The sequence below is a fragment of the Lygodium microphyllum genome, chromosome 9 (assembly GCF_053477565.2).
Source record: "Lygodium microphyllum isolate KBCC chromosome 9, Lygodium_microphyllum_v1.1.10, whole genome shotgun sequence".
Classification (NCBI taxonomy): Eukaryota; Viridiplantae; Streptophyta; class Polypodiopsida; order Schizaeales; family Lygodiaceae; genus Lygodium; species Lygodium microphyllum.
The window spans coordinates 75312666-75601023 of NC_141143.1; the positions used below are offsets into that span (position 1 = coordinate 75312666).

The 288358-nt window shown below is 41.0% G+C and overlaps 2 protein-coding genes and 1 pseudogene across 8 annotated transcripts; 1 reads left to right on the plus strand and 2 right to left on the minus strand.

Annotated features, from left to right (window-relative positions):
* Positions 1–74255: 74255 nt before the first annotated feature.
* LOC148031192 (putative thiamine biosynthetic bifunctional enzyme, chloroplastic) lies at positions 74256–197916 on the minus strand. 7 transcript variants are annotated; one of them, XM_087684728.1, is made up of 12 exons: positions 197797–197916; positions 197487–197669; positions 171026–171355; positions 170863–170952; positions 143580–143655; positions 143399–143474; positions 143169–143303; positions 97222–97286; positions 75910–76037; positions 75551–75804; positions 75275–75308; positions 74258–75121 (listed from the first exon to the last, which is right to left on the minus strand). In XM_087684728.1, exons 3-12 carry the CDS (start codon positions 171206–171208, stop codon positions 74615–74617), a joined length of 1548 nt encoding a protein of 515 aa, XP_087540854.1. In that variant the 5' UTR covers positions 171209–171355; positions 197487–197669; positions 197797–197916; the 3' UTR covers positions 74258–74614. The 7 variants fall into 7 exon arrangements, with proteins under 7 accessions (XP_087540850.1, XP_087540848.1, XP_087540852.1 ...); XM_087684727.1 differs by having other exon boundaries at positions 197487–197685; XM_087684729.1 differs by lacking the exon at positions 197487–197669 and adding an exon at positions 171487–171554 and having other exon boundaries at positions 197797–197856.
* LOC148031193 (uncharacterized) lies at positions 151184–152343 on the minus strand (annotated as a pseudogene).
* An 86040-nt stretch (positions 197917–283956) lies between the features above and the next one.
* LOC148031194 (uncharacterized) lies at positions 283957–285522 on the plus strand. The gene has a single exon (XM_087684730.1). It carries the CDS (start codon positions 283978–283980, stop codon positions 285418–285420), a length of 1443 nt encoding a protein of 480 aa, XP_087540856.1. The 5' UTR covers positions 283957–283977; the 3' UTR covers positions 285421–285522.
* The last annotated feature ends 2836 nt before the right edge of the window (positions 285523–288358 follow it).

The following is a 288358-nucleotide window of genomic DNA, read 5'->3' on the forward strand; positions in this document are numbered from 1 at the left end:
TGGCTAATCCTAATGGGAGAGGGAACATGATGCAGAATGTGCCTTTATTACCAGCTCCCCCTAGCATGTCGATGTCTATGAGCAGTCAGATGGCTCCAAATGATGGAGGCCAGGCAATTAATCCTAATACCATGCCTGTGGTTCAACAACCAGTTCCTAATTGAATTGTTAGGCCGATGGAACGACAGGGTAATGATCAAGGCTATGAGTCGAGCGCTTCCAATGTTCTTGGCAAGGTTAAGGACATGATGAAGCATTATACCGACATGATTACGTAGCAGTATCGACAAATAGCCGTTGATGTCAACTTTCTTAAAAAATAACAAAATTTGATAGGAAGTAGATACCCAGATGAGGGTGCACCTTCAAGGTTTAGCTGCAAATGGTGTGATGGGCAACATTATCCAAGAAATTGCCCAAATGTCAAGTGCGACATCTGTGGAAAATCCGGCCATTTAGCAGCCATTTGCTAGAGTAAGATTAGTTTCCTCCAGCGAGGTAGTCGGTAACAACCAGGGCCTGTTAATCATCGTGTGCAAGGAAATGATTCCCAGCGAGAAGACGGGCCTAAACAAATACTCCAACGACCAAAGACTACGGTAGAGGAGCTGTCTAGTGGTAGTGGGGTTAGTTTGATTGAGGGTGTGCATGTTAATGACACTGAAACCTCTAATCTGCGAGCTGTCCTTACAAGAGGTCAAAAGGGTAGAGAGGCCGACAAGGATAAGCCTGTCGACGGAAACCCTAAGCAGGGCGACAAAGGAACGCAAGTTCTGGATCCTGCCATGGAAGGGGGACCTCTGAAGCCCGTGGAGAGTAAAGCCGATGCTAAGAAGGATAAGGAACTACCAAAGAAGAAGGTGAAAGTTAAAAAAGAGGCAATAAAGCTGGTTCAGCGACCTAAAGAGCGGATAGTTTGGCGTGAAAAGCAAACTCTATCGAACTATCATGAATTCGATTTGGCGAGCTCTCTTTGCGAAGTCAAGCCGGATGTGAACCTTTTACAACTTATTAAGCTTTCTCCAGGAGTATGCAAGGAATTTAGAAAGATCCTGCGTACCGGGTATATCGTAGAACCTTTGGGTATTGCGCGAGTTGGTGATGATTGGTTCGAGCATGCTAAGAAGCATTGCCCAAGGGTTGCGGCCTATGTCCATGGGATATTAGTAGATTATGCCATTGTCGACACGGGATCATTTGTTAACATTATGAGTTCTGAACTGATGGAAAGGTTGGGTCTTGCGATCCAGAAAGATACCTCCACAATTCTCAGAATGGCGGATGATAGTTTGAGACAGCCGGAAGGCTGCATTACTAAGGTCCATGTCACTGTTGCGAATGTAGAATGCCTGTTGGACTTTAGGGTGATTCGTTTTGCAGGGCGTCCAAGTTACCAAGTATTACTTGGACGACCTTGGATCTTGCAAGCGGATTGTCAAGTAGATATACCTGTCGGTCGACTGATATTCGGCAGAGGTGCTCAGTGCGTGGTGGTTTTTGCTTATCCTGAGTCCCCGCAGAGTGAGAGAGCTCCTTTATCTTCTACAGAATTGGAGACATTAGAAAATTTATCTGCCAGTGAAACATCATCGAGTGATGAGTCCAAAGAGGGATCCACCACGGAAGATGTCTATCAGATCACTTTGAACGAGCCGATAGAGGCCCAAGATCGCATAAGAGATGCAGATGTTATCGAGCTAGACCTTGGTACGCCTGATGAGTCGCGACCAATCAAATTAGGTTCTATGCTCAGCACAGTAGAAAGGGAGGACTATGTGTCCTTGATTCAAGAATTCTGCGATATCTTTGCCTGGAGTTATGATGAGCTGAGAGGCATTCCTCCTAGTCTTGCTGTTCATACAATTCCGTTGAAAGAGGGCAGTCATCCTGTACGATAGAAAATAAGGCGTATACCTTTCGAACTGAGAGACGGTCTGTTTGAAGAGTTACAGAAGCTTCGGAAAGCGGGTTTGATTTTTCCTGTGCAACACACAGAATGGTGTTCGCCAGTTGTGATCAGAAAGAAGAAAAATAATCAAATTCGATTATGTGTGGACTTTAGGGAGCTGAATAAGCGGACAGTTAAGGACTACTACCCGTTGCCATTTATTGACCAGATTTTAGATCAATTAGCGAGTAGGGAGATATATTCGTTTATGGATTGCTTTGCGCAATATAACCAGATGGCAATTGCAGAAGAGGACAAGTTGAAAACAACTTTGATTACTATCTTTGGTACTGTTGTGTACCATGTGATGGCCTTTGGTTTATGCAATGCGTCTGGTTCATGGCAACGAACAGCAGATAAGACATATCCCCTGAAGAGTTGAAGATGTTTATTGATGACTTAGGGGCCGCCACCGTGAGAGAAAGGCAATTGATAGTGCGGAATCCCATTCTTTGTATGTATCATCGGACTGCGATGACCCAACTTGAGGAGTTTGGGAGAGTGTCTTTTCAGCTGATTCCACGTTACTGGAATCAGTTTGCGGATTCATTAGCAAATCTTGCTTATGAGGAAGACCTCTTCTTTAATTGTGGTCCTAGTTTGGATATTATGATCAATGATGAAACAGGACCCGGTCGCTTGTGGGGGATGTTATCAGAACATGCAATATATGGCAGATGATGGTTGATATGGGTGATGCAAAGAGTAGCCGAGACCAATCTACCGTTATTATCTGGGACCCATAGGTTGATTAGATATCATATTATGCATATGCCTCTTGCTATCTATGCAGGAGGGATGGGTCATAACCTCATGCATTTAGTTTAGGGCTACGAGCCTGTTTTTCCTCCTTGGAAAGGAGCTTATGATTGTATATCTGTGTTATTCCAAGGAAGGATGTGTAGGTGCTACTTTGTTTTATTTCATTAGGCCAAGAGGGTCAGTGTTGTGAGGTTTTGAATGCTTTATTTCGTTGGGCCAAGAGGGCCGATTTAGTTTTGTAGTGAAGTGTTTTATTTCATTAGGCCAAGAGGGCCAGTTGTTTGTTTTGTGCGGGTGCAGTTAATGGTTTCTTGTTTGAGTTCTGTGCTAGACAGGTTTGAAGGCGAGCTTGGAAGGAGCCTTTTTGTTGCATGGAAGCTTCTTGTGGCCCTATCCAGGTGATATCTTTCCTTTATGAGTACTGTGGTTGTTTGTTATATGTGGTTGAGTATCTGTTAAGGGGGGTTTTTCGTTTCTTGTTGGGGACCGGCGTCCAAGGCATGAAGTCCCGAGGTTTAGGTTCAGTATGTTTGAGGGAGGTCTGAGTAGTCGTTGCCTCCTGTAAAGACATTGTCAGGCATCGAAAGACCTGTTTTAGAAGGGAGTTCTAGTGACCCTATTCTGCTAGCCTGCTAGGCAGCTGTTCTAGGCGCTCTTGTTAGTTGTGAGGCCGTTAGAGAAGCCTGCCATAAGAAAAATAATGATGATAAAGGAAAAAAAACCCTGAATATCTTCAAGAAAATAAATAAATACGAAGGTGTGTAAAAAGGGGTTCTAACCCCTATCAAAGAAAAGACAAGGAAAAAATCTTGTATGCAGTTGATCATTGCCTTGCGAAGGCCTGGTAGGTCCTTGGGGATGAGTCAGACCCGGGGCCGATGCCTTGTCTTCCTAGGGGTGGCATCATGCTGGAAAAGAAATAAGGAAGGTTGGAGCGAAAATAAAAGTGAGCGTTAGAAAAGGATTAAGTGTCGCCTTGCGAGGGCTTGGTAGGTTCTTAGGTACCGAGACAGGTCCTGAGGCCGATGCCCTATTCTCCTTGGGTCACTACGCTCAGCTCCCTCCTTTTTACATACCCGAGTATGTCACTCAAATAAAGCGCTAAAAGAAGAAATGTACTGAAAGAAGATACTTCTTGAATCAAGCTATAGGAGTCCTCGCCTAGTAGGAGCTCCTAATTGTGTTGTCCTTAGTTAGGTAGGTAGTTCAGACCACCACTTAGGGCAACCTCTTTAACAGTTCCTTTTAGTTTGGCCGTGCTGGAGCAGTTGGTTAGTGACTCGCTTTGGATCTTCTATTAGATGATGCTAGGCCTACTCCTTGTGGATGTCATGCCTTGGTTTGTCAGGGGGTAGGGTGAGCATTGTGCTGTGTTTAATATATATCTATTATGTATCAGCTTGATGCTTTTTTTTGTTGTTTATGTGCAGCTATGTTCGTGGATTCGACGGGCTGAGTCGCCCTATCCCGTGGTCGCCAATGAGAGCGGAATTTTGGTGCCGAGAAGCACTTAAAAATAGCTAAAAATTACGAATATCAAGGGAAAAATATTCAATGTCATAGGCGGCGGCTCGATCTAGGAAGATTTTAAGCGCCAAAGTGCTTTAAAGGCGCCCGAGCGACACTTGTTGATTTTTCATAATTTTTCAGACAGTCATGCGGGTTGACACGAGTGACTGGCCAATGCGGGATGCCGAGTTGGATGCCCAGGATTTTTCAGAGCTCAATTCCGAGTCCGGACGAGGAAATGGCCAAGAATTGGTCAAGATTTGAAGAGGTGGACATGAGTTGGGCCAAGTGGTAAGTGACCCTTGGGGTCTTGGGAGGCATTTTATGCCCAAAAAAAAATCGTGGCATGAAGAAGAAGGAAAAAAAACGTGAAGAAGAGGAAGAGAAGATGCGCCCGAAAAATGCGCCATGTGGGAGGATGAGGGAGATGGGGGGCTGCAAGCAACCCACCCAACTGATCATTGGCCTTGTCTTCCTTCTCCCTGCTGGTCATATCGCCGCCTCTCGCCCGTCAAATGGTGGCCTGAATGCTGAGATAGAAATCTAGTCTTTCTCTCTCCTCCCTCTCTCTCCCCTAAAGGCAGATTCATGTGGTGAAGAGGAAGAAGAAGAATGGATGATGGATGCTTGTCCAACGAAGACCGGATTGCTCCATGGTGTAAGAAGATTGAAGATTGCTGATTGTGGACTGTCATGAGCAGTAATGGTGGCTGGAAATCAGTCCCAAGATATGGCAAATAAAAACCCACAACCCGCAAAGAACGGTAATCTCATTTTTACAAAGGAAATTTGTGTTTTTATGCAATTTGCTTCATGAATTCTTGTTCCCATGAGATGATAATGCATTATAATGTTGTCTTCAATGTCTTTCAACTGTTTATGCTTAGAAAATCAGAAAATCATAAGTGTTGTGGATGAAATTAGTAGTGAAAAACCCGTAAATATGCAAAATATGGGAAAATTGGGTATTTTTGAGATATCAATGGAAAATATCATAAGACACACCAACTAAACTTGTCTTTTTGCTGCAAATGAACCTAAGGGCCACAGCCCATTACTCATTTTGAATTTTTAGTCATTAAATATTATAAAAAATACAAGGGAAAAATGGATTTTAAGTGCCGAAAATGAAGGAAAAATAAGATTCATGTTTGTGGATGTTTGGGGGGTCTGAAGTATGAGGTTTAGCCTCAGTTCAGCCCTACCTTTATGTTTTAGTGAGTTTTTATGGCTTTTTATGCAATAAAAATGTGAAAAATGAACCTAAACCTATGCAATATGCACAACCTAAATGGGTGAGGGGTTGGAGTGTATAAAAAGCGTGTGAATATTGAATGAAATGATGAAAATCTTGCTGGTCTTTTATGCATACCATATAGATTGGACGATATTTAAAGATTAAGGACCTAGTAGCACGAGGGTTCCTCGGTGCTAGGTTCATGCAATGCTGTATACGAGTGATAGAGAAATCCATTGAAAGAAATGTTTTCTACATGTGCACCAATGCTGATTTTATTAATTGTTTGAGCACGTGGACATTCACAATTTGCATGAAGCATGAAATTTAAGAAGTATCAGATAATATCTCCTGGATGCATAGCAATTGCTTTTTAGAGGAATATGACCAACGTTGAGTGAGTAAGGTTGTCCAAGCTGTAGGCTAGGCGTTGGGTCTAGGGGAAAGTAAAGTGAAGAAGCATGGTATAGCTCCTGGAAATACACGAATCATAAAAGAGAGAAGTTTGTGTGCATATGTTATATACGTTTAGCGATGCATCGAGGGGCCAATCCCCAAGGTGTAGGAGAGTCGCAGTGAGGTAGCGGCAGTCAGCGGCTGTGGGAGGACCTCCTATGTTTGTACTTCGTGCTATTTGGCAATGTGCTGGGACTCCCTCTGAGGAGTGTTAATTGGGTTAGAGTTGGACTACGATACGTGATACAAACCCAAGATATTTAGGAAGATGATGTATGTGTCATCCACGCTCCTGGCCGCGAGGCCGTGGGGTTGTTGAGCGCATGATAGAGGTCCGGCTAGTGCATGAGCCAGTGTCGGCCCGTTTTAGGTCCCATCAGTATATTATAGAGACGCTTCATTGAAAATGATATTTCTTGCCTTGAGAGATACTAACATTACTTGCAAAGATATATGAATATATACCCCATGTTAAGGAAAAAACCATTCATATCCTTGAATCTATTTAAAAACTCACTCATAAGCTTGGAACTATTTAGATATGAATCTATTTAAAAAAGCATTCATAAGCTATTTAGATATGAAACTAGTCTAGTCTCATTTGTTGTAGTTGCAAAAGAGTGTTAGAGAGTCATATAGAGAGTGAATTATATTATAGTTTTTGTGGTAAGAAGCATGCTCAAATGATGTACTATAGAAGGGCCTAGATACTATACACTTGTTATTTTATCTTCATTGTATCACACATGCATAAAGAGGAGAATGATACCTCAAATGAGGAGGGCATTATATTCATCAAACTTTGAGGAACACGAGTAATATTTGGAGCATTTCTCTAGTAAAATCCTTATCTCAATGTGGTATTCCTATGGCCTTCTCAATGAATTTGATATGCACAATTATGTGGGGTTTTCATGTCCCAACTACGGTATATCATTGCAAGAAGAGTCAAGATGGGCATGGCATAAGCATTGGCATTCATCTAAGTATGAGCTTCCATATATACCATGACATAGAGTGAAGCTCATGCTAAGGCATGTAGCAACTTTGGTTACTTTTTTTTTCTTTTAGTGCCTTCCAAGTACTTGACCCCTCTTGTGATGGCTATCAAATGTTAGGCTAAACAAGCTACATTACACATGAAATCTTCATCAGCTCAATAAAAAAACCCCAAATCTCAAATTTTATCTAAGTTTTTGTATCCCATATGGAAATACCCAAACTTTTGGAAGGATCCAGATCTACAAATAGGGGGCTACCTAGCTAGTTAGTTTATCCATGCTTTGTAAATTTCAACAATCAAAACTCCTTCTAGTAGCTATCTAGCCCACCATGATTGCCACCACATCCTCATCAGCCCATCCTAATATACCTAATGCCCTCTTCATTAGCTTGGTGACTTGAAATCTATTGGCATATGCTACGTGCATTTCCATTTTACTAGGTTGCCTTGGTATCTTATGTCATCTACATCAGTTCCCACACTACATTTTGTCTTTGTTGGTAAATTTCAACATTTGATATCACTATCTCAATTGTCACCCATAGGATTGTTGTTGTGTGTGATTAATTGCACTCCTCTTCAGACAATATGTTATTATGTTTACAAGTTCCAATCCTAGAGTTTGTTGTGTTTACATTTCCAACTTGCTACCCTTCCACTTTCAGCATTATCTTAGCTCTAATTGGTGGTGGTTATAGCCCTTGGAATCCATATTTTAAACCCTTCCATTCATGTACAACATTAATTCATTAACTTCAAAGTTCTCTTTCTTCTCTTTTCATTTTTTAAATTCTTACTTATGTTTATACATTTTGTGTTTTCTTTGCATAAACCCTAGAGTCACTTAACATGGTATTGAAGTTGATGCTCTTCTAAATAGTATCATGTGGTTATCATGGAGGCTTGGTTTGCGCAAGATACATGACATGTAACCAATTCACAATTTTTGAGACACATTCCTCTTGGGATGCTACAGTGTCATTTCTTGGTTCTCCATGATTGGAGTTAGGTCTCAATGAGGAGGACAACATATAATCTCTTTCTTCTTCTTGGCTAGACATAGGGCTCATGATGAAATCAGAGTCTATTGATTTATTCTTGGGATCTGTTCACATCAATCAGAATTACTCAGCGTGAGGCTTGCCACCTCTTCACTCTGGAAGGACATACTACATCTAGGACACTAGGTGACCCAACTTCTTCATCACAGCTAGACCTAATGTAAGTTTTGCATAACTCTTTTAAGTCATATTAAGATAAACCCTTTCCTATTTCTTCATTTGGTATGCAAGGTTTGAATCATGAAAGGTTTGATTACATTAACTTCAATAGATGAGGCTCTAGATATGGACATAGATCCATATGTATACCTAACATTGTATTTCATTTGAGGATGAAGTTGTTATTGTTAATTCACAAGTACTCTTGACATTGTATTTTAGTAAATGGGGATCTAGTTGCAAATACTCATCCACTAATATACGTGACCTTGTATTTCATTTAAGAATGAAGTTACTATTGCTGATTCACAACACCTTCCCTTACCATTCTTGCAATAATGTTTGCCAACTATATGTGAGTGCACATTCCTTGTCTCCATAGCCCACAACATTGCAGAGAAATGCATGTGTTTTTTGTCAAAGGGCCCAATGGATAACACTTTTGAATCTCTAAACACCAACACATTCATCAATGGATGGTTTTCCAAAATAGGAAGTTGTGTGGAATGGAACAAAACCCTCCATTTTGTGGAAAGAAGAATAGCTCGTGATGCAAAATCTTTACCAAAGCATCCTTATGATCTTCTTCAACTACTTGCTCTTCTTGAATAACCTTTTTGTTCAATAATGCTTTCATTTACTTTTAGTAGCTTAGGATTGCATTCCACATATGCATCTAGCATAGTAGGATTAAGATAATTTTTTTTCATTCTTAGCACTTCTTCCTTTTCAACACCACATTCAAGCTACCCAAAGATTTCATGATCCTTTGCACCTTGTTATATTGTTCACGGGAATCCCATCCATTAACATAGCACCTTAGACACACATGCAAGTTAGCACACATGTCTATCCTTGAATGGTTGTGTTGGATATCCTTGTCACTCTCCCTAGACATGCACCACCCACTCAATTGTCCCCTCAAATCTAAGGATATCCATCCTCCATTGCTAACCCTAAGCTAGCTCTGATAACATAGGGAAGCATGTACCTTGGCATCTATGATTCAGATCTTGCAATTCTCTTACTTGCAAGTAGCATCCTGCGATCGCGATCGATAATACAAACTGCCACAAATGAGAAAGCATTATGAACAATGACTACGCTCCAAATAGCAAAATGTGCACGCCAATTACAATCCATTCGTAGTACAAACGTGACATATCTTATGCCAATCATGGGATTTTAGCCCTGATAATTGATCGTCTTTAGAAAGCGCAGACCTAAGAGAACGCATCATACTTGTTGAAGTGTGGATAGACTTGACTATTTGCTTCACAATGCACTCTTCTTTAGTGGAAAAAACCCAAGGAGCGCGAGGTAGCTGCATGCAACCATCAGCACTCGACTGTGACCAAAGCACCTCCATCTTGCCTACCTCCTTCAAATCCATTCGTGCCCCTATAGTGTCTCTCTTTCCTATGATGTGGTCCCATAGCAAGCTTCCCACATTCTTGAAAATATGCATGGGATCCAACAAGTGGTTGATGTGTAAGTGGGTCCAATATGGCAACTTGTAGAAAACTAAGAACCGTCGCATTCCATTTAGATATGACTCCGCGTGGACCATTTTCATCTTGTACCAGATTGCGGCATTCATATATGTTGGAGGTCATCCAAGAAAACCTTCCCTGAGTTCATGACCCTTTAGCAAGAAAGTGGCGTGTCCTTGATATACCATCTTCTTCATGGTTCGTGACCTTTGGGAGTCTAACTGTGACCCACACAATGGATATGCATGATAACCTGAGGTAACCAGACCTATTCCAACACCTCTATCCAGTGAATACAAACTTGAACGAGCTATGATAGATATTACCAACGAGAACGGAAGCCTATTTACCTGAGCACTCTCCGAATCCCGAAAAGTCATGCATCGTTCACATGAGAATGGCTCGAATATTGGCAGACCATCGACCATCGCGCTTACTCATATCTTGCATGATGACCCCCTCCTCCCACAAAATCTTAAGCTCATCGACTAATGGACGAAGATACACGTCCATATTTTTGACTTTGTAGCGGCCAGGGACGAGTAAGCTAAGAATGAGATGTCATTTCTTCGTAGTTGACAAGAACTAGGCCACACATTGTAAGAAGTTGAGCGCAGACCAAATGGGTTCACGCCATCCATTGCAAGATCGAGCCAAAGATTCCTTGGCTCTCGGGCAAAGCTTGGGAAGGTAGAGTCAATGTGGCTCCATGCACGTGAATCTGCTGATATTCGTTGAACTCCATTTGTGGACCTATTCTGCGTATGCCACGTTGTCAAGCTCGCCATGCTGGATGTATGAAACATGTGGTTTATGCGGGGGATAAGCGAAAAGTATTTAAGAACTTTTTGAGGGATGGTTTGCCATTGCAAGTCCTGTCAATACCTATGAGCATCACACTTTGGACATGTCTCCATAGTCTCATATTCTCCTCGAAACAGTATGCAATCGTTGATACATGCATGGATGCTATTGTAGTCCATACCAAGCTTTTGTAAAGCATGTCGTGCATCATTACAAGACTCTGGCATGGTATTTGCAGGTGGTAATATATTATATTTCAATAACCTGAAAAAAATCATAAAACACCTTGAAAAAGCACAAATGTTTTTAATGATAGTGCCGAAAAGAAATCAATGAAGCATACATACAAGGTACCTGAACAACTCGGTCACACTCGCATCGCTCCACCCGTATTTTTCTTGCACACTTAGGAGTGCAAGTAGTGTCTTCAAGTGAGGTACTCGGTACCCATCATATAATGATATGGATGCTTCCTCTCTAAGTGGATCAAAAGTCTCGACATCCATGGGAATCAATACATCGATCATTACCTCCATCTCAAGCTCCAAGTTTATAGGTAAGTCTGGAAGGCTACCTGTCTCCTCTGGTATTGACGGTATAGATTGGGTAGTACCTTCCAAGTGGTGGATTGGCTTAGGCACTCCATCCATCGCATGCCCATGAACTCTTCTAATTGGCCACAAAGGGTGCACTCCTCCTTGGGATGAGACGTCATCTCCCTTGATAGAAATTTTTCTAGCCACACCCAATCTTTTTGTATATGGTATTCAATTAGCTTGCGAGTAAAATGCATGATTGATATGATTGATATTAACTTTTATTACTGTTTGCTGAAAATCTAAGATCGCCTAATCAATAATCTCAGATTGAAACTTGCCAAAGCATCGTACGTGTTCTATAGACAATCGACGTTTTCGTCTAAATTTCAACTTGCATTGAGAGCAAGGACATGAGACACGCTGATTAAGATACACCTCGCAATCTTGAACATCAAGCCCGTCATCGTTTTCCATTTTGTCTACGTTACGACAAATAATTTGTTTTTGTTATCATTCTTTTTTTCTTTCTTAAATTTTTTGAGAAGGGATTTCTTCTCTTGTAACTCACCAAAAATTAACGTATGTAAAGTCTCCAGTCACCCACCCACAAATTAACGTATATATGTCAGAGTGTTTCCCGTCTCGTGATGTTGCACCGGACCTCACCAAACCTCGCCACCACTCTCTCTTTGTTTTTTATCCATTCATTATCTCCTCTCCTTCCATCTCTCTCTTTCTTTTTCTCTTTCTTTATTATGATGTATGTTTATTCCCTCTCTCTTGTTCCTTCTTTTTTTTTCTCTTCCTCCCCCTCTCTCATTTTCTTTAACAAAATATATATATCTCTCTACTACTACAACAATAACAACAACAACAACAACAATAACAACAACTACTACTACTACTACAAAAAAAAAAACAAGAAAAGAAAAAAAAACTACTATTACTACCACTACAACAACAACAACAACAAATAAGAAAACTAGACAACAATAAACAAGAAAACAAAAAAAACCATTACTACTATAACAACAACAACAAACAAGAAAACCACTCCTACTATGACTATGACTATGACCACGACTACGACTACGACCACGACCACGACCACGACCACGACCACGACCACGACCATGACCACAACCACGACTACGACTACGACTACGACTACGACTACGACTACGACTACGACTACGACTACGACTACGACTACGACTATGACTACGACTACGACTATGACTATGACTATGACTATGACTACGACCACCACCACCACCACGACTACCACCACCACCACCACCACCACTACCACTACCACTACCAGTATAATAAACAAGAAAAAAAGAAAAAACAATAACAACTACCACTACCACTATAATAAACAAGAAAAGAAGAAGAAAAAAAAAAACAACAACAACAACTACTACTACTACTACAATAAACAAGAAAAGAAAAGAAAAACTATTACTACTACTACAATAAAAAACAAGAAAACTAAACAACAATAAACAAGAAAAGAAAAAAAAAACTACTGCTACTACTACAACAACAAACAAGAAAACAACAACCTATCCCTCCTTATCTCTCTCCCTCCCTCTCCCTCTCCCTCTCTTTCTCTCTTTCCCTATTATGTTTAATGTTTTCTCTCTTATCTCCTCTCCCTCTCTCATTTCCTCTCCCTCCCTCTCTCTCTCCCTCTCCCTCTCTTTCTCTCTTTCCCTATTATGTTTAATACTTTTTCTCTTATCTCTTCTCCCTCTCTCATTTTCTTTTCTCTCTTCCTCTCCCTCTCTCATTTCCTCTCCCTCCCTCACCCTCACCATCTCTTTTTCTCTTTCCCTATTATGTTTAATGTTTTTTCGCACTCCTCTCTCTCTCTCTCATTAGGCCTAGGCCATGACTGGCGGCCATGTAAAAAAGGGGATAAGGGGATGACCGTCCAAAAGGGATTTAGGGTTTTGTATATAAAGTTAAAAAGTGAATGAGAAGCTCATTATTGTGTGTGGCCAAAAGTAGCTCTCTTCTTCTTCTTATTCTTCTTATTTTTGCTTGCTTGAGCTTGTGCTTGAGAGAGGGAGTGTGAGAGAGTGAGAAAGTGAGTGTGTGAGGATGAGGGACCGTGGTGGAGAAGCTCTCCTTTTTCTCCTTCCTTCTTCTCTTCTCTTGCTCACAGAAGTGGAGCTTGGAGCATGGAGCTTGAGGATGGAGCTCGCTTGAAGCTTACACTTGTATTGTGGAGCTACCGGAGTGCTCAAGAGAGGAGGCAATTCAATCGGGCATGAAGGGAAGCTTACTACACTCGTAGAGAGAGATAGCACGTCAGCTATGTGAGAGGTAGCCATTAGTGCTCGACTTGGAACACTTGAACAATAAGCAGTCCATGGGTCTTAGCGATTGAGCATGAGCTTGCATCTAAATTTTGGTTCTATTGCCAGGACCAACAAATTCAAGCCTTGAGTGCTTGCAAGCTCCGAATCAAGCATTGAAGTAGGGTTTTCCCCAAACCAGTGTTTGAGGTAGATAGGTAGGAAGCGAGGGAGTTTGAAGAGGTATTTGATTTCCTTAGCAAGTAAGTTTTTGGTTTTTTGGATTTGGAAAAGCATGTTGGAGTAGTATAGGTATTTGCTTTGTGAGTTGGATGCATTAGGGTAGGAAAAAACAAAGAAAAAGAAGAAAAACAAGCATTAGGGTTTTTGTTATCATAACAGGGCAAGAGGATTTGATTTATTTTCCGATTTGTATTTTGGAGTTTATTTGCTATTGCATGTATATACAACTCTTCCCCTCTACCCATAGTTTTGATTTGGAGCTACGTAATCACTATAATCTACATATTTCTTGAAGACACATCTCTATCTATCTTGTCTAGTTTTCTTGCCAAACCCCTGTGGTGACCTTCAACCCTATGCACTATGACATTGGTAAACCCGACATGAAGGTCGATGTAAGAAAACTCCAAGATGGGGGATTCATCAAGAGATACTCTACAACAGTTGGTGCGCATACTGCAGCAGGCTCAACAACAACAAATCCAAATGTTACAATAATAACAACAAAGGCAAGACAAAGAGAAGATTGATTCCATAGCTATCAAGGCCCTAGAGAAAGTTGGGTGGGAATTAAAACAATTTAATGGTCAAAATGTCTCTGTTTTATTCGCTTATATGTTGAGAAAATGCTCTTCTTTGGTGTACCACAACATGCATGGAGTTGCTATTTTGCCAGTCTAGCCAAGCATGGTCTTCAAGAAAGAATCCATGGTCTTTTTCGGTGAGATATAGATTGAGCTACATTTAAAAAATCCCTATGCGAAGAATTCTTCTTAGAAGACTCTGGCCTAATGACAAAGAAAAGTTTCACTAATTGGGTTGAGAAACCCAACAAAGGTTTAGCTGCAACAGCTTTATACCATGATTTTGAAAGTAAATTTAGACAACTTGATGCTGAAGACTAACAAAGTATGGAAGGTCAGAAGATTGAATTATTCCTTAAGGCTCCAGATCCCATTCTACAAGAGAAGCTTATTGATCACCTAAAAGGTGATATCTCTGAATCGGGAGTCAAGACTGCATGGATAGATGTTACTGATGTAGTTAACATGATTACTCGAAGAGAGCAGATGCGACTAAGATTGGGCTCTACTTCAACTTCAACAACTCCACTGATGGATCTTGTTCCACCTTCAAAATCCCCTATTTCTTTAACTAATCAATCAACTCTTTCTTTTTTTGTTCCTTCTAAAAATGAGTCATGGATGAACTCATTAAAAGCACATGTGACCTTCATCTGAATCTTACAGAAATTAGTTCCAAGGTGGAGAAGTTGGATGTCAAAGTTGAAGAATGAGGATGATCATCAACTCAAAGACCCATAAGAGAAGGCTATAAGAGGCAATGTATTTGGTGTGACAGCCAATAACATGACAAGAGGGAGTGTTTTTCCTTCTATGAGGCTAAAGCACAACATCTCATCTTTTGGAAAGATGGAAAAATTCATGCAGCTGAAATTGGTCCTCCACTAGAGCCAAATTTTGGCAATGGTGGAATGAAGAAAAGATTAGAAGATTTAGCTGTAAAGAATTCCTACGTAGCAATTGATGGAGCTACCTATGGACTACAAATTGAACCAACTAAATCAAATTTGAAAGTATGTAAAGCTAATGTGCAATCTAAAGTATCGATGCAGGCATTAGATCAAATGGAACGCAGCAAAGCAGCCAAGGATGATTTCACTAATGCTAGTCAGTGCATTCAATAAATAACTGGTTGAAAAGAACTGGTAGATTCTTTTTCTACATTTGTACATTTGGCTGACGTCAATCATAAAGAAGTCTTGATTGAAGAAAAGAGAAGATGAGAAGATGAACCAGGGCCTTCCTCTTCTAGCCCTCCAAAATGAGTAATTAGAAGAATGCCTGAACAACCAAATCTTGCTAAAAATATAAGCCCAGATTAAGAGATGGAAGATGTGCCACAAACAAAGAAGACTGAAGGAAAGAAGAAAGGCAAGCAGTCAGGCTACAAATTGCAGTCTGACATAGAATCTGCAACCAATCTCAAACGAGTCCTTAAAGAACGAATTCTGGGAAGCAAAATTGAATTCACCTTAGGCGAATTTCTTGGAATTGCCAAACGTGAATTCCGTGATGTAATTATTAATGTTATCAAAAGGAAAAGACAATATATTGGTGATGAAGGTGAAGAAACAGTGTTGCAAGTTCTTTGAGTTTTTGTGCAGGATGAAGAGAAGCTGACTTCACATAGAATTCATCTTGAAGCAATTAAAGAATTAATTGCAGCAATTGAAGTTGAAGATAAAGAAAGCATGGATGCAAAAATTAAAGAAGTGAAGGCTAAAAATGTAATGGTTGGCTGGTCCAAACCAATTGGGCAGCCCACCTCTCAAAAAGAAGGTTGACATGCATGATAAGAAAGAAGCTTGATTCATTCCAAGCAGTCACTACTCCCGTAAACATTGGGCAAGAGCAACAACGGAGACAGTCGTCAAAATTGGAGAAAAAGAAACACAATATATTGCACTCTTAGACCATGGCTCAGAGATAAACGTCATGGCAAGGAATCTCTATGAAAGTGGTGGATGGCCCATAGATGTTGATCCAGGCTGGTGAATGAGAGCTGCAAACAACTCTTCTGGAGAGTTATATGCTTCCTACTTGGAAACAAAAGCTCTTGATGATGGTTATTCATGTGCCTCCTAATGCGTGATTATAAACGAGCTGCAAGGATTATGAACAAGCCGCAAGGATAATGAACGAGCTATCCAATTTCTTACTGTGTGTGTTAACCATCATTGAAACAGAGATTAACTGCATGATTATCCTGTGCCTCCTAATGCCCAAGAATTCAAGGGTTTTCAGATTGCACTGTTATAAAAGGAGGCTATGGCAGGGCGTCATGTAAAAAGATTGGACCTCCTTATGCTACAAAAATTGTGTCTCTAGCAAATCTCTATGTATGTTTAAAGGTTCAAGAGCTACTTCACGATCAATCATAGGGGTTTGAGAGAGAAAAATGTGTAGGGGTCCAAGAGCTTAGACTCTAGAGATGGTAGAGATAAGAGAAGGGTTGAAGGTTTCAGGCCAAGTTTTTGAAGATGTTAATAGAGCTTCCAACTGCATGTTCTTAGCCAAGATCACAAGAGTATTATCTCATAAGTTCTAGCTCAAATCAAGCTTGTTTTCTTGACTGTAAGAGCAATCACAAATTATAAAATCAAGTACAATATGATGTCATGTATCATAAACTACTCTACATCCCATCATTCATACATGATGCCATAGCATGAATCAACTTTGCATGATTACATTCAATGTAGACTATTATTAGGGACAACAGCTTATGAGTCAATTACAAGGCTTATAGGGCAAAGAAACTTGCTTCAAGAGAGCTTCAAATTGAGTTCATGATAAGGATAAGTTACCATAGCCAAGAAATAAGAGAAAAAGCACCTCTTAATTCAACTCAAAGTATATATGAATGATCTACAAACATTGCTCTACCATAAGGGCACATAATACTTGCATATTTTGACAAGATATCTTCTACAGAGTAAGAAATGAATTAAAAGAACAATGATGTAGCTAATTCTTTGAATATGGCTGAAGATATCAGCCCCAAATCAACTCAAACATCTTTCAAAATTCACCTCTGATGAAAGCATAAACTTTCCCTAACACAGTGTCAAAGCGTTTAGTGTCGAAAGTCCACCACGGGGGTCAGAGACAATAGGGTGAAGGGAGATTCAGGGAGAGGCGTAGATGATGGAAGAGAAGGGATTCAAAGAAATAGAAGGCGTAGCATTTAGTGTCAAAAGTCCACCATGGGGGTCAGAGACAATAGGGTGAAGTAAGATTCAGGGAGAGGAGTAGATGATGGAAGAGAAGGGGTTCGAAGAAATAGAAGGCATAGAAGAATACACACAAAAAGAAATAGAAAATGTAGAAGAATACTAACAGAGATGAATCATGTTAGTTTATTCCTGCATTATGAGAAGATAAAACTCTAATAGACAAAAACATGTATAAAATAATACCTTCCTCTATGCTGCTCAAATCGCTAATCTGATGCCTCCATTGGCACCAAAAGAGAGGTAAAATACTAGAACACCTAGCCAGAATTCAACCAAATCACTCTTTCTTCATCTCCCACTTTAGAGTGCTGTTCACTGCCTGAAAACAGTGATCGCGCGTCGTACGATTTTGCCAATCTCTCTTTTTACATAAAATCCTCTCAAATTAGCTGAAAGCTATATGCTTTCTTTTATATGTTATCATAATCTAGAAATTTTCTACATTTTTATGGATTTTTACAAGAGGTAATATCTAAATTATCAAAAATTAGCTAAATTTTTTCCAAAAATCTAATATTTTTGAACCATGAACACTAACACTAATGTCTAAAATGGCATTAGCTCTCTAAATCAATAAGAAAGCCACAGTCTAGATTCTTTTACACAGTTTGCACATAGCGGCACGATAGCGAGGCTATGCTTGAAATAAGAAGGTCAGGAGACAATGCCAAGGATAGGCTTTGGACTTACAAATATCATAGAAGACCACAAAAGAAGCCTAAGCCTTATAGATGCAGGTATCGATGGAGAGCTAGCACAATGTCGCAATGGATATCCAAAGCATTGCTATGTGCTCAAGGGTATTACACAGGTAAGCGATGGATTTGGGTACCAAAACCCCCTACTAAACCACCTCTGTCAGCTGAAGGCTAGGATGTATCAAGAGCGAAGAAGCACATGCAAAAATCTAAACGAAAAAAAAAGTATCAAGTCAAAAACATTGGAGCAACTGAGCCCCTCACGATTGAAATCAAGAAACCAAATGGGACTATTTGAAGGGTAGATCCTCAGTCTGGCATGTTTAACAAGCAGATATTAGATGTAACTGTCGGGTGTGCACAAAGATCACTAGTGCCAAAGGAGCCTTTGACTTCCCAAGAGGATGATGAGCACCATAGACGCAATGTTGCTCATGATAAGGCTAATTGCTCAATAAATAAAATGGTAGAATCATCTAATAGCCATGAACAAATCTTTCAGCCAGTGCCAAGTCCACCTAGAAGCCCCAAATATCCTATACCCTCTTTCTCTAAATGGACACACAAAGCACAACATCAGTCATCAAGTGTAGTTGTTCAATCCCAATCTCTATCTCCATCTGAGCTTCCAAATGTCCAAAGTGCAGGACATGATATCACCCCTAATTCTCAACCTAGAGATATATCTGCGCAATCCATCGTGGCTAGCTCAATTGATGCTTGATCTACACAAGTGAATGCTCAAAGGGCAACAAAAGACAAGACCACTTTCAATCTGCCTAAGGACTTGACACCGCAGTCTACCAATAGTAGCCAGTCCATTGAACTAGCTGCTACTACTCCCAATTAGGAATCAGAGCGGTCATAGCCTTTGGCCGTGATGATACCCCTTGCGAAACGTGTCCTTAGAAATTCACCTGCTGCAGAAGAGATGTTGCAACCAACATCCTTGACACCTCCAGCACTTCGAAAGCACCTAAAGCCTAGGCTTGATCCACTGTGGTTAGCTCAAGTTATGCTTGATCTGCACAAGTGAATGCTCAAAGGGCAACAAAAGACACGACCACTTTCAATCTGCCTAAGGACTTGACACCGCAATCTACCAACAGTAGCAAGTCCATTGAACTAGCCGCTACTACTCCCAATTAGGAATCAGAGCAGTCATAGCCTTTGGTCATGATGATGCCCCTTGCGAAATGTGTCCTCAGCAATTCACTTGCAGAAGAGATGTTGCAACCAACATCCTTAACACCTCCAACACTTCCAAAGCACCTAAAGCCTTCAAGAAATTGCTGAAATCTTCATGTTGTCCATTTTCAACCATAGCTAGGGTTGTGAAGAAAGCTTCAAGACTGAAGGAGAGTGAAAGATCAAGTAATAGGTGACAAGTACTTCATGTCAGAGGGCTGCCATTGATCAATCAAATGAAAGAGAAGCTTCAATGGTGGAGAAGGTTGCTGATTCTTCAAGAGGAGAAGGGCTAGAAAAATGGCGCAAAATATCATGGCATCTTCCTGCTCCACATGATTAATATTTTGGTAAAGATTGAGCAATAGGATAGTCTACAAGTTTCTTGAGACATCAGGGATCATTTTTGAAGGTTTCATGAAGAGATATGGCCATGGCAAGGAGATATGAGAAGAGAAATCCATGGAAGTTTTCAACAATAAGCTTGAAAAGAGGAAAGAGAAGATTGCTCCAAAAAGTAACCACGGTTTAACCCTTTTAAATCCAATTTAGGCTTCAATTAAGTCCATGATCCTTTAAAATGGTTCCAAATTGACCAGGAACCACCAAAATGACTATGAATCTACCATTATTTCTTCATATATTCTTTAAGACCATCAAATTTAGTCATGACTTATAGAAGAGAACTTAACTAGTCATGGTTTTAACTGTGTCAAATTATGTGACTAATTCTTGTCCTCCAATTACTCTATGCCTAATCTTGTAACTAGATTCACCATGAAAATGACCATCCCATTGGATCAGAGATGTGCTCTGATACCAATGTAAAGAAGCTAATACCAATTGGATCAAAGATGTGCTCTGATACCAATGCCAAGGAACCATAGCCCAAGTCACTAGGCATGAAATGATATTACCCTGAATGGTTGAGAATCAAGAGATGAAAGGCTGCAGCATGGTATACACCCCAAGCTATGGTGGCCAAGAGTATGCACCCTCTTAGATTGTGGGAGGTTAAGACCTCAAATGTGAAATATTGTAAAATAGCCAAAAAGTTCCTTGGCTAGTTACAACTTAGCCTTTTATACTTAACCCTAATAGGCTAAATATTGGCTAAGGTATGAAGGGACTTTTACTCTATTACACTATTGATGATACCAATTAGACTTATGCTCCCATAGGATAATTATGATGGCAGCACTCGTGGGCTTGCACCCACGAGGAACAATGGCAAGGCATGCTTGTTGAGCCCTAGTGGCGATGTGCTTAGCATGATGGTCATGTGGGAGCTATGACATGGATAGCAAGAGCTTCATGGGCAGCTAAGAGAAAGATTTCTAATGACACCTTGATCAATCATGATCATTACAGGAAGGGGAGTACCATGGGTTACTTTGGCACCTAATCAAAATATGTGCAATAAGAGGAAGATTGATGATGGTGCCCTTCAAACATTGACATCAAGATTGATGATGGCACCCTTCAATCATTAGCAGCAAGATCTTGGTTGAAGGCACCTCTCCTCCAAATTGTGATTAGCAGGCAAATCATGGAAAACATCAAATGTGACAACCACAAGGTGGCTATTCTCCAGATCGTGTGACCAGCAATATTGGGAGCATGAAGACCAAGCAACAGAGTAGATCAAGAACAATTATTTAAACATAGAGTGTTATTAAAACCCTTAGTCCTAAGAAAGCTAAGGTTTATTAACCAAGAAAAAAGCTATGGTTTCCAACACTCATGTTTTCCTCCCTTATTTTGGCTTTTCCTCTCTATTCATCTCTCCTTCATGATGAATCCCATATGGAAAGTGAGAATACACAGAGCCCATTCCCTCGTGGTGGTGACACACTTCCCTTTACCTATTACCACTCTCTCTTATAAGTGTCTTACTTTGTATAATCGTTGTACATTGAACTCGAACCCCTTTCAATTCATGATATATACACACTTCTTTCTAAGAAGTACTTGCTAGATTCACATGTAATTTTGAGTCAATAATTACAATATTCTTGCAAATCAATCATTCATTCATTCCATGATAATACTCTATGTATCCTAAGATCTTACACATGAAAATATTAATGGTCTCCCTAAGTTTGTTTAAATACCCAAGTTTTAAAAAAGTAGAAAAGTTCCTCTTACCATCATTTAAACATGATTCCTAGCTATTGCACATGTATTTCAGAGTTGATTTTTGTGTACCCCTCCTATTACACTATGCAAAGCATACAAGCAACTATGTGGTTGATGTGTTCTTAGTCTCGCCACAATGGAACAAAAATATTGGGTTACATAAGCTTAATGATGGGACTTTGAACACCCTCTTATTCATTCAAGAGTTTCAACTATGAAGCACAATTACTAGCCTCTCGCATGCATCATGAATACCAGGATCTTCTTGTAGTGAGCTTGCATGGTGTTCCCTCAATCATGAAGGATGTGCTTGCATCCATGAATGCGCTCCTTTCATTCTCAATCCTCTACAACCCTAGGATACAAGGAAGAAGCATGAGCATAGGCATGAGAGAGTGCTCAAGAGAAAGAAGGAGGTTACACCCATAAGGTCCATCACCCTCACACTCTCTTTGACTCTCAACTCTTTCAAACCCTCACTCTCTCCCTCTCTCACAATGATAATGCAATGTCCCTACCTTATTTGAACATGGATAGCATGCACTTTTAGTAGCCCATCAAGTAGAAATCAAGACTATTTCCATCCAGAACTTGTGAGGGTAATTGGACATTCGTAGTTCCACTACTTGAGTCTACCCTCCTACAAGGAAGCTTTGTCTCAATCCCACAAGGATCCACCTGAAATGAGAACCGAACTTTAATGCTAAAAGGCTTCTATAAGCCATCTAATGTTGGACCTAATGTGATAACTAATATCAAGAGGTTGAACTTGGCTTGGCATTTTAACATGCTTGTCTTTTAGTCTTTGATAACTTAGGCATTATATGACATACCCTAGTACACCCCCCCCCTTAATTCTTCCCAATGATAACTATTTCTCACTATGTTGAGGGCCTTAGCATAGATAGGATGTCCCAAGTATGGAGAGCCATGTGCCTCCTAGAGTATATTCTTTTTAAGATCATGGCTAGAGGGTATGCATAATCTGTTCTTGAAGTACACAAGCTATTCCTCAATGGAGAAATCTCGATACTTAATTTTTAATTTAGGATCTTGATCCTTTGTTTGCTTATATTTTCTTAGTTGTTGATACCTAGGATCCTTTTCATCTTCTTCACTTACAATTTGAATGATGGGATTACTTGGTATTGGTACCATAGTAGTTAATGATTTTGCTCTAGAGGTTCTTCTCTAATGAGGAGGATATTAAGGAATGCCTTGCAACTTAAAGTTGGTCCTATAACTACATTCTCCTTGCCTAGCCTATATTTTATTTCAAAGTCATATTCCTATAAGACTTCAATCCATCTTTGTTGCCTCATGTTTAGATCATGTTGAGTAAAGTCCATTTCGGACTCTTGTGATCTATTACTAAGATAAATTTCTTGCCAAGTAGATAATGTCTCCATAGCTTGAGAGCATGGATAATGGCTAGCAACTCCAAGTCATGAGTAGCATAGTTCTTTTCATGAATTTTTAAATTACTTAAGAAATAAGCAATGGGATGCCCCTCTTGCATGAGTACACAACCTAATGTAAAGGAGCTTGCATCAATCACGACCTCAAACTCTTGATGTAAGGCTGGAGGCTTCAAGATAGGAGTTATTACAAGGCTTTGCTTGAGATTCTCAAAACTAGATTACTCAATTGGAGTCCACACAATAGAAACTTTCTTCTTGAGTAGATTGGTAAGAGGTGCGGTTATCAAGATATAGTTCTTGATAAATACAATACTACCCAGTTATAAACCTAGGAAACTTTTCACTTCCTTAAACTAAGTTTAGAGGTGGTCATTCCTATGCATCCTTGACTTTAGCCAGATCTATTGTGATTCCTTTCTCGGATATGATAAATCTAGGGTATTCTATCCGCCTTTTAAAGAATGTGCACTTGCACTTTTTACAATAGAGCTTGTGCATTCTTAAAGTGTCTAACACAATTCTAAGTTGAGCCTCATGGTCTTCTTCTTCTTTAGAGTAATTCAAGATATCATCAAAGAAGACTAAAACAAACTCATTGAGGTAGGGTCTGAAAATATCTTGCACCAACTTGTTAAAAGTGGTTGCGGTATTAGCTAGCCCAAAAGGCATTACAATGAATTCATAATGTTCATACCTTGTATTAAAGGCAATCTTTGGGATGTCTTCCTCTTTGATCCTAATCTAACACTAGCTTGACCTTAGGTTGATTTTCTAGATTATCTTTGCACTTTGAAGTCTTTTAAGAAGCTCATTGATCGTGGGAATCAGGTATTTGTTTTTTGTCATCACTTGGTTTAGTTCATGGTAGTCTATGTAGAGGTGAAAGGTACCACTCTTCTTCTTCTAGAATAGAGTTAGAGCTCCCCATGGTAGACCTTTTCTTAAACATTGGGCAATTCATGAGGCTTTTTCTAATTGGATCTTAGGTTTTCTAACTTTTCCTTGTGTAGTTACTTGGATTCCTTTTGCATTTTGGAATGTGACTTGGCTCTTTCTACAATGAATGTGGGCATAATTGGAAATCAACCCGTCTATCCCAAGAAGGCACTCATAGGCACCAAGATTCATGATACAAAACCTTATTGACATGTTTACGGACCATACAACCCAAAAAGAAGCAAAGAAAGACATGTTACCGACCATACTGCCCAAAAAGAAGTAGAGGAAGACCAAGGAAGCACAAGTCAAAAAGTAAATAGAGAAGCTCATTTTGCCCAAGCAAGAAAAGTGGAGGGGAAGGCAAGCTCAGAAAAAGTATGGGAGAGTACCAAATATTCTAGCAAGGTGCTCCAAATGTGTGAGGGAATGAGTGTGTGAGGGTGTGAGGGTGAGGGTTCTTGGAGAAGAAGCTCTCCATCATCTCCTCTCTTCTTCTTCTCTCCTCTTCTCTTCTCTTGTCTCATGCCACGACTATGGAGGCTTGAGGTTTCTTGAGCTCACATCTCAAATCATGGAGCTACTGATTCGCTTGAGGGAAGAGGCTACTCATTTGGGTATCAAGGTAAGCTCTCATTAGACCCTTGTAGGATAGAAGGTGCATCGGCTAGGTGAGAGATAGCCATTTGTGCTCGCTTGAAACGCTTGAAGTAATAAGCAATTTGTGGGTCTTGGCGGATGAGCATGAGCTCCCACTACATTTCGGTTCCATTACTGGGACCAACGAATTCAAGCTTGAGCATTTGCATGCCTCAAATTGAGCGCATCGAAGTAGGGTTTCATCCCTAAATAAGTGCTTGATTAGGTAGGAGATTTATGGTTTTTAATCTTCAAACAAGTAATTAATTTTGGATTTTTGATGAGTAGGTAAGTAGGATAAATCATTTCAGTATTTGGATTTTGATTCTTGTTGCATTTAGAGTAGGATAGGATTGAGAGATCGAAGAGAAACGCTTTAGGGTTGTTGCTGTAAAACAGGCCCAAATAGGGCACAAACAAGGGAAAAATGGAAAAAAAGAGTGCTCAAATGTGTTAATACCACAAGGGGATCAATTGGAGAGGTCAAGGTTGAGTGAAACAAGGGTTTAAGACCCTAGAGAGCAAGGGGGAAGCTCATTTTTACCTTCAGTAGCTTGAGAGAGAGAGAGAGAGATCCTGAGCTTTGGACGAATCGATCGGCTTCCACAAGAGTTTTTTGCATGTATCAGGTATATAGAGACCTTCCTCTGTGTCTATTATTGTGTTTTGGAGTTTGTTGTGTGTTTGTCAGATCAAAATCATTGCAACGATTCAATTTTTCGACATCGTTGTTTTCGCACCCATTAGGGGAGTTTTGAGATCTCAAAAATGCCTTGTAAGCAATCGTAGAGAGAGAAAATATTTTAGGAAATAAAATCATTTTTTATTTTTTAAAATTTATATTTTGGTAAGTAAATATTAAAAAAATTGTTAATAAATCATTGTCGTGATATTCTCATGGTCACATCAAACCTAGAAATCTAGGCTGTCATAAAGGTGACAAAGATTTTCATAATGAAGATCTTACTCATCGTCATTAAAGTAAAAACTAATATTCAATTTGATTTTTTTTTTAGGTTTGATAGTTCCCTCCATTCTCACTCTCTTACTAGTTTCTTCTTTGTTTTCCTTCTTATTTCTAATTCACATACTTTTTCAATCCAATCTTCTAATCACATTCTTAGCTATGGATCAGTCACCCAATGATCTCTATAGCTCTAGTAAAAGGCTTCTCTATCATCTTCATATTGAGTTGGATAGTGAGTATGAACCAATAAGGAAGAGAACAAAACCCATTACTATTACAGAGTCTACGAAACATATACTCATGTTTGAAGGAAAGAAGAATCTTGATCTTTGGTTAGATGGCAGGCAATATCCCAAAGATCCTAGAAAAAATGTCACTCCACCTTTCTATAATAGCTCTTCATTGTTGAGGTTCATTGGTGATGGTTATAATGGGTTTCTAGGCTATACACTTAACTTGGTTGCAAAAAAGGATGTTCTCAAATTGGAGAACCATCTTTTATCAAAACATAACAACAAGTTACTGTAAAAGCTAGAAGGCTATCAACATAGGATTCATTTCTTGGAGAAACGCATCAAATCTTATCAACGAAAGAAAACTATTTTAGGACTTTGAAATCGACAAAAGGCTCTTAGAAATATTGAGAGTCTCAAACGAGGAGGAGCTGGCTGTAGTAAAAGAATCCAAGCAACAAGATACATTTTTTTCCACTTTAAAAATATGAAATATGACTTTGTTTATAATTAATTGTATTGATTTGTGATATTGATTTTGTTTAGGTCTCTTCTTCAACAAAATGCAAGAAACAATGATTGGAGTCATTTATAAAGGATCTCTCTTTGGATACTGAGTTAGTGCAGAAGACACTAGATAATATTGGTATCAGTTGAGATGCTTATATACAACTTTTTCAGCTTTTACAGTCAAATATGAAACAAGGACAAGTACGTAATTGCATACTTCCAAGGCCATTTGTGATTAGAACTAGTAGATAGAGAGTGAACAACAAAGTAATGGAGATTTTGGGTGAGTCTTTTCATATCAAGGCTAGCTTCAAGGGCAAGAAAAATGAAGTCGTATTTAATGAATTTAACAATATTTTCCTTGACTTGCCCACCTACAATGCTTAATGATTAGATTCTATGACTTGTCACTAGAAGAGGCACAAGGAGTGGCTAGATTTGTGGTGAAACTTGATGAAAGTGAGATTCTAAAATGTATAAAATTAGAGAGGATCTCTATTACTTTATGAATAGAGAACTTTCATCAGATCATTACAATCACTCAATGTCATTCAGTGTTCAATCGAAACACAACATCTGGTGGCTAGGATCATTCAAAGTAGATACAATGGATTTTGATATATTGTACTGGGTTTTTCATCGAACACCAATACTTGATGTTATTAAGAAACAAAAAGTAGGAAAAGAGCTTTTTATTGAAGGATTTGGAAACTATAAGATTCAGTGGCACATAGCTAGTGACTTAAGGACACTTAAATGTATGTACAATGTATCAAAGGAAGCCAACTCTAGATCTCATTGCCTATATTGCATGTCTCCAGCCATAGAGTTGAACTCAAGCAATTGGAATAGAGAACCCTCTATGCACAACAAGGATCCACAGTTTAAGCCAATCCAAGATATTCCTTTAGTGAATGCCCATATCTGTACACTTCATGCACTTTGTAGGATAATTGAAAAGCTTATTCATCTTTATATAGGATTTGCATGGAAGTTGAAGCCATTATCAGCTAAAACAGATGCTATAACAAAGATTGAAAAAGTCTTATCTGCAATTGATTCGCATGGTGGTAATGTTGTTATTGAACCAGATATTCAAAAGTCTAAGGATGGCAGTTGTGTCCCCAAAAAGTCATCTTTTGGTGAGTGAAGGCTAGAAGGTTCCCAGACTTTCATGGGAGACTTAGTAAGATAAACTCTAGGAATCGTGGCTTAACTATTAGATACAATCAATGGAAGTGCCTACATAATGCAGTTAAGGATCACGCTGATAATGGACAAGCTCGGAATAGAAAAGCCAATGTTTGGGAAACACTAGACAAAGTATTATTTTATTGTGATAAAACAGAGTGGAATGATGATGATCTCAAAGACTTCAAAAACCAATTGAACCTTTTTAAAAAGGCAATGACAGAAGCTTGGGGTAATCAACATTTCACTCACTATATGGTAAGAAGTTTGCATATATATGTCTCTTTATTGTCTGACTCATATAGGATTTTCTAATTGAATTTTTTAGATCTCTATCTATTTGGTCAACCCAAGGTATGGAAATCCTATTATCAAGCAAGAACAAAATTCTTTGGACACACAAGACATGGAGGTGAAAGATACAAAGCAAACAGTTTATTAGAGGTCTTTCAATGGTTCTACAAACAAATTTGGCACAAATTCAAGCGCAAAGGCACAATCGCATCGTGTAATGCATCATCTTTGGCAAGGACTATATCCACTGTTACCCAAAGAAAAAAAGAGGGATATTTAAACTCTTGTGCAAAGCAAATATATTTTGAATGGTTACAAACTAGACAAAGAGATGGAAAAAGATAGATTTCAAGAAACCCTTCACATCTTTTAGTCTGACTCTATTGCAGAAGAGTCCTTAGTTTCACACAATTCACTAGGTCCTCTAAATGAATATTTTGTTTCATCCCACTCGATGAGACCTCTACATTTCAAGAACTCTTGTTTCCTGTAGCCTGGAAGGACCTTCAATTTCTTGGAATCTCCTACATGGGAGAGTAAATAAGAGGCAAGAACTCCAAAATATCCTGCCCTAGATCCGTTGTATCTAGGCATGACACCAAAAACTCTTACAGATTCTTCCTTCTCCACCAAAATTATCTTGTTTGAACCTCTATTAAAAGCTTGGGATCTAATCACCTTGGAGATAGCTTTCAAAGCCATTACTGGTAATCTTGGAGATCTTGACAACTTGCTATGATAAATTACAATTTTTTGATTATTTAAGCTTCCAATATAATGACCAAGGTCTTGTTAGATTTCATGGATGCAGGAAAGAGAGCAACACGAAGTGAAGCAACATGCTTCCTCTCTCTATTCTTCTCATTATTCATTCAGCACACTCTTTGTGCATATACAACCTAAGGTCATAAAGACCATTCACACTAGAAGTAGAATCGACTTATTTAATGTACCTAACTGATCTAGCCAGACTAGCTGTGTCCAGCTCATGTCGGTCAAACACACATGAACGAGCTTGATATTCTAACACCCCCTCAAGCTCAAGATAGCATATGTACTCCAAGCAGCTGTCTAAAACCACAGAACTTATCTTTACCCAAGGACTTGGTAAAGATATCTGCTACCTGTTCATCTGTCTTTACATGCATAAGATCAACCCATCCTGCAAGAACCATCTCTCTGATGAAATGGTAGTGTACCTCTATGTGTTTCGTCCTGACATGATAGAATGGATTTATAGCCAAGAGTACACTACTCAGATTATCACATAGTAACTTCACTGGAGCATCTACCTATATGTCCAAATCAGCCATAAGCTTGAGCAGCCATGAAATCTCGCATGCTGCCAATGCAGCACCCCTGTACTCTACCTCAGTACTCGACAAAGCAACCGTAGGCTGCTTCTTGCTGCTCCAGCTAATCATGCCGCTACCAAATCCAAATGCATATCCACTCGTAGATCTACGATCATATGAGCAACCTGCCCAATCTGCATCCGTGTATCCAGTCAATATCAAGGTCTTATCTCTGACATAGAACAGCCCATACTCTACAGTGGACTTAACATATCTCATAATGCGTCTAACTGCATCCAAGTGCGGCTTTCTAGGCTTTTGCATAAACTGGCTTATAAGCCCTATAGCATAGCTCAAGTCAAGCCTAGTGATGGTCAAGTAAATCAAGCTGCCAACCATCTGCTTGTACATAGTCACATCCTCTACTTTAGCCCCAGTGTTCATGTCTAGCTTGACATTCTGATCAAGAGGTGTATCCAGTGGTTTGCATTCAGCCATGCCATACTTCTTTAGCATCTCTATGGCATAGTACTTCTGCATCAGCCATAACCCATTGTAAGCTAGAACTACCTCAACGCCTAAGAAATACTTCAGTTCTCCCAGGTCTTTCATGTCAAATTCAGATTTCAGCATCTTCATTACATGCTCTATGTCCAAGTCATCATCACCAGTGATTATCAAATCATCAACATATATGACCAGCACTACTAAACCATTGTCAGCCTTCTTTGTAAATAGGCTATGATCAGCCCTGCCAATAGCAAAACCCAATCTCTGCAAGTAGTTACTGATCCTAGCATAGACAGTCGGAATACCAAGTTCGCTGTCTAGAGTATCACCAGACTCATAGCTAGAAGTCATTCTACCAGGTGTCATCATACCAGATGCATCCTCAATAACTTTCTCTTTTCCTTTGCTGTCCAAGACATCATGTCTCCCAAGTGACTGCAGCACTCCCAAAAGAGAACACATATCCACTGGTAGATTGTCTATCAGAAATACTACCAGCCCAATCAACATCAGTGTATCCATGCAACTGTATCAAAACCCTAGTCTCATAAAGTAGTCCATACCGCAATGTGGACTTCACATACCTGAGTATACGTCTAGCCACATCCAAATGCGGTTTCCTTGGATCCTGCATAAACTGACTTACCAATCCAACAACATAGCTCAAATCTGGCCTGGTAATAGTTATATAAATCAAATTTTCTACTATGCGTATGTACATAGTAGGGTCTTCCAGAAGCTCACCTACATCTGCGCCCTTAGCTTTACATTCTTCTCCAAAGGAACTGAAATAGGCTTACAGCCTGTCATCCCATATTTGGATAGCATGTCCAATCCATACTGCCTCTGCAAGAGCCGTATCCCACTTGGTGATCTAATCACCTCAATGTCCAAGAAATAACGCAGCTCTCCCAAATCCTTCATCTCAAACTTCTGCTTCAATAGCATTTTCACATGAAGGATATCTTCATCACTGTCACTAGTCATAATCAAATCATCAACATAAATGACAAGTAGCATAATACCTTTCTCTGTTTTTCTCACATAAAGTGAGAAATCTGCCTTGGAAATCTGAAAGCCAATAGTGACAAGATATTGTCCTATCTTGTCAGACCATGCTCTAGGTGCTTGCTTCAAGCCATACAAGGCTTTCTTCAACCTGCAAACAAACTCAGGATGAATAGCATGCACATAACCTGGTGGCTGCTCCATATAGACCTCTTCTTGCAAATCACCATGCAAGAAAGCATTCTTTACATCCATCTGATATAAAGACCATCCCTTTGATGCAGCCATAGCAATGACTACTCTTATGGTTGCCATCCTTGCAACCGGACTGAATGTTTCTTCATAATCAATGCCATATGTTTGTGCATACCCCTTGACTACTAATCTTGCCTTATATCTATTCACAGAACCATCTGCATTGTTTTTCACCTTATAAACCCACTTACAACCAATTGCATTCTTATCTTTAGGCAAAGGTACCAATTCCCATGTAGCATTTGCTTCCAAGGCATCCATTTCTTCATCCATGGCTTTCTCCCATTTTTCTTTTCCCATGGCTTGCTCAAAAGAAGTGGGTTCTGGTTCCTGTATCACTTTGACCATATAGGCATAGTGAATGGCTGTAAATCCATCATATTTCAGCCTATCCACAGGATACCTAGCTCTGGTAGACCTGCGCAAAGTAGGTTCAATCCCAGGTGCTCCCAAAACATCCTTGGTCTTCCTTAGGCTCTAGGTATAATAATAGAAGGAATACCCAACTCATCATCAATGCTCTGTTCTGAGCCACTGGATTCACCATCCACATAAGAGTAACCTGCGTTCACATCAAACATGGGCTGATCTACCTTCTCTTTTCCTTTTCGTGATACCTGCATACCACTATTTGCATTGCTTTGAGAAGATTCTCCTGATCTCAATCTGCCTGTCCATGGCGAAGAATTTGAACCACTGCTAGAGGACGCTCCAGGTCCACTAATATCTTGTGAATACTGCTGTGAATTCTGTACAGCATTACCATTTTGTGCATCTACATTATCAATCACATTTACTGGTTTATACCAGCTACTCATCTCATCAAAAACAATATCTCTGCTCACTGTAAACTTACGAGTAGAAGGGTTATAGCATCTATACCCTTTTTGTTGCAGAGAGTAACCAATAAAGATGCACTTCTCAGCTTTTGGATCCAACTTGGATCTCAACTCATCTGGCACATGAACGTAGGCAATGTAACCAAAAATTTTCAAATGAGAAATATCTAGTTTCCTACCAGTATACTCTCCTCTGGAGTCATGCCATGTATTGCTGCAGTGGGAGTCATGTTCATTATGTAGACTGCTGTAGCAACTGCTTCAGCCCAGTAAAAATCTGGCAAGTCTTTTTCATTAAGCATGCCACGAGATACCTCTCCAATATGCCTATTTTTCCTGTTTGTAATTCCATTTTGTTGTGGAGTATGAGTGCATGAATATTGCTACTTTATGCCATACTCTTGCAGGAACCTTGCAAACTCATTTGAGAGGTACTCTCCCCCTCCATTTGACCTTAGGCATTTTATTTGCAGGCTTGTTTCTTTTTCAACCATAGCTTTAAGAGTTTTGAAATGCCCAAAAACTTCACTTTTTTTTTTCATAAAATACACCCAAACTTTTCTGCTATAGTCATCAATAAAAGTGACAAATAATGATAGCCTCCAAGAGATGCATCTTTAGTAGTCCACACATCAGAGTGGATTAATTCCAATGGCTTCTTACTCTCTTGAACATGTCTAGGAAATGATTTCCTTGCTTGTTTTCCAAACTGACAGGCTTCACATACCTTATGCATTTCTGCAACCTTGAATTTAGGCAATCCTGCAACAATATTTTGGGCTTGCATTGATTTAAGTCGTTGTACATTAACATGACCAATGCGTTTATGCCAGATATCAATATCTGCAACTACACCGGTCCCATGTGCAAACATTGCTGCACTCAATTCAGGCATGTCTGCATCCAACGTAAACATTCTGCCCTTCTTCTTTCCTTTTGCTATCAAGCGACCTTTATTTTTCATATCCTCAACAAAGCATCCATGAGAATTAAATCTGACCTGCAAGCCCTGCTCAACCAGTTGACCAAAAGAAACCAGGTTCTTGGTGATATTCGGGACATGAAATACATCCGACAGGTATTTTTTTTCCCATCCTGCATAGACAAAGGAATTTTTCCAATCTGCACAATAGGATGTGCAGTATCATCACCAGTCTCCACAAATCCTGGTTTTTCCATTTTCCTTGCATTCTGCATCCATTCTGTATGACATGTCATATGGTTTGATGCACCTGAGTCAACATACCACACATCATTGCTTTCTTCTGCACTTGTCACAGAATTGGTCATGTGCTGCACCATAAATAAATTCTCATTTCTGTCATCACCCTGTCTACTAGAAGATGCATAATTCCCTTGTTGCAATTTTCCATTCATGATGTCATTCTGCTTTGTATAGCATTCTTTAGCCATATGACCCATTTTACCACAGTAGTAGCATTCAACATTGTTGTTTGCATTTTGGCCTCTTTGCCATCCACCACGACCTCTTTGGCTCCCCCTGCCTCTAGAGTTACCACATCCTCCTCCATAGGACTGGTTTTCTTGAGTTTGCTGCATATTCTGATTTCTATCACGACCTCCAGATCGGCCTCCTCTACCTCTGCCTCTACCTCTTCCAGCATTTGAGTAGAAGGCAGCTTCTTTTGAAGTTCCTCCTGAAGAAGATGCACCACCATTTCTCTGCTCCTCAGAAATTAGAAGAGCAATCAATTCCTCAAAATCAGGAAATCTTTCACGGACAGAAATCGATGTTCGGAACTGTGCATAATCCTTTCCTAGACCATTCAAGGTCACAGAAACTAAATCATCATCTTCCACTGGCGACCTAATGGAAGCAAGTGCATCTGCAATCTTCTTCACCTTCATGTGGTAGTCATTGATGCTCATACTTTCTCTTTGCACATTGTGCAACTCTTGCTTGAGCTGCATTTTCCTGGCTTGCGTATTTGTGCTATACATTTTTGACAAAGTATCCCATGCCTCCTTTGGCGTACTTGCATCCTGAATATGCACAATCATAGAGTCTGAAATACTGATAGACAGCCAGTACATAACTTTTCTGGCTCTCTCATGCCATCCTTTAGATGCCTGCATTTGCTGTTGATTGGGAACATCAGGAAGAACTGGTTCTTCTTCATTCTGCAATGAATTCCCAATATCCTTTTCCCATAAGGAAATTCGTCATTCTAAACTTCCATGCTTGGAAGTTGTTCTTGTCAAGCTTTTCAGTGACAATCTGTGAAAGAGAATCAGACGCCATTACAGAACACTGCAAAAAATTCTGTCACTGCAAAAAACACAGCTTCAGCCTCACAAGGGTAAATCTGCAAAACTGACAAAAGTGGTATTTGACCACACAGTCACTTCCTAGTGATGATTTTGTATCAACAAGCAACAAGGATGATTCTGTAACTCCCAATGTCTATGGCGCAGGCATATGATGCAATTTCTACAGTAACTTTTCACCAAACCTGTAGAACAATGGTCGCACAGCATAAAACAGGGCCTTTTCCTAAGTGCGTGCAGAAAACTTCCGCCTCCAAAACAGGCCCCGAAATGGCATCGAATAAAAAAAACAGGGCAACTAGGGCTAAAGCTCTTGCCCGTAGCATATACTGCCCTCTTGCTACACCGCGAAGGGTGTCTCAATCTGAGACAATGCACTCTTGCACTTTCCGGCTGTGCTACCTGCAGAGACTTGCTCCCAAAACAAAAAAATGAAAGCAATACTGGTCCTCTTACTAGAACACCGCGAACTTGGTTTGCTTTCTTGAGCTCCTTACCACGAACAAGGCTCTGATACCATGTCAAGATTGTGGGAGAGAAGGAAGGAGTCTCACTTGTAGCTTTCTTGCTTGCACAATGGGGGAATACACACAAAGATAGAGGCTGAAAACAGTTTTCCTCTTCTTAGTTGTGTAAGCCAAAAAGAACTCTAGTACAAAGAAATAGAAGAACCCTATATATGGGTCTCAAACCAAACTCAACTAACTAAGGTGGCATACTAACTGAGCCACGAACTAGAGTAGATAAGGATAGCTGTCATCTAGCTATTATTCATGGGCGGTGTACCAATTGCATCTGCAGCTAACACATCGATGACATAAATGCACAACGGTCACCCTGGCATATCACGAGTGGAGCTCGATATCTCAACAAGTAGTCTTTAACTCCGTTTTGGACTTAGCAAGGGGTGTCCAGAGCTCCACCTGAACCACATGCATCCTAGGAGTTAAATACCATTTCTGTAGTTGGCCCTTTCACCACTCGACCTTCGGCCCATGAATCGAGCAATGCCCTTCTCAGGTTAATCTGCACTGCAATCTTGGAGATGATCCACCTATGCAACCTTTCCTTAATTAATTCATTTAATAATCAAGCATGAACAAGGCACTCATCCCTAATATCATCTTTCAGAAACCATTCATTCATTCCCATGGCAACTTGTCATCACAAAGCCCTGCCATGAATTTGCCATCAATCACAAGCACTTGGAATAATCATCCAAACCACAATCTAACAATTAGATAATTGTTAAAGCATTTAGGGTGTTGTTCGATCAATCAACAAAACCAATTGCATTCTTTCCAAACAATGCAAGAATAGACGCAATAACATTTTCCATCTGCATATTCTCTCTCCCCCTTGGGATCTAAGAGTGATACTATGCAAAAAAATTTACTAACACTCCGCTAAGGCATATGATAAGGTTTCATACAACTGTGCAAAACGTAAGTCCTATTGATCACTCACATTGATCGACAACCAAACATTCTTCCCAACAAGTATAAAAGTAGTGGTCTTTACTTTGTCTCAGGGTTTCCTAATCCTTGAGCTCTCCACTTGCCTTTGAGACCTAGAGTTTTTGTATGTACCTAGCCCAAACCCCAAATAGGATTGATAAACATAGTAGCTATTGGACGGATCTCAAGGCATCTTAGTTTTAACCCTTATGATAGTTGTTTGTACTAGCTACACATAACATCAAGATTCCAATCTATCAAATATGAGCTATCATTTCTGTTGTTAGCAAGAGCTTGAGCAAAGCCTAGAGTTTCTAAGATGAATTTCCTTTAGGCTAGATCGCTTACCATGTCATCTGTCAAGCGTGCAAGCTACAACATACCTTTAGTGTGGTTTAAAAAATGTACCTATTATTTACAAGAAAAGGGGAGTCGACAATACCTTGGAATCTTATATGCTATTTATGTTATGTACAAATTTGTTGCATAGAAACTAAATGCAATTTACTTCTCTTGATATCTGTGCTTTACAAACTCCATCTTTTGAATATGTGAGATGAAACCTATCCCTTTCAATGACCTATTCTCGTGTGGCATAGTATGGGGCCTAGCATATCTCATGCGAGAAAGCATCTATCAATTTGAAAATACATTACTTACGACTGTTACCACAATTGGATTGGCAGTGATGCCCTCACTTGAGGCTTCGTTGCCCATTGTAGTATTTCCACATGCACTCCATATTCTTTGCTTAGGGGTCGTCTTGGATCTTCTTCTCTTTTAGACAGGACTTGCAGAAGACTTTAGTGGCCTTTTACTTAAATAATGGGGGCCAACTGGGGAGAAAATCAAGCGTGCGAGTGGAGGATAATCTTGTGGGAAAGGGGAGAAGAATAAGTATGTGTGGCCACCCTCTAAGGAAGGGAAGAGAAGGAGAACCTTCTAGAGGGTTCTCTCTCTCTCTCTCTCTCTCTCTCTCTCTCTCTCTCTCTCTCTCTCTCTCTCTCTCTCTCTCTCTCTCTCTCTGTGACAGTGTGCCCTCTCAAGGCCTCCTCTTCCCTCTCCGTGCAATGTCCAAGCCGTGCCAGGTTGTTTTGTTTCCCTTTCCCTTTGATGCAGGGGGTTTATAATAGTGGGAGGTGGGTATTATTGGGGGGGCGTGATAGGGCCCCAATCATCCATTTGGGCAGCCAAAGCTGCTGCCATATAGTTTTCATTGGCAGGGGGGGAAGAGATAGTGGGGAGGGAAAGCGGTGGCACACATGTGCCCCTCCCCCCCCCCATTGACTTCATCGACATCGTCCTCATCTTCCTCGTTATCATTGCCTACTCCTTCTTCCTTCCCCATCATCATTGACGGCTTCCTTCCCTACTTCTTCTTCCTCTTTGTCATCAACCACTTCTTCTTCCACATCATCATCTTCCTCCTCCTTATAGCATCATCTCCCTCTTCTCCCTCATTTTCTACTCCTTCTCCCTCCACGTCATCCCTGTCATCACCGTCGTCTCCTTTTTCCTCCCCCCCGGTGATGACAGGGGGGAGGGTAAAATATTTTTTTGAATTACTTTTAATTATTCTAGGGGATAGGGGGGGCTCCTATGCGGGTGTGGATATTACAATATGCAATTGTTAGCTTGATGCACACCATGATTGCTACCTGCCCAAACATTACCTATGCACTGAGAGTAGTTGGCAGATATATAGCAAACCATGGCAAGAACCATTTCGATGCAATAAAGAGTATCATGAGATACTCAAATGACACTAATTCTATGTATATATGCTTTGGAAGAAAGGATGCATCTATTCTTGAATATGTAGATGTCGAATTCACATGGAGTGTAGATTCTAAGAGGTATAGGTCTTGTCTTTACTTTCACACATGGTGTAGTCTCCTGGATCTCTCTATAGTAAGCATGTATGTCTTTATCTACCATTTCATCAGAGTATGTTGCATCCACTAAGCCCAACACGAAAGCTATATGACTTAGTTGTCTCTAGTGGGAGGCTGGGGCATAGCATGAGAGGTACCTCTATTGTAGCATGATAGTCAAAGTTCCATTTAGTTGGCACATAACCCTATCTCTCATGCAAAATGAAAAAGTACATTGAGAGAAAGTATTACTACATTAGGGAGATACTTGTGGAAAAGCACATTGAGCTTGTAAGAACCATATAGATGATAATTCTACATATTTTCTTACAAAAATTTTATATTTTGAGTGCTTTGCACATTGTACATAATGCTAATGGATATTGGATAGTATCTTCACTTTCTTCTTATACTACCATGAATGCGCATTGGCTTTTTAGTGGGATATTTTTGGGATAAAAGCCAACATCGATAGCCAAGTGCGAGCTCATATAGATCTATACATTGTATTGTCATATATAAGTGAAAATCATAAAGAATAAGAGTATCATTCATTTTTTATCCACATAACTCTCTTCTATTGTTCTCTCTCTCAACCCTCTTGCACTCTATAACTTCTACCTCACATCCCATCATCAGTTCCCTCTGAGATTTGACTAAATCTCCCATAGAAATCTAGAAGCTACTAATGCAATATGACTATAGACAAGGTCAATGCACATAGGAAGGACAACACAATACATATTAGTAGAGTTAGAAGAGGAAATGAGACTAGAAAAACATCACCTACAGCAAATCACTAGCTTCATGTAGACACACATATTAGATATGCTCAATGCCCCACCCTTATAAGGTGCAACCAATTCTCTAAGTTGTAAGGATCCTATAATAAGGAGAAGCCATGTGTGAGCATAAACATTGGTTTGGGTCTTGAGTTTTATGTTAGATGAGGTCTATGTGATCGGATGGAAAAAAGGTGACCTCTATGTATCTGGCCTTTGGGTTTGATAGAGTAATTATGTTGGTAGTAACTTGAGACATAATGCATTGAGTTGTAGGGTGTGGGAGTAATTAGGGACCTCTATTTTGGGGTCTGAGGAATATTCTTGATGGGCCCCTATTTTGTGTGGTAGTTCTCGATGGTATAGAGTATATTCCCTAACAGACTAGAGAAGGTTCATAACATGGTTGGATAGGCTAACTAGACTACCTTCCCATGCTATAGAAGGAAGACTCCTCCAAATCTATCATTTATATATCTTTCACCAAGTTAAATTTCTTCCCTAGCCTTAAGTTCTTCCCCTATCATCTATCTAGATTGCCATTTAAGCTTCAAAGTGAAAGCACACATGTGGATAGAGCCAACTTTATATCAATTTGTTTGAAATTAAAACAATTTCTATTATTTTTATATTTTCTATGTGTTCTCTACTCCTTGCTCAGATTTTGTCCACCACTACAATGTGTAATCTCTATATGGAATAAGAGCTTAGGGGGATTTGAGGAGTGAAGAGTATGAGAGGGTCAAGAGTTTTAACAGTGAAGAGGAGAAATGCCATCTACTACATCAAGTAGCAATGTTGATGCATCAAGTGGTGGTGCTACTATACTAACAATTTAAACACTGAGGAATCATCCACTAACCTTCGATGAAGGCAAGTTAGATGATACAAACTACACTTTGTGGAAGTTTAAAATTACAACTATCCTTGATTCTTATAAAATTCTAGAGATGGTGTTGGAGATTGACCTAGAACCACAACTCACCCTCGATGATCCATTAAACTCGAGTGTTATTATTTCTCCAAGTACAAATATTCTATGAGCTTGGAAATAAAGAGTCTAGAGGCTTATATTGGAGCCTTTCAAGAAGCCATTTTATGGCCAACATTTGCTATAGCCCAGCCACGTGTTTAGATCAATTTGTGCTTGATTTTTGGAGAAAAAACATGGATAGTAGGTTGAACCATGGAAATAACAACTCTCTTAAGAACACAACAAGAGCAAAGTCTATGGTGAGATTTCATCTCTCACTCATGGAATATAGCGGAAAAGAAGCATGAATCTGAATTAGTATCCTCTCCTTCTTCATCACTCTCTATTTCCATGACACAGAGAGAGAGAGAGAGAGAGAGAGAGAGAGAGAGAGAGAGAGAGAGAGAGATGCTTTGTCAAAAAACTACCCTTGGAGAAGTTTCATGTGAGAGAGAAGGGGTATACCAAGGAAGGAGCATACGGGGAGCATACCCAATCGTCCCCCACATGCACCCCTTCATAAAACACTTTATTAATAATAATATTTTCTTCTTTACATTGGCCTTAACCACCACATGTTTAAGATGTTGCATGACCTTCAAATATATGGCGTCCTTATACAAGTTCAACGTTTGATGAAACATAATGAAACTATATTAATGTACAATGGTGTTCATGTAGATGCATTAGGGTGCCAATTTTTGAGCATATTTAGGCTTCATCATTCTCCCTCAAACACAATTATGAAGCTATCCTCAGTAAGCACAAAGAAGAAGAACCATAAAACCATTGAACATGTCTTTAGCATCGATGACAAAGCCAAGCCATAGGAGACCACCTAGGGACCACCACACCAAGGATGCCATCCCCTGCTTTGCCATGAGCTTGCACACTTGAAAATATCAAAAGATCACCATCTTCTTCATGCCCTTGAGAATGCTCCAAGAAATAGTGTGTTGAGAAAGATCCATATAGAAATGCCCCATCAACACCTTCTAATGTGTATGTAATAAACATATTAATTATTGTGAATACTTGAGAAGAAGGAAATATCCCAAAGAATAGAAATCGATTAGTCAGATCAATAGCTTGATGCACCTTCTCATAGGGATAATGATCATGAGACGAGGAATGTGAATGCAGAAGAATTACTATATCGCAGTCTACAAATGTATTCTTTGGATACTTGCTTCATTCTCAAAGAACTACGCCTTCGCCGTTTGATCCATCGGTGGCATGATAGGGGTCATGATCAATAACGACGAGGTGGGAAAAAACAAGGAGTTGCGACCGGTGGGTGGCAGGTAGTGCTGCAGGGAGAGGCGCAGTAATGGGTTGACAAGGAGTTGGATGCAGCCAAAGCTGGGGTGCACCAGTTGGCAAGCCACGCACTTGAGCCAATCACAGTTGAGGTTGTGCATGGCCTCGGGGAACACGATGTGGGTGCTGCCCATCAAGGTGTTTAAGATGGTGTCGTGGTTGTACACCTAGATGCACAGGTTTAGGGGTCCGTATAATGTGTCAGTGTCTGGGAGGGGTAGGCACACTAGTGGTCCCAGTACATAGGCGAGGAGCCCATGCTAGGGGGGGGCCACCCGTGTGTGTTGCTTACAGTAAGGGTCAATCCACACCATCACGTAGGGGCTCATGCTCCCAGTCCCGACCGAACATGCGCATGTCCTTGAGGCCCTGCACTGATATCACTGTCACCTCTAAGAAACCAGTTGAGTCCCTCGCCTCATGAATATTGGCTTCTTACTGTTGCGGCTGTTTTTGCTGCCCCATCACTCCCCCCGCCTCATCTCCTCCTCCCTCTTTTGGTTCACAAATATTATTATCCTTTTGATTCGATCCCCCATCACCTCCCCTCTCTTGCCCCTCGACGTTCTAATGCCTTGTCGTGGATTGAATAGTACCCTCACATCCATTTCATGAATATCTTTTGCTAAATATCTCCCCCATGAGAGATTGTATTCCCAGTCACTGCACCAAAAATGAACCATGGAAATAACAACTCTCCCACGAACACAACAAGAGCAAAGTCTATGCTAAGATTTCATCTCTCACTCATGGAATATAACTGAAAAGAAGCATGAATCTGAATCAGCATCCTATCCTTCTTCATCACTCTCTATTTCCATCACACACACACACACACACAGCCACTTTGTCAAAATTTTGCCTTTGGAGAAGTTGCATGTGAAAGAGAAGGGGTATACCAAGGAAGGAGCATACCTGATCATCCCCCATATGCACCCCTTCATAAAACAATTTATTAATAATAGTATTTTCTTCTTTACATGGGCCCTAACCACCACATGTTTAATATGTTGCATGGCCTTCAAATATATGGCCTCCTTATACAAATTCAATGTTTGATGAAACATAATGAAACTATATTAGTGTACAATGTTGTTCATGTAGATGCATTAGGGTGTCAATTTTTGAGCATATCTAGGCTTCATCATAGGTCTAATGGAGATCCATCAATCAGTGGTCATTTGTGTGTAGATTTCATTAAGCACTATAGAGTGCTTGTTAGTAGTATGTATACTAATTGTACCAACATCTAAATCAACGTGGATTCAGCCAAGATGTGCCACCTAGTTTTGACATGTGACTTGAGAAAATTGTGCCAAATCTCAGCCCTGATCCTCGGGGGGTGCACCATTAGAAAACTATAGGTATCACGTGCGTTCAAGAGGTATTTAAAAAACCCCTTAGCTAAAATATCTCCCCTAATAAAACAACCCCTATTTACTTATGCACTAAATGATTGTTTTCTAAAATTGAATTAAAAACCCCCTTCTGTTAATTTAATCCTGTTAAATTTTATAAAAAAGTCTAATTAAAAACACCCTCCTGTTGAACTCACGTTATACACTTACATATTTATGGGTGAACCCCCCGAGCCCTGATCAACGTTAGCATATTTGGAGAGTATCAACCATCTAATGTTTGTGTACTCATTATGGGAGCTTGAGGCATATGTTGGAGCATTGTTGAGCCCTACTTGGTGAGCATTAACCTTGGCATTGTGATCAACAACCAACATGTCTAGATCAGGAAAAATGTGCATGTCTACTGATGTCTAAGATAAGAGAATTTCTAGCAATCAAATAGAGAGGGTCCAGTCATCAAATGCTTGGATTTTGACGTACCAAAGAATCATGGATACTTAGGAAATGGTGTAGGATTATTAATGTATGCTTGAAGCTAACATTGGAGGAGTTAAATGCTCAAATTTGGGAACTATACGATTGAGTGACACATAGCTGGTGACTTAAAGACACTTAAATGTATGTACAATGTATTAAAGGGAGCCAACTCTAGATCTCCTTGCCTATATTGCATGTCCCCAGTCAAAGAGTTGAACTCAAGAAATTGGAATAGAGCTCCCTCTAGGCACAACAAGGATCCACAGTTTGAGCTAGAAGTCCTAGATATTCCTTTAGTGAATGCCCATATCTGTACAGTTCATGCACTTTGTAGAACAATTAAAAAGATTGTTCATCTTTATATAGGATTTGCATGGAAGATTAAGCCATTATCAACTAGAATAGATGCCATAACAAAGATTGAAAAAGTCCTATCTACAATTGGTTTGCATGGTGGTAATGTTGTTATTGAACCACATCTTCAAAAGTCTAAGGATGGGAATTGTGTCCGCAAAAAGCCATCTATTGGTGGAGTGAAGGCTAGAAGGTTCCTAGACTTTCATGGGAGACTTGATAAGATAAACTCTAGGAATGGTGGATCAACTATTAGATACAATCAATGGAAGTGCCTACATAATGCAGTTAAGGATTATGCTGATAATGGACAAGCTCGGAATAGAAAAGCCAATGTTTGGGAAATACTAGACAAAGTATTCTTTTATTGTGATAAAACAGAGTGGAATGATGACAATCTCAAAGTTATCAAAAACTAATTGAACCTTTTTAAAAAGGCAACGACAGAAGCCTGGGGTAATCAACACTTCACTCACTATATAGTAAGAAGTTTGCATATGTGTGTCTCTTTATTGTATGACTCATATAGGGTTTTCTAATTGAATTTCTTTATTTGTTAACTATGCAGTATATTTTATACAACTATGCTCCATATTTTTTCAAGAAATATGGATCTCTATCTATTTGGTCAACCCAAGGTATGGAAAAATTGCATTATCAAGCAAGAACAAAATATTTTAGACATACAAGACATGGAGGTGGAAGATACAAAGCAAACAATTTATTAGACAATGGTTCTACAAATAAATTTAGCACAAATTCAAGCTCAAAGACACAATCGCATCATGTAATACATCATCTTTGGCAAGGACTATATCCACTGTTACCCAAAGAAGAAGAGAGTGATATTTAAACTCTTGTGCAAAGCAAAGATATTCTGAATGGTTACAAACTAGATAAAGAGATGAAAAAAGATGGGTTTTAGGAAACCCTTAACATCTTTTAGTCTGACTCTATTGCAGAAAAGTCTTTAGTTTCAAGGAATTCACTAGGTCCTCTAAGGGGATCTTTTGTTTCGTCCCACTCAATGAGACCTCTATATTTCAAAAAGTCTTGTTTCCTATAACTTGGAAGGAGCTTCAAATTCTTGGCATCTCCTACATGGGAGAGCAAATAAGAGGCAAGAACTCCAAAGTATCCTACCCTAGATCCATTGTACCCAGGCATAAAGCCAAAAACTCTTACAGCTTCTTCCTTCTCCACCAAAATTATCTTATTTGAACCTCTATTGAAAGCTTGGGATCCAATCACCTTGGAGATAGCTTTCAAAGCCATTATTGGTAAGCTTGGAGAGCTTGAAAACCTACTATGATAAATTGCAATTGTTTGATTATTTAAGCTTCCAATATAATGACCAAGGCCTTGACTTTTGCCAAGACTTTTGCCAAGCTTCAATGGCCTTGAGCCCTTGGCTCTTCCAAGAAAGTTGTCTGCATCTTCAATTTCTATCTGCACAATAAATCACAACAGTATAAGATGCCAGTAGATAAATATCCAAAAATATTTCTGTATAATGTATAACATACTCTAATATAAATCACAATGGATATCTTAGAATTATCTTTCATACCTTAGGGCTTTCATCTTCTTCAAGAAGACTATCATTATATAGATTTATTGAACTTTTTCGTTTCTCCTCTAATGGATACTCCAATTTCTCTTCATACCCCATGTTATCAATACCAAGTCTCTGTTGAATTATCTTTCATACCTTAGGGTTTTCATCTTCTTCAAGAAGACTATCATCTTCAAGAAGACTATCATCATATAGATTTATTGAACTTTTTGGTTTCTCCTCTAATGGAGACTTCAATTTCTCTTCATACGGCCCCATGATATCAATACCAAGTCTCTGTTGAATTTGCAAGTACTCTTCCTCTATAGGTATCCCCCCTTTTCATATTCCACGATCTGATTAATACAAGAATGCAAGCCTACAGAACTCTCTTGAAAATTCTCTCCCTCAACATCAAGAGTTGCTAGCAATTCCTCTTCATAACCTATAAAATACTTATCATTTTGACCCCATGCAGCAAGGATTTCCAAGCAGTAATCTTCACTAAGATAAAAAAGATGATGAATATCATTTAGCAACACATATCTCTTTTTTTTAATGAGATAACTGGGAAACGTTGGGACACATTCAAGAGGACATGTTTCAATCTCTGCACTCATCTCTATCTCCTTTTCTTCCACATTCGTAATGTTCTCACTTTCAAACAAAGCAACATCAAATCCATGCACTAACTCGTTCTCCATATCCTTGTGAAACATTTCACCCTTCTCTTCAACTTCTTTGTCATTGCGTGCAATATCCTCCATCTTCTTCTCTTGTATTGTATATGAAGAACAACTATCCATATATTGAAGATATACGAGAAATCCAACATCCTTCTGTAAAAAAGACATTGTTGCTAATTCTGATGAAAAGGGCAATCTACTTTCCACTTCTTGAATTCTTCATCAATAAGGCTAAACCTTGTTTGCAAAGTTGTTCTAGCAACATTAGAAGCTTCCATTACATCACTATAATAGAAAAATCCCTCAATCTCTAGGCCTTCCACATGTCTATCATAAAACACCTTAAAATCCTTCAGTTTATCTTCAAGATCTTTCAAAAGCTCTTGCAAATCAAAGGAAACATTGAGCATATCTTTGATGTAAATAAATCTAGATGAAATTCCAATTGCATGAAGAAAATCAAACAGCTTTTCATCACAAGTGACCTCCAGATCCTCCTCCTCCATTCTCTCTAAAGACAACTTCCTTTTAGTCATCCTGATTACTCACAAAGAAAACCCCAAAAAACAAAAATAAAAATAAGAAGCATGATATAAAAATCCAGGTTTTCTCATATCAAGTAGACTAAAGAAAGATTGCTGAGTAAATTTAGGAAATACAAGATGAATGAAAAGAATTAAAACTTTATTCAATAGAGAAAGCATAAAATTCCAAGTCTCATCGATCAAACTTCGTTTAACATTTTTGACACATGAAATATGAAAACAATGATTCAGACCACCCCACAGTTCACAAAATCATGTTTCATACGTCACTTATAAAAAAAACTTGACAAATTAGCGTTTTATACATCCGAAAATTTTGAACAAAACAATGCTTCAAGAACATCAAAACCCCATCATTTAACATGTGTACTAAACCAATATTGATAGAAAAATAATGTAAAACCATTACAAAATTTGGCACAAATTCAAGCTCAAAGGCACAATCGCATCATGTAATGCATCATCTTTGGCAAGGACTATATCCACTATTACCCAAAGAAAAAAAGAGGGATATTTAAACTCTTGTGCAAAGTAAATATATTTTGAATGGTTACAAACTAGACAAAGAGATGGAAAAAGATAGATTTCAAGAAACCCTTAACATCTTTTAGTCTGACTCTATTGCAGAAGAGTCTTTAGTTTCAGACAATTCACTAGGTCCTCTAAATGAATATTTTGTTTCATCCCACTCGATGAGACCTCTACATTTCAAGAACTCTTGTTTCCTATAGCCTGGAAGGAGCTTCAAATTCTTGGCATCTCCTACATGGGAGAGTAAATAAGAGGCAAGAACTCCAAAGTATCCTACCCTAGATCCACTGTATCCAGTCATAAAGCCAAAAACTCTTATAGCTTCTTTCTTCTCCACCAAAATTACCTTATTTGGACCTCTATTGAAAGCTTGGGATCCAATCACCTTGGAGATAGCTTTCAAATCCATTATTGGTAAGCTTAGAGAGCTTGACAACCTATTATGATAAATTGCAATTTTTTTATTATTTAAGCTTCCAATATAATGACCAAGGCCTTGACTTTTGCCAATACTTTTGCCAAGCTTCAATGGCCTTGAGCCCTTGGCTCTTCCAAGAAAGTTGTATGCATCTTCAATTTCTATCTGCACAATAAATCACAATAGTATAAGATCCCAGTAGATAAATATCCAAAAATATTTCTGTATAATATATAACATACTCTAATATAAATCACAATGGATATCTTAGAATTATCTTTCATACCTTAGGGCTTTCATCTTCTTCAAGAAGACTATCATTATATAGATTTATTGAACTTTTTGGTTTCTCCTCTAATGGAGACTTCAATTTCTCTTCATACCCCATGTTATCAATACCAAGTCTCTATTGAATTTGCAAGTACTCTTCCTCTGTAGGTATCCCCCCTTTTCATATTCCACGATCTGATTAATACAAGAATGCAAGCCTACAAAACTCTCTTGAAAATTCTCTCCCTCAACATCAAGAGTTGCTAGTAATTCCTCTTCATAACCTATAAAATACTTATCATTTTGACCCCATGCAGCAAGGATTGCCAAGCAGTAATCTTCTCTAAGATCAAAAAGGTGATGAATATCATTTAGCAACACATATCTCTTTTTTTTAATGAGATAACTGGGAAAAGTTGGGACACATTCAAGAGGACCTGTTTCAATCTCTGCACTCAACTCTATCTCCTTTTCTTCCACATTCGTAATGTTCTCACTTTTAAACAAAGCAACATCAAATCCATGCACTAACTTGTTCTCCATATCCTTGTGAAATATTTCACCCTTCTCTTCAACTTCTTTGTTATTGCATGCAATATCCTCCATCTTCTTCTCTTGTATTGTATATGAAGAACAACTATCCATATATTGAAGATATACAAGAAATCCAACATCCTTCTGTACAAAAAGACATTGTTGCTAATTCTGATGAAAAGGGAAATCTACTTTCCACTTCTTGAATTCTTCATCAATAAGACTAAACCTTGTTTGCAAAGTTGTTCTAGCAACATTAGAAGCTTCCATTACATCACTATAATGGACAAATCCCTCAATCTCTAGGCCTTCCACATGTTTATTATAAAACACCTTAAAATCCTTCAGTTTATCTTCAAGATCTTTCAAAAGCTCTTGCAAATCAAAGGGAACATTGAGCATATCTTTGATGTAAATAAATCTAGATGAATTTCCAATTGCATGAAGAAAATCAAACAGATTTTCATCACAGGTGACCTCCAAATCCTCCTCCTCCATTCCCTCTAAAGACAACTTCCTTTTAGTCATCCTGATTACTCACAAAGAAAACTCCAGAAAACAAAAAAAAAAGGGGCATGATATACAAATCCACATTTTCTCATATGAAGTAGACTAAAGAAAGATTGCTGAGTAAATTTAGGAAATATAAGATGAATGAAAAGAATTAAAACTTTATTCAGTAGAGAAAGCATAAAATTCCAAGTCTCATCGATCAACCTTTGTTTAACATTTTCGACACATGAAATGTGAAAACAATGATTCAGACCGCCTCATAGTTCACAAAATCATGTTTCATACGTCACTTATAAAAAAAAACTTGACGAATTAGCATTTTATACATCCAAAAAATTTGAACAAAACAATGCTTCAAGAACATCAAAACCCCATCATTTAACATGTGTACTAAACCAATATTGATAGAAAAATAAAGTAAAACCATTACAAAATTTAAAAGTCCCTATTATATCTTTCTCCTCTTAAACAAACTAACATCTTCAAATGCCTCGAAATTCAGGATTGCATAGAAAAATATTAAGAAAAGTGTGATACTTGATGTTTGCAAGCCTTGCTCTTGAGAATAAATGGTTTCTTGTAAGAATATGCTTGGTTTGGCTTGTGATGCTTACAAGCTAAATAGTTGGTCGAAGACAAGATATATGAAAGAAATAGTAACCAAAACCCAAACTTGAGTGTTCATATATATATACCAAGTTCGATCACCACACGTTTTATGAGAGCCATAAAAGCAATATCATGTCAAAAAAGTAAGTGACACGTGGTACAACTTCCTAGGCAAAATAGTCTTCAATCGCACGTGTGAAATTAACTACACATTACAACAGCGACACGTGTAAACCAATATCGTTATAAACCCAACTTCTAAATCACAAAAGAGTTTTTTCAAAGACAAACCCTCTCTATGCTCAACCACACCAACACAACACTAATTTGATCGCAATACAAAATTATTCTTCCATGCAAGGCTACTAAAGAAGGTTTTATCGACAGCATACGTGTCCAACACTCAAGAACGTATGTTTTTTGCTAAACTATGAGTTAGTTCTAAATCAATTGAATAGCCCCACCAAATCATCCCCAAAAATGCCAAACGTATGAAATGCGATGGGTGCTAGGTTTCTCTTGTCCATGTGAGGCCTCCTCATATTTTATATGACTAAGGCCTACACTGCTTCTGTTGTGACATGGGTGTAGGCTTTCTCTTGTCCATTTAAGCCATCCTCACATTTCATCTCTTTAACTACATGCAGTTTATAGAACTTCAAATATGCTCTATGACCTTTAACTTCAAGCTATAAATTTTGCTTCGAGATAATGAGATGGAAAATGTTGCTAGAAGGTACTAGGTGAAGATACCTCGTAGAATAGATGTGTCTGTATTAACATCAAATCTTGAGCCTTTAAGTAATTGGATACAACATATTGTTCTTTGAATGTTATAGCAAGAATATGTATATATGAAACGTGATGGATGTAAGGTCTCTCTTGTCCAAGTAAGGCCTCCTCGCGTTTCACATGACTTAAGCCCTGCCATGTTTCTAATGTGACATATGAAACACAATTGGTGTAATGTTCTTTTTTCCAAGTTAGACCTCCTAGTGTTTCATACAACTTGAGCCTGCATTGTTTCCCTTTTTTCATATGAAACGTAATATGGTGTTAGGTTCTCTAGTCTTAAAGGCCTCCTTGCGTTTCATACATCTTCTATATTATTTTATTAAAATTGGGTTTAGACTATGTAATTAGTGTTTGCTTACTGCTTCGTGATTGTAGATAAATTGATATGAGAGATTAGGAGATCTTTCCTAATTTGTTTGCATTATTTGTTTTTTTGGATGTTTTAGATGGCTAGAACTAAGGCCATTGCACGAAAGTAGAAAGTGGATCCTAGATGTCTTGCTTCAAAGATCCATTAGTCCTCCAAGCCTTCCAAAGTTTCAAGGAAATCAAAGCCAAGAAGAAGGTTCTCACATCATGTGAGGTGGCTTAAGGAGATTAGAAGTGCAATCAAGGCTCTAAATAATGTAATTCCAAAGCTGTCTTTTTAGAGACTTGTCAGAGAAATCTATGACAAGCATAGTCTACATAGTTTTAGATGGACTAGAGCAGGTCTCAACTGTATTCAGGAGGCTACATAGGATTTTTTTGATTGAGTTTTTCCAAGATTCTTATATCTTTGCTACTCATGCACATAGGCTTACACTTATGGATAAAGATGTGATAATTCTCAGGAGATTGAGATACAGGTTTTCAAAGGTCCTTGAGCCAGTCCCTCTTTCTGATGTGAAGGCTTTCAATATTTTAAATGTGCCTCCATATAGAAAGAAGAAAAACGATACTGGTTTGAAGGTTGAAGATGTTACGCATGAAATGGACATAAGACAACATGTGAAAGAGCAAAAGGCCACAGTAGAGCAGGGAGATAAATGGAGGGAGTATTAAAGAAATATGGAAGAAGAAAAGAAAGTAGAACAACTCCCATCTTTTGAAGATGAGTTATCTACCCTTCTTGAAAGGGTTGACCCTAAGGGCTTCAATGTTTCTTGCTTTTTACCTGGTGATATTAACAAGAGATTTGATATGGTATTTTTGGACTCAAATTGTGTTCAAATTCTCCATAATAAAGTGAGAGAAGTAAATTATTGGATTTTTCTTGCTGGGATGAGGTCTAGTTTACCAAAATTTGTTTTTACTCACCATATTTTTTTAGCAATAGACTTTCATGTTGATGCTTACTATCTCCATTCCTTTGCTAGATATGTAATGCATGAGCTCCCCTTTGATATACAACAAAAGATTGAGGTTCTTAATCCATCCATCTCATACTATATGAGGAGTGAGCTTGATGCAAGTGCTTTTGACCATTGGTTCAATTCAATTGATTTTGAATCTTTGGAGGTTTTTCTAATTCCATACAATTAAAAGTAAGTATTTCGATATTTTTTCAGGTTTTATGAGATCTTGTTTTGCTAGATTATTGAAATATTTTTATTTTCAATTCTCATTGGAGCCTAATTGGAATATACTATGTGGAGAGGCAATGCCATGGAAATGCCAAGTTGTAAGTTATATAATCTAGGGTCTCCTTGATATTTTGATCTTTTTGTTACATGTAATCTAAATATTTTGATCTTTCTCTTGTAATAACTCTAAATTTTATTGTCTTTTTGATACAAAGTTTGCAAAAGATTTATTGAAGTGCTAGAGAAAAGGCCTCCCATGCCTTCTGACTTACTTGCAACAATGCAATATAGACAAGTTGTGGTAAGTTCTTGATTAATATGGTTGGAATATACTAAGAAAATTTATTCTAAAAGCTACCATAAACAAGTTTCATAGTTCTACTTTATATTGTTTATTACAATGTCCTCATCAGGATGATAGTTACTCTTGTGAATGGAGAGTAATTGTAAATGCCAGAAGATTGGTTCAATTTATTTATCTCAATGATGATAAACTTATAAAGGTAAATTTGTGAAACATACTAAACTTTCAGATAGAGTTTTATTACAAAATAGTCCATTGTAAAAAATAACAATGAACTAAAAATATTTTCTTACAAATGTATGATATTTTACAAGGGATTGTTATACAACTGAGTATATTTGGTATATAAGAGCAAAGCTCTTGAAGTACATAATGGCCAATTGTATACAACCGACAAGAATGGACAATAGTGGGGGCTTGGACATTGAAGGAGAGGAGGTGCATGTTACTACAGCAGGTGAAGCTATGCCTTCAACAACCAAAGCATCAAGGATAGGCAAAATGGCTCCTAGAAAGAATGTCCCTTCTCCTAAGAAAAGTTCTCAAAAAAAGTAGCTTCGCCACATATCGTAATCCCTTGTGCATAAGTCATGGAGATGGCTGACAAAAATTTATACATGTATTTTATATTAATAGTAAAGAGATCTTTTCTTCAGTATCCTTGCATTGTATATTCTTCTCTCTCCTCATTGATATCTATTTAAAAAAATGTTACAAATGTTTATTAGTCAGGAAGTGAAATTAGATATACATCTAAGTGGATATAATATAAAATAAAAACTTACTCGTTTGTTATTAAGTTAGAATACAAATGAGTATGGTAGTTCAATATCTTCACTGATGTAGTGTACATGATGATCTACCCTTTAGGATTGTAATAATATTCTCATTGTACCAAACATCAAGATCCACTATAGGATCTTTGCTAAAATTATCAAGATTTTGGTCTAAAGTGACCAGACTACCGCCAACATAATGCCATCTACTATAATAAAAGCTAAGGATAAAATTTTGAGTAGCAATCATATATTTACAAGCTATAGAGTCTTGATCTATCTTACATATAATTTTTCCTTCTGTCCTAGTGTCCCATCCCTCATCAACAAATTGTATAACATGATCATATATTAGTCTCTTCACTGAAAGCATAGCCTTTGATTTTCTTATCTCAACATTAGAAAAGAAGTCAAAAAATATATTAATAGGCATAAACAAAATAACTTTTCTTAACCTACTTGAGATACTAGGTTTTAATGCTCTCTGTATCTCAGAAAATATTTTACATCTATAGCCCTCACTAGTAGCTGGACTTGGAAAAGCCCACTCAAAGCTTGAAAAATCTAGCAAAGGAAGGGAGAATATTGATCCCCATTGGCTATGTTACATGGGGACAATATAAGAATGGTCATAAAAGAATATTCCATTATCTGCAAGCTCCGTCTTCTTTCTATCTTTGTACATCTCTTCTCTAATCAAGCTATGCATCACATCAATCACATCAACAATAGACTCGACCAATTGCCATTCCTCAATATTAGAGGGGTAGACATCTACAAGACAAATGAACAAATGTTATAATGGAAAACCTTAAACCAAGTTCAAGAAAAGAAAGACTTTAAGAATCAAATCCTTACAATTTGGTTTATGCATTGGAAGATTTGAACTTCCAAGTTTCAAATACAGCTCTCTATGCATAAACACATATTGCACCAGAAACCTCTTTTATGCTATTCTTATTTACTCCAAGCTTGAAATCTCGGATTCCACCCTTCCGAGCAGAGATGAATGAGCTCTTTTATGCTATTCTTATTTACTCCAAGCTTGAAATCTTGGATTCTACCCTTCCAAGCAAAGATGAATGAGCTCTCATATCTTCGCCTTTTCCCACGTTTTGCATGTTGCATGGTGATCCAACTTCCTTTGCTAATGATTGTAGGAATCCATCTTCCATCTTTTTGGAATGAGCTAAACACTAATATGGATGTGATTTGGGAGCTTGGACGCCTTGTTGAAGGTCGAATTTCTGTATCCATAGCACCACAAAGAGAGAGAGAGAGAGACAAAGAGAGAGAGAGAGAGAGAGAGAGAGAGAGAGAGAGAGAGAGAGAGAGAGAGAGAGAGACAAAGAGAGAGAGAGAGAGAGAGAGAGAGAGAGAGAAGACTAGGCTACCACGAGAGGGATAAAAGAAAGGAGGGGAAAAAATATGTGCCAAGCTTTTTACTAATTTGAATTCAGAGTAAACCTATCATTATCATTAATTCAAACATATCATTAAATACATCAACCAAACACTAAACTTTTCCATCCTACGTAAACAATGGGGCACTCCCAACATGAGAAATAAGATGCATTATATTGTCATTTGTCTCTACAAAACTAGGCATTTTGCGATCTTTAATTTCTCTAAACCATTTTAGGAGACAAAAATACCATGGAAATGGTCCATGGTGTAGGTCACTATGTCTATTGAGAGAGTTGCTCGGTTGGAAGGTATAAATTCAAGATAATGTGGTCGTTAAATTTTGCACAGGTTTTAAATGCATGCTAGTTGAGAAATGGCCTTCTTCAAAAATATAGGATGAGTACAATTCCACCATTTCAAAGGAGGAGTCATGGTTATAATTATTACAATTGTTGGATGTTATATTCAACACTAAGAGAAAAGAATTCGTTGAAAAGACGAAGGATAACCTTAGAGGACAAGGATTACAAATATCATGCTATAGCCAACCCTGCTCATGGGGAGGATTTTTTCTCCGTGCTTTATGAGACTAGATGGGAGGAAACAAACATGATGGAAATCATGAAAGACAAGTTGTATACCATTTGTAGTGCAAATGTTTCATAAAAAAGTAGAGATTCGTGACTATTTAAAAATCTTGGATATATTCTTGAGTAAGCTACTTATGAATATATGTGTGCATCACATGGTTTCAAAATAAGGTATTTTTAAAATACCATTTTTATACATTACATACAAAAGGGTGTAATATAAAGGGATTATTTACCTATTGAATAGAAAAGGTTTATGTTTTATTTATAAAAAATTCATGGATAAGGATATTTATAAATAGACTTTGAACGCACGTGATGTACAGGATATACATATAGTAACTTCCCCGAGGATATATTGTAATATATAAAGTGATGTCAAGCTTGCTTACTCAATGATTTATTTATTTTAATTAAAAATGATATTTTATTGTCTGTAGTATGTGCAAAGGCAAAAGATCCTTATATGTCACATATGGCCAACCTAAAGAAATTTCAGGTCTACATGCACGAAGAGGTATTTTGGTGCTACCTTCTTAGTGAATCATCGTTACTCATCAAATCATTATAGGTGGATGGCACCATCTTTCTAGATGGGTTTGAATCTTTTTTCAAGAAACAAAGGTGACACCATGTCCTAAAAGTATTCTCCCACTTGCTTGCATATCTAAAGAGTGTTGCGGAATTTGTCAAGATCCTAGAGTAAACAAAATCTAGAAAACATGTATTGTATAGGTTGACATTGATTTGCATAATATATTTATTTTTTTCCTTGTTGGCACATGTGCATTTAAATTAAGTAGATGTTTGTGTAGTGTAGATGGTTGAGAGGTCTTTTATCTGATGAGCCATTGAGATCATGTCTCCTCTACTAGAGGAGTGGCTGGACCTTCATAATGATAGTTGCATGTACTCCAAAGTGTGCTAGAGCATGGATTAACACCATGAGAGTGCCACCAATGCCCATGGTGGTTGAGTACCCATTGGATGATATGCCAAGGCAAGGGATTGAACTTTTGGAGAGTAAGTGTGATACCATGTCAAGGTTTTCCTTTATGCTTGATAATGGTAATGCAACCATTCATTGATAATTGTGTTGGTGTTTGATCGTAGGATTTTGATTAGAAAAAGACCATCACAACATACCTCATGAAGTTGCAAGGTCCACACATGTTGATGAGGGTGCAAATGCACCAAAGGTTCATAATGTAAAGAAAGTCTATGAAAAAGGTACCCATTTTTAAAATTAATGTCTTAAGATACTTTTATCTAGGGTGTATGGTTTTAACAATAATAATAATGTTTTTTTCTCAAGTTGAATGGGAGTCACTTGATGTTGAAAGAGTAATAGCAATACCATTGAGCAGCATTACTTCATAAATAGAGATTTCTAAAAGTTGTTATATAAACTCCTAGATAGTGTGTATTTTTTGTTTCAATTTTTTAGAATTCTTAATATGATGTGTGGTAGGAAATGACATTGATATCATGAGTGTATGCAAAGAAATTGTAAAGGCTATTAAGGGGGGTCATAGAAGTTCCAATTGCAAAACAAACTCTAGCTGAGCACATGATCTAGAGAGTGAGAAATGAGGAAGCAAAGGAATGTATAGTAGCTAAGCCTACATTTACATTGTGAAGTCATGATTGAATGTTGTTTTTCAATGTAGGCAAAAGAAAATGCCGAAAGAAGGACAACCATGGTGCACACAACGAGCCAGCATTGCAAATACCCAACCAAGTGGAAAGCAAGTATTACTATTAGTTGTTGCAGATGATGAATCCACACAAATCATAATGCCTTTCTTACCATGGAAAGTAGTCTAACACAAATGGTATACTAGAATGTAATATTGGAGTCATGATGTTTCTTGATTCAACACACATAGATTGCATGGAATGGAAGTGGTGAAATTATCCACAAGTCACATTGTTTGAAGGTTTGCGTTAAATAAAACCATTACAAGCCGTAAGTGCAAGAGACATGGACACAGGAAAAGCAAGAAGATGAAAGGGAACATGAGTCTAAAAAACAAAAGAAAAAAAAGAAAAAAAAGAAGTGGAAATAGAAGGCAACAACACGTGTGCCATCTTCTTTGCCTTTTTGGGAGATCATCTTCCTCTCCTCCTCTCGACTCCTGTTGCCCCTTTCTCATTAGAGCCATATCATGCCCCTACTTCCCCTCATCATCATTATCACCAGCATCACGATGTGCTGATCTGCGCATGTTGCCATTGTTGACATCTCCACCATCAACGCCACAAGCAACAGTGGGCCGCATGTTGCTTGTCGCTTGATGCTTGCACCATCGTGATCTTCCTTTCAAGATATTTTATATCTATAAGCAGGATGTCTATTAAGTAGAGGGACACTGGTCACATCGTAGCAAGTCTCCACCATCTTCACAAAGAATGCAAGTGTCGGATGTAGCAATACTTCACTTGAAGCTTTTGTAGTCTACTAAATATTGAACCAATTTTGCATATGAAGAGACATATCATTTGCAGTGGAAACATCCAAATAACAAGTCACATGGGGAAAGTCCAAAGCAATGGATCAATATTACGACCTTTTCCTTTAGTCCTTGAGTCTTCAAAACAAATTCCTTCATATAAACCTATTTTTCCATCCATCATGCCCTAACAAAAAATATGCTTTGTATAAGATGGGCTATATTCGATTCAAGGTCCTTAGTAGTATAGAGAAGGTGATAGATCACTACTAATCACTCAAAGAGTTAATGGAAAAATGTGAATTGAGTGCTTACATCAAAGCTACCTCCTATAGGATCCATTTTTCAACATCTGAGACAGCTATAGTCACTATAATCGAGAAAAGGAAGAATTCAAGTTCAAATACTCTATCAAAAGAGGAGAATAGTTCGAGAGCCAAGAAACCGTGATAAAACTCAACATGTAGGTAGTGGAGAAAACCTTGGGTATAAAGGCCAAGTCAAGGAAATATGCCAGAGCAAAGGAATTGGTACAAGTGTCCCAGCGATGGAAGGACCCCATCATTAGGAGTGAGGGAGTGCTATAGGTAGGGGTACAAGAACAAGAGTTACGGGTCATGGAATTGGTGATCCACCATTTGTTCACTTACAATAGGCCCTCCAAAAGTAAGTCTAGAGTACGTAGATGGCTAATATGGAAGACCTTTCTAATCTATGGCTAAAGTGCATTATAGAGTCTCTTGCAAAAGCTCACAAGCCATAAATACCTATCATGAGAAGCAAACGAAGGAACATCCCATCATTTTCAATTTTTATGTCTATGAGAATGGAAAACTCAAAATGCCCTTACCACATAGCACAGTGCATAAACTCATTAGCATGGGAGAGAACATTGCCAAGAAATGATTGGGAAAACTAGATAAATCAACTTTTAAGGCAGCTTCTAAGTTTCCCAAGGAGAAGAATCAAAAGGAGTACCTTGCAAAGAAACGGCGACAAAGGCATGGAAGCTCGAGGAAAAATGGAGGCATCCTATTCTTGAAGTATATGAACTAGCCTATTCTACATTTTGCTACTCCAATTGAGGACATATGTACTCTATTGTCATGATCCAAGAAGGTATGGATCAAGGAAAGGCAAGGGGAAGGTTGGAGACTCACCTATTATGACTGATGTGTCACTAAGTTTCTCTCATGTTGATGTGGATTCAAATGGTTTGAAACAAAGCTTGGATGAAGAGTTTTGGATTCCATCTATTAAGATACTTGGTGTGTGGAAGGTGCAAGAGGATGCTAAGGCATCTGGTCGTGATACAAAAATCCATATTGGTCAACAAAAGTAAGGAAGTCTATGCAATGATTTACATATGATAGCTACATAGCTCATCATATGTACAGGTCCATGCATGTCAACAAGACTAAGGAAGCCTATGCAATGATTGACATATTATAGCTATGTAGCTCATCACTATGCATACATGACTAAGGTTGTGCAAGATATAGAGTCCACCAACTTTGAGGATGCAATGGGTAATGAGCATTGGGATAATGCTATGGATGAAGAAATGGTTGCACTTTAAGCTAATGACACATGGGATTTGGTGCCTTTACTAGAAAGCAAAAGAGCTATTGTCTATACAAATGGATTTACAAAGTGAAAAATAAGTTTGATGGATCAGTTGAGTGGTATAAGGAAAGGCTAGTTGCCCAAACTCATGGTATTGATTATGAGGAGATCTTTGCTCCAATAGCTAATGTGAGAACTATCATAGTAGTAGCTGCATCAAAGAATTGGATCATGCATAAGATGGATGTTAAAAATACTTCTTTGCATGGAGCGTTACAAGAAGAAATTCAAGTTAGCATGGCTATGTGGATAACAATTATCCCGATTATGTATGCAGGCTTTGTAAGGCCTTATATAAGGCTAAAGCGAGCACCCAATGCATGGCATGATATGATTGCAAAATATCTTATTAGCATTTATTATCTAGAGAAAAAGTTGATCACTCATTTTATGTATGTGAGGGTAAAGTGGGTATTGTGATCATTACTATATATGTAGATGACTTGATTATTGTGGGTAATAGAAGAGTCCTCTCAAGGCTAAGTTTAAAATGAAGGATTTGGGAGAGTTACATTATGTGCTTGTATCAAGGGGAGTTAAATTGCACCTAGTTGTTATGCGATGAATCCATGCATAGCATAAGAAGTATATGGGACTCTAAAGTATTAAGCATCAATGAGTCTTCAATTAATCTTTACCTAGGACAATATTGTTTAAGGTTTGCAAATGCACATAGATGGTACATACATGGGAGAGATTACATCAATGACACGTGACTCCTTGCCTGAGGAGAAAGGAAGATAAAGCCAAGATAAAATGCTACATAGTAGGGAAAGGCTAAAAGATAAATATATGGTTGTCACAGAGACAATGTGTAAGCTAATATTGATACCTTTGGATGTTAATGCTAAGCTTAGTGCACATGAGGATGATATGATTGAGGGTGCCATTATGTATAGAAAGATTATGGGCATTCTTATCTTATTTATTTGGTGATCACTAGGCTAGATGTAAACTATACAGTTGGTTTGGAGAGTCAGTCCATGAAAATTTCACAAAACCCACATTCGGATGCAGTGCAATACACATTATGATGTCAGGTATACACTTGACTATGCCTTGTTTTATGGAATGTGTGTACCCTTGGACTTGCATGGTAACACATATGCATATTGGGATGGTAGTATTTGAGATAGGAGGTCTACTAGTGGGTTTATGTTTTCCTTTAGTAGTTATGTTATTACTTGCAATCCACAATTCGTGACTATATGTATATATCTTCTAATACTTTATATTAGTCTTTTATCATGTTGTAGACTAAGCTATTTTGTGTGGAAGAAGATCTCATCCCACTTCTATGTGATCTTAACTCTCCATTGTGTATGTGTGCTCTTGATTGCTTCACCTCTCTCACCTCTTGTGTGTTTATTACAAATATAGTTGTCATGATTAGCCATGAGTTTGTCAAAGCATAGTAACAACTAATATTCGGAAAAGTCATGCATTCATGTTAATGGTTCTAAACACTAAACTTATGGATTGAAATGAAAATTCAAATCATATCATAAGCAAATCATATATATAGATATCTAAATCATTTCTTATATATGCTAATTAAGTATTAAATCCTACTATATTTTTAACCTAACCATGCTAGTGTTTAACATAAACATACTAAACCATGGCTAATACAACACACAGACATTGGTATACAACATAGTCATGTTATACAACAATTGTTGGCATCTTTATACGCATGCTACACTAAGCCAATGTTTGCTATGAGTTTATAGAAACACTCACTTTGTTCTAAACATAATGCAACTTGCAAGATGCAAGTGCATTGCACCAATGTTTCCTATCACCTTTGGGTTTTTTTTGTAATCTTAAACATGTTAGTACAAGATGCATGCAACTTGACTAAGGGATCAAACTTATATTTCATATAAATGCATATGTTAGTGCAAGATTCATGTAGCTTGGCACATGGGCTATAATTATAATTGCAATGCATCTTGTATTATAAGCTAAATCTCATAGTCAAGTTGCATGCATATGGGATCCCATAGTCAAGTAGGAGCTCAAATTATAATTATTTTTTTTCTTTATTTCATATGAAATTATGACTATGTGATCCAACTTTTATAGGGGTGCATATCTTTCATATGAAATAATTCATTCATATAAAGGAATCTTTCATACAAAAGGTTAGCGATTATATGACAATAATTAGCATATATATAAATTATACAAGGGTATCCAATGTATAAAATGTATTTTTAAAAATAACATCGTATAAATGCAACCTAGTTCTACATAAGCCAATACTTCAACCATTGACCTTCAAGATGCACCCCAGTACTCTCAAAGCAATCTCTAAATTGGGCTTGCATTTATGTTTTTTCCTACGATCCTAATGTGCTCTTCCTAATTTATGAGGCCTTCTATAAAGGTGAAGATCAATGGGATGGGTGTTATGGGAGGATGTAGTTCCCTGATAAAGACATCTTTAGGGCTTATGTTTTTAGAAAATGGGAGTTCGTGTCTACTTCTTGATAGTAAGAGGTGTGCCCCTTAGCGCTAGATGGCTTCATAGGCCTTTTATACTCTTTGCATCACATCAAGTTTTCTCGTCAAATCTTCCTACAGGTCTCTTATATGTTGGCAACAACTTGTTTATGTTTAGATGTAAGTTCCAATCTTAGTAATTGGTCTGTTATGGTTTAGGTCACTTCTCTTTGATTAATTTAGAGCCCCATTTTAGGTCACAACTCCTTAAATAGGATTAGCACAATAGGCATAGGGTCTTTCTCCAGTCCACAATGTTTATTTCTTAGTCAATGGTCTTTGAAATGTGTTTAAATGTAATCAAGATTTTGAAGGTCTAAATGGAGTAGTCATTGGCACTCCTAAAAGGCCTATAGTATTCCATTGGTCTCAAAAGTGTTCAAGCCTTTGCTTTGAGCTAGGTAGTGGTTTTCTAATCCACTAGGTCAATAGTTGTGGATGATTTGACTGGCTCAATGGGTCTAAGGTAGTGGAAAACTAGCACTCAAGATATTCTCACAAGAAATACCTTTAGAGTATACTTGGAGGAGGTAGATGGGTTCTAGTCAGGTCAAGATTAGTCCTTTGGAGTAGTAGCAAGATTAGAAGGTCTGTAGCACACAACAACAAGATCTAACAATAACTAATTTCCCTTAATTGGTGTGTGATATAGTCAAGGTGGCCGAAGGTATTCTAGCCACCACTACTTTCACAAAAATGGAGTTCTTCTGATTCTCTTAGATTATGCAAATCTAGTCTAAGCAACACTTCACAATGCTCTCAATGTCCACTAAATTTGCAAGGGTCAAGGACGACAAGTCAAGACTTGTCTTAAAGCATCTAGTGTAGCGATATGTTAAGGGCATTGCTATAATGAAAATGGTCTCTTTGCTTCCAACTACACTACTAAGTCCCTTAGGATTATGCAAGGTTATTGAAGGTCCTCTAGGCCAGATTTTGTAGTCATCCAATGGTCTCAATGCAAGTGTAAGGCCATGGATTGAATCTCTCTATGGGATAAGAAAGGCCCTACAAGAGCTCAACACAAAGGTGGGAGTAAATGAAAAGCAAATTCCTCCAATCCTTGTATGTTCTTAGCTCTCAAAATACCATTCACAAGCTAGTCCCCACTTAGGCTTTGAACTAACTATGCTTTTTGCACTCAGTCCTTAAATAAAAGTAAATGGAAGGCTCAAAGCTAGTTGTAACAAACTTAACTACCTTACCTCTCTCTCATTGTAGTTTTATACATTGAGAGAAGCTTTTCCCATCTCACAATTCAAGTGCAATCGTATCCAATATGTGGGAGAAAGCTCAAGTCACATGTAGCATAAAGAATCTTGTATAAGTATCTTAATCTATGGGAAAGCTAGTGAAGTTTAATTGAGTTCACAACTTAGCAGATGCAACTAAAATACACTATGGGGAATTTGTGAAGGCTTGCAAGCATTATAAATAGGTAAATGGAGCAAACAAGAGAGGCAAAAATGGTTGTGGATAGTCATAAAGCCCATGGTATTTAAAGTTCAAACTTAATAGAATCTCATTTTTGTGTGTGCACTTTGAGAGCCACTACATCTCTATCTTCCCCACCTTGCTTCCACCACAGCTTGAGAGAGAGAGAGAGAGAGAGAGAGAGAGAGAGAGAGAGAGAGAGAGAGAGAGAGAGAGAGAGAGAGAGAGAGAGAGAGAGAGAGTGTGTGTGTGTGTGTGTGTGTGTGTGTGTGTGTGCACGCGCGCGCCAGCACGCACTTGCTTGTGGAAGCTTTCCTTTTCCTATTCTCCCTTATATTTGTCTATCTCTTCCTTTTCTTTGTTTGACAATGACAATGAACAAATTGAGAACGGTAAACTTCTTTGAATCCACTGCTAGATAAGCTTTCAAAAGGAATACAAATTCTAACATACCACCATGGTTTTAAGTCCAAATTTAGCAAAGGAAAGATTGTTTCCCATGACTTGGAGAAGCTCTCAAACGTAGGACTCAAAGATAAAATCCAATACACCAACTACCTATCACCCATAATAATAATAATACTTAAGAAGGATAGTGAATATGGGAAAGCACTGGGATCCTACCAATGAAGAAGAGTATAACAGTACGTTCATAAAACACTGAGAATGAGCGCAAGACATTTTTCAGGTCCACTGTGGCTTCTAGAACATCTTCAGCTCCAGAGTCAAAAAACGCTTCATGATTATGTTGAACATAATCACCAAGCAAAGTGTTGGCAAACTCCAACAAATGCTCCCAGTCAACATCCTGAGAATCCACAGAATCAAAAGCAACCTGAGCATAAGAATATTCCTGATGATCCATTGTATCTTCCGAAGTATGCTTGGTGTGTTTGCCCGCAGGCTGGAAGTCAGGACCAGGGGGCATCTCCTCTATGTAAGGAACCATATCCTATGGTTCCTCTGTATTATAATCTAGACCAAGGGCTGCCACCGTTTGGTCGATAAAGGCCATATCCAGACTAGCCATGTTGTATCACCACTTGTGCAGGTCAGATGTAGAGCCACAATCCGCAAGTAAGATGACCTTCAAGTAGGGTGTGCTGAAGACTGCCCGGACAGAAACAACAGGATTATTTCTGCCTACGACAGAGCTATCCCTTCTCCCAACATGGGGTCTGTGTCTCAGGAACAGATCTGGGTGCCACACGAACAGGTTGCAGGAGTGCACAGGCAGAGGTCGCGGAAGGCAGAACTGATGACAGTTTGAAGGCATGCAAGGACAGAGCTCGCAAGATGACAGGGAAAAAGTAGAGCTCACGAAAGACAAAAACGACGCATGCCTCTCTCTCTCTCTCTCTCTCTCTCTCTCTCTCTCTCTCTCTCTCTCTCTCTCTCTCTCTCTCTCTCTCTCTCTCTCTCTCTCTCTCTCTCTCTCTCTCTCTCTCTCTCTCTCTCTCTCTCTCTCTCTCTCTCTCTCTCTCTCTCTCTCTCTCTCTCTCTCTCTCTCTCTCTCTCTCTCTCTCTCTCTCTCTCTCTCTCTCTCTCTCTCTCTCTCTCTCTCTCTCTCTCTCAAGTTTGAAACATGTTATACATTCTAGAAGATGAAAGGAGAACCATTTGATAATGACAAGTGTATATTCCTAATGGCAACAATGCTACATGCATATATGTTTCCAAGATGGATACATTTTCTTTTTCTAGCATCATAAGTAGGGAACTAGTCCCTATGTGGAGTAACATAAAATGATGCTCCAAAATCCATAAGCCAATTTAGAGACATGCCAATATCCATTGCAACCAATAATACATCACCAAAATAGAATACAAACAAGACATCATCATCATCATTTTCACATGTATTAATTTCCTTAAAATTTACCTTAACTTTCTCTTTGCCATCATCCCATTTGTCTTCTTGCATTTTTCTTATTCTTCCACTTGTAGCATTCCTTTTTAATGCCACCCTTGTTGTTATAGAAGTAGCCTTCTACATCCTTTTTGTTACATGACTTGGCTCTTGATTTACCTCTCTCACAAGAGTTTGCTAGGCTACATTTTCTTTTTCATATAGATTACTAACCTTTTTCCATATAGCATATGCACATACCATATCTTTCACATTAAAATGCATGGACTTTGAGAGTGTTAACATACTAGTAGAGCATGCCAGCTCATCCGATTTCTCCCGTGCATCTTTATCCATAATCTCAAGTTTAATCCCCTTAGATTTGATCATCTTTACCTACTTCTTCTAGACCAATGCATTGTATATTTGTTCTTTCTAGTAGGAGAAGTTGATACAACAATGAGTTAGATCAGTATATGATAGCTTGATGATTGTGGTTGTAGAGTGATCATTGGTGATCATGTGTAAAAGATTTACAAGGGATTTCGTGTTGTGGCCAAAGGGCCAAAGTCTAGTACTTTGTATCCTTTACATGTTTCTGGTATTCCCAAGTCTGCCCCGAAGTGGAAATATCCGATCATTCCCACTTAGGACCGACCTGAAGTTAAGGTTTCTTTCCTATCAGCCAAGTCTCTAGGAAGTAGCTAGCGTCAAGCTCCAGATGAACCACTTTGCGTAGGAATAATAGAGTCAAAGTGGATTTATGCTGCACTTGGTTCATGGAGAATGGGAAATGAGAGGGATGCGAAGATCAACCTCTCTGCCCATAAGGCATAGTCCCGTTCTGCTCCCCTAAAACAACATAAATCGGGATTCTAACTCTACTGACTCTAGGTCTTCACAGTTTCGTTATTACGTCTTTTGAGAAAAGTTTCCAGCTAACCGGGACCACCCTTCCGTAGGACGGACCCAAGTCACGTCCACCGCACTTTCCTCGATAGCTTTAGTTGTCTAATTAGGTTCTACCACATTTATGTGCGACTTAAAATCATCTTCATTAATTAAACCTTTTAGGACATAGAGTTTGTTCATGTAATTTACAACACATACACAAAAACAAAACAAGCAGTCCTTTTATCAAACAAGTTCCTTAACTTATCTTTAAGTTAATCTTTGTCTCCTGCCCATACATGAGAATTATGTATCCCTTCTGTCCAACAAAAGTACCCGGTCCAAATCTCATGGCACCAAAATTTCCATCCTTTATCTAGAAGAGGATCTTCCAACGTCCCAGATGTTGGGCTCATGGGGATCTCCAACTCCATTCTGGACAGGCAAGGGGTGTCCAGAGCTCCACCTGACCCACAAGCGGTCTAGGAGTGAGATGCCATTCCGTGGTTGGCCTTTTCACCACTCGACCATCGGCCTGTGAATCGAGCAGTGCCCTCTTGGGATAATCTGCGATGTGATCTTGGAGATGATCCACGCATGTAAAATATCCTTCCTTAATTAATCCAATTAAAATTCAAGCACAATCAAAGCAATCAGCCCTAATATCATATTTTAGAAAAACATTCCTTTATTCCCATGGCAACTTGTCATTACAGACCCCTGCCATGCATTTGCCATCAACACAAGCCTTGGAATATTTATCCAAATCACAATGCAACAATCCCTTGATTGAAAGAAAAACATTTAGAGTGTTGTTCAATCAACCAACAAAACTAATTGTATTTTTTCCAAACAATACAATAATAGACACGACATTAATTCCATCACATATTCACTCTCGCCCTTGGGGCCAAAGTGGCTACGGTCCTTATCAATCCAAGAAAAATGTTAGATTTATGACTCTCAAATTTTTAAATATATTTTTAATTGAATGAAAATTATTAGCTATTAATGCTAGTCAGTTTTTACCTTAGTTAGTCTTTAGTTAGTAATCTTACTAACTTATTAATTGACTAACTAACTTTCGAACTAACCAACTAACTTTTATTGCGTGGAAATATTACATTGATGATGTTGAAGAGTACACCTCGCATGCATTTATGAACTTCTATCTAAGCTGTGGTATCAAGCAAGAGTAGAGAGCTCCTGAGAATCTTACTCAAAATGGTGTGGTTATTGATAAGATGAACATGAATATTCTAGAAAGGGTTTGAGTATGCTCTCTAATGTTGATCTCAATAATGGATTTGGGTTGAAGCTATAAAGACAACATTGCATTTGATCAACAAGTCTCCTAGTAAGCTATTGGATGGTAAGATATTAGAGGAGTTATGGTTTGGCAAAAGGCTTAGTTATGATCACTTGTGTATTTTTGGATGTTAAGCATTCATACATATACCTAGGGATAAGCAAAGTAAGGTGGTCCTAAGTTTAAGAAATGTGTTTTCCTTGGCTATGGAGAGCTAGACAAAATAGGATATGGCTTATGGGATCATGAATCAAAGAAGGTGGTACATAGCCATGATGTCATCATAATAATGAGGATAAGATGCATAGGCATCCTCTAAAAATAGTTGAGATCCACAGAGTGGTATTTCAAGAGGATGGGCAGCCAACACATCATATTGTACGACTTGTTCCACATGATAGAAGGCTTGTACAGTCTGCTAATGTTGAGGTGAAAATACCAAAGGATGGTGGAAACCCTCATATCTTATAGGATAGATATATGGGACAACTAGAGGCTTTAGTTGGTCTACAAGGGTCTCTAGATTGACAAATAGATATACTCCATCTCTAGACTATGTCATGGTCATTGATTGTGCAGTGAGCCTTCTTCTTATTATGTAGATGCTATAACCAGGGATAATACTCATAAGTGAAAGAGGCCTATACAATCAAAGATGGATTCTTTGGAAAATAATGCTACATGGGAGTTAGTCTCTTTGTCTAAGGGAAAAAATACATTACCATGTAGGTGGGTCTATAGGTTAAAGGTATCTCCATGTGATGCGTTGCCTAAGTAAAAGGCAAGATTAGTATCCAAAGGATTTAAGCAAGAGAAGGGGATTGACTTTGATGAGATCTTCTCAAAAATAGTCAAGATGAACACCCTTCATATGGTTTTTGCTAAATTGGCTGCTAGGGAGGATATGAAGTTGGTTTAGATGGGTGTAAAGACCACTTTCTTGCATGGGGATTTGCATGCGAATGTTTATATGTAGTAGCAACCTAAGGGATTTATTATGGAAGGCAACGAGCAATCGGTATGCAATCTACATAAGAACTTATATGGTTTTAAATAAGCTCCCAAGGAAATGTATCATCAGTTTGATGCCTTTATGTAGTCTCAAGGGTACACTAGGAGTGAGATCAATTATTACTGTGCCTATAGGCAAAGAAGGCTAGAAATGGTAGCCTTATAATCTTGATTCTTTATCTAGATGGAATTTTGATTGTTGGAAAGTTAGTTTAAATGTGGATGCTTTAAAGAAAAGGTTGCATGATACCTTTCACATGAAGGACTTAGGGAATGTTAGTCACATTATTAATATGTGCATTATGCAAGATCAAGACAAAAAAATACTCCATTTGTCTCAAAAGAAATACATTGGGAATGTATTAGAGAATTTAAATATTATGGAGAAGGGGAAGGATATTATTTTTCATTGCTTGCCTCCATAGCCTCCATATTTCAAACTTAGCTAAGAGGATAGCCCCAAGTTAGATGAATAGAAACTTAAAATTGGAATATCTTTACCTAGTTTATCACTTATCTACAATTAACAAGGTCAAAGAATGGATAAAGGTGAATCAAGATCAGTTGTGCAAGTAGGGCTAGCCAATGAGACCTTGATTCTTCCAAGCCTATCCTACAAACCTCCACAAGAAAATGCTTGATATTAGATGAAATCACAATTGAGACCTTACATGAATTGCAACCCATAGACCAAGAGATTTCTCTTGTTCCTGGTGCAAGCAAGCCACGTTAAGTCTATGAGACTATCGAATCAACCATTGTTGCAGCTCTTGCATCAACTAAGTTACCATTCCAATTGAAACCCTACTTAAAGGTAGCATGTTGATTTTGCAAGGGGTAGAGCCCTTGTTATCCCCAAATGAATGGCTAGGCAAAAGCCACAAATAAAGTTATCATCAATGTGTTGACAAAAACCATCTTAACTTCGCATTTAGATTGGGATCATAAGCTCATGGCAGCACTATGGGTTATTGGACAACCTACAAGATTATCATGGGACAAGCTCCATTTTGACTTACAAACGATACAAAGGCTATCATGCATGTAGAGTTTTTAGTCCATCGTCTACACATTGCTAACCAAAGGCACTAGAGTTTGGCAACATTGCCTCAAAGAGACTGAGCACTTGCCTAAAACATACATACGAGCCACTCATGCCCTACTTGCTGAGAAAGCCGAGCAAAAGGCCTAGTTTGACAAATATGTCAAGCAACGATCCTTTGACAAAGGAGATCTTGTATTATTCGATTAAAGGACACACGATGCTAAAGTTGAAACTCTACAACCTCTAGCCCTTTCACGTTCTTGCAATCAGTCAGATAGGGAATGTCAAGCTAGAAATGCTAGACAACCACCCCATTGGCCATTTTAATGGCAGTAGAATTAAAAAGTTTTATCAATCGAGACACCCTTTTCATGGACCACCCATGGCAAATAATGAAAGTCCCCTACTACACATAGAACAAACTTTATATGAACAATTTGAGCAATAGTGGCAACCCATTCCTAAATCTCCCCACCAATCAAATCCAACTAGCTCCATCATAAATGTTCAACCAATCACTATTCGTTGTTTAGAAATGGAAGATGAACACCCTTGATTCTCCTTACTTACTTCTGTATCTACCTTACAACAACTAAGTCAAACTTGTTTGATGCACTTATCAATGAGGTGTTGGATTATAATGCACTTCCTTATTTCTATTGGAATAGCTTCCACTCAAATCATTGCTCTTACTCTGATGACACTTCATAAGTTAACCAAACAAGTCCCCCATTGAACCTTCACGGAGCAATTCTACCAAAAACAAAGAATCATTGGCTCTATCACTCCTATTGCCAACTTCATCTACTAATTCCCCAATCAACAAACCTCTCAATCCTCTAAATTGGACACTACTATTGTTGACAGCCTACCTCCACAAGAGGGGATCCTTTCTAACGTATACCAAGTTCCCCCATGTTGAGAAAGCGAATACCGACCTTAGCCAACCGCATTCAAGAAACCCCAATCAATGCCGATCAATCTATAAAATGGTGGAACAATCGTCCACCCAAGTAGAAAAGCCCCCATTCAAATGCTTTTTGTAGGTCAACTCCACTTTCAGAACCTTTGCTAAGATATTTGATATGATTAACCTTGGGCTAGCTAAACCTTATATGATCATGCTCACTTCACAATGACATTCCACTTGGGAGGAGCACAAATACCTCTTTCAAGAAAGTATTCCCATATAAGACTAGCATGACCAGGAGATTCCTAAACAACACAAAGTAGGCCACACAATTCCTTCATTCACTACAGTAATGCTCCTTAAGGATCTTTTTGCCAAAGAGACCACCATCTCTATAATATGACCACTCCTTTTTTCAAGTTATGGTATGCCATGCTTATGAAGCTACTAATGTAGGAAATAGTGTTGTCACCATAGTCAAATATCATAAGATTGTCATGTTCTCAAATATGATCCAACATACTATGAGACTACATCTTTACTTGTCATCATCAATGCCCACACACAAACCCCCCACCCCCTCAATAGCTGCTTCATCATCCCTTGATTGACAAACAACTCATTGAAAAAGAGCTCCATGTCATGAGTTGATTGAATGGTCTATCACTCCTCAATGACATCATATCTTATCTCTATATAAGCTACTAATTTGATCCAATGCCTTGGACACCCTAGCAAAATTTGAGTATAACCCGTATTTTTACAACGGGTGGATTCATGAACCTTCTTCTATTATACATCCCTCAATAACTCATTTCCTTGTAAATAGGAATAAAACTATAAGCCATGGACACTCTCTATGTACACTCTATGACCTATTCTCCCAAGCTGGAAAGCTTAATACACATTTATAAGAGGGGAGATAAGAAAGACTGGATTGATCAAGACCACACCAATGACCACGATCAACATTTAGATGGACAAGACCAAAGTCAAAGACTACAACCAAGAATTCTAAACATTCAAAGGCCTCAAAAACTGAAAGGCTAGCCTCAAAAGATCAACCTTCCAACCAAAAGATCAAGCTATCAAGATCCATCAACCGATAACTCAAGCAAGTAAAAAAATCATTATGTGGTAAAGGTAAAGATACGGATAAGAATTTTGTATTCCAATATATGCAAGGTCATAACCCAAGTCTTTAAATGTGGAAACATCCTTCAAAAATAGACAAAAAATACTTGTTCTAAAAATACAAATATACTTTTAAAATATCCAATCAAAAACTCATAAAAATCCTTTTAATCGCAAGTCAAGATATGGAATAACAATGACCAAAGATGGAAACCAAACAGTTCTCATCAAGGACCCCCCCCCCCCCCGAATGAGGATAATGCTATCTTTACTAAACAATGCACCAACTTTGGAATAGCAGTTTAAATGTATAAGATGGGCTATATTCGATTCAAGATCCTTAGTAGTATAGAGAAGGTGATAGATCACTACTAATCACTCAAAGAGTTAATGGAAAAATGTGAATTGAGTGCTTACATCAAAGCTACCTCCTATAGGATCAATTTTTCCACATCTGAGACAGCTATAGTCATTATAATCGAGAAAAGGAAGAATTCAAGTTCAAATACTCTATCAAAAGAGGAGAATAGTTCGAGAGCCAAGAAACCATGATAAAACTCAACATGCAGGTAGTGGAGAAAACCTTGGGTATAAAGGCCAAGTCAAGGAAATATGCCAGAGCAAAGGAATTGGTACAAGTGTCCCAGGGATGGAAGGACCCCATCATTAGGAGTGAGGGAGTGCTATAGGTAGGGGTACAAGAACAAGAGTTACGGGTCATGGAATAGGTGATCCACCATTTGTTCACTTACAATAGGCCCTCCAAAAGTAAGTCTAGAGTACGTAGATGGCTAATATGGAAGACCTTACTAATCTATGGCTAAAGTGCATTATAGAGTCTCTTGCAAAAGCTCACAAACCATAAATACCTATCATGAGAAGCAAACGAAGGAACATCCCATCATTTTCAATTTTTATGTCTATGAGAATGGAAAACTCAAAATGCCCTTACCACATAGCACAGTGCATAAACTCATCAGCATGGGAGAGAACATTGTCAAGAAATGATTGGGAAAACTAGATAAATCAACTTTTAAGGCAGCTTCTAAGTTTCCCAAGGAGAAGAATCAAAAGGAGTACCTTGCAAAGAAACGGCAACAAAGGCATGGAAGCTCGAGGAAAAATGGAGGCATCCTATTCTTGAAGTATATGAACTAGCCTATTCTACATTTTTCTACTCCAATTGAGGACATATGTACTCTATTCTCATGATCCAAGAAGGTATGGATCAAGGAAAGGCAAGGGGAAGGTTGGAGACTCACCTATTATGACTGATGTGTCACTAAGTTTCTCTCATGTTGATGTGGATTCAAATGGTTTGAAACAAAGCTTGGATAAAGAGTTTTGGATTCCATCTATTAAGATACTTGGTGCGTGGAAGGCGCAAGGGGATGCTAAGGCATCTGGTCGTGATACAAAAATCCATATTGGTCAACAAAAGTAAGGAAGTCTATGCAATGATTTACATATGATAGCTACGTAGCTCATCATATGTACAGGTCCATGCATGTCAACAAGAGTAAGGAAGGCTATGCAATGATTGACATATGATAGCTATGTAGCTCATCACTATGCATACATGACTAAGGTTGTGCAAGATATAGAGTCCACCAACTTTGAGGATGCAATGGGTAATGAGCATTGGGATAATGCTATGGATGAAGAAATGGTTGCACTTTAAGCTAATGACACATGGGATTTGATGCCTTTACTAGAAAGCAAAAGAGCTATTGGCTATACAAATGGATTTACAAAGTGAAAAATAAGTTTGATGACATCTTTAGGGCTTATGTTTTTAGAAAATGGGAGTTCGTGTCTACTTCTTGATAGTAAGAGGTGTGCCCCGTAGCGCTAGATGGCTTCATAGGCCTTTTATACTCTTTTCATCACATCAAGTTTTCTCGTCAAATCTTCCTACAAGTCTCTTATATGTTGGCAACAACTTGTTTATGTTTAGATGTAAGTTCCAATCTTAGTAATTGGTCTGCTATGGTTTAGGTCACTTCTCTTTGATTAATTTAGAGCCCCATTTTAGGTCACAACTCCTTAAATAAGATTAGCACAATAGGCATAGGATCTTTCTCCAGTCAACAATGTTTATTTCTTAGTCAATGGTCTTTGAAATGTGTTTAAATGTAATCAAGTTTTTGAAGGTCTAAATGGAGTAGTCATTGGCACTCCTAAAAGGCCTATAGTATTCCATTGGTCTCAAAAGTGTTCAAGCCTTTGCTTTGAGCTAGGTAGTGGTTTTCTAATCCACTAGGTCAATAGTTGTGGATGATTTGACTGGCTCAATGGGTCTAAGGTAGTGGAAAACTAGCACTCAAGATATTCTCACAAGAAATATCTTGAGAGTATACTTGAAGGAGGTAGATGGGTTCTAGTCAGGTCAAGATTAGTCCTTTGGAGTAGTAGCAAGATTAGAAGGTCTCTAGCACACAACAACAAGATCTAACAATAACTAATTTCCCTTAATTGTTGTGCGATATAGTCAAGGTGGCCGAAGGTATTCTAGCCACCACTACTTTCACAAAAATGGAGTTCTTTTGATTCTCTTAGATTATGCAAATCTAGTCTAAGCAACACTTCACAATGCTCCCAATGTCCACTAAATTTGCAAGGGTCAAGGATGACAAGTCAAGACTTGTCTTAAAGCATCTAGTGTAAGGATATATTAAGGGCATTACTATAATGAAAATGGTCTCTTTGCTTCCAACTACACTACTAAGTCCCTTAGGATTATGCAAGGTTATTGAAGGTCCTCTAGGCCAGATTTTGTAGTCATCCAATGGTCTCAATGCAAATGTAAGGCCATGGATTGAATCTCTCTATGGGATAAGAAAGCCCCTACAAGAGCTCAACACAAAGGTGGGATTAAATGAAAAGCAAATTCCTCCAATCCTTGTATGTTCTTAGCTCTCAAAATACCATTCACAAGCTAGTCCCCACTTAGGCTTTGAACTAATTATGCTTTTCGCACTCAGTCCTTGAATGTAAAAGTAAATGGAAGGCTCAAAGCTAGTTGTAACAAACTTAACGTACTTACCTCTCTCTCATTGTAGTTTAATACATTGAGAGAAGCTTTTCCCATCTCACAATTCAAGTGCAATCGTATTTAATATGTGGGAGAAAGCTCAAGTCACATGTAGCATAAAGAGTCTTGTATAAGTATCTTAATCTATGGGAAAGCTAGTGAAGTTTAATTGAGTTCACAACTTAGTAGATGCAACTAAAATACACTATGGGGAATTTGTGAAGGCTTGCAAGCATTATAAATAGGTAAATGGAGCAAACAAGAGAGGCAGAAATGGTTGTGGATAGTCATAAAGCCCATGGATAGAATCTCATTTTTGTGTGTGCACTTTGAGAGCCACTACATCTCTATCTTCCCCCCCTTGCTTCCACCACAGCTTGAGAGAGAGAGAGAGAGAGAGAGAGAGAGAGAGAGAGAGAGAGAGTGTGTGTGTGTGTGTGTGTGTGTGTGTGTGTGTGCGCGCGTGTGCATGCTCGCGCGCGCGAGCACGCACTTGCTTGTGGAAGCTTTCCTTTTCCTATTCTCCCTTATATTTATTAATATTTAAGTGGCTTCTAAAATTTTAAGTCCACCTACATATAACAAGTCACAAGACAAACTTTGACATAGAAAGGGGAGTTTTCACATACATGGTTACACCATTTCAATTCACCAATGCATTGACTACTTTTCATCACATCATTTGCACATTTTTAAGCCTATATCACAAAAATACGACATGTTTGTGCACATCTATACATGAAGTCTTATCGAAAACGCCTAGTCAAGTTCAAACTAGTTCCCGAAGTATTGGGTTACACTAGGTTGTATCATAACACATGGTGTTGATGAATGATATAAGCAAGGTTCAATTATAAATAGATATAAGTATATCCCTTCAATTTACCATACATAAATTTTAAACTTTCATTTTTACATAATTTTGACACCCGGACATCACTTAATAGGGATATTTATGAGTTGAATAGAAAAGTCATATATTTCATTTATTACAAAATTACACATAAGGGGTTCTTAAATTAAGCATTAGATGCATGTGATAGTAAGGCTTTACCTATGCTAAACCTTTCAAGCTGTCGAACTACCATCTCTATTAACTCAAAAATGTTAAGCATTTCCTAAAACAAATTACAAGATTTGCAATAAGCTACGCAATCACTATAAACCCCCTAGACAAGTTGCTCATAATACTTGCCCGAACAAAGAATGCTAGGAAGCCCAAGAGAAATGTGAACTCTAATCGTCACACCAATTCATGAGTCTCCAATAGACAATCACATTCCATGTGCACATCAAAAGTACCAATAGGAGCGGTTTTATGCTTACTTGGCAAACATAATATGGACTTCTTGGTAAGCTTTGCAAGCCAGTAACTTACATACACAAAGGTGAATGATTGAACCACAAGTAGGAAGGACTAGGGATGATGTATGCTATAAAAGTGAATTTACTATTTGTTAGCTACACCATTCACATTGTTTGCGAAGCATGAAGCCTTGTTTCGTCGTGTTAATAAGCCATGCGCAATGGAACACATAACATAATGATCATAATTATTTCTTGAATTTAAATATTTGTGGTTGTGAGGAAAGAAGAGAAACATTAAAAGAATAGCCACACCAAATAAAAAGCTACGATAGAGGTGGATGACGATCTGCCCGATGCACAATTCTTTTAAAATAGAACAATCATCTCAATTATTAAAAGCAGAATGTTATACTAAACTAGGCCGATGGCATAATTCATATGCTCGAGAAAGGGCTCCCTTAGCAGCCGCTTGGCAAAGCCAAATTGAAGTGACCATCGATCTTAAAACGCCTGTATCAATGGATTGCATGCTAAGTTCTGACTCTACAAATCAGGGGAAGACGGCTTGCAAAGATGATATTTCTGTGAGCATGAATGACTGCTGTTCTCCAAGAAGGCCATGGAGGGAGTTGATTGGCATTTTCCAAACCAAAACTACAGCTTGTGAGGTCTTGCCCTCACAGCTATGGAAAGAATCGTGGATAACTCGCGTGCCTCTTTGAGCACATCGGGCTTGTCAAACAGGGCAGAAACAACTGCCACCCCGTGCAAGTTTGCTGGCCTCGTGTGGAAGACATCTTCAACATTTGAGGCATTTATACCCCCAATTGCAACCACAGGAAGTGGGCTTCCCTCACACACTCTGTGCAATCCCTGCAGTCCTATGGTTCTGTTGTTCTTTTTTGTAGTAGTTGGATACACACCTCCACAGCCCACATAATCTGCCCCATCCTGGAATGCTTTCTGCGCCTGCTCCACTGTTTTGCACGATGCTCCAATGATCTTGCCAGGACCTAGCAGAGACCTTGCAGTGCTTACAGGAAGATCAGTTTGCCCCAAATGCACTCCATCTGCATCGCTCGCCATAGCTATATCCAGCTGATCATTGATTACAATGGGTACTCCGCTCTCTCTCGCGACTTCCACGCATGACAGTGCTTCCTTGAATCAGTCAAGCAGAGTGAATAACTATCCAACGGTGTAAGGTCATGAAAACTGGATTGACAAACATCTTCATGCAATGGCTGATGCTAAGATACTTGGCTTATTTCATGGGCAGTCAGACTGAATCATAAACTATGCTTCTTGACATACCTTCAGAAAATCCCCTGACTCGGCATCTTTTTCCCTGCGAACCATGCCAGGAAAGGGGAAACATTTTTCAGCCTTCTAATGTAAAATAGGCAATTAATTATGGAAGACGATGTTCATAGTACACAGGAATACCAGAAAGCACAGTGCTTCAAAGTAGGTTGCAATAGTCCTTGATTTTCACAGCTCTTGGCTGTGAATTGTTACTGTGTCTATCTTAATTACAGTCTGCTTTTCAGAAAGGGAAAAAACCATAAAGCACAATTTGTCAGGACAAACCTCAGCTGAATCATTGTAACACCTCCTTCTATAGCTGCTTTCACTGCTGTAGACGTGGACCGTCCCCACCTTTTATTCATGTTTGAATCTGTCACAGCATAGAAGAGCAGATCACTAGCTTTAAAATGCTTCTGTGATGCCCCTCTTTGCCATCCAGTGGGCCTGAATAAATGATCAAGCGGACCATGTGGCCCTTTGCCAATTGACAGTTTGACACTTTCTTGCAATGCCTCTTGAACATAGTGTTTTGCTGCCTGGCACAAAATTATGTTCACACTGAAATTTTAGATAAAATAAGGTAATCTTGACCAAAATAAGTAGCTAACTAGCTCAACTGCAGAAGAATAACAAATGTACACCTGCACAGCCTGAGGGACTTCCATGCCTTTTGCCATAGCTGCAGCAATAGATGAAGCCAGAGTGCAACCTGTACCATGGGTGTTCTTTGTTGCTATGCGCGGTCCTCGAAGCTCACAAAATGTTTGTCCTGCATGTGAAACCAGTAGTGTGTAATATAAAACACCTTTGCAACTAATAGATGTCAAACACCAAGTTCAAGCCTGCCAAGGCCAAAACCCAACAAGGCGTAGGCAAGATGGGAAAAGGAGGCAGTGAGGCGAAGGAAAGAAGCAAAATGAAGGAGATGAGATCAAGTTGGCAAGATGGAGAAGAGAAAAGGAAAAAGGAGGGATGCATGACAGAAAAGAGCAAGAGGTGGGACATCCAAAAGGAAGGCAGCACAATGATGAAAGGCTGTAGGGAAGCAGGTCGTGAGCTGGGTTGGCATAGAGGTTAATGTCCATAGAGGAGGCACTAGAGGCAGACGAATCGTCCATAGTGTACCTGTCAGATTACCTTCTACTTCATTTGAGCATGTCGTCGGTGTTAATCAATCACAAACCCCTCCCATCCCCTGAAGATGTAGATTTTCTTTGCTTTGCTTTTAATGGCTTAGGTTTAAATTCTACACTTTCATTTAGTATAATAGGATTAGGATCTTCTATCTCCACTCCTAGTGCATTTTCCCTTTTAGTTAAATAGGATTAGGATCTTCTATTTCCAATCCTAGTTCCAGATGTTAAATAGCTGTAGATGAAATGCCAATCTACACCCTGGTACTTCCACACACTATACCTTACACACACCTACAAGTGAGCAAACTTATCTATCTTGGGATGGCTGTGTGGAGTATCCCCGTCACTCCCCCTAGACATGCATGTACAGTCGCTCACACACAAGGATATCCATCCTCTACTAATGGCGTGCCTCCACACATTCCACTAGCCACTTAGACACAGATATCTATCCTTTGCTTATGGTGCTCCTTCACACTCCATGGGCCCCTCTAACATTGGATTTTCATCCTTTGCCTCAGTGCCTATCCACCCTCCTTGGGCTACACAAACAGTTTACCATGCCTATGCCTAAGCCCACACACACACATGGATCCACAGTGTACACTTCAGGAATGCATGGTGGATACTTTCAGTTCCCAGCCCTACTCCACACTCAGCATCAACACTCTATCTATCTTTCTTTCCTTTCAGTTGAGGTGTTTATTATTTAGCCATTGTTTCCTACACTACTAGTTTGTTTAGTTTTCATGACATGTGGATCACTACTCTAGTGGTTATGGCTTTGCACTCTTGGCTGCCATGGGAGCCATCGTCCAAGGTGGAGTTTCATGCATGCCTATGGCATTTGGTCAACATGGGAGCCCTCTCCCAAGATCAAGTACGAACACATCCCGACTGCTTTGGTGGCTGACTTTTAACTGCTCTTCCAATTGGGGAGGGTCAAGTCTTCCTCCATACATTCAATCTATTTGCATGGTGGACTACTATCTTGGCATTTTTCAACTAAGATGGAGCTATTGTCCAAGGTTGAGATTTGGGCTTGCCTATGCCACTTGGTCAACACAAGAGCCATCTCCCGAGATGAAGTACAAGCATGCTCCACGTATCCAGATGGTTCATTCTCCTTTGGCCATTCCGACTAAGAAGAGATGGGTCTAACTTCATCTTCATCATCAAATTCATCATGGTTCTTGGCACTGCACCAAAACCAACATCAAGTTCCTCTTCTTCCTTTAGCATCAACATCCATGGTTGAGAAGGGGTTTCTACCCTTCACTAGTATTCTATAGGTTTGCATTTGTCTACAACATCAGCATTCCTTCCTGTTGTACCTGCTCTTTGCATTGCATGATCATCATCTTTGTAAAAGGGTGCTTGGGCACGTTAACAATTTCTCCATGAGAAACACTATCCAAGTTGGACCTATTGCATGCGCATTCTCATCATGTAGCATTACTCTAAGCATCTCATTGTGTAGAGCACCCCTAAGAAAATCCTCAGCTGTTTCCACCAACGGTTCTTTCACCACCTTACCATCACACGTTCATACTTCTTCACTGAGGACGAGTGATCGAGATAGCTTACCTATTTTGTGACATGGTGGATCTAACCATCCCTTTTCATTCTCCACTTGGGACACAGTTACTTGATAGGCCATAAACCATATCTTCTCCCAAAAATTTAAAAAAAAAAGAGCTCAATGTGGTTCCATCTATTTTTGCAGGTCCTAATAGGCCACTGAGCAGCTGATGAGCACCTTTTGTCCAATGCCTTGGCCTCTCTAGGTGATTGCCTAGGCTCCCTTGGTAAGATAACCGTTGCCTCTATAGTCTTGGGAGACCAGTGTGTAGCCAACATGCACCCTTTGTCGGATACCCTTGCTACTTTGGGGTGGGATGCATTTGGGGTGAAAATGGACTTAAGTTTTTCTTCTAGTCTATTCTTGGTCCCAGATTTGGGCCTCAAAGGGGGTGTTGAGCTAAAACTGCATTACAAAGTGATTAGCTCTTTAAAACAGCCCCAAAACATGCAAATTACCAAATGTCCCATCAAATAGTACATGGTCCTAGATAGTTTCTCTGTCCCCTGAGAAAAACCCTAATTTGGGAGGATCCTTCTGCATCTATAAATAGAGAGGCTGCCCACCATTCAGCCTATCCCTTGCCTCGCAAGTTTCAATCATCAGCTTTCCCTCCACTAGCTATCCAGCCCATCATGACTGCTGCCAGTAATCAGCTACCATCATCTTCACATGGTTACATTGTTGCATTTACCAAATCTAGCTCTAGATGTTGTTGTGTTTTGGTCTCTAGGCTACTGCCCTTCCACTTTCAGTCTCATCATAGCTTCAACTAGTGGTTATAATACTCAGGAACTATCTCCGGTGGACATCATACATCAACACCTCCCTCAGCCCGCTTCAACGAGCAACTAGCTATTCAACAACTCTACCCTTCAGCAACTTGTACACTCTTTCCTTCATTTACAGCATTCATTCATTCACTTAAAATTTATATTTCCTCTCTGTTTGTGTTTGTGTTTGATTTTGCATCATGCATTTTGTGTTTTAATGTTGTGTTTGTGTGTTTTGCATTTGTGTTTGAGTTCCCTATGTTTCAATCATGGTTGTACACTTGGTGTTTTCTTTTGCAAAACCTAGCATATCTCCACAAGACCTAGGTCCCTCACCTAAATCATCTTCATGATAGGTTGCAACTGCGTACACATGGAGTACTCTAAACATTTAACCAGTTACCAAGTGTACTCCGCCTGTTGCACCTATTGATCTTGCTCCTCCAAGTTCCCACCCACTTTAGTGGCACATTGCCACACATGTGGCATATGGAGAACCCCCTACACCTCTCCCTTCTAGGACTCTTGAAGGTTTGAGTGATTAGTTTGCCACACTTACACCATACATTTCTCACCACAAGCACTTCTCGCCACTATTTGAAGGCCTAGTGCACCCCCACTTACATGTACTTTTCCACCTTGCCACGAGTTTCTTTGGCAAAGTCTTGTTGAAGGACACATTCGGCGGTGGCCTCACCTTTAGGCTAGCAACTTCTAGATCTATTTAGGTACAGGAGGCTAGCATTACTTATTACTCTCAGCTCCTCAGACGAATGAGTGAGGTCCATAGACTAAAATGTCCCTTTGGCTACTTAGTTTTAGGGCTTTCTCTTTTGTCTTCTGCTAGGTACCTTCATTTACTAAATTACTTGTTCATTATAATCTTTCTTTTATCATTCGCTTTGCATTACTTTTCTTTGTTTAGCACCAAAGCATCTCAATATGAAGCACTGCTATTTGGATTCTGATCTTCTCTAGTACTTACATGTTGGGTTTTGTATTTAAGGCCTAACATTGCATGTTTGCACAGGTCCTTGGGTTGAGGACATGAGTTATTAGCCATTCCTTTGTGGTTTCATCCTCCTTTGAGTCTTGTTCTTCTATCCGCATGGAGGCTTTGTCTTTGGAGGCAGGTCTTGAGGCATCTCTTGATGCTACCATGATGACTACTTCTCCCTAACTCTTCTAGTTGGGATGCTCCTTCTTCCTTCTTTCCATGGTTCTCAACACCACACAAAGATTTCCTTTTTTTTGCAAGTAAAATGTGGCTAATTATATTACTCAAAAGGCTGATTACAACGAAGTGCACATGCTCAACAAACTAGCTCGAGCTGATGCAAATCACAAATCCATCATGTATACAAGCCGCTCAAGGCAGTCTAGGGGGGATGGGGACAAGAAGCCATGGAGGGGGGGTGTATCACCATCTAGGACTACCCACCTGTATCATGAAGAACAGGTCATGGCCACCCCAAGTGAGTAGAAAGTGAAGACAGAGCTCCTGATGAGCTCAAGACTCGCCCTCCACCTGGTCCCATCGGCCGCGGAGGGAGTGGATGATGGAGGTTCAAAGCTCTGCCAAAGTTGCATATATTGAAAGGCACTCCCTGCCAAAAATAACCTGACAATGTACCTTCCCAATGTGCCATCCTGTAACACTTCCTATGATTTCCCATACCTCTGAGCGCTCTGCTGTGGGCTCCAATACTTGGCAATTGGGTAAAGCCTCCAAGCCGACCACTACACAAGACCTAGCCTCGATGAGAAAAATCGTGTCCTGCATCCCGGCCTCAGACAAAAGGTGACGGACCTAGCTAACTGCCTACCTACCAACAAAAATCCCCCCACGAGATACATCCAAGGCTAGGTGCCACACGGCAAAGAATACAACAAGCTTCTCTTAACATGAGTTGTGCCACCTTGTAAGACCAAAGGTAGTGCTTTGGAGTTTCCAAGTGTTGTTGTGGGCAGCACTTACAACCTCCATCCTATTGCATCTCAGCCAACCAACTCCCAACAGCCAAATCTCCATGTGCCAAAAGCCAAAGGAAATACGACATCCTCCTCGGCCTCCAGTTGTCCCACAGGCAATGCCAAAAAGTCCGACGAAAGGCATCCATGATGTTGTGCTCTGCCCAATATCTGCTACGCGAAGGCGCCCAATCCATGTCCTCCCGCATCAGTACATGTGTACCAATCCTAGCTACGTACTCCAAGAATCTCAATGGCTTCTTGGTTACAACAGTGGCCGGCCATAACTACTCTTTAGGGTCTCTCCAGGGTCCCACTCCAGCTCATCAAGTGGCCTACTCTCCCATATCCAAAGGCACCACTCTTGAGACTCCTCTCGGGGCACATAAGGGTCTAGTCGCCAGGTCTTCCCTTGGAGTCCAACCACACGAATCCTCCTCCAAGGAAGGACAATAATCTCCTCATCCTACTACCTCTCTCAAGGACCAAACGCCCCCCATCCTGCACAATGAAGAAAGTCCCGTAGGGGGCACCACCCACTCTACCTACCACCTGTAAGGGAATACCTCTCGGTGAGAATCTAGCAGCCCACACCTCACCAAGCTCCACCAGCTCTCGAATCGGAGGGTCTAGCCACTCTTGACGAATCGCTGAGTCAATCTCCCTCCTCACCTCAACTCCTCTCGTTGACAATATGATGTCCGCTGCAACACCTCCTCATCCGCCATCCTGTACACCTCCCACCACGTCCTGATAGTACGAGCAAGGCCAGCCTCCCACCCAGTCCACTCGATGTGGGGGCGCTAACCAATCTGTATCTCGTCCCAAACTCTAACCTGGGGGTTCCAACCCACTGACTGGCGGTCTATCTCCTCCTAGCATCCTAGGGGCCTCTAAACTAGGGCCTTGCGAAGGCCCTGCTACACTCGAAGTAAAATGGGTAGGAAGGAAGATCTGGGTGGTGTGATTTGGGCAGCCATGAAGATCTATCTCAAGGATGACCTCCAACCACCGCCAAGCCTCGGTCTACACTCCTGGAGGCCCTCCTGCAGAAGGACCTTCTAGGTCTGCCCACCTGGTGTGAGACCATGGACCACTAGCTTGCCCAAAAGGGCCAAGCGCTGGAACTCTCAGTCGATGATCCCAAGCCCTCCCTCAAACCGATGCCAAATGATAGTCGCCCACACCACTTTGGCCCAAGAATCCCTAGAACCGTCTGAGCCAACCCAGAGAAAATTATGCACTAGATGGGGAAGTTGAACCACACAAGACGAGGAGAAGCACCAACAAGAGGTGATGTACCAAGCCGTCGCTAGGACCTCGTTGACCACCAGGGCTTGGCCTGCTAAGGAAAGAAGGACAGTGCCCCAATAGGTCAGTTTCCGCCTAATAGAATTGAGAACTAGAAGAAACTGTTGGGCCGAAGTGATGTCAAGTCCCACCTACAACCCTAGATATCGTACGGTATGTCCCTGCTCACCCATCTGAACCCCAAGTGGACACCCACTCCATGCTAGAGTCCAAATCTGTAAGAAAACCAACTGATTTTCGCCAGTTGATTTTCGCTCCAGCTACAATGCAAAATACCTCCAAAGCTATTCTCACTCTCTCCAACATCTTGTCATCATCCTCTACATAAAGAGCGGTATCATCTGCATACTCTTAAGTCCAGCAGCTCAGTGTTCTCCCTCACTGGAAGTCACAGGCCACGTAGCCCGCTCACACGTGAGTGGAGGAAGTAGGATATTACCTCCACAAAGGGTAGAACAGATACGGCGCAAGAGGGTAGCCTTGCCGGACAGATCTCTCTAGCCGAAACTCCTTCCCCCTCCTGCCACCTATGAGAACCCTGCTAGTGGCCAATCTGTTAAGTGTAGAAACCCCATAGATCCATGCCTAGGGAAAGCCCAACCTCGCCATGGTGCCCTCTAAGAAGTCCCATTCAACCTTGTCCTAGGTCTTCTCAAAATCCATGAGTACATCGAATCCTTGACCACTGTGCTAAGCCTACTCGATTGCTTCGAAGAAAGTCAAGGCATTGTCTAGGATGCTCCTATCCTATACAAAACCTGTCTAGGTGTCATGAATAATGTCTGGAAGCATGAGCAAAGTCGACCACCAATCTGTTGGGTATTTCACTCACGCCTCACTTATGCCTACGCTCACATAGGGGTGTCGGTGATCAGTAGGACACTGGGGCACTTTTTACTCTCGGTAGGAGAGGTTTTTTCCCCCAAACTTATGGTATTATTTCGTATATGCTTATAACACACACTTACGGACACTTACTGTGTTCGGGTGTAAACACCCCCTACAACCCTAAGGTTTAAGGGTTGTACCTTGTACTTTGAGTTTACACTCTTTCAGTTTAATGCATTGGGTGTCGTGCTTCACTCTCACACTGTTTATTGTTTTCTATACTAAGCTTCGATCCTGTCTTCCTCTCTCACATTTGGTATCAGAGCATTGGCTCTGTTCAATTCACGCTTTGTTCAGCTCAGCTCTGCTTAGCCTACATGAGTCCCCAGTCAGTACTAGATCTGCCCCCTATCCACTGTCAGCTCTGGAGCTACCCTGCTCTTGCTCAATCAGTCTGCACCTCCATCAACTTGACTACCTTTCTGACTGTGACCAGGGCATTGCCTATGACCAGTGCCCGCCCTCTACTGCTCTTGCCAGCAAAACGTCCTGCCAGTGTCCGCCAACAGTACCGCCTGACGCCTTCCCTTCGTCAGTCGACTGCGCCCCTATGCCTACCGTGCCCAGCCAAACCCCACGTCAACTGCTGCACGCCCCACCAAAGTCGACGTCACCCACCCGCAGCTGCACGCCCCGCTTATCAATCACGTTGCCTACTGCCCACCCCGTCAGCTGCTGCACGCCTTGCCACGTCAGTCGTAGATAGCCCGTCTAAAGCACTGACTGTACCTGCCTAATACCTGCCGGAGGACTCTGCGCCAGTCAACCTGTAATTTTTGTAGTAAATGTCTTTTTTTTTTATTTTTTAATTCCAGCATAGATTTCTGGAAGCTAGGGTTTCTATGCAGTAGGCACAGCATTCAAAAACATATTTGGGATACATTGGATGCAAATTTCTAGCCAAATTTATCAAACATTTTGAGGCTTTTATGTTTTTTGAGGACATTGGTATATGTACTGCAACTACAGTCACAGAAAGACTATTCTGAACACATTTGAGGCAAGAAATTTTGGGGATTTTACTGGTACAGTGTTGCTGAACATTGGTTGCACCTTGGATTGCATGCATTACAGACAGTTTTAACAGAGTGCACCTCTGTACACTAATTGCAGAAAGTTATTTTCTGCAATTTCTGAAAATTTTCAGATTTCCAGTGTGGTCCTGCTTCGACATTGCTCTTTTACTCTTTTTTTTTGGTAATTGATAATCATGGCAAATGAAGGAGGAGATGTCTTCATCTATGTATCAGAGGAGGATAAATTGGATGGAAATAACTATTCCCTTCGGTCCTTCATGATGAAGAATGTACTTGTGACAAAAAATCTTTGGGATTATTTCAGTGGAGAAGAAGCTAGACTTAGAGTTGTGGCTCAAACTACTCCTCCTCTAAGAGGACGTGCACAACGGGCACCTCAGCCTGCTCCACTTCAGCCACTTCCCCAAAGAGCAGCAACTCAAAAGGCATGGGATACACAAGATGCATAGGCTTTGTCGCTGATTGCATTGGCAGTTTGGCAGTCAATCATCCCCCACATTCGTTCAGCAGCTTCTTCACGAGAAGCTTGGCTAACTTTGGAGAAAATGTTTATAGGCAAGCATGAAACTTGCATCTCTTTCTTAAAGAAAGAGATAGAGACATTGAAAATGGATGAAGGTGATTCTATTCAGGATCACTTAAACAAAATTCAAGACTTGCGAGAGCAACTCATGAATGCTGATGAATACTATTCGGATGCACATATAATATCTACCACTTTGAACTCATTACCTCCTTCGTACTTGGCTTTTCATACGGCCTTAAACCTCACCATGAAGATTGCCGTGCAGCCAATCACTTTTCTTCAATTAGTCAGTTTGCTTCTAGAGGAGCAAACAAGAAGAAATAGTGGTGTGGATGCTATAGCCTCTGAGCAGGCTTTTATGGCTAGACAGAAGGGCAAAGGCAGCCAAGTAAAAAATGCTCCGCAGAGTTCTAGGACTTCTGGCACATCACAAGCAAGTAAAAATAAAGGGGGCACACAAGCCAAAAAGGACAAATGCCATTATTGCAAGAAGCCAAGCCACTACACCGTTGAGTGCAAGAAGCGAATTGCCAAGGAGAAGAAGGAGTCAGGAATGTCTGTTTCTGATGCTCCTTCCACTGCTATTGAGTCCGCGTCCTTTGTTGCAGACAGGGACTATTACTTTTACACATGAAATTATGACACTTCTTGGGCTGATCGAGCATTTAGCTCTACTAAGGATGCGGCACTTGGTTTTTTGACAGTGGTGCTTCTAGGCATATTACATCTCGCAGAGATTTATTTGCATCTGTTCATGCAGCTCCAATTGGCAAGTCTGTACAGTGTGCCAACAATGAATCATACCCTATTCGAGGTATGGGGGAGATTGTGCTCACAGCCATTGATGGCTCTATTCTCCGCCTACATGATGCTTTATTTGTGCCAGGCTTAAAGAAGAATTTGCTCTCTATTTCTTCTTTGGCACGTTGTGGATTGCATGTCAAATTTGATGATGACAGATGCATAGTAAGAGACAAAGAACACATGACTTTGTTCTTGACAGGCACTTTACGTCATGGGTTATACGAGTTGGATGCTCTTTCAGTTGATCAATCAGTGTACTTGGCATCCACTCTTACTCCTACTATGATACAGATAAAGTTATGGCATGCTAGAATGGGGCATGTGAACTTTGGCAGCTTGATGCTCTTACAACGTACGCAGATGCTAGATGGATTACCTCTACTAGAGAGACCTCCTGAGCACTTGTGCGAAGGATGTACTTTGGAAAAAATGCATTGTTTTTTGTTTCCCCGTGATGTTGCTTTTAGAGCAACAGCCAGGTTGCAATTAGTGCATTCAGATGTATCTGGGTCTATACAGACAAAGTCATTGGGAAGATGTTACTATTTTGTGACATTTATTGATAACTTTACTCAATTTTACTGGGTCTACTCCTTAAACAAAAAGTCAGAAGTGTATGATACATTCTTGGCTTTTATTACACTTGTTGAAAACCAATCTGGTTTTAAAATCAAGACTCTCCATTCGGACCGAGGGGGGTAATACATGTCCGCTATGCTGAATTCTTTTATGAAGCAGAGGGGCATTGTCCATCAGTACACTACTGCTTATACTCCACAGCAGAATGGGATTGTAGAGAGGAAGAATCGGTCACTCATGGAAATGGCTAGATGTATGCTGAAGGCAAAGAGCTTGCCTCACAGTTTTTGGATGGAAGCTGTCATGTGTGCTTGCCATGTTTTGAACAGATGCCCCACCAAAGCTTTGCAAAAAATCACACCTTTTGAGGCTTGGAACAGCCGAAAACCTTCTGTTGGATACTTTCGTACCTTTGGCTGCCTTGCATATGCACATATTCCAAAGGTACTCAAGAAAAAGTTTGGATAACAAGGCTGTCAAATGCATTTTTATGGGATATAGTAGTGAGAGCAAAGGCTACAAACTCTATGATCCTGTTTGTAAAAAGGTGTTTGTCAGTAGGGATGTACTATTTGATGAAAAATCAGAATTGTCCCTAGCTGGTTTAGATACATATCAGGCTGCCCGTGATGTATTTGAAGGGATGTTGCCCATTACATTTGGTGATTTAGCTGGAGTTTCAGCAAGTGAACTCAATGTTCAGCCAGCTACTCCTTTGGAAAATGCAGAAAATCAGCCATTGGCTGATCTGAATATTCAGCAAAGTGCTGAAACTGAAATTCAGCAAGAGCTTATGCACAGTCAGGAGGCAAGACAAATGCCTAGATGATATTTACAGACTATGAAAGATAGTCATCTGGATGCACCCATGGCTAGTCGTACTAGAAGGCAAGCTCGTATGCATGATACTGCACATACCATGGAGTTTGTTATGGCAGCAAGCACCCTTGATGAAGAGGAGCTTGAATGTTTTGAGGATGCACAACAGAGTGTACATTGGATGGCAGCAATGCAAGCTGAATTGGATTCTATCACTAGGAATCAAACATGGGATTTGGTGTCTTTGCCATTTGGGAAGAAAGCCATTGGAACAAAATGGGTCTACAAGTTGAAACGGAATGCAGATGGATCCATTGTCAAATACAAGGCAAGGCTTGTAGCTAAAGGCTATGCACAGAAGCAAGGCATTGACTGTGAGGAAACATTTGCTCCTACTTCCCGCATGACAACCATCAAGTCTGTGGTTGCTTTGGTTGCTCATTATGGATGGACTGTGCATCAGTCGGATATTAAAACTACATTTTTACATGGGGAACTTCATAAGGAAGTATATGTACAGCAGCCCATTGGTTTTGCAGTTGACGTCTGTAGAAGGCATTGGCAATCTCCATCACCTCATTTCGACTAGAGCGAATCCTCACGTACTGATCATGGAGGCTACGAATCTGATCTCCTGAGGTGCGAGGCTGATGCACGTGAACAAACTCTCTACATATCATGTCCCCCTTCCGCACGCAAAAGGCTACTAAGGTACGGAAGGAGACTCAGAGCGCCTGTCCTCAAGACCGGTGAGGGCTACCCGTGTGCACACCTCCTGTATGTGGAGAGTGGGATCCCTTGGTGCCTCTTGGAGTAGTTTCTGAGTGGCTGCTAGGTATCGCCGGAGTGCTCTCTCCTCCTCCCAACTCTATTGCTTGGCCTATAGGGCTACCTCCTAGAAAATCCTGCTCAACTCGGCTAAGACCTTTGCAACCTCCTCTGCGATCTGGTCCCCCGTCGCCCACTCCCTAGAGTTGCTCAATCTGCCTCCTCACCTCCTCCCTCCTATAGATCGAGTCAAGGATCCAACATGATCACATATCAAGGGCTAAAGCTGGAGCATCAAGTGTGAGAAGAACGGAGCAGTGATCAGACAAAGTGGTGCCAACCAACTACCCTACATGGCCTCTTCGAGAGCACCCCCACTCTCCCACATAGAACCGGTCCAACCGCTCCAAAAGAAATCCGCCCAGTCGCCTGTATCCCCAAGAGAAGTCCAACGACCTCTCCCTCCTGTGAAAAGCTGGGTCTCGCCAAGCATCACGTGCTCCTACTGCGAGGAAGAAGACCTCTCATGCCTCCTGCTCCTCCCCTGCCCATACCTTCGTAATCTCTACCTTTGCCCTGCTAGTCCTCTAAGGCCTCCACGTTGTTGAAGTCTCCTTCAACAATCCAAGACTCCAGCTCTGGAAGTCCTGTTGCAATCTCCATCCAAAACCTGCTACATGCCCTAACCTCAATAGGAGCCTAGACATTGAGGACTCCAAGGCATGAGTCCCCTAAATCCAATCTGATCCATTAGACCCTCCCTACCACAATCGTCATGTGGTCTCACACACAAGCAGTAAGGCTCAGGCCAATAGAGGTGCATACTCCTCCACTCCTTCCGTGGGCACCGATGGAGTACTCCCAGTAGGTGTGTGAGCTGCCTAGAAGTACCTCCCTACCTAATGGGCTTGGGAGGGGGTGAGCTTGTGCTCCAAAAGAAGTAAGATGCCAATCCGTTCGACAAGGGTAGACTGTAGCTCCTGTGGAACAATCAATTTCCTGGAACCACCTGACCCACTATAGTGGAGGTTGTTCATGTTCAAGGATGCTAGGTTTAGACTCATGGGGAAACCTGTGATTGACCAAACAGGCATATGTTCGGTGTGGAAGCTGTTGATGAAGAAGAAGAGCTATGGGGCACACAAATGCACTTGGCCACAGGCTTGGAGAGTGAACTCCATTCCCCCATGGTGGCTCTCGAGCAGACCATGGGGGTAATGGATGCTCCATGCGGTACCACCAGGACGTCTACCAACCAGGCTGAGAGGCATGACTCTGTGCATTGGTAGAAGTGGGCAGCCTGTGCAAGGGGCCACTCGATCACATCCATCGGTGAGCTCCATTGGGAAGGGGCTTGAAAAATAATGCTCAGATGTGGGATCTCGCCTCCAGCCCATCAGTTAATGTCAATCATGCACCTTGGCCACTGCTGGGAGAAGAGTGCTAACTCTCCTTCACCCCTATTGGGAGTTGTGGTTTGTAACCTCGCCCCTCACTTCCTCCTCTATCTATGTCATCGTCCACTCTTGAATGAGAGGCTTGAAAAAAGAAAGCATAGTTTAGTCCATCTGGTGGTGCTAGTAAATGGATCTTGCCGCTCCTCGACCTGCGGACCATGAAGATCCACCTCCAGAGCTAGTGAAAACTCTCCGCACTCCGCAACTCTCAAATAGGACCACGGACCACTACGGAAAAATTCATGTGGGAGCAACTGCGCCTGTTGAGGAAAAGTGTGATGAGCAACTAGGCCAGATGAGCTAGCGGCTATGCGGGGAGGAGATGGGCCGGGGGGGAAGGAGAGAAAGGGGGGAGTCACATGTACTAGGTGAGGATCAAGGGGGCTGATCAACAGGCGAGATAGTGGGGAAGAGAAAGAGTGAGGGATGGTGGGGTGATCGGAAGTATGAGGCGGGTGTGGGAGGGGCGAGTGGCCCCAGAAGGGGGAGGCTATGGGATAGGGTCGGGGAGCAATCCATGAGGAGGGGGTGGGCATGGGGGCTAGGGGGTCTTGAGTGGGGTGGGTTGTGATGCCTCAGTGATGGGTGGTGGGGGTGGAGGCCTGTGATCCTGCTGGGTGGGACGAGCGGGGGGGTACTGTTGGGTATTTCACTCACGCCTAACTTACGCCTACGCTCACATCGGAGTCTCGGTGATCAGTAGGACACTAGGGCACTTTTTACTCTCAGTAGAGGTTTTTCCCCCTAGACTTATGGTATTATTTTGTATGTGCTTATGACACACACTTACAGGCACTTACCGCGTTCAGGTGTGAACACCCCCCTACAACCCTAAGGTTTAAGGGTTGTACCTTGTACTTTCAGTTTACACTCTTTCAGTCTATTGCATTGGGTGTCGTGCTTCACTCTCTACTGTCTACTGTTTTCTATGCTGAGCTTCGATCCTGACCTCCACTCTCACATTTGGTATCAGAGCAACATTGGCTCTATTCAGCCGAGGTTCCGTTCAGCTCAGCTCCGCTCAGCCTATGGGAGCTCCTACTCTGCCCGTCGGATTCGACACGACTGTAGCAGCTCGACCAGTGCCTTGTCCTGCAGCACTTTGTCCTGCACTCGCCAGGCAACTCTCACCCTGCCAGTGCCTGCCTCATCAGCTACTCATCCAGCTCCTACCGCCTAGACGTCAACGCTTGCCTCTCCCTGCGTCGTTTCGAACCTGCGTCCACAACTCGTCCGTTTGCCCATCGCAAAATAAACTTGAAGAACTCTAATTTCAAATCTTCCCAACTTCTCGCAAAATGAACTTGAAGAACTCTAAATCATTAAAAAGAGAAGATCTCGAGCAAAATGACCCCAGGATCGTAACCAGACATTTTCTCGGATTGACAAGGACTATAGCCATCCGTCAAGGAAGTTACCGCGTGAACAAGAGTCATGGGCCATAAGTCGAATTTAACCAAACACATTTTAAACTTGGCAAGTAAAATAGATCACAAAGCTTTAAGCTTTAAAGCTTAAAGAGCTTGAAAATAAACAAGAAGAAGAAGAAAACATCGCGAACAAGCCACCGAGACTCAAAGAACTCTAAATCATTAAAAAGAGAAGATCTTGAGCAAAATGATCTCAGGATCGTAACCCGACATTTTCTCGGATTGACAAGGACTGTAGCCATCCATCACGGAAGTTACCGCATGAACAAGAGTCATGGGCCATAAGTCAAATTTGACCAAACACATTTTAAACTTGGCAAGTAAAATAGATCACAAAGCTTTAAGCTTTAAAGCTTAAAGAGCTTGAAAATAAAGGAGAAGAAAAAAACGTCGCAAACAGGCCACCGCCCCCCTTTTTTATTGAAAAAACGGCGCCATGAACCCCCTAATTTTGGCATCCTTAATTCTGGATCAAAAAACCTGAATTCACCTTCAATAATTCAGCAGTTAACTCCAGCAATCTCCCCCTCTTCTCAGTTCGACGAGAGGCTTGGATTGAAGCAAGATCATTCGAGAGCCAGGCGAATCAATCATGGCATCTTTGGCAACCTCTCTAGGCCTTGACAAAGATCAAATCGCCAACATCAAATTGTATCTTGAAAGCTTCTAGATTGTTGATTTGCCAAGATACCCTCCATAAAGAGCTCTTCTTCTTGGCCACAACCCTTCTTCTTCAATTTAGCTATAAATACGAGGCATTGGGAGCCATTGAGGGCAGTCCGAGCAAGAGAGGAGAGACTCTTCTCAAGAGTATAGAGCCAAAGGAAGTGAGGCAAGAGAAGCGTGAGGACGGGAACCCTCATCACAAAGACAATAAGGATATTTCGCGAATTCTTGAAATCAAATTCACCATCCCTTCTATCCCATTTCTCTGTGGAATCAAGACGCTCCTCGATTTTTCTAAATTCTTGGTGATCGCCTTCCCCCATCAATCTAAATTTCGTCAATCTAATTACCCCCAAGCTCCTTCGCCAAAAATCCCCTTTTCAATCTTGCAATTAAAGACCATGGCCCCGAAGAAGAAAGCTACAAAGGTCCCGGAGGCAAGAGCTGCCAATAATGGTGCGGACACAATCACTACAAACAGAATGATGAGTACTGGGGTTACAAACGACGCTGCAAATACTATCAACCAAGCACCCGTCATGGATCCCCATGTACTATATTTTATAATTAAGGCAGCTAACAGGCTACCATTCCATAAACGGGTAACAAAAGCTACATTAGTAAAATAAGATTTTTCTCAATTCCGACATATAATCTTTTTTAGAGAATTCTTAACCGCAAATTCCAAGGGATAACTTGGATCTGTATAAGATGAACCTAAGCAAGTACAAGGAATGTACTGTGTATCCCTAAAAGATTTAATATTTTTTATGTGTTGATAGAACGAAACCTCTGATGGGTAATCATGGATGCTAACCCTAGATATATAAGAGACCTTGAGATAAAATCGCCAAAGAATATCATTCGTAATTAAACTAACCAAGATTTTCTTTTATTGCAAGCAAGGATCCACAATACTCGAAAGGGGTTATTCTCAAGAATAAAATTATTGTTTAGATTCAATCCAACTAGATCCCAAAGGAAAATCCTGGAAGACTATTCGAAGGTATTGCCACTTAAGCTAATTTTTCCTTTTACGCTAATTTTGCCACTTAGACTAATTTTGGCTTGATGTTATTATGTTTAGAAAGAAAGGATTTTTCTTGGAAATCAATTTGTTAAAAGTAATGCATTCAAAATAATATATTTGTAATTGTAAGTTAGGTACTAATCTTTCCTAAAATCATCAAGCTAAAAGATAGATGATTGAGTACAGATCGCCGACTGAGTCAATATACCGACGAGCACAGAATGCCAACTGAGACAATGTTCTTAATGGCACTAGACCTCCCCAAGGCCAGCGTGAATAAAACCTACTCCAAGGGGTTTTTTCCTTTGTTTCACGTTAATGAGTATAGACCAATCATAACATGAAAGGTCTTGTCATAGGGAACTCTAGTCGGTAAGAGGAGGTGAGGATACCAGGGGGCTCTGGTCATAAACTCCTTAGGCTCTTACAAACTATCAACTACCCTTCAATTTACACTCTGTGTCCTAGAAGTTCCAATACTACTTGGAAAATGAAACTTGGAGAGAATAATACCTTCGAACAAAAAACATTTTTTTCTAAAAGGAACTATTAAAAAAGAATTGCTTTACTCTGTTTTTGTGTCATGAATTAAAGTTGTGTAACGAATTTGTATCAAGGGATAATTCAAAAAAGCTGTTTTTATATGTTGAACCTAAAGTGGTAGGTAATTAGGTAATTAAAAACACTCTCTCAAGGGACGCGAGAGGATGGATCCCTGACAGATCTAGACCTATGGTTGGGTGGTCTCAATAAGCCGAGAGCTTTCCTAAGAAGGAATAAAAATCGCATTTTTTATGGACCATTAGAGACCAGAAAGCTTGACTCGCATCATTTAGAACCTGGGTAGAAGGGATTAAAGTGTCATACTTCTCCCATTTTCTTAGAATCTAATACAACGTAAGTCCGTTTCAATCAACAATTTCCTAAAAGGAATGGAATCTCAAATCGCTAATACTAAACTGTTAATAATAGATTTGACTGGAAAAACTCAGGTCGATCCTCATGGGAACGGCTGGAACTTTCATTGCGAGGTAGACTCAAGAGAGCCTAGTTAGCAAACTCTTAAGGGTTTTCATAAAAATCCTGGATGGCGCTTCCTAGAACATCTCTTGATGGACCACTAAGAACGTACTGCCAAGGAAAGCTCGGATGGTACAGATTTATTCAATTTCATCAGAGATTCTACTTCTCAATTTTGCATTTTTGCTTTTTTGTTCGAGTTATTGTATTTTAGTTGTGTTCATACATTTTGTGTTTTCTTAGTGCAAACCCTAGCATATCTTCACATTATACCTCCTGAACAACTTATCATCGTTGGTTGATAGTCCACCGACAAGGTGGCCTAACATCTTGTTGGCAAAGCACTACTCTAAAAGGCCCATACAGTAGATCACCTCAAAGAAACATCCCCCTTGTACAAAGGAAATCCTAATGGCTGGAGGAAGGGAGTTTAATGATGAAGGGACCATGAACCTGACTAATAGGTGCCAAGAGGGCCAGCATCTGAAGGCTCTACCAATCTATGTGATATAGAGGATGAAGTACTTGCTGAGGCTGGAAGATATAGAGGATGAAGTACTTGCCGAGGCTGGAAGATGGGTCATGACAGTTTTGTCATCTTTATGCATGGAGAAATCATTGCCCTCAGCGCTCTTGTCAAAGAAGGCTACTAATGTCTAAATATCTAGCAAAGTGGGGCGAGTGCCACGTTGAACTTCTTTGAAGTATCAAAACTGATCTTGAAGCACACCATCCACATGTTTCCCTTCTTTGCAAGACGCAGTCTCCTGCCCTTTCCTGGACAAGGATCCCCCTAGGCTGAGCACAACCCAATTTCTAATCCCCTTAACTTTCATAGCCTTAGCATTGCACCACCACCTCTTTCCACTCTTTGAAGTAAGCTCCAAAAGTGATATGACACTACTTTGAGTGATTGTCAATGCACCTCCCTTCACTAGACGAGGACTTCCCCCGGGCTGAGAAAGGCCCACTCTCTACTCCCCCAGCTTCTCCAACCCATGTAACTTACACCACCAACGCTTTCCATTCGTAGAAAGAAGCTCCTAAAGCAGTATGAAACTACTATGGGATATTTTGACATCACAAAGTTCCCTCCACCTTCAAACTGGCCTTGGAGTTCATATAGAGTTGTAGCTTAACAACATCAGGTGTCTTCTTTATTGGCACTGTCCAAGCGGGATCAGAAGTTTCTGCTTTACCAGTCATGCTTCCAGTTACTGTTTTGTTCATTCTATTGTTTAGGAGGCCTTGTCTATGCCTGAGTGAAGACAAGCTATGAAGGCAAAGCTTGATTCCATTGCTAGGAATCAAACATGGGTTTTGGTAGAGAGACCCTACCATATACATGTGATTGGAGTGACATGGATCTTCAAAGTTAAGTCCTGCTCAGATGGTACCTCGAAGAGGTAGAAAGCACAACTAATAGCCAAAGGCTACATCCAGCAGACTAGGACTAATTATGAGGAGACATTTCTGCAGCCTGGACACTTGTTATTGGCAATTTGTTAGCTCTTGGAGCCCATCATGGTTAGCTGGTATACCAGATGGATGTGAACAATGCCTTCTTGAATGGTGAGATTCAGGAAGATATGTATGTTGAGAACCTGGAGGGATTTCTTATTGTAGGTTATGAGGAGCATGTTTAGTGCTTAAAGAAGGCCTTGTATTGTCTGAAGCAAGCTTTCCATGCATGGTACTAGGGAATGTATATTTTTCACAAGGTGTCTTTTTTTCTTTACTTCACAAGGGAATGTATATTTTTTCTTTATTTCCATGCATGGTGCTAGGGAATGTATATTTTTCACAAGGTGTCTTTTTTTAAAAATTTCATAGAGTCTCACAAGGAGTAGATTCAATGTGAACCTATATTGTTACTCAGTTGATTCACTTCATTGTCTTATTGATCTGATTATTGATGACTCACTCTCACAAAGGTTTCTATTATTCGTATCAGTTGAAACTCGAGAGTTACTTTTCAATTGACTGATTTGGGGCTGCTGCATTATTTTCTTGTTATTGAGATTGGTCAACATGAGCATGACATCTTTCTTTTACAACAGAAGTATGGTTGATTGTACATAATTGGCTACTGTAATGAATCCCAACAACAAGTTGTATGCAAATGATGGTTCAGAGTTGCTGGATGCTACCATGTATCTGCAGCTTGTCGGTACTCTATCTGGCCAACACATCTTCTGATTTGGCATATGCAGTCAGCATGCTTAGTCAATTCTCTTCAGCACCTCACCATACTCCTTTGCAGGCAGGGAGATAGTACTTTGCTTTCTTTGAGATACCTATCAGTTGGGGATTCATTATCATAGACTAATTGTCCTTCACAGTTGACTGATTTAGATTGGGCAGGAGATCATATGGTGGGTATTGCTTGTCTTTTGGTCCTAGCATGATTTGTTAGTCTAGGCGGAAGCAAACAACTCGTGCAGGATCATCTACAAAGGTAGCATACCTGACATTCTATGATGCTACTTCGGAGATTCTCTATTTAAGACAACTATTGGATGACCTGGGTAACTCCACACCTCTACACGAACAGTAAAAGTGCCATGAGATAATGGGATTGGCACTGAACCCAGTCTTCCATTCAAGAACCAAGCATATCAGACTTCACTGGCATTTTGTGCTTGAGAAGCTTGAGCAGCATGTGACTTCTTTGGAGTATGTCCCTACTTGAGAAAATGTGGGTGATGTTGTCACAAACATTTTACCCCAAAGTAACCTTATCAGCTACTTGCAAAAGTTGGTTTGGCATCACCCCCTTGGCAGTTTAAGAGAGGGGTGTTTCTCGCCCTACCAGTTTTGGTAATCAGCTACTTGTACAAGTTTTGTTGGTCCTCCACCTGCTTAGCAGTTTGAGAGGGGGTGCTTCTTGCCCCACCAGTTTTGGTCTCTTCTCAGCTTCATTTGGGTGCTCATCTCCATTGGATTCCCAAAATGTCAATGACAGGGTGTTGAGATAGCACTTCCTCTGTTGTAGATGTTTGGCTCTATTTACAGGACCTCATTGTACATTCATTTCATTCCCACACCATCAGTGACTGTTGCTTCTTCCCATGCTCAGGGGTGAGCCCATGTGACCCTATGTTGGGAGATGAATCTAGCATTCATTTAAGCACACGTGGTGGGCCCCCTTGAGACATAGGCCGCTGCTAAGGTCTCTAAGCCTTTGTACGTAAATCTTTGGCAGCAAATGTATGAAGGTCTGCCACTTTCCTAGAGGGTGGCTATCCAATGAGAATCTTTCGTGAGAGAGGTAAGGTCTCTCTACCATAGCTGTGCCACTCTATAAAGGTCTCTAACTTGATAGTTCAAGAGAAAAGGTTGTAACCTTATCTCTTCAACAAGCTGCGACAAGATTTGATGAGAAAAGGTTGTATCCTCGTCTCTTCAACAGGAGACTGCTCTTAGGCTCTGATGATGGCTATTGCAAACCTCTCCTCAAAGATCTATCAATCCCTATCCCTCTGATTTTGTACAAAGTCCATCTCATACTGTACAGTTTTCAAAAAAATCCTCTAAATATTGTCTTTTTCTCCAATTATATATCCTAACCTTTCTTGTAATAGAGATACTTTTATGAATGAGAGTGCTACCTCACCGTATTTATAAATCTTTATATTAATTCTTAATATGAAAATGGTACACATATTGTTTCCATACATCCATTTGCAAGAGGGACTGAGGGAGGACGAGAGTGTGAATCATAATGCGAGTGTCTATGTTATTAAAACATCATGTTGTTTGAAAGTAACCTTAAGGGAATGGAAGGATGTGTTGGGTACAAATGTAACCTAGAGTGTGGCAAAAGGCCCTTCAACCTGAAGTGTAATGTGCTGTACTCAGGACATGAGAAATTATTTCCAAGACTCCTCTCTTGGAAGTATTCCACAAACAATAAGCTTCACCAGTAAGGCTTCCCCCTCACAGTGCCTAGTCCCCCTCTAATTCTTGGCTGAATAATGATGTCCTGTGCAACCTTGGCCCTTGTAGGACTTCCATCCCCTCAGAAAATGGCATGATAACTGCTTCTGTATTTGCTTGCAACCTTTAATGCTAAATTGCAGAAAACTTCAGTTTCTTGTTCAAATTGTTTTACAAAGGAGATGAAATGCAAGGGATAAGGAATGGGAAACCTAACCATCAAAGAGCACATCAACAACATCATCTGAACCTTCCAAATGGCCACCTTTTATCAGCACATACCTGCAGAAGGAATATTCTCCTCAATTAACATCCTCTTAACAAGGGACCTTTCACAATTGTAGAAAGTGCATGCCACCTCATGAAGGTCAGGAGTCCAAGCTTTTAATACACCAAAAATGGCAGAAAACAAGATTTGCACTAAAATCATTTGACAATAAAGAATGTGTGTGTGAAAGTGTTAAAAGTTGCTCCCAAGATGAGTCTGGCTGCATGGAAGTCCCTTACAGCTTTGCACTTTATATTTTGCCTCAAGAAACTATGTTCCCAGGAGTACTACTAATAAATTTTTTTCTCTTCTTTGAAAAAAATAGATGAGTCTAGCTGGTACTATAAGCATAATGCTGTCGACTGCATACTTGTTAACTTTCCCCTTTAGCAAAAAGAGTTTCAAAAAAGCCGTCCATAATAGCACTGAAACGGAATGGTAAGGAGTTCCTATCATATTGGTTCAAACAACATATACCTGTTATAATCACCCCTCAAATCTCCCAGAACATTGGATCACATTGCCATGAGCCATCTTGCTCCAAAACTATTTAAGAAATACAGATTTCAAAGACTTATATGGCTAAAAGTCGTTCTCTCGATAGCCTTATTCTAATTGTTAAAATCCAGCTGACAAATTTGCAAGCAATTACCCCTTCTAAGTGACTAAGCCACAGTTTCAGCAATAGATCACTTCGCACAGAAGGAGCTGGAATGATTCTTCTCAGAGACCTAAGTTGCAGATTGGCCACAAATCTTGGTGCCCCTTGAGGAATTTCTTTAAAACTACTAGGGCCATTCAATCTAGGCACAAAGTAGCCAATTCTTCTCTGAAACACTAAGTTTCAGCCATTATCAGTCTCTAACCAGCACATTCTCTCTCGTACCTTCTCTTCATAGACCAGTCCAGCCCCATCTCCCCACTAAATCACAGGCTACTCTCACCAATGTTAAATAACGGTCTCTAAAAACTGACCAAACCCACCATGAAAGCTTCAATATCTGCACAACCTCTTCAAAACCCACTTGCATGAAAACAAAGACTGTCGTCTACACCAAACTCTACGCCTTCTAGCCAGAGAAAGTGCTCCACACTCTACACACAACCCTAGACAGTAAGTCTATGCTGAACAGAGAAGCTCCAAGTTGTTGCTAGTGGTAGACACTTCAACTCATCCCTCCACAATGCTGTCCAGTCCACATAAGAGAGAATATGGCGAGTCCATCATGACAGAACTACAAGAGAAGAAAGAAATATGTTGCCAACAAATGCAGGACAGTGACAACTGCTACTCCCACTGCCAAGATAGCTATAAAAGCTGCCGACCTCTTCCCCCAATTGCCATGACCTGAAGCTGATGCCAAAACCGGTGCAAATTTTAAAAACTATCACAATCAATCCAAAACTTGACATTTTTGCCTCTTTTCTCTTTTTTCCAGCTTTTCCCACGTTTTTGCACAAAAAATATATATATCATTGACTCTCAAAATTATAAAATTCCATGACCAACCTGAACTTTGGCCTCCTACCCAAATCTAATAATTTCCTTTGAAGTTTCGCACTAAGGCTTAAAAATTCCTAATCAAACAGATGTGCACTTTGCACCTGCACATCAATGAATTAATTAATTATATAGCTCTCAAATTTTTAACCCTTTCCACTAATGGACCTGCCATGTGTTGGACTACTTATGCAATGTCCTGCTTGCCCAAGGGGCTAGACGTATTTCACATGTTAATCCTCAGCTTGGAAAAACACATCCTGAAACCAGCCTTCCTTCTATGGATGGGCGGCAAATCCTTGATTACAACTTAATTACAGCAACAAACAATAAATGCAAATTTGAAAATACAAATATACCTACTAATCTTAGACAATGCACACCCGATTGGCCCATAAATTGGCACCCTTTTCGGTATTTCTTTAGCTTTATTGAAGAAGAAGTTGATTTACAATGGCATTCTCCCGGTCCCCTTAGCAATCCAGCCTCCCCTTGCTGTCCAAAGTGACCAGCAAGTCTTCAATCTGATTTGCCCTTGATTCGAGCACTTAATCAGCCTTCACCCACTTCATAGACGATGGAAATGCCCGAAATTCAATATCTGGCTAGTCCTCCACCGGAATTTAGTTGAAATTCACCTTCAGCCTGAAAAAATCCAAGTCTTGGAGCTTCCAATTTTTGATACGCTTCTCAAGGCAACTGCTAAACCCTAATTTCTGCTGTAAATTAGGATTTATAGCTGAGAAATTTGCAATTGCTCAGCCTCCAAGGGTCCAAATGCTAAGATCTTCGAAGAAAGGTTGTGAAATGGCTGGGAGATGAAAGAGAGCGCTATAGAGAGAGAAAATTCAGAGTTTTGTTGTGAAGAATGATTGAAAATCAGTCAGATGCAGCTAATGCCCTACTACAAGAGCAGTAAATGTTGTTGCCTACAGTTGAGACATCCAAATCAGCTGTCACCGTATACCTGGATGCAATCGGCCAGCTGTGAAGTGTCCGAATCTACAATCGCCTCTTCAAAACTCGCTCATGGCTGGATGCAATGGCTGAAAATAGGCTGGCCATGGCTGCTCCCAGCTCTCCCACATTTGCTACAGTAAGAATGATCTCGTTTTTCCTCTTCCTCAGCCTTTTACCAGCCTATAACGGCAAGTTTGCCTAGTGGCAGCCTTCCCAAATGGTTTTTCCAACATTATCCATCATTAAATCTTAATTTTAAGCCTTCAATTATTGAAAAATTTAGCTAATAATTTTTTCGGTGCCCAAAAAAATAATCTAACTAGCCAATAATTAAATTGGCTTGGCATCTTCCACTGCCGAGTCTCTCTGTGCCATCTTTGACCATTAGATCGATGTTAGGTACTATTAAACGCCACATCTCTAGTGTCACTAACACTTATGGCCAAAGGAATGACCTAGGCCAACAATTGACACTAGACACTACCAAGTACATGTGTAACATAACTTATAGCAACTTTTGCCTTTGACATCCCGTCATTTTCTCGGGTCCTGGGCTCGTAAATTTACTCAAACCCCAGTTGCACCTCACATGTGCAACACTTACTTAATCATGTGATTAAAAATTAATCCACATGTTAAGTGAGGTTTCAAAAATACATGTCCTCATGACAGCCCTCTCCCCATTGTTGGGATGGGTGGTAAATACATGATTACAACTTAATTACAGCAACAAACAATCAATCCAAATCTGAAAATACAAATCTACCTACTGATCTTGGACAATGCACACCCAATTGGCACCAAAATTGATGCTCATTTTGGTATTTTTTTAGCTTTATTGAAGAAGAAGTTGATTTACAATGGGATTCTCTCGATCCCCTTCACAATCCAAGCTCCCCTTGCTGTCCACAGTAACTAGCACGTCTTCAATCTGATTTGCCCCTTGATTCAGGCACTTAATCGGCCTTCCCCCACTTCATAGACGATGGAAATGCCCCAAATTCAATGCCTGGCTAGTCCTCCACCTAAATTTAGTTAAAATTCACCTTCAGCCCGAAAAAATCCAAGTATTGGAGCTTTCAATTTTTGGCACGCTTCCCAAGGCACCTGCTAAACCCTAATTTTTGCTGTAAATTAGGGTTTACAATAGAGAAATTTGCAATTTCTCAGTCTCCAAGGGTCCAAATGCTAAGATCTTCGGAGCAAGGTTGTGAAATGGCTGGGAGATGAGAGAGAGCGCTGTAGAGAGAGAAAATTCAGAGTTTTGTTGCGAAGAATGATTGAAAATCAGTCAGATGCAGCTACTGCCCTGCCACAAGAGCAGTAAATGCTGTTGTCTATAACTGAGACATCCAAATCCGCTGTCACCTTATACCTGGATGCAATCATCCAACTATGGAGAGTCCCAATCTACAATCACCTCCTCAAAACTCGCTCGTGGCAGGCTGCAATGGTTGAAAATAGACTGTCCATGGCTGCTAAAAGCTTGCCCATATTTGCTACACAAGAAAAATCTCGTTTTTCCTCTTCTTCAGCCTTTTACAAACCTGTATAGGCAAGTTTGCCTAGTCGCAAGCTTCCCAAATGGTTTTTCCAACATTATCCATCATTAAACATTCATTTTCAGACTTCAATTACTGAAAAATTAATCTAATATTTTTTCAGTGCCCAAAAAAATAATCTAATTAGCCAATAACTAAATTGGCTAGGCATCTTCCACTCTCGAGTCTCTCTGTGTCATTTTTGACAATTAGTTCGCTGTTAGGTACGATTAAACGCCACATCTCTACTGTCACTAACTGACACTAATGGCTAAATAAATGACCTAGGCCAGCAATTGACACCAGATACCACCAAGTACCTATGCAACATAACTTATAGCAACTTTTGCCTTTGACATCCCGTCATTTTCTCGTGTCCTGGGCTCGTAAATTTACTCAAACCCCAGTTGCACCTCACATGTGCAAAACTTACTTAATCATGTGATTAAAAATTAATCCACATATTAAGTGAGATTTCAAAAATGCATGTCCTCATGATAGCCCTTCCCCCATTGTCGGGATGGGTGGTAAATCCCTGATTACAACTTAATGACAACAACAAACAATAAATCGAAATCTAAAAATACAAATTTACCTACTGATCTTGAACACTGCACACCAGATTGGCACCAAAATTAACACCCCTTTTGCTATTTCTTTAGCTTTATTAAAGAAGAAGTTGATTTATAATGGGATTCTCTTGATCCCCTTCGCAATCCAGCCTCCTCTTGCTATTGAAAGTGACCAGTAGATCTTCAATCTGATTTGCCCCTTGATTTGGGCACTTAATCGACCTTCACCCATTTCATAGACAATGGAAATTCCCCAAATTCAATGGCTGGCTAGTCCTCCACCTTAACTTAGCTGAAATTCGCCTTCAGCCCTGAAACATTCAAGTCTTAGAGCTTCCAATATCTGGCACGCTTCCCCAGCTTACTGTCAAACACCGAATGCTAAGATCTTTGAAGCAAGGCTATGAAATGGCTCGGAGATGAGAGAGAGAGCTATAGAGAGAGAAAATTCAGAGTTTTGTTGCGAATAATGATTGAAAATTAGTCAAATGCAGCTGCTGCCCTGCCACAACAACATTAAATGTTATTGCCTACAGCTGAGACATCCAAATCAATTGTCACCTTATACGTAGATGCAATCGCCCAGCTATGGAGAGTCTGAATCTACAATCGCCTCCTCAAGACTCGCTCGTGGCTGGCTGCAATGGCTGAAAGTAGGCTGGCCATGGCTGCTCACAACTCTCCCACATTTTCTACAACAAGAATAATCTCATCTTTCAAGAAGGCTGAAGGTGAATTTCAGCTAAAATCAAGTGGAGGACTAGCCAGCCATTGAATTTGGGGCATTTCCATTGTCCATGAAGTGGGTGAAGGCCAATTAAGTGCCTGAACCAAAGGGCAAAATAGATTGAAGACTTGTTGGTCACTTTGGACGGGAAGGGGAGTTTGGATTGCGAAGGAAATCAGGAAAATCCCATTGTAAATCAATTTTTTCTTCAATAAAGCTAAAGAAATACTGAAAGAGGCACCAATTTTGGAGCCAATTGGGTGTGCATTGTCCAAGATCAATAGGTAAATTTGTATTTTCAGATTTGCATTAATTGTTTTCTGTTGTAATTAAGTTGTAATCAGAGATTTAACACCCATCTACGAAAGAAAGGGCTAGTTACATGGTTCTATTGTTGGGATACCATCAAATCCTTTGAATTGGTGGGCCCGTGGTACTTGATTCATAGAAACATGAAACGGGGAACGGGAACGGGGAACGGGGATGGGGACGGGGACGGGAACGCCAAACCTAGGAAACGGGGACGTGGAAACGGAAACGGCATTTAAAAAATCAAAATTCATGAAGTAAGTAGGAACGGGAACGCCAAACCTAGAGAAGAAAGAGAAGAAAGAGAAAGAAGAAAAAGAAAAGAAGGAAGAGAAGGAAGAGGTTGGAGGTGGGAGGAGAAAAAACTTAGAAGAGAAAGAAGAAGGAAGAGAGGGAAGAGAAGCAAGAGAAGAAAGAAGAAGAAGTAAGAGAATGAAGGTGGCTGGGGGCAGGATACAGGTGGGAGCAGGACGTGACCGGGCGCAGGTAAGTTTTGCCACGTGGCGTTCCCTGTCCCGTTTCAGACAGGGAACGCGTTCCCTGTTGCATTCCCTGTCTGAAACGGGACAGGGAACGTTCTATCGTTTGGAAACGCGGTCCATAACGGATACATTCCGGGGACGGCGATTCCACGTGCCAGGGGGCCGTTCCGGCCGTTTCCTGTCACTATGACTTGATTGCAACTTGGGACTATTGCATTATTGCAGAAATTGTTCTCAGCAGTGAATTACAGCAAGCATGTTTTCACATGGTGATATGGGATCAAGTGGAGAGGATGCATCACTCCTTGGTCAATCACGTGGTGAAGGGGGAAATGCAATGACTCATGTTGGCCATGGTTCTCAGCAAAGACAGCATGCTGAAAATGTAGGAAATGACCCAAATGTTGGCACTTCCATGCATAAAGAGGCTGACGACCAGCAAGGGGCTGAAGAATTTGATGATAGCTTCAAGGATCGAATGCGTATAGCAGCAAATCTTTTTGCTGAATTGGCAAAGGATCCCTAGTTTACTCGATTCTTGAATGCCCCAAAGGACAGCAAAGGCAAAGAGAAGAAGACACCTTCTACAGCTTTGGGACAGCCACAAGAACCGAAGGAAATGCCTAAGCCTTCTTTAGAAGAGCCCAAAATGCATGATGAGCACAAACAGTTGGTATCCATCGGGCAGCAAGTGCAAATGCATGGCCAACTTGGTAGTGGCAATCCATGGGAGCATGAGCAGCAAGGCAATTATGCACATGCAAGCTTGGGACAGCAAGGATACTTTAGTGGTGACCATTTTTCATGCTATAGCTGGACAAGCGCCGCATACGAGAATGTATGGCACAAATACCTATGGTATGCAGCAGCCAATGCATGGGTCACAACACCCAATGTATCCGGGTAGTGCAAGTGGAATGCCTAATCCCATGTATGGCAGCATAAGTATGATGCTTGGGGCACAAAGTGGGCCATATGGATATGTATCGGCACCCCAAGGGACTATTGGAGCACAAGTATTTGGTGCTGGTCATGAAGGTGCTTTAGATAGTGCTAGTTTTTAAGCAAATACAACCAATGCACCCTTTTTGCAGCAGCCCATTTATGATAACTTGACTCCCATAGGTCCGCCGAAGGACTATGATGAAGGCGGCAAAAGTGTGAAGTTTGAGCCTTTCAGTGGTGCATAAGATAGGCTGAAAGCACTTGTTTTAATTCAGCAGTTTGATGCAACCTATTTCTAGAGGCAACTTCACAGAGGCATCTAAGATACGAAGGCAGCCACATTTTTGAAGGGAAATGCATTGTAGTGGTGGTCTACACTTCTTATTCAAGGTAAGTCACCTACCACTTGGGTCCAGTTAAAGCAAATGTTTGCTTCAAATTGGTTGACAAGTACCTTTGAAGTAGACATTATGACAACTTGGAATCAGTTGAATTCCAAAGACTACAAGAACTTGGATCAGTATAATAAGAAGTTTTGGGATGCATTGCTGCTAGTTACTTCTTATCGCACAGTACCCCTCCATGAGCAAGTGGAGAAGTATATTTGTGGTTTACCAAAGTGTATTCCGGATTTTTGCATTAAGTCCACTATTTCCAGCATGTCTCAGCTTATAGAAAATTGCTACTACAACCGACACATTGCTGCATGGAAAGGATGCAGGATTCCACGATGATGATGCCAAGTCACATGTCAAAGAGTCAAAGGGTAAGAAAAAGGGTAAATCTGAAAATAAAGCTGAAGATCAGGGCAGATCTGAAAAATAGGGTTGGAAAGAGGAACAGATCGCAAAGAAAGAGTGGGAAAAGTGATGCACTGTCACGTAAACTTCAGTTGTCAATTGTCAATATGGTGTATCACACTGAGTTGGATGCCATGAAAGAGCAATGTCTTGTTGATTCAAACTTTGCTAATGTTTATGATCAGCTTGGCAATGGCCAAAGGCATGGACACTTAGTGTAAGAGATGGATTTCTGATGATACATGGACGACTCTGTGTCGGCCTAGAGTTATCATTGAAAGTCATGCTCCTCCGTATGCAGGACATAGAGGTATTGATGCCACGGTCAAGGAAATGGAACATTTCCTTTATTGGCCAGCTTTGAGATATGATATAGAACAGTTTGTTAAGACATGCATCGTATGCCATAAGGTAAAACATGATAGACAAAAGATGCGGGGTTTGTTATAGCCATTGCCTATTCCAGATAGGCCTTGGCAGAGCATTGCAATAGACCTTATTTTTTAGTTTCCTAAGACACCTACAAGGAATGATGGAATATACACTATTATTTGCAGGTTTAGCAAATAAGTCCATTTCATTCTAGTGAGGAAGAAAATTAAGGCTGATCATATGGCACATGTTTTTGCAACACATCTTTAAGTATCATGGTATGCCAGAGTCGATCATTAGTGATCGAGACCCCCAGATGACCAGTTTGTTTTGGAAGGGCTTGTTTGAGAATATGGGTACCACGCTGAAATTCTCTTCATCCTTCCATCTGCAGACAGATGGTCAGTCCAAGGAAGAAAATTCCAATGTTAGATCTTTTGAGGTGCTGTGTTTCAAACCACAAGACACGGTGAGAACAGTATTTGCCCTTGGTTGAGTTTGCTTACAACAACACAGTGCATAGTTCTACGGGCAAAGCTCCATTTGAGGTGGTAGAGGATGGTAAGAAAGTACCCCCTATTTTGCACACAAAAGATAAGATCTTTGAGTTTCATCACTATGTGGAAAGCATGGATGCAACTTATCGGAAGGTTAAGTATGCGCTTCAAAGATCACAAGATAAGCAAAAGAGAGCAGCTGATCATCATAGGCGTGCTTTGCACTTTGCAGAGGGCGATTATGTATTGCTGCGATTTAAAAAGGCACGGCTGACAAAGATGAAGGGCAAAGAGCGATTGTATCCAAAGTTGTCTATGAGATACTTTGGGCCTTTTCAAGTGTTGGAGAGAATCAGTGATGTATGCTATAGGCTGAAATTGCCTCCACATTGGTGGATACACAATGCCTTTCATGTGAGCTTACTTAGACCTTTTCATGGAGATGTGCCAAAGAATATCTCTGCTGAAATTCAGCTAGAGGTTGAAGAGCTCGATGAAATACTGGTACTAGAGCAAATTTTGACACACAAAGAGAGGAAGATCAGGGGTAAGGATTCCAGAAGGTACTTGGTGCAATTTCAGAATTATTCACCAATGGATGCAAAATGGATGGAGGAGGATGATTCAGCAGACCATCCTCAGTTGTTGCAGCTTTACCTTGATGCTTTCCAGTTAGAGCCGGCAGAGTGTTACATGATGCTTGTGAGGGAGCTAGCACCTCTGCTCCTTCAATTATGGACAGCTCTCGTATGTAGTGGATCGCGGATGTATTCAACATGCATTCAATGTACTGCCTTGACAATATGTTTACCATGAGGTCACTACTTAGTGTACTAGTCACTGTGAGATATATGCAGATGAGTATGAGTTTCACTCAGGCACTGGAACTATACTTACCCATCAGCTTATGATCAATTTGCCATGAATTTTGCCTCAATTTTGAGACAAAAATTTTGATCAATATCAGCTCAGTTTTTGGTCAGCTTGAAAACCGTTTATGGTCACTTTTTGGATCAGATTTTGCATTGATTACTGGTTAGTTTTTGCAATGAGTTTGTGTAAGGGAGCACAGGATCGAAGCTCAGTACAAAAAACAAGTAGATAGTAGAGAGTGAAGCACAACACCCAATGCGATAGATTGAAAGAGTGTGAGACTTAAAGTACAAGGTACGACCCTTAAACCATAGGGTTGTAGGGGGGTGTTCACACCGAAACACGGTAAGTACCTATAAGTGTGTGCCATAAGCACATACGAAATAATACCATAAGTCTGGGGAAAAAAACATCTCCTACTGAGAGTAAAAAGTGCCCCAGTGTCCTACTGATCACCGACACTCCTATGTGAGCGTAGGCGTAAGTGAGGCGTGAGTGAAATACCCAACAAACCCCCTCTAGAGTGAAGAGTGATCAAGAGTACAAGGATCAACCGCCACCAAAAGAGATCAAATTTAAAGCATGGCGAAATGCTTCAAATTTAAAGTATGATGCATTGTTGGCACACTATACGGACTTGCCAACTGGAGCTGCATGAACAGATGCAAATAAATCTCTACGAGATGTAATATGCCTAGAAGCACCACTGTCAAAAAACCAAGTGCCTACATCCTCGGTAGAGCTGAATGTTGGATCTGCTCAAGAGGTGTCATAACTGCATGTGTAAAAACAATAGTCCCTGTCTGCAACAAAGGACGCGGACTCAGTAGCAGTGGAAGGAGCATCAGAAACAGACATTCCTGACTCCTTTTTCTTCTCTTTGGCAATGCGCTTTCTGCACTTAGTGATGTAGTGGCATGGCTTCTTGCAATAATGGCATTTGTCCTTTTCGGCTTGCGTGCCCCCTTGTTTTTTTGTTTACCTGTGATGTGCCAAAAGTCCCGGAACTCTGCAGAGCATTCTTCACTTGGCTACCTTTACCCTTCTGTCTAGCCATAAAAGCCTGCTCAGAGGCTATAGCATCCACACCACTATTCCTTCGTGTTTGCTCCTCCTCTAGAAGCAAACTAACTAACTGAAGAAAAATGATTGGATGCGCGGCAATCCTCATGGTAAGGTTTAAGGCCGTATGAAAAGCCAAGTACGAAGGAGGTAATGAGTTCAAAGTGGTAGATATCATCTGTGCATCCGAATAGTACTCATCAACATTCATGAGTTGCTCTCGCAAGTCCTTAATTTTGTTCAAGTGATCCTAAATAGAATCACCTTCATCCACTTTCAATGTCTCTAGCTCTTTCTTTAAGAAAGAGATGCGAGTCTCATTATTGCCTGCAAACATTTGTTCCAAAGTTAGCCAAGCTTCTCATGAAGAAGCTGCTGAACAAATGTGGGGGATGATTAATCGCTGAACTGCCAATGCAATCAATGACAAACCCTGTGCATCCTGTGTATCCCATGCTTTTTGAGAAGTTGTTCTTTGGGGAAGTGGTTGAAGTGGAGCAGGTTAAGGTGCCCGTGGTGCACGTCCTCCTGGAGGAGGAGGAGTTGGAGCCACAACTCCAGGTCAATCTTCTTCTCCACTGACATAATTCCAAAGATTTTTTGCCACAAGTACATTCTTCATCATGAAGGACCAAAGTGAATAGTTATTTCCATCCAGACTGTCCTCCTTAGATACATAGGTGAAAACATCTCCTCCCTCATTTGCCATGATTTTCAATTACCAAAAAATGTAAAAGAGCAATGTCGAAGCAAGACTACACTGGAAATCTGAAAATTTCCAGAATTTGCAAGAAATAACTTTCTGCAATTAGTGTTCAAAGATGCACGCAGTCCAACATTCAATCAGTATTCGACAACATTGTACCAACAAAATTCCCAAAATTTCTTGCCTCGGGTTTGTCAAAACAGTTTGTCAGTGGCTGTAACTGCAGTGCATACACCAATGTTCCTAGAAAACATAAAAGCCCCAAAAAAAATTTATGAATGTGTCTTCAAATTGCATTTAATGTGTCCCAGCCACGTTTCCTAACTATTTTTGTGGCATGAAAACCCCTGCTTCCAAGAATTGCAGGAAATTAAAAATTAAAGAAAATACCAAAAAATTTTGGTTTAGTGGCACAAAGCTATCAGGCACGTGTTCGATAGATTGACTGGCGGCGGGCATCGCAAGCAAGTTGGCAAGCGAAGCAAGTGACATCGCAGGGCAAGGGCAGCACAGGTGATGAACCGCACAGGGGCGCAGTCAATGAGCGAGCAGGAGGTTTCAGGCGGGTATCGGCTAGTACAAGCGCTGCTGCAGACGGACTTGGCGACTGCAGGCAGGCATCATTCTCTGGCACTTGGAGCGTGACTAATGGGCAGGGCGTACAACAGAGCTGACGGGGCGTTCGAAGACTGGACAGGGACTGTGTACCAAGCAAGGGCCCAGGAAGACTGGAGACTGTTTGACGTGGGAAGAAGCAGGTCGAGCTACTAAGGTGGACAGCACTGTCAAGGCTGAGGGTGACTGAGCAAGAAGCTTCCGGAGGCTGAGCGGAGCTAGGCAGAACCTGAGCAGAGCTGAGCAGGGCCAATGTTACTCTAATACCAAATGTGAGGAAGGACAGGATCGAACCTAAGCACAGAAAACCAGTAGACAATAGAGAGTGAAGCACGACACCCAATGCGATAGATTGAAAGAGTGTAAAACTTAAAGTACAAGGTACAATCCTTAAACCTTAGGGTTGTAGGAGGGTGTTCACACCCGAACACAGTAAGTGCCCGTAAGTATGTGTCATAAGCACATACGAAATAATACCATAAGTCTGGGGGGAAAAACCTCTCCTACCGAGAGTAAAAAGTGCCCCAGTATCCTACTCATCACCGACACTCCTATGTGAGAGTAGGCGTAAGTGAGGCGTGAGTGGAATACCCAACAATTTGTGATAAGTTTGGGGTCACATTTGCAACAATTTGTGATCAGTTCTCAGATCAGCAAGTGATGGGTTTATGATCAGATTATGCTTAGTTTTCAATGGTTTACATCTAGTTCCATGGACAATAGCATATGTTATGATGCCATTGATGTTTTAGCCATGGTTTATGCTTGGTTGTGCTATGCTATGATTTGGTTTTGCCAAATGAGTTGAGCTCATAAGAAATGAACATGTGACAGGATAATTTGGCGATGTTTTTGAGATTCTTTGTGAGTCTTATGTTATGTTATGTTGGCGAGTAATTTTCAGCATATGTTGGGCATATGGAATGGTTGAACAACAGTGCGCAATGTTGTGTTGACTATGATGCCCTATGGAAAATTCCAGTGTAGTACTTTTGCTTTTGATGCATTTGGCAGTGCAATCGAGTATGATTGCAAGAATTTCAAGGGGGAGGGTTGTCATGAGGACATATATTTTTGAAACCTCACTTAACATGTGGATTAATTTTTAATCACATAATTAAGTAAATGTTGCAGATGTGAGGTGTACCTGGGATTATAGTAAATTTACGAGCCCGAGACCCGAGGAAATCACGGGATATCAAAGGCAAAAGGTGTTATAAGTTATGTTGCACATGTACTTGGTGATATCTGGTGCCAGTTCTTGGCCTAGGTCATTCATTTGGCCATAAGCGTCAGTTGGTAACACTAGAGAAGTCGCGTTTAATGGTACCTAATACCAATATGATGGTCAAAGATGGCACAGAGACACTCGGAAATGGAAGTTGCCTAGACAATTTAATTATTGGCCAATCGTGTTATTTTTCAGGGCACCGAAATAATTATTAGATTAATTTTAAATATTTTAAAGACTGAAAATTAATATTTAATTATGGATAATGCTTGAAAAACCATTTGGGAAGCTTGCAACTTGTCAAAAATGCCCATGCAAGACTTAAAAACGTCTTTAGAGGCTGAAGAGAGGCATTTTTAGTATATTCAGCTTGCAAGAGAGAGGAAGGAAATGTTGCTAGTCTGATCTGCAGCTATTGGAGAACCTTCTGAGGCAGCCAAGGGCCGGAGAAGACCAATCAACAGCAAGTGACAGCATCTACAGGCTGTTGAGAATGAGCAACAGCAATAAATGATTGATTTTCTTTAGTTCTTTGCATTTACAAGCTATTATGGCAAAGCAACAACTGCATTTGACTAATTTTCAGTCATTCTTCGCGACAAAACTCTAAATTTTCTCTCTCTATAACTTTCTCTCTCATCTCCCAGTCATTTCACAACCTTGCTCCAAATATCTCAACGTTTGGACCCTTGGAGGCTAAGAAATTGCAAATTTCTGTGCTGTAAACCCTAATTTACAGCAGAAATTAGGGTTTAGCAATAGCCTCGAGAAGCGTGCCAAAAATTGGAAGCTCCAAGACTTGGACTTTTCAAGGCTGAAGGTGAATTTCAGCTAAAATTCGGTGGAGAACTAGCCAGCCATTGAATTTGTGGCATTTCCATCATTTATGAAGTGAGTGAAGGCCAATTAAGTGCCCGAATCAAGAGCAATTCAAATTGAAGACTTGCTGGTCACTTTGGACAGCAAGGGGAGTTTGGATTGCGAAGGGGATCGGGAGAATCCCATTGTAAATCAACTTTTTTTTCAATAAAGCTAAAGAAATACCGAAAGGGTTGCCAATTTTGGAGCCAATCGGGTGTGCATTGTCCAAGATCAGTAGGTAAATTTGTATTTTCAGATTTGCATTTATTGTTTACTGTTGTAATTAAGTTGTAATCAGGGATTCACCACCCATCCACAGAAGGAAGGCTGGTTACAGCTATTTTGCAATCAAGACATGTCTTATCATGTACGTTCACATAGGATAGCTGGTTCCATGCAACTTTCATCATTGCCAAACATGTTCAACAAGTCATTCTAAGCTACCATGATATCTATTGCCCAAAATTAGCATGTGGAGATAGCAAAATAAAAAGAAAAAGTAAAACTCAACACAAAGACTTACGAATGTCAATTAATATCAAGCAATATGTTGCAAATCTAAGGTGAATGAATTGCAAATGTCCATGTACAATGTGAAAGATACTAAATCTAATCTGAATCGATGAAATTTGGGAAATTTTCCAAAAAGCCCCAAAGCTAGACATGAATAGATCAAGAAATTGATGTTGGACATGAAAATCCCAAAACTGGCAACAAATTTGAATTTTTGGTTGAAAGCCCCACATTTTTTGCCAAAACTGAGACTAGCAGTGAACAAGCAACACAAGTTGAGATGAGGTCAACGATCTATTTACCAAGTAGGGGAAGGAAAGCGAAGAGGGTGTTGCATACAAGTGTAGGACAAGGGCAGCAAGGCGTAGAGAAAGGACAGCCACGTGCAGGCAACATGCAACTGGTGTGCACAAGTGTGCATGCAATGTGCATTTGGTGCAGGCAAAGTGGAGGTGGTGGATGCAAGCAACATGGAGGCAATGTGCAAGTGGCGTGTAAACGGCACAAGAGAAGACATACAAGGTGGTGTGGAGACATAGGCACACAAGGCAGCATGAATACATAGGCGACGTGTAGGTGACCCATGCAAGACGTACATAGGGCACGTCAAAGCAAGTGCACACTGCACAAGGTGGCGTTAGCAAAGGTGGTGCTATAGCTAGGCAACGCTCAAGCAAGCAACATGCTCAAAGCAAGCAACATGCTCAAAGATGGTGACATCCAAACATGTAGGGCAGCAACAACATGCACAAATCTGAGATAGCATGCAAGGCAAAAACAGCACGCATAGATCTAGGGTGGCAAACAAGTAGAGGTGGCCTGCAAAGGCAGAGATGTCGGCACAAATATAGGGACACAGAGCTCAAAGGTAGCAACAATGGCAATCAGCTCTGATCCATTGGGAGCCAAAGCTCAACCACACATGCAAACATACTCATAGTGAATAAAGAACAGCACGAGGAGAATGTTGAAATGTCACATCCACCATGTGAGAATGAATGAATGAGAGTAAATCCCTCATGTACTATAGTCCCACACCCAAGGTGGATATTCACCCAAGGAAAAAACCCTTCTTTGGCAAGAAGGTAAAAAGTACTCATGGAAAAGGAAGCATTCACACAAAACAATGAAGGAGCACAATGTAACATAGGTCATGTGTGCTACATGTCAATGTAATTATTTGGTAATTCAAGTGCTAGATACTCATTAGCATTTCTATTTACTTTTATTTACACTCTACTCTTTTTGCTTCAACTCACTCTCTTGCTGTCATTGTCTCTCCTCTCTCTCTCCATAGCTGGCTACCATTTCCAACATTTGGTATCAGAGCAGCTCGTACGTGCGGATTCCGTTTAGCCACCATCAGCCGATGCCATCCTGCCCAAAGTTCTACTGCTGCGAGCTTAGTTCTCAACTCGAGGAAGAGTGTTCAGCTGTTGTGAGGTACTGCTGAAGTGGAGTTGTAACTGAGCCATCTCTTGTCTACTCCAGATCAGTCCAATTCAACCATCAACTCCAATTCTGTCCATTTGCTTCAAATCTATCAAGCTCAGTCATCTGCTCCAGATCTGTTGTTTTCAGCCTGCGTGCAGCCCTGCACGCAGTCCAACGCGTAGTCCCACACGCAGCCCTGCACATAGCCCGAGGAACTGCTCTTTTGAAAGAGCTACTCCTATTTTCAGCTCTGCCTGCCATTTTCTCAGTCATGCCCACCAATTTCTACAAACCCTAAAAAGTGCAAAAACCCTAATTTTCAGAATGGTATGGATCATTAAATAAAAGGGACCAGTTTTGATGTACAATTGTTAGAGTTTTCCGATTCTATGGGCAGCGCCCAATGTAATTTGTGTGGTGTGGACACGTATTAAAGTGTCAATGTAAGGTGTGTACACCTAGTATCTTAGAAACTTAAAGTAGTGACACTAGGCTCTAGAGTAAAATAAACCTAACTCTAGTTAGTTGGTGGAAGGCTGGTTAGGTCAACCCTTGACCTAAACATAAGTTGTACTTTCACTCTATCTTTCATTCTAGCAAGTACACTACTCTTTTTGCTTCAACTCACTCTCTTGCTGTCATTGTCTCTCCTCTCTCTCTCCATAGCTGGCTGCCATTTTCCAACATTTGGTATCAGAGCAGCTCGTATGTGCGGATTCTATTCAGCCACCATCACTTGGTGCCATCCTGCCCAACGTCCTACTGCTGCCAGCTTGGTTCTCAGCTCGAGGAAGAAAGTTCAGCTGCTTTGAGATGCTGCTGAAGCTGTAGTTGAGCCGTCTCCTATCTACTCCAAATCTATTAAGTTCAATCATCAGCTCCAAATCTGTCCATTTTCTCCCCATCTGTCCAGCTCAACCATCTGCTCAAGATCTGCTGTTTTCAGCCTGCGCGCAGCCCTGCATGCAATACAACGCGCAGTCCCACACGCTGCCCAGCATGCGGCCCAAGGAGCTACTGTTTTGAAAGAGCTGCTGCTGTTTTCAGCTCTGCCTGCCATTTTCTCAGCTCTGCCCGCCATTTTCTCAGTCTTGCCTGCCAATTTCTGCAAACCCTAGTGCAGAAAACCTACTTTTCAGATTTGGGGTTTTCTCGAAATTTCTGGAATTTCCAGTCTATTTCAGTCGTCTCTTCTTGAATCTCAACTCGTGCTACCCAAAAAATTGGGGATTTTGCTCATTTTTGCTCCCAGAGTTCAAATTGACAACCAATTCGAAGAAATTTCTCAATTTCTTGAACATTCACACCAAAAATTTGGGCCTTTTGCCCGATTGGAGACCCTTTGCGCAAATTGTTACCAAACTCAAAGACATTGCATAATTTCTTCCACTTTGGCTCAAGAAAATTTGGGGCTTTTCAGTTTTTTGATCTCACACGCATCACGAGGCAGATTTTAGCTGTTGTTCACTACTGACACACATCTCGAGGCAACATTTCTACAAAATTTCCAGCTATAAAGTACAAATTTCTTCAATTTCCTTGAAATTTTAGAAAGAAATTTGGGGTTTTGCCTGACACGCACTCCAAGCCAAGCAACAAGTAGTACAACAGCATTTAATTGCTGTTACAGTTAGATTGGGCAGAGAAATTTTGGGAAAAATCAGTAAATTTTGGTAAGAATCAACATTAAGTTGTTGTATTTTGTACTTTTAATGGCACACATTTCGAGGCGAGTGTGTTCATCAGTACCCCATCCAAGATCTGAGAGGGCATGTTAGCAGTATGTGTTGTATGTCATCTCCTAGTTGTGAGCCTTATCATTGAGTGAATGGGGGACACAATGGAGCTTTGATATTCATTATCCATTTGTGGTCGGTTTGGTTAATTTGTCCATGGTGGCAAATTGTGTTGTGGCTGGACACTTTTTAGTCCACCAGGACATTTTATGTTACACTTGGGGTTTTCCATAGAAGGATCCTACTGCTATTTCTGTCTTGCATTTTGGCCCAGAGGCCATCTTCCTTCTCAGCGGCGCCCCCACTCGTGGATCTTGCACTGGCTCAGAGTTGCCATCTTATCCTGTTCATTGCTTGTGCTACCTATGGAGATTCTTCAGATTTTGGGTTCTTGTCTTAATTCCTTCTTCTGCTGCCATTCTGATAGTCTTAACATTTTGAAGCTATTCTCTGATTGAGATGCAGTTTGGTGCACTAAACATAGTCTACCTTGTGCAAGAGTAGTTCGAATGAAGTGATTAGCTACCGTGCTTGTTATGGAACTGCTGTGAAGCACAGCCACTGTTTTACAGTCAGTGGCAGTCAAAGACCCAAGAACCTATTCTGTGACCCCGATTTACCTAAAATATTCCTTCTTTTAGAGATTTTCTTGATCCCCATTTAGGTGGCAACACTATCTATGCTAAGACTCTCTTTCTAGAATTACACTATGAGTTCATTGGTTCCCAACTCTAGTTGTTAAGGCTTTCTGCATATCAGTGCATGGATTTTCCAGTTCCAATATGGACCGATATTTACCCAAATGCTCCTTTGCAGCTTTTCTTGTGCCTTAGTATCTACTTGTGAATACTATCTATGTGACGACATGTAATTTGAATTGGCTGATCCTCAAAATCACTAATCTGCCATGTCTGCATGTCTCTTTGTCCATTCTCCATATGAAAGTGTTGAAGAGAGTTTCTATACAGTCTCTTTATGCATATACTTATAATGGACTTCTGTGTCCTCTATAGGCAAGGGAAAGCATGTCTCATCTGTATCTTGTGTAAGGAACATTAATTCAATTTATTGATTGGTTTTGGGATTTTCTTACTGACAGGTTACCATGGATGTTGGAGCTGTGGGGGCTTTGAGGGATATAAAAGATGCAATTAGGACTGCAAGGCTAGTGTTGCAGCATACTGAACACACTTTACTGGTTGCAGATCAAGCCTCAGCATTTGCCGCATCCTTTGGGCTTGCTGGAACTGCCAACCTTAGTACCAATGAATCTTTAGTAAGTGGTCAAAATGGCATGAGAATGGTTGCCAACCGAATTATTGGCGTAAGGTGATCCCTAACAGCGAGTGCTCTTGTAGACCATATCAACCATCTCTTCTTAGGGAGGATTGTTTAAACAGTGGGGGTGATGCACATTATTTTCATTCCTTTTTAAAGAAATCCTCAAATGGTATAAGTTACTCTAATCATGACACAATCTCTATGCTGGTGATTGATCAAGTACCTCATTTATTTTCTTAATGCTGGTCTTGAATCCCTGGTTTTTGCAGCTAAATGAAGTTTTTGCTAGCCATGGAGTAGTTCACAAACCTTGAGATGGCTAATCTGTTCATCCTTCTGAATGCTTTTGTGTCTGTAGAAAGGAAGGGTTGCTGCTGGCAGTTCCACAAACAGAGCAAGCTATAAAATTCCTGGCAGGTATTACTCATCACGTTATGAAATAGTTGCTGGGTTGTTTGAAGATCTGCAAGTGATTGGGATCATTTCTCTAACAGGTTAGTCTGGTAACAGCCTTGCAATTAACAAATCAAAGGTGGAGACGTGACCAAATGAGTTACTAGGATTATACATGTAGATGGGTTATTTTGTCATCAGTGGTTTTATGTGACTAACAAGTGCCATGCCTATATAATGGGAGTTCACCTGCATGAGTGTTGTGTCCATATATTGGAACAAAATGTTAGAGATTTATTCATCCTGTGGACAGGCATTGGCAGTTTACTGTCGTACAGTTAGTACTTTGCCGAGTTTCTGAGGTTAGCTTTCTCTCACTTGGGCACAATACACATTTTCTTTTTTCAGATCAGACAGTTCGATGCAGTCAACAGATCATTTCCAGCATTTCCGGGTAGTTGGGCAAGCTAGATAGGTGATGCCATGGGGCAGCCACATTTATTGCGCAGCATTTTATGCATTATTTTATTCAGCAATTGCTTTTGTGCAGCAGTCGGCCAGTTTTTAACTGACCAACCCGATTATTTCATGTGTATGAGCCTACCCCTCTCATCATTCACTCGGTTTTTCACGTGGAGGGAGAGATCGCCTCACAGAGTTACATTTGATAGCTAGTGATACCTCTGCCTCCTTCATTTCAACATTTATCTACTGCAGATTTCTGTGTTCTGCTCTCCCTTTTCTCTCTCCCTCTTCTCTTGTATTCATTTTCTTTCAGTCTGTCATATGCTTCTGCATTTGCTGCACTTTGACATGGTATTAGAGCAGCGTTGAAGGGCTGATTGATTGTGGGCAGACCTGAATGGGAGATTTCAACAAAAGTTTTCATTTTCAGCATTGGAAGGCTAAGGCAAACAGGAGCAGCGCGCAGGAAAGGAGCAAAGTTCATGTTTTTTACAGGTTTTTGCTATTCGTGAAGGAGAATAGGCTGTATTTTCAGCCTTTTGGAGCAGATTTCATTTTCATCACCTCCGGCACTTGAATATAGGTTCAGGATGAGTGCTCAGTCGAGGACACCCTAATAGGCACCATTTGCGGAGTTCGAGGGGGCTGCCCTTGTTTTTTGTGCTCGTTATTTAGGTGACAATGTCTTACGAGATGGACGTGGAGTTTCCTTCTGATTACAAGCTCAATGGGAAGAATTATTGCATTTGACAAGCAATGATGCTTACCATCTTGGAGTTGTATGATTTGGCAAAGCTTGTGAACGAGGCTATAGACCCTCCTCCAACTCGTGATGCCTCCAAGCTTTTTGTTGATGAGAAAGCTGAGTTGGTCAAGGTATAGGAACATTGGGATGAATTGAATGCATGCAACGGCTCATTCCTCTTTCTCTTTTGTACTCCAACCATTATAGCTCACATCAAGCATTTGACAGTTGCTTGGAGGATATGGCTAGAATGAGACCAGCTGTACAATCGGATGACTATTATGAAATAGGTGTCTTTGGAGGTCTAGATGCGGATGTTGAATCTGTCCAATTTTGCTTTCATGTGGGAGCATGTTAATAAGCTTCAGCAATTGCAGATACATGTCTAGAATGCAGGAAAGGTGATTATCTTAGAGGACATGGCGATAACTCTTCTTTCATAGGTAGCGTTCCGATTTAGTGCTTTCTATTTTGCCTTGATTGCTTCATGGCAGATAGATACTCTTAGGTGGGAGGAGTTGGTTTTGATGGTCATGGACCAAGAGGAACTCAAAGATTAGAATGCTTCCAAGTCAAAGGTGTTGAGAGGACAGTCTTCCCAATAGAAGGGGAAGAAGAAGAAGAAAAAGGACGAGAAGACCAAGCAAGATAAAGCCAAGGAGTCTTCTTGTCACATTTGCGGCAAGACAGGTCATTGGAAGAAGGATTGCTGACAAGGATAAGAAGGCCACTAAGAAGGAGAAAACTACAGAAGACTCAAGAGTGGTACCTGCTCCTTTATCATCTGTCTTTCTCCATTTGGAGATGATTGAGGAAGCTTCTTTGACAACCTTTGATGCAACGATGTTGGCCCCCCAGTCTTTTGACTGGATTGTGGATAGTGGGGCTTCCCATCACATGGATTCCTTTGTCAGATGGTAATGCTCATATGCTTTCAATGCATGGGCAAGTTCTCATAGTAGGTGACAACTTTTCTGTTTCTAGCAAAGGCAAAGGTGATATGCAAATGATTTTGGATGGACAATATGGTGCTTGAAACCAGTCTTCCTCTTCGGATAGGGTAGTAATAACTCGATTTAATAGTAATTATGGCAAGCAATGAATTCACATAAATTGAAATGCATACTTTACCTCTCAAATCTTGTACAATGGACAGTCTGTTGCCCCCAAGCACCTTGTGGTATTTCTATATCTTTTATTACAAGTGGATGGAGTACAATTGAGATTCTTTGATCTCCTCTACTAATCCAAGTGCCTCTTGTTGCCGAAACTAACCAGCAAGCCTTCAAACCAATTTGTCCCTTGGTTACCCTGCTCCTTGAAAGACAAATTCAGCCCCAAATCTAAATATCGGTTAGCTGGCCTCTTGAATCTTCTTGAAATTTCTCAATTTCAACTGTTGGAATTTAAGTCCTTAGGCCATGAATTTTCAGCACATATCTTGAGATGGCTGTCAAACCCTAATTTTTGCTCCCTAATTTAGAGCAAAGATTTTTCAATATCTCAACCTTTGATGACTCAAATGGCTGGATTTTATTGAGATAACTTGAGAGATGGCTGGAGGATTAGAGAGAATGTTGTGGAGAAAAATTTTAGAGTTTCATCGTGAGAAAGGCGGAAAAACTATATTGTCTTGCTCAAATAGTCATGGAAATTGTCACTACAGCTTAGGACTACTAGAAAGTCTGTTCCCCCTCCTGTATGCTATCAACTGCACTAGAGGACCTTGAGTTGCAATCACTTCTACCTGGACGGCTCCAAGTTGTTGTCACCTATTGTAGGACTGGTCCTTTTGCTGCAAATCACATCAACAATATCTCCTTGCTCTCGAGTAGCCTCCTTCTCTCTCACAATGGTTGGAATAGACTTCTACTAGCCCCTGAAAACGTTTTTTCCACTTTTATGGGCAAGTTTTGCCAAGTAGCAACCTTCTAATCCCAATTTCTAGTATTCTCTAGCTTATTACATTTATTTTGAGAGTATTAATTCTGAAATTTAAATCAATAATTATTGTAGTATCCAAGAAAATCAATTTTACCAACTAATAATTAAATTGGCTAGGCCAATTTGTCTTCCAAGTATCCTCGAGTGGTTATTAGCCCTTGGACTGGCATTAGTTGCTTAATTAATGCCTAGTCTCTAATGTCACCATTGGCGTTAGTGACCAATAAATTGATCTAGACTAAAATCTGACATCGTACCACCTAGTATCTGTCAGGCATAACTTATTATAATTTTTGCCTTTGGCACCAATTGATCTCTTGGGGTCTTGGGTTTCACATTGTGAAATAATTAACTTACATCTCACATGTGCAAGTCACAATTGTACATTTGATTAATTTTTAATCAAATGCTAAGCAAAGCAATAGAATTTTACATCCTCGTGACATGTGCCTATAGATCAAAAGTTCTCTATGTGCCAAGTTTGGGATATCTTCTTCTTTCAGTAAGTAAGATTTGTGCGCTTGGTCTCATGGTTGAGTTTGATAATGACTCTTTCTGAGTTCTTGATGGACCTTCTCGATACGTTCTTTGTGCAAGTCGGGAGGAGAATGGAGTCTACAAGATGTAGACTTCATCAACCTTTACTTCTCTTCTTCTCTCTTCACAAACTCAGCTTGAGCTATGGCATGCTCAGTTTGGCCACCTTAACTATAAGTATCTTAGGAAGGCATCTCATGGTAGCTAGTGCGTGGATTGCTAGAGATTGGGGTGAGTCACCCGCCATGTGTGTCTTGTATCAGTGGCAAGTCGCATACATATACTATTCCTAGCAAGGCTTCGCATAAGGCTAAGGTGCCCTTGGAGCTTGTTTCAACGGACTTATGTGGATACACAAGGACGAAGTTCCTTAAGGGGAGATTATGCTTTATACTAATTATTGATGATTTTAGTAGAATGACTTGGGTGTATTTCTTGGATTGGAAGTTTGAAGCTTTCTCACACTTTACGGATTGGTTGATCTTCAAGGAGAATAGGTTTGCCAAGGAACTCAAGACCTTGTATTCCGATAAAGAAGTGGAGTTTGTTTCCAATGATCTAGCCAAGTTCTGTGTAGAACATGGCGTTCACCAAGAGTTTGCCAACACGAACACCTTTGAAGAATGGCATATTGGAGCGGAAGAATCACAATGTAATCAAAATGGCATAGACTATGGTGAAGCATCGGTAGACACTTTAGTGTTTATGGACCAAAGCAGTGGCCACTGTTATCCACATCTTTAATTGATCCCCTGCATCGGCCATGGTTGGTATGATACCTTTTGAGGTTTACTTTGGCCCAAAGCCAGATATGTCTTATTTTAGGGTGTTTGGGTGTGATGCTTATGTTTACAGTTTGAAGAAACAGAGGGATAAGTTTAAGTCAGCTTACAAACGATAGGTGTTCTTAGATTATAGCTCAAAATCCTAGGGATAGAAGCTTTAGATCTCATTTCATGGGAGATATACAGGAGTCGAGATGTTTAGTTCATGGAATTTCTAGTTGTAGAGAGGGGTGTTGAGTATACCATACTTAGATATTCTAGTGACACTTGGGCACCTCAATACCTTTGGCCAGTTTAGTGTCTCTTTTCTCTCTCCCTCTTCTCTCATGTTCATTTCCTTTCAATTTGGTCATATGCTTTTGTATTCATTGCACTCTGACACAAGACACTTCATAGAATGATATGGATCATTAAACAAAAGGGACCAATTTTGATGTACAATTGTTAGAGTTTTCCGATTCTATGGGCAGCGCCCAATGTAATTTGTGTGGTGTGGACACGTATTAAAGTGTCAATGTAAGGTGTGTACACCTTGTGTCTTAGAAACTTAAAGTAGTGACACTAGGCTCTAGAGTAAAATAAACCTAACTCTAGTTAGTTGGTGGAAGGCTGGTTAGGTCAACCCTTGACCTAAACATAAGTTGTACTTTCACTCTATCTTTCATTCTAGCAAGTACACTACTCTTTTTGCTTCAACTCACTCTCTTGCTGTCATTGTCTCTCCTCTCTCTCTCCATAGCTGGCGCTATTTTCCAACATTTGGTATCAGAGCAACTCGTACACGCGGATTTCATTCAGCCACCGTTAGCTGGTGCCATCCCGCCCAAGGTCCTTCTGCTACCAGCTTGGTTCTCAGCTTGAGGAAATGTGTTCAGCTGTTGTGAGGTGCTGCTGAAGTGGAGGAGGAGCTGTAGCGGAGCCGTCTCCTGTCTACTCCAGATCTGTCCAATTCACCCATCAGCTCTAAATCTGTCCATTTGCGCCAGATCTGCTGTTTTCAGCCTGCACGCAGCCCTGAACGCAATCCAACGTGTAGTCCCACAGGCAGCCCTGCACGCAGCCCAAGGAGCTGCTGTTTTGGAAGAGCTCCTGCTGTTTTCAGATCTGCCCGCCATTTTCTCAGCTCTGCCCACCATTTCCTCAATCCTGCCTGCCAATTTCTGCAAACCCTAAAAAGTGCAAAAATCCTAAATTTCAGATTTGGGGTTTTCTCAAAATTTCTGGAATTTCCAGTCTATTTCAGCCATCTCTTCTCAAATCTCAGCTTGTGCTGCCCAAAAATTTGGGGCTTTTGCTAATTTTGCTCCCGGAGTTTGAATTGACAATCAACTTGAAGAAAATTCTCAATTTCTTGAACATTCCCACCAAAAATTTGAGGCTTTTGCCCGATTGGAGGCCCTTTGCGCAAATTGTTACCAAACTCATAGACATTGCGCAATTTCTTCCACATTGGCTCAAGAAAATTTGGGGCTTTTCAGTTTTTCGGATCCCGCACGCATCACGAGGCAGATTTCAGCTGCTATTCACTGCTGACATGCATCCCGAGGTGACATTTTTGTAGAAATTCCAGCTATAAGGTACAAATTTCTTCAGTTTCTTTGAAATTTTAGAAAAAAATTTGGGGCTTTTGCTTGACACGCAGCCCAAGGCAAGCAACAAGCAGTACAGCAGCATTTAATTCCTATTACAGTTAGATTAGGCAAAGAATTTTGGAAAATTTTAGTAAATTTTGGTAAGAATCAGCATTTAGTTGCTGTATTTTGTACTTTTGTGGGCACACATTTCAAGGCGGGTGTGGTACAGCAGTTTAGTACTGTAATTTACTGGCCAAGTACTGATTTGGGTGGCATCGTGCACACTTTAGCATTTGAGTGACAGTTTGGTACTTGTTTCTTAATCTCATGGGGGATTTTGATACTCTGAGGAGTATACTCTATACTTCAACATTGAAGTATTTGGCTGCAGATTTTTGTCTATCATTGACAGCATGGCACGTCAGGGGAATAATGATCAGAGCAACATCCTTGGTGTCCTCACTCAAGAGGACAAACTTGATGGCTCAAACTACCCACTGTGGAGTTTTATGGTTCGTAACCTTCTTGTGGCGAAGGACTTGTGGAACTATGTTGCAGGTGATTTGCAACGACTGGGAGGTCTTACACCTCAGACACCTCAATGTAACACTCAAGGACAGGTTGTTGGTCCTGTTCGCGGTTGTATTGGTGCTACTACTGCTGCTGCCCCTCCTCTCCCTCCTAGCAAGGATCAGAGGAAATAGAATTCTCAAAAGATACATAGGCACTTTCTTCGATTGCCTTGTCAATTTAAAGGGTAATTATTCTGCACATTCGGTCTTATAAGACCTCAAAATCAGCATGGGATGTACTTGAGTGTATGTTTGCAGCACGCAATGAGGCCAGGATATCCTATCTCCGTAGAGAATTGGCCAATGTGACCATGGATGAAGGTGATAATATGACAGAGCACCTTACTCGCATACAAGATTTGCATGAGCAGCTACTCAATGTTGATGAGGTTATTCAGAATGTTGAACTGATAAACATCACACTGAACTCTCTTCCAGAGTCATATCTTAGTTTCCACACCTCTTTGATGTTGTCTTTGAGGGGGGGCAGCAGCTCCTTACATTTGTGGAGTTGGAAGGCCTCTTGCTGCAAGAGGAACAAACTCTGAAGAATGTGGCATTACATTTAGGTGATGTGGCTATGCTGTTGGACAACCATCAAATAAAGTTGTCCAAGAAACAGAAACGACTAAAAAGAAGGGAAAATGCCATTATTGCAATAAGCTTGGTCACTATATCGATGAATGCAAAAAGAGATTGGTCAAAGAGAAGAAAAAGAACTCCGGTTTGGTTGTCCAAGAAACATCAGCCAACAAATCTACTGATGATGATACTTCAGCCAACTTTGTAGAGGAGGACTATGCATTTCTCACATGCAATTATGATTCTTTAATGGTTGATTCAGCATTTAATGCTGCTAAAACGCCGCAAACATGGTATTTTGACAGTGGAGCATCAAAGCACATCACTTTCAAAAAGTGTTTGTTTACCTCTTTGCATTCAGCCTCTGCTAGTGGGAAGTGTATTACAAGTGCGAACAGCAGCAGTTATGATGTATGTGGAATTGGGACAGTCACTATTACTGCTGCAGATGGTTGTGATTTCATGCTTCTAGATGTCTTGTTTGTGCCTAGCATTACAAAGAGCTTTGTTGTCTATCTCTGCTTTTAATAAGCATGGCTTTCAGGTCATCTTTGAGGATGACAAATGAATTGTTAGAGACACAGAGATGGATTATGCACTTAGGCTGTCCGGCACCCTGCATAAGGGTCTACTTTTATTGGATACATATGACAGACAGTCTCATGATGCTTTGACAGTCACTACTCTTTCGCCCGCTATGCAAAATGCAGAGCTATGGCATGCTCGCTATGGGCACATGAGCTTTGGGAGTTTGATGACCCTTCAGAGGTGTCATATGGTACAGCATGAAAGGGCTGCTGTAAATGCAGCCAAAACAGATCCAAGATGGCTGTTACAGACTCTCCAAGAGAGTAAAATGGATGCTCCTACACCTCAATGCACTAGAAGGGCTGCCAGAAATGCAGCAAATGATGCAGGGGGGGCACATTTGATGGATTTTACGGAAGTAGATGATTGTGATGAGCATGTGTTTATGAGCTTACTATTGGATGATGATGAGCCTACTTCCTTGGATGAAGCTCAACAAGATGTACATTGGATGCAAGCCATGCAGGATGAGTTAGACTCTATTGCCACTAACTCTACATGGGATCTTGTGGATTTACAACCTGGCAAGAAGGACATTAGCACAAAATGGGTTTTTAAACTTAAACGCAAGGCTGATGGTACGATTGAGAGGTACAAAGCATGGCATAGCAAAAGGCTATGCACAAAAGAAGGGCATAGATTATGAAGAAACTTTTGCTTCTACATCTCGTATGAGTACAGTGAGATGTGTGATTACTATGGCTGCAAATTATGGCTGGAAAGTGCATCAATTGGACATTAAGATAGCATTCTTGAATGGGGATTTGCATGAAGATGTTTATGTGTCACAACCTCCAGGGTTTGTGGTTAAAGGGAAAAAGCACATGGTATGCAAGCTGCATAAAGCTCTTTATGATCTCAAACAGGCTCCTCATGCATGGTGCTCCAAAATTGATGCTTATTTGGCTAGCAAAGGATTCAAAAATAGTCCAACTGCTCCCACTCTATACATTAAGAATGAGGGGGGGACTTGCTGATTATCATTCTTTATGTAGATGACATACTGCTCACTAGACGTACTAAAGAAAAAATTGCAAATTTTAAGGCTGAATTAAAACATACATTTGCTATGCCACATATGGGTTGCCTACACTATTATTTGGGGATTCAATTCACCCAAAATCACTATGGTATCATCATGTCACAGTCACAATATGTGGAAAAGCTATTACATAGGTTTGGTATGCAAGATTGCAAACCTATGTGCACTCCTATGGAGCCAGGCTTAAAGTTGTCTATGCATGATGGTGAAGAGATGTCTGATGTTGCAATTTACAGCCAAGCTATTGGTTGTCTTATTTATCTTTGCAACAAACGCCCTCACATTCAGTTTGCAATATCTCAAGTAAGAAGGTATATGCATAGCCCACGGACCATACATTGCTAAGCTGTTAAGTGGATCTTCAGATATTTGCAAGGTACTCAGTCACATGCATTATTATTTCCTGGGGGGGAGACTTGCACTTACAGGCTTACAGTGATTCACATTGGGCTGGTGATGCAAACACTAGGCAATCTACTAGTGGACACTGTTTCTTTCTAGGCCGTTCATGCATTTCATGGCTAAGCAAGATACACCCTACAATAGCTACCTCGTCTTGTGAGACTGAGTACAGGGTAGCCTTCACGGCAACAGTGGAATGTGTATAGTTGCACAGATTGTTGGCTGATCTACATTTACCATTGGAGGGTCCTACACCCATTCTTTCTAATAGTCAGAGTGCTATTGCAGTAGCGCGAAATCCTGTGTTTCATACTTGCACGAAACACATAGAGGTGCATTACCATTATATCAGAGAGAGATGCTATGCAAGAGAGATCAGCTTGATGTATGTACCCACATAGAAAAATGTTGCAGACATTTTCACCAAGGCACTACCACGCGAGAAGTTTGAGGCTTTTCGAAAGTCCTTAAACTTGTTACCCTTTGGTGATTGATCATCCTTGTACTTCATTCACATTGGCACTGCAGGGGGGTGTTAGAATTTGCCAATTCTATGGGCAGCGCCCACTGTAATTTGTGTGGTGTGGACACTTATTAAAGTGTCAATGTAAGGTGTGTACACCTAGTGTCTTAGAAACTTAAAGTAGTGGCACTAGGCTCTGGAGTAAAATAAACCTAACTCTAGTTAGTTGGTGAAAGACTGGTTAGGTTAACCCTTGACCTAAACATAAGTTGTACTTTCACTCTATCTTTCATTCTAGCAAGTACTCTACTCTTTTTGCTTCAGCTCACTCTCTTGCTATCATTGTTTCTCCTCTCTCTCTCCATAGCTGGCTGCCATTTTCCAACAATTGAGAATGGAATTGAGATAATAACCCTTGCGCCGCAAACTCAATATTATTTGTGGCATTTCAAGCCTTTGATTGAAATACAATGTCAAGGTGGGCAAGTCTAGGGTAAACTAACAACTAGTTCCTAGAGACTGTAGGACTTAAACACTTGTTGCATAAAATTTGACCAAGTCTTACCACTACATTCATTTTTTGCCATAGCAACTGAAGTTTGTTGTTGAGTTAAGATGAGGGGAAACTAAGGGGAAACTAGGGATAGGCTAGGGGAATGGGGGGTGGGGGTGGGATGATGGCATGCACTAGTGTATCATAGTTCACGCAATGCATGAATAAATTGTGAGCATTGGATCCAACAGTGTAATTAAGTTGACTAGGCAAGGCATACACACTAGCTGTGTAGCCTAAGAAGGGGGGATAAGCACACTATATAGCATGGGAATAAATATCCATGTGTTTTCCTAGCCATAGGAAGAGGTCTAGAGGGCAAGAGGGGGATACCCAAGGGGTGCTCACTTGCCAATAGGTAGGTGCACGGTTTGTGAGTGACATTCCTAGCAAGGAAGCACCATGGTGCAAATGGTACTCACCAGAAGATAAGCAGAAAATCCGAAGGCCTAATACCTAGAAAGGATGGATTTGAGCTAACTTCAGCAAAGGAGAATGAGTCTGCATCTGTAATTGGATATCTACCTAAGGTGCTAGAAAGAGAGAAGAAAGAACGAAAGTCATATCAACATCTACTAAAGGCCAAATGATGTTATGAAACCCAAAGAAGATAAACCAAAACCGTAGGCTCATACATACATAAAAAAGATCCTGGCTTTCCTGTTATCAAAATATGTAGCATATGGCTACCATGAAGGGATTGCATAAATGATAAGATCCACCCTGACCTCTCCTAAGGTGAGGCTCTCCAAGAATGTTGCTCGATGATGGGATCAAAACCCGAGTAGCTAAAAGCATAAGGAAGAGAGCCTAAACAAAAAACTCGATGAGAGATGGATGGAAGGGATTTGAGAATGAGTAGGACCGAGCATGCTCATATGAAACAAAACATGAAGTCGCAAATCACATGTCTACATCTACGTCTAAAGCCTCCTCTATTTGTGTTCCAATAATGGTAGCAATTTGGGTCTCCAAAGCAACTTACAATCAAAAGAATAATAGAAGGGCCAACAAAGAGGGGTTTTGGCTCAAACAAATCAAAAGAACTACATGAACCTAATGCATGGCCTACTCAAATCAAGGCATTGGATCATCACGTGCCTCAAAAGTGGCTTGTGCTCCCCCAGCTCAAAGCTACACAATCACACCAGCAGCTCATTGCCCTAATTAATATGCACCTCTTCTCGGTGTGTCTTTAAAAAAGTAAAGGGAAGATGGAGAAACACATGGAGGATAGTAATTGGACCACCTTCTTTGTATGTATTCAATGCACTCCATGATTGTCATCTACTTAATATTTGTTCTACTTGGAGAAGAACAAGAGCAAGACAATGATTTTGTGTTATTTTCCACATCAAGAGAATAATGCCACCTCAAGGCCTCCAAATAAGGAAAAGATAGATTCAACAATATAGATTCCCAACATGAAGATGTCATAGACATCATAATTTCGGACTACCATGGAGTCCACAGACCATACGAGATCTCACGAGCCGAATATGATCTCATGCTCATGTATCGAGCTCAACAACAAATTGAAGGTAAATTTGAGTTTTTCCCTTTAGACTTGGTGCACTGGTCTAATGATTTTGCAAGAAGAACCGAAGCTCCACAAAGGACTAATCACCCTTACATGGAAACTAGCATGGAGTCTAAACCATTTTCCTCTCTACCACAATCCTCTCCATCTCTACCTCCTTCCATCTTTTCCATACAGTTTTCCACCTTCATTCACTCCTATGTCAAGTAAGCATGCTACTTCTTAATCTTTTGAGTCTACTTCTTTAACACAAGATATTGGTGATGCTCAAGATGAAGTAAATCTTTATATCAAGTATTCGTTCATAAGTCCTAAAGAGGATATATTTTTCTTTTTAAACTCAAGAAAAGGTAAGCAAAAGTTACAAGAATCTATGGCAAGTGCTCTTTCTTCATCTTTTCCTTCCGCTTTTACATCTCATGGTCAATATGATTTGGGTGATCCATCTATTTCTTCATTTGCATTTAATGGACAAAGGAATTAAAGACATTTCCTACAACTCCTCAAATGACAAACCCATTTAATCTCCCACCCACTAGTTGCGTTGCACCTTCCTTTCTGCCTCCATTAAGTGCACCCTACATGTCTTCACACATCACATCGGGGGGTCCTTCACCCTTACACACACCTTTTAGGACCTCATCATTTCCCCAACCACATGGTGTCTCCATGATGGAGATTCATCCTTCCATCCCCACACATTTTGACTTAGCATCCAAGCGTTGGGCACACTTGACTAACCGTTATGCTGCTCAAAATATGACCCATCACATCAATTTGGATCATGAGCTCCAAAACTTCAAAATCATTGATCAGGATGACTTGAAAGTCAAGTTGGCTAAGTATCAACACCTTCTCACCGAGTTCTCTACCACGGGGCCTCCTTAGTCCTCAAATGATCAAGTTACATGGCTTCTAAACAAGCTGCCAAGGAAATACTTCCATTTTGTGCAACAAGCAATCTTACAATCTACCATGTCCACATTCTATGAATTTGAGTATCAACTACTACCTTATGCTCGACTATTCGATTAGTTTCATAGTTTGAATTCTACAGAGGGGGCTCTTGTTGCTTCTTCTTAGAAGGGGTAGCAAGGGAAAAGTAAACAAAATCCAAATTCAAATCAAAAGAAAAAACAAACTCAAAATCAAAATCAAAACCAAACTAGTGAGACTCAAGTAAACTCCCGATCATCTCCAAAACCTGGGTGATAGAATGTATCGAAGAAAAATCAATATTGTCAACATTGTCAAAAGGTTAGCCACGTTGACGACGAGTGTCAATCAAAGGCAAGAGGCATAGCACCAAAAGCTAAGACTCGTAAACCCCCCTCCCCCTCACTTTAGCCAATCCCCAGCAGGGGAGGCATGGTGGTGGCAACTATCAGCAAGGACGGTGGTAAGGCCAAAGCCACTGCCACCAGTCAACAATGTTCTCAACATGGAGTTACCTATCATATGACCCTTATCACGGACATTTTCATTTCCCGAGCCCTTGTACCCAAGCACATCCGAGTTGGGAATAACTTCTCAATCATGATTCAAGCTCACAGTTCCATCATTTTACCACTTACCAAGGCCCAAATCATGCTACACTAAATGATGTATACTATTCCCCTACAAAGGCCTTGTGCAAGTAGCACCATTGCATAGCATTTTGCATGAACATGATCACACTTGCATTGCCTCTTGTATAACTTCAATGCGTTGGCATTCTATTCTTGTAAACATGTAGTTGTGCACATCTATCCTTTCAGGTCTTTCTGAGTGGTTGACTTTGGATCTACCATATTCACAACATTACATATGGCACTCTCCAAGGCAATCTCCCTTGCTTGCTTTGCCTTGCTAGCTTGCTTTCTACACATATTTTTTATCTCTCCACATACCCCTCCCATTTGCTACACATTCCACAAGCCTATTCCTTCATCATCGACATCCTCTAGTAGTACGGGCAACTTATTTATTGTACGAAAGCTTTTGGGTTTGGCTACTGGTCTGATATCCGTTACTTAATCGACTACTATCTCCCCTTTTTGAAACAATCATTATCAAACCCAACCAAAAAAAAAAAAAGGTTCACTGTGGTTTCATCCGCTTTTGCAAGACTTAGGCCACTGGACAACCAACATGTACCCTTTACCCAATGCTTTGGCCTCTCTTGGATGACCACTTGGACTCCATTGGTAAAACTCTATAGTCTTGGTAGGCCACAGGGCAGCCATTATGCACCCTTTGTCTAATGTCCTAACTGCTTTGGGATGGGACGCCTTGGGGTAAAACACATAGAAACCAAAAACACTCCAAGAAATTTGGGTTGGCCTTCCTTTCTAGATCAATTTTTTAGCCTGAGAGGAGGTGTTGAGCCAACATAACCATTACATGCTGAATTAGCCACTAAAACAGCCCAAAAATGCTTAATTAATGAAAACCCCACATTCATGCACAGTTAGAGAGAGTTTTAAAACATTGCATTGTACGAGGTCTTACAACTTTCTATAAATAGGCATGCTGCTATCCATTCAGTCTCAATCTCGTTTTTGCGAGTTTCAAGCCCTCTAGCTTCGTAACCCATACCCCGTTCGTGGAGGAAATCTTGGTCGAAGCTGCCCATCGCTATCTACATCAGTCTAGCACCTATTTCCAACCTTCACTTCGCAGTCTACACCACTTGGAGCTGTCGCCTACTGTCTTCTACCCCTCCAATGGTTGCACATCAGTCTGGCAACCTGTTTTCTTGCATTTACTGCTACAAACAACTTTACAACTACCCACACATCTTCGTTGGCCCTTCTAGTTGCTACCCTACACTTTGCTGACATCATACTACTGCATTTCGTCATCCCTGCTCCCGCCCAGCTTATCTTCATCCTCGAGGTACTTGCGTTTGCTGATTTTCTCTCTCCTCACTACCTATCTGCATCAAATCCAGCTTCCATAGCAGCATTTGTTGGTGTTCGACTCTCAAAGACTGCCTTTGTTGTGTTTCAGGATCCGCCTCGAGTACGACACACTCTCCCGCTCAACATCTTTGCCTCTGTCCTCAAGACATGAGAGTTCAAGATACAGTTTTCATTCCTACATGGTTTGTTTGCTACATGAGCATTGTATATTTAGTGTTCAATCATTCATTCAGATTTCACTGTGTTCATTGTCTTTGAGTTACTCTAACCCTAACTATGTTCTTTTGAGTTTATGCTTTGTCATACGCTTTCATTTATGTTTCTACGTTAGAGTATTTCTTCACATGATAGTCAAACTAGGCTACTCAATTTTTGAATGACATCTTTTAACCCTTTACTGAGATTTCATGTTTCTGAGATGGCTGATTTTCAAGGCATTTAACAAGACATATATTGTTCCATCTTTCCAATTGGATTGGATCTATCGAATATTCGAGAAACTTCCCATGATAAAGATCGATATTATTGGGAATTCCGATTCCACTTCAAGGTTTGCTAGATTCAAAGTTTGAGGGGTGAGTTCCCAAGATCGACACCAAGTTTCATCACTATCAAAACACACAACCATACCTTTTCTGAGAATGGGGTGCATGCCCTCTCATCTTCCATGCTCATGTTTCTCCCAAAAAAGAGTTATTTTATCATTCAAGGATCCATGTACATTTCCCTATTTTTCTAGCTTTTGGAGAAGGCTTAAATTTTGTTGGCATCCACTATTGTATAATATTCCCGCCATAGCACTTCATATCAAGAAACGAATTTGGGCTTGAGGCATTTTAAAAATTACTCGTCGAGCTATCACATAAGTGACCGCATGTAATTTTCTTAATATCGAGTCTCGCATTAAATCAATTCCACAATCCAACACAAGAAGACGTCTCAATGTTCCCAGCCACAAAAAGCAAAGATGCCTCGTAAATAATATTACGACAACTTGATCATAATTTTTCCAGCATTATATTTGATTTAGCATTCATGATTCCATTTAATGCGTCAAAGATCACATTGATTTCATAACCGCAAGACAAATCGCAAAATCCTTAATCGGTAGACGAAGAACGCGCAAGAACAAGCATGATATTGAGTAAGCTAAGTATCAAAGAGTATGACATGACTTTATAAACCAGATAAGTCATGAGGTAGCTTGGCCAAAAACCACAAGATGAAGTCATTTTGAAGGGAAAAAAGACGTTTTTGAAAAAATAGGCCAAAATTCATGATCTTTTTTATGCCTGGAGGGAGAGAAAGCATAAAATAATCATCCCCATGCCACCATCCAACAATTTCGCAATCAAAATACATTTTTAATAAAGCTCAATTGGCTCTTGATAAGTAGCCAAAAGAATGAGTCGACTTCATGCTCCCCCTCATGCCTATAAATAAACCCTCTCTCCTTCAAAAAAAAGACAAGAATGAAGACCTCCTATTGCTGGCAAAATTTCTCTACTTCTCTTATCCATTGAAGCTTTGAAGCTTAAAAGAGAAAAATATCCCCCCCCCCCCTTTATGTCGACTTAGAGAGAGAGAGAGAGAGAGAGAGAGAGAGAGAGAATCATAGGCCATCATATTGTGCAAATTAGAGAGTAAGAGAGTGTGGGAGAGAGAGAGGCCTTCTCAAACGTCAGGGATAGAGGCCATTTTGATCCCCTCTTGCTAAACGTCTACCTCATTTTCATTTTCTCTAACCCTTGTTACGCCTTCATCCCATACAACCATAGCGCTAAGCGAAATGGTAGCGAAACTTTTCTAGACGACCACCAAATCTCCTTGAACTACAGAACCACTCTACAGTCGCTCATACCAGTCACGTTGCAAGACGCCCCCGCTCCGTCTAATCACGCCTGCCCAAGACCGATCGCGCCCGATCATCAGCTCGCCCCCCATGTTGAGTCCCCCCCCCCCACCTCGACGGCTCGCGACAATCCGCCCCGTCTGCCCACGCCTGGCCCGACTTTCGCCCCCGCCCGGATAGTTCGCCCCAACTGGTCGCAGCCGCCCTGTCTGCTACCACCATATCCACCCCTTCCCCCCAGCATTGTCCCCCCCCCCCCTCCCCCGCCATATTCACCCCCCGCCCTGCTATCCCCACGCCCCTTCCCTCCCCCCCACTAGGCCACCCTCTGCTCCAGAACCACCCCCCCCCCCCCCCGGCGCGCTGCCTCCATCCGCGATCTAGGCTCCGTCCGGCAAGCCTACCACCCCCCGCGCGGCACTCGTCGTATCCCAACCATCCACGGTGTCCAACACCCCCCCCCCACTGCTAAAAAACAGCAGCTTTCCCCCCTCACCATCGTTTCCCCCCACCCTCCAGTTGTTTCCTCTATCTCCAACAAGTTTTCCCCTCACGTAGCACCGCGACGTGATTCGTAGTTTTCTCAGAAGGGACGTCCAATGGAAACCTCTAGTCAGACGCCGACGAACTCAGCAAGTGCCCCCCAGTCAAACACCTTGCGCGTCGTCCTCTCTGAGGAGCAGCTCTTAGCTATCCGAGCTAAGCAGTTGGAGCTAAAGGAAACAACGATTTATGGTCAGGTAGTAGGACATTCCCCAACCAAGCAACTTCGGGACTGGCTTCACTCCACGCTACGCATCGGCACAGCGCAGATTGTGGAGGCGGTCCTAATGGGCCAAGGGATCTTCATGGTCCGGCTTAGTTCGGCACATGCAACTGGAGAGTTACTTGCCAGTTCACCATATGCGTCCACAAAGGGGGTCAAACCGCCTCACCTGAGGGCCCACAACCCCCACCCCCCTTCCCCACGGCCCCTCCCCCGACCCTAGCATACACCCCCCCTTCCCCAAAGACACAAGCCCCTCCCCCACACCCGTCGGGTGCCTCTGCCCCCCCCTACCGTCTCTCAATCCTCACCTCTCCCCCCACCATCACCCCCACTGCCCCCCCCCCCCCCCCACAGGAGATGAGAAGCCCCAAATGCTGACATCTTCCACCCATCGACTTCCCAAACCCTCCTATCCCCCTCACACAGCCACCAGTTCATCTGCCCATGCCGCACGCCACACTTACCGGAGACAGGCGCAGCTGCTACCGCAAGAGTTTTTTCGCAATGGACCGTGGTCTTATTTGACAGTTGTGGAGCGTGGAGTTTTCCCACTACCCCTAGAGGTGGGACTCTTTGTGGTACGCAAGGCTAGGAGCGGCAAGGTCCATCTACTAGCACCACCCAATGGACCAAATTACGCCTTCTTCTATCAAACCTCTCACACAGGAGGATGGACAAGACTCAAGTAGAGAAGGAGGTGAAGAGCCAGGTGGCAAACCACATCTCCCAGTGGATGGGAGAAGGGGGTTTGACACTTTTCTCCCAGCAGTGGCCGGGCTGCATGATGGATATCAACTGGTGGGTAGGGGCCGAGGTTCCTCATTTGAGCATCATCTTTCGAGCCCCCCAGCAGTGGAGAGCGCCAACAAATGTGATTGAGTGGCCCCTCGCACAAGCGGCCCGTTTCTACCAATGTACGGAGTCTCGCCTCTCAGCTTGGTTGATTAATACATTGGTGGTACCACCAAGCGCATCCATCACCCCCATGGTACGCCCAAGGGCTACCATGGGGGAATGGAGTTCACCATCCATACCAACAGCGAAGCGCATCCGCATGTCTCATAGCTCCTCTTCTTCGTCTGCAGCGTCCACGCCGAAACAGATGCCTATTCGGTCAATCACAGATCTCCCCATGAGTTTACACCTTACATCTTGGAACATGAATAGCCTCCACTACATCGCGGCATGTAGCTCCAAGAAGTTGATTGTTCGGCAGAAGCTGCAGCCTGCCCTTACCGGTCAGATCGACATCTTACTTCTACAGGAGCACAAGCTCACTTCCACCCAAGCTTAGAGGGTAGGGAAGGTTCTTCCGGGCAGCTCGCACACCTACTGGGAGCATGCCATCGGTGCCCACGGCACGAGCGGAGGCGTATGCACCTCTATTGGCCCGAGTCTCACCGCCTGTGTACGAGACCATGGGATGATAGTGGCACGGAGGGTTCTATGGATCAAATTGGATATTGGGGACTCATGCCTTGGAGTCCTCAATGTCTATGCCCCTACTGAGGTTAGGGCACGCAGAAAGTTCTAGGTGGAGATCGCGGATGGACTCCTAGAGGTGGACTCTTGGATCGTTGGAGGAGACTTCAACAACCTGGAGGCTTTAGAGGACCAGCAAGGGGCAGAAACTACCAGGGCATGACTAGGGAGGAGCAAGAGGCATGGGAGGTCTTCCTACTGGTAGTAGGAGCACGTGATGCCTGGAGAGATCCTGCCTTCCACAGGAGGGAGAGGTCGCTGGATTTCTCTTGGGGATACAAGCGGCTAGGTGGAGTCTTGCTCAAGTAGTTGGACAAGTTTTATGTGGGAGAGTGGGGATGCTCTCGCAGAGGCCAAATTGGGCAGTTGGCGTGCACCACGCTATCCGATCACTGCCCGGTTCTCCTAACACTTAATCCTCCAGTATCTGCCCTTGACGCACGATCCTATCCAATCCCGGACTCGATCTATAGGAGGGAGGAGGTGATGAGACAAATTGAGCAGATTTGGACCAGGAAGTAGGGTAGGATGGACCGGATCACAGAGGAGGTTGCAGAGGTCCTAGCCGAGTCAAGCAATATTTGCCAAGAGGCAGCCATACAGGCCAGGCGACAAAGCTGGAAGAAAGAGAGAGTACTTTGGCGGGACCTTGCAGCCACACAAAGATTATTACAAGAGGCACCAAGGGATCCCACCCTCGAGGCACAAGAGGTACGCGTGCGAGCTACCATTGGTGGCCTTAAGGATAGGCGCTCGAAGTTTTCCTTCCACGCCTCAACAGCTTTTTGGGCACGAAAAGGAGACACGATGTGCAAGGAGTTTTTCCAGGTGCACCAGCCTCGCACCTCAAGAGTGTAGATACGCAGCCTTCAAGATCAGTATGGGAGGACTCGTTCTAGCCTAGACGAGGTGATAGAGATTGCCACTGACTACTACAGGCGCCTATTCCAATAGGAGACAGCCTCAACCAGAGGACAACAATGTAGACAGCAGGTTTGGGATCACATCATGTCCCTCGTCACAAAGGAGATAGAACACTCCCTCCTAGCCCACTTCACAGAGAAGGAACTTGAGAAGGCCTTCCATACACAGAATGGGAACGGGAGAGGATGGCCTCTCTAAGACCTTCTTCACTACCTTTTGGGAGGTGGTGAAGGACTCTCTACTGATGGCATTCCAAGAGATTTTCACCTCAAGACAGATGTCAGGGAGTCTCTCGACAGGCCTTATCAGTCTTCTCCCCAAAGGGGGAGACAGGTTGGAGCTTTCCCAGTGGAAACCGATCACCTTATTGTCAATGGCCTATAAGGCAATGGCAAAGATGATTGGTAGGTGACTACGCCCTGTGCTTCCAAACATTACCCATGACACATAGACAGGCTTTGTCCAGGATAGGAGCATCCTCGACAATGTATTCACCTTCTTTGAGGCGACAGAGTGGGCCCAGCATAGTGGGCAAAGACTAGTCGTACTACTCTTGGATTTCAAGAAAGCTTATGATAGGGTGGACTAGGATTTCCTAGAGAGCACCATGGTGAGGTTGGGTTTCCGCCAAGCTTGGATTCGCGGGGTCTCCGCACTCTACAGATCAGCCACCAGCAGGGTTCTCATAGGTGGTAGGCGGGGGGAGGAGTTTCGGCTGGAGAGATCGGTCCAGCAGGGTTGCCCCCTGGCCTCGTACCTATTCCTACTCTTTGCATAGGCAATGTCCCACTTCCTCAGGTCTCCGATGAGCGCATTACACGGTCTCTGCCTTCCCGTGAGGAAGGAGACTGAGTTGCTAGACTCAAAGTATGCAAATGATACAACACTCTACGTTGAGGACGATGTGTTGATGCTGGAGAGAGTGAGGCTAGCTCTTGAGATGGTGTGTTTTGCAGCCGGAGCAAAAATCAACTGGCGGAAGTCAATTGGTTTTCTCATAGACCTGGACTCTAGCACGGAGTGGGGCGTCCACCTGGGATTCAGATGGGTGAGCAAAGGGTAAACCATCCATTATCTAGGGTTCCACATGCGACTCGGCATCACTCCTGCCCAGCAGTTTCTTCCAATCCTCGACTCTATTCGGAGGAAGCTGACCTACTGGAGCACAGCTCGCCTCTCACTAGCAGGCCGAGCCCTGGTGGTTAATCAGGTCCTCCTAGCGACAGCCTAGTACATCGCCTCATATTGGTGTTTCTCGTCATCCTGTGTAGGGCAGCTTCGCCGCTTGGTGCGGAAATTCTTGTGGTCTGGGTCAGACGGCTCCAGGGATTCTAGGGCCAAGGTGGCATGAGCGACCGTCATACGACATCGCTCAGAGGGAGGGCTCGGGATCATAGACCCAGAGTGTCAGAGTATGGCCCTCGTGGGCAAGCTAGTCGTCCGTGGTCTCACACCAGGAGGGCAGGCTTGGAAGGTCCTACTGCAGGAGGGTCTTCAAAAGTGTAGACCGATGCTCGGTGATGAGTGGAGGCCGTCCCTGAGATGAATCTTCACATCAGCTCAGATCACCCCCCCCCCAGATCACCTTTCCTACGCAGCTTGCTCCGAGTGTGGCAGGGCCTCCATAAGGCATTGATCTAGAGCCCCCTAGGCTGCCAGGAGGAGATAGACCATCAATCGGTGATGTGGAACTCCCATATCAAAGATCATGATGGGGCTCAAATTGGCGAGCGCCCCCAAATCCAGTGGGCTTGGTGGGAGATCGGCCCGGCTCATACCATAAGGACTTGGTGGGAGATGTACAAGTTGATGGACGAGGAGGTATTTGGGAGAGCATCAGGATGCCAAAGAGGAGTGGAGCTGAGGAGAAGGGAGATAGAAGCAGCAATTCCTCAGAACTGGCTTGCTCCCCCGATACGAGAGTCGATAGAGCCCGGGGAGGTATAGGCCGCTAGCTTTTCTCCAGCAAGAATCCCCCTCTAGGTGGCAGGTAGAGTGGGCGGCACTCCACCTGGGACCTTCACCGTGCAAGAGAGGGGGCGTCTGGCTCTTGTCACGAGGCAGTAGCATGAGGGGACCGCTATCCTTTCATGGAGGAGGATCTGAGTGATTGGCCTGCAGGGGAAAACATGGCGGCTGCACCTCTTTGTCTTCTAGGAGGAGTTCAGGGAGTGGCGCCTTTGGATCTAGGAAAGCATACCACTTGATGAGCTGGAGTGGGTCCAAGGGAGTGGCTATAGCCGGCTACTACTGTCACCAAGAAGCCACCGAGACTCTTGGAGGACACTACTAGGATTGGCAGATACGTACTGATGCAGGAGAATATGGATTGGGCGCCGTCGCATAGCAGGCACTAGGCGGAGCATAGCATCACAGAGCCTTTCTGACAGACCTTCTGGCGCCGCCTATGGGATAGCTGGAGACCGAGGATGGTATCATACTTCTTATGGCTGGTGGCACACGAAGGCTTGGCAGTGAGAAATTGGCTTGCCAAGATGCAGAAGAAGGGAGTTTGTAAGTACTGCACACAGCAGCCTTTGGAAACCCCAAAACACTGCCTTTGGTCGTGCAAGGCGATACAGCTAGTGTGGAGAGGAGCATGCCGCATCCTTCACCGCATGGCTCCTAGCCTTGGATACATCTCTTGGGGAGCTTTCTACTGGCAGACAGTCAGCTAGGGCCATCACCTTCTGTATGAGGCTGGGATACAAAACACGATATTCATTATCGAGGCAAGGTCGTGGACAATGATCGGTTTTGAGGCTCTACCCATTTGCCAAGTATTGGAGTCCACAGCAGACCGCTCTGAAGTATGGAAGATCATAGGGAGTCTTACTGGATAGCATATCTAGAAGGTGCGGTGTGAAGAGGTTTTGGCGGAGAGAGACTTTTAGTATAGGCGACCTTAGCAGAGCTTTGGACCTTCATCATCCACTCCCTCCGCGCACGATGGCATCAGGTGCAGGGCAAGTCCAGGGCTCGTCAGGAGCTCCATTGTCATTTCATGTGCACTTTGGACAGCCAGGACCTGTTTTTCGAGATGCATGCAGGCAACCCCAAATGGCGTTACATCCCCCCTCCATGGCTTCTTACCCCCATCCCCCCTAGACCGCCCTGAGAGGCTTGTACATTTGATATATTTGCGACTTTGTATCAACTCCAGTTAGTCTATTGAGCATGAGCATTTCCTTGTATTTAAAAAGGTTTTTTTCCTGAAGTAATATAATTAGCCACTCTTTATTTGCAAAAAAAAACTCTCCCTGAACTACCACGTCAATTTTTCCTGACATTCAATGGCTCCGCGAGGTCGCAAAAATTCAAAAAGCCCATTTGAAGCAAAGGAAGCAAGAAACATGGCCGATGGAGAAAATAACAAAGTAGGAATTGGCGAAACCTCCATTACAGTAAACCTGAGAGAGGTAACATCTCGTCGGATTATAAAAAATTAATGTTTTATAAGCTTATCGCTATATTTGGCTTTAAACAATTATAAACGCATTCTAAAGAAAATGCATATCAACTGCCGCTTAGGAAAATAACCTAAGTAATACAATAATTAGCTATTCATTGAAAAGACTCTATCATTGGGAAATTGATTATATGCTTGTCATTAAGAAAATATCTTAATTACGGTTTATTTCGTGATATTTATCGTTATTTCATTAATAACGCATGTGATCATAATAACATAAAAAAGATAGACGATGTTAGGAAAGGGAATATTTTATACTTTTTTCTTGAAAGTGACTCTCTATTTCATTTTGCTAATGATAAACATACGCATATAGGTTTTATAATAATTTATATAAAATCATTTAGATAATATCTTGAAATAATCAATGCATTAAATCAACAGAAAATGGTATAGAAAAATATATACTAGACACGCATAAATCAGGTGCGTAGTAATATAATTCGATGTCTAAAAGATGAAAAAAAAATTACACTTATGATTTTTATATTGCCTAGAATAAAGTTTTCAAAAAAATAATCAACATTGTACTTAAAACATAGCTTAATAAAAATTAATCTTTCTAGATAACATTTAAAGTTTGACAAATGGTCGAACATCTCGATTAAACCATAAAATATGAGTAGAATAAAATAAAAATTATTTTCTTAACAAAAACACACACAATGTTAATATTAATGATTATATTAACAAGAGCGTCAATATCATAAGTTGACCCACATATGAATCGACGAGAAAACCTAACCTAAAATATCGAGAATGTTGAAGCAAAAACAACTATGAAATACTCGACAACCTTGAAACTATCAGTATTAGGAAATTAAATAAATATCGAAAGTCTGTAGGACTTGGTGGACATTGATAAAAATTTGTCAATACAAATTTCAAAGTTTAAATAGACTTGAAGAAGCATTTGAAATCCCGCTAAGTGTGGATTAGAGCAGGGCAGCGCATAAATTGCCTGCCATATATATAAATTCCCATATTATCTTTTAGGACGGAAATACCAAATTTTTCATAAGGATAAAATAGACTTCAGATTTGCGAAATAACTTACAGATCTTGAAAAAGAGTTGTAAGTAGAAAGAAAAACCCTAAGCATAACGTGGGATCTTAAAAGAGAAACCCTAGATTTTGATGGGGCTGCTTCCTGTGCTAAAAACACTTGCTGTTGTTTCTTTTTTATTTGTGCATGCATTGATGGTTGCGCAAGAAAGATTGATTGTACTTGCAACAGTTAGATCTGATTGTAAATATATAATCAGGATAATAAGAGGAAAGATCGTGCTATGTCTCCCCCATAGCTAGACATGGAACCTTGCTCCAAGGGGAATTGTTTTGTACTGCCACAAGGAGCTTTGTACTAGCCCAGACGGCGAGAGGTCACTCGGTGAGGAATCCGTTAGGCAAGATAGGACGGGAGTGCCAAGGGGGCTCTGGTCGTAAATCTCTCAATCGCTCCTAGGAACTACCTGACCCTCACACGAATCAGAATGGGATCCTAGAGTCCTCGGTACTAGTGGAGGAACAGAAATCTTAGAGGGTTTCTTTTCTTCTGCATAGACAAAAGCGATTTTCCGATGAACAAAGGTTTATCTTCTGCGTAGGTAGAAGGAAAAAATCATTGTATATAACTTTGCGAAATAATAAATAAATATGTTTTTTCAAAAGTCTATTTTCTCTGTCTCTGTGTTGTGCCATAAAATTATGCGAAGGAACATGTGATAACGAGTTAAATAACGAAGCTGCTTTTATATGCCATAACGTAATGTGATAGGTAATTAAAATACTAAAGAAAACCATTTGTGAAAAGTGGGTGGGCGAGATCCCTGACAGATCTGTCCTATGGATGGGTGGTCCCAATAAGTTGGGAGCTTCTCTCAAGAGATTGAACGAAACGTTACTTAGAAAAAATTAGGTAGAGCCGAGTGTTGACTTACCTAGGGTCAAGTCTTAAAACTTTGATCAAAAATTATCTTAGGGAAAAGGTGCTACGGCTATGCCTGAACTCCGTTAAGGTTTCCTGAATCCTAACCAATTATTGAAAAAAAGCATTTCACTCCATGATCCAAGGGTAACTACGATCGCTCCAGTCAGACAAGAAGCTCTCGTGGGACACCTCCGATAGAGCTAGCTGATGTATCGAGACCTTAGTTGTCAAATTAGGACCCCGAGCTTGCAAGTTGATCCTCGTGGAGACAACCGATACCTTCCGTTATTACGAGGTGGGCTTTGGGAAACCTAGATGATAAGACCCCGTACACTCTCGTGAGTGCCGAGCAAAGCCATCTAAGATAGTTCCTCGATGGACCACTAAAACGTGCTGCCAAGGACTTGTTAGGCAAGCACATGACATTTTGTATCTATCATTCCTTTGTACATTTTCATGCATACCCCTCAGCTTAATGGGGTCCTTATTCACTAGCATGCCACTGAGAAGGGGTGTTGAGATTATGTGTCCAGCTCCATATTGGACTAGCCTGCCCATATCCAGGATAGACCACATATTTTGCAATTTTTCCCTTTTTTCGTATCGGCTGTATTTTGTCCTATAGGATCAGTCAGATCATTCACTTTACACCTATTTATAGGCATCCTCAATTGCACACACTCATTCATGCGGTTGTGCATAAAATGATTTGGTATTCATTCACTCTGTGTAGTAGACTTGTGTACCTCGCCACTCTCTCTGCTCCCTCTCTTCCACTGTGCACACAACTTTTTCTTCTTTCCTGGTTTTAAAGCTTTCTTTCAATAGGTTACTTTGGCCTCTGCAGAGGTTTATGCACCTTTCTTCCTTCTAATAATAGAGAAACCAATTGCTACTATTGGGCCTATGCATTTTGCACTACTTATCAGTTGGCATTTGGTTCACACGCTCACTCTCTATTCACACACTTGTGCATGGTATATGTTTACACATATCTGGCATGCATCTCTCATGTTTACAAAGTATTTCAATTTGCTTCTCTCAACACCCTGTACATACCTATAGATCAGCCATGACGTGAAAAGCCATATGCATCAAGTGAAGCTGATTATAAAATTGGAGCCAACCTCACGAATTGCTCCATAATGACATGCTTCAGGCAATTCTGAAGCTTCAAGTGAAAACAATGAACTCTGGACAACATTTACACTCAAATCTTAAACATGCGCAGAGCAGCAATATATCAATGTGTCATAGTTTATATGCTAATGCCAGTTTTCAAACTAGGAAGTGAGAAGAGATTCAAGTAAAAACTCATTCACAAATTGCAACATATGTCTATGCTGCCTACATATTATTACCGGGGACCCAGCTGTTTTATGGCTTTGGCAGCATTGTGCATGTCATGTATATCACTAAGCCTATCTCCACCAATAAGGACAGATGCTTCTGGCAGGTTTGGAGTGACAATGTCTGCCATAGGTAGCAGGACTTTCCTGCAAAACTTCTCAAAACACTAAATCAGAACTTCCCAAGGCCCAGCTTTGTGGGAAACCACAAATGCTAACAATAAAAGGCAAGAAATATGTACCGCAGCACATCCAAAGTTTCCTGGCCTGCCAATATATCACCACTTGTGGCCACCATGACAGGGTCCACCACTAGAGCTATCACATAGACAAGACAATGCTATAGGAATGTCAAAACAGTTAAGAAAAAGTACAACTACAGATGAAACACACACAATAAGCATTCAATGGACAAACATAGACCTCCAATGGAATGTGAAGTCAACTTTCTGCACAAAGCAGTGATAATCTCAGGTGCGGGCAGCATCCCTGTCTTTACCTGCATTTTAAAGATTGCATCACAATCCATTGGACCAAGTAAAACCCCTAGATCCCCAAGAACAAAAGTCAGAAGCCTGAACCGAATAGACCAATCAGCACACAGTATCAATTCAGGAAAAACCAAGTATTCTATATATGTCTTGGCAATGAATAAGCTCGCTTACAGCATGAGTTTTCAATTGCTACAAGACATTACAACAACATGATCCTGGTGCAAAAATAGTGGAACACCAGACCTAGCTCATGGATCACTGATGGAATTTGGAAGAGAAACAAGAAAGAAACAAATGCATTATTTTCTCCATACCAATGGCAGAATCATATGCTTTTAACTTGTTGAGAAGTCAAGCTCAATACATATGGACGATCCCCCTGGATGATGGTCCATACTTATGGAACCAGCACGAGTGATGGGCATCATGAAAGATATGTATCAATGATTATCTGTTATGGTTATTAGTCAGAAACAGTGATTATACAACCAACTTAGTTTTAGCACTTGAATATCTCCTTTATGCTATCATAGCTTGAGTTGCAAGCAAGGAGCACATGAAGAGCTTGAGGAGTCAATTAACAAGCAAGGAAGAAGCCAAGCACAAAAGGAAGCAAAATCGCAAGAAGATTGACCCCAAACTGTCACCCCTAGCAATATTTCTTTAACTTGTATTGCAATTGGATGTAGTACACAGAGATTCCTTCAACCTCCTCCACTAATCCAAATGCCTCTTGCTGGTTATTTGTGACCAGCAAGTCCTCAAACCAATTTATCTCTCAGCAAGCAGATCACAACATGCAGGCAGGAACAGGTGACATGGCTGAAACAAGTGATGTTGAAGCAGCAGATGTCAAGTTTCCCCACAGCCAGCAGGGCTGAAGTTTGTGTAGCAGTAAGTTCCAAGCACCCAACAAGGCTGAAGGTGCCACATGGTATGAAGAGCAGAGCTGGAGCAAACACAAGCCTGATGAGTCTAGAGCAACACTTGGTAAGGAAGAAAGCAGCCAAGATCAAGGGTTAATAATGGCTGAGACAACAGCAGCTCTTCAACTCAGTGGCAAGTGAAAAGAGGCTTTGATACCACTGTTAAGTTAGAATTCAGCTGCATGCACACTCACACACACCCACAATGAACAACTAAACAGCAAGAGAGAGGAGAGTTGCTGGAACATCACATCCACTAATGTGAAAATCATAATAAAAGTACAATCCCTAAGGTACTAAAGTACCACACCCATCAATTCACAGCCAAGTCCTCATTGGGAGACTAGAGGTGACAAATTTAGCATTCAAAGAGCAATGAGACAAGGATGTCTCCTTGCACCTCTTCTTTTTTTATTTGTTGCAAAAGCCATGAGCTTCTTCCTGAGGGATAGAGCTATAGGCATTTGAGCCATCAGAATTTCCATCCCAAAGTTTGAGGAGTTGCTACATGTAGAGTTTGCTAATAACATAGTTCTTTACTTGGATGGGGCCAAGGAGAATTTTAGAACCTTTATAGCTATGATGAAGATCTTTTGTGGAGATTTAAGAGCTCTTATTAATCGGCACTAAAAACAATCTCCCCAATATCTCCAACAGGGTAAGATGCATTGTTGGCACATTGCACAGACTTGCCAATAGGAGTTGCAATAATAGAGGAAAACAAATCCCCATGGGATATAATGTGCCTAGAAGCGCCACTGTCAAAGAACCAAGAGCTAGCATCCTCAATAGAGCTAAATGCTCTATCCGCCCAAGAAGAGTCATAACTACAAGTGTAGAAATAGTAGTCATGATCTACAACAAAAGACACGGACTCAATACCAGTAGAAGGTGTATCAGAAACAGACATCCTTGACTCCTCCTCCTTCACAATGCACTACTTACATTCCGTGATGTAATGACTGGGCTTCTTGCAATAGTAGCACTTGCCATTCTTGGCTTGTGTGCCCCCTGTTTCTTGCTGCTCCGTGAAGTACCTGAACTTCCAGAACTCTACAAAGCATTTTTAGACTAGCTTCCCTTGCCCTTATATCTTGCCATAAAAGCCTGTTCAGAGGCTATTATATCCACCCCACTTTTCTTTGGCGGAAAATAAGTGGCTGTGGGGAAATTCTCATGGTGAGATTTAGGGCCGTATGAAAGGCCAAATAAGAGGGCAGCAATGAATTCAGAGTAGTAGAGATCAATTGTGCACCTGAATGATACTCATCTACATTCATAAGTTGCTCACACAAGTCCTGAATTTTGTTAAGATGATCTTGCATGGAATCACCTTCATCCATCTTCACATTCTCAAGCTCTTTCTTCAAGAAAGAGATGTGTGTCTCATTTTTTCCTGTAAATATCTACTCAAGTGTCGGCCATGCTTCTCATGAAGAAGCTGCAAACTGTATGTGCATGATTATACACCACTAAACTGCCAATTCAATCAATGACAATGCTTGAGCATCCCATGTGTCCCAAGCCTTTTGTGCTGCTGATCTCTAGGGAAGTGGTTGAGTTGGAGCAAGCCTTTGACAACGTCCTCCTGGAGGAGGTGTTGCAGGAGCCACACCTCCAGGACGAACTTCTTCACCACTAACATAATCCCAAAGATTTTTCTCAATCAACACATTTTTCATCATGAAAAACCATAGAGAATAGTTGTTGCCATCTAATCTATCCTCTTTGAATACATATATGAATACATCACTTTGTCCCTAATTTCCCATGGTAAATGTCACCGTTTCAAAGAGCACAAGAGCAAGAACTAAAACTCAAACAATCCGGAAATTTGAAAATTTTCCAAAAATTACAGCAAGCACCACGCTGTAATTAACAAATCTGATCACACTTTGTCAAAACTATCCAACATACACGCTATCCAATGCACAAACAGTGCTCAGCAGCACAAAAAATGCAAAAGCCCCAAAATTTTGTGGTCCAAAATGCACAATTTCAATCTATTTCAAACTACACAATGTAAGAGACTAAGTTGAATATGTGCTCTGATATTAAATGTGAGAGATGGAAAAGATCAAAGCTCAGATGAGAATACACAATTGACAATGAAGAGGATCAAAGCTCAACTGAGAGTACACACTTGACAGTGAAGAGAGTGTGAGAGTGAAGACAAGAATCCAATGCAATAATCAAAAGAGTAATGTGCAACCTTAGGGTTGTCGATGTGCGTTCACACTAGAAAGGTATAAAACACGATAAGTGCCCGAATTGTATAACATAAGTACATAAAATAAAGAAGAATATAACTAGGGAAAAACCTCTCATAAGGAGAGTAAAAATACCTCAATGTCCTACCGAGGATCACTGACACTCCTCTATGAGCATAGGTGTGAGTAAAACCCAACAAACATGAATGTAAGTGCCCAAATTGTATAATAAAAGCACATAAAATAAAGAAGAATATAACTGGAAAAAAAACCTCTCATAAGGAAAGTAAAAAGTACCCCAATGTCCTACCAAGGATCACCAACACTCCTCTGTGAGCATAGGCGTGAGTCAAACCCAAAATCACTAGAAAACCCACTAGGTAATGCCATAGTGGCAAACCATGGAACGAATTGATCCACACTCGGCTAGATGGCATTTCTAGGCCATGAAATCTCTGAAAGTATGCATATGAGCATTCATCATGGGTACACCATCTCGCAAAGGAAAAGACAAGGTTTTAAATGTTGTTCCTAAGGGTGATGGACCTCCTAGTATGGTTTGATAACATATGAGGTGCACTTAATGGGGATGGAAAGGAAGGTACAACGGAAGTAGAGGGTGAGGTGGGTGGGAGATTAAATGAATTGGTTGATGCAATTGTTGGAAATGATTTTGGTTCCTTTTGCCGTTAAATGATTAAATGAAAATAAGGATGGTTCACCTCTACTTCAAATGACCATGAGAAGGATGAACTAAAGAAAAAGAAGGGAGATAACTTGCATGCATTTTAATTGATACTTTATACTCATCACCATTCTTTGAGTTCATGAATAAAAGTTTGTCTTCTTCCGACTTATGAACTAATATTTTGATTGCATAGTTCATTCTTCACGAAAATTACCTACAAGAGCAAGTAGACTCAAAAGATGGAAGTGTAGGATTTTGTATCTAACGTAGGAGTAAATGAAGGTGGAGATATAAATGGCATAGATGAAAGAGGTAGAGATGGAGATGAAAGTGGTAAGAAAATGAGGGATTTATACTCCATATCAGATTCCACGTTAGGATGGCAAGTCCTTTGTGGAGCTTCCGTTTTTCTTACAAAATCATTAGACGGGTGCATCGAATCTAAAGGAAAAAACTTAGATTTACCTTCAATTTCTTGTTGAGCCCGATACATAAGAATGAGGTAGTATTTGACTCTTGAAATCTCATAGGATCTTTGGACTCCATGGTAGTCATCCATGTTGGCAAATATTGGAGGAGCAAGTTAAAAGACACAGTCCCACTCATTTCTCGATAGATTTGGCTTGGGAGAATGAAGCGGTGATGTTATATTCGAAGTCATCTTGCCCTTTTGTTGTTCCTCCTCTTTGGGAAGGGCTTTGAAATCAAAAGCCTAGGTTTCTTCAAAGAGATCCTAGCTCTAATACCTTGTAAGAAAACACCCAAACATAGAAACACAAATACAATCATACGACAAAGCATCAACTAAACAAAACACGGTTAGGATTAGGGTAACTTAGATACAATGGACACAATGAAAAGTCTGAAATGAAAGAATCTGTATAATACAATGCTCATATAGAAAACACACTATGCAATGAAAGAATACTGTACGTGAACTCTCATGTCTCGAGAACCGAGACAAAGGTAATGAGCTAGAGAGTGTATTGTACTCCAACAGATCTCGAAACACAGCAAGGCAAGCTCGGAAGATGTCTGGCAGTGGTAAACACAGTAGTAGATGCCGGATCAATGACATATGGAGTAGTGAGGAGAGAGAAAACTACAAATGCAATCAAATAAACAACAAACGCAACTTGATAGAATGTTGCCAACTAATAGGAAGATACCAGTGAAGTAAAATGCAGTAGTAAAAAGATAGGAAGTGGCATAGGTTGTGAGATAGAGATTGAAAATAGGCATTGGATGGGTGAAGAAAGTGTGGGGAAGCTTTGGCTGAGATGTCCTTAGTGAACGGGGTGTGGATAACAAAGTTCTAGCACTTGAAACCTACTGGAAAAAGATTGGGTTGAATGGGAGGATAGACTATCTATTTAAAGAAAGTTTAGGATATTGAAACTCTCTCAAGGCACTCCCAATTTAAAAGAATGGTTAAAATTTGTTGGCCCAAGTATGTGGCAATTGTGCGATTAATTTAATGGAAAATAAATGAGAATGAAAGAATTAATCAATGCACAAGGATACTCAATCACAAATAGCAAGTAGTGTATTAATGAATGGGAGAGTACAGCGCTTAAGGCAATCACACTAAATAATGCCACACTTATGTGCTAATGAGGCACAAAGTGTCTATTTATAATAAAATGAAACCCTAATGACTTCACTCATGTAAACAAGTGCCCTACCAAGGCATCAAAGAATATTACGCCTTTTGAGACTTGGAACAACTGGAAACCTTCAGTTGGCCATTTTCGTACTTTTGGGTGTCTTACATATGCTCATATTCCCAAAGTACAGCATTTTTGTAGGGTACGACAATGAGATCAAAGGATATAGATTGCATGATCCTATTTCCAAGAAAGTATTTGTCACTAGGAATGTGGTTTTTGAAGAAAAATCAGAATTATCCCTTGCTAGTTTTGATACATATCAAGTTGCCAATGATGTTTTTGAAGGGCTGCTACCCATTTCTTTTGGTGATACAACTAGAGCCTCGATAAATGAACATAATGTTCAGTCAACTACTCCATTGAGCAATGCAGAAATTCAACCTATGGCTGATTTGAATATTCAACGAGATGCTGAATTTGAAATTCAATAGGAGCTTGTATACAATTAGGAAGCGAGGCAGATGCCTAGATGGTATTTGCAAACTATGAAAGATAGTCATTTGGATGCTCCTATTGCTGGTTGTACTAGAAGACAAGCTCGTCTACATGATCATGCTAATACAATGGAGTTTGTTATGGCAACACATACACTTATGAAGAGGAGCCTGAATGTTTTGAGAATGCACAACAAAGTGTGCATTGGAAGGCAGCAATGCAAGCTGAATACTGAATTTGATTCTATCATAAAGAATCAAGCATTTAGTGACATTGTCTATTGGGAGTTTTGAGAATGCACAACAAAGTGTGCATTGGAAGGCAGCAATGCAAGCTGAATACTGAATTTGATTCTATCATAAAGAATCAAGCATTTAGTGACATTGTCTATTGGGAAGAAAGTCATTGGTACAAAGTGTGTCTATAAGCTGAAAAGAAATGCAAATTGATCTATTGACAAGTATAAAGCCAGGCTTGTGGCCAAAGGCTATGCACAAAAGAAAGGCATTGACTATGAGGAGACATTTGCTCCTCCATCCCGTATGACTACCGTTCAGTCTATGGTTGCTTTGGATGCCCGTCATGGTTGGACTATGTACTAGCTTGATATTAAGATTGCATTCTTAGATGGGGAACTTCAAGAAGTGTATATACAACAGCCCATTGGTTTTGCAATTGAGGGATCCAAACACTTGGTATGTAAGCTGAAAAAGGCTTTGTATGGTTTGAAGCAAGCTCCCCGACTTGGTATGCAAAAAACCGATGCCTTTTTACTCAGTCAAGGGTTCAGTAATAGCTCATCACAGTCTACTCTTTACGTATGTAAAGAGGGGGGGATCCTTGCTGGTCATATGTCTTTAAAGTAGATGATCTTCTACTCACGGGGACACGTGCTGATCAAATTTCAGGATTCAAACAAAGTTTGCAACAAACTTTCGAGATGTTAGACTTAGGGTCTTTGCACTACTATTTGGGCATTTAGTTCATTCATGATGCTAGAGGCATTGGATTGTCACAGTCCAGATATATTGGTAGACTTCTTGAGAGGTTTAGCTTACAGGACTACAAGCCAGTTAGCACCATAGTTGCTAGGAGTTTCCGAAACGGCGAAATAGAAACGGGCAGGAAACAGCAGAAACGGAGTTTTGGTCCCGACAAGAAACGGTGAAAACAATTTAATGGGAAAAACATGTAAAATATAACAAACTAAACAGTTTCGTTAACCATTGTATACAATTGACCATCCAAATCCAAAGCAAAGATGAATATCATTTGATTTCTCCCACGGGCCACTCGGCCCTCTAGAGTCTTCATAAGTTCATGTACTCTTAACTATAGTCCACAACAATCAATTATCAGAGAACACTAATCAAATTAAAGTTCAAGAGAGATTACACAATACACATGCACTTGCCAACATCCATGTGTGTCTATATCATTTCAAAAAGAAGAGTACAAGACACTGTGAACATGTGCAATCATGCATGGATAGTGGATCATCAAAGCAAAATACCAAAAAGATAAAGAGTTAAGGCTCAAGCCTCGATACAATCATAAATAGCTGAAATGTCTAAAACGTGTCTAGAATCTAGACTCTGGAGTGACTACTCATCATCCTGATCCTTGGCCTCTGCATCACTAGCAAATGCACTAGAAGAAGTAGAATCTAACTCAGAATGAGAGCTAGTAGAAGAGGGTGAGGCTGCAACTGCTGAAGTGCTGGAGCCATCCCGTCGCAAAGTGGCCCTCCATGAAGCTCGTGTGCGATGGGCAGGAGCTGACATCTCCTCATACAACATGGTGTAGATGTCCAACTCCTCACTAGGAATATTTGGTATGTCTTTCACCTTCTCTATGTCTACCGTGTCGGCATTCACCTGGCGAGGTTTAGGAGAGGTAGAGGTGTGCTTAAGAAGGCGAAGGTTGCAGTGACAAAAGACCAGCCTCTCCAACTGAGCTGTGCTCAAACGATTCCTCTTCTTTGTATGGAAGAGGGCCCAAGTGCTCCAATTTCTTTCACATGGGCCTGAGCTGCAATCCTGTGAAAGAACTCAAATAGCAAGACGTTTCTGTCACAATCCACAAGAAAAGAAATTTCAGATTGCACAACATTTCTAATGCGCAATGTATGAATACTAAGTACTTAAAAGCTAGAGCCTCAGCCTAGAACTTACTAGGGTAGATGCAGATGCCCCATATTTCTCCCACCAAGACACAAACTACAACTGTGTCTCTCGAAATTGGGTTGTCGAGCGACCAAAGGAGAGGCTATGGTTACGAAACAGGAGAAGCTCATCCTCAAGCCTCGTGACCATCTGCAAATCTCCGTCTCCCACTTCTCAAAGTACTCCTGAATACTATTCTCTAGCTCATCATCAGTAGACTGATCCTCACTACGCCATAGGGGATGCAATACATGTGCAACTGCATGGATTGGTCTATGAAACCAATTCCATCGTGTCTGCCATACACATCGAAGCTTCTCGATCCTGGATTCAAGATGGGCAATTGAAGCTATGGTGGATAAACATAAATTTGCAAACCATAAATGATAATACATATTTGCATAAACCATAAAAATCACTTACTTTCTACGAGGAAGGCAGGTATTGTTGTCCACGGCCTCTCCAATCTTATCCATATACTCATAGAGTAGCCCCATGGTGCTCTCCTCTATATCAATAATGTGCAATACAGAATAGATGGGCTGGATTGATTTCACTAAGGCTTCAGCCTCCTCCCACCATCCTTGATCCATTACCATCCGTGAGAAAGATATGTGTTTTGCATCTTGGCTATCCTCCAAAGCACACCACTCTCCAAACACAACTATGCATATCAAGTTCTTGCGCACTTGCACAAGCCTCTCCACAACAATAAACATATATGCAAACCTTGTGCTTGAGGGCTTGAGTAGCTCTAACTCACTATGTGAACGGTAGATACTTTGCACCTTAGGCCTTCGGAAACTCAGCCTCAAGCATGCAACCCATGGAAACACAATTGGACCCATTGTCTGTGACTACTTGAACCACATTATCTGCCCCTATCTCCATGATTGCCTTGCGTATATGCTGCCAAATATATGAGCCAGTGACCACTGTGCCAGCCACCGAAGCATCAATGGCCCTCAAGAACATTGTCCACTTGCAAGAGGAGACTAGAATGTTATAGACACTTCGTCTATGTACATCAAACCACCCATCACACAAGATCATGCAACCATACTTCACCCAAGTTGCCTTCAATGGCTGCAACTGAACCTCTATGCGGGCTTTCTCATTTTTAAGCTCTCTTGTCCGAATACCCTCATATGATGGCCCTTCCCACTCACATCCAATGCGGCTGACAGCCCTCATGGCTGATTTCCATCTCGGCATGCGCAAGACATGGAAAGGAATGGCACACTGAATGAATAATCGAGTGAGCTCTCTAGTGGCCTTTGCAATGGCTTGCTTTTGAATACCCGCTTTGATACTAGCACCCTGCGATGAACCTTTGGTTGCCTAAGGTATCCCGCATGCTCCACCAGTAGAACCCCCTGTATGTGCACCACTCATTGTGTCAGTCTCTGAAGCTCCTCTACTCCTCTTTATAGGACCTCCTGTTGCTGAAATTTCATCATCTCCATGGTTTCCCTCTCCTGTACTAGATGCACCTGTAAGAGCCAAGTGGCTGAGCCTCCAATGCTCTATGGAAGCCTTAACATCAACAGGCACATGTTCACATGGACCAATGTCTTTATTGTTGGGCACATAGGCAAGATGATCTTTGATCCTTATGGCTGCCCCTCCTCTTTGAATGCCGCAATAATTGCATTGCCACCGCTTGAAGCCACCACCACCTCCGTAAGCTTGAAGCACTGTGACATGACTCCATGCTTGATCCTTTGGAATGTTGATTATTCCCAAATCCCACCTGAATCCTGAGTTTGCTGCGTTGTGCGCGCGCGTATGTGTGTGTGTGAGAGAGAGAGGGACTCGGGAGTGAGAGAGAGAGAGCAACTTGCAAGTGCCAAGGCCCAGACTCCAATGCCCATGATTGTGTGTGTGCACTGTGTGTGTTTGTGAGAGAGTCTAGAGAGAGAGAGAGAGAGAGAGCAAGCCAAAGCGCAGGTGTGTGCAGAGCCCATGGCTGCCGGCAGCATTCGAGACATGAGCATACCAACCGAAGTTTTAATTTCTCAAATGTAGCTTGGCATACTGAATCCCAATCATAAGGTTGATTTTTCTTAAGTAAAGCAGTCAAGGGAGAAGCCACCACTACAAATGATTCAATAAAGCGCCGATATAATTTTAAATGACCCAGAAACCCATATAATTGTTTCGAATTTTGGGGTGCATGTAGATCATCAATTCTTTTTACTTCAGCCATATCCATCGCAATACCATCACTTGAAACTATATAACCTAATATAATATACCCCGTGGTACTCCCAAAATACACTATTTGCCACATCATCTTATGAAGTTGAATACAAGGCAGCTTTCACTACCACAGTTGAATGTGTATGGCGTTGAGACGTTTGTTGGCTGATCTTGATGTATCTGTCACGGAGCCTACTCCTTTGTTTACTGACAGTCAAAGTGCCATTGCAGAAGCACAAAACCCAATGTTTCATGCATGCACGAAACACATAGAGATCCACTATCACTTTATCAAAGAGAGGCTACATCCAAGAGATATCAGCCTTGTCTACTATCCTAGCACCAGTAATGTGGCATACATCTTCACCAAAGCTCTTCCTCCTAACAAATTTGAAGCATTCCGCAATGCTTTAAATTTGATTACCTTTGCTGGATGATCCTTGTATACTAATTACTCTTCACTTCAAGGGGGTTTGTTGGGTTTGACTCACGCCTACACTCACAGAGGAGTATTGATGATCCTCAATAGAACACTAGGGCACTTTTTACTCCCCTTATGAGAGGTTTTTTCCCCCCATATATATTCTTCTTTATGTTATGTGCTTATGTTACACAGTTCGGACACTTATCGTATTTTACACCTTTTGCTTGTAAATGCACATTAACCACCTTAAGGTTTAAGGGTTGTACTTTGTACTTGCACATTATCTTTTGATTATTGCATTGGAAGTCGTGTCTTCACTCTTGCACTCTCTTTACTATCAATTGTGTACTCTCAGATGAGCTTCGATCTTACCCATGTCTCACAATGTTCTAGTGCCTCCGCATCAATCAACACCCATTAGACACTTTTAAGTTTCAACCTATGTTTACCTACCCAACTCCTCCTACTTATCCCCCTCCCCGCCCCTCCTTATTATCCACCTTATTCATCTTATCCCACCTATCAAACACATCATGATTCTTCTTCCTCATCAGCCAAACATGCCTTTATTGATAAGACTCGTTTTAAAGCATCAAGCTTCACTACTTGGTCCAATTTGATGAGATATCTTCTTGACTCCCAAAACCTATGGGATATTGTGCAAAGATTGAAACCCCAACCTCATCCCACACTTGTTTCATATGAGGTCGTTTGCTCATGAAAGACTAGGAATGCCTTTGCTATTGTCAAGCCGATGCAGGGCTTATTGCTTGAGTTTCATTCCCAACTTCAATATTTTGATTTAGCATCAAAGCATTGGGCGCACTTGACTAGCCGCTATGTGGCTTAGGATAGGACTCATCACATCAATCTTGACCATGGGCTACAACTTTTAAATCACTAATCTAGATGAGTTGAAAGTCAAGTTGGTTGAGTACTAGCGACTTCTCACCAAGTTATCTACCACAGGGGATCCTAAGTCATCAAATGATCATGTCACATTATTCCTTGATAAGCTACCGCAAAAATACTTCCGTTTTGTATACCAAGTGATCTCACAACCTGTCCACATTCTGTAAATTTGAGTGTCAGCTATTGCATTACACTGCTATTCGATTAGTTTCGTAGTATAACCTCTATAAAGGGGGCTCTCATTGCTGCTTCTCAAAAGGGGCAGCAAGGAAAGGACAAGCAAACTCGAAACTCAAATCAAAATCAAGCTCAAAATCAAGAGAGTGAGACCCAAGGGAACACCCAATCTTATCTTAAACCCAGGTGGCAGAATGTATCTAAAAAGAATAGTTATTATCAACATTGTCAAAAGGCTGGCCACTTTGATGACGAGTGTCAATCAACAGCCAAAGGCGTAGCACCAAATTCCAAGAATCAAATACATGTCCCCCACTCGAGCAACCCCCACCATGGGAGGCAAAGTGGTGGCAACCCTCAATAGGGACAATGGCGAGGCCAAACCCACACTACCACCAATCAACCATCATAGTCTATTATCATTCTTCACACTAGAAGGCATATTAGACCAGTCTATAGCAGCCCACACTACCACAGATCAGCCATCACATGCTACATCATTCTTAACACTAGAGGGCATATCAAATTGATCTACAGAGGCCCACATCATCTCCCTAGAGACATTTGAGGGTGCGAGTCTTGCTCACATCTACGAGTTGCCTCTTGACGAGGTGATTGAGAGACCCACTCATCACAACAAAGTACTTCAACTACTTGGATTGTGGACAATGGAGCTACGCATCATATGACCCCCATCTCGAACATTTTCCTCTCTCAAGCCCCTACAACCAAGATAGTCCGCATTGGGAACAACTCCTTATGCCATTGACCAAGGCCCAAATTTCGCTAAGCTTAATGATGTATACTATGTCCCCCAGCTTGGGATGAACTTGTTATCCATTCAACAACTTTGCTGGTTGGGACAAGCACTTTTCTTTACAGCAACCACAATCAAAATCCTTGACTCTTAGACTAGTTTAGTGTTTGCCCACAATGAGGCACAGCCTAGTGGTCTCTACCACATGACCCAATTTCTTTCCAAGCCAACAACTGAGGGCTCTAAGTTCCATTGCTTCCAACCTTTAGCCACTACAAGGGAGCTTACAGACACTGAGCATCTCTCGCATTTTCGCTTAGGATATCTCGGATATGACTCTCTTTATGAGTTGTTGCATCATCAAATGATTAAGGACCTTCCACATCTCAAAACTATCTCGAGATATCTTTTAAGCTTGTCAGCTCGAGAAATAGCACCATACCTCATTTCCTCAGCAATCCACACATTGAGTTGAGGTGACTCTTAGACTACTCCACGTTGATTTTTGTGAGCCAATATTCATTACCGCCTTGAACAGAGTATTATACTTTTTTTTTTTTAATGGATGATCATTCTCAATACATGTGGATGTACTTTCTCAAACATAAGTCCAACGCATTTACCATTTCTTTGATTGGGTATTGCTGGTTCATAATCAGACTGGTCATCATGTAGGATGCATGAGGAGTGATAGTAGTGGTGAGTTTAACTCCCATGAGTTTTTTTAGTTTCTACAAGAGTATGGTATCTCTCGTTAGCTTACCTTTACCAACTCTCCCTCTCAAATTGGAGTCGTGGAAAACAATAACTGGACCATCATGAACATGGCACGCTCTATGTTGTTTGCAATAGAGCTCCGTCAGCATCTTTAGGTCGAAGCTATTAACACATCAGTGTACATCCTCAACTGGCACCTAACTATGGCTATCCCTAAAGTACTCCATATGAGGCGTTTTTTACCTCTCGACCAATCATTTCCCGCTTTAGTGTCTTTGGGTCTCGTGCATATACACACACCTGTGATGATAAGATAGGAAAGCTCACTCCCCAAGCTGATCTCCTGATTTTTAAAGGCTACTCCTCCGAAGCGAAGGCCTATCATTTGTTTGATCCTCAAACAAACAAGGTGATGGTTAGAAAAGATGTAGTTTTGTCTTAATTTTTGTGGATGGAGATAGTTCAATCCGGGAGATGTATTTATATCACAACAAAAGTATGCTCTTCAATTGGTGGATCACTGTTGCTAGGATCAAACATGGCATGTGGCTGCCCCTCTCAATCCAACTGTTCACTTATCTAAGGATACCCTAGGTCAACCCTTCAATGAGCATACCTATAGATCTATAGTTGGGAAACTCCCTTGGTTGATACATACTAGACTAGAATTAGCTTACTCAATTAGTTTGCTCAGCCAATATTTCACTACGCCTAGGATGTCACACTAGATTGCATGTCTTTGTGTTTTGAGATATTTGCCGTGTATCTATTCTTATGGGCTGACTTCTAGTTTTCGATAATATTTGCAAGGGTACACTGATTTTGATTGGGCAAGAGATCCTGACACCTAGCATTCCCATGGTAGCTACATTTTTACCTTAGGTACAACTCCCATTTCTTGGGTTAGCCCATAAGTAAAAGACAATGGCAACTTCCGCGACTAAGGCTAAGTATAGGGTTCTCTTTGATGGTACCACCGAGACCATCTACTTCAGAAGCTTACTAGCGGTGCTTCAATTCCCATGTATTGGACCAACTGTCCTCTGCTACAATAATCAGAGTGTGATTGCTCTAACTGGTAACCCAATCATCACATCTCCAACACAACATATTGGAGTACATTTCCACTTTACCAAAGAGAGCAGATTGAGCTAGGCACTAGTTTGTTTTCACAAAAAAATAATCTTTAAGCAAGTGTGTTTTTAAGAAAGTTTTTGGTCAATTGAGTAATAGTGCTCCAAGGGGAGATAGGGATAGTTAATCCCAAGACCTTCTCAAAACAAACCAACCTATCCTAACCACACTGAGTGTTGATGACAAAGGGAATAAGCTAAGTGTGGAAAGCATCTATGGTGGGTATGTGGAGAGACAAAAAAGAAGTGCAGAAGGGAAGCTAGAAAAGCTAAGCAAGCAAGGGAGACCACCTCTGAGATTGCTAATTTGTAATGCCACAAATATCATGGATCTAGAGTCAACAACTCCAAAGACCAAAAAGGAATAAATGCACACAGATGCATGTTTACAAGAAGAGTGCCTATGCACTGGAGTTTTGCAAGAGAAAAAAAGCGGTCCATTGTGTTTCCATCCACCTTAACAAGACTTAGTAGGCTACTAGGCAGCTGACATGCACCCTTTGTTTGTGCTTAGTCCTCTCTGGGGTGAACAATTAGACTCCCTTGGTAAGATAACCATCACCTCTATCGTCTTGGTAGGTTATTTGGCAAATAATGTGCACCCTTTACCCAATGCCTTGGCTGCTTTGGGGTGGAAAGCCTTGGGAAAAAGAAAAGAAAAAGGGCTTGCGCTTATTTACAATCCCTTTCTGGTTTCAGTTTTGAGCTTGAGAGGGGGTGTTGAGCAAAATTACCATTAGCTTTCATTAAACAACCCCAAAACTCAAGTTACCTTGTCCCACATATAAACCCTAATTTGGGAGGCCCCAAACTTTCAATAAAAATAGAGATTGCCCTCCTATTCAGCCCAATCTCGTTTTTGCAGGTTTCACCTACTGGAACTTTGCATCAGCATGTGTTCCAGTGAGCAAAAGGTCATCAACATAAAGACATATAATCAGCATAGATCCCCCTTCTTTACATACGTAAAGGGTAGACTCAGATGAGCTGTTTAGAAACCCCTGACCAAGCAAGAAAGCATCTATTTTTGCATACCAAGCTCTAGGAGCTTGTTTCAAACCATATAGTGCCTTTTTGAGCTTGCATACCAAATGTTCTGAGCCTTCAACTGCAAAACCAATGGGCTGCTATACATAAACTTCTGTCAGAGTGCAGCGGTGCGGAAGCGTAGGACTGAGAGAGAGAGAACGCAGAGAGAGAAGAGAGAGAAAGAGACAGTGGAAGATGAAGATCTGCTATATAAAGTGTGCTGAATACAAAGATATGCAGATATATACACGGGCGCAGTGCGCTGGACTGCGTGTCTCCACCTCGACGATGCAACCTGCTGTTCACCTCGAAGTCCGCTGCAGTCTGCACTGTCTCTTGTCTGAAATCTGCGAACAGAGACGGAATCTGCGCGTGTCACCGGTCTGTAATCTGCGAGCAGAGAAGTGCGGGAGACTCTGGAAATCTTCGGCTATTTATAGCCAGAAAAACAGGGCGCAAACAGGACAGGTCGGCTGCATTAAATGCAGCCGACTGGGCTGCAGGCAGTCGGACTGCCACGTGGCAGTCCGACTGCACAGTCCGACTGTGCAGCCTACTGCCTGCCTGCCTGGCTGTGATCTCTAACACCCCCTCTCAGAGCCGGGGTAGGGCAGAAGCCTGAGGGATCTGGAATGTCTCCGAAGTAGAGCCTGCGGAAGTGCCTTCGTAAACAAATCCGCAAGATTGTCCTCCGTCTTGCAGTACTCCACAGTGATGGTCTCATCCAGAAGCTTCTCTCGGATGAAGTGGTACTGGATCTCTATGTGCTTCGTCTGGGCATGAAAAACAGGGTTCCGTGCCAAGGCAATGCAACTCTCATTGTCACATTGCAGCAAAGTAGGACGAATTTGGGGGCACCCAAGCTCCTCCAATAATCTCCGAAGCCACACAGCCTCACATGTGGTGGAAGACGCGGCCCGATACTCTGCCTCAGTAGACGAAAGAGCTACCGTGGACTGCTTCTTGCTACTCCATGAAACAACACCTGCACCCAAGGTAAAACAGTAACCTGTAGTAGACCGCCTGTGGTCCACATCACCGGCCCAATCCGAGTCGCTCCAACCTGCAAGTACAAGATCTGAACCATCTGTCCTTGCGAGGTAATGAATCCCTAAATCAGACGTCCCCCTCAAATACCGAAGTATCCTATGAGCAGCCTGCCAATGCACCGTCTTAGGTTCACTCATGAACCCTGCCAAGAGCCCAACAGCAAAACATAGATCAACCCTAGTGTTGAGAAGCCAAATCAAGGACCCAATCAACTGACAATAGCAGGAAGCATCCGCCAAAGGAGAAGCTGAATGGGAAGTGGCCTTCCAGTTCGGATCCATAGGAGTAGAAAGGGCGACAATCCTCCATCTCAAAAGACACCAAGAGCTCCTGTACATATCTCTGTTGAGAGATGAAGATCCCCCTCTGAGACTGATAAATCTCATGGCCCAAAAAGAAATGGAGTAGACCCAAGTCCGTCATCTCGAACGTCCGATGTAAAGCTGACTTCGTCTCTTGGACCTGCTATGCATCATCACCTGTGACAATCAAATCATCAACATATAAGACAAAAAGCACACAACCATCCTCGGAAGTGTGAACATAAAGCTGCGGATCGGCCTTGGAACGCCGATATCCCAACTGAGACTGGAGGAACGAATCAATCTGCTCGTTCCATGCACGCGGAGCCTGCTTGAGGCCATACAAGGCCTTCTTCAACCTGTAGACTTTCCCATCTGAAGATCCAAAGCCAGGAGGCTGCTCAACATAGATCTCCTCCTTCAAATCACCATTGAGGAAGGCCGACTTCACATCCAACTGGTAAACAAGCCATCTCCTATGGCCAGCCAAAGCAAGAACAGCTCTAATGGTCGCCATACGAGCTGTGGGGGCAAAAGTATCATGACAGTCAATCCCTGGGCGCTGTGCAAAACCTTTAGCAACAAGGCAAGCCTTGTGCTTATCCAAAGAACCGTCGCTAAGGTATTTGGTCTTGAAGACCCACTGGACGCTAATCGCATTCTTGTTCGGGGGGCGGGGCACGAGTGACCAAGTGCCATTCCTCTCAATAGCCTCCAACTCGGCTTCCATAGCTTTCTTTCATGGTGCGGACTGTAAAACCTCCTTCACGGAGGTGGACTCTCGATCCTGCATAACACGGGTCATCAAACAATAGTTAGAGCAAACAAGCTCCGTAGAATGTGCCTGGTGCCGCCGTGACCGCCGCAGACCATCCTGCGGTCCCCACTCCTCAGGAACCCCCTCGATCCCTGAATCACGGAGTGTGTCACGGGCCCAGCGAGGAGGAGGCCGAACCTCCCCTCGTCTCTCTCCATCAGCAGAAGACTCTGGAATATCCACCGGTGGTTACTCCTCTGAGGTGACCGGCGGAACAGTAGACTCTGTGTCAGAAACAGAATCATAATCAAAAGGCACGGGCTCCAGTGGAACTGTAGAAGGAGCCCAACTCTCCCCTGGATCTCCAAGAACGGAATGCTCCTCACCCATTGATATAGCCGGAATCTCCACAAACCACACATCGCGGCTAGTGTACACATCCCGCTTGACGGGATCATACAATCGATAGCCTTGGGACTGGGAGCTGTAGCCAAAAAATACCTGTCTTCGGGAAGCTGCTTCAAATTTATCACGGTGAGCCTTGGGAATGTGAACATAGGCATCACACCCAAAGACCCGGAAGTAAGAAACATCTGGCTTCGTCCCAAAATAAGCCTCAAACGGGGTCATCCCTTCCACGGCCGAAGTAGGGGATCGATTAAGGATGTGGACGGCAGTAGCCACAGCCTCGGCCCACAGAACCTGAGGGATCTGTCGGTGCTCCATCATGGTGCGCGCCATCTCGATCACACTGCGGTTCTTCCGTTCAAGAATGCCATTTTCTTGAGGAATGTTGGTATTGGCAAACTCTTGGTGAATTCCTTTATCTGCACAAAACCGAGCAAACTCATTAGAAACAAATTCACTGCCCTTGTCGGATCGCAAGGTCTTCAACTTCCGGCCCGATCGGTTCTCCTCAAAGAGAAGCCAATCCTTGAAGTGTGAGAAAGCTTCTGACTTTAATGCCAAAAAGTAGGCCCATGTCAGCCTGCTGTAGTCATCCACGATCAGCATGAAGTAGAGCTCCCACGCAAGGACTCATTCCTCATAGGGTCACATAGATCCATAGATACAAGCTCCATCGTTGAAGTAGACCGCCGCGAAGCTGTGTGGGGAATGGCGTCCCGATGCTGCTTCCCCCGAATGCAGGAGACACATGGTTGCTGGCTCACCACTATATCCGGCAACCCTCGAACAAGCTGTCCACGTGACGCCCTCTGAAGATAATCATAGTTCAGGTGACCAAACCGAGCATGCCATAGTTCTAACTGTGACTGAGAGGTAAGAAGAAGAGTAGAGAGGGCGGTGGAAGACTTCAGTTTATAAATGCCGTTCTCCTCATATCCGGAAGAGAGAACCTTCCTCCATCCACGATCAAGGACTCGCACCGTAGTACTGTCAAACTCCACCAAAAGACCAAGGGAGCAAATCTTATGGACTGAAAGGAGATGGTACCCTAAGCCTGGTACATGCAAAACCTCTGAGGTATGGGTACCACCTCGTCCATCGGGAATAAGCTGCATCTTACCCCGACCTGCAATAGATACTGAAGAGCTGTCTCCAATGAGAATCTGCCCACGCGAGGGTCGCAATTGGGCAACACCATCTGATGAAGGAGTCATGTGCCGTGAGGCACCACTATCAACGATCCACTCTCGAGCCTGGGGAGCCGTCATCGCAGCATCAGAAGCATTCGGTGAAGCGTCCTCAATGACAGCTAGATGAAGAAATGCAGCTGATGAGGGTGCAACCACCGCTTCAGAATCCTTGGTGTCCTTCTTGTTGGTGTCCTTCTTGTCTTTGTCAGGGCAATCCTTCTTCCAATGGCCAATCTTTCCACAAATATGGCATGTGGAGTCTTTGTCCTTGTCCTTCTTGGACTTGTTATCCCCCTTCTTCTTCTTTTGGTCCTTCCCCTTCTTCTGAGAGGCTTGACCTGTCAGCGCCTCCGACTTGGAAGTATTCTGTCCCTTTAACTGTTCCTCTTGGTCGAAGACCATAGGAACCAACTCTTCCCACCGAAGAGTAGACTCTCGCCCCGAAGCAATAAGGGCAGAGTAAAATGTACCGAATCGTGGCGGCAATTGGAACAAAAGTGTGATCGCCATGTCTTCGGAGGAAATCGGCTTCCCCGCATTCTGAACCTGCATCTGAATCTGCCGTAGCTTATTAATGTGCTCCCGCAGCGAAGAAGACTTGTTTACAGACAAGGTCTGCATCTGTACCTCCAAAGAAACCCGCTTCATAAGGGTCATCCGATTGTACATCTGATCAAGCTCCAGCCATATCTCCCGAGCCACTGTCAAGTGCTCGATGTGAGCGATCACGGCTGTAGTACATGATGGAAAGAGAAAGGAACGAATCCTGGCATTCAATTTGTCCCAATGAGACTGAGTCTTGGCCAACTCCGCACGAGCATCGGAAGAGAGTTTGGACTCATCTCTTACCGAGGGCCAGTCGATCTCCTCCTGTACCAGCTCCGCCAAATCATAGGACTCAAGGATGGCCAACATCATGACGCGCCAAATGCGGTAGTTGTCGCCGTCGAGCTTCTGATCTGCAGGAAGAGCCGGTAAGACAGGCACCTTCCGGTCCATAATCGACTGGAACTCCAAGTCAATCTCTGTAGACATCTTCACCTGTAATGCCTTCACAAACGCAAAAGCAACCCCCTCTGACTGGGAAAACTCAGCCTGCTAAGGCTCTTCCGCGTCCTGAACCTTCTTCACCCGCCGGAGGCGATGAAAAAGCAAAACCTGCACATGTAGGCTGAAAACTCAAACTTCCTCCGCGTCAAACAGCAGCAAATCCACCACCTGGACTCCTTTCCTGCACGCCCACACTCGCTTCAGCCTTGTTCCAAGACGCAGCACTCCTGTCTGCCCTTAAACGCAAAAAACGCAAATTTGTGTTGCGATGGAAACTCCTCTTCAGGTTGATTCTGCGCTCAGTCAGCCCTCTAACACTGCTCTGATACCATGTCAGAGTGCAGCGGTGCGGAAGCGTAGGACTGAGAGAGAGAGAACGCAAAGAGAGAAGAGAGATAAAGAGACAGTGGAAGATGAAGATCTGCTATATGAAGTGTGCTGAATACAAAGATATGCAGATATATACACGGGCGCAGTGCGCTGGACTGCGTGTCTCCACCTCAATGATGCAACCTGCTGTTCACCTCGAAGTCTGCTGCAGTCTGCACTGTCTCCTGTCTGAAATCTGCGAACAGAGACGGAATCTGCGCGTGTCACCGGTCTATAATCTGCGAGCAGAGAAGTACGGGAGACTATGGAAATCTTCGGCTATTTATAGCCAGAAAAACAGGGCGCAAACAGGACAGGTCGGCTGCATTAAATGCAGCCGACTGGGCTGCAGGCAGTCGGACTGCCACGTGGCAGTCCGACTGCACAGTCCGACTGTGCAGCCTACTGCCTGCCTGCCTGGCTGTGATCTCTAACAACTTCCTCCTGAAGTTCCCCATGTAAAAATGCAGTCTTGATATCTAGCTGATGCACTGTCCAACCATAATGTGCAGCCAAAGCAATCATAGACCTGATGATCGTCATACAGGAAGTAGGAGCAAATGTCTCCTCATAGTCAATGCCCTTTTTCTGTGCGTAGCCTTTAGCTACAAGCCGTGCCTTGTATTTATCAATGGATCCATCTGCTTTCCTTTTCAGTTTGTAGACCCATTTCATTCCAATGGCTTTCTTCCCAAATAGCAAGGACACCAAATCCCAAGTTTGATTCTTAGTAATAGAATCTAATTCAGCTTGCATTGCTGCCATCCAATGCACACTGTGTTGTGCATCCTCAAAACATTCATGCTCTTCATTATCAAAAGTACTTGCTGCCATAACAAACTCCATGGTATGTGCTGAATCATGCAAACGAGTTTGCCTTCTAGCACGACCAGCCATGGGTGCATCCAAAGGACTATCTTGCATAGTCTGCAAATACCATCTAGGTAACCGTCTAGCTTCCTGACTGTGTGCAAGCTCTTGCTGAATTTCAGTTTCAGCATTATGCTGAATATTCCGATCAGCCAATGGCTGAATTTCTGCACTTTCCATAGGAGCAGCTGGCTGAACATTAGGTTCATTTTCTGAAGCTCCAGCTGAATCACCAAAAGTAATGGGCAGCAGCCCTTCAAAAACATCATGAGCAGCCTAATATGTATCCAAACCAGCCAAGGATAATTCTGATTTTTCATCAAAAACAACATCCCTACTGACAAAAACCTTCTTTGTAACGGGATCATAGAGTCTGTAGCCTTTGCTCTCATTGCTATATCCCATAAAAATGTACTTAACAGCCTTGTTGTCCAACTTTTTTCTAAGTACCTGTGGAATATGGGCATAGGCAAGACACCCAAAGGTACAAAAGTGACCAACAGAAGGTTTACGGTTGTTCCAAGCCTCAAAAGGTGTGATGGTCTTCAAGGCTTTGGTAGGGCATCTGTTCAAAATATGGCAAGCACACATGACTGCTTCCATCCAAAAACTATGAGGCAAGCTCTTTGCCTTCAGCATACATCTGGCCATCTCCATGAGTGACCGATTCTTCCTCTCTGCTACCCCATTCTGCTGTGGAGTATAGGCAGTAGTGTACTGATGGACTATGCCTTTCTGCTTCAAAAAAGAATTCAGCATAGAGGACATGTATTCCCCTCCTCGGTCCGAACGGAGAGTCTTAATTTTGCATCCAGATTGATTTTCAACAAGTGCACTGAAAGCCAAAAATGCATCATACACTTCTGACTTCTTTTTCAAACAGTAGACCCAGCAAAAACGTGTAAAGTCATCAATGAATGTCACAAAATAATAACAACCGCCCAATGACATTGTTTGCATAGGCCCACAAACATCTGAATGCACCAACTGCAATCTGGTTATTGCTCTAAAAGCAACATCACAGGGAAATGAGAAACGATGCATTTTCCCCAAAATGCATCCCTCGCATAAGTGCTTAGGAGGTCTCTCCAAGAGAGGTAAGCCATCCAGCATCTGAGTACGCTGCAAAAGCATCAAGCTGCCAAAGTTTACATGCCCCAAACGAGCATGCCATAACTCCACTTGTATCATAGCAGGAGTAAGAGTGGATGTCAAACATGCCGCCTGATCTACTGAAAGAGCATCCAGCTCATATAAACCATGACACAAAGATCCTGTCAAGACCAAAGTCATGCGTTCTTTATCTCTAACCATACAACGGTCATCATCAAATGTGACCTGCAAACCACAACGTGCCAAAGAAGAAATAGAAAGCAAATTCTTCTTGATTCCACGCACAAACAAGGCATCCTGCAGGCAGAGAATAGAGCCATCAATGGCTGTGAGCTGAATCTCCCCAATACCACGAACAGGGTATGATGCATTATTGGCACACTGTACAGATTTCCCAACGGGAGGTGCACTAACTGAAGCAAACAGATCTCTGCGAGATGTAATATGTCTAGAAGCACCACTGTCAAATAACCAAGTGTCAGCATCCTCTGTAGAGCTAAGTGCTCTATCAGCCCAAGAGATATCATAACTGCAAGTGTAAAAACAATAGTCCCTATCCACAACAAAGGACGTGGACTCACTAGCAGTGGAAGGAGTAGTAGAAACAGACATTCCTGACTCCTTCTTCTTCTCTTTGGCAATGCGCTTCCTGCACTCAGTGATATAGTGGCCTGGCTTCTTAGAATAATGACATTTTCCCTTTTTAGCTTGTGTCCCCCCTTGTGTCTGATTCTGTGATGTGCCCAAAGTGTCAGAACTCTGTGGAGCATTTTTCACCTTGCTGTTTTTGCATTTCTGTCTTGCCACAAAAGCCTGCTTAGAGACTATAGCATCCACACCACTATTTTTCCTTGTTTGCTCCTCTAGAAGCAAACTAACCAGCTGCATAAAAGTGAGTGGGTGCTTGGTAATCCTCATGGTGAGGCTCAATGCAATATGAAAAGACAAGTATGAAGGAGGTAAGAAATTCAAGGTGGTGGATATCAACTGTGCATCCGAAAAGTACTCATCTACATTCATGAGCTGCTCCCGCAAGTCCTGAATCTTATTCAAGTGATCCTACATAGAATCACCCTTATTCATCTTCAAAGTCTCTAACTCTTTCTTCAAGAAAGAGATTCGAGTCTCATTCTTTCCCGCAAACATATGCTCCAAAGTCAGCCATGCATCTCGTAAAGAAGATGCTGAACGAATGTGAGGGATGATGGACCGCTGAACTGCCAAAGCAATCAGGGACAAGGCCTGTGCATCAGTGTATCCCAAGCTTTTTGGGCTGCAGTTCTTGGAGGAAGTGGCTAAGGTGGAGCGGGCTGAGGTCCCCGTTGTCCACGTGCTCCTTGAGGAGGAGGAGTAACGGGAGCTACAACTCCCGGTCAAGTTTCCTCTCCACTGACATAATCCCATAAATTCTTGGCCACTAATACATTTTTCATCATGAATGACCATAGCGAATAATTGTTTCCGTCCAATCTGTCTTCCTTGGATACATACATAAATACATCACCTCCCTAATTTGCCATGATGACAAATTTCCAAAGACAAATGAGCAATGTCAAAGCAGTAAGGACTGGAAATCTGCAAATTTCCAGAAATTGCAGCAAGCACACTTCTGCAATTAATGTGCAAGGGCGTACTCTGTCAAAAACTGTCTTTCAATGCACGCTTCCCAAGGTGCAAACAGTGCTCAGCAACACTGTAATATCAAAATTTTTACCAAAAATTTGTTCAAAACAGTCTTTCTGACTGTAAGAGCAATTCATATGCAACTGTCCTCAAAATACATAAAAGCCCCAAAATTTCTGATGAATGTGCCCAGAAATTTGCATCAAATTTAGCCCACACTTGTATCCTGTTTGCGGTGCCTGCAGCATATGAATCTCCTCTGCCAGAAATTTATTCTGGAATAAAGTGATTTTTTTTGTTTAAAAAAAATACCTGACATGGTCAGGGCGAACGTTAGTCTAGTCGCTGGCAGACGAAGCAGTCGGGTGGGTAGCGTGGCTGACGTGGACTGGGCAGACGGTCAAACGACAGGTCGCAGTCTGACGGGGCAGTCGGGCGGGCGTTTGGAGCTAACGAACAGGATGGCGCAGCAGTTGTGAGGCGTCGCCCAGGTCTAATGGCGACTGCGCCTGCAGCTGGCGGACGTGCTAGAGACAGGCGTGCCACAGGCAAGCGGTGCTGGAGACAAACGTTTGCAGGCAAACGTGCTGAAGGCAGGAGGCGGCGTCTGGATCTGCGCGTTGGCAGACGAACAGGCGCAGGGGCACTTTGGCCACAGGCAGGCAGGCAGGTGGAGCTGACGAGCAGGATCAGGCGGTGCTGGCGGGCAGACGAGCTGCAAGTCGAGCTGCTGAACTGGCGGGTGTCGACTACAGACTGGTGGTGACTGGGCAGAGCTGGTGGGGGCTGCAGACAGCAGACCGCAGACTGCTCTGATACCAAATGTAAAGATGGTGATAGGATCGAAATGCTGCTAAGAATGCAGTAGACAGTGTGAAAGTGAGAGAGACAAAGTGAAGCACGACACCCAATCCAATAGACTGAAAGAGTGTAACTAGAAAGTACAAAGTACAACCCTTAAACCTTAGGGTTGTAGGGGGTGTTCACACTCGACACACACTAAGTGCCCATAAGTGTGTAACATAAGCACATAAGCACATACGACAATAAAACTATAAGTCTGGGGAAAAAAACCTCTCCTACCGAGAGTAAAAAGTGCCCCAGTGTCCTACTGATCACCGACACTCCCATATGAGCGTAGGCGTAAGTGAGGCATGAGTCAAATACCCAACAGGCTCTTGAATAGTGAAGGCTCTCGATGTTGCTTGCTGCATATGCAACTAAGAAAAGGTGGGTGCACCCCAATATCTAGTAACCCCTCAACCAGATGTGCATGGCTAAGCTAAGACAAGACCTCATAGTGCAAAGTGGCCATAACAAGTATGCCACAGAGGAAGACCTCACTGCAAGGGCTGTGAGTGTATATAGCCCACCTTCCTAGTAGCCTTATTCTTAACATGCACGTAACAATTGTTGAAGATGATCTTGGTCAAGGCCTTATTCTTCACCTTCCACAAGGAATAGTTGAAGCCAGCAGACTTTTAAGCCGCTGATAGGTTAGGGAGAATGGGTACATGCACCATTGATGGAAGAAAAGAGAATCAAGATTGAGACCTTATGGCCACCTAACTGGACTGAGAAGAGATGGTAGAAGATGGAGAAGTTCTAGACAGATCCATGCTTAGAAAAAAACTTTAGAAAAATACCTTCAGACTGTAGGAGGAGACACCTGAGTGTAGAAGGAGATGCTTGTGTGTAACTCCACCAAACACAACTCATCCGACTGTTGGAGAGGATGTCCAGCAGCTGAAACACAAAGGCCTCCTTCAGAGACAACCACAAGCCATGTTAGAAAAACGCAGCACTCAGTGGTACTTTAGACTGGAAATGCAGGCACCTGCAGTCTTTTAAGATTGAAAAAGCAGCCACCAGCAGTCCTTCAATGGTAGACAAAGTGCCAAGACCACCTCCACCTGGAAAACGCAGCCCCCACATTCGCCTCCAGCAGTAAACACAGAAATCAGCACCCACATTCGCCTCCACCTGGAAAACGCAGCCCCCACATTCGCCTCCAGCAGTAAACACAGAAATCAGCACCTCACCAGATGGAAAATACAGCAGGGGCAGCCTTCAGTCCACGACCAGCAGTTGGAAAAGAATGGAAACACGGCTCTTGGTGACTAAAGCAGGCCAGCACCTCACAAACAGCAGGAGAACTAAAACACAAGGGGCAAGAACAGAAGCTGTTCATAGACAAGGTGGACAGCACAGTGAAGAGTAGAAGAGGTGAGAAACCAGTAGCTACAGAACAAAATGCAGCTATGGGGAGGGGAGAAGAAGTTGGCAATGAAGGGCAGCAGCTCGAGCTAAGGTTAGGCAATGATATCATGTGAGAGATGGCCGCAGAAGAGGTATAGTGCTTGGGCAAGAAGAAATGATGAAGGCAATGAAGAGAGAACTCGGCTACACACTAGATGACGCTGAATACAATGATCAGCTACTCCATGTGCTACAATGTATAGCTGCAGAGCGCACTAGAAGTGTGAATGCAGGAAGTGATAATGACCAACTGACAGGTGCCTATAATTAGGCAAGAAACCCTAAAAATACTCTTGGGTGGCACCCTGGGCCAAAAAGATGGATAGATCCAAAAAAAAGGGACCGAGGACCATAAGACCAAAAGTGTCCGAAAAGATGGATTTAGGCAAAGCTCGTAATGACCCTCACTGAATCAGGGTAGGGCTCACAACTAGAAGGTGACAATGACCACTAACATAGATTTCATGCTTCGGCATTTGAGTGATCACTTAACCTACCAATGATTGGCTTTGATGGCGAGGTTTGTAACATGCCTTCCCTTGGACTGATTGAACAATAAAAGACACTTTCACTTGACAACTGGATAAAGGTGTATATTTAATGCTTCAGCATATGAGTGATCATGAAGTTTGTGACATGCCTGTGCTCTGATCAATGAATGCCAAAAAGAACACTTTCACAAACTTGGACACAATTTCAGCCATTTTGCACATAAACGTATGTGTATCTGTACAGCATTGTTCTGTTCTTTCTTTCAAAGGAGCAAATAAACATACCACATCAACGTCCATGTCAGATAAGATTGATTCCAACTGCATGGAAACCATATCCTCTGGCACAACATGAATACCCTGTACCAAAGTAGTCTGCAAAATAACCATGGGCTTCCAATAATACTCCAGTAAAAGATCATATAGTCAATGGTTGTTGGTGAAATACCTGTACACCGACTGTATTCTGTGCAGTGATTGCTGTTATAACAGTGGAGCAATAAACCCCTAGAGCACCACAGGCCTTCATATCAGCTTGTATCCCTGCGCCTGCTCCTGAATCGGAACCAGCAACAGTGAGAACATGAGGCATTCTGAAATGGTCAGATGCAACCTGCATTATGGTTGCCATGGGAAGTGCTTTGTAATAGTTGTTTCCTGACTGTTTGGAAAAACACAGCTGCGAACACTGCTCAGAAAATACTGTACAATCAGTTCTGCCCCAAAAATGATGCTGACCAATAATTTCTTGTGTCCTGAGAGCCTGTAGTTTCTGTATCTGCATATTGGGCACCCCCTCTTTTGTCATTAGCAGGACAAAGCATTATGTCTTAGCTCTAGCATCAACATAACATAGAACAGAACTTGTGCATTGAAGCTAGATACACCAAAACAAACTTGCCAACTTACCAAAAATGCTAGCCAAAGTAAAGGTAGGGCTTGTACAAAGTGGCTATGAATGCTCTAGGTCAGTGCACCTAAAAAGTTCAAAAGCAGTCATGAAAAAGATACCACTGAGGTATATCTGATTCTTTAGTGACGAGGACATCTAACAAGAGATTGGTTCACAAATCTTCGAATGTAAGTATAGCCATCAGAGACAGTAGACTCAGAGGTAGCCAGGTCATGGAGTTTCCATATTGTCTAGAGTGTCCAAAATCACATCCAAGAAAAGAAGCCAGCATAAGGCTTTAAATCTTATTGGGACGAATCCAAAGAGAGAAAAAAACTTGCAAACCCAAAAGAAGGAAAACAAAGTCTGAGAAAAGAATACTATTATCCTGAAAAGAAATCTTTAAAAGTCCCAATATTCACAAATGCCATCTTCCACCACTGCACACCATGTCAAGGCTGCTTAATAAACCAACGCTTACCTCACACCAACATATGATAAGCAGAATTTATAGATCTATCCATATAGGCTTCTAAATTCTCCAACAATGGTTCCGACTCATTAAATAACCCAAAGTTAGCATATGCTGAATCAAACCGTTCTACAGCGGCCTATAACCTCTAAAACCATTGAGTCTCTTTCTTTCTTTCTTGAATGATAACAACGGGCTCCATGAGGCAAAAGAGCAACATACAAGACTTTGAGTCTTGCCATTCTATGAAACTTGTATCTAGCATGCTCCTTCCCAGCAAATGGATAATCCAAGCTGTTGCAGAAATCTCACTCAGTAAGGAATTAGCTTGTTGGAAATACAACAAAGGATGCCACTTCATACATGATGGCAATATTGGGCTAAATTTGGATTAGCCTGACTTAAACAGCCCCAAAACAAGCTTAATTAATGAAGAAACCTTACTATTTTAAAAAGAAATGCGATCCTAGAGAGTTACTGTGTCTCACATGCCAAGCCCTAATTTGGGTGCCCCAAACTTTCTACAAATAGGCATGCAACCCACCACTCTCCCTCAATCTCGTTTTTTGCAGGTTTCAAGAGCCGTATCTTTGCTGCCCACACCCCGTTCACAGAGGACATCATGGTCAAACCTTTCCCTTGCTGTATGCTACCATCTTGCGCCTGATTCCAGCCTTCATCTCCACCTGTGAGCTATCACCTACATCCTAGAGCTATCACATGCATCTAGAAGCCATTGCCCAGTGCTTTGGAGCTATAGTCTCCACTCAAAACTCTGCATTTTCTGCTGATATCATCATCCGGAGTTGTCACCTGCACTCAAACACTATCACCATCATCCAGGACCTTGTGTTTGTTGAGTTTCTCTCTCCTCCAACTATCGCCTACACTTCCTACACAGCAATCTATTGCGCAATTTTTCTCTCTCCTCACATACCTACGTTCTTGGTCTTTCTCTCTCCTCACAGCCTATCTACATCAGATTCAGCCTCTTTGACTGCATTTGCTGGCGTTTGACACATGGAGGCTGCCTTCCTGCATTTCGGGATCCATTCAAAATACAACACACTCTCCGACTCATAACCTCTGCCTCAATCCTAGAGATACAAGAGTTTGAGGTTCAATATTCACTACACTATGTGTTTGCTGCATGAGCATTTTATATTAATTAGCATCCTAGCGTTGGGCACACTTGATTGACCACTATGCGGCCCGGAATAGAACCATCACATCAATTTGAATCATGATCTCCGAAACTTTAAAATCATAGACAAGGATGACTTGAAAGACAAGTTGGCTGAGTATCGACGTCTTCTCACTGACTTCTTAACCACTAGGGCTCCTAAGTCCTCTAACGATAAGGTTTACCCATTCTTTAACAAGCTACCAAGAAAATATTTCCATTTTGTGCAACAGGTGATTTCACAACCTCAAATGCCCACATTTTATGAGTTTTGATTGCTAGTTGTTGCATTACACACAATTGTTCAATCAATTTCATAATACATCCTCAATAGACGGGGCTCTCGTTGCATCTTCTCAAAAGGGAGCAACAAGGCAAGGGCAAACAAAATTCAAATCAAAATTAAAATCAAAACAAGGCTAGTAAATCTCAAGGAACCACCCAACCTACTCTTAAACCTAGATGGTAGAATGTACCTAAGAATAATAGGCATTGTCAACATTGTCAAAAGCTTGGCCATTATGACACGAGTGTGGATCTAAGGCAAGAGGCACACAACCAAAATTCAAGAATCAAATCCTCACACCCCAGTCAGGTAACCCCCAACAAGGGACACAAGGTGGTGGCAACCCCCAACAAGGGTAGTAGTGAGGCCAAACCCACACTGCCACCAGTCAACCATCACAGTCAACAAACTACTCAACTCCAGAGGGTTTGTCTAACTAGTCTGTTAAGGCCCACATCATCTCGTTAGAGACATTAGATATGAGTCTCGTTCACATTTGCGAGTTGCCTCTTGACAAGGTTGACTGTAGAGGCCCACTCGTTACAAGCAAGCACACCAGCACCTGTTTGGCTTATGGACAGTGGACCTACCCATCATATGACTCCTATAGAGGACACTTTCATTTCCCAAGCCCCTGCAACCGGGCAAGACTGTGTAGGAAATAACTCCTTGGTCAAGATTTAGGGCCAAGGGCATGTCAATTTTCCTACTCACCAAGGTCCAGATTTGGCTTCACTAGATGATGTCTATCATATCCCCCAGCTTTGGGTAAACTTCTTGTCCATTCAACAGCTTTGCCGATTGGAGCGAGGAGTTTTCTTCATAACGACCACAATCAAGGTGCCAAAATCTCAGATTGGTTTAGTGATTACTCACGGCAAAGCACAAACTAATGGCCTTTGCCACATGACCCATTTTCTTACTAAGCCGATTGCCGATGATTCGGAGTTCCATCACTTCCAAGCCTTGGCCACTACACACGAGCCCACGGACTCTAAGCGTATTTGGCATTTTCGCTTAGGATATCTTGGCTACGACTCTCTTTATGAGATATCGCGTCAAGGGTCCGCGGTTGAGGGCCTACCACACCTAAAACTATCTTGAAAGGTCTGCAAAGCATGTCAACTAAGTAAAAGCATCATAGACCCTTCCCTCAACAATCTATCACCCGTATTGAGAAACCCCTTAGGCTCACTCATGTAGATCTTTGTGGTCCCACATCCACTACCGCCTTGAATGGCGTGTTATACTTTTTGAGAGTGAATGATTTCTCTAGATACATGTAGGTGTACTTCCTTAAGCATAAGTCAAATGCCTTCACTTATTCCAATGTTTGGGTGCAACTATTCAAGATGACTAACTTAGGTTTGTTGTCTTATTTCTTAGGGATGGAGATTGTTCAATCCAAGGAAAGTATATTTCTATCTCAATGGAAGTACGCCCTATAGCTGGTCGTATTGAGCTAAAACACTCTTGATAGCTAATTAGCAACTTTAAACAGCCCCGATGTGAGAACAGAGGATCAAGGTACAGCAGAGATTCAGTAGACAGTGTGAGAGTGAGAGACAGAGTTGAAGCACGACACCCAAGAGAATAGTCTGAATTGAGTGTAATCTGAAAGTACAAAGTACAACCCTTAAACCTTAGGGTTGTAGGGGGGTGTTCACACCCGACACACACTAAGTGCCCAAATGTGTGTAACATAAGCACATAAGTACATACGACAATAAGACCATAAGTCTAGGGGAAAAAACCTCTCCTACCGAGAGTAAAAAGTACCCCAGTGTCCTACTGATCACCGACACTCCCATATGAGCGTAGGCGTAAGTAAGGCGTGAGTCAAATACCCAACAAACCCCCCTGGAGTGAAGAGTGATCAAGAGTACAAGGATCATCCGCCACCAAAGGATATCAAATTTAAAGCATCGCGAAATGCTTCAAATTTGTCACGAGGAAGAGCTTTGGTGAAGATGTCTGCCACATTACTGGTGGTAGGACAATAGACAAGGCTGATATCACCTGCATGTAGCCTCTCTCTGACAAAGTGATAGTGAATCTCAATGTGTTTCGTGCGAGCATGAAACACTGGGTTCCGTGCCACTGCAATGGCACTCTGACTGTCAGTGGACAATGGAGTAGGCTCAGTAACAGATACATCCAAATCAGCTAGCAAGCGTCTAAGCCATACGCATTCAACTGTGGTAGTGAAAGCTGCCTTGTATTCAACTTCACATGACGATGTGGCAACAGTGGATTGTTTCTTGCTAAGCCAAGAAATGCAAGAAGTGCCAAGAAAGAAACAATTGCCACTAGTAGAGTGACGTGTATCATAATCACCAACCCAATCAGAATCACTGTAAGCATGTAAATGCAGTGGTCCCCCCTTGGCATAAAGGGGACCCAAGAGAACGAGTACCCTGCAAGTAGCGAAAAACACGCTTGACAGCTTGCCAATGTGACATACGTGGCTGATGCATATACCTGCTCAAAGCTGAAACTGCAAACTGTATGTCCGGCCTAGTATTGCATAGATAAATAAGACATCCAACTGCAAGAGCATATATATGTATATCAAACAAATCACTGTCATCATGTAATGACAGTTTCAGTCCAGGTTCCATGGGAGTACTAACTGGCTTGTAATCCTGTAAGCCAAATTTCTCAAGAAGCTGCCCAATATACCTTGACTGTGATAACCCAATACCTCGAGCATTATGTATGAACCGGATGCCCAAGTAGTAATGCAAAACTCCCAAGTCAGACATGTCAAAAGTTTGCTGCAAATTTTGTTTGAATGCTGAAATCTGATCAGCATATGTTCCAGTGAGCAAAAGGTCATCAACATAAAGACATAAAATCAGCATAGATCCCCCTTCTTTACATACGTAAAGGGTAGACTCAGATGAGCTGTTTAGAAACCCCTGACCAAGCAAGAAAGCATCTATCTTTTCATACCAAGCTCTAGGAGCTTGTTTTAAACCATATAGTGCCTTTTTGAGCTTGCATACCAAATGTTCTGAGCCTTCAACTGCAAAACCAATGGGCTGCTGTACATAAACTTCCTCCTGAAGTTCCCCATGTAAAAATGCAGTCTTGATATCTAGCTGATGTACTGTCCAACCATAATGTGCAGCCAAAGCAATCATAGACCTAATGGTCATCATACGGGAAGTAGGAGCAAATGTCTCCTCATAATCAATGCCCTTTTTCTGTGCGTAGCCTTTAGCTACCAGCCGTGCCTTGTATTTATCAATGGATCCATCTGCTTTTCTTTTCAATTTGTAGACCCATTTCGTTCCAATGGCTTTCTTCCCAAATGGCAAGGACACCAAATCCCAAGTTTGATTCTTAGTAATAGAATCTAATTCAGCTTGCATGGCTGCCATCCAATGCACACTGTGTTGTGCATCCTCATAACATTCAGGCTCTTCATTATCAAAAGTACTTGCTGCCATAATAAACTCCATGGTATGTGCTGAATCATGCAAACGAGTTTGCCTTCTAGTACGACCAGCCATGGGTGCATCCAAAGGACTATCTTGCATAGTCTGCAAATACCATCTAGGTAGCTGTCTAGCATCCTGGCTGTGTGCAAGCTCTTGCTGAATTTCTGTTTCAGCATGATGCTGAATATTTCGATCAGCCAATGGCTGAATTTCTGCACTTTCCATAGGAGCAGCTGGCTGAACATTAGGTTCATTTTGTGAACCTCCAGCTGAATCACCAAAAGTAATGGGCAGCAGCCCTTCAAAAACATCACGGGCAGCTTGATATGTGTCCAAACCAGCCAAGGATAATTCTGATTTTTCATCAAAAACAACATCCCTACTGACAAAAACCTTCTTCGTAACGGGATCATAGAGTCTGTAGCCTTTGCTCTCATTGCTATATCCCATAAAAATGCACTTAACAGCCTTGTTGTCCAATTTTCTTCTAAGTACCTGTGGAATATGGGCATAGGCAAGACACTCAAAGGTACGAAAGTGACCAACAGAAGGTTTACGGCTGTTCCAAGCCTCAAATGGTGTGATGGTCTTCAAGGCTTTGGTAGGGCATCTGTTCAAAATATGGCAAGCACACATGACTGCTTCCATCCAAAAACTATGAGGCAAGCTCTTTGCCTTTAGCATACATCTGGCCATCTCCATGAGTGACCGATTTTTCCTCTCTGCTACCCCTTTCGGCTGTGGAGTATAAGCTGTAGTATACTGATGTACTATGCCCTTCTGCTGCAAAAAAGAATTCAGCATAGAGGACATGTATTCCCCCCCTCGGTCCGAACGAAGAGTCTTAATGTGGCATCCAGATTGGTTTTCAACAAGTGCACTGAAAGCCAAAAATGCATCATACACTTCTGACTTCTTTTTCAAACAATAGACCCAGCAAAAACGTGTGAAGTCATCAATGAATGTCACAAAATAATAACAACCACCCAATGACATGGTCTGCATAGGCCCACAAACATCTGAATGCACCAACTGCAATCTGGTTGTTGCTCTGAAAGCAACATCACGAGGAAATGAGAACCGATGCATTTTCCCCAAAATGCATCCCTCGCATAAGTGCTCAGGAGGTCTCTCCAAGAGAGGTAAGCCATCTAGCATCTGAGTACGCTGTAAAAGCATCAAGCTGCCAAAGTTTACATGCCCTAAACGAGCATGCCATAACTCCGCCTGTATCATAGCAGGAGTAAGAGTGGATGTCAAGTATGCTCAGTGATCTACTGAAAGAGCATCTGTCACAACTCTATAGAAACAGAATTTGTATCCTTTTTCATTAATTTGTCTATATAATGATTTATTAAATTTATTTCCTTTGCACTAATTAGATATAAAGAAAAGTGCATTGGAGCTGGCCACACTGATGAGTGGTCACAGGTTATTGTGGACCCACGCAGTGGGTTAGAGAAAAGATAGTTCACACTTCCACCTGTATGGCCCGATTGGGCGCCTGTGACTAGAACTCATGCATATCAGGGTTAGACTCGCACACAGAAAGGATTGATGCCTTGAAGTGTGGGCTAGATCCACCAGAACAGACAGTTACAATCAACAAGATGGCATGAGCATGAAATGCTTGTATAGTGTGCATGTGTGGGCTGAAAGCTTGAAATGCACATTTCTTTGCATAGGAAAGTCACATGAAGATTCGGATACCATTTTTGCGATGTACACGGAAAAAGCTTTCATATGACACCCATATTGGGGGGGTCCCTAAATTTTAGGAGTCCCTAAATTTTAGGAGCCTCGAATTAGCTTAAAAATGCTAGTCCTAAAAAATAGGGATGTCATTCTAAAAATAGTAAGTTCTGTACTTTGACTGTGCTTACTAAATTTGGTTGTTTCTATTCTTGACAGTATTCAACCCAAAAAGGAAGGCCATAGAGAAGAGACAAGTGTCAAGACACTTGTCACACAAGTTTCCAAGTGTCCCACCACTTGTCACATCTCATGACATGTGGCTGGACACTTGTCTTGTGCTACTCCACTTTCCCCTTTTGTACTAGCTCTCCCCTCTCCTATAAATAAGAGCTCGTTTTTCTTCATTGAACATCATTTTTCTTTGCTGTAAACTCATGTACAGCACCCACAGATAGCCAGAAATTGGCCCCATCCATCCCCATCATCATCCCCCACTTCTCCATTATCAAATTCCTCCATATTCCCTCTTCTATCACTGCTGTTTTATAGGACAGCAAGCCTGTAAATTCATTACAACACCTCCTTTTCAAGCTCTTTCTTCCATTTTAGCAACAAGAAGCAAGCCCTATCTATGTACTACTGTTCAACGATGGAGAAGGCTGATTTCCCCTTTTTCTTCGCTCATACTGTAAAGAAATCAGTTCTTATCATTGCATAATAGATAATGCATGTATGTTTGTACATCTTTGCATGATCTTATGAGAGTGAGAATTACTTCTTCTCACTCTCAAGTTGATTGTAACTGAGCTCTTCCCTAAGGGACTTGGGTTGAGCAGAAATACATTCCTTCGGGGAGGGTTGCCCATCTTCAACCTTCAATCTTGTCTCCATTACTTTTACATTTTCATGGCTGTAATTTTGTGAGTAATTTTCATTTTCAGCTTTAAATGTTCATTCTCTTTTATATTAAATCTCGAAAACAAGCGAATATCATAATTGTTAAGTATACTACGTTGTTCGGGGCGTTTACAGCATCCAACTCATATAAACCATGACACAAAGATCGTGTCAAGACCAAAGTCATGCATTCTTTTTCTCGAACCATGCAACGGTCATCATCAAAGGTGACCTACATACCACAACGTGCCAAAGAAGAAATAGAAAGCAAATTCTTCTTTATTCCAGGCACAAACAAAGCATCCTGCAGGCGGAGAATAGAGCCATCAATGGCTGTGAGTTGAATCTCCCCAATACCACGAACAGGGTATGATGCATTATTGGCACACTGTACCGATTTCCCAACGGGAGATGCACTAACTGAAGCAAACAAATCTCTGCGAGATGTGATATGTCTAGAAGCACCACTGTCAAAGAACCAAGTGTCAGCATCCTCTGTAGAGCTAAGTGCTCTATCGGCCCAAGAGATGTCATAACTGCAAGTGTAAAAACAATAGTCCCTGTCCACAACAAAGGACGCGGACTCACTAGCAATGGAAGGAGTAGTAGAAACACACATTCCTGACTCCTCCTTCTCTTTGGCAATGCGCTTTCTGCACTCAGTGATATAGTGGCCGGGCTTCTTACAATAATGACATTTTCCTTTCTTTGCTTGCATCCCCCCTTGTGACTAATTCTGCAATGTGCTAGAAGTGCCAGAACTCTGCGGAGCATTTTTAACCTTGCTGTTCTTGCCTTTCTGTCTTGCCACAAAAGCCTGCTCAGAGACTATAGCATCCACACCACTATTTTTCCGTGTTTGCTCCTCCTCTAGAAGCAAGCTAACCAGCTGAATAAAAGTGAGTGGGTGCTCAGCAATCCTCAGGGTGAGGTTCAATGCAGTATGAAAAGACAAGTACGAAGGAGGTAAGGAATTCAAGGTGGTGGATATCAACTGTGCATCCGAAAAATACTCATCTACATTCATGAGCTGCTCCCTCAAGTCCTGAATCTTGTTTAAGTGATCCTGCATAGAATCGCCTTCATGCATCTTCAGAGTTTCCAACTCTTTCTTCAAGAAAGAGATCCGAGTCTCATTCTTTCCTGCAAACATATGCTCCAAAGTCAACCATGCATCTCGTGAAGAAGATGCCGAACGGATATGAGGTATGATGGACCGCTGAACTGCCAGAGCAATCAGCGACAAGGCCTGTGCATCACGGGTATCCCAAGCTTTTTGAGCTGCAGTTCTGGGAGGAAGTGGCTGAGGTGGAGCGGGCTGAGGTCCCCATTGTCCACGTGCACCATGGGGAGGAGGAGTAGCGGGAGCTACAACTCCCGGTCGAGTTTCCTCTCCACTAACATAATCCCATAAATTCTTGGCCACTAATACAATTTTCATCATGAATGACCAAAGGGAATAGTTGTTTCCGTCCAGTCTGTCTTTCTTGGATACATACGTAAAAACATCACCTCCTTGATTTGCCATGATGACAAATTTCCAAAGACAAAATGAGCAATGTCAAAGCAGTATTAACTGGAAATCTGCAAATTTCCAGAAATTGCAGCAAACACGTTTCTGCAATTAATGTGCAAGGGCGTACTCTGTCAGAAAACTGTCTTTTAATGCACGCTTCCCAAGGTGCAAACAGTGCACTGCATCACTGTTATCTCAAAATCCCCAAAATTTCTGTCAAAAACAGTCTTTCTGTGACTGTATCAGCAGTTCAAATGCAACTGTCCTCCAAATACACAAAAGCCCCAAAATTTCTGACGATCCAGTCCAGAAATTTGCATGAAATTTATCCCCCCACTTGTTCTGTGCTTGCCGCGTGTGAACCTCCGTTTCCAGAACTGTGTTCTGGGCTGAAATTAAAAAAATTTGTTGAAAATTTTACCTGACGTGGAGCAGACTGGCGTGTGCTGGTCGGAGGGCAGTTTGGCGGCGCAGGTCAGGCTGACGTGGTCGTCAGACGAGCAGGCTGCACGTGGTCAAAACGGTGGGCAGGACGTTGACAGGCGGGCGCAGGACAGTCGCGTGCAGTGTTCACGTTGAGTGACGTGGACTGGGCAGACGACGGGCTGCTGACGCTGACGTTTTAAAACGGCGGGCAGGCGGACAGGCGGGCTGCGCGTGGTCAAAACGAGGGCTGCTGATGTGGACGACAGGCGTCGGCCTGCAGACGGACACTCGAGCAAAGGCCACGCACAGAGGAACAGCGCCAGGGCGCGTGCAGGTACAGGTGGCGTCTGGGCAGGGCAGTGCTGCGCGCTGACGGGCTGACAGGCGCAGGCAGGACTGGGCAGGTCTGGAGCTGGCGACTCGGGGGCAAAACTGGCGGGGACTCCTGGCTGCTGACTGAGGACCGCTCTGATACCAAATGTGAGAACAAAGGATCAAGGTACAGCAGAGATTCAATAGACAGTGTGAGAGTGAGAGACAGAGTTGAAGCACGACACCCAAGAGAATAGTCTGAATTGAGTGTAATCTGAAAGTACAAAGTACAACCCTTAAACCTTAGGGTTGTAGGGGGGTGTTCACACCCGACACACACTAAGTACCCAAATGTGTGTAACATAAGCACATAAGTACATACGACAATAAGACCATAAGTCTGGGGGAAAAAACCTCTCCTACCGAGAGTAAAAAGTGCCCCAGTGTCCTACTGATCACCGACACTCCCATATGAGCGTAGGCGTAAGTAAGGCGTGAGTCAAATACCCAACACCCGAAACACGCTTAATTAATGTAAAACATAAATTTGGTGTGCGATTTGAGAGAGTTTCAGTGGTCCCCCAAAACCCTCATTTTTTGGGGCACCCTTCAACATCTATAAATGGACACGCCTACCACCATTCAATCTCATTCTTTCAATGCAGATTTCAACCATTAGTATTCACCCACGTGTTGTTCTATCCTTCGCAACTGCTGCCACTCATCCATCAGCCCTTGCAATGCTTGGTGCTTTCCTCCCTAGTTGTTGCCCACTGCCTAGCGCCCTTCTCTTTGCTACATTTGAACTCTTCTGCCATCGCCAACACACAGTCTACCTCCTCTAGCTTGCATTTGGATACTCTTCTACTAGGTGACAGTAGGCAATGATCTCTGACACCTTCCAACGATGACCTACTACTTGCATTTTGCCTTCACCCTATCTAGTAGCAGCTGGCAACCTTTTTCCTTCTCCAAGTCGCCCTTCTACTACTGCGTTTGCAGCTTTCTACTGTCACCCACACCATTAGGCATCATCCACAGCTATCACCAATATCTCCACCATCTATTGGGATCTGCATTTTACAATCTTCCTCTCTCTGACACTCCGACTAGTGGTCACAGCACTTGGAATCCATCTCCAATGAACGTCACTCTTCAACACTCCATTGCTCTGCCCTTGGGCATTCTGTACACTCTTACATTCATTTACAGCATTCATTCACTTCAGAGTTTCTTCTCTCTGTGTTTGAGTTTTGAGTTTTTGCGTTTTGCGTTTAGGGTTTGAGTTTTGTTGGTCTCTGTATGAGTCTTTGTGTTTCAATCTTGGTCGTACATGCTGTGTTTCCTTAGTGCAATGCAAACCCTAGCATATCTTCGCATGGTATCAAAGCCAATGCTCTTCTAAAGAGTATCCTACAGTGATTGTGGAGGCTAGTCTTTCTTCTAGGGATCCTATGATGCCCTATCAGGATTCAATATCATTGGAGGCTCTAAGAAGATATTATGGTCTCGAGAAGGAGGTAGACACACCTTCATCTTTACCATCTTTTTCTTCTCATTTTGGTTATTTTACAAAGAAAGAATTTGAGGAGTACTTGCACATCACATATAGTTTAGTTTACACTCCTCCACAGTGCTACTGCTCCGTCTAGACTAATTGGTGAGATTGGCCATCTCTCTAATCCTGGAGGGACCACAACATTCGGCGCATCTGGCGATCCATCTTCTTTATCTTAGCCAAGTCTTGTGTCAAGTTCATATAATCCTTTTGAGTCGTATAAGCCAAAACCCTCTTGTGTTTCTCCTCTTGGTGTACACCATCCGAATGGTCTTTAATATGTTAACTTTAACAAAGGAGGCTCTCGAAGCATATTCCCTTCATCAAGTATCTTTCTACCATCTGTTTCATTTGAGCAAGTAAACCACACTTCTCAGCTCCCTCCCATTCCACCACTATCTTCTCCACATTCTAGTATACTCACATCTTTATTCCAAAACCTAGGATTACATTCCACTTCCGCTCAAACCATACTAGGGGTTGGATCTTTCATCTCTGTTTCTAACACTCACTCTTTCTCCATCCCACCATCTACCTACCCTCCATTCACTATACCTCTTGGTACATTGCTAGGGGGAATACTATCCTTTGACTATACCTTCCATATACCCCCGCTTTACCAGATCCTTACACTTTGGGACAGTTGTGATAGGCATTCCCCTCACTACCCCCGAACAATCATAATCCCACCACACGACCTTGCAGACATATGGCTATCCATCCTCTGCTTATGGATTGTCATCACACATCCCTTGGATCACTTCTACACAAGGGTTTTCATCCTCTACTCCCCATGTCCCTATTCCTCCACCTTGGGCTCCATAAGCAATCACTATGCCCATACCCAATCCACCCTTGCCCACGTTTGGATTCCACTATGCACATTTCTCATATGCATGGTGGGCACTCTAGGATTCCTTCCTCAGTGTATTCCACTCCCCCACCTTATTTTCCCTATTCACCTTATCTCCATTACACACCTTCTCCATCTCCTAGCACTACCACTCCTATCGCAATGGCCAAAAATGCCTTTACAAATGAGACTCGTTTTAACAAGTCCAATTTCACCACTTAGTCGAACTTCATGCAACAAGTACTTGAATCTCAAGGACTTTTGGGATCTCGTCATTGGTATTGAGACCCTCGATTAGCTCACCGTGACTACATCTGTCTCAATGGAGACCCCGCAATGCCACAACCAATATTGAGTTAATGCACAGGTTGCTTCCTAAGTTCCATTCTCAATTACAACTTTTTCCCCTCACATCTGAGAGTTGGAGTAATCTCATTGACCGCTATGCGGCTCGAGATCACACTCGACGTATCAATCTCAACTTTGAGCTTCAAGAGTTTCCAATTAAGAAAGGGGATGATCTAAAAGTCAAGCGAGTCAAATATCGAAGGTTACTTGCTGAGTTTGCAATTACTAGCTCCCTGAAGTCAGACGACAATCAAGTCACATTTTTCTTAAAAAATTTGCCCAACAAATACTTCCATTTTATCCAACACATTATCTCACTACCTAGATTGCCAGTTTTTGGGTTATGCAAGGTTGCACAAGTCCACAAGAAGTCCTCCACACACATCCATTCAAAGAGGTAAGGGTTGGTGGCCTCTTCTTCGGGAAGGAAAACCAACCTTGGCAAGAACTTGCAAGATGCAAAGACAAGCCAAAACAAGGGTGACACCACTTCCTCTAACTAGAACCACAGGAACATGACTCCTTTGACAACAAATTCCTAAGTAGGTTTTGCACACGCTGGCAATAGTTGGGCTATGTGGACGAGGAGTGTCATACTAAGGCCCAAGGTCTTACTCCTAGAAAACCACCACAGACTGTTGTGATTGCCTCCACTCCGGCTGGCCAGTCCAATGGGGCTATGCTCGTGGCTACTGGATATATGGCACATGGGTACTCTTAGCAGCCTATCTCCTTCACTACTGAAGGATTGGCTGATTGGTCTGCTGGTAGCTCACCTATTGCACTTTATGCATCCATTGCACCTTCTAGGACCACTTCTTGACCTCGTCATATGCGATGGTGGCCATACACTTAGCCTTTTCCTTTTTAAACTTCCACTGCATACTTACATACTCATTGCATTGCACTTAGCTTTGCTTTTTTTATTTTCAATTCTGTTTTTTGGAGCATCTCACTACTCACCTTTGTACTTGCAGATTTTAATATCTTTTGCAAGGTTTTGTATTTCAGTGTAAGGCTAACATGGAAGCTTGCACCAATCCTTCCTAAGCTGGTGACAAGAGATGCGTGCCATTCCTTTCATTGTTCCATCTACTTGGAGTTTTGATCTTCTACCAACATGGAGGCTTTCCTTATCGAGGCGGATTGTGCAATATCTCTCTTACTGCTATCATGGCAATGTCTTCTATCCTTGCTCTTCCAATAAGGAATGCTTCATCATTTTCATCCACATGGTTCTTGACACCACATGAAGACCGACATCCTCAAGTTCCTCTTTCTTCTTCAACATCAACATCTAGGTTGAGAAGGGGCTCCTACCCTTCTCGGTATTCTACTGGTTTTGACACTTGTCTTCAACATTGCTCTTTTCCCTTGTTGTACCTTTCCCTCTGCATTGCATGATTTCATCATCTTTGTACTAGAACACTTGAGCAAGTAAACAATTTTCCCACAAGGGACACTCTTCAAGTGGCACCTGCTACATAAGCATTTTTCAACATGTAGCATACTATACATCCCATCGTGTAGAGCACCATTGGACGGATCCTAAGTTGTTTCCGCCAGCAGATTATACCACCATCCTCCTCCCCATGATACTTCATCACTTTTCCCTTGTCATCAACATCCACGAGTGGTTGGGTAAGCCTATACTATTTTATGATGTGTTGGGTGTACCATCCCTCCCCTCATTTTCTGGGTCACTGTTACTTAATCGGCCACCACTCGTCAAATCAACTTTCCACCCAAAAAAAAAAAGTTCAATGTCTGCCTTTGAAACCAGCTTTCCTTCTTGGAATGGGTGGTGATAACCTGATTTAAGAGTTAATTACAGCAATAAATAAATGCACATAAAATGAAATACACACTTTACCATAACATTCTTGGACAGTAGACACCCTGTTGGCCCCAAAACTGGCGCCCCTTGCGGTATTTCTTTAGCTTTCATTCAATTGGAAGGAGTACAACTTGAGATTCTTCAATCTCCTCCTGCTAACCAATTGCTCTTGCTGTCATAAATGACCAGCAAGCCTTTTGGGTCATTTGCCCCTTGATTCACCCAGGACTTCTTCTCCAATTTGACCCTTGGCTGGCCAAATGCTGCCCCAAATCAATTCAGGATGGGCTAGCTCCTGAAATCCCTTGATAATCTTCAATTATCAGTTGCTTATTTTAGTCCCTTGAGCCTTCAATCTCTGGCACCGATCCCAAGGTGACTGCTAAACCCTAATTTCTACTGTTAATTAGGGTTTACTGCAGAAATTACAGATCAGCCCACCAAAAATGGCTGAGATCCCCTCCGAATGGTTGAGAATTGCTGAGAATGGCTGAGCATAGGCTGAAGGAGATGAGAGAATGATGTAGAGAGAGAAAATTTTGAGATTTGTCGCGAAGAACCGATCAAAATCAGCTGCTGCCCTGCTGTACCAGCCCCAAACGATGCACCAACCACAATATGAGCATCAGAGACTGTGATCTTCAAGAGAAAGTGCATCAGCAGCAATTGTCAGCTTCCCAAGGCCAAGAATATGCAATCTCCATCACCAAAATGGTCTCCAATGGTTGGGAATTGGCCCCAAAAGTTGGCAGCAACAGTCCAACACCTCTTTCCAACAGCTCCAAAATGAAAAAACGAGATTTCCCTCTCCCTTCAACCCTATTTAACCTTTCCCCCACTTGCATGGGAAAGTTTTGCCAAGTGGCAGCTTTCTTAATCCATTTTCAGCAATTTCCAGCCATTTAATTAATTTTCAGAATTAATTAATTCTAAAAATTAATTCAACCCTTAATCCATGCCCGGAAAATTGACCTTGCCCATCCAAAAATTAATTGGATAGGCCATTTGCAACCCAAAGTGGTCCCGTGAATTAATTGACCCTTGGACAAGTATTAATCCATTAATTAATGCCTAGTCCCTAGTGTCACCATTGACACTTAATGGCCAATTAATGGTCCTAGGAGCAAACTAACACCAAAATTCACCTAGAATCTAACAAATGTAACTTGTTACAACTTGTTACATCTTTTTCACAGGGTCCTTCGGCCTTCAACTGTGAAAACGTAACTTACACCTCACATGTGCAACACATGCATCTTTTAATTGCACATTTGATTAATCCTTTAATCAAATGTCAATTAAACATAAGCAAAGCATCAATTTTTCACATCCTCAAGACAGCCTTTGTAGGCCTTGGTAGGCCACTGGGCAGCCGATGTTCATCCTTTGTCCAATGCCCTATCATCTCTGGAGTAGCTGCTTGGACTCCCTTGGTCATCATTGCCTCTATAGTCTTGGTAGGCCACTGGGCAGCCGACATGCACCCTTTGTCTAATGCCCTGGCTACTTTGGGGAAGGGACACCTTGGTGTAAACATTACTAGCATTCCCTTTTAGGCCCTATTTTGGGCCTAAGAGGAGGTGTTGAGCTAAAACACGCTTTACAACTAACTAGCATCTTTAAACAGCCCCAAAACACACTTTGATGAAAAATGAAAATTTGATGCGCGATTTGAGAGAGTTTCAATGGACTGTCCACCATTCAATCTCATTCTTTCAATGCAAATTTCAACCATCAATCTTCACCCGCGTGGCAGTCTACCCTTTGCAACTACTACCACTTCTCCATCAGCCCTTGAAGTGCCTAGCACCTTCCTCCATGGCTATCACCCACTATTTGGCATCCTTCTCCCTATTGTGTTTGGACTCTTCTTCCATCGCCAACACATAGTCTATCTTCTCCAGCTTACATTTGGAGAATCCTCCACCAAGCGACAATTGGTAGTGATCTCCCACACCTTCTGATGACCTCCTGTTGATTGCATTTGGCCTTCACCCTACCTAGCGGTAGCTCACACTCTTCCTTCTCTAGGGGGCCCTTCTATAACTACGTTTACTGCTTTCTGCTATTGCCCACATCATCAAGCATCATCCACAGTTATCATTAGCATCTCTAACATTTGTTGGGATCTACATTTGACAGTCTTCCTCTCTCCAATAAACCGACTGGTAGTCACAACACTTGGGATCCATCTTCGATGGACGTCACTCTCTGACGTTGCATTGCTCTGCTCTTGGGCGTTCTGTACACTCTTACATTCATTCACTTCAGATTTTCTTCTCTTTGTGTTTGTTTTTGTGTTTCAGTTTTGAGTTTTTGAGTTTTGTGTTTAGGATTTGAGTTTTGCTTGTCTCTATCCGAGTCTTTGTGTTTCAGTCTTTATCATACATGTTGTGTTTCCTCTATGCAAACCCTAGCATATCTTCATAGGTGAAACAGTGTTGCATTGGTCAGACATAGCCAGTGGCCACGCCTCTTGATCCCAATGTCCATCTGCATAAGGATATCTCGGGTCAACCTTTAATGCTCATACTAGGTCAAATCTTAGTATATTCGGTTAGTTTTGCTTAGTCAACATTTTAATGCACTTAGAATGTCTCGTTGGATTACTTGTTTTTATATGTTAAGATATTTAAGATATACTCTTAATTATGGACTCACTTATGGTCATGATTTATGCTTGCAGGGGTACATTGATTCTAACTAGGCGGGGGATCCTAACACCCAACATTCCCATGGCAGCTACCTCGTTACCTTGGGCATGGCATGCTATTGTCCTTGCGAGCAATCCGATCATCACCCCTCAAACATAGCACGTGGCAGCTCACCAGAAAGCAGGTTGAGCTAGACAGTATTCGCCTAGAGTTTATGCCTTACAATGACAATTTTGCAAATATTTTGACCAAGGCAGTCAACATGTCAATTCTACAGTACCTTCTATCTTGGATCAACTTAGATACACCCTCCTCAACCTTTTTAGCTTGATGGGGAAAGGATACTTCTCTCTTACTTCTAGTTTGAGAGGGGGCGGTTTCCTTTTCTTAATAGTGACAGTAATGTTGCTTACAGTTTTTCACTCTCACATATTTATTTACTTTGTATTGTACATTATGGATATTTGTAACTTCATCCACATTGTCAAGATGACCTAATTGTAAAAGAGCGCACCACATTCTACATGAGCATGAAATCTTGCATCTTCCTTTGCATTACCCCATGCATTGGTATTCTGTCCATGTAAATATGTATCTGTGCCCATTTATCCCTTTTCGGTCACCCTTGGAGTGATCAACTCTGGATTCACCATACTCATGGCATTGCACATGGCGATCTCCTAAGATTAATTTTCCCTATGCTTGCATGCTAGCTTTACTTGCCTTGCTTACTAATTCATCATCTTGCTCATCTCTCCACATATTCTCCATGTGATTGGCGCACATACATACCTTTAGGTAATCCCTAGGCACTTATCCTACTAATGAATGGGATTGTTTTGCCTATTTTATGAAGGAAGTGGGACTCTCCATCCTTATTTCTTGTACTTTGGGTCACATTGACTCAATCGGACAAACATTGATTTGAAACCCTCACTTAATGTTGAATCTTGTGACGAACTAAACCAAAACTCTCTTTTAAAAAAAAGCAAAAACAAAAACAAACAAAATGAAAAAGTCCATTGTTGATTCTATCCGCCTTTGCAAGACTTGGTAGGCCCCTAGATAGCCGATAAGTACCCTTGGTCCGATACCCAAGCCTCTTTGAAGTGATCACTTGGGCTTCCTTGGTATGATAACCATCATCTCTATAGTCTTGGTAGGTCATTGGGCAACCAATGCACAATCTTTGACCGATGCCTTGGCTGCTTTGGGGTGGAATGCCTTGGGATAAAAGAAAATAAAAACAAGGCTTATTTCTCATGGCTCAGTTTTGAGCTGAGAGGGGGATGTTAAGCTGAAACTCCATTAGCTTGACTTAAAGAACCCCAAAACACGCTTAATTGATAAAGAAACCTTATTATTTTAAAAAGAAACATAATCCTAGAGAGTTATTGCACCCCACATGCTAAACCCTACTTTGGGTACCCCAAACTTTTGCAGGTTTCAAGTGCTTGATTCCAATCTCCGACTCCATCTATGAGCTATCGCCTGTATCCGGAGTTATCACCTGCATTCTGGAGCTATCACCTAATACCCTAGAGTTATCGCCTACAGTCTGAACCTTGTGTTTACTGTTGATGTCATCAACTGGAGCTATCACCATCAATCTGACACTCTCGCCATTATCCAATTCCTATGTTTACTGAGTTTCTCTCTCCTCCAGTTGTCGCCTACACTTCTTGCACATTCGTCTACTATCTCTAGTTGTCACCCAATTTTTCTCTCTCCTTAAATACCTACGTTTTTTATCTTTCTTTCTTCTCACTGCCTGTCTGTATCAGATCCAATCTCTCTAGCTACATTTGCTCGTGTTTGACACACAAAGGCTGCCTTGCTACATCTCAAGATCCATTTCGGAGTACGACACACTCTCCAGCTCATAACCTCTACCTTGATCCCAGAGATACAAGTTCGAGGTTCAGTATTTACTGCATAGTGTGTTTGCTACATTAGCATTGTATATTCAGTAGTCATTCACTTCATTATTCATTGTGTTCACTCTCTCTAAGTTACCCTAACCCTAAATGTGTTCAATGCTTAATAGTTTGTACTTTGTCATACAATTGGTTTTGTGTTTTCTATGTTTGGAGCATTTCTTCACAAAGATGCCCATGCACATGCATTGAGTGCACTCTCATGCAAGAGACAAGTCACCCCGCACATATAGTCACGCACAACGGCCAAATATGCATGGGATGTACTTGCCTCTTTATATGAAGTACACAATAACAAACATGTTTCCTTCTTGTGTAAGCAACTTGAGATAAAGCATATGACAAAACATGGTTTAATTGATGCATACATTACACAAATAAAGGATATCAAGGAACGCCTTGCCTAGATCATTGCAAATGCATCTCTTGTATCCAATGTCTTGGTTGATTTGCTAGAGTATTACCAAAGCTTTGCCACTATTCTTTGTTTGCTTACAAGGGGTAATGCAAATTTGTACTCTTTCAATGAGTTGGTACCCTTCACATTACGACAAGAGCACTCTCAAGCTAATTACCTAAGCATGGTTATGGATAATTAGGCATTTGCAGCCAGCCATAGAGACAAAGGCAAATTATGGCAACAATCTAGATCTGAAGCAAAGGGGAAGGCAGCCCCACCTTGAGACTCTCATGTCACTAAAGATGAGGGTAAGAAAAAGATGTGACTTTTGTAGAAAATTTTGGCATGTCATTAAAGAATGAGAATGTGTATTGCTAGTGAGAAAAGGTAGTAATCGGGCATGATTGTGGCTGAGAATTCAGCGAATGTGAAGGATGCAGAGGCAAACATGGCACATTTTTACATTCATCCATCTTATGGATTTATGGTTCAATGCTCGTATGATTTTTCATGGCATATACAAAGCCTATCCATGGCAAAAACCAAGGATAATTGAATTTTTTACAGTGGTGGTTTGCCTCACCTCTTTTCATGGGCTGTTTGTCTCACCACGAAATGCACCCAAGGGGATCAATCATTTGTGCCAACAATGCTTCCTTTGCAATCAAAGGCATTGGTGAGATTTTCATTGTTATAGTGAATGGGAGTACTGTTATGCTCAAAGATGTCTCATATGTGCCTGGCATTAAGAAAAATTTGCTTTCAGTCTCATCCATTATATGTCTATGGTTAGATTCCTGTACGAATAGATGCAATGTGCATGATTGCAGTGATGGGATGACCTCGTTATCATGGGCACATTATACAATAGACTCTACAAGCTTGATTTGTATGAGAGCAGAGCATCAAAGAATGCACTAGTATTGGATGCTAAAATCATGGATGGCACCGAGTTGTAGCATGCTCAGTTTGGTCATCTTAATTATAGCAGCTTGCATTGTCTTAGGAGCAAAAACATCGTGTTTGATGTCCCTTGATTAAAGGCATCAATATTTGTATTCTTGGAAAAATGAATTATGCTTCCTTTCCAATAGGTGGATCTATGTGGGCTGATCAAACATTGCAAGTTCTGCATAGTGATGTTTGTGGTCCTATACGCATCCAATCCATCGAGGGACATGTGTCCTCTGTGACCTTTTCTCATGGCTTGACACATCATTGTTGGTTGTATGTGTTGGAGCACAAGTCGGAAGTATTTGCATGCTTTAAGAGCTTCTTGGTGATGGCTGGAAATGGAAGTGGTTGTAAGCTAGTTACTCTCCATACTCATAGAAGGAGCGGATACATTTAACATGAGTTCAATGCTTTCATGGCTAAGTAGAATATTATTCATGAGTGTACTACACTTTATATAGCTCAACAATGTATGTATGTAACTAATAAGCTGTCCCCAAAGTTTTGGTTGGATGCTATGTCAGAGTGCAGCAGTGCGGAAGCGTAGGACTGAGAGAGAGAGAACGTAGAGAGAGAGAAGAGAGAGAAAGAGACAGTGGAAGATGAAGATCTGCTGTATAAAGTGTGCTGTATACAAAGATATGCAGATATATACACGGGCACAGTGCGCTGGACTGCGTGTCTCCACCTCAACGATGCAACCTACTGTTCACCTCAAAGTCCGCTGCAGTCTGCACGATCTCCTGACTGAAATCTGCGAACAAAGACGGAATCTGCGCGAGCCTCCAGCCTGTAATCTGCGAGCAGAAGAATATGGGAGACTGCTGGAAAAATCGGCTATAAATAGCCAAAAACCTGGGCGCCAAAATATGCAGGTCGGCTGCATTAAATGCAGCTGACTGTACTGCAGCAGGTCGGACTGCCACTGTACAGTCCGACTGGACTGTGGACTGTGCAGTCCGACCAGGCAACTAATCTCTAACACCCCCTCTCAGAGCCTGGGCGGGGCAGAAGCCTGAGGGATCTGGAATGTCTCCGAAGTAGAGCCTAGGGAAGTGCCTTCGTAAACAAATCTGCAAGATTGTCCTCCGTCTTGCAGTACTCCACGGTGATGGTCTCATCCAGAAGCTTCTCTTTGATAAAATGGTACTCGATCTCTATGTGCTTCGTACGGGCATGAAAAACAGGATTCTGTGCCAAGGCAATGCAACTCTCATTGTCGCATTGCAGCAAAGTAGGACGAGTCCGGGGGCAGCCAAGCTCCTCCAACAATCTCCGAAGCCACACAGCCTCACATGTGGTGGAAGACGCGGCCCGATACTCCGCCTCAGTAGACAAAAGGGCTACCGTGGGCTGCTTCTTGCTACTCCATGAGATAACACCTGCACCCAAGGTAAAACAGTAACCTGTAGTAGACCGCCTGTGGTCCACATCACCGGCCCAATCGGAGTCGCTCCAACCTGCAAGAACAAGATCTGAACCACCTGTGCCTGCGGGATAATGAATCTCTAAATCAGACATCCCCCTCAAATACCAAAGTATCCTTTGAGCAACCTGCCAATGCACCGTCTGAGGTTCACTCATAAACCCTGCCAAGAGGCCAACAGCAAAACAAAGATCAACACGAGTGTTGAGGAGCCAAATCAATGATCCAATCAACTGACGATAGCGGGAAGCATCCGCCATGGGAGAAGCGGAATGGGAAGTGGCCTTCCAATTCGGATCCATAGGAGTAGAAAGGGTCCAACAATCCTCCATCGCAAAAGAAACCGAGAGCTCCTGTACATATCTCTGTTGAGAGATGAAAATCCCCCTCTGAGACTGATAAATTTCATGGCCCAAAAAGAAATGGAGTAGACCCAAGTCCGTCATCTCGAACGTCCGATGTAAAGCTGCCTTCGTCTCTTGGACCTTCTGTGCATGATCACCTGTGACAATCAAATCATCAACATACAACACAAAAAGCACACAACCAGCCTCGGAAGTGTGTACATAAAGCTGTGGATCGGCCTTAGAACGCCGATATCCCAACTGTGACTGAAGGCACGAATCAATCTTCTCGTTCCATGCACGCGGAGCCTGCTTGAGGCCATACAAGGCCTTCTTCAACCTGTAGACTTTCCCATCTGAAGATCCAAAGCCAGGAGGCTGCTCTACGTAGATCTCCTCCTTCAAATCACCATTGAGGAAGGCCGACTTCACATCCAACTGGTAGACAAGCCATCTCCTATGGCCAGCCAAGGCAAGAACAACTCGAATAGTCGCCATACGAGCAGTGGGGGCAAAAGTATCATGACAATCAATCCCTGGGCGCTATGCAAAACCTTTAGCAACAAGGCGAGCCTTGTGCTTGTCCAAAGAACCATCGCTAAGGTACTTGGTCTTGAAGACCCATTTGACGCCAATCACCTCCTTATTCGGGGGGCGTGGCACGAGTGACCAAGTGCCATTCCTCTCAATAGCCTCCAACTCGGCTTCCATAGCTTTCTTCCATGGTGCGGACTGTAAAGCCTCCTTCACGGAGGTGGGTTCTCAATCCTGCATACCACGGGTCATCAAACAATAGTTAGAGCAAACAAGCTCCGTAGAATGTGGCTGGTGCCTCCGTGACCGCCGCGGACCATCCTGCGGTCCCCACTCCTCAGGAACCCCCTCGATCCCTGAATCACAGAGTGTGTCATGGGCCCAACGAGGAGGAGGCCGAACCTCTCCTCGTCTCTCTCCAGCAGCTGAAGACTCTGGGATATCCACCGGTGGTAACTCCTCGGGGGTGACCAGTGGAACAGTAGACTCTGTGTCAGAAACAAAATCAGAAGCAAAAGGCGCGGGCTCCAAAGGAACTGTAGCGGAAGCCCAACTCTCCCCTGGATCTCCAAGAACGGGATGCTCCTCACTCGCTGGTATGGCCGGAACCTCCACAAACCGCACATCTCGACTGGTGTACACATCCCGCTTGACGGGATCATACAAACGATAGCCTTGGGACTGGGAGCTATAGCCAACAAATACCTGTCTTCGGGAAGCTGCTTCAAATTTATCACGATGAGCCTTGGGAATGTGAACATAGGCATCACACCCAAAGACCCTAAATAAGAAACATCGGGCTTAGTCCCAAAGTAAGCCTCATATAGTCTTGGTAGGCCATTGTGGGCAATCTTCGTGCACCCTTTGTCCAATGCCCCAATTGCTTTGGGTTGGGATGCATTGGGATAAACATTGCAAGCCTTTCCTTTCGACTCAATTTTGGGCCCGAGAGGGGATATTGAGAACACGCTTTACAACTAATTAGTATCTTCAAACAGTCCCAAAACACACTTAATTAATGAAAAACGCAAAATTAGTGTGTAATTCGAGAGAGTTTCAATGGTCCCTCAAAACCCTAATTTTTTAGGACACCCTTCAACGTCCATAAATAGATCGACTCGTTTCTTCTACGCAAGTTCTCACCCTTGTGTGCAGATTCTCACCTCATTCCTTTTGTGCAGATTCAACATTTATAAATAGAGAAACTCAGTTCTTCTGTGCAAATTTCCTTCATTCAATCTCATTCCCCTTGTCTAGGTTCTCACCCTTGTGTGTAGATTTCAGCCATCAACCTTCATCCACATGGTGGTCCAACCTTCGCGACTATTGCCACCCCTTCCATAGCTCCTGCAATGTCTGGCGCCTTCTTTCACAGTTCTCACCTGTTGCGCCCTCCCTCCTCCTACTACTTTTGATCCCATCTGCCACCCATCACCAACAATCAAACTACTACTTTCTACTCAGTCAAGAGACAATTGACAATGCCCTTTCTCAATATCAGGTAATCTTCTAAAGCTTGTGTTTGGTTCTTCCCTTTGCAGGCGACAGCTAGTTGTGGTATTTCTCCTCCAGGCAGCAACTCTATTTCTGTGTTGAAAACTTTCTTATGCTGCCATCATCCTTTGCAGTCACCTCAATTCCCTGACACTGGTGATCAGCATTTGGTGTTTTCCTTGTATTTTGCACTCCAACTAGTGGTCATAGCACTTGGGATCCATCTCCAATAGACGTCACTCTCCAACACTTCATTGCTCTGCCCTTAGGCATTCTGTACATTCTTACATTCATTTATAGCATTCATTCACTTCAAAATTTCTTCTCTATGTTTGAGTTTTGAGTTTTGCATTTGCATCTTACGTATAGGGTTTAAGCTTTGCTTGTCATTGTTTAAGTCTTTGTGTTTCAATCTTGGTCGTACATACTGTGTTTCCTTAATGCAAACCTTAGCATATCTTCACACAAGGGAGGCCTCATTGTCTCTTCCATGAGGACTTCAAACCTCTTTGGCCATGTCATGAAGTACAAGAACCTAAAGATATCTAGGGCTTTTTCTCCTAGAGCACCAGAGATGCTACACAACACTATTACAAGACAAGAGACCAGCTCACCTACAAGCCCAAGCAAAGAGCAGTGACAGATTTCTTCCACAAATCAAATTCCACAAGCACTACTACTTCAACCAGGACAAAGTCATCCTACCAAATTGCATCTACCCCACAATATGGAGTCGCACTAGATAGGGCTATTGTGCTTTGTTGAGCACAGAAACCTTGAGCACCTAGTAGACAACAAAGGGGCCCATACTTTAGCCAAATCAAAGCCATCATTGTGAGGCACAAAAAATTACCCCTTAATACATCAACAGAGCGGCCCTAGAGCACATCATAGTTGGGATTATATATTGACCTTGAGGTATAGAGAGGAGTTACTATAGCTATATATCTTGTCTGTACAATTTCTAGACTTACAAATCTTTAGATGTTTAGATATTAGCCTTACACTATAATGCATTTTTCTTTCACCTCATGAGATAAGATGATATTGTACATAGATGTACTCTAGTCTTGTCTTACAGGCAATATTGGTCTTTTGCAAACGTCAATATATCTTTCTTCCTTTCTTCTTTCTAAAGATGCATTTATCTTTGTCTCATAGGCCTATTCAGCCTCTTGTAGATATTAAAACCACACACACACAAACACACTCTCTCTCTCTCTCATAACCAAAGAGATGCAAGAAACACTAATGGAGCCAAAAGGCTAAGAAAGTACAAAGCTACAAGAACAAAGAAGGGAATTATGAAGACAGCACAACCGAGGTGGTGTGAATAATATTCATCCAAGGAGAAGCAGGCACAATGGGAGTGGGAATGAATGTCCATCCAAGGAGCAACCTCATCTCCGAGTATCAAACTAGCCGAAACCATGGAAGTAACTTACAATAATAGCAATCCTCGAACATGCCCCACATGGCCAACCATTGTGTATCCTCCAGATATACCAAATACTAGTCCATCAGAAAAACGGGTGCTGCGGCGGAGCATCCATCAACGTGCCACTGAGGTTAGCAACTAGGCAAGAGAATGCCGCTGCAGTCGTTCCTCCAAGCTCGACCAAATCAACCTGTAACCCTCAGCCCCTGAAAGAGCTCACAGAGAACAACCCCGAGTCTAACCAGGAAACCTTGCCATCCTATTAAACTTATCCCTCCCTCGATCTAGCATAGCTAATGAACTCTGAAAGCACATACCTGACTGTAACCATGAATTTGATCTTGGATAGGACTCAGTACAGCTGAGCTGCTCCGAAGCATCGCCGCGAGCTTGTCTCGTTGGTTAATCGAAAATATACGCTCGGCTGAAGGGCGACACTGCATTGTTCAGGTTCATATTCATGATATTTTTTACCATTTAACATATTTTCTAATAATTCAAAGTCAATTAAATTTCAATAAGACGCATGCATAATGCATAATAACGTAACTACTACTTTTATTTTTACGGGTTTTTTTTTTTTTTAAGAACATGGAGACAAAAAGGGCATACCATGCATCAAAGAGAGGAATGTAGAAATAATATGCTTCAATTTGTCTTTGATGACACTCTTGTGAGAGGGAGAGATAGAGAGAGAGAGAGGCTTTAAGGTTGAGAAGGCCAAAGCAACCAGTGAATCTCTCTACCCAACACCTTTAAGGCATGTTCAAAGGATAGCATCGAGATCCCATTGAGGGATCTTACCATAGAAAAGATAGTTCGTATGATATGATAATAATAATGATAGCAATGATCAAGGAGGTCCACATGAGTGTTGAGAGAGATAAAAGTTGAGAACAAAGATATGACTGCATGGCGACATGAGTATTGTTGGTCCCAAGGACTAATGAGAAGCTATTGGAATCCACTCATGTAGGCATGCAAGGAACCAAGTAGAGTGAAAGGTACCCCAAATCAGTGGAGATAGATTTCAAGATCCTATCATTCTCATCCATGGATGCCCATGTCCTTAGTCAAATATTTATCATGGAGTCCAAAGTTGGATTTCAACTCCCAAAGATATGCTCCTTTAAATGAGGTTAATCTAGGGTTTTAGAAGAATTATTCATCAACCCATAGAGAAAAACAATGAAAGAAATGTGTCTTAAGACACCACATCATCCTCATTAAAGTGGTATTAATTTATTTACATTGTTATTAATGTTGTTTTATTTACATTGTTAGTTCTACAATGAATTAACATTGCTTTATGTAAATTATTATTAGCATTGGCGTTGTTTTATTAGTGTTGTTATTTAATTATAGTTTTTAGTTAATTAGTTACTAGAGTGCTTAATTTAAGGGTGCTAGATGTTGTTAGTAGTTAGTTATGTTATGCATTAGTTAGTGATAGGTATTAGTGTTAGGGTAGTGAAATTAGTTTCAATTAATACTTTAGTTATTACACAAGCTGTCAAATTAATGTAGTTGGCTAATGTTAAATCTAATAATAGTAACAACATATATTTACTACTAGTTATGATTAATACTAATAATGATAATAATGTATATAGTTGTAGTAGTTAATCATTTGAAATTAGGGCTAATAAGTTTAAGGTTATGACTAGTAATAGTAATAAGGTACATTAATAGTGGTCAGTGGCTAATAGTACTTAAACTAATTAATATTGCTACATAGTTAATCAATGACAAGTCGATCGATTTTCATCACAAGGTTTGACTCCAGCAAAGATAGGTGTAATCTACAAAAGTATAATCTTTGCCAAGGTCAAGATTTATTTCCAAATCTTTGTTTGTGTTGAAACTTATTTTTACAATATTGAGCAGTATAGAAAAGTACTTATCCTTCTTGAACATATACAAGGGAATAGCATTTTTCTCCACAATTATATGACAACTAAGAGAGTGTCAACTCTTCAATATGTTACTTGCATAGCATATTTATGTGATTGTGCTTGTTACTACTATGCTTCTACAAAGTTATAGTGTGATTCCTATTCAAAAAATAGGAAAATATTGAAGCCATTAGATGTTGGCCAAGTAACTTGCTTCAATTTTGTTTTATGTTTTGCAAGATACTCTTTACCGAGAGAACATTTCAAGCCACAACATCTAGGCAAATCTTATTAGCTCCATAAAACTGTGAGTGCTCTTTATCTAATGTATAAATTGAAAAACACATGAGGAAAACATTAACATGTAATGTATGCATGAGAAAATTCACAAACATGAAAGAATTTGTCTAGTTATCTCCAAGCAGGCAGCATGAGAAAAACCACAAACATGTAATGCACCTAAACTATCCCCCATTACAACAAAGAACTCTCTTACATTGATAAATATGATACATCAACTAGATTGATTGCACATGTATTCTTAGATGTGATGATAGGCCAATTTTCCTAATAAATTCTCATATTCAAAGAAAAAGAAAGCCCAATTTGCAATCGACCTTTATTTGGGCTAAACCATGGTAGCACAAATTTTTCCATGGTTTTGGAAGAGAAAAGTGAGCTACTAATCAAGAATACTAGGCACTCCACACAAAAGCCACATCTTGTGAATATTTTCTAGCCATGCAAGAAATCACTCACTCAATTTGGCCATGTATATTGTCTATGAATGGCTAATATGCTACATAGATAAGCAAAAATTACTTCACCATAGTTGTGATGAGTGTATTCTCGTGGTTAAATATTCTATATTGTTAGCTAACCAAAGGACATCTTGATCACTATATAAAAAATGTATGTTGATCCATGGAACCAATGTTGAACTATTTCTCCTAGGTATTATGGTGCAAGCAAACATGCCCATCTAATTGCCCCCACCACTTGGTAAAACTATTGTTTGTGCTTATCTCTTTGGTGGCTAATCAACCATAATCTACTTTTTGTTAGTATTGCCCTTTGGGGGCATATGCTATTACAATGGTGCAATGGCAAGATGGTGCCTGCCTCCAAAAAATTTATCCACACTGTACTTGAGCTAAGTGACCCACTTTTCAACTTTTTTATTTCAGAATTCTTAGTTAAATCTAAGTTCCCTATTTTTTCTTTCCATCTATCTTGAGAGAGATCTTGCTTTAATTTAGTGAATTCAAGCTCACCAAATCTGTCTCTCTTTCCTTGCATGCAGCTCTATGATACAACTTCTCTCATGATGATACGTTTAGTACTTGTTGGAGAAGGACACAAATCAAAGGAAAGAACTAGGAGTATGTTTGTGCATGCAATTGGATCGTCAAAAGAATTGTCATCATTTTGTGCATCCTTGATTCTCACAAAAGCGTGCTTATTAATGGTTGGGTCTTTCTAATGCAAGTTGGCCTACTATTGATGACCACCACAAGAGGAGGAGGAGGACAAGAAGGAAGAGGAGCATGGTTATTAATGGGTCTTTCTTATGCTAGTTGATCTACCATTGATGACCCTTGAGGAGGAGCAAGAGGAGAAGGAAGATGAACAACAACCTTCTTGCCACAAGAGATAGCATATGCCATACCTTGTCTTGTAATTTCAAGATTTCACCCTTGCATGCTATTCTTAGGTTCTATCTTGCAAGTGTCCCTGAGCTACTTGCCATGGCTAAAGGCAAGGGCAAACAACCTCATCGACCAAAGAAGACAACACTCCAACCCCCAACCCTAGCTCTCCTAGAAAGCATCATAGGCTCTTGCAAAACAAATCCATTCAAGCATTCCATGCATGCACTGAACCTATATATCATGTTACATTTGGTGACCATACAGAAATAGCTAATGCATGCATATTGATGCATATCGTGGTATTTTGTTCCTAAGTGCAACATTTACACTCCATGTTTTGGTGATTCAAGAGCTTCATGTATTTCAAATTCATATCATGTGTATGCACCATTGCCATTTGTTCTTTTGTATTATCTATCAAAGCATTGTCATACTCATCATATTAGGATGACTTATGATAGCATAGACCCTTTAATATGGCTATACTAGCTTAAAACATTTGTAATAGATACATTTTGATGTTGCCTCTTACTTCTAACTTCATAAGGTCTAGAAAAAGCATGCACACATAAGTAGTACTAACATTGGGTTGTTTGTTTAAAGTTTTAAAATAGATCAATAATCCTTCATGTTTCTTGAACCATTATACACAAGTTGATACATAATTTGATTGCATTACATGTCTCAAATATCCCTTCAATACATTTTTACATAAAGTGCTTGAACTTAGGTCATTGTTAAGATATGAGAATAACTTAATTACTATGTTGGATCATTCTTCTCTTATGATTAATCCTGTAGTTAATGCCTTTTAGGGTTTTTGAGAAACTTAAAACCATATTTGATTATTTATTAAGCATCCTCTCCATAATGTCAACATTTTGAAGTCCTGATTTGCCTTTGAAAATCTACATCTAGAAGAAAACTTTGTAAATGCTCCTTATGCAAGTTGTTTTTCCTCTCTATAGCTACCTACCTTTCTTTTAGATTACTATTTATATTTCCTATATAGCTCAGTTTGACATGCTAATTTGTATATTTTAAACATCTTGTCAAATAGTGATAGTTTTGAAAAATAATATGCTTGCTTTATCAATTAATCTTCAATGCTCAAAGTATCCATAAGACATTTCGCACAACCATAGTAAAATTCTACTCTGTTTGCTTGTTGTGGTGAAGGTATGTGTTTTTATCATAAAAGTAAACCTCAGCATGTTTATTAGATTTTCTTTACTCATGGTATGTTTTTTATTGTCACCATTGATTTGTGGTATGCTTTTTCTTGTCACCATTGAGCTTAGGATTTGTGCAAATTGATTTATTTGAAGAGTTAAGACTTATCAAGAACAAAGGTGGACCATTCGTCATTACAATTTGTGATGCAAATCGTCGCCCTACTATGATGCATTGTTTTTAAAAGTTTGTTTGGAAATTTTTTGTGCTTAGAATTGGGGAAATTTCTCACACAAACATGCGAATGATCCAAACTATTGGTTGCATGAGAGGATGCTATTGTTCCTTTAGCTCATACAATGTTTTATTAATAAATGCATCTAACCATTATATCATGTTTTAAGGCCTCATGATTTATTAAAATCTATTGCAATTTGCAAGACTACCTTTTTCCTCGTTTAAGTTTTAAAAAGGAGGACCTTTGTATGCTTCAATAAAAATTGTTTTACAACTTGGAGGAACTTTATGTGCACATATTGGTCCATGGTATGCCTGTTGCCCCTTTTGTGCAATGAAACTAGCGTGCATCACCTTTACGTTGAAATCTTGAAGCGTTCCGTAGGAGAATATTTGAAAGCTCAAAGAGTGTAGCATTAAATTATATCTAACATTTCAACTTTCGTCATGTACTACTATCTTTTGTAAAAATTCTAAACACTTTTTGAAAATGGAATTGGAAGCCTAAGGTTCACACACACACACACACATGTAGTATTCTAATGTGGCAAATTGAGATTCTAATGTGCGGATTATAAGCCACTCATGCATTTGGAATAAACTTGAGGTTCCTACTATTTACTTGGTATGTGATCTAGCTTGCTTCAATAATTCTCTAATATGTTTGGTTCCCATGAAAATTACAAATGATTCATTGGGAATATTGGCTTACTAACCAACTTATATTCTTGTACTATATCATACATTTATGCTTCAAAGTTCAATCATATGTATAGAGTATTCCATCTATGTTGAAGCTTAGACAACATCTATAAAACCTTTAGGGGTATTGAAACTAAGTGCCTTGCTAGTATATTTAATTTATCGAGTACAATAAATTATGACAATTTCAAGTGTTTTTTGAGCAAAAAAAAAGTTATCCCTTCAAATGGCATGCAATCTCTTAATCAAAATGTAATTTGTCTTCTAAATAAAATTTGTGTTTTCCATATTGCAAGGCATTTGCAAAAGCCCAAAAAAAAAAAAAACATAAGAACAATACTCTTGCGCATGATAGTGCACCCTTGTTTAACCACAACGAAGACTCCATAAGCTAATATATTGCATACCTACTAACTATCTTTCCATTTTATGTGTAATAAAGTGGAGTTGCATGAGCATTGTTCTTTTAAAAATTTTAGTGTGCCAAAAGCAAAGGCCATTTTGATCATTGTTAGAGCTTTTGAATTTGTTGAAGAGAAAAATGAAGAAATTCAATTCTTTTTTCATGAAGAAAAAGGGAGCATTCAAAATTGTGAGAGAAGGCAATAGTAATGATGATGTTGCATTCTCTCTCTCTATATATATATATATATATATATATATGTGGTTCTCCATAAAGGTAGGCACAAACACAACATGTCTCTGAATGAGCTGAAGCTATTAACACTAGTAGAGATTAGTCATTAGACACTTACATGAATGTACTTGGTTAATTGTAAGGTTATGATTTTAATTATAAAGTACCTTTGGATCCCTCTTTGGTGGTGTTTTCTTGATTTTCACATTATTAATTTACCAAATATTAATGATTTCTTTCACATGCAAGGCTTCAAATCAAGTGCTATTACAAGTTGAGGCTTTAATTTGTCTTCTTGCTCAACTCATATTTCATTTTATGTTTTTGGGCTTGCCAAAAGGCCCTTTATGTTTGTAGAGTGTAGGGTTGATTTTCTTTATTGAAAAAGGGAGATATATGGAGAAACATTATGAAAAAAGAAATTTAGAAGTCCTTAATGTATGTTGCAGATATAATTTTGTGTCTCATGTATAGTGATTCTTAATTAGGGAAAACTTATTTAGAAGGATTCATGAAATCATGCTGCAATATACTACAACTTTGATGTTATAAAATTGAAATAATTTTGCTTACTATATGTGAATGACATTATCGTTGAGATTACTATGCATGGGTAATAGGTGTTCAATGAAAATTATCATATCATTGATTTTGAGAAGTGAGAGAGTAGAGCTTAGATGGCCTTCCTCTTACCAATATGCCATTTTGAAGGATCATGGACTTAACTGAAGCCTAAATAGGGTTTAGAGAGGTTAAACCGTGGTTACTTTTTGGAACAAGCTTCTCTTTTCTCTTTCCAAGCTTCTTGCTAAAAACTGCTATGGAAATCTCTACTCATTTCTCTTTGCCATGGCCATATCTCTTCATGAGACCTTCAAAGAATGATTCCTGAGGTCTCAAGCAAACTGTGGATTAACTATTTGGCCAAGCATTATCAAGTTTATGATCACGTGGAGAAGAAGAAGCTTCTCGACAGTTTGCGCCAGTTTTCAGCCCCTTGTTGATCATCTTGATCAGCTCACTTCCTCATTCTGAAGCTATGCCCTCTCTCTCATGGTTAAATGCAGCCCTAACCTGAAGTATTAGGCATCTAATGCTTGATCTTTCACTCTTATTCAGCCCCCCATGAAGCTTCCTTCACAACCCTAGCTATGGCTGAAAGTGGACAACATGAGGATCTCAATATTTTCTTGAAGTTTTGAGTCAATCTTGGTCTCTAGTAGCTTCAAGAAGTGGAGAGCAAGCATGTACAAGTGACATTGAGCAACCATTGGAGCTTCCAAGCAAGATTGAAGCATTTTCTTCATCTCAGATTGGGGAAGAATAGGGTAGCCATCAATCTTCATAAAATCTTGCTTCATTGAGACTTCAATTCATGGGGCTTTGTTGTCTACAACCCCGAGAAGGTTCAATTGAAGGTATTTCTTAAAGATTGGGCTTACATTGAAGAATTTCTTTAAGATTGAAGGCATTTTCAGCCTCTTGAACTTGGAAATGTCTGAAAATTCATGGAATCTTTGATTCTAACAAGAATCTACACTCTTCAAAGTTCAAAGGATCTTCTCCAACAATCTATTATAGACTTCTATCAAATCATTAGCTTCTTTTGATTGGATTGCAGCAATCTTATTGATCGGGAGCTGAAGATTACATGGGAGCAATCATATTGGACAAAGTTTTCTTGAAGTTGGTCTTATGATCTAAAATCTTGGTCTATTGATGGTGGTTTATGCTGAATGTTGATTAGTTGCATTTATCTACTACTCTTCATCAACATTAAAGAGGTAATTCTATTGCTTTCAGCTTAATCTCTCTTTTCATCCAATTGTTGAACCAGTCCCATTGTTCATAAGAGAGATTGAGTGTAATAGAACCTCTTAATTCCCTTTGAAGAGCATGTAAAATTCAGCCTAGGACTGATTATGATTGCTTGATGAATTTCTTTCCTGCCCATTCAAATGTTGATGCTCAATTGATTGCATAAATGCTAGTCACTGCCTACTTAACTTGGATTTTGTTGGATGATTGAACATTGATGCTATAGGACTGAAATAATGATGAAAATGGTAAGTGGGAATATTGTAAAAGCAGTGAGTCACCGCTAAAGGGAAATGCCCTATCCATAGCCCTTTCAATTCGGTCATTTCCCAATACCCACCTGCATTTCATTAAAGAATTTAAAGGCTTTTTCAGTCAATGCATAGTATCCTTGTTTGATTAGCCATTAGAATGCACTTGCCATGTTGGTTTCTGCAAGGAAAAAAATGGATGCCAAGCAAGTTGGGAAGACAAAAGAGAGGTGACCCTCCCTTCCCGATTAAAACCTTGAAGGGGTGCACAACCTGGCTTGAGGTGGAACTTTGCACACCCCTCTTGTCTCGGAGCCCATGAAATTTTCAATTTTAGGTGCAGGTAAATTCCCCATTATTAGAGTTTGGCACCAGTACATCATTGATCAGCCATATTCAGGGTTCTATAAGTGGTTGAAGGTCCATTGGAAGAGGTATAGGGCATCTCCTATTTTTAGGATACCTAGAGGTGTTGGATAGAGTTTTTTTTTTACAGATCAAACAGCAGGTATATACCAATCTATAGGTTATCCTTGATCCTTACATGTGCCCCACAATCCTCTTCTAGTTGCTACATTGGTTTACAAGGGTTTCTTCCACTCAGGGTATTCCTACAAGGTCAAAGAAGGTACTTTTAGGTGGTGGACAAGGTGTAGGAAATTCTTGTTCAAAACTCATCTCAGCCATAAAGGAAATTGGAAGCAAGCCACAAAGGGAACCTCAAACTATTGAAGAATCCCATGCAATTCCCTTTGTTGGTAATCCTTCCCATCCAAGCAAAGAGAAGTCTCAGCCAGTTATGCACACTTTTGAAAGGGGAGAACCATCTAGAGTGAGGGGCAACCATCATCCTTCACAAATCCATGACATTCATAACCTAAGGCCTCAGTTTAGTAGCCCAAAAGATAATCATAGACATGAAGGGGAACAAGACAACACTCGATGGGATAATGATTATCATGGATGTGAACCCTTCTAGAAAACTTTTTATCATCAATCCTCAAATGCATAAAAAGAAAATGCATCAAGTTCATGAAGGTGGAAGGCATGACGAGCGAAGATCAGCTCATGACATTCCAAGCCAAGAGCATGCTTCAAATGGACAACCTTTATCTCATGGTTTTGGGCCACCTACTTTTAGGCAAAATTCATGGAACAAAGATTCATGGAGATAACATTCTCATGGGCAGCCATCTTACAATGAAAAAGAATATAAGAAAAAGATCAATATCACTAATTTCAAAGGAGATAATACTTCACCTTCGATATGGGAGGAGTGGATCAATAAGCTTGAGTTGTACTTCACCCTTTATCCTAGAAGTGAAAAAGCCAAGATTTATTTCACGGCTCTTCATCTTGAAGGTTACACCCATACTTGGTGGCATTACATGCACAAGATTGGGCAAAACTTTGACTCGTGGGAGGAGTTCAAGCAAGCAATGATTGATGTCTTTGTGTCTCCTTTGGAAAAAGAAAGGCTTCAAAGAAGATGGTATGCATGCACTCAAAGAGGAATGTCCGTTAGAGACTATTCTAACACCTACTTGAATCTCTCCATGTATATTGAAGGCATTTCAAATTTTTCTAAGTTGAATAAATACATTTTTGGTATTGACCCTGCCCTATCATTGGAGGTAGAAGCTCAACAACCAAAAACATTACATAAGGCCATACAATTGGCTGAAAGATATTCCTTGAAGTACAAGAGAGATGTAGGAAATTTTCAGCAAAGGAGTATGGGCAATAATATTTCCAATCAACCTACAAAGTATGGGCAAGTTTTCAGCCAATCAAGAGACTCTTTTAGGCAAGAAAACAGAGGTTATAAAAGTCAAAACAGTTATAACAATAAAGTGCCAACATTTCCCACTGTTTATGCCTCTAAACATGGTGAAAATTTTGTACAGAAATAGGGGCAAACTTTTAGAAATGTAGTTGAGGCAAGAGGTACTTTTTCAAGAGCTGAAAATGCTCCTAAACTACCCCAAAATAGTTCTAACAACAACTTCCTTCCTCACAACAAGCTTAGAGAAATGCATGCAAAAGGATTATGCTTCAAATGTGGGGAGAAGTGGTGATAATATCATAAGCTGAAGTGTAAAGCTAAGAACTCAAAAATCAACACGGTGATCACTCAAGATGTGAAAGTTGAAGAAGAAGAAGATCAAGAGGGGAATTTACTACATGTTGATGCATATCCAATGGTTGAAGAGATTCATAAAGAAGAGCATGCCACCAATGAAGAATTTTATGATCCCATGGATGGATTTCCATTTGATCTAGGTGGTATTCATGATTTTCATGCTTCCTTATGTACCATCTCACATGATGCATGGACTGGTTGCAAAGGGAAAAATACACTTAGACTCAAAGGTTTCATTAATGGCAAGGCTACACATATTTTAATGGATACGGGCAGCACTCATAGCTTCGTCAACACCAAATCTTTGAATGGGCTGAAGTTGCTACCCATTGATATGGATTTTTCCTTATGGATACAAGTTGCCAATGGTGCATATGAGTCTAGTAAAGGAGTGTGTCCATGTACTTCAATTGAGTTATTGCCCTCTTGCACAATAAATGTAAACTTGATCACTTTGGATATGGGGCCTATCGACATTGTCATTGGATGTAATTGGTTGAAAACACTTGGCAAATTCACCTTAGACTTGGAGAAAATGCAAATGGGATTTAATTGTCAAGGACATCACATAGAGCTGAAAGGCATAGACCACAAACAAATAGAACTCATCTCCATGAAGAAATTGTGAAAAGAAATCAATGCCAAGTCATGCATCTTTACTCTTTTGCTTGCGAAAGTAGATGAAGGGCAATCAATAAATCAGCCATCTTCTTCTTCAAAGAAAAGGGATCCAAGATTGGAAGAGCTATTGGAGGAATCCAAGGATTTATTTCAGCCACTATCATCTTTACCTCCAAAGCGAGAGGTTGACCATCCTATTGATTTGTTGCCTAACACAAAACCCATCAACAAACCTCCCTATCGCTTGTCCAAGTTTGAAAGGGAATAAGTGGAGCAACAAATCAAAGAATTGTTACAAATAGGTTTAATTCAGCAAAGTCAATCACTATTTGCCTCTCCTGTGCTCTTAATAAAAATTAAGGGTGGATCATTTTGCATGTGTATTGATTATCAGGATTCGAACAAGTCAACGGTCAAGAATAGGTATCCTATTCCTCGAATTGATGATCTTTTGGATGAGCTTAAAGATGAAAAGGTCTTCACCAAAATATGTTATACCACTTCTTGGTTATGCCATTTGGGCTTTCCAATGTACCCACTACTTTTCAAGCCCTCATGCATAAAATATTGCAGCCCTTCTTGTTCAAAACAGTCCTCGTTTTCTTTGATGACATCTTAATCTATAACAAATCAAAGAATGAGCATTTAAAGCATATCTGAGAGGTATTTGACACATTTGAAGATACACACTCATTGCCAAGGTGACAAAGTGTTCTTTCATCGAAAATAAAGTTGAATATTTAGGTCATGTTGTGGGAGAGCAAGGCATTAGAGTGGACCCCAATAAGGTAAAATGTGTTAAAGAATGGCCTATTCCTATAAATGCAACCTCTTTGAGAGGATTCCTTGGGTTGTCATCCTTCTATAGGAGGTTCATCAAGAATTATGCTCATACGGTGGCTCCATTGATGGATAGACTAAAAAAGGAGGCTTTCTTTTGGAACTCCATTGTCGATCAAAGTTTCAATGAGTTGAAATCTCTTCTAATTTCAGCACCCATCCTTGTATGCTCGGATTTCTCTAAGGAGGTTATTATATGTGTGGATGCTAGTGGAAGAGGATTGGGGCTGTTTTATGTCAAGATCATGGAGTCATAGCTTATGAGAGCCAAAAGCTTGATGACAAGGAGCATCAATTACATGTTTATGAGCAAGAGATGTTAGTAATAGTGCATGGTATCAAAAAGTGGCATCATTACATCTATGGCAGCCATTTCAAGGTCAAAAGCGATCATCGTGTGTTGAAATACTTCCTTTCACAACCAAATTTATCTCCCAAGCAACAAAGATGGTTAGCTATTCTTCAAGGATATGACTTTGAGATATCTTATATGGCTAGAAAAGACAATGTGGTAGTGGATGCCTTATCGAGAATGTGGGCATGTTCTATCTCTACTATTTCGCCCGTGCATAAGGATTGGATCCATGACATTCAAGAAGAGTATTTGCTTGATGAGCAAGCATCAAAGATAATGAAAGAATTTCAGCAAGGTAAAGGAGAAGAGTATCCTAATTTCAAATGGCACAATGGTCTTTTATGGTATCATGGTAGAGTTTACTTGAGACCACAATCTTCTTTTAAAGACCGAATCTTGCATGAGATGCACTCTTCACCTTTAGCGGGACACCATGGGTTGTTCAAAACATTTGACAATATCCATAAGAGTTTCTATTGGAACGGCATTTAGAGGGATATCAAGGATTATGTTATGCAATGTCTTTCATGTCAACAAAATAAAGACTTCTCTCTTCTACCTGGTGGTTTACTTCAACCACTTCCTATTCCTCAAGGCAAGTAGATTGATATTACGATGGATTTTATTGTGGGATTAGCTACAACAAAGCATGGATGGAATAGCATTTATGTGGTGGTGGATCGGTTGACTAAATTAGCTCATTTCATCCCTACCAAGGCTCAATTCACAGCAAAGCAAGTATTTGAACAATTCATGGAATGTATTTTTAAGCTTCATAGTATGCCATTGAAAATAGTATCCAATCGTGATACTTAATTCATAAGAAGTTTTTGGAGGAGTTTGTTCACTTCTATGGGGAACAAATTTGACTTCTAACACAACATATCATCCCCAAACCGATGGCCAAACAGAGCGTGTCAATAAATGGTTGGACGTTTACTTCGTCATTTTTGCCATGATACTCAAGCTTTGTGAGATCATTGGCTTACATCTTGCTGAATTCTGTTATAATAACACTCATTATATGAGCATTGGTATGTCTCCATTTGAAGTGCTTTATGGATACAAAGTGCAAATACCTTTAGTCCTTTTTCATGAAGACGTGAATCCACAAGCCAAGGCTGAAGTTGAGAAAATGAAAGCTCTTTTGCATCAATGCAAGGAAAACATTAGGAAGGCATAATATGTTATGAAGGCTTATGCTGATGAAAAGAGGAGACCGTTGGAGTTTGAAGAAAGAGATTGGGTATTTCTCAAAGTGCCTAAATCTAGGTGTGCTTATCTTAAAGGTGGTCATAATAAGTTGGCTCATCATTACTATGGGCCTTATCAAATTCTCAAACGAGTTGGTGAGCTTGCATACAAGCTTGATTTGCCTTTTTCAACAAGGATTCATTCTACCTTCCATGTTTCCCAACTTAAGAAGTATGTGGGTCCAAAAGCCATAAAGATTTTAGAGGAGTTACCTCCCATAGATGAAGATGGTCTCATCATTTATGAGCCTGAAAGATTATTGGCAAAAGAGAAAAGGTTTTAAGGAACCGTTCATTGCTGGAGTACCTTATTAAATGGCAAGGTTTGCCCATGGAGGAGTCTACTTGAAAACCATTATCACACCTTGATTGTTTTCCATGGTTTTGTAGGAAACAAAGTAATATTTGAACATGACAGCTTGCTATATTAAATTTTTGTGATAAAAATAATTGCTCCACGATCATCAAAATTGGATTTTTACGGCATGGTTGGATATTAGGAATTGTCCTCTACATTTCTATAGCTCATACATGGTGATTGGAGATTTCTTCTCCATCTTAGAGGGTGAATACTCTTGGCCACCATAGCTTGGAGTGCATATCATGCTGCAACCACTCTCATCATTTGTTTCTCAACCAACATTGGTAATATCATTTTATGCCTAGCCACCTTGGCTATGGTTTCTTGGCATTTTATGTCTATTTATTGTATTTTTCAGTTTAATTGCTTGATGTGGGAATTAGCTTCTTTACAATGATGCATGGACACTACAAGGATATGGACGTATAGCGACCGCGGTTTCCGACGCAAAATAGCGGTGTCGCTATTTGCGTCACAATGCAAATAACGACGGTACTCAGATGAAAAAAATGCGAGCCGAAACCCGAGCACGTTATTTTGCGCGCATACACGAAAGAGAGAGCAAAAGGGAGAGCGAACATCTTGCATTTGAGAGGGAGAGGGAGAGAAAGAGAGAAAGAGGAAGAAGGAAAGCTTCTCACCGCCCCGCCGCCGCGCTGTTCGCAAAGAAGAGGAGGAAGTGTACGGAGGGTGAAGAGGAGCCGCCAAACCCTTTTTCGAGCCTTTACGGTGAGTGCATTGTTCCTTCTTGCTTTTTTTTGTGTTTTCTCTTTCTCTTTTACTTGTTTTTGTTAAAATTCATGTGTATTGAGAGAGGGAGAGGAAATGAGAGAGAAAGAGAGAGAGAGGGAGAGGGAGAAAGAGGAAATGAGAGAGGGAGAGGAAGAGGGAGAGGGAGGGAGAGGAAATGAGAGAGGGAGAGGAAGAGAGAAAAAATATTAAACATGATAGGGAAAGGGAGAAAGAGAGGGAGAGGGAGAGGGAGGAAATGAGAGAGGGAGAGGAAGAGAGAAAAGGAAATGAGAGAGGGAGAGGAGAGAGAAAAAGAAAGAAAAAACATTAAACATAATAGGAAAAGAGAGAAAGAGAGGAGAGAAAATGAGAGAGGGAGAGGAGAGAGAAAAAACATTAAACATAATAGGAAAAGAGAGAAAGAGAGGGAAACTTGTGGTTTCTTCTTTTCTTGTTTATTGTAGTAGTAGAAGTAGTAGTAGTTGTTGTTGTTTTTTCTTATTTTCTTGTTTATTATAGTGGTAGTGGTAGTTGTGGTGGTAGTCGTGGTCATGGTTATTGTAGTAGTAGTAGTAGTTATTGTTGTTGTTTTTTCTTATTTTCTTGTTTATTATAGTGGTAGTGGTAGTGGTAGTCGTGGTCGTGATCGTGGTTGTGGTCGTAGTCGTAGTCATGGTCGTCGTGGTCGTGGTCGTGGTAGTCATGGTTGTAGTAGTATTAGTAGTAGCGGTTTTCTTGTTTGTTGTTGTTGTAGTAATGGTTTTTTTTGTTTTCTTGTTTATTGTTATCTAGTTTTCTTATTTGTTGTTGTGGTAGTAATAGTAGTTTTTTTTTTCTTTTCTTGTTAGTAGTAGTAGTAGTAGCAGTAGTAGTTAATTTGTGGGTGGGTGGGTTGAGACTTTATATATGTTAATTTTTGTTGAGTTACAAGAGAAGAAATTCCTTCTCAAACAATTTAAGAAAGAAAAAAATAATGATAACAAAAACAAATTGTTTGTCGTAACGTAGACAAAATGGAAAACGATGAAGGTCTTGATGTTCAAGATTGCGAGGCGTATCTTAATCAGCATGTCCCATGTCCTTGCTCTCAATGCAAGCTAGCAATTCAACGAAAACGTCGATTGTCTATAGAACACATACGACACTTCGGCGAGTTTCAATCTGAGATCATTGATCAGGCGATCTTGGATTTTTAGCAAACGGTAAGAAAAGTTAATATCAATCATGTATTGTACTTGCAAGCTAATTGAATACCATATACAAAAAGATTGGGTGTGGCTGGCAAATTTTCTATCCAGGGAGGTGATGTCTCATCCCGAGTAGGAGTACACCCTTTGCGGCCAATTAGAAGAGTTCGTGGGTGTGCGATGGATGGAGTACCTGAGCCAATCCACCACTTGGAAGGTACTACCCAATCTATATCGTCAATACCAGAGGAGACAGATAGCCCTTGAGACTTACCTACAATCTTGGAGCTTGAGATGGAGACAATAATCGATGCATTGATTCCCATGGATGTCGAGACTTCTGATTTGCTTAGAGAGGAAGCATCCATACCATTACATGATGGGTGCCAAGTATCTCGCCTGAAGACACTGCTTGCACTTCTAAGTGTGCAAGTAAAATACGAGTGGAGTGATGCGAGTGTGACCGAGTTGATCAGGTATCTTGTATGTACGCTTCCTTGATTTCTTTCCAGCTCATTTAATGCATAAGTAGCATTATCAAACACCTATCTTACCACACAGGGTCCAAACCATCTTTTGGAAACTTTACGCATGGCACTGTGCTGGTTATCTAAACTGCTATCATAAACCAATATCCAATCCCCATCTTGTATGGTTCTTGGTCTCAGTCTATATCTTTTGTCAAACCGTTTCTTGTTCTGTATCCTTGCTGCCCTTAACTTTGTAGTTACTACCTCTATGTCTTCTGAATTTCTTTCCAACTGTCTAATGCGTAAGGCCAACGACTCCTCTCGATTCAACTCCTCCTCCCAAGGTAACACACTCCATGTGACTGTCATCTCTTCTATCGGCAGGATAGATTTTTGACCATATATCAATTCTGTAGGCATATATCCTGTAACAACACTATGAGTTGTTTTGTCAGCCCACAAAGCATAAGGGAGCAATCGTGGCCACTCTTTTACCTTCTCTCCACATGCTTTTGCCAATGCCTTCACAATAGGTGGATGACCTCTTTTATTTTTGCCATTTCCTTCAGGGTTATAGGCTGACGTTAAAGCAAGCTTTATCCCCAACCGTGCAAAGAAATCATGAGCCTCATCTGCATCTAGCTCACCCCTATCTGCTGTAATTTTTCCCACACAGCCATATCGACAAAAGATCTCTTCTAAGAGAAAAGTACATACGGCATTTGTCGTCTTAGTACATAGAGATCTTCCTTTCACTTGATTAGTTAAGACTTCACGAGCAAGCACAAGATACCTCATCTACCAAAGACCTGTAGGCATTGTGACCAAATCCACTACCCACTTAAAATGAAGAGACAATGTATATGTGGGTTGCAATCCATCCCGATGTCTCACAGTTGAATACATTTGACATGTTGTACATGTTTCCACAAAGTGAGCAACATCCTTATGCATACCCTGCCACCAATATCTTTCTTTGATCTTTGTAAAAGTACCCCAAACACCTCTATGACCAGCCCATAAGCTTTCATGAAATTCCTGCATAACAGTTACTTGTGAAGCTCTATCACTCGCAATGGCATACCCTGTTTCTTTTTAGCATGTTTCCGTAAGTATACATCTTTTAAGAAAAATCCATACGCTTTCCTCTTGATTTTCTTAAACTCCTCATCTGACCATTCATCTCTCTTTGTTAATGTGCTGAGGTATTGACCAATTCTTAGCCCCTCTCATGTATATTCATCTTCCAGAAACGCTTCTACACAAGATACAAAACATCTAAAGTGTCTTCTCTTTGTTGTCCAAGCTTCTATCAATGCTGTAGCAACACCTTGCATTGCTAAATTCACTCTTAGCAACATCATTTTCAGCCATAAGAAAGTCATCTTCTTTCTCCTCATTCATCATCCCATCTTCATTCTCATAATGTGCTCGAGATAACATGTTTGCCACTAGGTTATCTCTTCCTGCAATATGCTAAAATTCAAGGTTCAAAGATTTGATGTATGTAATCCACCGGAGCATAGCAATGTTCGGAGTAGCAGAACTAGTAATCATACCCAATACTGGCAAACAATCAGTCTCAATGACTACATGAGCACCCATAAAATACTCCTTATCACATTTAAGGGCTGTCACAATTCCCCATAATTCTCTTTTAATCTGTGGATATCTTCTCTGTCGTTCAGTCAATACTTTAGTACCAAAGTGAATTGCATATCTTTGTACTTCCTCATCATCTTGCCCAATTGCCCATCCAATCATGATTGGACTTGTATCAACAATAATAACGATAGGCTTTCCATGTGAATAGTAAGCCTTTCTCAATGTAGGAGCAGATTTTAAGAGTTGCTTCAATTTCTTCATTGCCATCTGATGCTTTCTTTCCCAATGAATTTTCTTACCTTTTCTTAGAAGCTGATAAAGAGTATCAGCTACATGTGCAAAGCGAGGAATCCATATCAAATAGAATACATATGAACCCAAGAATCTACGCACCTCTAATACATTCATGCATACATTTTGCATTCTATCAATCCCATCTATTTTTGCTGGTAATGGCCTTTGCCCATAAGGCCCACACATATGCCCAACAATCAAAACCTCTTCAACTCCAAAGACAGACTTTTATCCAGAAAGAGTTAAATGCACCTCTTCTTGATAATCTATCAAAAATATCCTCAACAACTTTGATAAAAGATGTCTTTGGAATGACATGTTGTAAAGCTCTCTAGGCCTTCCTTATCCCACTAAAACACTTTTGCATATAGTAAAACCTAGAACTTCTCTTTCTCCTTGGCTTGGAAGGCTCACTTCCTTAAGCAGAAGAGGGTCTACATTAATTTTTTGGCTGATCAGGTACTCTAGGGGAGATTGGTACCCTAACAGTTGTAGGAGAGGACTATCCAGCAAGATCATAGGGTTGGTCATTAACCACATGGACCTTGCCTTGGGCAGGAGGAGAGGACATAGTCTCTACACTTAATTGCTTCTATTGCATGGCAGGAGACTGGGGAAAACCAAGGGTAGGAGGGATCTCAGGAGGGACAACAGCTTAAGGGACCTCTAATGGCCTTGTCTCTTATTCACTATCCTTGCCATCACTACCTCATAGAAAATGATAGGAAGAGTAATAAAAAACTATTCCCTGCAGGTATCATTGATACGATGCGTAGAGGATAAGTTGAAATGACACCAGAGTAGTGAAGCCAAATCTCCACACAGTCTTATTCGTACCCTATCATGGAGCAGTTGATACGGCACAAGTGCGGCAAAGCATAATCTCGGTACGATCCTTTTCGCTCTCTGTATCGTGGACCACTTGATATGGCACTAGAGTGGCAAAGAAAAATCTCCACAAGGGTCCTCCTCGCTTTGTATCATGGAGGAGTAAATAGGCACATGCAAAGCACGACCCCTTTATTCGCATTGTTTTGTAATGTCTTATTTTTTGTGAGACCTTGTACCTATCTTTAGAAAGTTTAAAAAGCTATAAATATTATAAATATTTTAGGCTCTAATTTTTTTTAAAAAAGTAAGAATTTTTTAAACTCATTTGTTATTTAAAACTATTTTAAGTAAAAAATACCTAAAATGACAAAAATAGACTCAAAAAATCACCCAACCTATTTTGGGTCATTTTATTTATTTTTTGTAATTTTTAGGTATTTTTTGCTTAAAATGACCAAAAACTAGTTCATCATGATATGGTACGAATAGGAGAGGTGGCGCATTACCCAACTCCCCTATTCACACCATATCATGATGGCCTATTTTTTGGTGATTTTTTGTTATTTTAGGTATTTTTCTTAAAATATTTTTAAAATATTAATTAAACTTTAAATATTTTTTAAAAATTTCCAACTTTCTTTTAGAGCCTAATACTTTTATGAAAAAATAATAATTTTTTTTGATAGGTATAAGGTCTTACAAAAAATAAAGATCATAACATTATCACAAAGGTCACATGTGACCATTATCCTAAAGCATAAATATTTTTGGGCTATTCTTCTACTTTTTATCTACCTATCATTACATAATTTGGATCCAAAAAAGACTATCTTTTTGAATAGATATTATATCTTATTGTGGCCTGATTTATAAAGGCATCTTATTGTGGATTAAGGGGGGGGGGGGGGGGGGGGGTGGGGGGCATCATGTCATGCTTTGTAATCTAATGCAACTTGGCATTGAGAGGGGGTGCTGAGAGTGTAACCATGTGAATCCTCCTTATGCTGGAGGGGATAAGGGAGGTGAGTGTGAATGGTCTTGAGGGGAAGGGGAAGAGGATCCTCCTTATGCTGGAGGGGATAAGGGGAGTTGAGTATGATTGGTCTTAAGGGAAAGAGAAAACCCTAACACAAAAAAAACACACAAAAAATCACCAAAAAATAGGAAATCGTGATGTGGCGTGAATAGGGAGGTTGGGTCATCACCCAACGCCCCTATTCACGCCACATCATGATGGCCTATTTTTTTGTGTTTTTTAAATCATTAGGAATATTTTTGGTTTCTTTCTTTCTTTTTTGGTCATTAGGCCATCATGATGTTGCGCAAATAAGGGGGTTGAGTGATGACTGGGTGATGACCCAACCCCACTATTCATGCCATATCATGATGGCCTATTTTTTGGTGATTTTTTGTGCTTTCTTAGTCAATTTTAGGCTTTTTTACTTAAAATAATTTTATAAAGAAATATTAGAATTTTTTTCATAGGTGTAAAGTCTTACTAAAAATAAAGATCATAACATTATCATAGAGTCACATATGACCATTATCCTAAAGCTTAAAAAATTTTGGGCTATTCTTTGTTTTTATTTCTACTTATCATTACATAATTTAGAACCAAAAGAGACTATCTTTTTTAATAGATATTAAATTAGTATGTATTTACTATAGAAATTCTATATTCTTTAGGAGCTTTAAACATATATAAAAGATATTGAATAGTTATATGTTTTTTAGATAATATATATTTTTAATAATTTATTTGCTAATCATTCTATCAATTCACCAAAATATTTTTATTTTAGAGAGAGTACCTTTTTGAAGAGTTATGGAATAGAGTTTATCTTTACTAAATTATATATTCTATCATTTTTAGCTATAGAAAAAGATTGAAGAGATATTGAATAATTATATCTATTATCATAGGTTTCATATAATAATTTGACTACTAATGACTTTTTTATTCAACTCCATTGATTTATAAAAAGTTTATATTGTTATATAAATGACTCCACTAATAATTTATTTATCTAGCTCCATTGACTTGTCAAAAGTTCATGTTATTTCATGTAGAGGACTTTGTGTAACATCATATAATACTCTTTAAAATATTTTTAAAAAATAAATAGGATCATGAATGTTATAGAGTAAAGGAGATCTATAATCACAAGGATTATTTTCATGGTCTTTTTTCTTTGAAATGTGAGATATATTATATTTGAACAAAAATATACAATGATAATGCATCGATAATGTAGTGATGCTTTCAATCATAAAATCTTGCAAGTCTTCCCCTCCTTGATTTGATGAGGGAGTAGCACAAAAAAACTCAGATTTGATCAAAGGCAAAGTTGATTTTCTTAGATAACATAAGTGTTAAAAGCACTAGATGAGTGTCACTGTGCTTGTATCTTCTTGAAATGCTTGTAAATTGTTGGGTATTTTACTCACGCCTTACTTACGCCTACGCTCATATGGGAGTGTCGATGATCAGTAGGACACTGGGGCACTTTTTACTCTCGGTAGGAGAGGTTTTTTCCCCCAGACTTATGGTCTTATTATCGTATGTACTTATGTGCTTATGTTACACACATTTAGGCACTTAGTGTGTGTTGGGTGTGAACACCTCCCTACAACCCTAAGGTTTAAGGGTTGTACTTTGTACTTTCAGATTACACTCATTTCAGTCTATTCTCTTGGGTGTCGTGCTTCAACTCTGTCTCTCACACTCTCACATCTACTGAATCTCTGCTGTACCTTGATCCTCAACTCTCACATTTGGTATCAGAGCTCAGCTCTGAACTCAGCTTCTGCAGCACACGCCAGTCCTGCTCCAGCGTCAGACGTCACGTCAGCACAGGTACAACCTGTCGTCAGTTCTGTCAGCATGTCCTCTATGCTGAATTCTTTTTTGCAGCAGAAGGGCATAGTACATCAGTATACTACAGCTTATACTCCACAACAGAATGGGGTAGCAGAGAGGAAAAATCGGTCACTCATGGAGATGGCCAGATGTATGCTGAAGGCAAAGAGCTTGCCTCATAGTTTTTGGATGGAAGCAGTCGTGTGCTTGCCATATTTTGAACAGATGCCCTACCAAAGCCTTGAAGACCATCACACCATTTGAGGCTTGGAACAGCCGTAAACCTTCTGTTGGTCACTTTCGTACCTTTGGGTGTCTTGCCTATGCCCATATTCCACAGGTACTTAGAAGAAAATTGGACAACAAGGCTGCTAAGTGCATTTTTATGGGATATAGCAATGAGAGCAAAGGCTACAGACTCTATGATCCCGTTACTAAGAAGGTTTTTGTCAGCAGGGATGTTGTTTTTGATGAAAAATCAGAATTATCCTTGGCTGGTTTGGACACATATCAGGCTGCCCGTGATGTTTTTGAAGGGCTGCTGCCCATTACTTTTGGTGATTCAGCTGGAGGTTCACAAAATGAACCTAATGTTCAGCCAGCTGCTCCTATGGAAAGTGCAGAAATTCAGCCATTGCCTGATCGGAATACTCAGCATAATGCTGAAACAAAAATTCAGCAAGAGCTTGCACACAACCAGGATGCTAGACAGCTACCTAGATGGTATTTGCAGACTATGCAAGATAGTCCTTTGGATGCACCCATGGCTGGTCGTACTAGAAGGCAAACTCGTTTGCATGATTCAGCACATACTATGGAGTTTATTATGGCAGCAAGTACTTTTGATAATGAAGAGCCTGAATGTTATGAGGATGCACAACACAGTGTGCATTGGAAGGCAGCCATGCAAGCTGAATTAGATTCTATTACTAAGAATCACACTTGGGATTTGGTGTCCTTGCCATTTGGGAAGAAAGCCATTGGAACAAAATGGGTCTACAAATTGAAAAGAAAAGCAGATGGATCCATAGATAAATACAAGGCACGGCTGGTAGCTAAAGGCTACGCACAGAAAAAGGGCATTGATTATGAGGAGACATTTGCTCCTACTTTCCGTATGACGACCATCAGGTCTATGATTGCTTTGGCTGCACATTATGGTTGGACAGTTCATCAGCTAGATATCAAGACTGCATTTTTGCATGGGGAACTTCAGGAGGAAGTTTATGTACAGCAACCCATTGGTTTTGCAGTTGAAGGCTCAGAACATTTGGTATGCAAGCTAAAAAAGGCACTATATGGTTTAAAACAAGCTCCTAGAGCTTGGTATGAAAAGATAGATGCTTTCTTGCTTGGTCAAGGGTTTCTAAATAGTTCATCTGAGTCTACCCTTTACGTATGTAAAGAAGGGGGATCTATGCTGATTTTATGTCTTTATGTTGATGATCTTTTGCTCACACTGGAACACATGCTGATCAGATTTCAGCATTCAAACAAAATTTGCAGCAAACTTTTGACATGTCTGACTTGGGAGTTTTGCATTACTACTTGGGCATTCAGTTCATACATACTGCTCTTGCTCACTGGAACACATGCTGATCAGATTTCAGCATTCAAACAAAATTTGCAGCAAACTTTTGACATGTCTGACTTGGGAGTTTTGCATTACTACTTGGGCATCCAGTTCATACATACTGCTCGAGGTATTGGGTTATCACAGTCAAGGTATATTGGGCAGCTTCTTGAGAAATTTGGCTTACAGGATTGCAAGCCAGTTTGTACTCCCATGGAACCTAGACTGAAACTGTCATTACATGATGACAGTGATTTGTTTGATATACATACATATGCTCCTGCAGTTGGATGCCTTATCTATCTATGCAATACTAGGCCGGACATACAGTTTGCAGTTTCAGCCTTGAGCAGGTATATGCATCAGCCACGTATGTCACATTGGCAAGCTGTCAAGCGTATTTTCCGCTACTTGCAGGGTACTCGTTCTCTTGGGTTGCTTTATGCCAAGGGGGGACCACTGCATTTACATGCTTACAGTGATTCTGATTGGGCTGGTGATTATGATACACGTCACTCTACTAGTGGCAATTGTTTCTTTCTTGGCACTTCTTGCATTTCTTGGCTTAGCAAGAAACAATCCACTGTTGCCACATCGTCATGTGAAGCTGAATACAAGGCAGCTTTCACCACCACAGTTGAATGCGTATGGCTTAGACGCTTGCTAGCTGATTTGGATGTATCTGTTACTGAGCCTAGTCCTTTGTTCACTGACAGTCAGAGTGCCATTGCAGTGGCACGGAACCCAGTGTTTCATGCTCGCACGAAACACATTGATATTCACTATCACTTTGTCAGAGAGAGGCTACATGCAGGTGATATCAGCCTTGTCTATTGTCCTACCACCAGTAATGTGGCAAACATCTTCACCAAAGCTCTTCCTCGTGACAAATTTGAAGCATTTCGCGATGCTTTAAATTTGATATCCTTTGGTGGCGGATGATCCTTGTACTCTTGATCACTCTTCACTCTAGGGGGGTTTGTTGGGTATTTTACTCACGCCTTACTTACGCCTACGCTCATATGGGAGTGTCGGTGATCAGTAGGACACTGGGGTACTTTTTACTCTCGGTAGGAGAGGTTTTTTCCCCTAGACTTATGGTCTTATTATCGTATGTACTTATGTGCTTATGTTACACACATTTAGGCACTTAGTGTGTGTCGGGTGTGAACACCCCCCTACAACCCTAAGGTTTAAGGGTTGTACTTTGTACTTTCAGATTACACTCATTTCAGTCTATTCTCTTGGGTGTCGTGCTTCAACTTTGTCTCTCACACTCTCACACTGTCTACTGAATCTCTGATGTACCTTGATCCTCAACTCTCACATAAATCTTGTCAAGATCTCCCCTTCTTGCTGGTAAATCACTTGAATGCTTGCTGAAGACTGAGTGTTGGGGCAGATTAGAGAGTCAATGGCTTGATTTGAGCCAAAGAAGTGAGAGAACGAAGTGAAGCATGAGCTTGAAGCTTGATAGCTATGGTTGCCCTCTTTAGGGTTTTAACAGGTGACTGATATTTTGTTCACAGCTGATCGAGGAGTGAGCCATTTGAGACAAAACTTGATGAAAAAAAAGCTCAAGTGTTAGGCTTCAAAAGCCCTATGTCATTTATCAACATTGTTGTGGGTGTAGGCTGAACGGACTATACGAACAGAGAAGGTGTAGAAAATAGCAACGAATGAGTAAAGGTGCAATGCTGGAGAGTAGAACCACCAATGTCGAGTTTTGAAGTGATGGGTAGGAACGCCCTGAGTTAGAGAAGAGTTCTTCAAGAGAGTGCAAGATCTTATAATGCCAAGAAAGAGAGATTCAAGTCCTCCAATGAAGGTGGGTGGCTATGGAGGTAGGTGAGAGAATCATGGAAAAGTGGGGAGAGCTAGAAATTCAAACTGGAATGACCCAATCAGTGTATGGCTCATTAACTTGAAACCCACTCTGATACCACGTTAAAATATTGAGGATGCATGCTAAGGAGGATCACTAATGAACAAATAGACAATCATAATGAGACATAACCATTGACAAAGAAAAACAATTGATATTATCCAAGCATAATGCAAGTACAACTGATGAGAATGACTAATGGTGGTGCGCAGATCGGATGTCGTATGCTCGCGTAGTGAATGCCGGAAGGTCCCCAAGGACAAAAGAACTCTACTTTTTGCACAAAACTCAAGGTAAAAAGCATGCACGACATGAACAAGAGACCAATTGGGTGCAATCTCCCCCCATGCCTTGTGTGAGCACTCCACAAAGCATGTATTTTATGTATTAATCATCTTCAAGCTCAAATAATAGCCCAAATTACAAAATAGCACGCTTTTGGCTTTTGAGTTTGCTTTAGCACAAAATAGAAATAAAGCTAATGGACGTGCGCCCAAAGAGTCAGGCGTACCCAATACAATGTCCAAATACAAATATCATAATCGTGTGCCCATGCGCATACAAAATAATAAATAAATATCCAACGCCTCAATAAATAGGTGCGACAAAATATAGGCGCCATGCCTAAAGTATGCGCCCATCAAAATATAAGTGATAACTCGAATACACGCTATCCTCCAATGCTTTCCTCCGCCACTACTGCTATCTCTACACATCAACTGAAGCACTCACAATCGCTAGTAAAATAATACAATTAAACCGACAAAAGTGAATACCTAGCAGTCTTCAGCTACATAAATAAATCAACTGGTTAGAAATCAATCCTAACCTTAATTTATTACGAGTGCGCACTCTAAACTCATAAATGTTTATTAATTTAATATGTATTTTGCGGAATCACCCGCTATGGAATCACCCATATACACACTAAATTAATGAAACACCCGAAAAGGATAGGCATCCCCATCAACTTCTTGCACAAAGAATCCACTTTGTGTATGAGCCTCGGTCAACAAAGTTTACAGAATCCACCGTAAAACCTCACGGAATCCACCGTGGCATGGAATCCACCATGAAATATGCCTCCTGGCATCAGATGGGATGAGTGCCTTTTATAGGCTTATAGTAGGTGGTATTAGTAGGTGGAAAAAGGTGGAAAGGGACCATGGTAATCACCAACCATGGTTTTAAAAAAACATGCATACATGACCTAGTCTAAGGCTTTATTTACAGTATGTTTCTTTGCCTTGTTTGTTCCTTACACACCGAGGCTATGGTGGATGTGATTGCACATTTCTCAACAAGATGCAAGTCAGCAATGTTGTCTCAATGGTCTAGCTGATTAAGAGTGTGTTCCCTTTGTTCTCTTGGTTCTTGTTTTTAGACTTTTGGTTCTATGTTAAATCCTAAAGGCTCAATTGCACAGAGGTATATGTGCATGCAAGGATGTGACTCAATCTATATACCCTATGCCTATATGCATGTGGGTGTGGCATGCAAAAGTATATCTATGTGAGAATGGATGTGTGAGAGCGCACAACAAAAAGGAATGGAAACACAAAGTAAAAGGAATAGAGTTCGACTACAAGAAAAGAATAATGAAATTTGCACAGAACAAGAAAGAATGCTAATAAAAATGGGAATGCAAAAGGAGATTGATCTATCCATGCATGCGACCCACAATGCTAATGAGGGCACCATATTAGGCTGATGATGAAGCTAGCACCGAAGATGAAGAAAGATGATGGAGTAGAGTGTGCATCCGCCATGAAAGGAGGATGATGAATGAATGATGGGAGGGGCAGGCTCTATATAGCCAAAAACACCCAAATATGGTAAACTTGCATCAAGGAGGCCATAAATGTTGGCCAACCAACAATAAATGCTAGTTAATGACAAATAAAATGCCAAAAAAATAGGAGTGACCCTTGAAAATTTTCTAGATGACAATGATAATGCCAGACAAGTGAAGAAGACTGTGGAAAGTTATAACTACCCAATAAATGCACACAAAATCCCAACTAGAGGATAAAATGCATTGAAAGGTAATAAAACTGAGTGCTCTAGAATGATTGAGCTACCTCCTTTGCCAAAATAAGTGAAAGACAAATCAGAGCTCCTAAATTCATCATTTAGCTCAAACTGAGACCCACAGGCAGGAGATGACAAGGCATGACAAACATGAGTACTAACATCCCCTTTGAGATCCTGGATGTGGTGGAAGGCTAAAGGAGAAATGAACCCTAGGGTGGTAAGAGGAATTCCAATGTCAATGAAGTCCATCGATGTAGGCTACCAATGAAGAAGCTTCTCATGATTCTAGGAACCCCCTTTGAAACACTAGAGACCATGAAATCCATAGCCGCATCATCGAGATCATCCCCCTCTAAAAGGGATAGGGGGTATAAGGTAACCAACAAAGGAGAGGGTGGGGGATGGGAAGGAACCTGTGGAATAGGTGGTGCACAAGCAGGAATGGGTGTACCAATAGACAATTTCCTTGAAGGACCTTGTAGCATAAGAGAAGGGAAATGGATCTTGTAAAGCCCGCTCTCCTAACATTCTATCATGCTAACAACCCTCGTAGAAGAATTTACAATACAAATAGCCTACTCAGTGAAGATAACCCAGGTACCAAGCTAGTAAGGCCATAAACTGAGAGGATTAGAAAGCCCAAGTCTAAAACATTAAGGGCCTATGAAAGGGAGCTCCAAGCACAGTCAAGAAGCAAAGGTAGAGTGCCAATACCACTAATAGGCATTCATACAATGTCACCAATAGTGACTAAACCCTTAGAAGGGCATAGATCCTGCAACAAATCATCTCGTGGAGTCATATGACCAGAAGCTCGATTGTCCACTAGCCAAGGCTCTCAAAAGACAAGGCAACCATACAAGAATGCTCCTCCAACTCAACAATATGAAGAAACGCTAACTTAGTGGTAACTGTGGGAGTAGAGGTAGAAGCCTCAAATGTTTCAGTTCCTTCCTTAACTCCCGAACGAAGGTAAGGGTACTTCTTCCAATATTTCTCCTCTCGATGTGTCCCCTTTCCACAATACGAGCATTTAGGCTTCTTTGGATCAAAGTTAGAGCTTGAAGAACTCTCTTGTCTTTTAGCTTTTAACTTCCCTTTCTTCTTCTTTCCCCCTCGTGAACCTATAACAAAAGATTTGGTGGAGGTGGATCCAGTGGCAACCTCTTTGCTGCACTCATCATGCTCCAAAACAAGCAGGGCAAGCTACTCCCATAGAAACTTCTCACATGTTTGTGTCATGAAATAAAGACATGTAATGAATTTGTGACAAGAGATAATCAAAGAAGTTGTTTTTATATGTCAAACCTAAAGTGGTAGGTAATTAGGTATTTTAAAATACTTTATTGAGGAAAGTGAGTGGATGGATTCTCGACGGGGGTCCAGACCTACAGTTGAGTAGTCTAAATATTATGTTCATAGATAGGTAAACAAATGACCACTAGATATTAGGAAAACCCGACTTGCATCCTTTTAGAGGGCCGAATGGGATTTTGCCTTATGGGAAAAAGGGTCAATATCTATACTCCCCTTCATCTCCCATTCTCTTTCAATCAAGTGCAATGCAAGTTTGTTTCAGTTCGAGTAACCATGTAAGAAGTATGAGCTCGAATTACTGATGCTAGATGACCGATAGGAAATTTGACAAATAATAAGAATCAAAAAGTCAAGTCGGTCCTCATGGGAACAGCCCGAACTTCCACCGTGAGATAGACTCAAGCAAGCCTAGATAGCAAACTTTGAGGTATTCCGCAAAATCTCAAACGGCATTATCTATGATATCTCTCAATGGGCTACTAAGAATGTATCAAAGCCTACGTTGATATAGGATACGACACAAGTATAAAAACTAGTAAAGATTTGTAACCACAGTATATGATATATTTTCCTTAAGTTTTGAATTATTCTCTTTATTAATATATGTTCTTGATTTTGGTAGAAAGACAAATCTTGGGAATGATTCTTGATTTTCCAAGTCATGTTTATATCAGCCATGCACTCATCTAGTTTCAGCTAGAGAAACCAGATGATACGAATATTAGACCAAATATATGGTCATTCATAAGTCCATCATTGGGACAATGGAGCCCCAAGAGAGACACCAAGAAAACGGGGTTTCTACTGCAAGAAAATCTATCTCGTACTATCAACAACCATCTTTTTCATATTTGATATGATCTCAATAAAGAAAATAACACCAAGAATAAGAAATCTTCATGCAGCTTCATAGAAATAATTCTCCCACAGCTTCAACTTTAACAAAATCCATCATACGCTTCATATTCTTCATATAATTCTTTGATAGACCACAAAACACAAAATAATACTCCATTTTTAATGGAAAGATATCACATATTATTCATCTTCAAAGATTCCATAGCTTTCTCTCACAATCTCTCATAGGTAGATACATTGTCTTTCATAGAATTGGCTCTCTCTCTCTCTCTCTCTCTCTCTCTCTCAATAGTACATCATATCCTCACTACAATAATGAATAATTACTCACAATAACCCTTCTTTGGTCATGAATATCCCTGCCAAGAGGTGTGTCAGATATGAAAGGTCACCAGAGCCACTACAGTGACTCTTCATAGCTCACTACTGTCACTTCACTCCAATCTTCTCTTGAGTCTTCAGTAGCTACTTCTTCCACTTCCTTGAGCTCTTTTAAACTTTCATTCACCTCTTTCCAAGGCTAGAAAACTTTCCCATACTACACTCTCATCCAACAAAACACATATAGAGGCATACAAAATAGAACAGAATAGAAATAGAGACTCTACAAAAGCTCAACGGAGGGTTACAAAAGGTCAACAGAAAGTATCCAGCTTAACTAAAATCAATCAAAACCATCAAAAACCATTCAATGAGCTTTCAAACAACCTCAAACTTCATCAATCATTACTCCATCCTTCATACAAAAGCAAAACAGAAGTTATCAGAACCAATCAGACACTATCAAGAAATCAACAGAACATAGCAGACCTCATATCTCTACTAAAAAACATCGTGAGCTTATTAAAACCATTCATTCCTATCCAAAACACTCTCAAACCACTTCCAAACCAATCAATCATCATGTAAAATCAACCATTCATCCCACAAGAACAACAAAAATCAGCCAAAAAACACAATTCATTTCAGCATTCAACTCACAATCTACTTGATTATACTTCACATGAGAAGGTAATAGACAACCAATAGGCTTACCAATTTATATATGGAATTTCTCAAGTAATCTATGAATGTACTTCTTCTAGGAAAAATAGAGAAGTCCCTTAGAGTGATTACACGTAATGCACATAACAAGTATGTGTGAGGTATTGAGATGACAAGCTCAATACATGCGAACATTAATGATGGACCGCCTGGTTAGATGGGCCCACACGTCTACACTTAGCACATCGGTGGTCATTATGACTCTCACATGGCCATTGACTCATTACATATTATATTCAGGTTGTTACACCTATTTATAGCTGGCATAGTTATAGTGCCAGTCGACTAGTGTAGTCGGTTATGCATTGTTTGACCTAGTAGGCCACTTTCCTTTATGTTGTATCTTATCTATACTTTGTGTACATTGTAAAGTGTGTGGAAGAAGAAGAAGAAACCAGCAAGAAAACGTTTTGGCCTCCTCTCTTCTTGTCTCTTGAGTAAGGTTCTCCTTGTGCATTCTGTGTGTGTTCGGCGTAGCATCTTGAGCAAGTCCCCACACCATGCGATTCTTGACATGAGGCCTACCCCATGTCCTTCTTCTCAAAGCTCTTCCTGAGATACATCATTAAGGCATCTAGGTCAATATGAGCACTCCTAAAAATAAGTGTGTCGTCATTGACATAAAGCACCAAGATAATAAGGCTACCATCACAAGCCTTCTTCCTATATAAATATGCATCCATATCACTATGTGAATATTCTTATGAATGCATGAAAGCATCAAATTTATGCTTTCATTCCCTAGGTGCATGCTTAATCCCATAAAGGCTCTTCTTCAAATTGCAACTAGGTGTTCCCTACCTATTTTCACAAAGCCCTTAGGCTATTGCATACAAATTTCCTCATGCAAATCCCCGTGTAGAAAAGTCATATTAATATCCATCTAATAAAGATATAAATTCAAAGAGAAACCAAGTCCAATCCCAAGCATGGGGTAGTTCTCTTGACCACAAGGGAGAATATCTCATCAAAGTCAACTCCTTTTTCTTGCTTAAAACCCTTAGCAATCAATCTAGTCTTATATATTGGCTTAGAGGTGAACAGGGATACTCTTCAACTTGTATGCCCACTTGCATAGCAATGCATGCTTTGCATCAGGCAAGAAAAAAAGGTCCTATGTATGATTTTTTGTGGTGAATCAAACTTAGACTACATGACCCTCTCCCAAGAATGAGAATCACCTCCATGAGTAGCCTCCTCATAAGGAAAGGGCTCAATAGTTTCTATCACCATGACATAATCTATAAAGGGCTCACAATGATTAAGAAGACTTGAAGCTCTAGTGGAGCATTTCAAGACTAGCTGTATGGCCTATACACGGCATGTCCTCATTGTTCAACATCATGATCCTGCACAACACGTGAATCATGGGCCACTACATTATTAGCAACTACAACAAGCTATCTAATTGAGGTCGGTTGCATTATAACAGGAGGCTCCTCCTCAAATATCACCTTATGTACTTCAATCACCTACTCTGGTCTCATATGCATCTTTTTCTCATGGAAGATAACATGGTGCCTATGAATAACCTTTTGACTTGTAGATTCCAAAGATGATAGCCCATCTCACTTGCATCACCATATCCAAGAAAGATGCATTTGGATCCAACTTGTTGCACTTGTCTTTAGAAATATGAAAGCTACATATCCAAAAACGCATGTGTGCATATAAGGGAGGTTTACTAGACCAAATCTCCTCTGCAACTCTACCACTAAGAATAGTGCATGGGGATCTACTAATGAGATGAACTGTAGTAATAACTACCTTAGCGCAAAAGTATTGTAGCAAGCCTACTTAACTAGACATGCTACATACTCTTTCCTAAATAGTCATATTCATGTGCTCTCCAACACCATTCTAGGGTGGGATGTATGGGATGGTCAATGTTAACCCCAACACGAAGAAAGCAAAAGAAAGTGGAAAAGACGCAGGGCAAAGGCGGAAAAAAGGTAGCCCAACTGAAGAAAGAAAAGGAGAAAAGGCCAAAAGCGCAAGGGCAACCTTAAAAGTCCAAGGCAAAGGCAAAAGGGGAAATGCGCATTTTAAAATAAAAAGGCGCACCCTGAAATCTTGTAAAAGAGCGCCGGGCTCTCACCCGTGCAATTTGTAAATGTAGACGGGCGGTGGAAAGGAAGCTAGGAAGATAGAAGGACAATGGGAAAAAGGGCCTAGGCTATGGCCGGCCATGTAAAAAGGGAAAAAGGGGATGACCGCCCAAAAGGGATTTAGGGTTTTGTATATAAAGTTGAAAAGTGAATGAGAAGCTCATTCTTGTGTGTGGCCAAAAGTAGCTCTCCTCTTCTTCTTCTTCTTCTTCTTCTTGTTCTTGCTTGCTTGAGCTTGTGCTTAAGAGAGGGAGTATGAGAGTGTGAGGGAGTGAGTGTGTGAGGGTGAGGGACCGAGGAGGAGAAGCTCTCCATCGTCTCCTCTCTTCTTCTCTTCTCTTGTCTTGCTCGTGGCAATGGAGCTTGGAGCGTGGAGCTTGAGGATGGAGCTTGCTTGAAGCTTGCACTTGGATCGTGGAGCTACCGGAGTGCGCGAGAGAGGAGGTAACTCGAATGGCATCAAGGTAAGCTCACTACACCCGTAGATATGGATGGCGCGTCGACTATGTGAGAGGTAGCCATTAGTGCTCGGCTTGGAACGCTTGAAACAATAAGCGGTCTGAGGGTCTTGGCGGTTGAGCGAAAGCTCCCACATTTTGGTTCCGTTGCCGGGACCAACGGATTCAAGCCTTGAGCACTTGCGCGCTTCGAATCGAGCACATGAGCAGGGTTTTCCCCGAACCGGTTCTTGAGGTAGATAGGTAGGAAGCGATGGGGTTGAAGATGGTATTCGATCTCCTTGGCAAGTAGGTGTTTTGCTTTCTTGAGATTTATGTTGTGGAATGAAGTAGTGTAGGAATTTACTTTGTGATTGGATGGATTAGGATAGGAAAAAACAAAGAAAAAGAAACAAACAGTAGGGTTCTCTGTTGCTGTATAACAGGCTAAAACAGGGAAAAGGGGACCAAATTCAAGTTCTGGGTGAGGCAGGGACATGGAACTAGCTGTGAGGTTCTGCAGTGCTGGGAAAGGACCTTAAGAGGCCTGGGAGGCCAGGACAGACCTCATTTCCTTGGTTTGCCTTGTGAGAGAGAGAGAGAGAGAGAGAACTTCTGGCTCACAGGACGAGGAAGCGCTGCCCCGATTCTTAGGCATCGGTGATTCGTGCTATTCTAGGTGAGTCTGATGTCTTCCAACAAGTGCCCTGATCAGATTTAGAAAGTTTGTGGTGATTTTGTGCACTAGACAGTGAGGAGGGGACAAAACGCGCGGGAATCACGTCCGCCCGTCGACGCACTCAGACCAACTCGCTGTGGTCCGATTCCCAGAATCGGACCACCCGAGTTCGGGAGTCAGACCGTCCGATTCCCAGAATCGGACTATCCCAATTGGACGTGCCACGTGGCACTCGGACCAACCATCCGATTTCAAGAATCGGACGCTCGGACCAACCGGTCCGACTCGGAGACTTGGACACTTGGACGAGTCCATAATCGGACCACTCACAATCGGACCAGTCTGGTCCGATTCCCAGAATCGGATCAGCCAGAATCGGACCACCCTGTCCGATCCGATCCCCAGAATCGGACCACTTTTTGATCCGACTCCTAGAATCGGACGTGACCAAAATCGAACTACTAGGCCGATCGGACCAAGCCAGAATCGGACGTCCGATTCTGATAATCAAACTCCTGAAAATCGGACAAAAAAAAAAACTGTCAGAATCGGACACGGGTCTAGAACACAAATTCTGATACATCTAAACCCCGAGATTGACCCCTAAGGCTATGTAGAGCTGAAGGCACATCACAGATCCATAACCAGGCTAAAATTTAGAGCACGTAGTTCAAAATTTGGCTATAACCGGTCCTCCAAATTGCATATGGCGTCTACCGTAACGGCCCTGCGGGCAGGGGGGGACTGCCCCCCCAGACCCCCGCAGAGGGGCCCCCTCCGCACCTCCCCCGAGTAGGTTGGAGAGAAAATGCGCGCCGTGACAGGCCTTCCAAATTGGACCCTAGTGAAGTAATGGCTCTACACCAGTATGGAGTCTCACTTGTAATAGAGCAACCAAAAGCCCATACCCGAACAGAGAGAAACAGAGACCCTAGAACATCAATGGGCCAATCTAGCCATCAAGGGCGAAAAGGCCACACCACGAGAACACAAAGACATTGTGTTCAGACTGTGTCTAGTCAGAGCAAAATGCAACTTCAGCAAGCTACAAATGCGAATATGACTAGACATAACACTCTTGACGAGAGATGTACCTTGGATAGCACTGCACTGACGATCCAAGACAGCAGTGGAGAATCCACATCTGGTCGTGCAGTCGAGAACTCAAGGGCATCTGTCAGAAGGCTTAAATTTACAAGCCAGGACCCGGAAGATGAAGACATAGTACCACTTGCTTATCTTAGGGTCAAACTCACCACAAAAAGAGAGCATACTATTGATGCTCTGATTGATGAAGGAGCAGATTTTAACATCTTGACCTATGAATCATGGGCCCTACTAGGCCAACCAGAGCTCACACCAACTAGTGCAACTCTTAGCCCTTATGGGGGATACCCACAAGCACTCATGGGAAAGTGCAAAATCCTTGCGACAATTGAAACGGAAAGCTTGCCTATCCTATTTCATGTTCCTCCAAAAAGTGCTAGCTGCAGGAAAGAAACCCTCCTAGGAAGACCCTTCAAAAGGGCGACCAAGTGTGAGGCTGACTATGTAGCACAGAGGATACACCTGACACTACCGGGTGTGAGGATAGTCACAACCTTTAGCAAGGGTGACCTCATCAAACCTCGAGGGAAAGGCAAGGAAGGTGCTGACGTAACAGTCAAGCCTACTAATGAGGGCAAGGACTTGTTGGAAGAGTTGATACAAGCACAGGTCGAACAACGAGAACCAGTGAGTGAGGCCTTGCCGGAAACAAGAAGCTCAAGAGACAAGGCCAAGGACAGGGTTTGGACTCACAAATATCGTAGAAGACCACGAAAGAAGCCCAAGCCTTATAGACGGAGGCGTCGATGGAGAGTCAGCACAACACCGCAATGGATATCCAAAGCGTTGCTACGTGCTCAAGGATACTACGCAGGTAACCAATGGATTTGGGTGCCCAAACTCCCTGCTAGGCCACCTCTATGAGAAGCCCAAACTATGTCCAAAGCAAAGAGGCGTAGGAGGAAAACTAGACGAATGGCCAAGTTTCAAACCAAAAATATTGGAGTGATTGAGCCCATTACTACTGAAATCAAGAAACCAAACATGGCCTATCAAAAAGTAGATCCTCAGCCTAGTGTGCTTGACAAGCGGACATTAGATGCAGCCACTGAGCATGCACAAAAATCATTAGTGCCCAAGGAGCCTTTGATTTCCCAAGGGGAGAACAAACATCATAGGCACAACATTGCTCATGGCAAGGCTATTCGCTCAACAAAGCAAAAGGCACAATCATCTAATAGCCTTGAGAAAATCATTCAACTAGTGCCACATCCACCTAGGAGTCCTAGATCTCCTATGCCCTCTTCTCCCAAACAGACACAGGAAGCACTACAGCAGCTGTCAAGGGTGACTGCTCAATTCCAATCTCTACCTCCATCTAGGCTTCCAACCGTCAAAGAGATGGGGCATGATGCCATCTGTAGCTCTCGACCCAAGGATATGCTTGAGCCACCTAATGCGACTAGATCAGCTCATGTTCGATCTACACAAATGAGTGCTCAAAGGCCAACGAAGGACACAACCACTTCTGATTGCCCTAGGGACTTGACACCACAATCCACCAAGGGTAGCCAACCCACAGAGCTGGTTGCTACTACTTCCAATCCGGGATCACAGCAGTCACAGCCCTTGGCCTTGATAATGCCCCTTGTGGAACGTGTCCTTAGTAGTTTACATGTGAAGGAGGTGTCGCAACCAGATCCCTCAACAACTCCAGCGCTTTCAAAGTGCCTAAAGCCTAGGACGGAGGAGTCAAACGCAAGGGAGTTGGTTGAAAAGCTAGACTCTCCGAAAAGGGCAGCAGTTGTGCCCTCACAATCGGGCAAGGCTATTCAGCAAACCGCGGCTATGTCCCATAAGGACACACTAGAGAAGGGAAATGCTGAGGCCCGACCAAGCACATCAACGGTCGATATAGCCCAGGGTCCTGAGTTGTCGAGAGAGGCACCTTCATTGACCAAGAAAAAGGGGAGAAAGCAGAGAAAACAGCAACAGTTGCAGGTGGTTGTGGACCCCAAGAACATTGAGACGAAGAGCGCCGAAGAGCCGATGAATAAAGCCTCAAGTCCATCCACCAATGAACTCATTGATGCCTCTCCGAATAGCAGTGAAACCCCAGACACATCCGTGTGTTCTGAGAAACCAAAGCAACCGTTGCCATCAACAGTTGCTTGCAACACTCTATCCACTGACAATAGAACTCACATTGATCAATCAAGAGTGGATACAACGCTGTCACAACAGGGTGACAAATCTATACCAGTCACATCCGAGAAGAACCATGACGAAATAACAACAAAACCTCAGAAGAAACGTGAGAACCCCAAGAGCACAATGAATCCTAGCGTTGACCAATCTTGCTCATCTAGGCCTGAGCCCCCAGCCATGCTAAAGCCTAAGGAAACTCTTAGAACTTTGCATGAGATAGCAACCGAGCAAGCCCTCGTTGAACATAGAAATTTCGCAGAATGCTTAACTGAGTTAGAGGCTAAGCTCAAAGTGGTCGCACGTGTCTATGTCCTTGCGGACGTGGGCACGATCCCCAAGGAGCAACTTGGAGTGTACTTGACCTTTCCTCTATCATGGGAAGAACAAGAACATCTTAACGGGCACTACGACAGGCTCTTGCATGAACAGATGCGACTCATCCTTGACGAGGAGGCTGATGAACTACGGTTAACCGTCACGTTCAATGAAGTGCTCTGCCGACCGAATCTCGTAGACCTAGAGCTACTAAAGCGACTGTCAGCAAGCCAGAGTCAATTTGAGCGGCATTGGTGCGAAAGCCGCGTCGTAATGGCCGAACTAGGGGCTCAGATCATGACGGTCTCAGAAGAGAGATTGGCCAAATGGCGATCCCAAAGGGACCCAACCTATGTGGCACCAACTTCCCTTCGAGTACTCACTGACATTCGGGGTACGGACTTAGCTAGGACTAGGCTACAGGGCCCTTTGATTGATAAGGTTCTCACCGAAGAGGAGTTACATATTGCCAGTAGACTCGGTCAAGGTTCCATGCTACTCGATGTGGCAAAATATCTATCAGTATTAAGTCAGCTGCCACGAATACTAGATGCGTGTGCCATGCTCCGGTACAATCCCGAGTTCTACACTTGGTTCTTATCCTCGTGATGTGACATGGATTCATAGATATGTATATAAATAAACACTGATTTTTGTGTCACCTTGTATAAACAATATCAACACACACAAGTAATGATAGTCAAGCGCAGGGAGAAGAGTTGGTTCTAACAGGCTAACCTCCTCAAGTCCTCTTCTCATCACACATTTAAAAGCCGTGTGACCACTCCCATCTCCAAGTGAAGGGCATGCAACCCACGTTACCACCATAGGAAGCCTTGACCAACAACATTGATGGTGTAGACAGGGTGCAACCCCTCTCTATACACCTTTTTCCCTTTTTGGTCTATCCTTTCGAGGATGTGCCCTATCCCACTCCATGACAACCAGTCCACACAACTTAGCATAAGCCAATATTGGCTAATGGCTGGAGGCAAAACGAACATCATCATGGGGGCCATCCCGTTACAACAAACACCACATGCCTCACCCCTCCCCTTCTTGTCATATGCGCTTCATAAACCACACTAAAATCCCTTCCATGCAAACAATTGTATCCTGTATCAAGGCCTAAACCCTTGGATTGCGTCTTGTAGGTTTCCTTTTGCAGCGGAACACATGGAAAATCATGGGGATCTAGCATGCAAAGACGCTCTTCGCAGAAGGCGGAAGCATGTGGCACGCGCCCCTCCACCAGAGCGCTATGTGCCCACCATCAAGAGGTATGCCAAGAAGCGGGGCCCTAAGCGACATTGCCCAGGGCGAAGGCCGAAGAACCCTCGAGTCAAGAAAGTCGAGACTCGAAACCCGCAACAGGCCGCAGCACTAGTGGTACGCACTCCCAGCTCCCGCTCGGGCCCCAGACGCTCAAAGGCAGAAAGGGCAGCTCGAGAAAGAGAAGAATTTAATGAATTATTTAAAGATATTCTGGAGACGGTAGCGGGCCGGGATTACACCATTCATGTCCCGGCTGACATGTTCCATGCTCACCCCCACGGGAGCCCCACACCAGCAGAGCCCCAATCACCCGGCCATCCAGACTCGCCACGCCTCGTACAAATTGAGTATCCCATAATGCATAAGGGGCTTATCAAATGATAACTAGCCAGGACTTTTTGTTTTTAAATGGTTGAGTGTTCCCGACTTGTTAAGTGTTGACATGTTCCTGACTTGTATGAACTTATCATATCTGCGTTTAATATATGCTACGCCTTTAGCAAAAGAAAAAGCTAATCAAGCGCAGGTGAGAAATGTCTAGTCAATACCATAGAATTCAAATAAGTGATGTCTCCTTGCATTGCACTGGTTTATTATAGTTGCGGCATACACAATGCATATGCTCTCATGAAGCGACAAGTGGATGCAGGATAATACAGGTCCCTGTGCGAAAATGCTCAATGCCAATCACTGCAACATCCACAACCCAACAGCGAGCCGTGGCAAATCCATGCTGCCAAAAGCACCCTTGCCAATCACCCACATTGCCACACCCCCTTTCTGGGTCAGGCTCTATTGTTGGCTCACGGCAATCGTTACCTCAATTGTACCTGCATCGCATGTGCCGCAAGGAGGGTTGCAATATCTCAAGTGTATCTCCCCCTTTCACCAAATGCTTCTCTAACAGCGAGGCTAAGGCACCATCATCATTGTACTATTCATTTTCTGAGCCTTCAAAGCTTGACATTTTCCAACCCATTGAAAGGCTGATAGCCTCAACACATTGTAATGGTTATACTCAGGCAAAAAAAAAAAAAAAGAAAGAAAAGAAAAGAAAAAGAAGTGAATGGAAAAATAAGAAGCACCCACGATCACAGCACAACACCTAGGGGTCCTCAAATTAGGTACGTCTAGTGACCTTGGTCGACTGGCTTCGTCCCTAGTCCCCTAGCCCCTTACACTCACCCACAATTGTTCAGGGCACATCAAGGGCAGGACATACCTGGGGAGCTTGTCTCGCCTAGGGTTAGACCTGTCACCCTGACCCACTTGCACAATTTCTTTTGCACTCTGCCTTAGTACCATTGCAATCAGTGTGATCAACACCGCACGATTGGCTATGAAACGTACACCGTACTCATCAAGCAAGTCCAATAGTTCCAGCTACTGAAAGTGCGGTGTCCTTGTATTCCATTATGCTACATCGTGCAGTCACAATGCAAAGGATGTCTTATATACCTTCACGCGTACTCCTTCTCCACATGGACAACTTTGCCTCATCCACGCATTGTTATGAGAAACTAGCCCGCGGTCTTCTAACTATGTAATATCTAAGTATGCACGAGCACTCACATAATATTTGCACCAAAGTATATCCACAGTTTGGGTCCTCAAGTGCAGGACAATACTCTCAGCTTGCTTAGAGTTCGACCGGTCTCCCAAACTAATCAAACAAGTCTTGTGCATGATAAGAAGACTAGCACTACCCCTTAGGGAGAGACCACACGAGAGGTTTTCAAATTGCAGGTGTTAAAGACTCCACAGAACGTGTCATTTGATCTTCATCAACACCCAACTCTGAATGCTTATCCCTTATCATCTGACAAGCCCACAAAGAATCGACATGTGCAAAATCCTTGTGCTGACCATCAATGCAATCCCCAACACACCATAGCCCTACCACCAACTCCAACAACCTTCCACCAGCCACCTGGGACACCAACAGGCCCCCAGGACCTTCTAACACCACCACCAACACTCCTCCACGGAAACCACAGGCGTCCTTGTCACCCACGTCTTCGGTGCATGCTACAGCCTGCTACCTACGACGGTGAGTGCCATGGGACTGGCACTCGTCTAGGAGGGGGGTAATGTTAACCCCAACACGAAGAAAGCAAAAGGAAGTGGAAAAGACGCAGGGCAAAGGCGGAAAAAAGGTAGCCCAACTGAAGAAAGAAAAGGAGAAAAGGCCAAAAGCGCAAGGGCAACCTTAAAAGTCCAAGGCAAAGGCAAAAGGGGAAAGGCGCATTTTAAAATAAAAAGGCGCACCTTGAAATCTTGTAAAAGAGCGCCGGGCTCTCACCCGTGCAATTTGTAAATGTAGACGGGCGGTGGAAAGGAAGCTAGGAAGATAGAAGGACAATGGGAAAAAGGGCCTAGTCTATGGCCGGCCATGTAAAAAGGGAAAAAGGGGATGACCGCCCAAAAGGGATTTAGGGTTTTGTATATAAAGTTGAAAAGTGAATGAGAAGCTCATTCTTGTGTGTGGCCAAAAGTAGCTCTCCTCTTCTTCTTCTTCTTCTTCTTCTTGTTCTTGCTTGCTTGAGCTTATGCTTGAGAGAGGGAGTGTGAGAGTGTGAGGGAGTGAGTGTGTAAGGGTGAGGGACCGAGGAGGAGAAGCTCTCCATCGTCTCCTCTCTTCTTCTCTTCTCTTCTCTTCTCTTGTCTTGCTTGCGGCAATGGAGCTTGGAGCGTGGAGCTTGAGGATGGAGCTTGCTTGAAGCTTGCACTTGGATCGTGGAGCTACCGGAGTGCGCGAGAGAGGAGGTAACTCGAACGGCATCAAGGTAAGCTCACTACACCCGTAGATATGGATGGCGCGTCGGCTATGTGAGAGGTAGCCATTAGTGCTCGGCTTGGAACGCTTGAAACAATAAGCGGTCCGAGGGTCTTGGCGGTTGAGCGAAAGCTCCCACAGTCAACTAATGCTTAATACACCTCTCATCACAGGGCTACTCAAAAGCCTTGGAGACATATTTACTCCCATTGTCACACTGTAGGCATTTCAATCTATACCCATATTGGTTCTCAACCATAGCAAAGAAGCATTAAAACATAGGTAAAACATATGATTTCTACAAAATAGGATAGGTCCAAACCTTATGCAAATAATCATCTATGAATGTAACTAAGTATTTCATGCCACCCAATGACTAATAAGGCATGGGATCACAAACATCTAAATGCACAAGAGCCAAAGTCTCAACCACATGCGTAGACCCAAACTTTTTATGAGAGATATGTGTTTGCATGATATAAAGTCAATGATCACATGAATCAAAACATGAGTAATCAAGAGAAAAAATATAGTGCAAACGAATAAGTATTTTCATTCCTTTCAAAGACATGTGTCCAGATGTGGCGATGCTAGAGAGACAGTGCAAACGAGTAAGTTTTTTTATTCCTATCAAGACAGATGTCCACGATGGCGATGCTAGAGAGATACATATGGAAGATTGGTCACAACCAACAAGACATGGTCAACAAGCACATAGACAAGCAAGGGATAGAGGCTACCAATCTTGGCATCTCTAATATTAAAAAAAGGCTACCATGAGTGAGCTTCCATACAAAATCACCAAAAGATACATCGTACTTACCATCATCCAACTATCTAGCTTAAATAAGGCTTTTAGTGAAAGCTAAGACATGACGTGCATCATGAAGCACAAAAGGAGCACCAGTACCAAACTATAGTCTAATATCCCCTATGCCAATGGTATCCAATGCAATGTCATCTTCCAATCTAGCAAAACCCATGATAGTATGCTAGCTATAAAACCAATGACAATGTGGGGTAACATGGAATGAAGCCCCTGAATCAAGAAGCCATTATTGAGAGTAAGAAGACAGAGCATCATTCAATTGAGTAGCATTAAGTGATGACACAATAAGTATATAATCATTAAAACTATACTCCAAGGCATTTATATTCTCTATCTTCACGCTGTACTTAAGTACAATGCTACAATCTTCAAAAGATTCAGCATTATCTTATGCTTTTTCCTTGCCTTTCTCATTGCGCTTATCATTGCACATTTTATGGTACTACAACCTAACATGACCCCAATGCACATAATAATGACATGTCAAAGAGGTCTTATGACCATGGGACTTACCACAAGATTCCCACAAGACTAAGAATTGCCCTTGTTGGGTTGTGAGTCTCTATTATAGTTACTATGTATACCATTTCTACCTCTAATGATAAGTGCATGAGAAGTGTGGGCTACATCAATATTCTTCTTGTTTACTTCTTCTATAAATAAAGCACTCTCTACATCACTAAATTTTAATCCATCTTTAAGAGGATTAGCACTCTTAACAGTACGAAATGTATTCTATGACTCTAGTAGTGTGACAAAAGCAAGAACAAGGACTTTGTGTTATCCTCAAACTAAATGATATGCAAGATAAGCCAGCTAAAAATAGAGTAGAACTCATTCAATGAGTAGACATAAAGGTGGGTGCCCTCCTTCATGCAAAGGTCCATAAGCTTCTTCAACCAATACAAGTGAGATTAGGACTCTACTTGTTTATAAAGATCACATATCTTCTACCATAAATCATATGTACCACCATGAGTTAAGATATACTTGCTTAGATAAAGATAGTATGATAGTGGACTTGCATAGCTCATTAAGCTTATCCCAATCATCTTTATCCCAATTTTCTGGCTTTATACCCTTGCCTTTCAATGGCCTAACCTGTTTCTTATACATCAGTACCTACCATATTTGTGTCTTCCAATATTGGAAGTTGTTACTATCCAACTTCTCAAAGTTGAGCATAGCACTCTCGTTTGATGCATTGGAAGTACCTACCATTATGTCTACAAACAACTCAAAAATACAAGAATATGGGCTATTGTAAACATAGCCAGACAATCCCAATATTGAGCCAAATGTGAAAGTAAGAAATGAGAAACAAATGAGTGTATAGCTATCCATAAACAATAGTTAGTAGAGTGCTCAAACAAGATGTCTACTCTCAAAAAAACTGCTCAAAATAGTCTTCAGCATTACTATCCATAAAACAGTAGTAAATGACCATACATCTGTAGGAAAATGACCAAAGGAGTAAGCCCCCATTACTAGGAATATCCAACTAGCAACTGAGATATATAAATTGCAAGTAGCAACCAAGTACCAAGAACTATCAAAACATATAGGGTGTCAGATGCATAAATGCATGCAACAATGTGTATCAATCATGTATTGCATGGACAACCCATTAACAATCATAGTACAAGGTATCCAAGTGCTCAAAAGCAAGTCAACCCATAAGAGTCAATATTTGTGAGAATAATGTATGCATAGATCAACTAAGCATGTAGTAAACCAAGAGATGGTCATTATCTCTAATGAACTAAGCTCTACAATGTCAATACAAATGGCTCCTTTAGAAGCTAATCTAGAATGTAAAGTGAGCAAGAAAAGCTCAAGACATAAGTGTCATAACATTCGAAAAGTCCAAAATACATCATAAATACATTCAAGAGCATATAGATCCAAAATGTCTTCAACCCACAAGTTAAGAATCACTGAACTAAATGTCCAATGCCCAAACACGTCCAACGAAGCTCAAAGTTAATCATAAGCATATTTGGGCACATACATTAATGCCAACATCCATAGAAGCATGTAACATTCCCAAATGTCTTATAGGCATTCAAAGCATAGAGCTCCACTACTATATGCTCACTATGCAAACTATATTATAATAAGTAATAAACCCTACTAAAACTAAGCTAAATAAGCTCTATCCAATCAAAATAGCACCTCAAGGCATCTCATGACATCCAAGCATCAAAATAGCATCCTAGAAGCATTACATAAGCATTATGGAGTCCAATGGGTACTATCCACCACTGTATACAATAAACTATTTCAAACAATGAGGCAATGCCTGAGATGTCCTATCTCAAATAGTCCCCAAACTAAAGTCAATAAGGCCCGGAACAATGTCCAATAGGTAGAGAAACTCCCACGAGCTAATGGCTAAGGGGGGCAACACCAATTGCAAATCAGGGACAGAGGACTGTCTACCAAGGGGCAAATGGCACAAATCATGCCAAGGGTGCTAGTGGTGGTTATGGGGTTAATGCCCTTTGTTAGGGCACTCAAGAGTGCCTACTCAAGGCCTTGGATAGCTTGGAGCAAGGCTAGACAAGCCAGGAGATGAAGAGTCAGTGCATACTTCAAATGAATGAACCAATGGTTGCCATGAAAACAAGGAATGAAGCTTTTTCAAGGGTGAAGAAAATTATTAATGATGCTCCTCAAAGTTGAAAAGGTGGAGTAGAAATGGAAGCTAGAGCAAAAGCAAGAAGAAAGTAAGAGCTATGGAGGTTCAAGCAAAGGAAAGAGAAAGTAGTGTGTGGGAACTCCAATGATCACAAGGCGTGACCTACCTTTCCTTATTCTATTGCCACTAAAAGAATAAAGAATAAAGTGATAGTGATGGGCACTCACCACTTTAAGTGTACAAATGTATGGGTACAATGTACAAAGTAAATGTGGGTGGCTAGGAACATGCACCTTTAATCCCCAACATTGCATAATTAAGTCACGTTGATCACATTAAACACACATTGTTTTGAAAAAGAGAAATCCTATTTAAGCAAGGGACACTACTAAGGTTTTAAGATTTTTGTTTGAAATTGAGAAACCCTTATAAATTGGGGCAGAAAAATGCTAAAAAACCTACCCACTCAAAATGCTAAAAAACCTAACCACTAGTGATAAATCTAAAAAAACTTCTAAGGAATAATAAAGTGGTATATAGTTAGTTCAACTTCATCTTAGGTAGAGGAAGACACTTACATAAGCTTCATCAAGTTACTTTCCTAAAGCATGCAACAATGGAGAAGGAAGCACAATTGAGGGATAAAAGAATTGACCCTGGCAATGGAAATCTTCCATGCTTTTGCCAAGAAGGATGTTAGTGACATGTTGTTGGCAAGAATGGAGGATAAATATATCACTTTGGATGGAAAAAGCAAAGTACACATTAGATAAGTTGATGGACTTGACCATCGCCACTTAATGCAAAAAGGAAAATACGTAGTGAGAGATTGATAGTATAAGGAGATTTCCTAATAACATATATCTCGTAGCACCTTCAAGCAACTTAGTGATTGAATTAGTACAATGGACACTAGTAGACAATTCTTATGTCCTTTCCATTGGGATACACGTAGTCAATTCTTTGTTTTGGTAGAACTTCATATCACACATGTTTCAAGAACTAAGCAAAGATTCCCTTGGTTGCCCACCAAATAGAGAAGTATAGAGCACAAGATAATCCCCATAGCCTCATATAGAAACTTGAGCCGATGTGTGAGGCACACAACCTCACTACCAACAAAAAGAAGGCTCATACTTTAAAACTATGCCTAAGTGACAAATGCAGAATGTGGTTCATAGGTGTAATATCTCGCTGTGGCTGTGAGACCCCCCCTAAAATCAAATTAAAACGATTTTTTTTTTTACGTCCCCCCCCCCCTTGTCAACACCGCCAAGAGAGAAAGGGAGAGAGAGTGAGAGAGAGAGAAGAGGCTCAAGGGAAATTCCTTTCTTGGACAAAGCTTCGAGTACCCTCTCTCCCCATCAGGATTTCCATGATCTCTCTATCAAGTACCCCTCTATGTGGAAAAAGATTGCGGGAGTCAAGGCAAAGCGTAGGAAACTCCGGCACAAAGGAGTGCTCCGGGAGAAGAGAAGGCCCACATTCCAAGCTCTGAAATGGCCCCGAAGCGCAAACTCTCCCAAGTAACCGGAAGAGTCGTAACCACGGAAGGAGGATCAGGCAAAGATGTCACCACTAACACGAATGGATTTTCGGGTTTAAATGCTAATTTGACACTCCAAAACCAAGTACCATTATGATGTCTAGTCCTATGAATGACGGAACAAAAAAGCATAATCATCGTAAAGAGGAATCATACTTTTGCATCGCATAAATTGCTTAACTAGAAAGGTAGTTGTAAAGGCTTAATGACCATGATTTGCCACGAATTGATTAAGCATCTATGGTTTGTTCCAATACTAAGCTGAGTATTAGCCTCGAATTTTTGCAAGTGCATCTTAGGTTGCCAATATATATAAATATACCATGTAAATCAATTGCATCCTATAGACCATTAGAGTGAATTAACTCGCATTTAAGTTAGGTATGATGAACTCATGTACACTCACACTTAAATACTTAGGTCACACTTTATGATTTGCATAAATTCACTAGAAGGAATTTTCATGAATGGGAATCCCACATCGTATCATCAACTCAAGAAAGACTTGCATCTAGATTTGTGCGGCATCATGGACAGTTTTGGTTGCACTACATAATAGGGATTCATCTTAAAAGATAGATTTAAGATGCGTATGTGAATTGCTAACCTTAATTGCAAGAGGCGGTTCGGTAAATGAAAACCTATATGATAAGTATGGCTAGGGTGTAATTGTAAATAAGTCAAATTGTTACGATCATATGTTGACTTAGAGTCAAGTAAACACACTCATTAGTCTCCATCCTAACAACTAGCCAGGATAAGTCCAAAACACCCTTGGAGATATCAATTTAAATTATGATACAATTCAAAGCTAATACAAGAAAACTCAAATGTCATATCCACACAAGTGAACAACCATTTGCCATGCGACATTCGATGCTTGCAACCATTTAAGGATTGCAAAAGGGCTTAGTTTACTCTTGACTTGCGGAAGGAATGAACAAAAGTTTATGTTACGAATTCTTAAGGCAGCACTATCATTAAAAACATTTGTGCTTTTTCAAGGTGTTTTATGATTTTTTTCAGGTTACTGAAGTATCATATATTACCACTTGCAAATACCATGCCTGAGTCTCGTGGTGATGCACGACATGTTTTACGAAAGTTGGCATGGACTACGATAGCATCCATGCATGTATCAACGATTGCATACTGTTTCAAGGAGAATACGAGACTATGGAGACATGTCCAAAGTGTGGTTCTCACAGGTATCGACAGGACTTGCAAGGGCAAACCATCCCTCAAAAAGTTCTTAGACACTTTCCGCTTATCCCTCGCATAAACCACATGTTTCATACGTCCGGCATGGCGAGCTTGACAACGTGGCATGTGTAGAATAGGTCCACAGATGGAGTTCAACGAATAACAGCGGATTCACGCGCATGGAGCCACATTGACTTTACCTTTCCAGGCTTTGCCCGAGAGCCAAGGAATCTTCGGCTCGGTCTTGCAATGGATGGCGTGAACCCATTCAGTCTGTGCTCAACTTCTTACAGTGTGTGGCCTATAGTCCTTGTCAACTACAATATCCCTCCATGGCTTTCTACGAAGAAATGACATCTTATCCTTAGCTTACTCATCCCCGGCCGCTACAAAGTCAAAAATATGGACGTGTATCTTCGTCCATTAGTCGATGAGCTTAAGATTTTGTGGGAGGAGGGGGTCACCGTGCAAGATATGAGCAAGCGCGATGGTCGACGGTCCGCTAATATTTGAGCCATTCTTGTGTGGACGATGCATGACTTTCCAAGATTCGAAGAGTACTCAGGTAAATAGGCTTCCGTTCTCGTTGGTAATATCTATCATAGCTTGTTCAAGTTTGTATTCACTGGATAGAGGTGTTGAGACAAGTCTGGTTACCTCAGGTTATCATGCATGTCCATTGTGCGGGCCACAGTTAGACTCCCTAAGGTCACGAACCATGAAGAAGATGGTATATCAAGGACACGTCGCTTTCTTGCCAGAGGGTCATGAACTCAAGGAAGGTTTTCTTGGACGACCTCCAACACGTATGAATGCCCAAAGTTGGTATGAGCTGAAAATGGTCCACGCGGAGTCACATCCAAACGGAATGCGACGGTTCTCAGTTTTCTACAAGTTGCCATATTGGTGTTGAGACTCAAGCTCATTTTGTCTTCTGTCAGTTGTTTACCTTAGTAAATAAGGTTAAGTCACACTAACTTAACCATGATTAGATCTAGGTTAGTTGATCTTTGAATGTGTGTTGTACATACAGTTGATTTGGGTGTGTGTGAAAGGATGTGGATGAGAATAGAGAATGAACTGAAGGGAGCTGTCTGCTACCCTTGGGCCTGAGCCTTTGTCTCCATCTCTTTTCCTTCTGAACTCTAATATGGTATCAGAGCCTTTGTCTCCATCTCTTTTCCTTCTGGGCCTTCTAAAAATGCTACTACATCAGTTAGCCCTTGGACAGGTAGATTGAGGACTTCAGCATCTTTGTCCACTGACACGGGTATGTCAGTGAGGGGGAGAGATGTGGATAAAGGCAAAGGAAAACTTGATGATGTTACAGGGCCACTCACTTGTGGTTATGATTCACCTGGTACTGACAGCTTGGATAGTGAGTTTGGTATTCCATCAGTTGTGACTCCTGGTGTGAGACATAGATATATACCACCTCATGAGAGAGGAGAGTCTCATACTGCACCTTAGTTGAGGAGATCAGAAAGAGTCAGGAAGCCCTTGGACAGGTAGATTGAGGACTTCAGCATCTTTGTCCACTGACACGGGTATGTCAGTGAGGGGGAGAGATATGGATAAAGGCAAAGGAAAACTTGATGATGTTACAGGGCCACTCACTTGTGGTTATGATTCACTTGGTACTGACAGCTTGGATAGTGAGTTTGGTATTCCATCAGTTGTGACTCCTGGTGTGAAACATAGATATATACCACCTCATGAGAGAGGAGAGTCTCATACTGCACCTCAGTTGAGAAGATCAGAAAGAGTCAGGAAGCCTATGGATAGGCTTACATACAGTGGTTACACAGTGAGACACTATGCATATATGGCAAAAGTTACTAGCTTCAAGGAACCCACAAAGTTTTCTGAAGCTATTTTGGATGATCATTGGTGTAAGGCAATGGATGAGGAATATTCAGCATTGGCTGAAAATCACACTTGGGATTTGGTTGAATTGCCTGAAGGAAAAATGGCTATTGGTTGCAAATGGGTATACAAAGTGAAATGCAAATATGATGGCACATTGGAAAGGTACAAGGCAAGACTTGTGGCAAAAGGGTATGCACAACAATATGGTCTTGATTATGAGGAAACATTCAGTCCTGTTGCTAAAATGGCAACCGTGAGGACAGTGATTGCTTTGGCAGCATCTAAAGGATGGAGTATGTATCAAATGGATGTGAAGAATGCTTTTCTCAATGGTGATTTGGTTGAGGAAGTATACATGGATCAGCCCGAGGGCTATGCACATCCAGATTTTCCTACATATGTGTGTAGATTGAAGAAAGCATTATATGGGCTGAAGCAAGCACCTAGAGCTTGGAATGCTAAGATAAGTGGATGCTTACAAAAACTTGGTTTTACTATGGGCAAGGCTGATCATAGCCTATTCACAAAGAAGACAAAAGCTGGTTATATAGTATTAGTTATCTATGTGGATGACTTAATCATTACAGGTGATGATGTCACAGGAATTGGAGAGATCAAGGAAATGTTACATGCTGAATTTCAGGTCAAAGATTTGGGAGATCTGAAGTATTTCCTTGGGATTGAGGTTATCTCTACATCTTATGGTACTTGGTTGTTGCAGAAGCAGTATGCACAAGATATGTTAACCAAGTATGGTATGTTGGATTGCAAAGCATTGAGCACTCCATTGGAACAAAATGTTAAGCTACTTGCAAATGTTGGGCATGAGATTGAGAATGTCACTATGTATAGACAAATGGTGGGTAGCCTGATTTACCTTACCATTACTAGACCGGATCTTAGCTATTCAGTTGGACTGATTAGTCAGTTCATGCAGAAGCCTATGAAGCCACACTTGGATGCAGTGAGGAGGATCTTGAGATATGTAAAGGCTACATCAAATTATGGTCTATTCTATGAGCATGATAAGCCTTTGGAGCTTACAGGATATACAGATGCTGACTGGGCAGGAAGTATCTATGACAGGAGATCTACTAGTGGGTATGCATTTTCCCTTGGTAGTAGTATGGTCAGCTGGAGCAGTAAGAAGCAACCTACAGTTGCACTCTCTAGTACTGAGGCAGAGTATAGAGGTGCTGCACTAGCTGCATGTGAGGCAGCATGGCTCATGAAGCTTCTTGATGATTTGGGCATGCAGGAAGTCAGGCCTGTCACACTCTATTGTGACAACATGAGTAGTGTACTCCTAGCCAATAATCCTATCTATCATGCTAGGACTAAGCACATTGAGGTACACTATCACTTCATCAGGGAAAAAGTGATTGCAGGTGACATTGATTTGGTCCATGTGAGAACAGAAGACCAAGTTGCAGATATCTTTACCAAGTCATTAGGTAAAGATAAGTTTGTGCATTTCAGAGAGTTACTTGGAGTCAAGTATCCTACTTGAGCTTGAGGGGGAGTGTTGAGACTCAAGCTTATTTTGTCTTCTGTCAGTTGTTTACCTTAGTAAATAAGGTTAAGTCACACTGGCTTAACCATGATTAGATCTAGGTCAGTTGATCTTTGAATGTGTGTTGTACATACAGTTGATTTGGGTGTGTGTGAAAGGATGTGGATGAGAATAGAGAATGAACTGAAGGGAACTGTCTGCTACCCTTGGGCCTGAGCCTTTGTCTCCATCTCTTTTCCTTCTGAACTCTAATAATTGGACCCACTTACAGATCAACCATTTGTTGGATCCCATGCATATTTTCAAGAACGTGGGCAGCTTGCTATGGGACCACATCACAGGAAAGAGAGACACTATAGGGGTACGAATGGATTTGAAGGAGGTAGGCAAGATGGAGGCGCTTTGGCCGCAATCGAGTGTTGATGGTCGCGTGCAGCTACCTCGTGCTCCTTGGATTTTTTCCATTAAAGAAGAGCGCATTGTGAAGCAAATAGTCAAGTCTATCTACATTCCGATGGGTATGATGCGTTCTCTCAGATCTGCGTTTTCTAAAGACAACCAATTATCAGGGCTAAAATCCCATTGAGATTTTGGCTAAAAAGGAGGAGAGAATCATGAAGTGGACTCTATCATCTCCAAAAAAGAAGAGACAAGAATATCGTATTCTTACACATGTGGCAAACTCTCTTTGGCCCTTTTATTAGTCCTACGATAAGCAAAAGTACATTTTTTGAAGTGTTTTTGTCTCTAATGGAGAAATAAGGAAAGAAGAGTGCCCTTGAATTCAATCCCTTGCGAAGAAAAATGATTGATAATGGAATGAAACTCATTTAAGTAAGCTAACATAGAAGTACCCTCCTTTGTGCAAAGGTCCATGAGTTGCTTCAGCCAATATATCTAAGAAGCGAGGCTCTGTTTGTCATAGACATTATGAACCTTTTCCCATAATTCCCATGCACATTGTTCATTAGAGGACAATATTATAAAACACTCTCTTAGAGAGTGATAATATGATGGTGGACTTACATAGCTCATCTAATTTAGTTGAATGATCTACATCAATAAGTTTGAGCTCAACACCCTTATGTTTCAAGGCCCTAATCTACATTTTTTGCACTAAAACTTGCCAGGTTTGGGCCTTTTAGTAGGTGTAATTGGTGCCATCCAACTTATGAATATTAAAGATAGCGATATTAGTCGAGTCACGAGCCATAATGAAGGCAAAAAAGTGCACAAATGGTTAAAATAGGATGTTGTATTTACTACAAATAGTCCTAAAACCACTACAAAAAATAAGGCTACAAACAAGGGATACTGATGACCAAATAATGAACTGTCCACAAGCTCAATGCAAAGAGCTGTCGAATGAAGGTGACTGTTTGCATAAATAGTACAATAAACTACAATTACAATATGCTAAAAATGAAGTACATCAGTAAAAAATCAATGCCAAAGATGAGCAATGATTGATATAAGACAAGCTGTAATTGCCAAAAAATAGCTCCAACTAGTAGTGAGTGGATATATGACATGCACTGAGAACTATTAAAGAATCAGTGTGTCAGACTAAGATACATCCCATAAGCATAACCATCATGCATAGAGTGGGTCTCATGGGTAAAAAAGGGACAAAATACATACTGATACATCACTAAGATACATACATCACTAACAATATCCAACCAAGATACATACATCACTAACAATATCATAACAGAGATAGGTATCGGCCTAAAAGGAATGTTAGATCAGCCCACTAAGCATCAACTATGTACATAAAGCATGACAAGAGCATATATATGTCACCAAGTCCCATGGTCTCACTACAAGACCCTCAGGCTCAACTCCATAACCAAAAGCTCAATGTATATCTCCCACTGGAATAAAGGTCAATTTCCAGAGAGCAAACAAAGCTCAAAACATCATGTGGAAGGCATCCATACATCCAAGATCCAAGTAGCATACATTCTAGAGCATTTGGCCCAAGTATCTTGCAAAGCTCTTACTATTGGAACATCAAAGAACCATACATGACATTGAATGATAGCCAATGTCAATATTCAAAGCTCCAATCTCACATTAAAGGTAATCTAGAAGTATAACCAAGCATAAATCATGAACCATAAGCTTCGGTACATCACCCAGAATAATCAGTAAACACTTGGGAGTAATAAGCATATGATTTCATTGATAAAATGGCATTCAACCCTAGTTGTTACAAAAGTAAAAGACCTCTATAAAACTGAGCAAAAGAGTTCTCAAATCAATCCAATGCCATATCATCCCCCAGGTATCCAACACTAATACATAGTTAATAGGAAGAAATCGGGGAGAAGGTAGAACTCAATGCATACCTTGGGGTGAAGAATCCATGGCTACCATTTAAACTATGAGCTGAAGATTTTCTCCACAAGGTAAAGCAATGTCAGGTTGAGCTCCTTAATACTGGTGTAATGGCTTTGATGTCAGTTTTGAAGGGAGCGAGCCTTGAAGTGGAAGCATGGTGCGTAAGCAAGAGTTACGGTGGAAGGAGAAAAAGCAAGAGAGAGAGAGAGAGAGAGAGAGAGAGAGAGAGAGAGAGAGAGAGAGAGAGAGAGAGAGAGAGAGAGAGAGAGAGAGATGTGGGAACTCCAATAGTCACAACATGTGACTAGCCTTCCCTTTATTCAAACATCACTAAAAGAATAAAGAATGAAGTGATAATGTGATGGGCACCTACCACTTGTAGTGTACAGGTGTGCAACTATGAAGGTATTGTGAGTGTAACTAATACACAAGCAACTAGGCATAGGCACCTTTGTACCTAGATTGTACACAATGCAGGGCTAGTAGTAGTTAGAGACAACTATGCTATCACTAAGTTTGAGCTTGTTTGTAGTAGTAAAATGATCAACAATGAAGAGAGCATTTCCATTCCTATGTATTCTATCACTTGTATGCAAAGTAAGTTAAGGGGCATAAGCAATGGATGTCCCACAATAATTACTAGATCAATCATTCCCATTTTGATGTATGGTATCACTTATACATAAAGTAAGTTAAGGGGAATATGCAAAGTAAGTTAGGGGGCATAAGCAATGAATGTCCCACAATAATTAGTGGATCAATCATTGGGAAAATGAATAGCAAGAAAAGAAGAAAAAGAGCTAAATTTAAACTTAAGAGTGAAGGACTCTCAACACCACCATGAGAACACCTACTATTTCTATGTTGAAAGTGCAACAATAGCACCTTAGACCACTATGGAAACCATCACAAAGGATAACTCATATCCCAACCCCATTTAGGAGCTAAATGCAACAATAAAGTCAAACAATGGATAAAGGCATCATAGAAAGAGTTCGAGAAATACCAGGTTGGGGTGAAATCCTTAACATTCCAAGTATGTCTTGCATATCCCCCACATCTCTTCAAGAAAAATTATACTCAACTAGATGAAATCACAATTGAACCCCTGATTAACTAGTAGTCCATGGAATATGATATTTCTATCCTTCCTAAAGCAAGTTGCTCATAATATATCTATGAGAACATTGAACCCACCCTCAATGTAGCACTTGCATCAATAAATGTGACTATTCCACTTGAAACCCTACTCAAAGATAGCCTATTGATTTGGAACGGATTAAAATATTGGATAGAAGAACAAACCCTACTAGATCCCACCATATCCCACAATCTGACTTCATTATATCTCCAACCTTGAGCACCTTAGGGGTTAATACATTTTGGCAAGGTGTCAATAGACATGTCATCCTTCCTATGGAAGCCCTCAGAGACATTGTACAACAAAGAATTGTGGAGACTAGAGCTGGTGTTAGCATACTTAATTAGAGTGTTCTCCAAGCATGGGAAAGTCCACTGATTGAACCTGTCTACTTTAATCTAACCGCTGCTAATGGATTTAAAGTGAGACCATTAGGAGTATTATGAGATTGGCCATTTAAGATTGTTGGAGTACAGTTAAAGGTTAACTATGCTATAATGAAAGAAGTGGACTATGACCTATTGACCATGGATGCACAATGCATGTCTCATTGAAGACTAGGAGAATGTCTTAGTTTTTCTTGAAAAATAGGAAGAAGGCAGTCTACATTGAGATGAAATCTTGGAAAACATTATCCATTGACCTAGAGGCTATCCCTGCACTATTACAAGAAGATTCTAACAACCCTATGACCTCATGGCCCTTAGCCAGATATATTCCCTCCCTTGAGAATGAGCAAGATTGGATGCACATTCTTGCGACCTTGGAACTACCATTCATTGAGAAAGTAGAATATCGCTTTGTCTATGAACACATGAGTTAGAAAGACACATAAGATACTTCAACCCTTTTTATTGAACCTTCCATAGAATCTATCTTTGTGCCTCCCTTTATGATGACTCCTGACTTAGTAACCACAATTTCCCAAGGCTATCCAACCCCAATAGATCAGGGTGCATTGCATAAAATCCTTAACCAATGGATGCCATGCTTCCATAATCAACAATTAGATACTAATCCAACTCTTTTTTAAGAATTCAATAATAAACCCACATGGAAATGGAAGAACTTGCACCAAGTCTTTCTTGATTTCCATATTGACCTCTTTGTCTCATTGATGCAGGAACGTGATATACACATAGAGGAAATAAGTGACTCCAAGGATGATTTGTCCATTCATAATGATGAAAATTCTGATTCACATATCGTAGACTGACGTTGATGGCTACACCATTGAGCAAGTCATTATGGATCCCAAACTCTCTCAAATTGAAGACCTAGTGAAGAGGATGAAGCACGACTTGTAGATTTGCTAAAGTAATATTGAGATGTGTTTATTTGGAACTACTCATACGTTAAAGATATATCATTTCAAATCTTGATGCGTATAGTTCCTCTTAATCTAGATTGTAAGCTTGTCAAGTAGAGTCCCTACCTTACCCTACCCTATGAATTCTTGATATACCCACCTCTCAGGGAAGAAATCGAAAAATTGTAGAAATTAGGATTCATTTACAAAATTGGGCATATTGACTAGGTGTCACCAATTGTAATGGTGCTAAAAAAGAATGAGAAAATCCACATATGCATAAATGATAAGAAATTAAATGCCAAATCCAAGAGAGATCACTCTCCTCTAGCATACATTGATCATATGATTGAGTGAGTAGTAAGAAAAGAAGTCGTAGTTTCTTAGATACATTCTTGGGATACAATCAAGTACAAGTCCATCTGGACAATAGACAAAAAATTACCTTTGCTATAGAATGGGGGGTGTTTACATACAACATCATGCCCTTTGGTGCACTAATAACCTAGCAATCTTCCAACAACTAATGTATACTATCTTTAAAGACATGCTGTAAAAGTGGCTCACAGTGTTTGTTGGTGACCTTTGTGTCCATTCACAATAGGAGGAACACCTTGAGATAATCCAAGTTGTCTTGGAGAGATGCTAGCAATATAACCTATCCTTGAATCCCCTAGAGTGTCAAATTCGGAAAGAAAATGGCACCATCTTGGGAGATGTTACGTCCAAAAATGGAATCTCAATTGACACAACTAGGATCAAAGTCATTATGAATCTCTCTCCACCGACCAACCCAAAGGGAGTGTAGTACTTCCTTGACTGTACTAGGTATTATTACCGCTTTGTGCTTAACTATGCTACTATTGCATGACTACTTTACAAACTATTGATCACTTGAACTTGGACCGATGAATGCCAAGCTTCCTATGATGGATTTGAAAAGGCTCTCATGACTGCTCCTATTTTATGATACCTGAACTAGACAATAACATTCCATGTACGTATTAATGCTTCCAAAATCGCCAGCGGAGTAGTATTGTGTCAACTGGATAATTTGGATCTTTGTCTGAATTTTTCCAACCACCAACTAATTGAGGCTAAGGTGAGCTATTCAACCATAGAAAGGGAAGGACTAGCAGCGATTTATATTGTAAAGAAAATTCGACATTATCTTCTTGCTATGCCTTTCAACTTCTTCATTGACCATCAAGATTTGCTCTATCTTGTGAACAAATCTAGTGCCATTAGTCACATTGCTTGCTAGATTTTATTACTGTTAGAGTTTGAATTTTCTATTATTGCAGATCAATCAAGGGTGACTAATGACAAGAAGGCCATAGAAAGTGATCACCAACTCTCAAATACTCACCTATTTCATATTAAACAGGATGCTCAGCTCTTCAAGACCAATTTTGCACCTCAATGGAAAGAGGACATTGTCCATGTCCTTAAGAAGGGCCTACTTGAGCGACCATTAGAAAAGACACAACTCACATGCCTCTTGATTAAGACATGATCTTACCAATTGATTGCTGATCAATTGTACCATTTAAGGCAAGAGAGTTTCCTCAGGAGATGCATTTTTGAACATGAAATTGAGGATGTGTTGCAAAATGCACTTGGCGGCACTGTTGAAGGGCACTTTGATGTGACTTTTACAGCATGCAAGGTGCTTCAATCCCAATTGTGGTGGCCCACCCTCATTGAAGATATTGGGAGTTTTATCAAGCATTATGAGATAAATGCCAAAGAACAAAGGTACTCATCATAAAAAAAGATAAGGTGGAACTCACACAAGTGACTGCCCACCAGCCCTTCAAGAAGTGGGATATCGCCTTAATGGGATCCATTAGCCTAGCAACATAATATTTTCATGCTCAATACATCATCATAGCCATGTACTACATGACAAAATGGACATGATCCAAAAAAATGAGGCAAGAACCGCCACTAGATTTCTTTAGATACAAGTCATCTCATGCTTTGGTTGCCCCATCAAAATCATTAGTGACCAGGGGACACACTTCCTTAATGAGGTGATTGAGCATCTGTTGTCTACATTCTTGGTCATATGTAGGAAGTCCAATCCTTACTATCCCCAAGAAAATGGCTAAGCAGAAGCTACAAATAAGATTCTTGTTAGCATCCTAACAAATACTATCTTAACATCATGCTCAGATTGGGATCATAAGCTCATGTCATCACTTTGGGCCTATTGCATAGCCTACAAAATTGCCACATGACAAACTTCATTCAGGCTTACCCATGGAATTGATGCCATTATACTAGTAGAATTCTTGATGCCCAGTTTTTGCATCATTATCCAATAATGTTGGGAAGGCACTAAGGCATGGCAACATCTCCTAGAAGAGCTTCAACACTTGATAGAAACATGTTTACTAGTTACTCACATAATTCTTGTTGAGTAGGCCCAAAGAAAAACCTAGTTTGACAAGCATGTCAAAAAAGGATCTTTCGACAAGGGGGGATCTTGTGTTGCTTTACTCGATAAAAGGCCATAAATGGAAGTTGAAAATCTAAGGCCTCTGACCTTTTCATGTCTGTGTAATTTGAAAAATAGGAAATGTTGAATTGGAAACCTTAGATGACCATCATATCAACCACTTTAATAGTAGTAGGATAAAGAAATACTATTTCCTTGCATGAACCACCAATGATAATTGTAGAAGTCCATTACTACATGTGGAGCAAACTTTTTACAAACAGTTTGAGCATTGCCAACAACCCCCTTTGATATCTCTCCCTAGACCTAACCTAGTAACCATAAATGTTAGAGCAGTTACCATTGGTAGTTTGGACTTGGATAATGAGCCCACTATTCTAGCTATGTATCTTCACATCTACCTCATAATAACAATTAGATTTATCAAGGCTCTTACAAATGAGGGGTTGGATAATAGTACTCTTCCTTAATGCAATTGGAAAAACCTCGAGTAACCATAGCTATAGCCAACAAAAGTGAAGCTAAGTCCATATGGAGGATGGCCATATTCCTTGTTGGGAAGATGTAAATTGATAATCATTATTAAGACTAAGAGAATGTTCCTCCTCTTCTATTTCTATTGAACACCAAAGGAGTTGGCACTCTATTCTATTGGGGGTTACTTTAAAATTTTTGACCAAGGTACAATGTCAATTATGTTGACAAATGCATTCACTTGTAGTTAGCAAACACTCGTGTGATTAGTGATTTTACCTTCAAAGAGACATGACCTCTAACTACATTCAGACTCAGCCTACTTCTTAGTCCAAATAACCTCCCAAAACTATGATGATGTTAAACTAGCTATGGAAAGATCATGCCCATAAGAAGCCCTTTGTCAACATCCCATCACAATGGCAGTGGAAACTTAAATCCCCTTCAAGCACTTTCACATGCATAGATGACAAAAAAATGTAAGCAAAGGTATCCACATTGATGTTGCTAGCCTCATCATAATCAACGCATTATAATGCATTGGCTTCCAAAAACCCTCATGTAGGTGCAAGGGTATTACAAAGGTTGCACCTCCCCCCTCCCCAAAGCTACAAATAAGATTCTTATTAGCATCCTAAAAAATACTATCTTAACATTATGCTCAGATTGGGATCATATGCTCATGGCATCACTTTGGGCCTATTGCATAGCCTACAAAATTGCCACATGACAAACTTCATTCAAGCTTACCTATGGAATTGATGCCATTATACTAATATAATTCTTGAGGCCCAGTTTGTGCATCATTATCCAATAATGTTGGGAAGGCACTAAGGCATGGCAACATCGCCTAGAAGAGCTTGAACACTTGATAGAGGCATGGCAATATTTCCTAGAAGAGCTTGAACACTTGATAGAAACTAGTTACTCACATACTCCTTGTTGAATAGGCCCAAAGTAAAACCTAGTTTGATAAGCATGTCAAAAAAGGATCTTTCGAAAAAAGGGGATCTCATGTTGCTTTACTCGATAAAAGGCCATAAATGGAAGTTGAAAATTTGAAGCCTATGACCTTTTCATGTGTATGTATTTTGACAAATAGGAAATGTTGAATTGGAAACCTTAGATGACCATCCTATCAATCACTTTAATAGTAGTAGGATAAAGAGATACTATTTCCTTGCATGAACCACCCATGGTAATTGTAGATAGCCCATTACTACATGTGGAGAAAACTTTTTACAAAAAATTTGAGCATCGCCAAAAACAACCCCCTTTGATATCTCTCCCTAGACCTAACCTAGTAACCATAAACGTTAGAGCAGTTACCATTGGTAGTTTGGACTTGGATAATGAGCCCACTATTCTAGCTATGTATCTTCACATCTACCTCATAATAACAATTAGATCTATCAAGGCTCTTACAGATGAGGGGTTAGATAATAATACCCTTCCTTAATGCAATTGGAAAAACCTTGGGCAACCATAGCTATAGCCAACAAAAGTGAAGCTAAGTCCATATGGAGGATGGCCATATTCCTTGTTGGGAAGATGTAAATTGATAGTCACTATTAAGACTAAGAGTATGTTCCTCCTCTTCTATTTCTATCAAAGACCAAAGGAGTTGGCACTCTATTCTGTTGGGGGTTACTTTAAAATTTTGGACCCACTACAATGTCAATTATGTTGACAAATGCATTCACTTGTAGCTGGTAGACACTCGTGTGATTAGTGATTTTACCTTCAAAGAGACATGACCTCTAACTACATTCAGACTTAGCCTACTTCTTAGTCCAAATAACCTCCCAAAACTATGATGTTGTTAAACTAGCTATGGAAAGATCATGTCCATAAGAAGCCCTTTGTCAATGTCCCATCACAATTTCAATGAACACTTAAAGCCCCCTTAGTCACTTTCACATGCATAGGATGACAAAAAAACGTAAGCGAAGGTATCCACATTGATGATGCTAGCCTTGTCATACACAACATAGTACAATGCATTGGTTCCCAAAACTCTCATGTAGGTGCAAAGGTATTACAAAGCCCCCCCCACCCCTCAAGGGGTCCAACTTATAGAACATGTAAGATAACATGTGAGTTCAAAAGAAAGGGTATTATATTTAGTAAAATTTACAGGATTATATTTACAAAAGGGATTTTTTAATTATAATTTGAGAAAAACTCATAAGTTTAGTAAAGTAAAAGGGGTCATTTTAAGGCCTTATACTATGTAAAGAAAGGGTATTGGTATTTCTTAATATCCTTTGAATGCACATTATTTAGATGATTTCTTATAAGTGGACTCTCCACAAGGTGTCCATAGAACTCTGGCTACCCAAAGTGCCCACAACTACTCCTGCAACACTAGCTCTAACACTAATCACAAGCTCACCTTGACTGGCCAAAACCACCACATCTTTGCAACAACAATTCTCTTCACTCTTCCCTTACCAACCCTCCCTCCCCACCATCCACATCCCCCAAGGAGGATCCAATCTGCTAGCCCTCAAAATTGACCATTACCACCCCTCAATAAGCTTGTTGACTAATGACAAACTACATTTGGAAGTAAAAATCCTCTCTAAAATCTATCAGCTACCCCCATATAGAATGAGCGAATATCAACCTTCCCCATTGAGTTTGCCCTAAAGAAGCCTTGAAAATATTGCTCAATCCATAAAATGGTTGAGGACTTGCCAGTTCTCAATCAAAAGCCAACCTCTAATTGGTTCAGAATCCATATTTGGCACTTTCACCAAACTATTTGCAATGATAGATTCATGTTTGGTTGACACAGATATGTTCTTACTCACATCTCAATGGTGCTCCATGTGAACACTTATTCGTGACAAAATTATAGTATTGCACTAATTGGCTTAGGAAATTCCAAAACAATAGATAAAAATGCGATGAATATTTCCTTCCTATTGTTGAGACTTCAAGCTCAACTCATGTACACCGACATGACATCTAGTGTCTAACTGTCTCTAGCATGTGAGTCGTAGTCAATAAGTTGGGTACACTTAACTTTGGTAGAGTTAGTCAATGTGAGTAGTCATCAGGTCACTTAGACCTAGTTCTTTCTAGTCATTCAGTATGTGTGTGAAGTACACATGGAATAATGAAGAATATGGGAGTTCACTGCTCCCTATTGCCTCATCTCTCTCTCCCTATCTTTTCACATGGTATCTGAGCCATGGAATTGTGGATCCTTGGAGTGTGAGAGCCTATGGTGAAGTTGCAGGAGAAGGTGGAGTGCGAAGTTTGAATTAAGCCTACAGTGTTGGGAGCCATAACTCTCATATGAAGGTATGTATCTTAGTTGAAGTCTGTGCAACTAATAGAGCTTGTGGAAGGTGTTTTAAATAATTAATGGAATGTAATGGAGCCTATCATTGAGCCTCCTAATGCTTAGCATCAGCAAATCTAGAAAAATGCGAGTTATCAACAAAAAACATGGACTTGCTTGTTGTGCATGTTGCTCCAAGGTAGACTGTCAATGAACAATAATGTTGAATGGAATGCTAACACCATGTGAAGCATGCATAAGGGATTGTTGGAAGGTGTGAGAGCTTCTTGATAAGCTCATTGTTGATGAAAACAATAGCAAATCTAAAAAAAAAGTGGCATGGATGCAAAAACTTGACTTGCTAAAATGCGCATGGTTTATGGAGGCTTGAGCACCAAGTATGGTTGAATACCATCATAGATGTGATGCTTGATGGGATGCTTGAAGTATTGGGGAATATTATCAAGCATTAGAACTTGCATTAGCAATCACTCATGTTCAACATAAACAACATATATAAAAATGTGATTTGTCAGTTTGCGCCTACTTTCTTGAAGCACAAAGCTAGAAGGCCTACCCATGATTAATCACTCATTTACTTGAGCGATAGCTACATGCTAAAGCAATTGGACATGAGAATTTGAGCCTCCATCTAGATTAGTATATTCACAAGTGATTTGACATGTCTATGGAAGGAGATATGTGCTTGGTACCTGCACTCTTAGATCAGTCTACTACAGTAGTGAATGCTTCATGAATGTCACATTTGATCTCAGGGATGCTTGGAAAAGTATACGGGCTATCTCTTATGCATTTAAGCATTGGTCTAGAATGTCAAATGCTCAACTCAAGAAAGTTTTGACTGGTTGAAATCTGTCCTGGAATTTCTAGCACTAAGATGGGGCATTGTTTGATCAAGAAATGCTTGAGAATGATGCAGACAATCATCCTAGATGCTTGGCAAGTGTTGTAGCAACACTTATGTATACATGGGAATGATGTTGGAGTGTTAAATGCTCAGTTTTGGAGCTTATTTGTAGGCTAGAAACAATGAATTGGTTGTTGTCCCAAATTTGGAATGCATAATTTTTGATTGGCAGAGGCTATCGGGATTTGTGTACGAGGGTTGAAGTTGAACCCAAATTGCTTGAAGGGAATCCAACATAGGAACAATGGAGAGCTCATCGACAACAATCGGAAAGAGCTATTAAAGTACCATATTGATTTTCTTTGTGCATTTCTGATGGGATGGCTATGTAGATTACCAGTTGCCATTCTCGGAAGGATGCTTGGGATCTACTCATGAAAGAATTATGGTAATGTCACTCATGCAAGGAAGATACAGCTGAAGCATCAGTTCAACAACATGTTTAGGAATAGCACGAAATGACCTGAGATTTTTATTCCAAGACCAATAACAGTCCCTATTCAGCTCTTAAAAGACTCAAGAGAGTGGATTTAATTTCTCTCTTGATATGGGAGATCAAACTTAGCATCACAGGTCAGGCCTAGTCCTTCCTCAAGACTCATAATCGAGCTCTCTTTTGTATGGGCTGCTGCCCTTTAAATACAGAGTTCTGCCCTGTTTTACTGAGTCAAGAATAGCCTTCCATTTTTGTCAATGCATGAGAGGAGTAGCACTTACTTGTCCAGTGGAGTTTGCTTGTGATTGCATGGCTTTCTCCCCCTTTCTGTGGTAGTGAAGGAGTTCTTTGCTCCACCATTCAGGATGCGCCTTGAACAATCTGAGATCTACCCGCAAAATGCGGCACAGATCATGCTGCCCATTGATCTTCTCCTTGACTATTTCACTAGTCACATAAGCATATCACAAGACATATACAATGTCCTATGCTTAATCAACCTAGGTAACTCCGTCTCCCTTGTGACTTGGCTTGTGAAAATTCTTAAAACTTTGAATATCATAAGTATACAACCATATCATTGACTCCTGGAAAATGCAATTCAAGGGAACCTTTACCACATATGGGCCAAACCAATGCTTTACCATTTTCCTAGAAGCATTGTATTGATTGTTTAGGTTGCTATTATAGACAAGCACCCATTCATTTTTTTGGATATCTCTTGGCTGAAGTTGATGTTGCCTATCAAATCTTCTTTTGTTCTTTAGTCTTGCTAATTTTAGCTTCTCAATAGTTGCATAAACATCTTCAGGCCTTCTTTCTAGCTGCCATATGCGCAAAGTTAGCAACTCTTCTCTATTGATGCCTTTCTCCCAATGAAGAAGACTCCATGTGAGAATAGATTCTTCAATTGGCATAATTGGTTGCTGCCCATGCATAAGTTTCGCTGGAATATAGCCAGTTATAGCACTCTAAGTAGTCCGGTCAGCCCATAATGTGAAAGAAAGAATTTTAGGCCATTCTTTGATCTTCTACAAGACTTTGATAGAGCTTTGAGAATAGGCTGATGCCCTCTCTCACTTTTCTCATTGCCTTCAAGGTTGTAGGCTGATGTTAAAGCCAGCTTAATGCCCAATTGAGCAAAGAAGTTGCGTGTCTCATCGGCATCCAAATCCCCTCTATCTGCAGTCACCTTGCTAACACAACCATATCTGCAAAATACTTCTTCAAGCAAAAAGCGACAAACAGCTTGAGTGGTCTTGGTTGTTAAAGCTTTACCTTCAACTTGATTGGTTAGATCTTCTCTTGGAAGCACTAAATACCGCATATTCCATATCCCTGTAAGCATGGTTGCAAGATCAATAACCCATCTATAATGTACAGACAAGGAATAAGTTGGTTGTAACCCATCTCGATGCTTAACCATAGAGTACATCTGACACACATAACAAGTTTCAACAAAATGCTATATGTCTCGATACATGTTTTGCCACCAGTATTTTTCTTTGACTTTAATAAAGGTTCCCCATACATATGCCTCTATGGCCAGCCCACAAACTTTCATGAAATTCCTTCATTACCTATTGTTGTAATCTTTTGTTACCTAAAACTCGGACATGCACTCCTTTTCTTTTCTTTGCGTGCTTCCATAGATGCCCATTTTAAAGAAAGAAGCCATAAGCTTTCCTCTTAATATGCTTGAACTCTTCATCAGTCTAAGTCTCTTTCTTCTTCATTGTGCTCAAATATTGGTCGATTTTCAGCCAATCTTCTTCAAGGAAATGAACTAGAACTTGAGCAATGCAATGAGCATGCTGACTTCTGGTTGACCACCCTTCCTCCATAGACAAATCTGTGATCTTTGTTGCTGTTTGTTGATTTACAGCAGTACCCTTTCCTATTCTTGCTGTACTTAGTGCTATACCATTAAAAAGATCAGCTACACCTGCAATATTCAGCTTTGGGTTTGTATAGATTCTTCAGCTTCATCTTCTTCCATCAGCTCTTCTTCATTGTCATATCTTGCTCATGACAGCATGCCAACAATTTGATTCTCCTTTCCTGCAATATGCTTTAATTCGGGGTTCAGAGATTTAATATATGCAATCCATCTTAGCATAGCAATGTCGAGTATAGAGCAGTTGGCAATCATGCCCAAGAGTGGAAGACAATCAGTTTCTACCACTACGGAAGCACCTATAAAGTATTCACAATCACACTTTAATGCTCTTACAACTCCCCAAAGTTCCCTTTTTACTTGTGCATATATTCTTTGACGTTCATTGAGAACCTTTGCTCCAAAACGATTTGCATACCTGTTACATTCATGATCTTTTTGGCCAATAGCCCATCCTATCCCAATGGGACTTCTATCCATAGTAAGGATGATGGGTTGACCATTTGAATAATCAACCCTTTTGAGAATGGGGGCTGATATTACTAGCTTCTTTAATTTGCATATAGTGAGAGTATGCTCTTTATTCCAAGAGAATCTTTGGCGTTTTCTAAATAATTGATAAAGATTTTTAGCTACATGAGCAAAATGTGGTATCCATATGAGATAGAATACACATGCGCCAAGAAATCTTCGTACCTATGAAATATTTGTGCATTTTTTTGCTTTCTGCTTGATGGCATCTATCTTGATTGGCGAAGGTTTGTGTCCATAGGGGCCACACAGATGTCAAGAATCGCGTGGTGGGGGGACTTGCTTGAGCTGCTGTGCCAAACACACCTGTATACACAAGAGGAAGCTCACTCAAGAACACAAGAAGAGAGATGGAGGTCAAAACGTTTTCTTACTGATTTTTTCTTCTTCTTCCACACATGATACAATGTACACAAAGTATAGATAAGATACAACATAAAGGAAAGTGGTCTACTAAGTCAAACAGTGCATAACAGACTACACCAATTGACTGGCGCTATATCTTTGCTAGCTGTAGGTAGGTGTAACAAACTAAATATAATAAGTGATAAGTCAGTGGATATGTGAGCATCATAATGGCCACCAATGTGCTAAGTGTAGACGTGCGGACTCATCTAGCTAGGCGGTTCATCATCAATGTCTGCACTTGTTGAGCTTGCCATCTCAACACTCCCGCTCAAGCTCAACTCTATCTCTGCAACTTCAAGTAAGCTTCGAAACTTTCGAAGCTTCTCTACACCCAATGCCTTTGTGTAGATGTCAGCTATCTGATCCTGTGTGCTGACATATACCAAGTTAATCTCTCTTGCAAGTACCTTCTCTCTCACAAAGTGGTAGTGCACCTTAATGTGTTTTGTCCTAGCATGGAACATTGGATTTCTAGCTAGTTGTATGCTGCTCATGTTGTCACAATCAATGACAAATGGACCATCTCCCTGCACATCCAAATCACCTAATAACTTTTGTAGCCATACCACCTCACATGCTGCCATAGCAACATCTCTATACTCAGCCTCTGTACACTTGATAAAGAAACTGTAGATTGCTTTTTGTTGCTTCATGTAATTGTTGCACTACCAAGGGAAAACATGAATCCACTAGTAGATCTTTTGTCTGACATGCTACCAGCTCAATCTGTGTTTGTGTATCCGAAGACTTGTACATCTATACCCGCCTCATAGAAAAGTTCATAATGTAAAGTGGACTTCACATACCTCAATATACGTCTAATTGCATCCAAATGAGGCTTTCTAGGCATCTGCATAAATTGACTGACAAGGTCAACAACATAGCTCAAGTCTGGCCTTGTGATAGTCATGTAGATCAAACTCCCTATTATCCTCCTGAACATAATAGGGTCTTCTATCTCATCCCCAACGTCAGCACTCAACTTCACATTTTGCTCCAATGGTACTGAAAGAGGCTTACATGCTGTCATACCATACTTGGATAACATATCCAAGCCATACTGCCTTTGTGATAGCCATATACCATCATCACATCTGATCACCTCAATACCAAGAAAGTATCTTAGCTCACCCAAGTCCTTCATCTCAAACTTCTTCTTCAAGAAGTCCTTAACTTTAGTAATCCCATTGTCAGTGTCACCTGTAATAATCAAGTCATCCACATAGATGACTATGATGACCAGACCTACATCTCCCTTTTTCACATAAAGTGAGTGATCAACATCAGAAATACAAAATCCAATATTGAAAAGATACTCTCCAATCTTGTCAGACCATGCTCTAGGAACTTGCTTAAGCCCCCATAGAGTGCCTTCTTTAACCTGCACATATACGTAGGATGCTCTAAATCCTGATAACCTGCTAGCTGCTCCATATACACTTCTTCTTGCAATTCACCATGCAAGAAGGAATTCTTAACATCCATTTGTTGCAAACTCCAACCTTTGGCTGCTGCCAAGGAAATTACGCATCTAACAGTTGCCATCCTAGCAACTGGACTAAATGTCTCTTCATAATCTATGCCATATGTTTGAGCATAGCCTTTTGCAACTAGCCTAGCCTTATACTTGCTAATGGAACCATCTGCATTATGCTTGACTTTATAAACCCACTTATAGCCAATAGCTTTCTTACCCTTAGGAAAGGGTACCAAATCCCAAGTCTTATTGGCTTCTAATGCAACCATCTCCTCATCCATTGCTGCGTCCCAATGTGCATGACCAACATCGTCCTCAAAAGAAGTGGGCTCAACATCCTCAACTAGTTTCACCATATAAGCATAATGGTGAGCTGGATAACCTTCAAAACCAAATCTTTTAATAGATTATCTGACCCTGCTAGACCTACATACCACTGGATCACTCAATGGAGCTTTTACATTACTATGAGCTCTCTGTACGCCTGGTGTCTTGACTGAAGGAATACCAAGCTCATCATCCAAACTCTTTGAACCACTAGAATCTCCATCAAATCCCAAATCACTAGTAGATGCATCATTACCATCCAGCATTTTCTTCTTTCCTTTGTCTTTGCCTGCAAAACTTATAGATCCACCTGAAGGTGTGGGGCTACTCCTTAGTCTTCCAGACCAAGGGCTCACTGTAGGTGTAGTACCAGATGATGTTTCTAGTCCACTAAGTCTCCGTGATTCTTGCTTTTCTTTCTACACATAGCTATCATGATCATTATCATCATCTAATGCATCACCAACAGGTGCATACCAACTACTCATCTCATAAAAAATAACATCCCTGCTCACTCTGAACTCACATGTGACATGGTTATAACAATGATACCCTTTTTGCTCTAAAGAGTATCCAATAAATATACATTTTTCAGCCTTTGGATCAAGCTTCTTGCGTAGCTCATTTGGCAAATGAACATATGCAACACAACCAAATACCTTCAAGTGTGATACATTAGGCTTCTTGCTAGTAAAGCATTCTTCGGGAGTCATCCCATGAACTACAGCTGTGGGAGTTCTGTTCATAATATAGATAACAATATGAACAGCTTCATACAAAAAATGTTTTGGCATATTCTTTTCAGCCATCAATGCCCATGCAACTTCTGCAATATGCCTATTTTTTCTTTCTGCAACCCCATTTTGTTGTGGTATATACCTGCAAGTAAATTGCCTCTTTATCTCGTGAGTCCTCAAGAAGCCACTAAACTCATTAGAGAGATATTCTCCCCCTCCATTGATCTCAAGCACATCACTTTCAAGCCTATTTATGTTTCAACAACTGCCTTGAAAGATTTGAAGTGATCAAATACATCACTCTTTTTCTTCATGAAATATACCCATAGCTTTCTTGAACAGTCATCAATAAATGTGACAAAGTATTTGTTGCCACCAAGGGATATATTCTGTGTAGGCCCCCAAATATCTGTATGCACTACATCAAGTATATTTCTGCTCACTTCTCTATCACATGCGAGAAGGGTTGTCTCGTTTGCTTACCAAACTGGCATGTTTCACAGACTTTTTGAAATTCTGTAACTCTAAAAGGAGGCAAACCTGTAAACAATCCTCTAGACTGCATTAATTTCAGCCTTTGCACATTTGCATGTCCAATACGTTTATGCCATATTTCAATGTCTGTAACCACTCCTTTTCCTTTAGCATACATAGCAACATCCATTGCAGGAATTCTAACATCTAAAGTGAACATGCAACCAACTCTACTTCCTTTTGCGACCAACCTGAACTTATCATTAAAGTCTTCTACAAAACAACCTTTTGCATTGAATCAAACTTGCAACCCTTACTCTACCATTTGGTCAACAGACACTAGATTCTTTGTGATTGATGGCACATGCAATACATCTGTCAGACTCTTTGTCTGGCCATCATACAAGGACAAGAGAACCTTTCCAATGTGTAAAATTGGGTAGCATGAATCATCACCTATCTGCACATAACCTAGATTTTGTAAGTCATGCATCTCTCCAAACCATTCAACATGACTAGTCATATGATTAGATGCACTAAATTGACATACCATACATCATCATGTGTACCCATTTCCTGTAATTGCATTCATCATATGCTGCATAACAAATAGACACTCATTTTTGTCTTCATTCTGTCGTGAAGACGATGCATAGTTTCCTTGCTGCAATTTACCACTGCGAATATCATCCTTCTTAGTGTAACAATGGGCTGCAATATGACATGTCTTGCCACAATAATGGCAAACAATAGCAAAATTTCCAGAACCTCTATTCAGCCATCCACCTCTTCCTCTAGAGCTCCCCCTGCCTCTAAAGTTTCCTCGACCTCCTGAAACTTGCATTTCACCAAATTGCTGATTGAACCCGTTTTGCTGGTTATCGCCAGCACGTCCCATACCACGGCCTCTTGAAGAGGATCTACCACGTCCCCTTCCTGAACTTGAGTTAAATGCTTGGACTTGTTCACCATTTTTTTCAAATGAGTCACCCTGCATATTGATCTCTTCGGTAATCATGAGAGAGATTAGCTCATCAAAATTTGGTAATGGCTTCCATACGTATATACTAAAGTAACAAATGATTTCCATGCCTTCTCATTATTAAGGCCACTCAAAGTGGATGAAACCAAATCATCATCATCAGGCATTGCATCAATTGTTGCGAAAGCATCTGCAATGCTTCTCACCTTCAAAATATACTCATTGACAGACATTTTCCCTTTCTTCAAGGTATTCAACTCTTGCTTGAGTTGAATCTTTCATGCCTTTGTATTTATTGAAAACATGTTCTCAAAAATTGTCCAAGCTACATGTGAAGTTTTTGCATTCCTAATATGTCCCAACATCGTATTAACAATGACTGCAGATAGCCAATACATCACCTTTTTGTCTTCTACATTCCATTCTTTCCATGCTTTTAATTCAACTACAGTCGGAGAGATACCCAGCTATGGCTCCTTTTCTTCACCTGAAACAAACTCATAAAGGCCCTTTCCAGTGAGGAAGTCCGTCACGCGCAACTTCAATGAAGGGTAGTTGTTTTTATCGAGCTTCTCAATAATGGAATTTCCATTGTTCTCTGCCACCATTATCACAAAAAAAAAGAAAGATCAATTTAATTATATTTTTTAAATAAATACTTATATGAAACATTGTGTTTATGAATTTATACAAAAGAATAATATATGGACTACATTGATCCGTGTCACATGGGGAAAAGAAAAGTGTATGGGTATTCTTAATCAATATTACTATCTATAAATTTATTATGAATTATTAAAAATAATTAATAAAAAATAATTACTATCAAAATATTAAATGTAAAAATTCTTAAACAACGCCGAAATTCACACTTGGTTAAATTGATGGCATGAGGGACAGCCTCACCCTCTATGCTAGAATTTTACATGTTATTCATATAAACATTACTTAGATGATGGAGAAAGTAAAGAGTGGAGGGCTACTAGAGTACTTTGATAATTAGGGGGAGACATTGGGTTTAAAATGGATTGTATGTGTAAGCGTGTGGAAAAAACTTACTTTTATCATGATTGATATTTAGTTTAAAGAGAGGAGAGAATGATGTTTTTATCAAAAACTGAGAATGAAGTAATTATTTAAACATTAAAGAGAAATGATAGATTTTACGATACGGAGAGGGGTTGTGCTTTAAAAAGGGGAATTAAAGTTTATGGTTTGTGGAATGTTAGTTGATTTTCTTTGAATGCTTGTTGATTAAAAAAATAAAAAGAACTAATTGTATAAAAGCTGGAGAAGAAAACAATTAAAAGGAACTCAAATGGAGATGTAGTGATAGATCCATTGGATCTATATTTTGAAACCAATCTTCCTAAAGTTAATCAAATTTCCTAGATAAACCGCCACAAGTATGGCAGGAGAAAATTATGAGGAGTCGCCCCTAAAAGATCGGGGGAACCATAGCTATCCTAGGCTTAACATTCTAGTACCCAATCTAGAGACCTACCATGAAGTGATTATTGATAAGGGAAACAAATGAACTGAGTAGATTTGCTTAGTTCTTAAGAATGGAGTGATATTAGCTAGACTACTATGGTAAAACATTGTCATAAATATCTTGAAGGCTAAACCAAGTTATTGAAATTAGTGATAATTAACACCTATCTAGTGCAACAACTCTTAGGAGTTGGCTCATCAATCCCTTTAAAAGTGACTTGGTCTTTGGCCAGTCAAATACAATATTTTAAATAGAGAAAATAAAGTAACATATAAAAAAAGAGTTTTGGAGTAGAGAAAAATGGAAAACAATTAGTTTAAGGGCGAGAAAATGTAGTGAAAATTAAGGGAAGTTTTGTGAGTTTATAATGACTATGGAGCATGAGGTCTATCTCAATCTACATCTATTTGTGTGTTAAAGTAGTCGTTTAGAATGTATTTTTATGGGAAAAATATCGTGAAAGATAGGAAATACCCTACATAAGAAATGAACACATAAAGAAGCTCGAATATCAAGAATTTTACATAGAAATATAAGTGCTTTTGTATTGAAATGAAGCATATAGGGTTCATTTAATATTTTTAAAGGAATAGCAGCATGGAGTAGTTGAGTATTGTTCTTTAGTAATGCAGCAATAAGTTAGAAAGATCACACGACATGTTGGCTGATTTAGGGTTAATTTTTTTTAGCACTATATGGCATTACACCTTAAATTTGCATTCTTATGTGTGGTATCAAGAAAGAGAAAGTCTCCTAGATGCATTACAATTGGTTGCTAAAACTATTGACCAATGATCAAAGTGTGAGGGTCCTTGAGCTGTAGGATAGTATGATTTTCCTTAGGGACTGATTAAGTGAGGAAACAAAAATATATCCTAGAATGCTTTATCACACAAGAGTGGACAATGTTATGATTGTGTTTTATGTTTGAGACGGCACATCCTGGGGCTAATCCATGGGGTGTAAGAAAGCCAAAGAAGCCACATCAATTGGCTAGAGAGTGCTCTATATGTGTGTGCAATGAGGTGTTAGTCACATGTGCGTGTGTGGTATACTCCCTCTGTTGGAGTTGGGATGGGAAAAATCATTGGACTACAAATCGATACAAATGCATAATTTAGCCAAATTAGTATATGGCCTCTAGACGCTCCTCGTCACAATACTAAAAGGGTGATTTAGTGAGCATAAGAGGCCCGTAGCTAGATCCCTAGAGCCAATGCCGGGCCCATTTTTGGTCCTGATACTTGCTTTGCAACTTCTTTGCATTCAAACTTTGATAGTTTGTAAGGGGGTTTATTCATGGGCTTAGAATGAGGCTCTAGATCAATGGGGTGTTCTACTTGCCTTTTAGGGGGAAGGATTGTAGGAATCTGAAACAAATCTTTATACTTTTCTAGTAAGATTTTCAATCATGAATTCTTGGCCACTTTTGAGGATTAATCTGTGATCTCCTTTTTCAAGTGCAAAATAAATATCTGTAAGGATTTCTTAAATTCTCATTTGGATTGCTTTGCTGCAATAAGTTGAAAATTTTCATTATCCTAAACTCTCTCTAAATTTAAAATATACATGAACCCAAAATCTAAATGGATGAGTTTCCCTTCCACGAAAAATGCTATATACAACTAAGAGAAGTCCATAGCAATTTTTCCCAAGTGTTTCAACTAGTCATAGCCCAACACAACATCAATGGGGTCCATTTCTAGTACAATGAGATCAATTGGTACTAATAATTTTGAGCCAAGCATAGGGAACCTTAGAGCATACATGTGTGTTGATTTCCCATCACTCTTGGTCGCTTGAACTTTGAGGGGGAGTTGTATTTCTGTGAGGAAACATTTCAGCCTATAAATGGTGGTTGATTTCTTGAGAAAAGCATGTGTGCAACCACTATCCATTAGGATGAATGCATTTTTTCCATTGATTTTTCCTTGGATGCATAATATCCTAGGGCTCCTAGAGCCTGTCCATACATCCATAGAGATGGAACAAATGGAAATTTTAGCATGAGGGGGTATATTAGAGATAATTAAATCAAGGTCACGAGGTAAACAACCACTGGGGTCAAAGGGGAACCCACTCAATGTGTCATAGAACTGCTCTTGTGCTCTAGGTCCTCTTCATAGTCATCATGTTCAACATGTGCCATGGTATCTATAGCATTAAAGCATTTGAATTATCATGTTCATTTTTTCAATCATTCATGGCATATATGCTATGAACATTTATCTTAGCTTTGTAAGGGCATTCAGAAGCATGATCGATTGTATACTTATTTCCACATTTAAAACATAAGCCCTTTTCTTTTTTTTCCTTTACTACATCCAATGTTTCCAATCATTATTTTAAAATCTTTCCAATAAATGAACATCTGATTTTCTCTACTTATGTAGTGCCCCCATGTGTGGAAAAACCCTTCCGAATGGAGAGAGGCAAAGAATGATTTTCTGATCATCGGGGTGTGGATAGATATTGAAGTATGACTCCAATTTGGAGCTCCATTCCTTCAAGTCAGATGGGGATGTTGATTTCCCATTTTATTTGATGAGAATAATCTTATCATGAAGGTCATTTGGACCATGTTGCCCATGAAAACCTTGCTGCCCATACTTTCCATGTTGCACCTGAATGCCATGTTGCACATTTATACCATGCTTCCCATACTTTCCATGTTGCCCATATATACAATGTTGCCCATTTATGCCATGTTGCACATTTATACCATGTTGCCCATTAAAGCCATGCTACCCATGAATGCCATGCTAGTCATTAATGCTATGATATCCATGATGGCCATGTGGGCCATTAATGCAATGCTATGCCATGATTGGGATGAACCATATAATTGCCATTTGGACCACCATTATTGGAAGGGCTCATAAGGTAAGTGGATTGGCTTCTACTAATGGTGGGTAGGGGGTCTCACCACTCGCTAGTTACATGGATAATAGGAGATATCAAAAGAGGCTTGTCATTTCTATGGGAGGGCTCACCAACCTCATAAGTGCTAGATGGAATATCTCTAGATCCAATGATGCCCTTGAGGGGCCATGTACCTACTTCAATGGAGAGGCCATCATGATGCAATCTTGGACTCATTTGCCTTTTCTTACATTAGAGTGGTAGCTAATTGGGTGACAAGAGTGGTGAAATGCTCCAAGGTTTGTTGAATTGAGATTTTGGAAGTGACATTTATTTGATTGCTTGATCAATCTTAGAGAGCATTGGGTGATGGTTGGTGACCATGTCATGATGCCTCTCCATATGGAAAAATTTATGCTGACATAGGGTATGGTTGAGCATGTTGTAGGGGTCCATCTCTAATACTTTTTCTTGCATTTTTCCATAGTAATCTTGGAATGAGCTAGGTCCATCATTCATGGATGCTTGGTAGTCCCTAATGTCCCTTTGAAGCTCATTCTAAGCCTTTTTTAAACCTCTATATCATGCAATTTGAGTGTAGCCCACAAGACCTTGCTGCACAATAACAAATGTAACTTTTAGTTTGTAACTTTGATTGGAGAACTTTATGATCCAAATTGAAGGGCATAACACACTATTTGTGATGAGCTATAGAGCTCTCTGATAGAGAGCATATATATTGTTTTGTAAGAAAATTTTTGTGGTTGTCTAAAAATTCTTGAATCCTATCTATTGTTTATCTCTAATCAAATTTCCACTATTTGACCTCTTTAGGGACTTAATTCCATGTGTGTCCTCTTTCAAAGCATATACATCACTGCATATGTACTAGGAACTTAATACATGGACCAAAAATATCTACAACTCAATGAGTAACCCATACATAAGTCTAGAATGTCACACATCCAAGCCTTTCCCAATACATATTTCAAGAACTCATTCACCCCACTGTCAATGCCTTCAAATGAGATAAAGGGAGTGGGGGTGGATAAAAGGGAATGTATCGACACTTGCAAATGAGTATTGGGCTCCAAGACTTGTGAGATGTGCAAAGTTTCTCCTCAAGTCTGGTTGTGCAACCCTTTAGGGTTGCTAGTGCCAAGCAAGGGTCATCTCACTCTTGTCTTGCCACCTCACTTAGCATTGATCTTTATCTCCATCAATTCAGCCTGTGGAATCATTTCAATAAGGATTCTTGAAGAAATTGCAAGGATTGAGCACGAATGGCCAAAGATTGAAGCTCAAGAGCTTCTACAGAGTCAACATTTGGGGGAAATGAGTTTAATGCTTCAATCTTAAGTATTGGAAGCTTTAAGATTGCTTCCACGCATTAAATACACAAGCCTTGAAGATTATTTTGGCAACATTAGACCCCGGAGGCTTCATCAAGTATTTGGGGATTAATCAAGTCTTCTTTAATAATATCAAAGGTACTCTTATTCAATTCTTAATCTTTGTCATTCATCCATTTGTTGACCTTCATCCAATTGATTGAGAGATTAAAGAATTGTATTATTTCCATCAAATCTCAGTCAACCACTGCTAAAATCAGCCCATTCATGTAATGCAATGTTTTCTTGATGCATATTGGATCTAATTAGTGAATTAGAAGCTTCAAATTGAAAATTCTAGCATTGCATTTAATCAGATTAATTAAGCCCATTGATTGATTGATAAGATTGCTCACTCTAATCCATTGATTGATTATGATTGTTTCTTCATGGCACAATATATCTATAACCCCATTGTAAAAGGGTAAGCCAGCATTTAGTACTGATTGGTAAGACCCTCTTCCCATCCATTTTGCCAAAATTTCATTTCTCTTGCATTACATGAAAAGAGCTGAATGGATATTTCAGTAATGCATCTCATGCTAATTGATTAGAGTAGTATGCTATTGCCATGCTGATATTACCACCAAGGAAAAAGGTGGATATTGGGGGAGATAGTGAGACAAAAGAGAGGTGACGCTCCCTCACTATTAAAGATCATGAAGGGGTGCAACCAATCGACCCGGGGGAAACTTTGCCCACCCCTTGGTGATCAAAGACCGTGTAGGGAGCCTATCCTACCATTTTATCCCTCACACAAGCATAATGAGTGGAGAATTGAATATTGAAGTGCTTTCAAAGACTCAAGTACTATCAAGAGAAAAACATGTTAAAACATGAAACTTACAGGACACTACTGCGGGGTATATACATGTCTTTACAGATACCAACTTCATTACTAAAGTATAGGTACAAGTATTATAGGGTTCCTATAGGTCCTATTCAGTCTCTTGTAGGGTTTGGTAGCCATTTGGGATCACCATTTTTCTCTTACAGGTGGAAACAGGATATTTACAAATTGAAACAGGGTGTAGGCCTAGATAGTTCACACTCAGAGATTGAATTGCAGAATTTTCTATCCCAAACATATTATGATGTGCTATAGCTCATCTTAAAGAGACCATCATTGGATTTTATTTGAATAAAAAAATTTGCAAATCAAAGTTTCCTAGCTCAAGTTATAGCCAATTTTTGGGCAGGGGTACTGCAGGACTAGACTACTATGGCAAGACATAAAGGCAAGAATAAGACGCAAGATGAGTATGCACGGCAAATCAAAGATTCCATGCTAGATAATACACCTCAAGAGTGCTCTAAAGAGCCTTAAGTGCATGGGAAAATTAGTGTATTTAATAATACCATGTGTGAACATAAGAATAGGAAAGCCTTCCGAAGACATATGGAGCTATTATCAAGAATGGAGCAAATGGTATTGTCTACTAGTCAAACGAAGTATTTTATTGAGAAGTTCTTGGATTCCACTACCCAAAAGAAGGCTTCCATTGACAAGTTAGTAGAATCTAATACTCAAATAATGGCTTACTTCTCACAATGGATGCAAATGAAAATGGGAACAAAAAAGGCTAAGGAAAAAGCTCATTCAAATAGTGAACCCTTGGTCCCACTTCAGTTACCTAACCAAAACGGTCAAGATCATGGTATCGTTGGACAAAGGGGTGAATAGGCAATATGAAGTAGGTGAGACTTCACAAAGGCATGATGACTATTTGGGTAGTTTGAATGGTGCTATTTTCCAAGCTTTTGGGCTGAATACCCAACTTTCTAGAGGTCCTCTACCAACGTGAAGGTTTCATACTCGTTCTCAACCATCTATTGGGAGAGTTCCATATTATTTGGGGGTTCCATGTCTAATACTCATGACCAGTCTATTTTGGTGAAGTGGGAGACCACCCCAAGACCCATGGACCACTTATTGTTTCAAGTATTTCAAGCGAGCTCTAATGGCTATCTTTCACCTAACCAATGTGTTTTTGATCCTACGAGTGTAGTGAGCTTATCTCGATTCCCGAATGAGTAGCCTCCTCCCTCGAGCACTATGGTAGCTCCATGATCCATAATGCAAGCTCAAGCAAGCTCAACCCTCTATCTTCAAGCTCCATCCACCATAGCCGTGTGCATGAGATAGGAGAATAGAAGAGAAGAGAAGAAGCGAGGAGAAGATGGAGAGCTTCTCCACCATGGTCCCTCATCCTCACACACTCACTCCCTTCTATTTACCTTATCCCTTCACCTATGCCCATCTAGATTTTGCAATTTGCACAAGGAGCATGGCACTCTTTTACAAAATTTTAGGGGCATCTTTCATTGAAAAATGTACCTTCCATCTTTTGCATTTTCCTGAGGTTGCCTTTGTGCCTTTTGCATTTTCTCCTTCTTGTTGACTTTATTAGATCCACATTTTGGAATTTCTTGGATTTATTTTCGCTTTTCTTTTTTCTTGTCCTACAATGGGGTTAACATTACCCCCTCCTAGTCAAGTGCCAATCTCATGGCACTTGTAGATCTTTATTGATGAGGGCTCGGTGAGTTGAAGGGTGGTCATGTGGATCGATGATGAGGCCTTGTGGGGATTGGTCATGGAAGAGAATCTAATCGAATGAATGAGGTGGTGGAGGATGAGGGTTTGTCGAGTGGATGAAGGGGCCTTCAAGGTCAGTGGTTGATCACCTTCATATTTACCTGAAAGGAAAAGAAAAGTGTGGTGCCTAGGGGATGTGTCTACCTTACCGTGCAGTGTAATGTGCTTGTGCTAGTGGAACTGGGAGCTAGGTTGAACCTATGGGTGTTGTCCCACACTTGAAGACCCAGTTTGTGCATAAGGGAGGTCCAATGGGTGAAGCTTAGGGAGACAAGTCTAACCATAGGCAAGTATGACCTCCTAGGTATGTCATGCCCTTGATATGCCCTAAGTGTGAAGTGGGGAATCAAAGTTCTTTGTTGCTTTCAAAAAATAAAGGAAAAGAAAAAACAAAGGAAAAAGAAAAGATAAAAAAAAGGAAAAAGAGAGAGAAAGAAAACAAAGAAGAAAATCACAAGAGAAAGTAAGCTCACAACATGAGCGCCACAGTCACTGTACTTAGGGGTCCTCAAGCTAGGTGTGTCCGATGGCCTCGGTCGGCCAGCTCCATCCCTAACCTCCTAGCATCATCATGGTCATGAGAAGAAGTTGGGAGCTTAAGGGACTTCCTAAGGAAGCCTTTTTCTTGCATATATCCTTTTAGGTTCATTCTAACATGGATGGGTGGTTGCACCTAGTGAAGCGGTTGTCTTCACCATGTCCTCTAAGAGGGCCATGCAAAAGGATTGTAAGAGGGTAGCTCGCATCATCAACCTAGCCATGGCAGAGCTATCTATGCCAACATTAAGATCAAAAAATAGGGGTGGGAGGCATTATTCTTGTGGTGTAGTATCCTCTTTAAGTAGTACCCTAAGTAATCTAAGATAGTCACAAGTAGTGGTAAAGGAAAGATCTAGGCAAGAAGTAAACTCATTAAGAAAATGGGCAATTGAGTCTCGTAAGTTGTTCTCAAAGAAGGTCGAAGCGTCGGCTTGGTGGCATTTACATTGTATATTTTTGAAAAATCATATCTGCAGTGGATATTAGGGTAGAAGTCCATCCCTACCCTTCTCGGATATGGCATGTATGTGGGGTTGTTTCTGTTAAAGGGTAGTGTGTTGTAAAACAACATCCAAATGTCCATGTTGCCATCCCAGATTCTCCTCCTCCACTTTGGTTGGGACTCGTAGCCTTTCACTATCCTAGGCATCTCCATGACTTTGTTTTCCCATTAATTAGGTGCTTCCATTTCCCACTGTGTTGGATTCTTCTCCCTCTCTTGGTTCCACCTATCACTACCAAGCCTTCCTCCCATGCTTATCGCCCCCTCCACCACTTTGGTTGATAGTACTCTGCATAGTGTAGAGGGGAATTTGAAAGTGAAGTCGAAGGGTTAGCATTCGTTCTCTTTCTGCTCCCACGCTATGAGCTCCACATTCTAATTTAGTGGAAAATAATATTCTCATGGTGGAATGGGCACTTCTAGGGGGCTTTCAATCTTCTCCTTGCCTGCTCCAACATTCTCATTCTCTTCTTCTTGATTTCTACTTTTCTCTTAGCAGTGGTTTCTACCTTTTGATGCATTTTTGGTCGTGAAGAGGGAGGTTGCAGGATTAGCTCTTCGTTTGGCTACTCCATTTCAAATTCTAGTCTTGCTTTTGGAAGTGGCCTCTACATTTCATCTTAAATAATTTCTTTGATCTTGTTGGCTTAGGTTGGTCCCTTCTCCTTGCAATTGAGCACATAGCCCATGCCTTATGGCTATGTAGGTGATCTCCAGCTTTTTCTTTAGTGTCTCAATGGCCTCCTCCTCTTCTGATTGTGTGACATCCAAGATAATGTTGAGGAAAGCACGTTGTTGAGCTTCCAATTTTGTCTCTGCGGCCTCTTCCCTGCTTTCTACTAACACTCTATTCCCTTCTGCAAGGGCCAGGTGGCTCTTGATGTCTTTTACTCTCCTTTCACTCTTCATCACCCATTCTTGGATCTCTATTTCATTTCCTCTAAGCTTTCATTCCGTCTTTGAGCTAATTCCACTATCGTTGGTTCTTGCTCTTGCCACTTTTTGGTTATTTTCTCCTTCTCCTTCTCCAAGCATTCAATCTCTCTCTCTAATATCCCTTACTCTTCCATCTCCATCAACAGCCTACCTTTCATTTCATCTATCTATCTTTGATGCTCTTCTCCTTCTTGAGCTTTCTCTGCTTCTTTTGCTACGAGCTGATCCATGGCTTCTTGGATCTATGTATCCGCCCTATCAGCTCTTCATTTTGCACAATGAGGAGTTTATACTGTCTTTTTAGGCCAATTAGTTCATGAAGCTCTTCCTCAAACCTTTCTCACCACTTATCTTCTTCTCCTTCTTTCACCTTGAGCTTTGCCTTCAGCTCACTTATCTCTTTTCGATAGCCAGCCACTTGGCGAGTTCTCTCAAGTTGCTAGGCTACTAGTGTCTCCTTCTTAGCCTCTAACTCAGCTATTGCTATCTTCTTATCGTCCTTTTCTTTCTCTAGCTGTGAGAGAAACTCTTTGATGTATTCATCATAGCCTATGGAAGGCAACACAATGGTGGGGATAGAAGTGGTGGAGGCCTCTATCTTTTACCTTTTGGGGTCTTGTGTTGACTCGGCATCTACAGCCCCACCGATCTCTTGGTTCCACTCATTGGGGTTCCTACAGTTTCATCTGAGGCTGCCTCCTGTGTCCTATCCACCAGGAACTGCACCCAGGCCATGAGATTGTTAGCATCTACCTTGGGTGCACTGCTTTGGGTAGCTATGGTAGTTGGGATAGTTGACACAAGAGTGGGTGAGATTGGATGAAGCAAGTCCTTGCCCTTGCCTTATGTCATTAGGGGTGGTATGATGTCTAGCACTTGTGCACTAGTTCTTGGGCCTTCTCCTCTAAAAGGGCTCATGGAAACCAAACTCCTCCTCCCTAGAGCGCTACTCTACCGACATGTTGATGGCCCTAGTCATGTCCTCCTCTTCTTTCCTCCTAAGCTCTTTGGCTTCTTCATCTGCCTTTCCTTTTCTCGCCTCTTTGGCTCTCTTGGACTCCTCTTCTATCTTCTCCAATTCAGCTTTTTCCTTAATCCTTCTTTCTTCTTTAGTTTTCTTGGACTCTTTTTGCACCTTTAGCAAGTTGGCTTTTTATTTCTTCATTCTCTCTTCTTTAGCCTTCTTTTGGGGAGTATTCGTCTTCTGCTTCTTAGCCCCTCCTTGGCTAGATTGTGTCTCGTGCTCTCCTTCCTCACTCACAATTCTCTCCCTAGATTGTTCCTACTCATGAAAAGATGATATGTTGGGTGTCTCTCCAACTTGTTCTTTGCCTTGTACCTCTCCTACTGCCTCTTGGATTATGGCTGTTAATATGCCACCAAATCCTATGGTTGAGGCCTTAGAGGATGACTTCTTTCTTGCCTTGGAGGCCGAGGACTCTCCACCTGCTAGTCTTCCACCTGTGGCATGTGCTTTTGCTAAGGTTTTGATTGTTTTTCACACAAAGCCATTCAAGTTCACTTTGTCTAGGGATTTGGCTGCAATGCTTTCCAGCATCGATACGTTGATCTTGCTCATTAGTACATTGCACCTTTGACTAGAGAACAAGGCATGCACCATCTTTGCTAGCAACTCGACTTCCGGATTTGGGATATCTAGGCGAGGCTAATGCCGTCATTGGTGTGGACCAAGGCATGCACCATCTTTGCTAGGACCTAGACTTCCGAATTTGGGATATCTGGGCAAGGCTAATGCCATCATTGGTGTGGACCAAAATCTTGTCCATTCCCACCATGTTATGCACATCCCTTTTGGGTCATCTCTCGACTTTTTTGGCCAAGCCCATGGCCAGGCCCAATGCTCTCTCCACGAACTTAGGGCTTAGCTCAACCTCCACCTAGTGGGTTTCCTCTCCTTGTCGCATAGTTATAGTGCCACGATTCCTATTAAAGGCTCAAAGGAATCCCACACACTTATTGTAGTACAAATTTTCTCCACATACTTCTATAGATTGCATTGTTCCACAATATGTTTCATGGCATGTTCTTCCATGGCTTTACATATTCCAAGTTCAGGGCGTTCCTAAACTTGAACTAGTTGAAGGCCCTTGTCTCTACTGACAACCCGTACTTTGCGCCTTGAGAGTTTAAGATTAGCAGTTGTGTTGCCACCTAGCTTGTCCATCAAGTACTCTAAGATCTTGTGGAGCTCTTGCTTGCTATTCGGGACGCGGAATGTGATAGGGGTGGGCCATCTACAAGATCTTCTAGCCATCATGCATAAAGGTACTGAGGACTTATTCAAGGGCTTATCGGCTACCTTAGCAACTTGCTCATATTCCTCCCCATTGTCTAAGAATGGTAGATCAATTGTGGCTAGCACATGCATCCAACCCTGCTCATCCTCAAGGCAAGAGATATACTTAGTTAGTGGCTTGTAAGATTTCCTAACTTGAGTATCACCCTTCAGCATGGTGAAGATGGTATCCAGGTTGACTGGAGTGGTCTTGCATTAGAGATCAACATGACTTGGGATCTAGTATCATTGCCCAAAGGAAAGAAAGTTATTAGTTGTAAGTGGGTCTATAAAATAAAGCATAATATAAATGACTCTATTAGTAGGTATAAGGCCAAGTTAGTTACAAAAGGCTATGAATAGACTTATGACATAGATTATAAAGAGACCTTCACTCTAGTTGCTAGGATGGCAACTATTAGATGTGTGATTGCTTTGGCATCGACCAAAGGTTGGAGTTTACTGCAAATGGATGTGAAAATTGCCTTCTTACATGGTGATTTGCAAGAAAAGGTGTACATAGAGAAACCAATAGGTTATGAGTATTGAAAGTATCCCATATGTGTGTAAGTTTAAGAAGACGCTCTATGGGCTAAAACAAGTACCTAGAGCATTGTCTGACAAGATCGAAGAGTATCTTATACACATTGGCCTTTATGTGTCAGATGTAGATTACTCACTTTATGTGAGGAAGGGTGAAGCAAGCTTGATTGTCATAGTCATCTATGTGGATGACTTGATTATTGCACGTGATAGTGACAATGGGATTACTAATGTCAAAGACCTTTTGAAACAAAAATTTGAGATGAAAGATTTAGGTGAGCTGAGATATTTCTGTGATATTGAGGTAATTAGATGTACTAATGGTATATGGCCGTCCCAAAGATTGTGTGGCTTGGATATGTTATCCAAGTATGGTATGACAGAATATAAGACTCTTTTAGTGCCATTGGTATAAAATGTGAAGTTAACTATTGATGTTGGGGATGAGACAGAAGACCCTACTATGTTCAAGAAGATTATAGAAAGTATGATTTACATGACCATCACAAGGCCAAACTTGAGCTATGCCATTGGACTTGCGAGTCAATTTAAGGAGGTATCTAAGAAGCCTCATTTGGATGTAGCTAGATGCATATTGGGATATGTGAAGTCCACCTTGCATTATGGACTTTTTTATTAGATAGATATAGATGTACAAGTGTTTGGATACATAGATGCAGATTGTGATAGTAGCAAGTCTGATAGAAGATCTATAGTGGATTCATATTTTTCCTTGGTAGTGCAACAGTTACTTGGAGCAGTAAAAAGCAACCAATGGATGCTTAATTGAGTATAGAGGTTGAGTACAGAGGTGTTGCTATGGTAGCATGTGAGGTGATATGGTTGCAAAAGTTATTGGATGATTTGGATGTGTAGGGAGATGGTCTAATTGTCATTCATTGAAACAACATGAGCATTATATAGTTAGCTAGGAACCTAGTATTCCATACTGGGACAAAATACATTGAGGTGCATTATCATTTTGTGAGAGAGAAGGTACTTGCAAGAGAGATCGGCTTGGTAAATGTTAGCACACATGATTACATAGTTGAAATTTTTACAAAGACATTGGGTGTAGAGAAGCTTCAAAAGTTTTTGAAGCTTACTTAGAGTTACAAAGATGTAGTTGAGCTTGAGAGGGAGTATTGAGATGGCAAGCTCAACGAGTGTAAATATTGATGATGGACCACCTAGTTAGATAGGTCCCACGTTTACACTTAGCATGTCGATGGCCATTATGATCTCACATGGCCACTAACTTATCACTTACTACATTCAGTTAGTTATACCTACCTACACTTGGTATAGTTGTAGCATCAATTGATTAGTATAGTCAATTATGCATGGTTTAACTTAGTACACCACTTTCCTTAATGTTGTATCTTATCTATACTTTCTGTACATTACATTGTGTGTGAAGAAGAAAGAAAAACCATCAAGAAAACATTTTATCCTCCATCTCTCTTCTTGTGTTCTTGAGTGAGCTTCCTCTCGTATGTATTTAGCGTAGTAGCTCAAGCAAGTCCCCCACTACGTGATCTATGATAAGAGAGAGAGATTGCTTTTGATTTTTACATCATACACGTTATATATATATTTGAGAGAGAGAGAGAGAGAGTGTGTGTATGTGTGTGTGTGACTTCTAAATCATATCTCCCATTCAAGCTATAGAAATCCATTGGATAACCTTTCTGAGCTTCCATTCCCTCCTATCCATCATCATTGTGTCCAATGCTATGTAGCTTGTTATGCTCGACATCTTCATGTGCCAATAGTATGTGGGAGTAGTGGAAATGGTTCCCCATGATGAAGATGAGTCAGATGAAGTCTTCTTGAGGAATTGTGGACTATGGACAAGATGGGATCATCCTTGAAAGGAACCCTAACATACACAATTAGTTAATAACACCACTAATAATGTCAATATCTTTGTAAGATGGGATCATCCTTGAAAGGAACCCTATCCATCATCATTGTGTCCAATGCTATGTAGCTTGTTATGCTCGACATCTTCATGTGCCAATAGTATGTGGGAGTAGTGGAAATGGTTCCCCATGATGAAGATGAGTCAGATGAAGTCTTCTTGAGGAATTGTGGACTATGGACAAGATGGGATCATCCTTGAAAGGAACCCTAACATACACAATTAGTTAATAACACCACTAATAATTTCAATATCTTTGTAAGACAATATATGAATGTTTAGTGGTGCTTGCTAAGGCCACCTCAAGGATCATCATAGTGTTGGTACTTGATGTGCTAATTAAACCTCATGAACATGTGCAATACCTTGCCATCTTGCACCCAAGATATTAAGGAGTGCCAAATTGCCTTGTCCCCCAACTACGCCTCGTGTCCTTCCCCACAAATTGAACATTCATGCATGGATGTATAGTGGATGCTATGGTGAGTGGAGGCTCATAGTTATGTAGAGAGAGAGAGAGAGAGAGAGAGAGAGAGAGAGAGAGAGAGAGAGAGAGAGAGAGAGAGAGAGAGAGAGAGAGAGAGAGAGAGAGAGAGAGAGCGCTCTTGGGTATGGACATGTAGAAGCATGGATGGACATGCTATAGATTCGAGTAGAGGCCTCCATGAGAATGTGTAAAAGCATGGATTTTAGCAAGCAAAAGAATTGACGGCCATTGTAGCACAACCTATGCTCTAGGATATGGACTCAACTTGAGGTGTGGATGGTTGGCACAGACGATAGTTATGAATGAGATTGGCACTAGGCACGAAAGGCGCTTTTGGATATTAGTAAGCTGGCCTTTGGGGAGGTCTAATGAGACTAGTTAGCTTAATGAGGCAAAGACACTCAAAAATTTGGCTGAATCAAGCACATATTAGGCTAAGTGAGAGAGTCTCTCGAGTACCGCTTAATGATATTAATAAGTTGGCCATGTTCAAGAGGCCTAATCAGGCAACTGTCACTCGGGAAGAGTGGGTCAGGAGATGTGAAACTGGATGATCTACTAAAAGGAACACTTAAGGTGTACACCTAGAGGCATGCAAGTCTCTCTCTCTCTCTCTCAGAGCAGGGATGGCAATACAAGCAGGAGACAAAGCTGTTGCTGCTGCTGCTGAAGCAAACGAGGCTGAGGCAAAGCAAACAGAGACACCTGACCATCTAGACGACTCTTCTTCAAGCCAGAAGATGGAAAGAGAGGACACAGACAATACCTCCTCAAGAGCGAACGGCCGGGCCCTCTGGAGCCTCGAGGAGATTCAGAGCTTGATCCGAGCCGCGACCAAGTGCTTCTTCGATGACCGCTGGCACGGAGATGCTCGCTGGCATGTCATCTCCGAGCACATGCGCAGCGATGGCTTCATGTTGCGGGATGCAGGCAAGGCCTCCTCCAAGTTTGGGCACATCAAGAGCTCCTTCAGGCGGATCAAGGCATGGAAGATGGCAGGGAATGACCCCCCTTTTGAGTCCATGTCGGCCGATCAGAGAAAGAAGATGAAGCTTCCTTTCAGTTTCAGGAATGAGCTGTATGAAGATGTGGACAAGTTCTTTCAAGAGACCGGGTTAGATGATGGGACTAGGGCATGGTCAGTGGAGGAGAAAGCAGAAGCAGATCAAGAGGAAGAAGAGACTATAGAGGAAGCTTGCCATGAATGTGAAGGGGGCAAGAAGATGAAGAGAGAGGCATCAAAGGACATTGCAGGAGCCTCATCTCAGGATTATGCTAACAATGGGAAAGCTAGTGTAACAGCTACAAGGAAAAGCCCTAGGACTTTACAGGGCGAGAATAGAGATTCTGCAGAGAACGGTAATGCCAATGAAACTGCCAGAAAGAACAGGCCCAGAACATCACAACGAGAGAGACTAATGAACATTGAGACTGCCTCCTTGAGCAAGGATAACAAGGATTTGGAAACCTTTAGCTTTGGCAGCATGTTGCCGGAGAATTGCTCACATCGAGAAGATGCTAACCGAGGCGATGTCTTCGTTGATCTCAAAGAAATAGCACATGCTAGGCTGCCACAAAATGAAGCGACATGTCTGCTTAAAGAAGAAGCCATCCAAAATGGTGAAAATGGGATGCATGATGAGCTGCAGAAAGACAAATTAGCAGAAAACAATGGCGAAGCTATGTCGATGTCGAGGGATAATACTTCAGATCTGATCGTACGAGATTTAATGGAGAAGAGGAAAAAGCAGAAGCATAAGAAGAAGAAGAAGAAGGTAAACTCCACAAAGACAGTAGAAGAGAAGAAAAAGAAGAAACATGGGGCAAGAGGCCATGAGCAGTGTCAACGACCGCATTGCCAATGGCCATATCCGGCCAATATGAGTAACATGATGATGATGATGACGATGAATGCTAGCCCTGTCCACGATGTGATGCTTCAACATATCGGCTCCACTTCTAATCAATTGACTGCATACATCCAGGCTGTCAAAATGAACATACAGACCATCAATGCCTTCATGGCTAGATCTTATGTTGAGCCAAAGGCTGCTGATTACCAACCCTAAAAACATTGCAGGTGCTTAGATGTAGTTTTCCAAGGCATGCATTATATAAGCTGTCAGTTTATTCTGTCTTTCCACGCTAATTAGTACCAATTAATATATATATCCCTGACTATTCATCATGGATCAATTTGGGGCACACCTCTGATTGATATACGCCTAAATTAGTTGTAAATTCAAGTTATGCTTTGATTGATGTATGCCTTTACTTGTATTCAAGTTATGCTTTGATTGCTGTATGCCTTTAGTTGTATTCAACTAATGCTTTGTAAGCTGATCTATTAACTTTGTAATGAAATTATGTTTCGAAAGCCAAAAATCACATTTTATTTTCACCTTTAAACCCTTGAAAATCAATACATTTGCAGACACATTTCATATTTTCACATATTCTCGTTGGCGATTGTTCAACCTTATAATCCCTTGAATGTAAGATAGAGCACTCTAATTTTAACCTTTATTCAAGTAGTTGCTTGAGTTAAACTAAGTAATGTCTCCTTTGACTATGAACTTCCTTATGTTTGTTTGGATCGTTACTTGCATCATCATGGATACTCAAGTGTGGGCCTCTTCCCTTTATCCAATGTCACATAGTATTCGTCATGGAGATCCTTGTATGCTTCATATAACACTCTTGGAAACCCACTTTATCAATGCTAGTTTTTCTCTCTACTCCTAGCCTATATGACTACCACCACTGGTATCACAATGATCCAATAAGATATGAGTCCTCAATTAATTTAAATATTTTGAGTTTAAAACTATGTAATGTTACTTCTTCATAAATAATCTCCCAATTTTGAGATGAAAGGCTTAACATTAGCAAATGTTTCATGTGCCCATACACATCCACTCTTAAGAAAACAACATATCGTGTATATTATATAAAAAATTATTTTACTCTAAAAAATCACATTTTGACCATCATAGTTTAATGAACATAGATTATCTATGCAAATTCGAATACTTGTAGCTAATAGATCAACATTTCTAACTTGCCTTAATGAAACACATGCATTATTCAACTCAAAACTTGAAAAAAAATATTGACATACACTAAAGGTTTTAGAGCTCACGATTTCCATTTGCGCTTTTGTTGTAGATAATGCAAAGTTTTATGGAATAAGAAGGGTATCGTATGGATGCATGTAAAATAAGGAAAGTGCATTTGTCCAATTCGATTTTTTGAATTCATAAATTAGTAAATGAATCTATCTATCTATTGACTATTAATTCCAGAATGAGGATATAATAAAAAAGGGCTTTCTGGTAGTAAATAGTGTATAATCAATTGTTATTCATCAAATAATATAGGAGGGAGAATCAGATATTATTAAAAACAATAAGATCAAATTAGGATCGTGCTTTTTTGGAATGACATCATTTGTTTGGATTGGAAACGCTAGTTCCTTGTTAATCCTTGGATTTTACCATGGCCTATTATCGACACTACCCATGAGTCCTTCGCAGATTTTATGTGTAAGATCCTTTTTTATAGAAGGGAGCATCGGTGGAATCACTGCATTGATCGGATCAATGATTGGTCAATTACTTCTATTTTCAGCCATACTTTACTCCCCTTTGTATCTAGCGATATTGAAGCCTCATATCGCATTGCAGTAATACCATGCATGTTTTTCTACTGGTTTGAAACAAAAAATCTACCGAATTATCAAGTTTTACGACCTATAAGATCAATTCGCAATTTCAAAATAGTTGTTATATTCTTAACTAGTTTTTTATTTCAAATATTGAATCCAATTTTGTTACCAAATCCCTCGTTATTTGGCGAGATTGCTTCACCTCTTTCTATTTCGATATAGCAATAATCCATTGTTTCTAACAAGCAGTTTTCTAGGTTGGTTAATTGGTCATGTCTTATTCGGTTATAACGCTAATCTATTGGTGCTTCAAGTAGAGAGAAATTCAACGATACCGTATCCGCTGACTAAGCGTATCATTCATAAAACTTTTAGCATTATCTTCTTTATCAAATTATTGCTTTGCCTCGGTAGGGCCCCCGTATCTTTCTTGACGAGAAAGTTTCAAAATGAACTAATTAGCTACGACATGAGCTGCCTCGATTTACCATCCCTGTGCATTGGCTTTGTAACCCAAGTGGCCGACATCTTTTTTTGATCCAAATAGAACAAATCGGGCTCTGTGATATAGAAAGAAAAGCCGAAGGAGTGATCAACGCATTGTTAAAAAAAGACAATCAACTTATTTTTTTGATAACTGTTTGGTCGATGGTAAACCACGATTGTATTTCACGTCACTATCTAGTGCGTCAATTTTTAGAAGACAATTAGAAGAATCATTAAAGAATTTTGATGTTCTACCGTTAGAGCTTTATTCATATCAGGAGATGGAATAGCCAGCATTCATGGTTCGAACAAAGTAATGGGTAGAGAAAGAAACTCAAAGAGAATATTAAGGAGACAAATGAGAATACTATGGGCACCAAAATGAATATTAAAAGATCTCAAAATTTACAAAATGGTTAGTCATTCCATCTTTTGTCAACTTATGTTCATTAAGACTTTCACGACTATCAAAACATATCAGACTTTGAAAATTTTGATTAAAAGAAGGAGAGAACCATGAAATGGACTCGATTATCTCCAAAGTTTTTGTCTTTATCTCACATAATGTGCATGCTAAAAATGTAAAAAAAAAAAGAGAGACCAATGTGTGGGAACTCTATTAATCACAATGTATGACTTGCCTTCCCTTATTCTATTATCACCGAAAGAATAAATAATAAAGAGACATTGATGGACACTTGCCACTTGTAGTGTACAAGTCTTGGGTAAGTTACTCATGAATATATGTGTGCATCAAGTGGGTTCAAAATAATGTTTTTGTTAAATACATTTTTTACATACAGAAGGGTGTAATATAAAGGGGTTATTTACAAATTGAATAGAAAGGGGTTATG

What these genes read in the sequence shown, in the direction of transcription:
- LOC148031194 (XM_087684730.1), top strand. Translation starts at nt 283,978, where the DNA reads ATGGCAATACAAGCAGGAGACAAAGCTGTTGCTGCTGCTGCTGAAGCA.
- LOC148031192 (XM_087684722.1), bottom strand. Translation starts at nt 197,859, where the DNA reads ATGCTTCGGAGCAGCTCAGCTGTACTGAGTCCTATCCAAGATCAAATT. An exon ending in AGAATACAGTCGGTGTACAG is followed by an intron (nt 170,953 to 171,025) that starts GTATTTCACCAA and finishes GTTATTTTGCAG; the next exon opens with ACTACTTTGGTACAGGGTAT. An exon ending in ATAAAACAGCTGGGTCCCCG is followed by an intron (nt 97,287 to 143,168) that starts GTAATAATATGT and finishes TTCCTTCTGCAG; the next exon opens with GTATGTGCTGATAAAAGGTG.